At 39.5% G+C, this 255,479-nt stretch overlaps 2 protein-coding genes, 1 long non-coding RNA gene and 3 other non-coding genes across 25 annotated transcripts; 2 read left to right on the top strand and 4 right to left on the bottom strand.

Annotated features, from left to right (window-relative positions):
- Positions 1-4,683: 4,683 nt before the first annotated feature.
- Positions 4,684-12,364, bottom strand: LOC143639161 (uncharacterized). 2 transcript variants are annotated; one of them, XR_013154668.1, is made up of 3 exons: positions 12,162-12,364; positions 9,386-9,486; positions 4,684-5,579 (listed from the first exon to the last, which is right to left on the bottom strand). It is a non-coding gene; the product is annotated as an uncharacterized LOC143639161 (long non-coding RNA). The 2 variants fall into 2 exon arrangements; XR_013154667.1 differs by having other exon boundaries at positions 9,390-9,486.
- Positions 12,365-40,480: 28,116 nt separating this feature from the next.
- Positions 40,481-78,479, bottom strand: LOC143638687 (P2R1A-PPP2R2A-interacting phosphatase regulator 1-like; the record flags this gene model as incomplete). The annotated part of the gene is made up of 6 exons (XM_077106507.1): positions 40,481-40,642; positions 42,444-42,498; positions 42,602-42,645; positions 51,722-51,778; positions 59,974-60,052; positions 78,418-78,479. Coding segments are annotated over 6 exons (459 nt in total), but the record flags the coding sequence as incomplete, so codon positions are not given.
- A 5,518-nt stretch (positions 78,480-83,997) lies between these two features.
- On the top strand, positions 83,998-135,675 carry Pabir2 (PABIR family member 2). Of its 19 annotated transcripts, none has more exons than XM_077107637.1 (15): positions 84,014-84,088; positions 84,776-85,205; positions 87,954-88,044; positions 92,464-92,520; positions 93,038-93,081; positions 93,161-93,215; positions 93,897-93,998; positions 94,275-94,360; positions 96,012-96,076; positions 99,864-99,960; positions 119,444-119,530; positions 119,686-119,804; positions 120,935-121,015; positions 124,728-124,797; positions 135,502-135,675. In XM_077107637.1, exons 2-14 carry the CDS (start codon positions 85,108-85,110, stop codon positions 124,766-124,768), a joined length of 1,023 nt encoding a protein of 340 aa, XP_076963752.1. In that variant the 5' UTR covers positions 84,014-84,088; positions 84,776-85,107; the 3' UTR covers positions 124,769-124,797; positions 135,502-135,675. The 19 variants fall into 19 exon arrangements, with proteins under 19 accessions (XP_076963756.1, XP_076963754.1, XP_076963751.1 ...); XM_077107638.1 differs by having other exon boundaries at positions 84,016-84,088; positions 84,904-85,205; XM_077107643.1 differs by lacking the exons at positions 84,014-84,088; positions 84,776-85,205 and adding exons at positions 90,308-90,366; positions 91,440-91,543 and having other exon boundaries at positions 87,958-88,032.
- Positions 90,147-90,268, bottom strand: LOC143639583 (small nucleolar RNA SNORA26). Its single transcript, XR_013154730.1, has one exon. It is a non-coding gene; the product is annotated as a small nucleolar RNA SNORA26 (small nucleolar RNA).
- LOC143639604 (small nucleolar RNA U109) lies at positions 110,846-110,990 on the top strand. The gene has a single exon (XR_013154747.1). It is a non-coding gene; the product is annotated as a small nucleolar RNA U109 (small nucleolar RNA).
- Positions 135,676-145,787: 10,112 nt separating the features above from the next.
- LOC143639616 (U6 spliceosomal RNA) lies at positions 145,788-145,896 on the bottom strand. Its single transcript, XR_013154759.1, has one exon. It is a non-coding gene; the product is annotated as a U6 spliceosomal RNA (small nuclear RNA).
- Between the last annotated feature and the right edge of the window lie 109,583 nt (positions 145,897-255,479).

Raw genomic sequence — 255,479 nt, 5'->3', positions numbered from 1 at the left:
ATTGTGTCCAACTATAATTAAAAAAATATTTTAAAAATTCATACCAGTTTGACATCTATAGGCAGGAAGGACAGATGACTGACAGAGTTGCATACACCAAGAAAGGAGCCTTAAACGCCTGAGTCCAGCTGGGTAATACAATAGGTCCTTTTGTTTTCTGGGTAGCTTTTTGAAAGGAATATTACTGGAAAAGGTAGAAAAAGTATAATGCCTAGAGCACACCTCCAGGTTAGCAAGAACTCATTAGATCTCAGGAACTTTTCTCCTCTGATCCTGGGAGGAGATTAAGCTATTTCCTTCTCTTTCACTGCCCTAATGACTCTGGAGACCTGCATTAATGGATCAGCATGGCTACTTGGTTTTGCAATGAGATGATGTGATGATTAATTAGCCTCTAGCAGGAACCTGATGAAGTTCTCAGGTCAAAGCCCCAGGGATCTAATTTGGGACAATTTGCCCTCACTCTCACTCACTCACACACTCACACACACACACACACACACACACACACAAAAAAAAAAACAGGTTAAGGGGGCTGGGGATGTGGCTCAAGCAGTATCGCACTCGCCTGGCATGCGTGCGGCCCGGGTTCGATTCTCAGCACCACATGCAAACAAAGATGTTGTGTCCGCAGATACTAGAAAAATAAATATTTAAAAATTTTCTCTCTCTCTCTCTCTCTCTCTCTCTCTCTCTCACTCTCTTTAAAAAAAAGCATCAGTTTAAGAGGCCCACAAACTGACCTGGTGATAGGCAACCATAGGCATTATGATCGACTTTTTGACAACCAAATTACCTGGACACAATGTGCTGTTGTGAAACAGAAATCCTAATCAAAAGGACAAAACCTATGAGCTCCACAAAAGCAGCTGTCTTTAAGCAGGATATCAAATAAGCAATGTAGGGATAGGGCTGGAGCTCAGTGGTAGGGCATTTGTCTAGCACGTGTGAGGTGCACTGGGTTCGATCCTCAGCACCACATAAAAATAAATAAATTAATTAAAGGTATTGTGTCCAACTATAACTAAAAAAAATTTTTTTTGGTACCAGGGATTAAACTCAGAGGCACTCAACTACTGAGTCACATCCCCAGCTGTATTTTGTATTTTATTTAGAGACAGGGTCTCACTGAGTTGCTAAGTGCCTCGCTTTTGCTGAGGCTGGCTTTGAACTCAAAATCCTCCTGCCTCAGCCTCCCAAACTGCTGGGGTTACAGGCATGTGCCATGAGACCAGGCTAAATAATTTTTAAAAAAAATTCTTTATCTCCTCTGCCATTTAAATAACTTTTTGGATCACTTTATCCCACATTCTAATGGATTGAATTAATATTTTGTGGCCAATCTTACCTCACACTAAAAGAATTATAATGAACAATAGTGAGTCAAAATAAGCAAAACCAAAATAATTAGGGTAAAATACTTAAGAATTACTTTAAGGGGCTGGGGATGTGGCTCAAGCGGTAACACTCTCACCTGGCATGCGTGGGGCCGTGGGTTCGATCCTCAGCACCACATAAAAATAAAATAAAGATGTTGTGTCCACCGAAAACTGAAAAATAAGTATTAAAAAATTCTCTCTTCTCTCTCTCTTATAAAAAAGAATTACTTTAATATTTTTCAAAATGTTAAAGAACATTTTGAAGACAATATTTTAACACCATATTTTAGTAATGTATTAATCAGTGTATTTTTCCTCCAAAACCTTCCAAAGACTTTTCTAAAAATCCTTTTTTATTTCATTGATCACCTTTGTAAAGTTAGAAGGGCAGTTATTATTTCTCTGTCTTTAGTAGATGAGGAAACTGAGGCCCACAGGTAATATTTACTCGCTGTCCACAAGAAGTTGGCTATAGAGTAAGCTGTGCCCTACTGATTTACTCCATGATGTATAGAAAAGTAGTTTTCAGGCTGTGCCTAAACCTGAGTTACTCCATTTTATAATGCAGTAGAGTGCCATGGATTACTCCATTTTGAATATAAATACTGAGGTGGAATGACTATGCCTTGTTTGTACAAGTAAACAACCACCATCTGCCTAGCACAACCATAAGTCATAAAGTGATAAATAAATTAACCGTGCTAATAAAAATGAGCACCTGTGAACTTATCAAATTAATCAAAAGGACATGAATGCATAGGCATATCAAATTCATTTAAAAAAGAGGCCTATAAGCTTATCAAACATGCCAGACCACTGAATGAAGCAACACCCTTACCCAAGGCCCATAAAACAAGACACAGCTGCACAATGACCTGGTCACCTGGTCACTCATCACAAGCCTTCCCCAGGAAAATCCAAAGCGACGAACCTCTGAATCTATTCTCAGGCTTTAGCACATCATGATTTCTCCTGCCCCTGACGACCTTGCATGGCCCACTCCAAGTTGCTGACACTTCCAGCTGACACTCTGAAACTGCCATCCATCTGGGCTTTGGTCTAGAATAAGTTCCTGTGCTTTGACAGCTCTGTCCCCTGGCGTAAGTTCTTTGGCTGGTTCATAATCTTATCTGACCACCACAGTGACTCTGTCTTCAGGTATCTGCTCTCTGCCTTTGCTCTCAGTTCAGTCTCCTGAATTCCTGTGGCCACCTTAACCCTTTCATTCATATATATATATATATATATATATATATATATATATATATATATATAATATATATTGTGTAAAGGGTGATGTATGACTTCAGCATTATTGATATTAGTAGTTAAGATGGGAATAAAAGAACTTGTGATAGCCCCACTTATGAGAAGCAGGTGACCCAAGAGTATTTGATGAACTGCCACCATTGAGAGTAGTGTAGCCTGTGAATTTATTGTTTTTCAATAAATTCTGAACATTGTAGAAATACACAATCATGTGTGGTCTATGTTAATGGCATAGCTTGCCCAGCCACTAAGAGGCAGAGCCAAGACTGGCATCCAGACTAGACACTGGCCCTGTGTTCTTTCCAACTTCTCAAAAACTGAAGAAAAAGATAGCACAGGAACGGCCACAAAAATCACCCACTAAGAAAATCAAGGCAGCCAGGTGTGGTGGTGCACACCAGTAATCCCAGATACTTGAGAGGCTGAGGCAAGAGGATGGCAAGTTGGAGGTCAGCCTCAGCATCCTATCAAGACCCTGTCTCAAAATTAAAAAGGAAAAGGGTTGGGATGCAGATCAGTGGTAGAGTGCCTCTGGGTTCAGACCCCCATAATACAATTAAAAACAACAACAACAAACAAAAAGGCAACAAAGAACATGGTAGGATTATTAAATGAGTTCAAAAAACGATATTGTAATAAGGGCTCCCTTTGAAATGATCCTTCATGGGCTGGGGATATAGCTCAGTTGGTAGAGTGCTTGCCTTGCATGCACAGGCCCTGGGTTCAATGCCTAGCACCATTAAAAAAAAAAAAAAACTGTCCTTGGCTTCCCCCCTTCCCTTTTGCCCTTCTAGTCTTCTCTATCCTTTGGCCTAAGAAAAGCCCCTGCCTAGATGTTAACTGCCCTCGCTGAGGAAGAGCCTGTCCAGCCTACAGACTCATCACTTCCTTCCCTTCCCATAAAAACCACTTGCCTCCCTGAGCCAAGAAGATAGATCTTTGAGGAACTAGCCCCATTACCTTTCTCAGGGCTGGCCTGATTCATTCCTCCCAACACTCACCTCCTGAATATTGGTACTTAAGTGGTGGGAAGCCTGGACTTTTGATTCCAATAACATTTTCACTTTGGAAATCACAAATTACACAGATGTGTTATTTGGTGGGTGTTGGTGGGGAACTTGAATCATAAGTACCTGCATTCATCATGCATATGGAGGGCCTTTGGTTGTGGCTATGATGCAACCCACAGCAAGAACATTTGGAGTAGGGCACAGAACTAGGTGCATTCTGTCTTTCTTTTGCTCACTGCTTCACCAAAGGGGAAGGATGGAATGTTCTGGAAGGTGGGGGGTTCCTACTCAGAATGTAGGGACCTGGAGCCAGTTACCAGGACTATAGTGTTCCATGGTTCAAAGGCAGATATCAGCTCCCTCCTCTATCTCTGGGGCCAGCTGTGGATGGAGCCACTAGCTTAAAGTCGTTTCTTCTAAAGGGCACAACATCCTAATAGGTCTGAGCCTAGCTTGTGTGTGTGCCACTGTTAAGGTGAGGGGAACATGGTACTCTTCATGAAAAGCAAGGTAATAGTCCATTGGGGGAGGGGTCTAAATTAATCCTTGCCATGGAATTCCCTAGGGCTTCCCCTGTGCTAACCCCTTCTCATCTCAGCACTACTTTGAGTTGTTATTTTGTTTCTTTTCTTTTTGCAGTACTGGGGATTGAACCCAGGACCTCACACATGCTAGACAAGCACTCTACCACTGAGGTACATGTCTAGCCTTTTTAATTTTCTGTTTTGAGACAGTACTTCACTAAGTTGCTGAGGCTGGCCTTGAACTTGCAATCCTCCTGTTTCGTCCTCCTGAGTTGCGGGGATTATAAGGCATGAACCATGACAACTGGCTAGGAAAGTACTTTAAAATTGCAAATTTTTTTTTATTGGTTATTCAAAACATTACAAAGATTGCAGAATCACATCGGTTACACATCCACATTTTTACATAATACCATAATAGTAACTGTTGTATTCTGCTACCTTTCCTATCCTCTACTATCCCCCCTCCCCTCCCCTCCCATCTTCTCTCTCTACCCCATCTACTGTAATTCATTTCTCTCCTTATTTTTTTCCCATTCCCCTCACAACCTCTTATATGTAATTTTGTATAACAATGAGGGTCTCCTTCCATTTCCATGCAAAAATTGCGAAATTATAGAGATGGAGAACAAAGTAATGGTTACCAGAGGCAGGGATGGGGAGAGGTGTGGGTATGAGTATAAAGGGGTATAGGAAGGAGATCTTTACATTTAATAGAAAGGCATAGCACTAGACACACATTGTACCTGTATCAAATTTTCTAGGCTTTCTATTATACTATCATTATGTAAGATGTAACCATTGGGTGAAGGGCAACTTCCTGTGAATCTATAATTTATTTCAAATTTTTTTAAAAAAATCAACTCTCAAGCACAATCCTGTATTTCTTTTAAGTGCCTTATAAAATCTTTCATTTTCCAATTTTTCTTTTGAAAGAAGTCCATTCCACCACCATTCTATACCACCCCTCCTTGATTCTTGAGAACTAAAAGTATAGACTTAGAAACAAAACTTGCTCACTTGGATGAGTGATATAAGTCTGTAATCCCAGCAACTCAGGAGGCTGAGGCAGGAGCATCACAAGTTCAAGGTAGCCAGTCTGGGCAACTTAGGGACACCCTGTCCCCACAAAAAATAAAAGAAGGGGCTGGAAATGTAGCTCAGTGGTAAAGTGCCCCTGGGTTCAACCACCCAAAAAAATTAAAATGAGAGAGAAAAAGAAATAAAGTTTCCCCTTTCCCCATCTTAATTATCCCCACTGGAAAGAAAAGTCAGAGAATGTGTGTGGCCTTCTTTTATTTTAATCTATGGACCTGATGTTTCAGGTGGAGCTATCCATTGGTAATGGCTTGAACAGACTGGAAAGGTTCTGTATTTGCCTAAGCCAGCTCTTCTCCCTGCCATGGAAAAAAAAAGCAGAAACATGTTAAATTCCTTTTATCCCTTCAATGTGAACAGAAGTATCAAGTGGGAAGGAGGGAGAAGGCAGGCCAGGAAGCTCTTGGTATTGAGCTACCCCCTTGAAGTCAGGTACTTGGGGAAGAGTAGTAGCTCAGCTAACCTCAGAGAGGGGGCATTTGGAGTTGAATGTAGAAACCTGAACCAGCTTCTCTTTCCCACCTCCCCAGAAGAAATGGACAAAGCCTGGGCCCTTCAATGGGATCAGGTGGTTATTTTAGGCAGGGACTTGCAAAGGGAACATCTGCCACAGGCCATTAGATTCCAGACACACCCTACCCCCCAAAAGGCCCCAACTTGGCCTTCATACATTCCATGTATCTCCCTGAAAGTCCTTCAGTATTCCTTGGTTGGCTCATGCAACCCAGTAGTTGATATAAATCATCTCTTTCATATTATGCTCTAATTTTAAGTCTGAGGGACCTGTGTTCAAATCCTAGTTCTACCATTTACTAGCTACAGGATCTTAGGCATGTTGTCTACACCCTAACACTCCTCAGTTTGTTCATCCATTAAACAGGGGTAACTCTAGCCTTAAAATGTTTGTAAAGTGTTGGGTACCTAACAGGTACTTAGCAAATGCTAGACTTCTGTTTGCTCTGCTCATTCTTTTCCATGTGGATGCCACATTGCTCACTGGAAAGGAAGCTCCTCTTCTTTTTCCTTTAGTACCTAGCCTAGGGTTGGGCACACAGTAGCTTGTTAATGAATCCTTGTTGGCACTGATTTTTTTATATTTATTTTTTAATTATAGTTAGACACAATACCTTTATTTTATTTATTCATTTTTATATGGTGCTGAGGATTAAACCCAGGACCTCTCATATGCTAGGTGAGTGCTCTACTGCTGAGCTACAACCTCAGGCCTGCACTGATTGTTTTGATGATGCTGACGGAGACCTGAAATGGACATAAGGGAATGTCAGCATTCCATTTCAGAGGATGAAGGGAACATGCTTATTTTTTTTTACAGTACTGGAGATGTAACCCAGGGTGTAATGCATGCTAGGCAAGCACTCTACCACTCACCTACACCCCCTCACCCCTGCCTACATGCTGAACTCTTTACTTCCTTGATATATTGTTAGAGCAGAATTCTTCAAGTGGTAAAGCATGTCTTTCCTCCAAACATTATTTTAGACAAATATTATGCAACCCCAGTAAGATTAGAAAGCAATGGTTTTATGTACCTTGACAAAATGGCTTCTTAAACAGTTTATCAGGTGTAAAGCAGAAAGAAGAAGGGATTGTAGACTAACATGCTTATTGCCACAGAATTGAGAAGATTATCAAAGATAGCAGTAATATCTGAAATTGACCCAGTTATATACATTCCAATCACTGTCTTGGAACTATATTTCAGTGTGTAGTTACTTGAGAGCTACACTGGAAAGAAGAATGCATCAGGAAATAAACACCAGAGCTATAGCCCCAGATTTGGTCATACCTTCTCTCACTTAGCCATGGCAGATGCGCAATAAATATCTGATGGCTAATTAAGAGAATGGCTATGCTCTATTGGATAAACTTCAGACAGGACCCTACCTTATTTGAATTTATTAAGTTAGTAGTTGTGTGACCTACAGGAAGTCTCACTTTGCCTCTCTGGGTCTCATGCTTCCCATCTGTCCGATGGTGACAACTATGTTAATATTTTTTTGTACCAGGGATTGAACCTGGTGTTGCTTAACCACTAATCCACATCCCGAGACCTATTTTATATTTTATTTAGAGACAGGGTCTCCCTGAATTGCTTAGGGTCTAGCTAAGTTGCTGAGCCTGGCTTTGAACTTAGGATCCTCCTGTCTCAGCCTCCCAAGCTGCTGGGATTACAGGCATGCGCCACCAACACCCAGCTATATTTATATCCTTAAGCAACTATTAGAATTATAGGAGGGAATGCAGAGCAAGAGCTGTGCAGACTGCGATTGTTTTCTATTATTGTCCGCTATGTAATAGTTACATGAATAGCTTGTGATCATTTGAAAATAATGTCCTAAATCTATTTCAAGGGGGCTGAGCATGCTCTGCCTATGTCATTTTCTTTCCTTACATGTTGGCAAGCCAACCAAAACTAGAGTGAGCAGGAGAGACAGTTGTGTTCTCCTGAGCTAAATATCATAGACAACAGCACTCCATTTCAGGTTCTCAGATGGGTTGGATTTCAGATATGGTTCCTCTTACAGATGGAATCATATTCCTCAAAAAGGTATGTTGAAGTCCTGTGAATGTGCCCCTATTTGGAAAAAGGCTCTTTGCAGATGTAAGGTTTGCCACTATAAAGATCCCTTAATCTGGCATTCTAGAATCTATGACATATTTGGTTTATTAATGCCATATACTGTCTCCTTTCTAGAATAAAATCTACGGCTTTAAGAAAACTGAGCATATATAAACTCTAAAATGATTACCCTTTATCATGTGAATTCTTGGAAATGGCTAGGAAGTTTCATCTATTCTTTAATTATCAGTAGATATTTAACACTGAGGAGAAACTTGCAATATTATACTTTTTCCAGGCACATGAACAAAGTATAGAAAAGTCCTCTTTGGCTTTAAATGACTCCCCCATCCCATGATGACAAGCTTCAAGTCATAGCTGATCACTTACTCAATTGGATTTAAGACCAATAAGTGCTATTTAGAGAAACAGTTTCATATTTTAGATATTATCTTTATGTTGTTTTTCATGCATACTCCATAAGCAGGACAAATTCTGTCACAACCAACCCTAAAGGAGTGTTGAGGCTCTTTTGTTAGTAGGGTTTTTGTTGTTTGAATATTGTTAAGGTGAGTCATACAGTCCCTTAGAGATGATATTCATTTATAATAGGATTAACTTCTGACACATTTTTCTTCTTCTTTATTTTAATTTGTTCTTTAGCATGGTTTTAAATACAGCTTTTATCTTCTAGATCTTATGTCCTTTTTTGCTTGCTTCAACAACTAAAATATATTTTGGTATCTGTTCTTTTTTAAAAAGGTCTCCAACTTTGTGGTTTTTAAGGATTCAGGTAACTTCTTTTGTGAGCTCTGTCTCCCATATTATAAAATATTAAAAAAAAAGATTCAGCTACAAGTTAAGAGAAGGCCTTAGGGTGGGCCATAATCCAACTAGTATCCTTTAAAAAGAGGTAAATTTGGACACACACACATACACACACACACACACACACACACACACACACACACACGAGAACATCATGCGAGACACAGAAGAAAGAAGGCCATATGAAGATGGAAACACAGATTGGAGTTGTGTAGCTGGAAATAAAACACTCCCCAAACAGAAACAGCCCCACCACCCTCTGCCCTCTATGTAGTTCATGGTACCCTGTCCTTCTAAGTACATGAATCTACATGAAAAGGACACCTTGGTCCAAGCACATTAACATGTGGGTCTTCAGAATGACATGAGAGCCTGTGTGGAACACTGAATTGCATTCCATATTTTCCAAATACACTAAAAGGTAACTCTCTCAAGTTTGATGGAGAAGAGCAAAAGCAGGCGGGCATGGGATGCACAACAGCTGCTGCCTGCTACCTTCTGCATGGAGACTATCTTGGGAAAGCTGTAGAGTCCATTCTGGGCCCTAATAAAGACCAGGGAGGTTTCAGGAGAACTAGCCTCATCTAAGGTTTACAAGTGCTATAAAGTATTATGGGCTTTCAAACCAGGCTGCATCTTGTCTATGCCTAGACTCTGTGGTGTTTACCAAATAGTCATTTTCAAAATAATATGTACCCACTGATTAAATGAGTCCTGCAGAAAGGATGCCTTCTTTTGCTTAGAACAGAAGTTTCTGGTTGGCCGAGGTTGACAATAGCCATCAATAGATTATAAATCTAGGGAATCAGAATTTGTGAGAAACATGATTATTTACATAGTCTCAAAATACTTAACATACATTAGTTATGAAGTACACAACAGAAAAAATGAAATCTTTACAGTGAAAATAACCTGGAAGACAACATTCTGACCAAGGAATCAAAGTTAAAAAATCAATAATAATCTAGCCTATCTGTTTTACTTCTGCCAAAAAAAAAAAAAAAACAACATAACCTGACTCATCATGCCACACAAAGGACATACCAATTAAACTCAAGCTGAAGGATATTCTAATTGACTTATACTCCTCCAAAATGCCAATATCATAAAAGATTAAAAAAAAAAGAAAGAAAAAGGCTGAAGATTCAAGGAGATTTATGAGAACTAAGACACATGACAACTATTTACAAATGTGATCCTAGACTGGATCATGGATGATTAAAAAAATAGCTATGCAGGCCATTATTGGGACAATTAAAATTTGAAAATGAACTATAGATTCTATGATAGTGTTCTGTATCAATGTTACATTTCCTGAGCTTGATAACGCTATTGTGCTTATATAACAGAATGTCCTTGTTCTTAGGAAACAAAAACACTGAAGTACTAAGGGGCAAAGGGACCCAATGTCTGCAACCTTCTCTCAAGTGTCTCAGGAAAAAAATTGTGTGCTGGCACTTGTCTGTTTGTGTCAAGAGAAACAGAGATAGAGCAAATGTAACAAGATCTTTAGAACAGATGAATCTTTTTTTTTTTTTTTAAAGAGAGAGAGAGAATTTTAATTTTTTTTTTTTTTTTTTTTTTTTAGTTTTCAGTGGACACAACATCTTTGTTTGTATGTGGCGCTGAGGATCGAACCCGGGCCGCACGCATGCCAGGCGAGCGCGCTACCGCTTGAGTCACATCCCCAGCCCCGAGAACAGATGAATCTTGATCAAGGGTATATGAAAGTTCTTTTCACTATTTTTGCATAAAATTTGCATAAGTTGCAAATTAATATTTTTAAAACATAATATTTAGGGGGGATCAGTGGTAGAGTGCTTGTCTGGTATATACAAGGCTCCAAGTTTGATCCCAGCATTGCAAAATATATGTGGGTTTTTTTTACTTTAAAATATGTGTGTGTGTGTGTGTGTGTGTGTGTGTGTGTGTGTGTATGTTATTTTGAGTATTTAATCATGTGCCTGAGGCTGTGCTTGGAGTGAGATATTCAAGGGAGCACAAGTCGTGGTGTCTATCCTTAGCTCACAGTGTGGGGGCAGGAGGGACAAATAAAGAGGGGATAATTTTTGCAGGTGATGAAGGCTTCTGTGAGAGCTTGGAGGGGGGTCTGCTAAGCCCAGATTTCTGGGGAAGAGGGTCAGAGGAGTTCTTTACAGAGGACATAAAGTGGGGGGTGCTTAGAGTTGGGAGGCCCAGTGAAGATTTGCGGTGCCAATGAGACATGTGAGCAGAGGAGCTGATGGACTGGGATATGGGGAAGATGTCTGAGCCTGTAGGCAACAAGAAGCCACCTGCTTCCTGAGGACAGACAACAAGGCATGGCATGGATTAGCAGGCGTCAGGGGCCAGGCTGAGGCCGCCATAGCCTCTGAGGTAACATAAGAAGCACAAGCTTACGTAAGCAAAACCACTTGAGGTTGAAAGGTTGAACACAAGTGTGCTTACGGACGACCTTTGCAGTGATGTATACTGAATGTCCGAGGGACATCAGTCCCTAGATTAATAATATAAGTAAGCTGGATAAGCACATGGCCCAAAATGACTAGAGCTGCTAATAATAAACAGCGAGGCAGGAAGAGAATGTCAAGTGATCATAGGAAACTAAAGAAGTGATTTTTTTTTTGAGAACAGGATGAGCTTTACCAGCAATAAGGATAAGGGAGTAGCCAATTAACACACAACAGGATGGAGAGAGATTGTTGTTAATGGGAAAAATTCTCAGAACAGTATCAGGTCCCATAATAAGGGAACCAACAAGGCAGTAATGCTGTTGGGGGAATGGGAATTTCCATTCAGTTATGAGATACAAGAGCATACATCAGAAAGTGTGCAAGTGTTCCTAGCAAGGGCATAGTGGGACTTCTTTTTTAAACTTTAATATTATGAAAAATTTGGAAAACATCATTCATTTAAACCACATGAAATTGCCAAAATTGAAATATTTTTGACCCACAAAAATGACAATTTCATGTTCCAAATGAAAACAAATTCTCATATACCCATTCCCAACCTTAACAGTTATTAAAACATAATCAGTTTCATTTCATCAAAATCCCCCCAGAGTATCCTATCAAATGGATTGGTTTGAAACAAATCTCTAGGGAAAGTTTCGTTATGCTTTTAAGTATTAAAATCTGTAAAAGAGAATCCAATTGTATATACACCTAAAATTGATTGAAATATTCAATTTGTATATGCATATATAGTATTTTAGTGAATTATTTTACTTTCCCATTAAGTTCTATATTCACATGGTTCAAAATTCAAAAGGTGCCCAAAACAAACAACAAAAAAAAGACAAGTGAAAAGTCCTTTTCCACCCTTGTCCCCTAGTCAACATCTTTGAACCCCTGTGTGCCTGCCAACAGCTGGAGTCCTCAGAGGCAACCAATCAATATTAATAATTTTTTATGTAACCTTATGGAGCCGTTTTATGCACAGGTTAGTAAATAGATTGCAAACTACTCACACTCTTCTGCACACCTTGCTTCTTCCACTTATTAAATCATGGACGTCATCCCATACCGACACATAAAGAGCAGCTTCTTCCTGTTTTTCCAAATACCTAGCATTTCAGTTTATGAACTGTAATTTATTTAACTAATCAAATTACTATTGATCAACTTTCAGGCTGCTGCCAATCTGCTGTGGATACAGTTTACGCTGCAGCAACTCGCCTTACCCAATCCTCTTGCACAAGAGCAAGTAATTAGGTAGGAGAAATTCCTTAAAGTAGAGGTGCAGGATGGAGGGAATGTGACTTTGCAATTCTGGCAGATACTGCCAAATTGTCTTCTTTCAGCTAAGCATTATTTGCATGCTGCCTTTACCCTTTCATGAAGCACAGTATCCTGGGTGCTCCTTCCCTGTTACTTCCTGGGCCCCATTTGAGACCACTTCAACAACCCAAACTCAGAAATATCCCTCTGACTTCAGCTTATTAGTCTCCCTGGACTGCTCTTTGGCCACCCCAGTCACTAACCCACCCTTCCTCCCCTCTTCTTTCCCAGAGACCATCATTAGCCTCCTAGCTTCCTTTCCTCCTTCCAAGTCTGCCCCATGACCAGCCATTTTAGCTTTGCCAGTGTTGATCTCTGGACTCATTCTCCCTGTGACCTTTGGCAGCACTTGCTCTGCCAATTCCCAGCTCTGTGAAAACCCCACTATGCATTCTCTCCATCACTTGCTCCCGGGCTGCTAGCTATTGCTAGAGAAGGTCATGAAGTTGGCTCCACTACAAAGCCTGGCCAGCCAGCCTTAGCTGGGCCCCAAGGGCTACGAAGCAGTCCTTTTATATACCTGTATCAAATTTCTCTCAGCGATTGTTCCAAATCCTCTTCTCCTCACATCCTCTGCCTGACCATTGCCCCAGAACCCTCAGTTGATGGCCTAGCTCTGGATTTCAATGAAAGAATAAGGTTATTAAACAGGAACTCCCTTAGTTTCCCTTTTTTCACCTGCTTTCCCCAGTTCCCTGCATACTTGACCGTGAGTTTTGCTGCCCAGTCCCCCAAGCCTCATGGGAAAGAGGTACTTCCTCCTCAAGGTTATTCCTTCTGCTTGTGGCCTTGGCACTAGATTCTCCTGACTTCACCTCACTTAGCCCCATCCTCCTTCCCTTTGGGGAAGCTCTTCCTCCTCACTTGTCTTTCCTCTTAGCCTACAAACACTTCCCTCATGCCTGCGCCATTGTTCCACATTACCACCAGAGTTTTCAAATTTAGTGATCTTTAAAATGATACAAGTAATTCATGTGCCCCTGGCTTCACTTTCTCCACCCCAGTTGGCCCCAAAATGTAATAAAATAATCAGAAAATACTAAGAAAATAAAAATCACTCACAATGTCACAACCTAATCATTAACATTTTGATGTTTCTTTCCAATATTTTTATATGCACATATATACATTTATCTATATTTTTAATAAAATTAGATCATAGTATCCATACTATTTTGTTAGAATGTTTTGGACATTGTGTTTTGCTATTTATTAATTTTCTGACCCTAGTGCAATACATTAACTTCTCTGACCACACATTTCCTCCTGTTTAAAATGTGAACTATTATATTAACTGCCTCACAGGGTTGTTAATGGGGATTAAATTAGATAAAAATATTTTTAAAAATACCACCACAGTGCCTAATGCATGGCAAGTTGAATTAATTTTAGTTATTATGCTTTTTTTTTTTTGGTATCAGGGATTGAACTCAGAGGCACTTGACCACTGAGCCACATCCTCAGCCCTATTTTTTATAGTTTATTTAGAGACAGGATCTTACTGAGTTGTTTAGCACCTTGCTAAATTGCTGGGGCTGGCTTTGAACTCATGATCCTCCTGCCTCTGCCTCCCGAGCTGCTGGGATTACAGGCATGCAACACTGTGCCTGGCCGCTATTATGATTCTTTAATTATTTTTTTTTTGTTTGTTTGTTTGTTTGGTACCTGGGATTCAACCCAGGGGCAGTTAGCCACTAAGCCATATCCCAAGCCCTTTTTTTCTATTATATTTAGAGACAGAGTCTCACTAACTTGCTTAGGGCCTCACTAAGTTGCTGAGGCTGGCTTTAAATTCATCCTCCTCCTGCCTCAGCCTCCCAAGCTGTTGGGATTACAGGCATCTACCACCATGTCTTTCCCCTATTATGATCTTCTTGGCATCAGCAAAGATAGCTGTATAATAAATAATTCAGTGAGTTCTGTCACTGCTGTGTCTAAAATTCATTTGGTACATAAGCAAGTATCAATATGTGATAAACTCCTAAAAGCAGAATTTCTGAGTCAAAGCAATGTGTATTTTATGTTTTTAAAAATATTTTTTAGTTGTAGATACATGCAATACCTTTATCTATCATATATATATATATATATATATATATATATATATATATATATATATATATATATAGTTCTAAGGATTAAACCCAGTGCCTCAAATGTGATAGGCAGGTGCTCCACTACTAAGCCACAACCCCAGGCTCCTGTATTTGTAATTTTGATACACATTGCCAAGTTACCCTCCATTAAGTGCAAGTTACCATGATTTCTTTAAATGAGAAAGTATTGATGGATGTTGAGGATATTTCAGTTTGTTTTCTTCAGATTACTTGTCCAGGCTGTGAAGAATATCCTTATAACTAAATCTTTGCATAGATCCATAACCATTTATCCAAGGCAAAGGAAAGGAATATATAGGGATGGGGTGCAAATGGTGTGCATGGTAAACTGCTAGAATCAGTAATTGAGTGAAGAATGGCAAGAGATGAAGTTGGAAAAGAGCAAGATCAGATTATGAAGGATTGTAAATGGCAAAGTCATCCAATCAGTCAGTTACTAAATATGTATTGACCACCTACTACATGCCAAACACAGTTTTAGATAACTTTGTTCATTTACTGAATCAATGTAGGAAAAAATTCCTGCCCTGGGAGAGCTTACATTCTAGCAAGGGAAGGCAAACAATAGAAATAAAATATATATATATATATATTACTATTAGTTACTACTATTACTATTCATGTGTTAGAGAGTGGAAGTCCCATGGAACAAAGAAAATGTAGAGTAGGCCAAAGGGCATCAGGAGTGCTAGAGGTTGGAACAGGCAACATGCAGTGGTTTCCCCATTATGAACTTTGTACTTACTCTACAAGGAGGAATCACTTACATAAGCATTCACTTATATTCATCATCATCTTTGACATAACCCCATATGACTTCATACCTGATACTTAATGAATTTCTTTAAACCAACTTACTTTCCTGGCTATGGATCCTACCTAGTTGCCCTTCAACAGATCAATGGACAAAGAAATTGTGAGATAGATATATATATATATATATATATATATATATATATATATATATATATATATACTGGAATATTACTCAGCCATAAGGAAGAATGACTTTATAACATTTGCAGGTAAATGGATGGATCTGGAGACTATCATGCTAAGTGAAATAAGCTAATCCCAAAAAACCAAAGGCTGAATGTTTTCACCGATATATGAAATATAAACCACAATAAAAGGGAGAGAGGGGAGCAGTTTTGTAGGTTAGACAGAAGATAATGAAATGAAGGCAGGGGATTGGAATAGAAGACAGTAGGACAAGTCTAACATAATTTTTTATGTACATATATGAAAAAATCTAAGTGAACAACACCATCATGCCCACCCACAAGAATGGGATCCCAATGATAATAAGATATATTCCATGCTTGTATAATTTTATCCAAATGGATTCTATTGTCATGTATAAATAAGAACCAATAAAATGTTGTTTTAAAGGGAACTTCATAACATTACCATAAATAGAAATGCAGTATCAAGTGCTGTAAAGGTCTAGAGATAAATATCCCTTGACACTTAGTACGGGTCTCTCCCTTCCATTCAGAGACCAGTTTGTAAATAAGAATAAGAAGCACTTTCTAAACTGTGTACTTATTGTTTTCCAGACAGGTTATTGTTTTTTATTATTCATTTATTTAATTATGGGGTTTGAACCCAGGGCTACTTTACCCACTGAGCTACATCCTTAGTCATTTTTATTTTGAGACAGGTTCTTGCTAAGTTGCTGAGGCTAGCCTTGAACTTGTAATCCTCCTGCCTCAGCCTCCCCAGTGGCTGGGATTCCAGGTGTCATGCTTTGGGGAGACTTAGAAAGGGCAGGAAGGGGACAGAGACTCTATCTACATCATTCCCTGGTCCACCAGATGCCAGTAACTGAGATTAGAACTAAATCACTGCTTTAAATTACAAACACCTCCCCCAGAGTTAAATTTGTTGGTCACTTTAATTTTCCTAAGAAGAATTTTTAATCATAATTTCCAAACTGATTTCAGCCTTGCTGGGATGGAGGTTTTGATTAGAAGAATGGAAGATAATGCGCTGCTGGAACACCGGCCTCTTTTGGAAGGAGACAGATATTGTATGTGTGTGTGTGTGGGGGGGGCACCTGGAGGGAAAGAAACAGCAGAAAACAAGATAAGAAGAATCTAAAGACAAACGCATCAACTTCAGGGGTCTCTAATTCAAGTGCTTTGGTGAAAGAAGCAGAATATAACAATAAATAATACAACAGTGGAGAGAGAGGGCCTAGGTCCTGTTAAGCTGCTCAGTCTCAGAAGGTACACTACTGTCGTTCAACTCTCTGAGAAGACAGCCTTGGATTTTTTTTTTAAAGATATTTTCACTCATAGGAAATAATATTGGACTTTGCCCTACTCAAAGAATCAGAATCAGACATGTCTTTTTCTGCTTTCATTATCATTGAATAATGAGAATTCCAGATAATTACACAGATGAACCCAGGGTCAATACAATGTAGTCATCCTGGAATATGAGCATCAGTAGAGTACTTCAATGCTCCATTTACAAGAGGCCGATGATCCTCCACATAGAATCATTTATTTTTATTTGTTCTGTTTAGATATACATAACAGTAGAGTATATTTTGACACATTATAAATACATAACTTAGGATCCCATTCTTTTTTTGGGGGGGGGGTACCAGGGATTGAACCCAGGGGTACTTAAACACTGAGCGACATCCCCAGCCCCCTTTATTTCTATATAGTATATATAGTAAAGTCAGGGTCTCGCTGAGTTGCTTAGGGACTTGCTAAGATGCTGAGGCTGGCTTTGAACTTGTGATCCTCCTGCCTCAGTCTCCTGACCTGTTGGGATAACAGGGATGCACCACTATGCCAGGCTCTTTTTTCTTTTCTTTTCTTTTTTTTTTTTTTTTTTTTTTTTTTTTTTGTGGTGCTGGGGATTGAACCCAGGGCCTTGTGCATGCAATGCAAGCACTCTACCATCTGAGCTATATCCCAGCCCCCTCAGACTGTTTTTTTTAAAAAAAATTGCCTAATATATCGTTTGTCTGGTAAAATCCAGCTCCTTTCACCCCTATTAGAACTTTGGTCCTAAACAAAGTCAATGGCACCACCTACCTGGACAATTGCAAAAACTTTCAACACGGTGTCTCTACTTCTTTCTCCTACAGTCCATTTGCTAAGGCTCCTACACAAATCCTTGTACACATGGTTATAGTGACTCTTGGTAAGGGCATCTCTTTGCAATTATGATACCATATAAATCTTTATCTAAAGGGGCCCACTGGATGTTACCCCTGTCTACTTAACTTTTTTCACTACACATCAGTCAAATTATCCTATTAACTATGACTCAAATATGCCAAAACCTAAGCTAACTCAAATTTGCTCATTCCTTTGCTGAGATCCTGTTCACATCAATACTGATGTGCCTGGAGGATCCCATTCTTGTGGTTGTTCATGATGTGGAGTTTCACTGGTTGTATATTCAGACATGAACATAGGAAAGTTCTGTCCAATTCATTCCACTGTCTTTCCTATTCCCATCCCCCTCCCTTCCCTTCATTTCCCTTGTCTAATCCAATGAACTTCTATTCTTTCCTCCCCACCATAATTCATTCATTCATTCATTTTTGCAGTGCTGGGTATCAAACTCAAGCACTGGCACATGCTAGGCAAATGCTCTACCACTGAGCTACATTTACAGCCCTTTTTATTTTTATATTTTGAGACAGGGTCTCCTGTGTTACCCAGGCTGGCCTTTAACTTTTGCTGCTCCTGCTTCAGCCTCAGCGTCACTGGGATTAAAGGCCTTAACCACCACACCTGGCCTAGTGTAAATATTTGTAAATGGCTTGGAGGAAATTGGAGACCAAAAAAAAAAAGTTTATCATGGAAAAAAAAAGGACTAAGAGCAAAAAAGCTTCATCTTTGCTGCAAAGGAGACTTTCCCTAATGACAGCAAATAGCCTCCAGATGTGATATGTTACACAGACCCTATGTCATAGAAGAAAAGATTATCTATCATAGAAATTCCAAAGGCTGCCCTAGTTTAACCATGTAGACAGACATCAGATTCCCTTGATAGCCTGGGACTGCATTATCTAGTATGCCAATGGCTTGTTTCTCCTGCCCAACATTTGGGGAATCCCAGACAAGACTCAGATAACCCTGGCATTTATGCTAGACTTTCTATTTGTAAAGAGGGATTAGAAAAAGTTCGTTGCTTGGTAACATGTGCTTTATAAACCCTTAGATCTTTGGAATGCTAAAATAGAGCAAGTATTTCTACTGTTTTGTTTAGCTTTGTGTTTTTATTCCTTTCTTGTCAGCAAGATCCAAAGGGTGACACCATGCTTGGTAGCTTTCAAGGCACTCACAGTTCCTAACCAACAGGACCCTGCTAAGTGTCTATGAAGTCAGATTCTTTTCCTGCCAGTAAGTGAGGGAGTTCAAGAGGCCACATACACATCTAATATGTCACTAGGACAGCTTCGAGTCATAGTTTCTATTTAACTGAACGTTATCAATCTTGAATTTCTATGTTAAATAAAAGAAGTGTGAAATCATATGAAGCTATTCCTAAGAATTTTAAAAGCCTCTAGAAAGAGTCCAGTTTTTTTTTTTTTTTATTTTCAAAAACAAATTAGATTATCTTTTAAAGGAAGTATAAAGTTTAGCTGATCTTTTTTGTTTGTTTGGTACCAGGGATTGAACTCAGGAACACTGGACCACTGAGCCATATCCCCAGCGCTGTTTTTGTATTTTATTTAGAGACAGGGTCTCACTGAATTGCTTAGCACCTTGCTTTTACTGAGGCTGGCTTTGAACTTGCAATACTCCTGCCTCAGCCTCCTGAGCCACTGGGATTACAGGCATGTGCCACCACACCAGGCTAGCTGATCATTTTTTAAAAATATTTATTTTTCAGTTGTAGTTGGACACAACATCTTTATTTTATTTACTTATTTTTATGTGGTGCTGAAGATCTATCCCAGGGCCTCACACGTGCTAGGCGAGTGTTCTACCACTGAGCCACAATCCCAGCCCCTAGCTGATCATTTTTTAACAGTGATAACATTGTTTGGCAAATACCAAAACCCAAGACATATAAATTAAATTATTTGACAGCACATATAATCTAATCAACATTTTTGGACAAAATAAACATATTTAAATATACTCTCTTCACTCTCATTGATTGTTTTATTATCTCAAGTGACATTTTACACAATAAACCCTTTTGAAAAGTAGTATCTCAAGTCAAAATGTTGCTTCAATGAGCTATATATAGGAACTACATAAACGAACGTGCTGTTAGTGGGAATATAAAATGGTGAAATCACTTTGGAAAAGAGCCTGACAATTTCTTACAAATTTAAACATATATTCACCATATAATATAGCAGTTCTACTAGACATTTTCTCAACAGAAATTAAAAGATATACCCACACAAAGGCTTAAACACACATATTCAGGAGTAAGGATATAGCTCAGGGGTAGAGTGCTTGCCTAGTATGTATGTTAGCCCAGGGTTCTAATCTCCAGAATCACACATTCAAAAAAAGCACAACTGTTCATAGCAGTTTTATTAGTAAAAGTCATCATGTCCAACAAAAGGTGAATGGAGCCAGGCGTGGTGGCCCATGCCTGTAATCCCAGAGGCTTGGAAGGCTGAAGTAGGAGGATCACGGGTTCAAAGTCAGTCTCAGCAATTTAGCAAGGCCGTAAGCAACTCAGAAAGACCTTGTCTCTAAATAAAAAATAAAGAAGGGTTGGGCTGGGGATGTGGCTCAGTGGTTAATCATCTCTGGGTTCAATCCCTGGTACCCTGCCCAAAAAAAAAAAAAAAAAAAAAGTAAATGGATAAACAAACTGTACCATATAAATACAATAAAATATAATTTAGCAATAAAAAGTAATGGGGGCAGAAAAGATGGTGGAATGAGATGGACATCCTTACCCTAGGTACATGTCTGACTGCACATTGGTGCGATACTACATTGTGTACAACCAGAGAAATGTAAAGTTGTAAAGTTGTGCTGCAATTGTGTACAATGAATCAAAATGCATTCTGCTGACATATATACCTAATTAAAATAAATTAATAAATTTTTTAAAAAGTAATGAACTACTGATAAAGGAAGCAAAACAGATGAATCCCCCCAAAGACATTATTGCAAGCAAAATAACCAAACACCATAAGTATATACCGTATAATTACATTTTTATTAAATTGTATAAAAGATAAATCTTATCTATGGTAATGAAAAGATCAGTGGAAGCATGGAGCCAGAAGTAGGAGGTGAGGAGGATTAACTACAAAGAATAGTGGATATTTTCTATAGCAATGGAAATGGTCTATATCTTAACTATAAGTATAAAATGAGTATAATCTATAATATGCATATTGTACTTTGCTACATCTTAACTATAAGTATAAAATGGGTATAATCTATAATATGCATATTGTACTTTGATAAAACTATTTTTTAAACTGTGTGAAAAGTTCTGGGGCTGGGGGTATAGCTTAGTGGTAGAGCACTTGCCCAGCATGTGCAAAGCCCTAAGTTTGATCCCCAGTACCAGCACAACAACAACAACAACAACAACAAAAACAAACCCAAAACAAAAACAAAACAAAGAAAAAACACTGTACCAACCTTATAGGGTTGTTATAAAAATTAAAATAGTTAGGAGCTGAGGATGTGGCTCAAGCAGTAGCGCGCTTGCCTGGCATGCGCGTGGCATTGGGTTCGATCCTCAGCACCACATACAAATAAAGATGTTGTGTCTGCCGAAAACTAAAAAATAAATATTAAAAAATTCTCTCTCAGGGCTGGGGCTGTGACTCAAGCGGTAGCACGCTCGCCTGGCATGCGTGCGGCCCGGGTTCGATCCTCAGCACCACATACCAACAAAGATGTTGTGTCTGCCGAGAACTAAAAATAAATAAATAAATAAATATTAAAAAAAATTCTCTCTCTCTCTCTCTCTCTCTCTAAAAAAAAAAAAAAAAAAATTAAAATAGTTGGCCAAGTGCAGTGGCGCACACCTGTGATTCCAGGAACTCGGGAAGGTGAGACAGGAGGATTGTAAATTCAAGACCAGCCTCATAGCAAGCCCCTCAGCAATTTAGTGAGACCCTAAGTCAAAATTAAAAATAAAAAGAACTATAGATGTAGCTCAGTGGTAAACCATCCCTGGGTTCAATCAACAGTACCCCCAAAAGTAAGATGAAAAATAAAAATGCCAGACACGTGGCACATACTATGATTCTAGCTGGGGAGGCTGAGGCAGGAGGATCACAAGTTGGAGCCAGCCTCAGCAATTAAGCAAGACACTGTCTTAAAATAAAAAGGACTGGGGATGTAGCTTAGTGGTAGGGCACTGCTGGGTTCAATCCCCAGTATAAATAAACAATTTTTAAAAACTGTATAAAAGAAAAAACTCTTCCAAAGTTGAAACTCTAATTTATTTCTGCTTAGCAAGTATCAAGTATCCTGTATAAACTTTGTACCTAGATGTAGCACTTAGAAACTACCCTTTTGAGAAAGCTAAGTGTATAGGCACACATGCATAGTGGAACTCATTAAGCTCTGTACTATTTGAGCTGGTACATATAGTTTTATTAGGCTCTTTAAAAAAGTTCCCACTGTGCAGGAAAATAGCAACAGGTATGAACAAGCAAAGTTTTTGTTAGGCTGCAAAGGAGACCAGTGTGTATATTGGGTTAGGCAGGAATACTGGGAGCAGGTCAAGGACAAGAAATGATATTCTATATGAACTCTGGCCTACTGCTGTTGTTTTGTGGAGGGCATTTCAGTTGAGAGGCCAACCAATCTACATGCAGCTAACTCAGATCTAATGGTGATCAAAAGTCAAAAAAACTGGTGCCAATGATGAGGACAGAGTAGAAAATGTTATAAGCCAGGCATGGTGGTGCACGCCTGTAATCCCAGTGGCTTGGGAGGCACTGAGGCAGGAGGATTGTGAGTTCAAAGCCAGCCTCAGCAATAGTGAGGCACTAAACAACTCAGACCCTGTCTCTAAATGAAATTCAAAATAGGGCTGGGGATGTGGCTCAGTGGTCGAGTGCCCCTGGGTTCAATCCCTGGTACCCACACCAAAAAAAAAGATTGCAAAGGGAATAGATAACTGAGTGTCTCCTATAATCTTAAAAAATGACTCAGAATACAGCTACAGTAAGCCAGGAAGTATTCAGAAATTATTTTAATCAAAAAACTTTAATAATAACACAATTTTATAGGAACTAATAATGATATGTGAAAAAAATTATTAAGTGTTATGGTCAATTCTGCTTGCCACACTTTAAGGATATTGATAAACTGGAAAATGATCATCCCAAAGAAAAATTACTGTGATAGAAAACCTAGCAGGGATGAGAATAGGAAAGACAGTAGAATGAACTGGATGGAACTTTCCTATGTATATATATGAATACACGACCAGTGAAATGCCACATCATGTTAAACCACAAGAATGGGAAGTTCAACTATGAGAATGGGAAGTTATACTCCAGGTATGTATAATATGTCAAAATACATTCTATTATCATGTGTAACTAAAAAGAACAAATAAAAAATTAGCTGGGTACAGTGGTATACATCTGTAATCCCAGCAGCTTAGGACTGAGGCAGGAGGATCACGAGTTCAAAACCAGCCCCAGCAACTTAGTAAGGTCCTAAGCAACTCAGTGAGACCCTATCTCTAAATAAATATAAAAAAGGGGCTGGGATGTTGCTCAGTGGATAAGCGCCCTGGGTTCAATCCTTAGTACCAAAAACTAAAAAATAAAAACAAACAAACAAAAACTAGAGAAGAACAGATGTGTGGAAACATGGTAGCTGCTGTCATATATCTGAAAGCTTACATTATGGAAGAAGATATGAAATTTGCTCATTTTGTGGCATTTCCCAACACAAATCAGGATTAAAGGCTAGAAAGTAGAATTTTGTTCTACATTAGGAAGAATTTTTGAAGGAGTAGAACTTGCCAACATTTGAAAAGCTCCTTGCATCTCTTTCAATGAAAGTTCTGATAGAGGTAAGGGAGTCCTGATCCCCTTACCTCCCCACCTCATATAATGAAAACCTGCATGTAAGGGCTGGGGATGTGGCACAGTGGTAGAGCAGTTGCCTAGAACACGAGCCCCAGGGCTCAATTCCCAGCACCATGAAAACAAAACAAACAACCCAGCATATGAATTTCTAAAATGCATTTATTTTAACTTCTATTATTTCCTAATTACACAATTAACAGATACTCCATGTGGAAAAATCTGAAAATACAAAGAGAGGAGCAAATAAAATAAAAGCCATCTATCTTCTGCCTCCCCGACACTTACACATTTTTGCAATTTTGCAGACTTTTTAGTTCTCTATCTATGTAAAATATGTATGTATGCTTTTTAAAAACAAAAATGAGATTCCATTAATCACACTGCTCTTTAACTTTGCAATATACTGTAAACCTCTTTCCATGTCAAGTGATATAAGACCATATCATTATTCTTAGAGGGTGGGGAGATTTTCATGGAGTGAATATACCGTAATTTGTTTTACCCAGTGGTTCCCAAAGGATATTCTATAGAACATCAATCCCACAAGATGTCCCTCAAAAACAACAACATGGGCTAGGTTAAATAGTTTGAAAATACTTCATACCATGTCCCCTTTTCTAGGACTTTCACAGTATTAAAAAAGCAAATTTAAACCCCAGCATGGTGGAACACACCTGTAATTCCAGGTTGAGGCAAGAGGATCACAAATTTGAGGTCAGCCTTAATAATTTAACAAGGCCCTAAGCAAGTGAGACCCTGTCTCAAAATAAAAAATAAAAAGGTTTGAAAATGTGGCTCAGTGGTTAAGTATCACTATGTTCAATCCTCAGTACCAAAAAAAAAGTAGATTTAACTCAATTTACCAAGCTTACTTGAACATGGATTCTTCCTGACTCCTTCTTCTTTAATTCACTTACTTATTCATATTTTGTATAACACTGAGAAATGCTGGCTTAATTGTTCCCTAGTGTTTGATATTAGGCTTGTAATTCTCCTGCCTCAACCTCCTGAATTGCTGGGATTACAGGAAATACCACTGTCTGGCCTTTTCTATTTTTTGAGACAATGTCTTGTTAAGTTGCTGTGGCTGACCTTCCTCTTCCTTTGCTTCAGTCTCCTAAATCACTGGGATTATAAGGCATGTACCTCCATGCCTGGCAAGACTGTTTTGCATAATTAATTTTTTCAGATTTACAAATAACATTATAATAAACATTCTTTTTAACCTGTCCCATATTTTCCCTAAATAAAATTCCTAGAATTGCTGTATCAGGGGCTGTGGGTGTAGCTCAGTAGTAGAGCACTTGCCTAGAATGTATGAGACTCTGGTTCAATCCCCAGCACTGTCAAAAAAATCAGTCAGGCTTAGAGCACACACCTGTAATTCAGCAATTTAGGAGACTGAGGCAGAAAGATCACAAAGTTCAAAGCCAGCCTCAGCAACTTAATGAGTCCTTAAGCAACTTAATGAAATCCTGTTTCAAAATAAAACACAAAAAGGACTGGGGATGTGGCTCAGTGGTTAAGTGCCTCTGGTTCAATCCCCAGTACCAGAAAAAAAAAATCAAATTCCTATATCAAAAAAATGTACATCTTTTGAAGGCTTTTGATATACATTGCAAAACTTTCTCCAGAGAAGACATTATCTATCTTCAAGAGTGAATTCAAATAGTACTTTCCCCATATTTTCAATAGCCTTGTAGTCTAAACAGTTAAAAAAAAAAAAAACAAACCTCTGCTTATTAACATGGCATAGGATTGTATTCTAAATCAAGTTGAAGGGAGTTTTAGCTGAACTTTTCTGACTGCCCCAACATGTGACTGCCCCAACATGCTGGCCTCAATACCCTCCTTTCCAAAGATCCCCATCTGATGAAAAGATCATCCAAGAATAGGACTTGATGTAAACTCCCGTAGAGTTTAACATATGTCTAGGTCTAGTTAAGGAAGCAAACTAAACCCTTCCTTTCAGAAGAGCCAGACTAGAAATGGAAAGTATAATTAGGCTCCTCTGCTGAATAATGACATTTTTAAGTATTTCCTTCTTCAGCACAAAGTCATAAGCCAGCTGTTTGCAAGTTTCAAGCGCATCCTCTTTCGTTTGTGTTCAATGGAGAGCTACCAAGCATAAGAGCAGAGCCAGGAAATAAACAGAACTGACGTTACAGGGCTTTTCTTCCAGCCATACAATAATTATTGAGGAAAACAAAAATGCTCTTTTGCTGTTGGTTTGCTTTTTAGTGCTATTTGAACACTTCCAAATGCATACTGGCGCTGTGTTCTCATAGTTGACGCAGCTCTTGGCTATGTCTCTCTTGCTTCTTTGAAATGAACACACCAAGCATATCTTTCTTTTGTTTTGGCTTGAGCTGTACTTACAGTACAAAGAAAATTTTCTGGTGAGTGCTTTGTCACTGGGAACTTGTTATTAATATGGAAATTCTGAGAGGATCATTTATTCCCACAAAACAAAACACCAGGAGGAAATTAGCTTCTGCATTTCATCATAAATCATTCATAATTCAGAGGACAGAGGAAACTATTGATGAGGCTGAACAAAATGAGTTTCTTGTTGCCAGAAAGAATAAAAATATTAGGTACGAAGCTGTCTAATTTCCTAAATATTTTCTTTCCCTTTTTTTTTTTTTTTTTTTTTTTTTGGTACGGAGGATTGAATCCAGGGGTGCTTAACCACTGAGCCACATCCCCAGCCACCTTTTTATATTTATGTAAAGACATGGTCTCCCAGAATTGCTTAGGGTCTTGCTAAATTGATGAGGCTGTTCCAAATTCATGCCATCATGACTTTCACTGTCATGCTAGCAAAGATGAAGGCAGATGTTTTCAGAGACTCAATAGAATTTTAAGAGGCAATACGGATTTTATAAAAGTCTACGTCAACTTTATTTTATAGATCAGCCATCAGAAGTTCAGAGAGGTAAAGAGATCTGCCAAAGTCACACAGAACTAGTGGCAGAGCTGGACCTTCAAGTCAGATCTCCTAACTGCTCTGCTCAGAAAGAATACAGTCTGGTCGCTCCCCCAAAAGGCTGACATGAGCAATTATGTTACCAATTTCCTTTAATATCAGTAAAGCCACAGAGAACTCCAATTGCATACAAGTGGCAATCAGTCAATTTATTACTAATTTATTTAACAAATGCATCCATGTAACACATTTCTTTCTGAGAGATCATGGTCATTAAGTGTCTCACTCTTAGGTGGGTTAAGCTATTTTCTGAGATTCCTATATGATATATAATGCTTTCCATTTATACATTATAGCCTTGTGACAATTAATTGTGTGTGTGTGTGTGTGTGTGTGTGTGTGTGTGTGTGCACATGTGCTAAGACTGCACACAGGGCCTGGTGCATGCTAAGCAAGTGTTGTATCACTGAGCTTTGACCCCATTCCCTGTTTACTATTGAGTTAAGAACCACATTGTAAAAATTCTGTGACACATCACTGCATTTCAGGGAAACAAAGCTAACTCTTTCCTGGCTCCCTGGCCTTTTCTAAATTCTATAAATTTCAACTTTCTGACAGTGACGTCTACCTATATGATAGATTATTCAAGCTCAACTTTTAAGATACTAAAATATTTTAAAATACTCCAGGCAAATTGAAAATTAGATATCCTCATAGATACCTAAAGTACCATAGATGCATTTTCATCATGGATATTTATACAGTTGCTTCTAGGTGAATTTAAAAAATTCATTTAGAAGATGAAATTAAATATATTCTGTAGTGGAAGTACTAATAATTAAGGAGCAGATTTATGCAGAATTAGAATCATAACTCAAGTGCTTTTTAAAAAAAATTTCATTTTTTTAGTTGTTGATGGACTTTTATTTTTTTTTTTTTATTTCTATGTGGTGCTGAGAATCAAACCCAGTGCCTCACATATGCTAGGTAAGTGTGCTTCTGCTGAGCTACAGCCCCCGCCACTCGTGTGCTTTCAATAGCTCACTTGATTTGCCTCAATTCTAAAGAGTCAATAAAAAAGCCCACCTACATACAAACTTTCAACCCATCCCCCTTTTTAATGTAGGAGATTTCTAACTGTGAGAGTTGTCCAACAATAGAATGAATGTCTGTGAGGGTGTCAGTTCATTACCATAGGATTTCAAATTAAAAGTTCATCTATCTGGAATTCTTTATAGGATTCTTCCATTCAGAGATACATTAAAAGACTTCTAAAATCCTTTAATTCTAAGATTCTGTGATTCCAATATTATCTTTATATTCTACTTTTACAGCACAGGGGTCCTTTCATATGTGTATCTACAGTTGTTATAATAGATTGCCTCGTATTGATATTTTTGTACTTTTTTTTTTTGATACTGAGGATTGAACCCAGGAGCATTTAACCACCAAGCCACAGCCCCAGTCCTTTTTTTAAAACATTTTTTAGTTGTAGATGGACACAATATCTTTATTTTATTTCTGTGTGGTGCTGAGGATTGAACCCGGTGCTTCACACATGATAGGTGAGCACTCTACCACTGTAATCCCAAACCACTGGGATTACAGGTATGTGCCACCACACCTGACTTGAAGGACCAGCTCTGCCTCCCCAGTCCTTTTTATATTTTATTTAGAGACAGGTCTTTCTGAGTTGCTTAACGTCTCGCTAAATTGCTGAGGGTGGCTTTGAACTTGAGATACACATGCCTCAGCCTCCGGAGCCACTGGGATTACAGGCGTGTGCCACCACATCTGGATCAATATTTTTGTACTTTCTGCTTGAAGATAGGAATGGTATCACACTCATCCTTGTTCATAGTGTAATTTTTAGTACTTATCCTGTACACAGAATATGCTATACATTGAATATACTTGAAATTAGCATTTGATTGGTTGATTTGGCTTTCATAAATTTTTTATATACATTTATTTTATTTTATTTTTATGTGGTGCTGGGGACTGAACCTAGTGCCTTATGCATGCTAGGCAAGGGCTTTACCCCTGAGCCACAATCCTGGCCCCCTGGCTTTCATAAATTTTAAGAATCGTATTTTTTTTCTTGAGCTCAGAATCCAACTCATTACTATGGTGAGTTTTCTTATTGAATCTGTGTGAATCTTTAAGGTAAATTTGAATTTGCTCTTTTATGAGTAAAATAGGAATACTTAATTAAACACATTTAAAGTTTAAAAATGGTTCTTTAAAAATATTTGAAGGACTTAAAAATAGCACACTACAGGGACACAGCCACATCAATGTTTATAGCAGCTCAATTCACAACAGCTAAACTGTGGAGCCAACCTAGATGCCCTTCAGTGGATGAATGGATAAAAAAATGTGGTATATATACAAAATGGAAATTTACTCAGCAATAAAAGAGAATAAAATCACGGAATTTGCAGGTAAATGGATGGAGTTAGAGAAGATAATGAATGCTAAGTGAAGTTAGCCAATTCCAAAAAAACAAATGCCAAATGTTTTCTCTGATATAAGGTGACTGACTCATAGTGGGGTAGGGAGGGGAAGCATGGGAGGAATAAACGAACTCTAGATAGGGCAGAGGGGTAGGGGGGAAAGGAAGGGGGCAGGGGATTAGCAAGGATGGTGGAATGTGTTGGACATCATTATCCAAAGTACATATATGAAGACACGAACAGGTGTCAACATACTTTATATACAACCAGAGATATGAAAAATTGTTCTGTATACATGTAATAAGAATGGTTATGCATTCCACTGTCATATATAAATTTAAAAAATAATTTTAAAAATGAATAAAAATATTTGAAAAACATATTTTCTCTTTCATTTATCCTTTTACTGACAATGAAAATTAGCATCAGAAGACATGCCAACATTATATACAATATAGTGATCTTTTATTCTTACACCTTAAAGATGAGTTAATGGACAGACAATTTTTAAAATAACTTAAGAAAAATGAAATGAGCAAAATCAAAATTGCAAAAATTATACTTCTGTGGGTTGAACTGTACCCCTAAAGAGATATGTTGAAGTCTTAATACTCAATATCTGTGAATTTGACCTTATCTGGAAATAGGGACTTTATAGATGTAATTAAATTAAGAGGAAGTCATACTGGATTAGAGCAGCTCTAAATCTAATGACTGTTGTCTTTATAAGAAGGCCATGTGAAGACACAGGGACACAGATAGAACCATACACGTTGACAATGGCAGACATTGGATATCTGTCTGCAAATCAAGGTTTGCTAGCAAGCACCAGAAAATACTTACAGGGGCATGGAACAGATTCTTCCTTAGAGCCTCCAGAAGAAACCAACCCTGCCAATACTTTATATTGGATTTCTAGCCTCCAGAATTATAGGTTTAAAACATGTTTAAAAGTTATCATAGTTTTGGTCTGAAAATCAATAAATGGAAAATCATTTAAGAAATAAATCTTCCCAAATGGGCATGGTGGCACATGCCTACAAATCCTAGCAACTCGGGAGGCTGAGGCAGGAGAATTGCAAGTTTGAGGTCAGCCTCAGCAACTTAGAGAGACCCTGTCTCAAAATAGAAATTTTAAAAAGGGCTGGGATGTAGCTAATTGGTAAAATATCCCTGGGTTCACTCCCCAGTATCCACTCCCCCAAAAAAGAAATGAATCCTCCCAACATACAAAGTCAAAGTCAACAGAATGGAGCATCAACTACAAAATCTTTGGTTTTGAGCATGTTATAGAAAGAGATGTGATTTCCTGATAAACAATTAAAATAATACTAATTGAACAAAGTAAGAAATTGTCTAAGTTGAGCAAAGTGTATTGAGATAGTCAAGAGTACCAAGAGTTAGGCTGGGAGTATGGCTCAGTTGTAGTGTGCTTGCCTAGCATGTGTGAGGCACTGGGTTCAATTCTTAGCATCACATAAAAATAAATAAATTAAATACAGGTGCAGTATCCATCGACAACTAAAAAATATTTTTAAAAAGGACCAAGATTTACTGATGAAAGTTCCTTACACAACTGAGTAGTAGTCTCACCCCCATTGTTTACTTTCCCCATCCTTAGTCTTTGTTCTCAAACTCTGCAATCTTAATACTGCAAAACTCTTTTTGGTTCAAATGTCAATAATGTGTGTGTACCTTCCTGACTGTCAATCATCTACAATTTCAGCAACAAATATCACTGCAATTACACCTCATTCCATGAGGGGACCCTCATGTGTTTACTTGCCAGACCTTTAGTGCACCAAAAAATGGAGCACTAAAGGTCTGGCAAGTAACAATGACAATATTTATAGGCTTATCATTAGTCAATTCATAGAATCCAATGTCAGTTTCAGGAGACCATCATGATCCCCCACATCTTTAAATATTTGATTGCTTCTACTCTGAATAATTCCTGTGGGGCAACTGTCCAAAACTTCTTAGTGCTCCAACCATTTTTTTATGTTTGGGCATAACTGTATCAGAATTCAACATTGTGATTATTTCCAATGATGAGGAAAAGACTTCTGTTAATATTTTAGATAACTGCTCTTGTTTTGTTAGCTGAAGTAATTTAAATCAATTCTCAACTTCATTTCTTCAGGATTGGATACGTTGTTTTTTTTCCTTTTTTGGGGAGGCGGGGGATTACTGAACCCAGAGGCACTTAGCCACTGAACCACATCCCCAGCCCTATTTTGTATTTTATTTAGAGACAGGTTCTCACTGAGTTGCTTAGCACCTTGCTTTTGCTGAGGCTGGCTTTGAACTCGAGATCCTCCTGCCCCAGCCTCCTGAGCCACTGGGACTATAGGCATGAGCCACTGCACCTGACACATTTCTATTTTTTAAAATGCACAATTACTTAAAGTGCTTACTTTAGATTTAATTTGTGTGTGTGTGTGTGTGTGTGAGAGAGAGAGAGAGAGAGAGAGAGAGAGAGAGAGAGAGAGAGATACGGGAATTTAACTCAGGGATGCTCTACCACTGACCTTCAGCCCAGCCCCTTTTTATTTTATTTTGAGACAGGGTCTTGCTAAGTTGTTGAGGCTGGTCTATATCCTGCAATCCTCCTGCCTCAGTCTCTCAAGTTGTTGGGATTACAGGCCGCTGCAGGCACTACTGTGCTTGGCATAGATTTAAATTTTTAACAAATGATTTCTTTCCTACTTAAAAAACTCATAAGACTTCCAACTAGAAAATTGAGGCTTAAACAGATATTTATAGCCTGTAGGGAACAACTGGAAGCACATGATTCTTTCAGAAAAGCCCTAATATATTAAGCTTGTATTTAATCAAATCAGTAGTCATGCTGATGAATGAAAGGTAATTCATAAAAATGTAAAAGACTACAATTTATCAACATTGTCTTTTTTCTGGATTTAATTAGAATGCAAAATTGATCAAGGCTAATCAGGTTGAGTACAAATTGAGTGAAGCCCCAATTATATATTATTTTCTTTCCATTCAATTAGCTTTTATTCATCTTGCTCTTCCCTACTAATTCCAACAAATTAAACACCCAAGGATTCATGTGCAAAATAGTCAATCCTTACATCAGTATGGTACAACTGGCTTAGTTTCAAAAATTGCTTGTGATAGGTAACTTTTCCTTAGTAGATGTAAACTAACAAGTACTGAAAATATTTTAAAAACTAGTAATTTTTAAAAATAATTTTATCTTGTTGGTTAATTGAACAATTACATTTCATTAGACCTTATAGTTTTAGATGTTTATGTCATTTCCTTTTTAATTCCTAAAAATAAACAGAGCTCTCAATTTTTTTTTTTTTTTTTGCATTCCAGGGATTGAACTCAAGGGCATTCCACCACTGAGCCATGTCCCCAGCCCAATTTTGTATTTTATTAGATACAGGGTCTCACTGAGTTGCTTAGCATCCCACTTTTGCTGAGGCTGGCTTTGAACTCACAATCCTGCTGCCTCAGCCTCCCAAGCTGCTGGGATTACAGGTGTGTGCCACTGCACACGGCAGAGCTCTCAATTTTTAACAAAAGTCATGGTACAGCATTTTCTAGAAATTGCAGCTTATAGATGTATGACTGTGTCTTCAACATAGTTTTAGTTGGAAAATATCTTTGAAAATATCACTACATTGAACTGTGAAGGCCATGAACAGAATTATATATACAAATTCTATAGATACACAGAATTTTAGGATTTTATTTTAGGGAAAAAAGATAAATAGGACATAGTCTAAATTATACCATTCTGTTATTGCTCTGACTTAGTTTGGTGCATGCGTGTATGTGTGTGTGTGTGTGTGTGTGTGTGTGTGTGTGTAATGATAAGAAGGTCTTGATTCTTAGTTGAAATCTACATGAATAAAAGGAAAACCAGGGCTGGGTTTGTGGCTTAGTGGTAGAGCACTTGCCTAGCACATGTGAGGCACTGGGTTTGATCCTCAGTACCACATAAAATAAAATAAAGGTGTTGTGTCCACCTATAACTAAAAAAATAAATATTTTTTTAAAAAAAGGAGAACCACTATCAGAAGGTGACAGAGGGGAGTTTATGCTGATTTTAGGTGATTAATTACAGGAAGAAGATCCAGCACTGCTGTTGCTTTCATCAGGAATATCCAGAGACAGACTAAGAGAAGAAAATGCCACTCATTCATAACCAAATTCAAGATGTCACTCTGTGCACTCTGCTTTGTCTACACAGGAATGCTAAATATGTGACATAAACAACTGGGACTAGACCAAGGGCTGTTTCACAAGAATAGTATCACAAAGCCAACAGTATCCCCCCTAAAAAAAAAAAAAAACAAAAAACTCCTACATCAATAGTTCCAATAAGTAAAAATTCATTCCTTTATTTCCCATTGTAATTATTAAAACATGCTTTCTTAAGCATACTTTTCAAAAATACTTTTAATCAACAAAGCAGACAAAAATTCAAGGTTGACAAGATAGGCAGAAAATGACTTTTTTCTAAACATACTTTACTTTATTTTAAAATAATTATTATTGCTGTTTCAGTGCTGGGGATTGAACCGAGGACCTCAGGCATGCTAAGCATATGCTATGCAACTGAAATATACTGCCAGCTCTAAGCATGCATTTTTATGTATTTCTCTAATACCTTATCATCTAATGCTAAAACCTCCATTCTAAAAATGAATCCACTACATATGAATATCACACAAGTTAGAAAAAAGAACTGAGGTTGATAGCATACATTTGGGATACTAGTTTTATAATTTCTAGAATGAGCCATACTTCTAAGTATACCTAATGGCCAAAGTAGACTTAAAAGCTAAGTGAAAAATGGCCAGTGAATGTTAAAAAACCCATGTTGATATTCACCACACAGTCTTTGCTGACAGCTGGGAAGTGTCACAGGATGTATGTTGGCAGTGTCTTGGCTGATCATCAAGTGGTATTTTACCTAAGACAAAATGGCAGATCAAGATAGATATTTCTTATTTAACTGGCTTATTATGCTTTTAATTGCAAAGGTAATACTTGTTTATTGCAACTAATTTGTAAAAAGATATGTAATTGGTAAATATATATAATTTATATAAAAATATAAAGAAAAAAAATTCTTAAGTCATTCTTATCCAGAGATAATCAATCTTCAACAAACCCTGAATATGTGTGTGTACATGACTTTTTTTTTTTTTTTTTAGAGAGAGAGAGAGAGAGAGAGAATTTTAAGATTTATTTTTAGTTTTCAGCAGACACAACATCTTTGTATGTGGTGCTGAGGATCAAACCCGGGCCGCACGCATGCCAGGCGAGCGCGCTACTGCTTGAGCCACATCCCCAGCCCTCATGACTTTTTTTTTTTTAAACAAATTGGATTTGTACTATATATAATGGTTTTTACTCTACTTTTTGTTTTTATTTATTATCATTTTGTTTTATTACTAAATAAATTCTATAACATGATTTTATATAACTAGTATGGCTGTTGAATGAGTTTAATTCCATTCCTTATTTTAAACTTGTAGGTTATTGTTATCTTTATTTGCTAAACATATGTGATGAACTAAATAGTAAAGAGATAATTTTTTTGGTAAATTCGTTTATAGCACACAATGAACTACACACACACACACATTTATATATATTCAAAGATTAAGGAGAACCATATGATATCAAAAAAGAACACTGCTATAATCTTTTCCTTGAAGTAAATGTTAAAATCTGCATAGTATTTCATATTCATACGATAACAATGTCTGGCCAAGAGAAAAACTGACATTCAAGCCTATGTTTTCTAGGGCGGACTATTTTTTTTTAACACTATGACCAGGTATGGTGGACACACCCAGTGACTCAGGAGGCTGAAGCAGGAAGTTCACAAGTTGGAGGCCAGGCTCAGCAAATCAAAGAGACCTTGCCTCAAAATAAAAAATAAAATGGGATAGGGATGTGGCTCAGGGCTTAAAGCACCCCTGGGTTCAATCCCTGGTACCAAAAACAAACAAACAAAACAAAACAAAACACTAGGAGAAGGATCAAAATTTGGAGGCCAGTCTTTGCTACTTAGTGAGAGCCTATCTCAAATTAAAAAAATAAAAAGGGCTGGGGATGTAGCTAAGTGGTAAAGGGCCTCTGGGTTCAATCCCCAGTACTGAAATCATCATCATTATCATCATAATCATCATCATCCTAGAGATAGAGATTCCATAGAAGTTCCTTGGGAGTATAATAATGGTTCATAAAGCTCAGAAGAAGTCTGGCATCCTATCCCATGGCCAGATTACACTTACAAGGGAATTAAAAAAAAAAAAAAAACTAACAACAGAAAAACTCATCTGTCCTTTTTTTTAAAATTAAAAACATGACAAAAAAATTCCTCATAAAAGAAAATTAAGCAGGGCACAGTGGCACAAGCCTGTAATCACAGTGGCTAGGGAGGCTGAGGCAGGAGGATCCCAAGTTCAAAGTCAGCCTTAGCAATTTAGTGAGGCCCTGTCTCAAAATTTAAAAAAAGGGCAGGGATGTGGCTTAGTGGTTAAGTGCCCCTGGGTTCAATCCCTGGAAAGAAAGAAAGAAAAGAAGAAAAACTCTTTGCTAAAACCATCATTACTTTAAAAATTATTTACTCTGCATAATTTTTACAAAGTTCTTACACTTCCTACTTGAACACTTATTTGTTCTTGCTTACTCCTAATGGAAGTAACTGTTACTTATCACATACAATATGCCTTCATTTGCTTAGAGACTCTGATCTTTATTTCACATTCCTTCACTTTATAGAGTCCTCATTCTTTTGAGGGAGGGTACTGAGGAACTGAGGATTGAACCCAGAAGTGCTTTACCGCTGAGTCACTTCCCTGTCCTTTTTGTTTTTTGAGACAGGGTCTCTCTAAGCTGCTTGAGGATCTTGCTAAATTGTTAGCCTTGCCTTGAACTTAAGTTGTTAGGGGGCCTGCCTCAGCCTCCTAAATTGCTGGGATTATAGGCCTGTGCCACCATGCCCGCCTGGCAGAGTCCTCATTCTTTTTAGCATCACCACACACACATCCCTACTTGACCCCTACGCCTGCCACCAGGACCTCATTTCTATTTTTATACCATCTTTCCCCTTGTTTCATTTGGGCTAATGGACTCTAAATAGGACATAGGTCGTTGTTTCCTAGTGAATATTCATATTTCAAAATATACAAATAAGATTAGATTTATCTGTTATTGTATTTGGCCAAGAAAGTCCAGATGAATTTTTACTAGAGCTGTGTAGGGTATGCTTGGGAGGGTTTGAGATAAAATATAGACTAGGTGGTACACACAGAATTTGCTTTGGAGTTCCCTTAGGTACACCAAAAAGAAAAAAGCGGATGTCCCCCAGAGCAACCGATGTCATAGTAGATAGTAGATGTTACACATCTACTAAGATACTGAGTAGAGACCAAATCCATTATGTTAAAGTTGAACAATAAAAACAACTTTTTTGGGTGGTGCTAGGGATCAAACCCAGGGCCTTGCACACGCTAGGCAAGCACTCTTCTACTGTGCTATACTGCCTTCCCCAAACCATATTTTTTTTTGCAGTACTGGTTGTAGAACCTAGGGCCTCATGCATGCTAGGCATGGGGTGTACCACTGAGCCATATCCCCACATTTCCCAAAACAATTTTTAAATGATAAATTCTAAGAAAACTCCAAGCACTTTCAATGTGATAAAAATGTTTTACATATAAATATCTTATAAAAGGAAAAACTGTTTTAAGTTGATAAAGCACTATTTTCTTTTTTTAATATTTTTTAGTTGTAAATGGATATAATATCTTTATTTATTTATTTATTTATTTTGCTGAGAATCGAACCCAGTGCCTCACACATGCTAGGCAAATGCTCTGCCACTGAGCTATATAGCCCCAGACCAAGCACTATTTTCAATTTAAGCATACTTAATTTTTCTGCAATGCTAGGGATGGAATCAAGGGCCTCACTCATGGTAGGCAAGTGCCCTATCACTGAGCCATATCCCCATCCCTAAGCACACTTCATTTTAAATATTCAAAGAAGCCAACTTCCTATCAGGTCTTAACTGCTGATATATTTGAATGATTTTCAACACCAGCCCAAGTTTCACAGCACAAGCAAATGATCCCTTAGTTATTGATGCATCTTCACAAAACAATGTACTTAGTTTGGAAATGAGAATTTTCCAGAATTAACCTAGTCTTAGTCTTAAAATATAAAAAGTACATTCTGAGTTAAGTACATTGGTAGTGATATTTCCATTAATTAATCCTAAACACACAAATCATATATTTTGCTGGGCATAGTGGCACATACCTATTATCCTAGTGGCTCAGGAGGCTGAAGCAGGAGGATTGTGAGTTCAAAGCCAGCCTCAGCAACTTAGAGACACCCTAAGCAACTCAGTGAGACCCTGTCTCAAACTATAAAAAGGGCTGGGGATGTGACTCAGTGGTTAAGCACCCCTGGGTTCAATCCTTGATAATCCCTCCCTCCAAAAAAGTCACATATATTTCAACTTCTTTCCCTATCATTTCTTCATCCTCTTTCTCATCATGATGGGTTTTTCATAATTACACACTTTTAAGCTTTATCTCCTTTCCATTTACCGATATTCCCCCCCCACACTGTAGTTAGACTTTGTTCCAATAATGGTATACCATTCAATAATGGTATTTAGAAAGGAACAAAAGCATAATTTATTGAGGTAGCACCGAGAAGCAGGATCTAGTTGTGTGGAGTTTAAGAAAAGATACTTCTTTTCTTAAACTCCACTGTAGCTCAGTGGCAGAGTGTTTGCCTAGCATGTGCGAACCACTGGGTTCGATCCTCAGAACCACATAAAAAATAAAAATAAAAAATAAAGATATTGTGCCCAACTACAACTAAAAACATATTTTACAAAAAAAAGAAAAGATACTTCTGTTCATTCAACTGTTCTTTTACTATTGAGTAGGTAGGTGGCTTTCCATATATTTAATCAAAAAGAACCTATTCCTTCACATATATTGTTATTGTTTAAGTAGACATAAGTTGTGTTAACTTATTCATATGATATCAATGTGTATATGTGCAGTAGTGGGACATGAGTTGAGATTCAGAAAAATACTTGATGACTGCCTCACTCTGTTCATTTGTTCATTCATTCCTTCCTTCCTTCCTTCATTCATTCATTCCCTACCTAATTTTAGAAAATATTTAAGGCAGCCAGCTTCATAAATCATACTTATTTAATGAAAATCTTAACAGCCAGGCCAGATGTGATAGCGCATGCCTGTAATCCTAGTGGCTTGGGAGACTATGGCAGGAGTATCGCAAGTTCAAAGCCAGCCTCAGCAATTTAGCCAGATTCTAAGTGGGGCTAGGGTTGTGGCCCAGTGGTAAAGTGTTCACCTAGCACATGCAAGTCCCTGGGTTTGATCCTCAGCACCACATAAAAATAAATGAAATAAAGGTATTGTGACAATCTACAACTAAAATATTTTTTTACAAAAGATTCTAAGCAACTTATCAAGACCCTGTCTCTAAATAAAATATAAAAAGGAGCTGGGGATGTGGCTCAGTGGTTAGGCGCCCCAGGTTCATAAAAAATCATAACAGTCAACTAAACTAGAATTAAATTCCTCAATTCACATTTATATAGTACTTTATAGTTTTAAATGTCTTTATAAGTATTTCCAACTGTGTAAAATAGAAGAGCTATAGTAACTTTTCAAATACATTTTCAATAAATAAATTCTTTAAAAATAATTTTTATTGTTTTAGTTATTTTATAAAAATGAGCACAAGTTATATTTATTTCTGAGAAAATATAAAAGTACCTTTTCTTTTTTTGGTCCAAGGATAGTTATTTTAACAGTATTGGTGGGCCTGTGACTTCTAAAATAAAACCATCATGATCATTAGAAAAAAATCTGGAAAATAATCAATGATTACTTCATTATAACAGATCTAAGTATAATACACTAAAAAGAACTCTGAATACTATGTGATAACACATCATTTTATTGCTTTTCTGTAAATGTGAATAAATCTAGAAACACATCAGAAGCAAATTGTCTTCTAATTCACCAAGATTTAGGATTTTGGAACCTACAGTGTAGAAGAACCAGCAAGTCCAGGTTGGGACATGCCTTGAATCAAGTTGAGAATTGTGGATGAAGAAGTTCTTTAAAGTACTAGAGATAGGGCTGGGCTGTGTAGCTCAGTGGCAGAGTGCATGCCTAGTACATGTGAGGCACTGGGTTCGATCCTCAGAACCATGTAAAAATAAAAATAAAGATGTTGTGTCCACCGAAAACTAAAAAATAAATATTAAAAAATTCTCTCTCTCTCTCTCTCTCTCTCTCTCTCTCTCTAAAAAATTTTTAAATAAATAAAATAAAGGTATTGTGTCCCTCTACAACAAAAATTTAAAAAATAAATAAAGGCATGCTGTCCATGTACAACTATAAAAAACTTTTTTAAAAGTACTAGAGCTAACCAACACTTATGAACAAGATCAGTCAGAGGAAGATTATGGTCAAATAGGATTAATGAATTGTTGAATATTTTCTTTATTTTCACATGTTCTTTGTCACTTGGTGTTTTTTTTCAGTGTATAAATCCAAACAAATGACATTTCCATTTCACTAAAAAGAAACCACTTCTTTGGTTGTCATAGAACCTGGAGCTAAAATTTCTTTTAAGTTTCTCAAATTCTTATTTTATAAGTAATGTGGTTATTTTCAGACAACTAAACTTACATCAAAACTCATCCTGAGGGACTGGGAATAGGATTTAGAAGCAAACTGGTGTAATTCACACAAGTTTATAATGATGGAGAAAAACATTGCTAAAACCAAATTGGAACAGAGGTTTTAAAACCATCACTTTTGTCAGAAAGGTCAGTGGTTTCCTAGGGCAGGAAGAGTGATGGGGAGGAAGACAGTGCAAAAGATCATGAGGACATTATTTTGAGTGTGGGAACTCTTCTATACCTTGATTGTGGTTGTGGTTATGAAGCTATACATAATCACCAAAATTAACCATATACTTAAAAGTTGGTGAATTGTATTGTATATAAATAATATTTTAAGAAATGAAAAAGAGGGCTGGGGTTGTGGCTCAGTGGTAGAGCTCTTGTCTAGCATATGTGAGGCACTGGGTTCGATTCTCAATACCACATAAAAATAAACAAATAAAGGTATATTGAAACTAAAAAAAATATTAAAAAACAAGAAAGAGAAAAGTGTCACTGAGCATCATTTATACCATAGCAAAATATGCTCCCTCAGAGATTTTTTTTTTGTACTAGGGATTAAACCCAGGGGTGCTTAACTACTGAGCCACATCCATAGCCCTTTTTATTTTTTATTTAGAAACAGGGTCTCCCTAAGTTGCTTAGGGCCTCACTAAGTTGCTGAGGCTGGCTTTGAAATGTAATCCTTCTGCCTCAGCCTCCTGAGTCACTGGTATTACAGGCATGTGCCACAATGCCCAGCCCTCAGAGGTTTTTGATTGGGTAACTACTAGTATTTCCAAGAGCATAGACTTCAAGGCACTCCTTTCTTACCTTCCCAATCCATTTAGTGAGAGAAGCTGCTTGGGATACTGGGATTAGATCAATGCTCTTTACAGCGGATGGTGTGTCCAGATCATTGTCATTCTGTGAAAGCAGAAAGCAGTGGATAATTGTAGCACCAATTACTTACCAATCAAATACTTCTGGAGATAGCTGTTGCATGGGAAAGAGAACCCTTACTACTGAGCCTTACTTCATGTAGAGAGCGCTCATCATGATAAAGCAAGCAGGGAATCTATGGTTTACTTCAATAAGCAAAGCTTCCCTTTGCCTCTTAGAGGAGAGAGCTCTGTAGTGGTTAAGGGGCTTCCTTAGCACCCCAGAAAACTTAGAACATGAGTACTCAATATTAAGAGTTGTGTACTATATACACAAAATCTAAATTCAGCTTTCCTTCTTGGATTTGACCTATCCTTTGCTACCAAAAACTGTAATGCTATGTCCGGAAAAGGAACAAATCGGATTTAACTAGAACTAAGACACAAATGGGACATCAGGATCTATTTTTAAAAAGTTTACAAATTTTAGGTGTACAAAATCAGTACTACATAATTGAGGGTTTTAAAATAGGCACTTTTCTAAAACACAATGTGAGTTAAACTTATATATTACACATTCCCTTTCTCCTCCTATAATACTTGGAGAATCTCTTATTCACTTACTCATGCCAAAACCTAAAGTAATTAGAATTTGGCCAGCTAAAGGACTCCAATAACATCTATAAATTGTTATTAGAAACAAAATGTGAACAGGGACAAGCCTCCAAAAGGTATCTATCTATTCATTCTTCAGAATCTATTCCAAAATCAGGGTCAGATGCCCATCTAAGGTACTCAGAGCTCAAAGGAAAAGATGTCTTCTGTTGATGACCCATTTCCTGATCTAACAACTCTAAAATCTGGAAATTGGAATTAACCAGAATCTCTCCCGCTCAAATTTCAGTTCAATTCTTATTATCTCATTATCTGAAATGTCCACATAAAAAAACACTAAATATCAACCAACTACCATAACTAAGCAATCATGATGTACAGAGACATTAAAAATGTGAACAAGGGATATAACTATATTCTGAATATGTTTAAAGGTTGTATGTTAAAATGTTACCAGAACTATATATCTGTTTTACAGACAAAAAAATGCAATATTTTTTTCATAAATCCATTACCTATAGCTTAAAACTGACATGTAGTTAGTAAATGATGTAGAAGGACGTAAAATCATTTATCGTTTTGTAATCTAAGCATTTTAGTAAAACTGAACTTTTTTTTAAAATTGAGGATTGAACTCTCGGGCCCTCAATCACTGAGCCACATTGCCAGCCCTATTTTGTATTTTATTTAGAGACAGGGTCTCACTGAGTTGCTTAGTGTCTTGCTTTTTGCTGAGGCTTGCTTTGAACTCGCGATCCTCCTGTCTCAGCCTCCTGAGCTGGTAGGATTACAGGCATAACTGAACATTTTAAAGATTCTCTAGGACAGAGATGAAGCTGGTTTACAACAGCTATGGTTTATATCAGACAACTATGTACTTTGAACCCCACTTTCAAATAATGATAGTTATTTTTTAAATATTCCTTTTAGTTGTAGATGGACACAATATCTTTATTTATTTATTGTTATGTGGTGCTAAGGATCGAATCCAGTGCCTCACACATGTAAGGCAAATACTCTACCACCGAGCTCCAGCCCTAATGACAGTTACTTTATGGATAGATCATAAGCTGTTTCTTAAGATAATTCAAGTTATTTATGGAAAAGATACTGCTTAAATATCAAACAAGAGCTGATATTTTCAGAAATTACAGTGAAACTAGATAGCACAACACTACAATAGAGAAAATTTGAAAGTTTGGGCAAAATTAAAGTGTTACTATAAAACATACCAGGTTCAGACTTTCTTCCCAAGACTGACTTATCTGTATTGCAGTGTGTACCTCCCTACAAAAGAAAAGAAATCAGTACTGTAGTTTGCCTATCTGAAGGAAAAGATATAACTGAATATACAAATTATTAAAGTGGTAATTGAAAGTACAGTACTCACCGTTCATGCATTGCTTCTCTGTTTACTACATCCATGCCTTCTTCCTGGAAGGTGGGAAGATGAGGGTCAAGTGAATGTCTAGTTCCTGTGATTTCAAACAGTTTCATTTGGATTGAAAATTTCAAAATTTCATTTGGATACATCTATATTATTACTCATGGGGCTATAGAAGAGCTACAGTATAAACAAATCTCCATATAAGTAAATTGTTCTGCATTCTTCATTGTTACACAAACTACCACACAAAGATATATTACTTGTGCATTACAGTACATCAGATATGCAGGGAAGGATTAGATGAAAAACTTTCATTCTGTGCTGGGTGTAGTGGCGCATGACTGTAATCCCAGCAGCTCAGGAGGCTGAGGCAGGAGGATCCCAAGTTCAAAGTCAGTCTCAGCTCAGGAGGCTGAGGCAGGGAGATCCCAAGTTCAAAGCCAGTCTCAGCAATTTAGTGAGGCCCTGTCTGAGAGAGAGAGAGAGAGAGAGAGAGAGAGAGAGAGAGAGAGAGAGAAGAAGAAGAAGAAGAAGAAGAAGAAGAAGAAGAAGAAGAAGAAGAAGAAGAAGAAGGAGGGGGAGGGGGAGGGGGAGGGGGAGGGAAGAGAAAGAGAAAGAAAAAACAGAGTTTCAAGATTGTTGTTTACCCCAGTACAATGGCTCACACCTGGAATTCCAGCAACTTGGGAAGCTATTGCAAGGTTCAGTCCAGCCTCGGAAGGGCTAGCCTCAGTGAGGCCCTAAGTAACTTAGTGAGACTCTATGTCAAAACAAACAAACAACAACAATGGAAAAAAAAAAAAACAGGCTGGGGATATGGCTCAGTTGTAGACTGTCCCTGGGTTAAACCCCAGAGTCAAAAAAAAAAAAGATTGTTGTTTACAGTATAAACAATAAGTTTTGGGGAGTCCATAATAGAAGAGTGGTAATATGAGTTGTGTGAAAAGAACAAAATTTGACCTAGGCCTTTAAAGATGCTCAAATATGGACAAGCAGAGAGTGGAGGGAAGAATATTCCAAACTGAAGGTACCATATGAACAAAAGATTAGAGGAAGAAAAGAATATGGCAATTTATAGATAGTTGACTCTAGCTTGATGAACAGAGTTTGTATGTTAGAATAATGAAAAGATAAAACTGGAGAGGTAAGACAGAATCAGATTTATAAGATCTTAAACAACTGAAGAGTTTGAACATAAAAAGAGTTTGGGTAAAAAAGAATAGTTGTTAGGCCCAAAGACTTTGGAACCAAAAAGAACTGATTAGAATCCCAGATTCCTAGAATCTGTAACTCACTACCTGTGTAACCATAAATATAACCTAAGCCTTGGTTTCTTCATCTATATAAAGATGATAATAATTAGAATACTAATGTTCTTGATAAGTTCTCAACATAGTGCCTATCACGTAGTTAGTGCTCAATACAAATCAGTTATTCTTAATCTATTTTTTGTGTGTGTGTGGTGCACGAGGATTGAACCCAGAGCCTTGTGCATGTGAGGCAAGCACTCTACCAACTGAGCTATATCCCCAGCCCTAATTATATTATTAACAGTTAATGGGAAACCATTGTTACTGTTGTGTAGTAGAGAAAATATGTAAAAAAATAATGTTTTAGAAAAGTTATCTTGAAGGGCTGGGCTCAGTTGGTAGAGTGCTTGCCTTGCATACACAAGGCCCTGGGTTCAAACCCCAGCACCAAAAAAAAAAAAAAAGAAAAGTTATCTTGATCCCTGTAATCTTAGCAACTCAGGAGGCTTAGGCAGGAAGACCATGAGTTCAAAGCCAGCCTCAGCAAATTAGAGAGGTTCTAAGCAACTCAGTGAGACACTGTCTCTAATATACAAAAAAGGGCTGGGGATGTGGCTCAGTGGTTAAGCACCCCGGGTTCAATCCTGGATTATATATATATATATATATATATTGGTGTTGATTGTGGAAGTCAGATAAAACTGGAAGAGATAGGAAATCTGTTAGGATATTACCTTTGTAATTTGGACCCAAAGGACAAAAGAAGGAAGTGGCACTGAAAACAGAGAAGATGTTGTCAAGGAAAAATTAATAGGATTAGAGGTCTAATTGGATGGAAAAATAAGACAACATGAAAATTAACTCTTAAAACTATGTGATGGTGACTATTTTGATACCATCATGGAAAATGATGGAAATTCGGAAAGCTAGTTTAAGAAGAAAACCAGTATCTTAGAATAATGGAATGATAATCAATCTTTTAAGCAAAATTGTTAATATAATTCTTCCATTTAATATTTATGTAGATGTTTTCCTCTAGTGAGAAAAGCTCAAGGTATTTTGTAATTCAATCAATGAACAAGCAAAAAGCAAGTTTTCCTGGAACTGGGACTAAATTTTACTTAACATTCCTCCCATTCAAAATAGGAGCATGAGCTGGGTGGCACACAGAAGGATAGCAAGTTCAAGCCAGCCACAGCAACTTAGCAAGGCACTAAGCAACTCAGTTAGATCCTGATACTAAATAAAAAATAAAACAGGGCTGGGGATGTGGCTCAGTGGTTAAGCGCCCCTGGGTTCAATCCATAGTACAAAAAGAAAAACAAACAAACAAAAAAGAACCCCACAGGAGCATGAGGTAATATCAGCTATTGAATATTGTTAGTAAAAGGGAGTTGATGTCTTTACATTTTATGTCTTGTCTTTTTCCAAAATGGATTGGAGAATTTTAGATGACTTTATATTAAGACTGTAAAAATAAGGATAAAATTCTAGTATACAGTACTCTTTGCCTCTGATGTAACTGTCACACTTGAGAATTTAAGGTTGTTTTCTTTTTCTGGTATGGTACCAGAGATTGAACCCAGGGTGCTTAACCATTAGGCTACATCCCCAGCCCTTTTTTATATTTTATTTTGAGATAGGGTCTGGCTAAGTTGCCGAAGTTGACTTTGAATTTGCCATTCACCTGTCTCAGCCTCTGAGTCACTGGGATTTCAGGTGTGTGCCACTGCACCCCGCAGAGTAGTTTTCAATTTTTTGTGTGTGTTTGCTGGGGATTGAACTCAGGGCCTTGTGCATGTGAGGCAAGCACTCTACCAACTGAGCTATATCTCCAGCTCATAGTTTTCAATTTTTGAGTACACAAGGTAAAAAAAAGAAAACAATTTTCCTCCCTGAGGGAGACTATGCCTGAAAGATTTAGTTGTCAAATGCCTGCACAGTGTTCAATAAATGCTTGCTGAAACAATTTGTAAACAAAGATCAAATTAAATTTCTTTTAAAACAAGTTAGGCTCTTCCCTTAAAGAACTTCTATTCATGAAAGAGACTAGGTACTTATTAGATTCTAAAAAGAAAAAAGGAAGATAAAAGAAAGTCCTCAAAAACATATCACAGAAATTGAATTTCAATGTTTTATTAGACAAGAAAATACTCACAAAAAGATACTATTTAAACTGTGCCCATCATAATCACAACCAGTTGGCATAATCCATCTTAAATGGCTTAATCTTTGTTTTTCTGGGTACTGGGGATTGAATTTGGGGCAATCAATCACTGAGCCACATCCCCAGCCCTATTTTGTATTTTATTTAGAGACAGGGCCTCACTGAGTTGCTTAGCACCATGCTTTTGCTGAGGCTGGCTCTGAACTCACAATCCTCCTTCCTCAGCCTCCCAAGCCACTGAGATTACAGGCAATGTGCCACCACGTCGGCTTAAATGGCTTCATCTTATAAAGTTCCCTTATATTTATGTCTAACTTCAATTTAATTAGTAAAATCCGGGTAAGATAAAAAGAAAAATGTAATATGTTATTAAAGTTCAAATTTGTGAATATATAAAAACAAGGATTACTAGAAATTCAAGTTAGAACATTTAAAAAAATATTTATTTTTATTTTTGCATTATAAAATATATATAATTGTGGGATTTGTTATTACATATTTGTACATGCAAACAATAGAACAACATAAGGAAGGACAATAGAACAATATAAGGAAGATACTTTTCAATTGATTTTACTTAAGACACCATAGAGAAAATCAAGTGCTTACTGGATGCCACTGTTTCGTTTTGATTTGCTTTCAGTAGTGGGTATTGAACTCAGAGCCAAGTGCAAGGAAGTACTCTACAACTAAGCTACAAACATATCCCCAGCCCTTTTTAAAAAATTTTATGTTGAGACAGGGTCTTACTAAGTTGCCCAGGCTAGCCTTGAACTTGTGATCCTCCTCTCTCAGCTTTCAAAGTAGCTGAAATTGGCAGGAAGATCACAAGTTCGAAGCCATCTTCAGCATCTTGGAGAGACTCTAAGTAACTTAGCAAAACCCTGTCTCAAAATAAAAAGTAAATGTTGCTGGGAGTACAGCTCAGTGGTTAAGCATCCCTGGTTCAATACCATTATAGATAGATAGATAGATAGATAGATAAAAGAGGGTTAGGGATGTAATTCAGTGGTAAAATACCTCTGGGTTCAATCCCCAGAACCAAAAAACAAAAAGTAGCTGAGATAACAGTCCTGTGCCACCTGGATACCAAGGATTTTACATCCTCCTTAACAAGTCAGGAAATAAAGTTATACAATGAAATACTGTGAGCAAACTCAGTTGTGTCCCTCAAAATTCAGACATTGAAGTCCTAACCCCTAGTGCCTCAGAATGTGACCTTATTTGAAGATTGGGCCTTTAGAGAGGTAACTAAGTTAGGAGGAGGTCATCAGGTTGGACCCTAGTCCTAAATGACTGATGTTTATATAAAAAGAAGAAATTAGGGGGCATAGCTCAGTAGTAGAGACTGGCCTAACATGCACAAGGCCTTGGATTTGATCCCCAACACCCTCCCCCCAAAATAATCCCAGAAATTTAGAGACTGGCACATAATACAGAGAGAACTCCAAAAAGCTTTCAATTTTTTGCTATGCTAGGTAAAACCAGAAACCAACTTTTGTTCTCTGAGGGAGACTATGCCTGAAAGATTTTAGTTGCCAAGTGGTTGTACAGTATGTCTTCATATGAATGTGAAGACAGACATTCCACAAGCCAAGGAGGGAGGCCTGGAACAGATCTCTCCTTCACCTCCTTTGTAAGGAATCAATTCTGGAACACCTTGATTTCAAACTTCTGGCCCCCAGAACAGTGAGGTAAAACACATTCCTATTGTTTAAGACACACAGTTTGTAGTACTTTGTTACAGCAGCCTGAGGAAACTCATACACAAATTATTTCTGCAGAGCATTTACTCATGTTTAATATTTTGGGAGATAGAGAACTACAGAGGATGCTTTCAAATCTCTTGAAACAAAATATCACTTGTTATTAGGAAAGGAAAATCACAAAAACATTAAGGAAGAACTTCTATGTGCTTAGAAAATTAACTTCAAGCTCTCTAATATGAGAAAAACAGCAAACAATCACAATCAAGAAATTGTCCAGCTGGGCATGGTGGCACATGCCTGTAACCCCAACTGCTCAAGAGGCTGCGTAGAATGGGAGATACTGAGTTCAAGGCCAGCCTTAGCAATGTCAAGGTGCTAAGCAACTCAGTGACACCCTGTCTCTAAATAAAATACAAAATAGGGCTGGGGATGTGGCTCAGTGGCGGGTGCCCCTGAGTTCAAACCTCAGTACCAAAAAATAAATAAATACATACATGCATACATACATAAATAAATAAATAACAAATTGTCCTTTAACTATCCAGTAGGAAAGGTTGCAATTTATTTTATTTTATTTTTTTTTAATATTTATTTTTAGTTTTTTCGGTGGACACAACATCTTTATTTTATTCGTATGTGGTGCTGAGGATCGAACCCAGCACCTCGTGCATGCCAGGCAAGGGCACTACTGCTTGAGCCACATCCCCAGCCCTGAAAGGTTACAATTTAAACTATACAATTATTTAAATGTTAACCCATAACCTAACATTCACTTGGGACTATGTACTTATTTAAAAATAAAAGCAAATTTCATCAGTTTACAGGGAATGAAAGCACATGTAAACACCACATGGAAGCAAAAAAAGAATGTGGGACATTCTACAGGACAAATGAGCTGGTTTCTACAGTAAAAACACAGCAGTGAACAAAAACAGGAAGAAAAGGATGTTTTAAATAAAGAAGATCTGAGAGATATATCAACCAAATGTCATGTCTGGATTGTTTGTGAATCAATAAAAATGACATTTTTTATGAATCTGAAAAAATCTAACATGGACTTAGACGACACTAAGTGTAATTTCTTACACATAATGATCAATGTGATTATGCCAAAGTGCCTTTTTCTTTTCTTCTTCTTATTTTTGTTTTTGGTACTAGGTATTGAACACAGAGGTACTAGGTATTGAACCTTGAGACACATCCTCACGCCTTTTCATGTTTTATTTAGAGACAGGGTCTTGCTAAGTTGCTTAGGGCCTCACTAAGTTGCTGAGAATGGCTTTGAACTTGTGATCCTCCTGCCTTAGCCTCCAGAACCATTGAGATTAGAGGTGTGCACCACTGCATCTAGTACCAAAGTGTCTTTTTCATGCCCATAAATTTAGGCAAAAAGATATGTCCGGGATTTACTTTAAAGTACTATCCCTTCACTCCCCTCAAAATAGAAATAAATGAAAAATTATGTTACAAATGTGAATAATTGTTAAAAGTTAGGTATTGAGTACATAGAGGTTCTGGTTTATATATTTTTAAACTTCCATTAAAAATTTTAATGCAAGCTGGGTGCTGTGCAACATGCCTGTAATCTCAGTGCCTTAGGAGGCTAAAGCAGGAGGATCACAAATTCAAAGGCAGCCTCAGCAAAAGTGAGGCACTGAGCAACTCAGTGAGACCCTGTCTCTAAATAAAAGACAAAATAGGGCTGGGGATGTGGCTCAGTGGACAAGTACCCCTGACTTCAATCCTCAGTACTCCCTCCAAAAATTTCCATGCAAAGCAGGGCATAGTGGTGCACACCTGTAATCCCAGTGACTTGGCAGGCTGAGGCAGAAGGATTGTGAGTTCAAAGCCAGCCTCAGCAACTTAATGAAGCCCTACTCTACTTAGTAATGTGGCTCAGTGGTTAGGCACCCCACTACTCTACTACCAAAAATAAAAATTAATGCAGTATGCCATATATATATATATATATATATATAATTACTTTCATCCTCATAACAATCCTGACAAGGCTACTATTATTTCCTCCATTTTATTGAAAAATGAAATAAATATCCTTATTAATGTTGTTAAAGTGAAAGTTTAGTATACAATGGGGAGAGGACCACTCATTTCTGTTTTAAGCTTAAAACTTTAAGTTCAACAACAACAAAGTAGTAGTAGTCATGGTTAAATAATGTATATAAAGAAATAAGCAACTTAAGATACTTATCAGTCCATTAAACTGAGAATAAGTCTTAATTTTCCATTCAATCAGTACCCAGGTTCAAAGTTAGTGTAATATCTATTTTCCCATCACTAATTTTCTACTTGTTTTTCACTTTAAATGTTTATAATACATATTCTGGCACTATGGAAATAAACTACTTTACAACCTACGTTATTAACCAGTTCAAATAGCACTGATTTTTCTTAAAATAACCCATTTTCAAATTTTTGGCTTAATTTAGGAGAAGCAAAAAACAAATTGCACAGATAAGTCAAAGGTCACTTTTACTGTTGGTGTGAAGTTTATATTATTCTTTAAAAAATTCTAAAATAGCATCACACAAAGGTAAGTAGTGGAAGGTAAATATTAAAGGAATGGACTGGGTGCAGTGGCGCATATCCTATAATCCCTGCAGCTCAGGAGGGTGAAGCAAGAGGATCACAAATTCAAAGGCAGCCTCAGAAACTTAGCAAGGCCCTCAGCAACTTAGTGAGACACTGTCTATTAATAAAATCTAAAGAAAAAGGGGGTCTGGGATGTGGCTCATTGGTTAAGTGCTTCTGCATTCAGTTCCTGGTATCAAAAAATATATAAAATGGGTCTAGCACAGTGGTGTACACATGTAATCCCTGCAGCTCTGAAGGGGAATACAGGAGGATTACAAGTTCAAAGCCAGCCTTAATAACTGAGTGAGACCCTGTCTCTAAATAAAATACAAAACAGGGCTGTGGATGTGGCTTAATGGCTGAGTGCCCCTGAGTTCAATCTCTGGTATCAAAAAATAAAATAAAATAAAAATAAAAATAAAATGGTTTCATCATACTTTTCTGCTAATGTAAGGTAACCTGACCTTAGGAAAGCCATGGTACTGGCGAGGGAAAGAGGAAAAGGATACAAGAATTAGAGGACTAACAACTAGGTTTATGAAATATCTTTATGGATTTTGTGCCACTCTAACAGAGAAAGGGGAGCTGAAAAAGAATCCAGTATTTGAGGGCTAAATCTTGCCTCTGACATTCATGAAGTATGGACATTGGGTACATAAGTTCTGCTATCTTTCATTTCTGACCTTGTAAGGCAGTTGTGAGATGAAATCAGATCACAGATGTAAAGTACTGGTCACAGTGCTAAGCGAATAAGTGCTTCATAACAGTTAAGCACCCCCTTGCAAAAAAGCTGCTTGTACCTGGGTCAGAAAAAAATCCTACCACCTGTGATGGAGTGGTGATTTGATCTTTTTGAGTTTGGTGGATAATCCTTGGATAATTAAAAGGTTTAATTCTGTACTTGGTTTGTGCTGTTAAATACACACATACATATAAATACACACAAAACACGCACAAAACATAAACTAGTAAGGTACAATGTGTCCCTAAACTCAGCTCACTAAGAACTGAATGTGAAACAATAACAATAAAGGCCACTTTAGCTGGTCTTTGAAAAAATTCATCAGAGAGCTTTAAGAAAACATAACTGGTAATTATGAAGCTACAAGCTTAATTTTTATATATAACCTTCTTCTTTGAGATCATTGGAATAAACTAGATTCAAAATATAATGGTATGTGGTATTTCTAGAAACTAACAATTTATTAAAATAACTAATAGCCCAAATAAATAGAGAACTTAGTAGTTTGTTTTGTTTACAAAACCATTCCTAAAATTAGAAACTTAATTGCACATGACCTGGCTTAGAATTACTGAAACATAGATCTTTTTAAAAAAAAATAAAATAAAATAAAATTTACTTTTGTTAATGAACATCTGTCAATTTTGAAAGCCTTCTTACCTGTTTTATTTGATGCAAGCGGCTGGCAGAAGTACGAATAGGAGAAGGTAGGAACAACTGAAATTTAAAATAGAAAAGTCAAGCTTGTGTTAACATTTCTGATTAGTTATTTCTAAACACAAAGTCAATGTTGTATCATCTAATATATTTATTGAGTGTCTAATGTGTAAAGCATAGAGGTCACTGGTATAGCTTCATACCAATGGTACTGGTTAAGGTCAAATTTTAAAATATTCAATTGGATCTTGACCAAAATAATTACACTAACCAAAGTCTAATATATTTCAAAACCCAACAAAATAACTATTAACATAAGAAATATAGGACAGAGCCTGGCTTGGTGGTGCATACGTGTAATCCCAGCAGCTCCAAAGGCTCAGACAGGAGGATCCCAAGTTCAAGGCCAGCCTCAGGAATGTAGTAAGGTGTTAAGCAACTTAGTGAGATCCTGCCTCAAAATAAAAACCAAAGCCAGGCCCAGTGGTGAAGCCTGTAATCCCAGTGGCTTGGGAAGTTGAAACAGGAAAATTGTGACTTCAAAGTCAGCCTCAGCCATGAGGAGGCATTAAGCAACTCAGTGAGACCCTGTCTCTAAATAAAATACAAAATAGGGCTGGGGTATGGCTCACTGGGCGAGTATCCCTTAGTTCAATCCCTGGTTCCCCCCCAAAAAAAACTTAAAAAGGGCTGGGGATGTGACTCAGTGGTAAAACACCCGGGGTTTAATATCACAGTACCAAAAAAAAAAAAAAAAGTCAAAAAGAAAAGATTTTATCTTTACCTTTCCTTTCCTAAGTCACTAGAGCTTTAAATCACCTCATTCTTCTTGCCAGTTTAAGGCCATCCTTAAAGCTTAGTGAAAGGCTTTTCTTGGAACAAATAGTAGAAACAGTCCTTATATCAGCAGATAACTTTCCAAACTTATAAAATGAACATAAAAGAAGCAACTCCACCAAACACCTTGAAATCTAGGCAGGGAAACCAAATTTTCATTAATATCAATTGACTTTAGGCAATCATTTTCAAGTAGTTAGCACATTTACTCTTGATTGCTATGATACTTGTTATCTATGTCCTTTCTCTTTTGGGAGGCTACTTTCTCTTTTTAGGTCTTATGTCAAAGCTTATGACATCATTAGTGCTGTAGTGTAAATTTTCTGGGGTGTGTTGGATTTGAACTTGGGCTACAGAATCATAGAAAGTTTTTTTAAATATATTTTTTAAATTTTTTAGTTCTTAATGTAGCTTTATTTATTTTTAGTTCTTAATCTACCTTTATTTATTTATTTTTTATTTATATGTGGTGCTGAGAATCGAACCCAGTGCCTCACACATGCCAGGCAAATGCTCTACCACTGAACAACAACCCCGGCCCCTAAAATTTTTTTTTATAGTAGATGGACACAATACCTTTATTTTATTTTCATGTGGTGCTGAGGATCAAACCCAGTGCCTCACACATGATAGGGAAGCACTCTACCAACTGAGCTACAACCCTAGCCCCAGAAATTTTTTTAACTGGACAAAAAGTGAATCAAATACTGGACTGGCTGAATTTTTTCTAGTAATAATGTGGAAAATTAATGGAGAAAACAATTAATTGGAAGAGTTAAGTACCACAGTTGATGTCATAATTTCAGCCAGGCAATCTTCTAGTGATTTCCTGGACAAAGTTTTCCAATAGGAAATTCTAAAACTTTTCCTGAAACCAAACTGAGTCCTCCCCATCCCTTAGGTATCAGTGAAAAACAATCTCTTCCAGGAAGTCTTCTAATTAGTTTAGAATAGTTTAGCATACTCTGCAAAATGCCTCAGATAATTTTTCTACATAAAACAAAATATTAAAATAAAGTATCCTGAGATGTTGTTAAAACTCACCAGTATCTTCTGTGTTAATTTCTCACGTGTCTCTTTTACTCCAGGGGAAAAAAGGCGTTGGAAGGAAGCAAGAGTATGCACCTAGGAATGGCATCACCAAGGGATGATGTCATAGTTTGGGGCAGGGGAGAGTAGGGTTGTAAGGAGGGATTGGGATGAGTGCTATGAGAAACTGAAACTGATTCCTAGGATTTATCTCAAGTGAAGTAATTAAGATAGGAAGAAAGACTAATATTAGTTCCATTTAAAAGAGAAACCACAGAAAATTAATATTCTACAGATACTAAATTTTTAAAAGTAAATTTTAACTTTTCTAGGTGTGCTTTTACCCATTTCCTAGTCCTTACTAGAGATAAAAGGCTTAATTCTGAATGAAAAGTTGTATGCTGTGTTTAGAAATGTCTACCTGGTTCTAGAAATTACTTAAGTTGGTTTCCAATGGTACTTAACAAGAATTGAGTCCAGGCTGAACAGACAACAGCACAGACAGAGCGAGGTCTGGAATGGATTATACACTTGCTGCTGGGTGAGCCATTAACTAGATTTAGGGTTTGTAGCTGTCAATGTGAAAAGTAAAACCCAATCAGGTAAATATCAATAGCTATAAAATTAAAGTGGATGAATTGCTCAAGAAAAATACCATTTAAAGCACTCCAGTAATCCCAGCAACTCAGGAGGCAGAGTCAGGAGGATCGGAAGTTCAAAGCCAACTTCAGCTAAGAAACTCAGTGAGACCCTGTCTCTAAATAATATACAAAATAGTGCTGGGGATATGGCTCAGTAGTTGAGTGCCCCTGAGTTCAATCTCTGATAACACCCTCCCCCAAAAAGAAAAACACAATCTTGTCTAATAGGAAGATGAAACATTTCTCCTGCTTCCTTTGGAATAGCAGGGGGCAGATAAGGATGGAGAAATGCCACAGTTGCACACAAATTCAACAGAGGTGCTAAGAAGATTCTTGGCAGAGAAGTGGGGAATGGACATGCCAAACTCAGAGTTAAGAGATAAAGAAAAGGGGGGGGGGCAAGGCAGGGTGGCACAGGCCTATAATCGCAACGGCTCAGGAGGCTGAAATAGGAGGATATCGAGTTCTAAGCCAACCTCAGCAAAAAGGAGGCACTAAGCAACTCAGTGAGACCCTGTTTCTAAATAAAATACAAAATAGGGCTGGGGATGTGGCTCAGTGGTTCAGTGCTCCTGAGCTGAATCCCCAGAACCAAAAAAAAAAGTGGGGGGTGTTGGTGGTTTGAAGGGAAGGTAGAGTCCCAATATTCAGAAGAGACCCTCATGTTTCTACTAACTAGAAGTGGGATTCAGTAATTTCTTAAAAGTAGTGAAAAAAATATTTGTGCTTGTTTAAGCAGAATAATTATGAGATAACTCACAATTATACAATGCATAAGAAATATGCATCCGTATTTATATTTGTTTACTAAATAAAACCCACGGTTCTTCAATGCCATTTGTTTCAGTGATTTTTTTCCTAAAACATTGTTTTATCTATATTGAAATGCATGAAAAGCAGGACCAATTTTTTATCTTCAATTGTACATAACAAAATTTATCATTGTAACCATTTTTAAGTACACAGTTCAGTAGTGTTGTACACACTGTTGTACAACCAATCTCCAGAACTCTTCATCTTTCAATACCAAAACTCTATACCCATTAAACAATACCTGCTGTTCCTCCCTCCTCCCAGCCCTGGCAATCACCAATTTACTGTCTCTATGAATTGACCACTCTAGGTACCTGAAGTACCAATTTTTTTTTTTTCAGGGGGCAGGGTACGGGGATTGCACTCAGGGGTCCTCAACCACTAAGTTACATCCCCAGCCCTATTTTGTAATTTGAAAAACACAAGGTCTCACTGAGTTGCTAAGTGCCTCGTTTTTGCTGAGGCTGGCTTTGAACCTGTGATCCTTCTGCCTCAGCCTCCTAAACCACTGGGATTATAGGTGTGCACCACCAACCCAGAGTCTATAGTACCAATTTTAAGGAGAGTCCAGGATGGGAAAGACACTTAAATATATAGAGTTTATGAGCCAAGCACAGTGGCATAGACCTGTAATCCCAGCAGTTTGGGAAGCCAAGGTATAAGAATCATGGTTTCAAAGTCCCAGCAAGGGCTTGAAATCCTGAGTGAGATCCTGTCACTAAATGAAATACAAAATAGGGCTAGAGATGTGGCTCAGTGGTCAAGTTCCCCTGAGTTCAATCCCTGCTAACCCCCAACAAAAATACACACACACACACACACACACACACACACACACACACACTTACACATATATAGTTTATGATACCACTCAACAATGCCTATATTTTTTTCAGGAATGATAGTTCTACTTTGTAACGTGATATGTTAGTAGAAATGAAAAATACATTTATTGTTCATGCTTTCTGAAAAATATTTAAATACCATAGAGATACATAAATTAGAAATAAAATTCCTGGGGCTGAGATTGTGGTTCAGTGGTAGAACGCTTGCCTAACACATGGGAGGCTGGGGGTTTAATCCTCAGATCTATTTTGTATTTTATTTACAGACATGGTCTGAGTTGCGTAGGGCCTTGCTTTTGCTGAGGGTTTCTTTGAACTCATGATCCTCCTGTCTCAGCCTCAGGAGCCACTAGGATTACAGACCTGGGCCACAACAGGGATGATGGTATATTTTGACAAAATAAAGGTATACGCATAGCACTGTTACAGCAAGTTAAACCTATAAGCCATGAATGTTCCCATCACCAAATATGTAAAAATGAATTTAATTCTGCGAAACAATGTGTTTTATAAGATGGCTTATTTTAAGTATGCATTATATTAAACTGAATTATAAGCAAATTAAGAAACTAAAATTCCTAAGAAATATTATGCATTTAAAAATTTTAGGTACAAGGCTGGGCATGGTGGTGTATGCCTGTAACCCCAGTGGCTTAGAAGGCTGAGGTAGGAGGATCTGGAGTTCAAAGCCAAGCTCAGCAAATTAGTGAGGCCCTCAGCAACTCAGTGAGAACCTGTCTCTAAATAAAACACAAAAAAGGGCTAGAGATGTGGCTCAGTGTTTAAGCCCCTTTGGGTTCAATTCCCATTACCAAAAAAAAAAGTTGTGGAAATAATATTCAATATCATTCTATGAAGATGAAAACATCTAATTTTAAGCTTAAGATGTAATTTTTTGGAGGGATACTAGGAATTGAACCCAGAGGCACTTTACCACTGAGCCACACCACAAATCCTTTGAATTTCTTATTTTGAGGCAGGATCTCAGTAAGTTGCTAAGGGCCTTGCTAAATTGCTGAGGCTGCCCCCAAACTTGCAATTCTCCTGCCTCAGACCCCAAATCACTGGGATTACTGGCTTGCACCATTGTACCCAGCAGGAAGTATACGCTAAAATTGATTTCAAGGTATAACATTTCAGTAGAATGCACTCTACAGATTCATATAGAAATTCATATGATAGGGGGCTGGGGTTGTAGCTCAGTGGTAGAGCACTTGCCTAGCATGTGTGAAGCCCTGGGTTTGATTCTCAGCACCACATATAAATAAAATAAGTAAATAAATAAAGGTCCATCAACAACTAAAAAAATTTAAAGAAGAAGAAATTAATGTGATAGAGAAATCTATAAACAATTAACTGTATGACAACAAGTTAATCTATATAAAATGGACAAATGCCTAGAAACACACAAATTACCAAAATGATTCAAGAAGAAATAGAAAATCTCAACAGACTTATAATATGACATAGAATCTGTGGTCAAAAACCTTCCAATAGGGCTGAGGATGTGGCTCAGTGGTAGAGCGCTTGCCTAGCATGTGTGAGGCACTGGGTTTGATTCTCCACACCACATAAAAATAAATAAATAAAATAAAGGTATTGTGTCCATCTACAACTAAATAAAATAAAATAAACAAACAAACCTTTCAATAAAGAAATTTCCGGGACTAGGGGCTGGGGATAGAGCTCAGTTGGTAGAGTGCTTGCCTTGCATGAGCAAGGCCCTGGGTTCAATCCCCAGCACCACAAAAAAAATAAATAAATAAATAAAGGAATTTCCAGGACTAGATGGTTTCATGAATAAACTCTATAAAACATTTAAATGAAGAACTAACACCAATCTTTTTCAAATTCTTCCAAAATTAGAGAGGCTGGGGCTGGGGTGTATCTCAGTGTTAGTACATAGCTTACTTAGCATGTGCAAGGTCCTGGGTTCCAGTCTTAAAACTGCAGGGGAAGAAAAAGCTAGCACTTCCTAATGCATTCTGAAACCAGCAATTACCCAGATACCAAAACCAGCAAAGATACCTCCAGAAAAGAAACCTACAGACCAATATTCCTTATAAATTAAGATGCAAAAAGATTCATTCCAGGAACTCAAGGGAGGTTTAACATAAGAAAATCATAGTGCTACATTATATTAATAGGACAAAGAGGGAAAACATGGTCATCTCAAAAGGCTTAGAGAAAACACTCATCAATTCAATGCCTTTTCTGTTTTTGGTACCAAGGATTGAATCTAAGAGTGTAGTAGCACTGAGCTACACCCCAGCCCTTTTTATTCTTTGATTTTGTGATAGAGTCTCCTTAATTTGCTGGCGCTGGCCTTGAATTTGTGATCTTTCTGCTTCAACCTTCCAGAATTACTGGGATTATAGGGTTGCACCACCCATTCCCCCAAGGCTCAAAAGCCCTTACAATGTGGAAACCCTCAGGGACTAAGAGTGAAAGGAAACTTCCTTAACACGATAAAGGGAATTTACCAAAATGCACAGTTAACATTACAATGAATATTAACTCTAAAAGCTTTCCCACCAGGACTAGGAACAAAACAAGGATGGGCATTTCCTGAGACTAAAGAGAGCTGAGGGTTGAACAACATGGTGAATGCGCTGAATTGTATTTTTAATTTATTTTTTAACAGTACTGGGGATTGAACCCAATGGAACTCTAGCACTGAGCTACATCCCCAGCTCTTATTATTTTTTTTTTTAATTTTCAGACAGGGTCTTGTTAAATTACTGAGGCTGGCCTCAAACTTGCTATCCTCCTGCATCACCCTCCAGAGTAGCTGGAATTACAGGCCTAGGTCACCTCACCTGGCAAATTGTACACTTTAAAACAATTAATTAAATGTTATGTGAGGGCTGGGGCTGGGGCTGGAGCTCAGTGGTAGAGCACTCGCCTTGCATGTGGAAAGCACTGGGTTTGATCCTCAGCACGACATGTAAGTAAAATCAAAGTATTGTGTCCATCTACAACTAAAAAAAAATATTTTTAAAAAAGTTGTGTGAATTGGGCTGGGGATGTGGCTCAAGCGGTAGCGCGCTCACCTGGCATGCGTGCGGCCCGGGTTCGGTCCTCAGCACCACATACAAACAAAGATGTTGTGTCCGCCGAAAACTAAAAAATAAATATTAAAAAGTTCTCTCTCTCTCTCTCTCTCTCTCTCTCTCTCTTTAAAAAAAAGTTATATGAATTTTACCTCAATACAATTTTCATAAAATGAATCATTCAGTCACCTTGGTTTACTGATCATAAGTATGTTTCATATGTTTAACTAGCAGAAAACAGTTACAATTTAAAGATTGCATTATAACACTATGAATAGCAAATTTCATTTACAATTCAAGATGTGATAAAAAGTCAAATTTTTTAAAAAATCAAATTAAAAGCTGAAAACTACTTTTAAGAGAGCCTGCAAATTTTCCTCTCAAAGTTAGTATGCCCTTCAAAAACTGGAAGCTAGATGATCTTATTGCATAAAAACAAACTTTAATGCTGAATCCATATGAAATTCAAAAGTTAATTCTGCTTCACCTGCAGCAAAAACTGTTTTCGATGTACTTATTTTTCCTTCATTACTGTTTAGAACTCTATTTCTTTTTTTGGGGGGGAGAGTACAGGGGATTGAACTCAGGGGCACTCCACCACTGAGCCACATCCCCAGCCCTATTTTGTATTTTATTTAGAAACAGGGTCTCACTGAGTTTCTTAGGGCCTCACAAAGTTGCTGAGGCTGGCTTTGAACTCCGGATCCTCCTGTCTCAGCCTTCTGAGCAGCCCCAGCCCTGCTTAGAGCTCTGTTTCTCAAGGAAGAACTTGTTAGAAATGTAAATTCTCAGGCTTTGCCCCAGACTCACACGGAATCAGAAACTCTGGGGGAAGACCTAGCCAGCCATGTTTCAACAAGCCCCCCATGTGCTCACTCAAGTCTAAGAACCACTGGTTAAGACAAGTAAGCTTGTACTGCATGCCCAATCCCCAGCAACAGAGAGAGAGAGAGAGAGAGAGAAAGAGAGAGAGAGAGAGAGAACGCAAGCAAATAGCTTAAGTCTTGGACAAGAGGCTGGTATCAGCATTTTCTTACCAGGGCATGCTGGCTCATAAATGTCGTGCTGTTTCTTTTCACTCTTAATGTGTCAGTTTGGAATACCTGTGAATTATCACTAAGGAGAAAAAGAAAACACTTGTTATATAAAGTTAATTACAATTTTTTTAAAACAGTGCTGGAAATGGAATTTAGGCCTTATGCATGCTAGGCAAGCACTCAACCACTAAGCTGCATCCTCAAGTCTGCAAATTTTTTCAAGAAATAAGATTTCTAATACTTAAATAGCAACACTGTTAATTGTAAATGGCATCCTGGTAGAGACAACTGTGCAGATGTAGAAATTAACACACACACACACACACACACACACACACACACATATACACACAAACACACAAAAGTACACATCTTAGTCCATTAAGCTTAAACAAGTTACCATATAAGAAAAGGAATTCTCATGCATGCCACTTTACCTCTAAAGCTAGAGAAAAAGTATAATTTATTATGACCCTGGAAATACATCATTTTCAGTGTAAACCTGTAATTCGTTTAAATTTATGGTTGGAGCTGGGCACAGTGGTGTACCCCTGTAATCCCAGCAGCTCAGAAGGCTGAGACAGAAGGATTGCAGGTTTGAAGCCAGCCTCAGCAACTTAGCAACACTTTAAGAAACCTAAGGCGACCCAGTCTCAAAATAAAATATAAAAGAGCTGGTGATGTGGCTCAGTGGTTAAGTGCACTTGAGTTCAATCTCCAGTACCAAAATAAAATTTATGATTGGAGCTACCCAAATTTTACATGAACAAGAGGGATAACTGATAGCAGGTGTAGATAGAACTGAGATCTTCCACAGATATGTTTTGTTTGGCCTACATGGTGTTAAAACATTTCTGAATTCATTGTGCAAACTGAGAAATTTTATATTAAAAAAAATCCAGATTCCAGATTTTTGGCTTCTATTGAAAACTTGCAAGATTTTGCAACACTGGGCTCCATTCCCACATGGCAACAACACACTGAAAGTGAGCAGCTGCTGCCCACTGAAAATGGAGTAGGTGTCCTCACCTTGGACTATTGCCCACCCAGGTGGCCTCTATTCTATTTGAGCTTATAACCTGAAGAAGTCATCTTTTCCTTTACATGTTTTCTTTTTAATATAATTTTTCTTTTGTACTGGGGATTGAACCCAGGGGCACTCTACCATTGAGCCACATCCCTGGCCCTATTTTATATTTTATTTAGAGACAGGGTGTCACTGAATTGTTTAGCCTCACCATGGCTGAGGTTAGCTCCCGATCCTCCTGAATCAGCCTCCCCAGCAGCTGGGATTACAGGCGTGAGCCACTGTGCCTGGCGACTTTTTACTTTGAAATAGTTTAAGACTCACAAGAAGTTGCAAAAAGTATGCCAATGGTTCCCATGTACCTTTCATCCAGGTTTCTCCAATGATAATAAGAAATCATTTTTAATACTTTTCTTTGGCTGCTTTTGTTACTGAAAGCTGGGTCCTTGTCCCCGATGCCAATTCATGCCAATTTAATAATGAGGACACAGTTTTGAGAAAAAGGAAAAAGAAGCCTTATTGCTTTGCTAGCAAAGCAGCACTGGAGACTCTTATCTGGACACTGTGGTTCCACCCATCAGCGAGAACAAAGAACTATTAAAGAAGCTCTTTGTGGCTCAGCAGCGGAGCACTTGCCCAGAACAGGTGAAGTCCTGGGTTCGATCCTCAGCACCACATAAAAATAAGTAAATAAAATAAAGGTATTGTGTCCAACTACAACTAAAACATAAATATTTTTTTAAAAAAGCTCTTAAAGGCTGCATTCCAGGTGTGCCCCAAGGGGAGTCCCAGGTGTACCCTGAGGGCATGGTTGCCGCAGTCTGGCTGGGCACAATTCAGGAGCCACTTGTCAAAAGAAACTAACTTTATTTTTAGAACCACACAAGCCAAAGAAAACAGCTCCTCAGGAAAAAACCCTCAGAGCCCAACTGCCACCACCGGCTTCCCACAAGCCACACTCCCCAAACACCAGCCTCCACACCTCCCACAATCCTCTTCCTCTTGAGGCCGATTGGCTGGGTCGCATGGGTGGAGCCAAAAAGTCCCCCAATGAGCAGCTCCGTGACCTGAAAGGGCAGGGAAACAGCCTAATGAGCTTCACCGCAGAGGAGCCAATCAGCTAGATGTTGCTGGGGCCACTGTGAGCCAATCATCAGCTGGTAGTCTGAAAGTTTGCTGGGGCCCCTTCGGCTGTGGCTCTCAACATCTCCCCCTCTCTGTTTAAACAACAAGCATGTGGCTTAGGGACCGTGCCTGCCTTAGGTTGTCCAATAGTAAATATGGTCCTTACCCGTTATCGGATGAGCTGACCTCAAGGCGTCAGCCTCCTGACTTAGGTTGGTACCATAGTAATTGGATCTTACCCGTCACTGACTACCAGTCCAGTATACAGCCACACCTGTGTAGAGGTCTTCGTACCAGCCGGGGGGGGGGTGAGGTTCTTTGCCTCACCTCTGTTGGCCCCCAAATTTTAGCTGAACGATCATGACAAGCAGAAGGGAGGAAGATACATCAAGCCAGCTGATGGCTCCTTTTGCAAAAATTGTACCACCGATGACACCATCAGCATAAATACCCCAACACTACCAGAAATCGCTGAACCAACAGATAGTTCACAATGCATACAAGTGAGTTCACAATGCATATAAGTGATACATAGTCCAGGTAAGTTCTGCAAGCAGTTCAGTGATGGCTATTGCAGAAGCTGTAGATTGATTTTATCTTTGTCTTCATGCACTGGGATGAAGATAGGAATTCTGGCAATAATGGCTAAAGAAAAATTATATAACATTATATAACATTCCAGAAGGCACTAAAAGAAAACAATTTTCTTAATAATTTACATTGTCTTCACTGAAGATAGGAATTCTGGCAATAATGGCTAAAGAAAAAATTATATAGCATTATATAACATTCCAGAAGGCACTAAAAGAAAACAATTTTCTTAACAATTTACATTGTCTTCACTGAAGATAGGAATTCTGGCAATAATGGCTAAAGAAAAAATTATATAGCATTATATAACATTCCAGAAGGCACTAAAAGAAAACAATTTTAACAATTTACATTGTCTTCACTGAAGATAGGAATTCTGGCAATAATGGCTAAAGAAAAAATTATATAACATTCCAGAAGGCATTAAAAGAAAACAATTTTCTTAATAATTTACATTATCTTTAAGAGAATTATTAAATATAATGAAAAGGAAAGGTGAAAGTAAACAAACAGATCTGTTAACCTCCTATTTTGTTCACATTTTAAAACAGCTGTTTACCCAATTTAAATTAAACCATTTAAATCACGTGAATAAAAAAAAATATTTGGATCCATATTTTCGTGAGCGCTCATCATATATGACATATGGACATACGTACATTCAAACACAAAACACAAGTGTGCACACATAACACATATGACACATAACATAATAGTAAAGGCCTTATAACTTTTTACAGGTGAAATCTCCATTGCAATGTTTAAAAACTCTATAGTCAAAAAATAGAACTGATCAGCAAAACATTAACCTAGGTCTGTATGAGCTCAAAAAAACAAAATATGTGAAAGGGCAATAATAAAATAGATATTGAAAAAAGCATTCTGGTTCTGTCGCAGATGTAAGAATAACCAAACTGGAGTTTTGGATATCACATCTTCTTTTTGGTCTGTAGAAATCGCTTTAGTTAATCTGTCTGGAATCCAAATCAGCTGCTGTTCTCCCTGTGGAAACACATAAACAGACCCCCGACTCCAGGCAATCACTGGGTCAGGACCTTAGTTAATCTCTCTGGAATCCAAAGGCTGCTGTTCTCCCTGTGGAAACACACAAACGACCCCCGACTCCAGACAATTACTGGGTCAGGACCTTTCCATTGTCCTGTTAGAATATCCTTCCAAAGTACCTTGGGCTTATGTACATTTTTTGGACACATATGCCTTTCCGCAGCACTAAGCCCTGATGAATCCAAATTTAAAAAGTTTAGAGTAAAAAGGGTTATTTTAAGTTTATCTTTGGGGAATATATACCCTTTCCCAATTCCTTCTTTTTGCTTTAATAAGTACATTTTAGTAGTTTGATGAGCTCTTTCAACTCTGCCTTGTCCCTGTGGATTGTATGGGATTCCTGTTATATGAGTAATGCCAAATGATGAGCAAAATTGTTTAAAAGAGGTTGAAGTATAACCAGGGGCATTATCTGTTTTTAACTGTTTTGGAACGCCCACAGTGGCAAAATTTTGTAAGCAATGAGCTATAACATCTTTAGTTTTTTCTCCGGCATGAAGGGAGCCCATCAAAAATCCAGAAGAAGTATCAACTGTAACATGCAAATATTTCAATTTTCCAAATTCTGGCAAGTGTGTGACGTCCATCTGCCAAATATGGTTAGGTATCAGTCCTCTAGGATTGACTCCAAGATTAACTTGTGGTAAAAAGGTCACACAATTTTGATATTGTTTAATTATTTGTCTAGCTTGTTCCTTAGTTATTTTAAAACGCTTTTGTACAGTATTAGCATTGACATGGAACTTTTTATGAAAATTTGTAGCTTCTTCTAGTGTAGAGAAAATATGTATGTCATGTGTAGTTTTATCTGCTAAATCATTGCCCAAACTAAGGGCTCCAGGCAATCCTGTATGTGCCCTGATATGTCCTATAAAGAATGGAGCTTTTCTGTCCCAGATTAGACTTTGTATAGTGGAAAGCAAAGAGAAAACAGTAGAGGAAGGGGAAATCCTACTAGCATCTTCAAGGGATACTATAGCATTAACTATATACTGACTATCGGAAAATAAATTAAATACAGAATCTTTAAACATCACAAAAGCTTGTAATACTGCATTAAGCTCTACCTTTTGAGCTGATTGTTTGGGTACTAAAAATGTAAAAGTTTGATCAGGTGTAACTATTGCTGCTGTACCATTATTAGATCCATCAGTGAATATATTTGGAGCATTCCCGATAGGTGTTTTTCTTGTCATTTTTGGAAAAATTACAGGATGTGATGACTAAAAAGACAATAAAGGATTAGATGGTAAGTGGTTATCAAATGAAACATTAGATTTGCACATGATTATTGCCCAAGTATTTAACTCATTAGCTAACTCATCAATTTGATTCATAGTATATGGAGTAATAATTTTATTGGGAGAAATTCCAAACACTCCCTTTGCTGCTTTTATTCCTTTGAGTATTAATTGTCCTACAGCTTCAGGATACCTAGTAAGAATAGTGTTAGGAGAATAAGATAAATGTATCCATAATAATGGGCCTTCTTGCCAAAATACTCCTGTAGGAATATTTTTTGTTGGTAGTACAATAAATAATAAAGGCAAACTTATATCACTTCTATCCAAATGCATATTTTCCATATATGTTTCAATGATTTTTAATGCCTTTCTTGCTTCAGGCGTTAACATTCGGGGTGAATTTGGATCTGATGGACCTTTTAGGATATCAAATAAAGGTCCCAACTCTCCTGTTGGTATACCTAGATAAGGCCTTATCCAATTTATGTCTCCTAATAACTTTTGAAAGTCATTAAGTGATTTGAGTTGATCTACTCGTATTTGAATTTTTGGTGGACGGACCATGGTTGAGGATAATAGAACTCCTAAATAATTAATTAGAAAATTTAATTGTACTTTATCTATTGCTATCTCTAGATTATAATTTTTTAATAAGTTTGTAAGTGTGGCATAACATTCTAGCAATGTGTTTTTAGCTTTGTGTGCTAATAGTACATCATCCATATAGTGAAATATTTGTAGTTCAGGATTTTGATTTCTAAGTGGCTGGATTGCTTTGTTAACATAAATTTGACACATAGTTGGGCTGTTAGCCATCCCTTGAGGGAGTACTTTCCATTCATATCTCTGATCAGGACCTTCATGATTCAGTGCAGGGATAGTAAATGCAAAACGTGGACTATCCTCAGGATGAATTGGAATTGAAAAAAAAACAATCTTTAATATCTATAACTAAAACATACCAAGTTTTTGGCAAAGCAGACAATTGAGGAATCCCCGATTGAGCAGGTCCCATAATAACCATCTCATTATTAATGGCTCTTAAATCTTGCAATAATCTCCATTTACCAGATTTCTTTTTGATGACAAAAATGGGAGTATTATGGGGAGATACAGAAGGTTGTATATGTCCTTTCGCTAATTGTTGTTTGACCAGATCATGGGCTGCTTGTATCTTTTCTTTAGTCAGGGGCCACTGAGGAACCCATACTGGTCTTTCTGATTTCCAAGTAATTTTTATTGTCTCAGTGGCCCTTTCTGAAAATCCAACCCATGTCTGTTTGTTCCTTGATCTATTTGTATTGGTGCTGCTATACCTTGTTCTTGTTTTCCTAATCTTTTTCCTTTCCTAAAACCTTGTCTAGTCATAATAGTGGGTGCATTTTGGTTGATGTTATTTGTTAATGTCAAACCTAATTGATCTAGGACATCTCGTCCCCATAAATTTATAGGAAGATGATCCAATACATATGGCTGTATAGTTCCTTCACATCCTTCAGGATCCTTCCAATCTAATACCATTGCACTTCTATGGGGATTAGTCGCCACTCCTAGGCCTCGAAGCATTTGAGTGGCTTGTTGTAATGGCCAATGTTTTGGCCATTCTTGACGAGAGATGATGCTAAGGTCTGCACCTGTATCCAGTAGCCCATTAAATTCATGTCCTTGAATATTTAGTTTTAGCATGGGGCGAGAATCTAAATTTAAAGACAGCATAGCCCAATCTACACCTGTGGAGCCTAATCCCTTGGAACCTCTTTCTACAGCACGACTGGAAAATTTATCATGTAGGCTTGGTATTATTAGTAACTGTGCTATTCTATCTCCTGGTGAAATTACAGATATACCGTTTGGAGAACTGGCTATAATTTTTATTTCACCTTCATAATCGGGATCAATTACCCCAGGACTTATCATAAGTCCTTTTAGAGTAGAAGAGCTGCGTCCCAATAATAAGCCTACTGTTCCTTTGGGAAGAGGTCCTTTTACCCCTGTGGGAATGATTTGAACTCCCATCTCTGGAGTTAGTACTGCTCTGGCGGAGGCACAGATGTCCAACCCTGCGCTCCCTCTGGTTTGTCTGATGAGGGATCTGATGGACAATGTGTCCTGGGCACTACCCTGATGGGGTTGCTGGGTTCCTCCAGTGCTCCGTATATTTGTGGTTTTGGGCCCCGGAGCATTGGGCCCCCTTGTCCATTTTTTGGCAGTGGAGCCCGATGCCTTTCTCCACAATATCATGGATAAACACTTGGTCCTTGTTAGTTTTTTGATAATGGAATACCCTCTATGGTGGTTTGAGAATGGCATTCATTAGCTCAATGTCTCCCTCTACGGCACCGTGGGCAAATACCCGGTATTCTATTCCTTTGATACCTAGTTTTGTTAAACCCTCCTCCTATGGGGCAATTCCTTTTAAAATGTCCTGTTTGTTCACAATTGTAGCATGTTCTTGGCTTGGCATCTAAAGCCTGTTTTACTGCAGCTGCCACAATTTGCCCTAGTTCATTAATGTCTCTGGCATCTAAAGCCTGTTTTACTGCAGTTGCCATGACTTGCTCTTGTTCATTAATGTCTCTACATAATTTAATATATGTGTTTAAATCTTCATGTATCCATGGTCTAATGATATCTCTGCACCAACGATTCGCTTGGTCATAAGCCAGTTGTTTTATTAATGGCATTGCTTGTTCTATATTCCCAAAAACTCTGGTAGCTGTTTGAATAAGCCTATCTACAAATTCAGCGTAAGATTCATTAGCTCCTTGTATTATCTTAGATAATTGACCTTGTAAACCTCCATGTCCTTGTAAAGTCTTCCATGACTTAACTGCATCTACAGCAATTTGTGAATATGTACCAGGATCATATGCAATTTGTTGCTGCTGATCCTCATAAGGTCCCTTTCCTAACAACATATCTAGATTTCTCTGAGGATAACCAGCTGCTGCATTTCGCCTAGCCATCTCCTTGCAAAATTCCTCATTGGCAACCTTCCATAACAGGTATTGTCCTCCATTTAGCACAGCTTTACACATATTAGCCCAATCTGCTGGCGTCACGTTCAAGTTGGTAATGGATTCGACCAAGCTTACAGTGAAGGGTGCTTGAGGACCATAGGTTGTTACGGCCTCTTTTAGCTGCTTCACTGTTTTGAAATTTAAAGTATGGTAAATTCGCTGCCCTCCTGCCTCAAATACAGGGCCTGTTAATACTTGAGATCCTGTCTCAGGATCTGAACTATCAACTGCGGGGGTTGGGGGCCTCCCAGCATATGGAGGTGGCCTTGTCAGTTGGACACTTACGTCCTCTGGTGATAGCTCCTGTAGAGGTGGTGCTGTTGGTTGGACACTTAAGCCCTCTGGTGATTGAAAGGTGTTAGTAGCAGTTTCCTTTTGTAACTTTCCCCCTGATGGCTTTTTCTGCTTTACACTTTCTTTCTCTGTCTGACTACCTTGAGAGGCCTTCTCTTTTACTTGAATCTTGTCCTCTGTCTGACTAGCTCGAGAGACCTTCTTTTTTACTTGAATTTTTTTCTCTGTCTGACTAGCTCGAGAGACCTTCTCTTTTACTTGAATATTGCTACTATAACTATAATACAACCCAAGAAGATAACGCCAAACAAAACTGAAACAGAGTGAAACAAAATTGGAACAACAGAAAATCATTATAGCCTTTCTATCCTCCTGAAATGTCCATCCGTCCTTTCTCCCTATCTGTTCCTCAGATGCGAGCGGTTTTTCTTCCATCTTACACATCTCCAGGGACAGGCAACTTAAAACAAAAGTGAAGCAAAACAAAAGAGGAAAATGGTTACCCATCCTCTCACCCTGTCCTCAGGGGCGAGAGGTTTACTTACCCTCAGTCACTCCCCGTGCGAGCCACCAAATGCCGCAGTCTGGCTGGGCACAATTCAGGAGCCACTTGTCAAAAGAAACTAACTTTATTTTTAGAACCACACAAGCCAAAGAAAACAGCTCCTCAGGAAAAAACCCTCAGAGCCCAACTGCCACCACCGGCTTCCCACAAGCCACTCCCCCAACCACCAGCCTCCACACCTCCCACCATCCTCTTCCTCTTGAGGCCGATTGGCTGGGTCACATGGGTGGAGCCAAAATGTCCCCCAATGAGCAGCTCCGTGACCTGAAAGGGCAGGGAAACAGCCCAATGAGCTTCACCGCAGAGGAGCCAATCAGCTAGATGTTGCTGGGGCCGCTGTGAGCCAATCATCAGCTGGCAGTCTGAAAGTTTGCTGGGGCCCCTTCGGCTGTGGCTCTCAACACATGGTGAAGTGAAATTCACTTATTCAGTTGTTAATATGGAAGATAAAGCACTTCTCAGGTTGACTTCTTCTAGTGGTGAGCTCAAAACAGATAACTAGGCCTAAGAGGGGAAATGGTAATCTTGTTACCTACCCCCAGGTCAGGGATGGAGAAGGAGAGGAAAAGAAAAACAAGTCCCTTTTAAAATAAGCAGCTTGGGGCTTGGGATGTAGCTCAATGGTTGAGCACTTGCCTCGCAGGTGTGAGCCACTGGGTTGATCCTGAGCACCACATAAAAATAAATAAATAAAATAAAGATATTGTGTTGAGAGCCACAGCCAAAGCGGCCCCAGCAAACTTCCAGCTGATTGGCTCACCGTGGCCCCAGCAAACTTCTAGCTGATTGGCTCCTCTGCAGTGATGCTCATTGGGCTGTTTCCCGGCCCTTTCAGACCACGGTGCTGCTCATTGGGGGATTCTTTTGGCTCCGTCCACGCAACCCAGCCAATCAGGCTCAAGAGTGGTAGAGAGGCTGGCAAAAAAGCTGGTGGTGGCAGTTGGGCTCTGAGGGAATTCCTGAAGAGCTCCTGTGGTGTAGCCTGTGTGTTCTAAAAATAAAGTTCGTTTCTGCTTGACAAGTGGCTCTGAATTGTGCCCAGCCAGACTGTGGCAATATTGTGTCCATCTATAGCTAAAATATTTTAAAAAATAAAATAAGCAGCAGCGAAGGATATATTCAAAAGGTAAAGTGGACTACTGTTACATTCACATCCAGTCTTTTGGGGTTTACCTCCATACTCTCTCTTACTTGTATTTTATTCTTTTCAGGCTCCTTGCTAAGAACCAATTCAAAACCTTTCCAGCCTGGTGTGGTGGTACATGAAAGAACAGCTTGCTGTCTTACAATTTCAGTGATTTTATAGTCTGCTTAACTAAGTTTTGTTTTTGGGGGGTTGGCAGTACTGGAGAATTGAACTAATGGCACTTTACCACTGAGTTATATCCCTAGCCCTTTTTATTTTCTTTTTTTGGGACAGGGCCTAGCTAAGTTGCTGTGACTGGCCTTGAACTTGTGATCCTTCTGCCTCAACCTCCCCAGTCAATGGGATTACAAGCCACTGCGCCAATCCTGAACTTAGTTATTTACCATGATATTCAAAGCCCTCCATGATTTGGCACCATATTTGCGGATTTCAGGAAGTAGTAAAATTTCAATACAAAATCTAGGCACAGGCCTGTAATTCCAGCAGTTGGGGAGGCTGAGACAGGAGGATAGCGAGTTCAAAGCCAGCCTTAGCAACGGCGAGGTGCTAAGTAACTCAGTGAGACCCTGTCTCTAATAAAATACAAAAATAGGACTGAGGATGTGGCTCAGTGGTGGAGTGGCCCTGAGTTCAATCCCTGGTCCTTCCCCTCAAAAAAAAAATCTAGGCACAAATATCCAGTGACTACCTTTCTCTTTTGCCAAATATGGCACAGTGCAATGACAGCAGTTCACAATAACCTATTATACATTTTTTGAATAACTAAAAGAGAAGAGAGGGACTGGGGTTGTGGTGCTGGGTTCGATCCTCAGTACCACATAAAAATAAATAAATAAAATAAAAGTATTGGTCCAAATACAACTAAAAAATAAATATTTAGGGCTGGGGTTGTGGCTCAGTGGTTGAGTGCTTGCCTTGCATGTATGAGGCACTGGGTTCGATCCTCAGAACCACATCAAGAAATAAAAAAAAATAGATAAATACTTTTTTAAAAAAAAGGAGAAGAGAGAAAAGATCTGGAAGGTTGCAAACTTCATGTAATGATAAGAACATGAAAATATTAATGAGCCTGATTTGATCAGTATATAGTATATACATGTATTGAAATGTCATGCTGGGCATCATAAATATGTATACTATGTGTTAATCTAAAATTTTAAAAAATGGGGACTGGGGATGTGGCTCAGTGGTAGATGCTTGCCTAGCATTAGTGAAGACCTGAGTTCGATCCCCAACAACTCTCTCACACACACACACCAAAAAAGTAAAAAAAAAAAAATTACAAAATATTTCAGATTGAAATATTAATCATCCTGATTTTATTATTATGCATTGTATGCATATATTGAATTATCAAACTGTTCCCCATAAATATGTACAATTAAATAATAGTAATTAATTTTTAAAAATCTCATCATGGACCAACACTAATGTTTCACTTATAAAAGTTCATTTTGGTATTTATAAAAATGTAGGGAATTAATGATCTCAGAATGCAGTGTAGGGCTTTAATAGGGAAGAAAAATACTCAAAGGACCCAAATGTATGGTAGAGTAAAATAAGTGCTTAGAGAGGCAAAGAACAGGACAATTAGCAGCTACATAACATATTTAATTACATGGCACTTAACTTTAAAAAAAATAGTTTGGTAAAAAACAAACAAAAAACCAGTCCCTTCACTGGGGATCAACACTGGTCAGCAGAAGAGCATTTGGAATCCAGGCCTATAGGGCAAAGTTCACCACTCAGCTGTCTGGATATCCCAGACCTATGCTTTTCTGCCTCCAAAGCCTGTTCTGTATACTCGAAATGCTGTCCCAGCCATCTGAAGACCTCTTTTCCAGAGTGTGCTCTATGGATCCATTAAGGCCCATTTCAAATGTACCTTCTCCCTGAACCTTTTCCTTATCCTTCATCAATTCTTGCTTTAATTTTTCACTCCCTTCCTTGAATTTCTTTAGCACTTTCTCTACCTTCCTAAGCTTATTGAGACTTGATCCCATTTTGTAGCATGACAATTTGCATATTACAGGGAAGAACTCAATATTTTATAAATTTTCCCTACAACAACATGAATAGGCAGTCAATTATAAGAATATTTAAGGAACACTAATGGGTCACCTAGTTTTACTATCTTTTGTGTAGGGAGCCTGACTCTTAGGGCTGGCAATAGTATTCTCCCCCAAACTTGTATCTGCCAATTTTATTTAATAAGACTATAAAACTGAAAGAAATAATTGAGGTAGCATAAACTACAATTAGTATGAGTCATTTCAAATGAATTTATATAAAACCCTACATGGTACCCAGAACTGAGTTAAATATATTTCTTTGTCTCTCTCTCTCATTTTTTTTTTTTTTGTACTGGGTGAGCTCAGGGGTACTCAACCACTGAGCCACATCCCCAGTCCTATTTTTTTTATTTTATTTAGTGTCAGGGTCTCACTAAATTGCTTAGTACCTCACTATTGCTGAGGCTGGCTTTGAAATCACAATTCTCCTGTTTTAGCCTCCCAAGCTGCTGGGATTACAGGTGTACACCACCTTGCCTGGCTTAAAATCTATTTCTTTTCTTTTTTTTTCCCTAAAGGTCATTTATTGTAAAACCATAAGTACAACTGACATGAATTCATTTAAGCAACTGATCCTCTCTAACCATGAAAAGGATGTTTTGCCTTGGAATCAACCCCAGGAAGAACGTGGTGAGAATTCAGGGTTGGGGGAGGTACTGAATCCTGGGCTGGGGCTTTTGGTGACTTAAGGAACCCGATGGTACCTTCCTCTTCTCCCTGGGAATGTTCCACTTTCAGATGAGAATAGACAGGTAAAAACAGCAACATTTAAACAGCTCAGTTTTAAATATTATTACTTAGTAAAAATCTTTTCTTTCTTTTTTTTCCTAGGTTGGAAAAAGCAAAGCTAATATAACTGGGTGGTATTCAATGCCCCAGATCAAATGATAAGTAATAGCTGTCTACACAATTATGTAAGTTATATTCTCATAGCAATCAGATTTCTTTTCTTTTTTTCTTAGCACTAGGGATTGAACCCAGGGGTGCTCCATCACTGAGCACCCAGCCCTTTTCATTTTTTACTTTGAGACAGTCTTGCTAAGTTACCCAGGCTGGTGTTGAACTTGTAGTCCTCCTGCCTCAACCTACCGAGTCATTGGGATTACATAAGCATGCACCATCACACTGGGCAAGCAGCAATCATTTTTCATGGCTACTACCTTTATTCCAGGCAAGAGGTCAATAAACCAGATAATGGGAAAACTTTTTCTTCAAAAGGACAGACAAAATAAATATTTTAGGCTTTTTGGGCCATATCAATCTCTGTTGTAGCTATTCAATTTTGCCACTGTAGTGGGAAAGTAGCTGTGGACAATAAACAAATGAACATGGTTAAGTTCCAATAAAACTTTTCAAAAAGCTAACAGCGAGCTAGATTTGTCCCTTGGACAATAGTATGCCTTTCAATTGAGGCAGCAATAATTTAAAAGCAGGATCAAACTAAAGGTTTTTAAAGAAGGAAAGTGCTGGCAAGGATCCAAGAAACCTTTTTTTTGTGTGTGTGTACCAGGGATTGAACTCAGTGACACTCAACCACTGAGCCACATCTCCATTCCTACTTTGTATTTTATTTAGAAACAGGGCCTCACTGAGTTGCTTAGAGCCTTGCTTTTCACTGAGGCTGCCTTTGAACTCCTGATCCTCTTGCCTTGTCCTCCCCTACCACTGGGATTGCAGGTGTGTGCCACCACGCTGGGCTCTGGCTCGAAACTTTTTTTCTGCAGTGCTGAGGATAAACCCAGGGCCTTATACAAGCTAGGCAAGCACTCTACCACTAAACTACACCCCAGCCTGACCTGTAATTCTTTTTTTTTTTTTTTTGTACTAGGGATTGAACCCAGGGGCAATCAACCACTGAGCCACATCCCTAGCCCCCCTTTTTAAAACTTTTTATTCAGAGACAGGGTCTCACTGAGATGCTTAGAGCCTGGCTAAGTTGCTGAGGCTAAACTTGTGATCCTCTTGCCTCAGCCTCCTGAGCTGCTGGGATTACATGAGTGTGCCACTATACCTAGCCTGACCTCTAATTCTTTTAATAAGGGTCAGAGAAAAAAAGGAAAAAAACACAATATCTTTAAATATAGTTATTGATACCAGTAATAAATCAGCCAACTATACAGAACCAAGAGGTTCAAAACTTTTGACACTGGAATTTTTTTTCAATATCTTTATTTTATTTATTTATTTATGTGGTGCTGAGGATTGAACCCAGTGACTCACACATGCAAGGCAAGTGCTCAACCACTGAGCTACAACCCCAACCCCTTGACACTGGTATTTTTATTAATACAAGATGTTCATCACAAAACAGTGTGGGAACTGCACTGTGTTAAATAACTGACATTTAAGAAATTTAATTCTGCAAATTCTGGTGCAAGAGAGAGAGTCTTTACATACAGGAAACATCAAGCACAGTTAGAAAATTACTTGAAAGAGGTATAACAGGGCTGGGATTGTGGCTCAGCGGTAGAGTGCTCCCCTACCATGGGTGGGACCTGGGTTCTATCCTCAGCACAACATAAAAATAAAGGCATTGTGTTGTGTCCATCTACACCTAAAATAAATAAATAAATAAACATTTAAAAAAAGCTGTGCCCTCAAAGTGCGTTGATAAGTCCACTGTCTAAAAAAAAAAAAAAAGAGGTATAACAATATTTAGCAAAATATGGACCACATGCTTTACTGCCAAGTATAGTTTAGAAAGGGTAGGACAACCAAGTATTAGAGGCCTAAGTAATGGAATGAGAAAAATAAGCAGTGTACATATTACAATTACAAAGAAGTGAAAATGATTTCAACCCAGACTCAGTGTAATCTTACTCTAAATTGTTGTTCAGAATAATTTCTCTGACTATACCCTAATCTTGCAACAATAGCACATAATATGCCTTCAGATCATTTGGGCAAGTTCCTGACATCAAGCATGCCATTCATCATTCCTATAACTTCTGAGTCGCTGGAGCTAATCCACTTTACAGTTTCCATATCTTTAACTCCCACTAGATAAATACACAATTTACACTCACTTTTCTGTACAAATTTTACTTCATGCATCAGGATCTTAAGCTGGAGAATTCAACTCTGTAACTGTGCTCTAATGATTTTTAAAATTGTCAATCCTTTGAACAACAAAGTAGGAAGGGATAACTGAGATCTTTCTTAGATTCCAGGACTCTGTGGATTAGGCAACAGGGTCTAATGCATTCTCTCCCTGGAATGTTTAATACATTAAACTGGATCCACATGTTCCTTCAAGCATATATCCTTCATTATCATTTGCAACCTGTTTCTTTTCATAAAGTTTTCCAATAAAACCAACATTTTTAGGCTAGGGATGTAGCTCGGTAGTAGAGCACTTGCCTATCATGTATATGTAAGGCCGTGGGTTCATCCTCAGCATCACAAAAAACGGTAGGGGGGAACAATACTCTCCTTACTGCTCTATTCTACTAGCAGGGTGGGTCCCCTAACAATTCCTTTGATAATACAATAGGAAGTGTCCACCTACAACTAAAAAAAAAAACAAACAATTTTTTTAAAAAAAGTTACTGTTCTCGCTGGGTGTGGTGGTGCACACAAAATCCTAGCGGCTGCGGAGGCTGACACAGGAGGATGATGAGTTCAAAGCCAGTCTCAGCAACAGCGAGGTACTAAGCAACTCAGTGAGACCTGTCTCTAAATAAAATACAAAATAGGGCTGGGGTTGTAGCTCAGTGGTTGAGTGCCCCCAAGTTCAATCCCTGGTACCAAAAAAAAAAAAAAAAAAAAAAAGTCCCTGTTCTCCATACAACATGCAGAGCCACTGACTTTACTTAAAAAAAAAAGTAATTGGTGGTGGGGGGTAACTAAGGATTAAATCCAGAGGCACTTAACCACCGAGACACATCACCCACCCTTTTAATATTTTATTTGGAGACAGGGTCTCACTGAGTTGTTTAGGGCCTTGCTAAGTTGCTGAGGCTGGCTTTGAACTTACATTCTCCTGCCTCAGCCTCCTGAGCCACTGGGATTACAGGCATGCACCACCACACCAGGCTGGTAATGTATTATTTTTTGGTCAATTTTAGCTTTATTTTGTGACAATATGTTCTCCCCTGCCTCAAATCACTAGAGAGCTGCATTTCATTAGAGCTAATCAGCTTAGATATTGATTAGTAGTACAGAATTCACTAGTTTAGGAGCCAGGAGATACAGGTTCATAGTACTGGCTCTGTCACTATGGCATTTTCAAGATATATGAGTCTCATGTGTTCAACAAGGAGGATTGATCCTGTCTTTCAGTTTATGTTGTGTATATTACAACTATCAAGTAGTATGACACTATAAAAGGTGAGGAGCAGCCGAGTGTGGTGGTATATGGCTATAATTTCAGCAACTTGGGAGGCTGAGGCAGGAGGATTGCAAGTTCCTTGCCAGCTTCAATAACTCAGTGAGACCCTTTCTTTTTTTTAAAGATAATTTTTGTAATATTAATTTTTTAAGTTGTAATCGGACACAATACCTTTATTTCATTCATTTTTATGTGATGCTGAGGATCGAACCCGGGGCCCTGCGTATGCTCGGCGAGCACTTTACCGCTGAGCCACAATCCCAGCCCGAGACCCTTTCTTAAAATAAAAAATAAAAAGGGTTGAGAAGCCAGGCATGGCACCACATGCCTGTAATCCCAGTGGCTCGGCTTGAGTCTGAGGTAGGAGGATTGCAAGTTCAAAGCCAGCCTCAGCAATTTAGCAAGGGTGTAAGCAACCTAGAGAGACCCTATCTCAAAATAAAATACAGAGGCTGGGGGTGTGGCTCAGTCGTAGAGTGCTCACCACCTAGCATGTGTGAGGTACTGGGTTCAATCCTCAGCACCACATAAAAATAAATAAAGGTGCTGGGAGAGGTGGTGCATGCCTGTAATCCTAGTGGCTCAGGAGGCTGAGGTAGGAGGACTGTGAGTTCAAAGCCAGCCTCAGCAACAGTGAGGTGCTAAGCAACTCAGTGAGACTCTGTCTTTAAATAATATACAAAACATAGGGCTGGGGATGTGGCTCAGTGGTTAAGTTCCCCTGGGTTCAATTCCTAGTACTAAAAAAAGTGGGGAGGGCTGGGGATGTAACTCAGAGTTAGAGTGCCCTTGGGTTTAATCCCTAGTACCAGGGCTTGTGGGTGAGGAGCAAAGCTAATAACATATCGTGAATGTACTTTTCAGACTTACAGAATCTAGAAAATCTAATGATACTGGGGTATGTGATCCAAGATCTCTTTCTCTCTCTCTCTTTTTTTTTTCCAGTGCTAAGTATAGAAGTCAGGGCCTCACACATGCTAGGCAAATGCTGTACCAGTAAGTTATGTCCCCACTCAAAAAATCTCATTTAAAAACCTATTTGAGGGCTGGGGCTGAAGTTCCGTGGCAGAGCACTTGCCTAGCATGCATGAGAACCTTTAGTAATGCCAGACCTTCAGATATGTGCAAGAAATAGTTAACCATCATTGAACGCAGTGTTTCTAATTCCTTTTTTCATTGGCTGGTCTCCAACGAGCCTTTTTAGATCTTTTTTCCCCTAATAACTCCTCTTCCACCAAATTTTCACACCACAGATATATATGTGTGCTTTGTACATAAAAATAATAAAACTTTTCCACACACACACACCCCTCCCTAGAATCAGTTTTCCTTCTCCTTTGGGGGAATATTATCCACTAAAAATGTGTAATTTAGGAGACTGAACTTCTATAGTACTTAAACTCTATGTTCAAATAAAAACTAGGTGTAGAAAGGTCCAGGTTTATTTGCCTGACAACCCTTTTCATCTAGAGTGTGTAAGAGGTGAAGGTCAGAGGTGACAGAGCAGTTGAGAATAAGAAAAAATAGTCCTGACAGGAAATGTGAAATCAGGGAGGGGTTGGGGAGGGTATTGTTTCTTCAAAGGAGTGGGTAAGAGATGGGCTGAAATTGGAAAAAAGTGGTGCTCCATCCTGATTGATTGCTGCTTTCTAGTCCAGGTGGATTGTCAGCAGAGGATGTTTAGGTTTAGATGTGTGTCAACCTCAGGGTGGGGCGTGTACTCTCCCTCTGGTCAGCGTATTCCACACCTGCCCCTACTCCACCAGGCTGAGGGTGGGATCTCCAGGCACCAGAGACAGGGGAGATACCTGCAGAACTTCCATAAATACAAGGAAGGGAATGCTATAGGAAGTCACTTTTGTCCAACATCTCCCCAATGCCCGCTTGCCTCTTCCAGTATCTCAACCCTGCTCACCCAAATCCATTGATCAAAGGGACGCTGTTGGCTATTCTTAGGGCATTACCATTTGAGGTGGTGGAATTCCGCGGCAGCTCCAAATCTACTTCCATTTTCTCCTGTGCCATGCCCATGTCAAGGATGAAACCACTGCTTACTTCAAAGTTCTCAATGCTTTCTGGTTTCCGTTCATATAAGGACAAGCCACCTATGATATGTAAGGAGAGAGACAAAAGGGGGAAAAAAAAATAAAGGAGGAAGCTCTTAGACGATTAGGAGTGTTCACCTTTGTAGCCCAAACATCACTAACACCAGTGGGCACAAAGTTTGACAGAACTGGCTCCAAACTTCCTTACCCCTATCATCGGCCCCTAACGCAGAAAAGGTCTCCCACCTCCAAGTCTATAATACAAAATGAGGCATTTATCTCAGTCACCGCTGAGTTCCCTTCTCCTTTATCTTTGTAAGGCGCCACAAGCTCAGCTAAGCCTTTCCAGCCAAAACAAAACTACAATTTGCCGCCTTCCGGAGTCGATTTAGTCCCGCCCCTTCCCGCATGCGCCCTGTATCTGACCAGATGACGCTTGCTTATACGCAGGCAATTAACGTCACTCCAGGTGTCTTTGTCACCCTTAACAGGAGCTCATTTGCAATCGAGGAACCGCCTTTTTCCCAGTGCCAGTTCCCACTGCCGGTTCCCACTGCTCTTGCTGCTGAGGATTTGCAATGGATGTTCCTCTGTTACTATGCAAATCCCGCCACAGTTTCTTTAATCTTTACTTAAGATAATTGGGAGGAGTGTTTTGCATGGGAGCGCCTTCCAGTCTGCCCTGTCTAATGCTCAATTTTCTGTTTTGGCTAGCCTAACTCCTTATGTTTTCCATCCTGTAACAGCAGACATACTACACCTTTGGAATCTTAAAAAAGCTAAAGTTTGAAATGAAAATCAACGAAGTGTGTAGGGTCTCAATAAAACGATTACCTCATTGAACCTATTGTGCAGATTGGTTCTGCAATTGTGTAGAATCAAGTTTTCAATGTGGTTTCATTTTTATCATAATCGTAATGTGTGTATTTTTCTATGGGATAAATTTTGACTTCTCATAATTAGTCATCTAAGAAATAAAGACTTCAGCTAACTTACAAAGATTTAAGTTAAAGCGGTGAGGCTTATTTTCTTAAAACATATCTCAGAATCCATTCAAATCAGTCTTTCCATTTTAAAGAATTGCTGCTTTTGAATTTTAACACCAGTTAATTAGCCATATTGAGTACTGAAATCTTAATTTCACACGAATATTATAAAACCACACATTTTAGGAACCACATAGAGAAGTGGCAGAGAAGGTAAAATGAACTTAATGATATCAGACTTATTAATTAGTCATAATATTGGTATAGCACTTTTCATCTTATCAAATGTTTTCACATACTTATATCAATTAGTTCAATCATCAACCCTGCACAGGTAATCAGTAGTGAACTTAAAATAATGCAATTGCCTTGAAACCATTCATGACAAGTTATGACATGTAAGATGATAATCATTTATTCTTCATTCATTCTGGGATTGGAATTTTAAAAGTTTGATCATATTATGCACAATTAGATTACGTAAATCCCAGACATGAAGATGATTCGGATTCTCCATCCCTGATGTAAGACAGGTTAATAACAGCTACCATTCATTGGGCACTTATGTGCCTGATGCTGTCCTAATCATGTTAAATATATGATCATACTTAATGCTTACAATAATTCTGTGAGGTAGGCACCATCACAATGCCCATTTTTCCTTTCTTTCTTTCTTTTTTTTTGGGGGGGGGGTACAGGGGTTGAACTCAGGGGCACTCAACCATTGACCAGAGTTGCTTAGCGCCTCGCTTTTGCTGAAGCTCACTTTGAACTCACAATCCTCCTGCCTCAGTCTCCCAGGCAAGTGCCACAGCGCCCAGCACAATGCCCATTTTTCAAAGTAGGAATCCAAAGCCCAGAAGGGCTACTTGAAATAGCTAATAAATGACAAAGTCAAGATTCCTCTGACTTTCTGTTTAAATTAAAAGATAGATGAGGTGTTCCTGAATATTTTCCTGGACACTATTTCTGTACTCATAAGCACTTCATAAATATTTATTAAATTACTTTATGAATAAATGCAGGTTTAAATAAACTGCCATTCATAGCCATCATATAAATTAGATAAACTATTTCTATTTTACAGCTCATAAAATTCCAAAGAGATGAACGGCACATCATTAGGTAGCAGCAGAGTCCAGACTACTACCAAGGTAAGAAAGCCACTGTTAAAATTCCCAGGAGAGTTTACAAAAGATGGTGGCTAAATCTGAGTAAATTCAGAGTGAAGGGAAAAAAGCAATGGTTAAAGAGAAAACAGAGGGGCTGGGGATATAGCTTAGTTGGTAGAGTACCTGCCTCCTAGGCATAAGACCGATGGGTTCAATCCCCAGTTCCACACAAAAATAAAAAAGTCCAAACCAAACTGAATAACAGAAAAAAATGGAGCAACTTGTGAATAAGTGGCTCTTACCTCTGTTCTTCTGTTTATTTTACTATTCAGTTTGTTAATAATATGATTTAATGAAAATATTTTGAAAGAAGACAAAATTTAATTTTTAAAAATTTAAGTCTACCTTTCAGACACAAATAAATTTGCTGTAATTTGTAAATGTAAAAATGGATGGCTCTTTCCATTATTATCTCTAAATATAAGAGGTTGATATAATCTAAGCTTTTTTATCCACATGCAATATTACTTATATTCTTTTTTTTTTTTTAAAGAGAGAGTGAGAGTACGATTACACAAAGAGGATAGGTATAATAAAATGACAAAAAGCAACTAACAGACTAAAGTTTCTAGAAAAGATATGAAATGACTAAACATTTGAGATGGCAATATGTTTCCAGCTATTATCAAAAAGGAGAAAATCTCTTATTATAGAAAAGCTACACCCCATGAACCCAAAATCTGTGAATATATAGACAGGACCCATATAGTATATTCACAGGTTGTAATATCAAAAGGAACAAGTACTATAGAACCAGAAAGAATTCTGTATGTTATAATGACAAACACAACATTTAAAGGAGTTATTTGGTGCTGGGCGTGGTGGCACATGCCTGTGATCCTAGCAGCTCTGGAGACTGAGACAGGAGGATTGCAAGTTCAAAGCCAGCCTCAGCAATGACGAGGCACTAAGCAATTCAGTGAGACCCTGTCTCTAAATAAAATACAAAATAGGGCTAGGGATATGGCTTAGTTGTTGAGTGCCCCTGAGTTTAATCCCCAGTACCCCGCCAAAAAAGAAAGGAGTTATTTGTACTCCTCCCCATTTCCACCTATACACATTATTATAACCAACCTGGCTGTATTTCTTGATCAGCTCTTCTTGTTCCATAGCAATAGTCCATGCCCACAGACCACTGGTTTGCTTAGATCTATATCTTAAAACTTAGGCTACTCCTTTTTTTGTATGTCCCAGTCTGCTGCCACCTGTCCAAGGTCTCTTACCTATAAAGATGTCACAAATATGTCATAATCAACTCTTTATTTTACCAGTGTCATGGCAACTTTAAAGTTTCCTTTCAACCTGTAGTTGCCACAAGAGAAAGTCAAATACAGGTTGAACATCAAGCCAAAAGAACATCTCAAACCTCCCAAAAGATTTATTTGAAATGCAAAATAAATTTGTCAGGCAATCATGATGTGAATCAAACCCGGAAATGATGGCCAAATTAGCACTCTTCATCTCATATGTTCTTCTTCTTTTTTTTTTTTTTTTTAGTTGTGGATTAGTTTTTAATTAATTAATTTTTTAAATTAATTAATTTTTCAGTTTATTTATTTATTTATGGTGCTGAGGGTCTAACCCAGTGCCTCACACATGCTAGACAAGCACTCTACCACTAAGCCATCACATATGTTTTTGAGCTTCCCATAGGGGAAGTGTAGACTAGGAAGCTCCTGAAAGTTAGGGATTCGACTAAATTATCTGACTTTAAGGAGTTAGGGACCGTATATGGTCAACAAATGATTCTTTGTTAGCTGTCCAAGGTGGTACAGTCCTTTAATCCCAGGGGCTCCTGAGGCTGAGGCTAGCCTCAGCAGTGGGTGAGGTGCTAAGGAATTCAGTGAGACACCCCCCGCCTAAATAAAATACAAAAAAACAAAATAGGGCTGGGGCTATAGCTCAGTGGCAAAGTACTTGCCTGGCATGCATGAAGCACTGGGTTCAATCCTCAGCACTGCATAAAAATTAACAAATAAAGGCATTCTGTCTATCTACAACTACAAAAAACATTTAAAAAAACTATTACAGGGCTGAGGTTGTGGCTCAGTGGTAGAGCATTTGCTTTGCAAGTGTGAAGCACTAGGTTCGATCCTAGCACCACAAACAAACAAACAAAAACAAAGGCATTTTGTCTGTATACAACTTTAAAAAACAACAACAAGAAACAACCCTATTACAAGCCAGGTGTGCTGGTGTACACCTGTAATCTCAGTAGCTCAGGAGGCTGAGGCAGGAGGATCAGGAGTTCAAAGCTAGCCTCAGCAATAGCGAGGCACTAAGCAACTCAGTGAGACCCTGTCTCTAAAAATAAAATACAAAATAGGGGTCTGGGGTTTACCTCAGTGATAGAGTGCGCTTGCCTCACACATGTGAAGCTCAGTTTGATCCTAAGTACCACATAAAAATAAATAAAGCTATTGTGTCCATATTTTTTAAAAAAATTAAAAATAATAAAATACAAAATAGGGCCGGTGATGTGGCTCAGTGGTCAAGTGCCCCTAAATTCAATCCCTGGTACACCCCCCCACCCTGCCCCCCAAAAACCCCTATTTATAGCCCAGCATGGTAGCACAGTCCAGTATTCCCAGGAGCTGCTCAGGCCAAGGCCTGAGGATCACAAACTGAAAGCTCAGCAATTTAGCAAGGCCCTAAGCAACTCAGGGAGACTGGCAAGGTTAATATGGGACAACTGAAATGAAGAGTCAGGGAAAATTATTTTTGCTAAATTTTGAAACTAATTTCATAACTATTTTATGTCCTGTATTTTCTAGGTATGTATGATTAACACAATGCAATGGCCTTCTCACTCCCAGAGCCATTCTAGTGGTGAGGATTAAGTGAGAAAATATTTCTACAGCTGTTACAGTACAGAACTGTCTAGCACAGAGTAAGTGCTAAAGAAAAATTCCAGCACTCACACACTCTAGTTATGATTGTTAGGATTTTCGTAAGCTTTACGAAGAAAAAAAAATTTTTTTTCTATGTACATACAAATGGATGATCTAAAATATAAATCATCCCCTTCAGACAAGACCAAAAAAATCGAGGAATTTAAGAAATGAGCGGGAATCCCAGGGGTCGGAGTGTATAAATTGGGGACTAAATCTCGTGTCTCCTAGTTTCCCTTGAATATTGGTTCAAACTCCTGAAAGCTGCCGCTCTAGCATCTTCTAACTATTGGCTCTTTTCGAAATAGGGCGCCAGGGTCCCCCGGCCAATGCCATTGAGCAAGGCGCCGGGCCCCCTGGAAACGCTCCTCCCTTTTAAAGGAGGGTCGAGGGGCGGGACTGTCACGCATGCTCCGTGCCCGCGGGCCCATTGGAGAGGCCGCCGGGCGCGTGCGCAGGACCCGATGGGTTCCCGGACGCGGAAGAACTGGCCCCGCTGAGGCTCCCGCTTCCGAAGCGTGGGAGGCGGAAGAGACTGCAGGTTGTAGATTTTGGTCTTGGCCCCATCGGGTTCCCCCCGGGCCATTAGAACCCAAGAGAGGAAGAGGAGGCCCCGCGGCGGCGGCAGAGGGATCGAACCCCCAACCAGTCCTCGAGGCGGGAGGGGGGCAGGGACGGGCGAAGCTTCGATCTCAGGGCTGAGGAGCCTCCAGGGCTGTGTCCGGAGCATGGGGGGCTGGACCAAGTCCCCGAGTATGGGGAGCTGGAGCTACCGAAGTCTCCCTGCCAGGCCCTACCCAACTGACAGGTCCTCGGTGTTACCGCTGCCCGGGCAACCGCGGCACCTGTAGCCAAGCCCCGCTGGTGGTCCTCAGCGGGAAAGATAGCAGCATGAGTTCCGCCGCTGCCTAGTTTCCTCCCCCTCCTTCTCGTCTTCCTCTGTGTCCCTTCCTCTCTCCTGTTTCCCACACCTCATCCTTATTTCCCGTCCCTGTGCTCTTCCCCCTGCCCTCTGTCTTCCTTACCCTTCCCCTTATCATCCTCTCCCTTCCCTCCCCATCCCCCTTCCTCCCTTCCCCATCCTCCCTTCCCTCATCCTTCCCTCGCTCCCCATTCTTCCCCCTCCCCCTCCTTCCCCCATCTTCCCATTCCCCCATTTTCCCCTCCCCCATCCTCTTCTTTCCCCTTCTTCCCTGCTCCTCTTATCCTGTCCTGCATTTCCATCTAGCTTCTTTCATCCCTTTTCTTCCTCCCTCCATCCTTGTACTTCCTCATCTCTCTTTTTTCCTCATCCTCTTTCTTGATTCTGTTACCCTCCAACAATCTCTCCATCCTTCTCCCCTCCCTCTCCACCAGCCTCCCTTCCTCATCAGCATCCTCCTTCCCTCCTCCTCTCCTACTTTTCTCCGCCCTTAGCCCCCGCCCCCAAGACTCCGCCCCTTAGCCCCCGCCCCCAGCTGCCAGTCCCCAGCAGCTCAGTCCTGCAGTGAGTCTTGGGAGCCCATAGCTAAGCACCAGGAGCTGAGCACTGCCCGCTGTGCCTACCTGCAAGTCTCCGACATGGCTCAGGAGAAAATGGAGCTGGACTTTGAGCCTGGTACATCTCATGGGGGCACCCTGAGGAGATCCAACAGTGCTCCCCTGATCCATGGGCTCAGGTGAGCAGAACTGGGGAGGATGGTATATGGGGTTAAGAAGCTTCTTGACCCCATGCAAGCAATCTTCCTTCCCTAAAATGCAAGTTTGAGCTCATTTGGGCTGTCCAAACAGAGGGGTTGGGGACTTGTTTGCTTTACAATGACTGGAGTCCCAAGGTGGAGTGAAAGTTTGACCTCAAACTCGGCCTTTTGAGGAAAAACAGCCACCCCCGACCTGGGGGTTGCCCCACTCTAAAAGAAATCACAGAAAGCTTCTGAAAGGTTGCTTGTCCTGGCTAATTTACACCAGGGAAAGTCAGACTGAACCCCTGGAACTAGGCTTGCAACTTGACACCTGTCTCTTAAGAGCTGCTATTTCTAAGCTTGGTTTAGGAACCCTGGCATTAACAGAGGTTTGCTTTAATAAATCACAATTTATCTAATAACTTCTAATTAAATGGTGTATTCATGTCATATTAAGTGATTTGGATTTGTTGAAATCTTTTTCAATTCTAAAACTGCCTGAAATGCATTTCAGTGAATTTAAAAAAAAAAGGTTTCTAGTAACTTACATTAGTGAGAATAGAGGTTTGAGAAAATTATGGAAAGAGTCGATCCTTTAATTTTAGCGGTAGGATCTTGTGTGATTTTTTTTTTTTAATAAGACACTAGAGGGTCTATTTTTAAAGTAGAATCTTGTGATAGTGAAGGTTGGGTTGGCTCACCTCCTGAGCCTATTGCATTTCACTTTTATAAGTAGACAATTCATCTTAGGTAGAGAGCCAATTTATGAGATCCTTTCAAAAAATGGCATTGGTCCAAAAAATGGAATGGGAATACAATTAGCCAAAAACATTAATCAAGCACAGTGAGGGCAAAGAAAGGGGTAATCCTTGTCTATTGAATTGATTATAACATCTGTATTTTGAGGGGGGGAAAGAGGTTTACTTTTTTCTTTTATTAAATATAATTTTGAAACTGAAGGAATGATGTAGTGACTTTTTGTCTTATTATATACTTTTAAGAATAAACTGTTTTTCGGGCTGAGGTTGTGGCTCAGTGGTAAAGCACTTGCCTAGCATGTGTGAAGCACTGGGTTCGATTCTCAGCACCACATATAAATTAATGAAATAAAGGTCCATCAACAACTAAAAAAATTTTAAAAAAGAAGAAGCTGTTTTCTCTTTTGGTTGTCTTTTAAATTCTGGTGATCAAGCAATTGCTAGATACTAGGGGGATCCTACTGACCTGCCTTTAGACATGTAGGAAAAAACACACTGTTTTTTGAATAATGATTTAAGTACTTGGAAGGTAGCATGTGATGTGATAAAAGAAAAGGTAAGGAGACCAGGCCTGGTCCCAGTTTTTACTAACTATCCACACTCACAAATGAGTCATTTAACCTTTTTGAGTGTCTTTTTCACTTAAAAATTAGGAGAGTAGAAATAGGCAATCTCAGTGGTCTTTTGAAGCTCATTCCAGTTCTGAAAATCCTTCTTGAACTCATTGTGGGCACAGCACTCTGCTAGGAACTGCAGAGATATTATATTAAAATAAATAAAGCACCTCTACACCAAGAAGTTTAAGACACAAGACACTTTTCTTTTGCAGCACTGGGGAACACATTTTTTTGGTGGTGCTAGGGATTGAGCCTGGGGCCTCACACATTAGGCAAGCACTCTACTACTGACTACATTCCCAGCCCTTTTTAATTTATTTTAGACAGATCTCACTATGTTGCCCCGGCTGGCCTTGAGCTGGCCTTGGGATCCTCCTGCCTCAGCCTGGTCACAGGGATTACAGGTGTGCACTACCCTGACTGGCTAACACTTTAATGAAATGTAAAGTAGGGGCTGGGAGGCATAGCTCAGTGATAGAGCATCTGCTTAGTGTGTATGCAGGGCTGGGGATGTAGCCCAGTGGTAGTGTGCTTGTCTAACATGCCCAAGGCCCAGGGTTGATCCCCGGCATTGCAAAAAGGAAAAAAAAAGTTTCATTGGGCATGGTGGTGTATGAGCCCAGCAGTTCAAGACCAGCCTGGAGAAATGACCCTCTTTCAAAAAGAGAAGACCGAAAGAGATAAAGTAACGTGGGTGTCAAGAAGTATGTCATCTCCTAGTGGGTTCTTTGGGTTCACAGGAGGTAATGATTGCATTAGGTTTGTGGAATGATGTGAGGTTTGTGCCCTGCCTGTAGGGGCATGGTGTTTGAGGTGGGCATGGAAGGAGAGGAAGGATTCTGACAGATAGTGGTAGGAAGGAGAGCATGTGAGGCAGAAGAGGCCTCCTGAACAAAATAGTGCAGGTACATTTATTTGAACATTGATTCTGAGGTAGAACACTTGCTTTGGGTGATCGTGGGATATGTGCTGATATGGCTTCTCTTGTAGAACAGGGCTCAATGGCACATGCAGAAAATGGTGGTATTTGTGGTTCTCTGGGATACACAGATGAGCTGCTTCCATCTGAGGGGGGACTGAGGGGGGACCTGTTTGGGGGTGTAGCTCTGACCAGAAGCAGCTGGAATGAACCAGTCTGTAGCTCCGCCCCACATTGCTCAGAGCTGCCCCCCAACCACTGAGGAGATCAGTATCTTGGCAAACCTGTAATCCCCAGCACACCAGTCAGGCAACTCTGCCAGGAGGACGGAGGATCCTCTGGAAGAAAGGAGGAACCATTGAATATTTCACTGTGAACTACGGAATTGATGCTAACATATTTGGAAGATCTTTCTCTAGAAGACATTAATTGTTTTATTTTTACTTTTCAGTGACCTTTCACAGGTTTTTCAGCCTTACACATTTAGAACTCGGAGGAATAGCACAACAATTATGAGCCGTCACAGTTTGGTAAGTATCAAAGTAAGTATCTGAAGTGATTTGGATTGGAGACAATACTTCCAAATATAGTTCTTCCTGGAAATTATGTGCTGTGCACAATTGGTTTTAGAGATTTATTTTAACTGTCTTATTTACTACTTTTGCTCTGGCCATTCAGCTTTGGTACAATTGCTGTGAACTTTTGTATTTTAAAAATTTATTTATTGTTATTTATCACTACTTGCATCACAGTTGTGAGATAAGTCCGGATTAACTTCTAATTATAGCTGAGAATAGTGGTCTTTATTTATCCTAGGATGTAAAAATCACTTACACAAAGTGTTTGTTTCTGACACTTATCTGTCAGATGATGCTGATTGTGATTGTTCACTATGGCCAGAGCTGCTGTGTTGGAGATCACCTTATTAGATGGTTGGTCCAGTAGAAATTATAAGGTTTTTATATGGTAGCACTTCACATATAGAACTCACTCTTCCATTAGCTTCAATGCTCTGGAAGACATCTGAGATGTAAGCACACAGACATCTAAATGGCTGAACTAGATTTCCAGTCTGTGCACAAAGGTTCATCGGTTTATTTATAGGAGAGCCTCTCTGACCTCTGAATCATTTAAAATTTATGCACAATTATAATAAGCTTCCAACCCAGTAGCATATGAGAAGCAGCAAATCAGAAGAGTTACATTTGTGTTAAAGGTATACTAATAGCTGCTAGTGAGGGAGGAAAAGGAAAAACTGAAAAACAGAAATTTTAAAAAAAAGTTTGTGACTTGGCAGAAGGACTAAGAGCCTGTTGATACTCCCTGAGGGTTTCACTTGTATAAAGCAGTATAGTGACGTTCTTAAGGATCCCTGAGTCATTAGCCTTTTCTTAAATTCCAGTAATACCCATGTTTGTATGGTATTTTACACTTCGCAAGGTACTTTCAGGCATTTAATTCTTACAGCAACCCCTCTGAAATAGGCAGAGCAAAAGATGCTTTTGCCAATGAAAAGCAGCAACAGTTAAGACTCAAATCACACAATAGTAAGTGGCAGAGCTGGGATTAGAGTAGAAATCTTTCAGTGTCATTCCATTTGGTGTACTCTGAGAAAGGGGGAAATATAACACATTTTTGAGAGATTTTCAGCTGGAATGGCTCAAAATACTTAAAGGGGAAGATGTTTGCTATCTAGAGATTTGATTCGCTTCACCTCCTTCCCTGAGGATATTAGGAAATTTAAGTATTTTTACTGGGCTACTTGAGAAATATTTTTATATGTTATACAGCTGTGCACCTGATAAAAGTAGCACAGAAGGGCTGGGGATGTGGCTCAAGCGGTAGCGCGCTCGCCTGGCATGCATGCGGCCCGGGTTCGATCCTCAGCACCACATACAAACAAAGATGTTGTGTCCGCCGAAAACTAAAAAATAAATATTAAAATTCGATCTCTCTCTCTCTCTCTCTCTCTCTCTCTATATATATATATATATATATATATATATATATATATTAGCACAGAAAAGAAGGGGAAAATTAATTTGCCTCTGTACACTTCATTTGCCTCTTTTGTTTTGTTTTTGTGGTGCTGGGGATTGAACCCAAGGCCTTGTGCATGGGAAGCAAGCACTCTACCCACTGAGCTGTATCCCCAGCCCCACTTGCCTCTTTTGTAAGATGTGCAGATTCTTAACAATTCCGGTCTAGGCTTATCTCTCACACTGACAAATAACCTTTGCTTTGGCTGTCCCCAAATACCTTATTTTCTGAAGGAATTCTGGTGATTCACTGCTTTTGCTTGATCATTTTGCTACTGTACCCTACCCCTCCTTTCTAGCTTTCTGGTCCTTCAGAATCCACTTTAATTCTTATATCTCCTGTGCCCAGGCATCCTCAACTATCATGATATCAATTACACTGTATGCATTATATCACAGTATACTCTGTACATTTTTTTAAGAGAGAGAGAGAGAGAGAGAGAGAGAGAGAATTTTTTAATATTTATTTTTCAGTTTTTGGTGGACACAACATCTTTATTTTATTTTTATGTGGTGCTGAGGATCGAACCCAGTGCTCTGCGCATGCCAGGTGTGCGTGTTACTGCTTGAGCCACATCCCCAGCCCTCTGTACATTTTTTTTTCCAGCTGTAACTCCAGGTAGGATCCAAAGAGGAGTTTTGCAATCTCCTGTCTGCCTCATATGGAGGTTTCCTTTACCCTTCTGTGTTAGCCTCTAAAAGCACTGCATCAACCTTGAAAGGGCGATGCTGTGTAAATCTTAATGAACTTCTGTGTGTCCCATAGTAACCTGCAAAGAGTGAAATGTTGGCGAATGACATGGAAAGAAACGGACGGTGAAAGAGGTGGGGAAAAGCAGAGTCTTAATGATTTTAACTGACTGGGTATAAGGGCAGGAAGGAGGACTCCCAAGTGACTGAAATTGTTTCTTCGTGACCCTGGGAATGGTAATGAGGAGTAGAAAAATTGAAAGAATTGGAAGTTTGCGGGGGAAGCAGATGAATTTCCTTGGGGATATGTGGGGTTTGAGGTGCCACTGGCTCCATGCTGTTCTCCAAAGCCATATTCGAAATCTGTTTGATTTTAGACTGCTGGTGTACTGTCTCACCACTTTCTCTTCTAACTGATGACCCTTCTTACTTTACAGAGAAGACAGTCACGTATCTTGTATAAATGTCAACTTTCTTCTCCTTAAAATGCCTTTATCATCACGTAGGATGCTTTTCCCTGATGGTTCTTACATTTTCTGACTCTCCTGTCACTTCACTATTATCTCCTCTGTCTTGTGCCATCAGTCTTTTCCTCCCACTTTCTTCTCCCAACTCACATCTAATATGGGGAAAACAAAGTGTTTTCTTTTTGTAGGTCTCTCCTTTCTTTCCCAGGGCTCCTTTTCAAAGCATAATTGACATTCAGCTGCCTGCAGTTTCTTGTCTCCTGATTTATTCTCAATTTGTAATCTTAATACTCCTACCACAACTCTGTTAAAAAACTGTCCTTGAAAATGTCACCAATGCCCACTTAAGTTACCAGTGCCCAGCAGTTCCTTTTCCCACCTTAGCTCTTTGCTTTCCTTTGCATCATTAGCCAGCACCTCCTTAAATCTCCTGGCTTTTCATTTTCCAGCTGATACATTACTCTTGTTTCTGATTCTGGACACAGCTTTGCTGTTCTCTTTCTGGTCCACTGTTCTAGTTCTGTCTAAAATTAACAAGTTATAATGTAGATGTAGCATCTGCATTTCTGACTGGCCACAGTCGGGTTGTCAGCTTTCTTTGGTTCTCTGACTGACATGTGTGTGCACTTCCACGTTTGCCTGTTAGAGTCTCCCTGCCTTATCTGCTTGCCTAGTAGCTTCACATTGTTCAGATGACCTTATTAAGTGCTCATCAGTAAATACTTATTACTTTCATAACAGGAAAAAAAGAACTTTTAAAAAGGATTTCACTGGTGAAGTTTTTCTCTTTTCAAAACCTAGGAGAGAAAAAAGAAAGGTATGGTAATGAAGGGATATCATTTGAGGTAAATATCATATTTCAGTGGATAATACTTGAAAATTTTACTTGAATTAGCTTTTTCCTAAAATAAACATTTTATACCAATCACTACATTCCTATTCAAAAAAAGTTTTAATGGCATAGGACCTCTTAAACAGGATATTGTTTTATTTGGTTTTGTAGTGTTAAAGATTCACTTGCATTTCTTAGGGAATGAATTACAGTTGTTTACCTTATGGCTATTAAAACTAAGATCTGTTGATATGAATTGTATCTGATATTTTGTGGCCAGATTGCGATTATTTTGAAGGAACATAATTTGGCCCCCAAATCATTTTAGCTTTGTGTTATTAAAAGGGGGACAATCTAAGGGAAATCAACAGTTATTTTAAAGGTATACCTTGCATTTCCACAATGCTTTTTCTTTGGTAAGATTTGTGGTGGTAGCATTATTGATTAAATCCCAGCGTTGATTTAGGTCATAGAAGCAAAATCTTACTGTAGTCTTTTTGAGAACATTAATCATAGACAAACTATTACACTGTGCTTGTTAGCCTGTTTTTCTCTGTGTGTACATTGGTAATAAAAAATAACATTGTTTTTTTCCATTTTCATATGTTCCTTATTTTAGATAAGGGGGGTAATGGATATTTCCATGGTCAAGAGTGTTTTTCCCCTGCATTTATACAGCTCTACACTCATTTGGGAAAAGTGCTAAAGTCAGTGCCTGTCTAGCAACAGATGGTGCTTTGAGGTTGGACACCTGGTGTACTTTCTAAAGACTGAATGTACTGCCTCTAGTGCATTAATGTTCAGGATTTATTAGAGCTGAATTTCTAAGAAGAATATGAAAAATTATCTAGAAAGAGGTTGGTACACCAATAATGACAGCAGACTGCTGCTTTGTGATTCAGAAAATAGTAAATGTTTACTTTTTCTTTCCAGTTGCTGTCATCTTCACCTAATCGTATTCCTAGTAGCAGACTGCTTCAAATCAAAAGGGTAAATTTTACTTACTAGCTCAGATCTGAAGTTTTTTGGATTTTACAGTTTGATTTTGATTTTTAAGACTTAAATATTAGCCGGGCGCGGTGGCACACGTCTGTAATCCCAGCGGCTCGGGAGGCTGAGGCAGGAGGATCGCAAGTTCAAAGCCAGCCTCAGCAACTTGGCGAGGCCCTAAGCAACTTAGCGAGACCTTGTCTCAAAAAGGGCTGGGGATGTGGCTCAGTGGTTAAGCACCTCTGGGTTTAATCCCCGGCACCCCCAAAAAATAAAAATAAAAAAGAGACTTAAATCTTAAAAATGGGCCAGGATGCAATTCTGGGTAGTTGGAGACAGATTAAAAATTTTCCAAGTTTGCAGATAAAATAGACATGTGGCATGGTTGACAGGCTTAGAACGTTAGTTCTGCTCCCTTGTGATTCTGTCAAATGAGGTAGAGAAGTCTTTTGATTTTATTTGAAATAGAGAACGGTGTGGATGAAAATTGTATTTTTTTTTACATTTGTCCTTGTAGGAAGAAGGTCTGGATATGATGAATAGAGAAACTGCACATGAGAGGTTAGTGCTTTGAAAGAGCAGGGCTTACTCGGATATATTTTGTTTGTAAACACTGATGGCTTTGCTTTGTTTGTTTTAGGGAAGTGCAAACTGCAATGCAGATAAGCCAATCATGGGATGAGAGCTTGAGTCTGGTAAAGTTTTCCCATGTTTGCTTGTTTTTTATTTTTTAAAAATCTTGCTGGGTGTGGTGGTGCATGCTCTGGAGGCTAAGACAGAAAGATAGCGGGTTCAAAGCTAGCCTCAACAATTTAGCAAGGCTGGAAGCAACCTAGCAAGACCCTGTCTCAAAATAAAAAATAAAAAGGGATGGGGCTGGGGATGTGGCTCAAACGGTAGCGCGCTTGCCAGGCATGCGTGCGGCCCGGGTTCGATCCTCAGCACCACATACAAAGATGTTGTGTTGGCCGATAACTAAAAAAAAATAAATATTAAAAATTCTCTCTCTCTCCCTCTCTCTCTCTTAAATGCTCTCAGACTCCCAAGGACCTTCATTTTAGGAAAAAAAAAAAAAAAAGGGATGGCGATGTGGCTCGGTGGTTAAATGCCCTTGGATTCAATCCCTGATACCCTCTCCCCCCACAAAAACAAAAAACTTTATGTGTTGTTCACTGGCTTTGTTAATTTTTTCATGTGCCTCTGTCCTTTCTACTTCTAAATTGATAAATTGATTCTTGTTTTTAATCTCTGTTTTCCCAGTAGAGTAATATTGGAGGCCCTACATTTCTACTCTTAAAATGTAAATGTGTTATAGTAGTAAATGAGAGCTGTGGTGTCCTGAATTGTTATGAGGAGATAATACTTTATGTTTACAGAGTGATAGTGATTTTGACAAGTCGGAGAAATTATATTCTCCTAAGAGGATTGACTTTACTCCAGTTTCTCCAGCACCTTCACCCACCCGAGGATTTGGAAAGGTAGGATCATTGACAAGATATGAGCTATCTTTTACACAGTGTTTACTCTCTAAAACATATGTATACAAATCACCTCACTTTTAAAGTATCTAATAACTTCAGGGGAAAATCAATGAAAACCTATGATAGCAATTTCAAAAAAATGTATATATATATATGTATATTTCACACATAGAGAGCTAAGCAATTTTGAGGACATTATTTCTGTCATTTTCAAAGGAACTTTCTGAAGATTGGAACACTAGAAATATTTTAATATTAAATATATTTTTCTAGCAATGCTTTTCACCATCCCTACAAATGTTTGTGAGTAGCAGTGGGTTGCCACCAAGTCCTGTTCCTAATCCAAGACGGTTTTCCAGGTAAGTGAACTTTCTCCCCAGTATTTTATTGTGGAACTTTTCTAGCATGTAGCAAAACTGAAAGAATTTCACAGAGAATACCCATAAGTGCATCACTATTATTCTGCCACTAACAGTTTACCAGATTCCAATTTTTGATACTCAGTGCTGATTTATATTTAGAGGGGACACACACACACACACACACACACACACACACACACACACACAGTTCACCCTTCTTATTTTTTTCCTTTATAAACTTTTCTGTATTTTTTAATTGATGCATTATAGTTATACCTAATGATGGGATTTATTGTTATACATTCACACATGTACACAATATAACACTGTAATTTGGCCAGTGTCACTCCCTAGCTTTTATATTTTTTTTTGTGGGGAGCGGGTACTGAGGATTGAACCCAGGGCTACTTAACCACTGAGCCAATCCCCAGCCCTGTTTTGTTTTTTATTTAGAGATAGGGTTTCACTGAGTTGCTTAGTGCCTTGCCATTCCTGAGGCTGGCTTTTAACTCATAATCCTCCTGCCTCAACCTCCCAACCCACTGGGATTACAGGCATGCACCACTGTGCCTAGCTTAATTTATCCTTTTTTTTAGGGAAAAAAATTAAGATTATAGATCAGTAATGGCACTTGCCTATAATCCCAGTTACTCAGGAAGCTAATGAGGCAGGAATGTAATAATGGTCCACCTGTGCTTTTATTTTAAATTTTTTTTAGTTGTCAATGAACCTTTATTATTTTATTTATTTTTATGTGGTGCTGAGAATTGAACCCAGTGCCTCACACATGCTAGGCAAGGGCTCTACCTACCACTGAGCCACAACCCCAGCCCCCACCTTATGCTTTGAATATGGTCCTTGCTGCTCTGCCACTGAAGCTTATTTTAAAATGGACATGTTTTTCTTTCTTTTTTTTTTTTTTTCTGGTACCAGGATTGAACTCAGGGGCACTCAACCAGTGAGCAACATCCCCAGCCCTTTTTTATATTTTATTTAGAGACAGGGTCTCACTGAGTTTCCTAAGTTGCTGAGGCTGGTGGTTAAGGGGCACTTAACCACCGATTACAGGTGTTCCCCAGGCCATGTTTTTCTCTTCTTCTTTTCCCTTTCCCTCTCCCTGACGTAGCATGTGTGAGGTCTTGAATTCAGTCCTTAGTATCTCTCTCTCTCTCACACACACACATACACACACACACACAAGTTTGTCAGAATCTAAATAATTTTTTTAATAATGTTTCTTTTTTGTTAAGCTGCTATGGGTGTTTTGTCCTATGGAATTAATTTTAAAAAATGGCTTAAGGGCTGGGGATGTGGCTCAAGCAGTAACGCGCTCACCTGACATACGCGGGGTGCTGGGTTCGATCCTCAGCACCACATAAAAATAAAATAAAGATGTTGTGTCCACCGAAAACTGAAAAATAAATATAAAAAAATTTAAAAAAAAGCTTAAAATGCTGTCATTCCAGATTGCATGTTCTGGATCAAATCATGTATTGACATTTCAGTTATTCAGTCTAGTGACAAAAACGCTTTCCATTTCTACCTATATGACTGCCAATTTTGCTTGCTTATTTGATGAGCTATAATACTGTTTATCTTGCATCTGTTAGAAGAACTTCACCTTATTCTGTTTGCTTATTCATCAAAGCAGGAGGAGTCAGAGTCCAGTCAAGTGCATTAGGCCCAGTGTTCTTGGTCCTCTTAAAAGAAAAGGTATGTAGCAATATAGTGACAGTGGTTGATAATACTGTATATGTATTTATAACTGCTAAGAGAGTGGCTCTTAAATGTTCTTAAAAAATTACAAAAGGTAAGTAAGTGAAGTGATAGAGGTAATTGACTTGATTGAATTATTAACTGCCTTATTTCACAATAAGTACATGTCAAATAATCAGATTTCATAATTTTAATATATGCAATTTTATTTGGCAATTATACCTCAATAAACCTGGGGGGGAAAGAAGGGATGTATCACATTTCTAGTATTAAAGTCATCCACGCCTAAATTAAAAACTGGAATTCTTATCTGAAGTGAGCTCACAGCATTGCTCTCCTTTTTTTCTAAAGAAATGTCAAGTATTCTCACTGTACACTTGCTCTACTGAGTGTAAATTTTGTAAATTAGCTATTTGATACTGTTTATATTCTTACACTTCCAATCTGAATTTTATTCATATGTTTATGATATATATTCCAAAAATATTGCCTCTCAGTGATCTGAATGTAAAAGAGATGCATAATTGTTATATTGTGGAAGTATGATAATGTCATAGCAAATATATCTGTAAACATGCTGTATGCTCAAATGTAAGGTGAGATCCACCCCCATCACCATATTATATATACCTCAGCAAAGCAAGAATTGCCATATATTTAGGTCTATATAGAGTTTTCCATGTAATTGGGTACTCTCTTTAATTACCTTATTTTCAATCATGAAGCACTAAAGTGGTGTCAATCAATACTAATTTTAGATGCATGTAGAAGGCACCTGAAGGCAGGCATATTTTTTGTTTTTTAAATTTTTTGTTACCTGGGATGGAACCCAGGGGCACTTAACCATTGAGCCATATCCCCAGCACTTTTTAATATTTTATTTAGAGACAAGGTCTCACTAAGTTGCTGAGGCTGACCTTGAACTCATGATCCTCCTGCCTCAGCCACCAGTCCCAGCCCATCTTTTTTTAAACAAAGGCAAATTTAACAGGCATCAGCTATTAATCCCAGGGATATGAGCATGTGATTGTAAATATCAGATGGCATTTTAAAGAAGAGTTTTCACAAGGGCTTTTGAAAAGCAATTGATTAAGGGCTGGGGTTGTGGCTCAGTGGTAGAGTGCTTGCCTAGCATACATGAGGCACTGGGTTCCATCTTCAGCACCATATAAAAATAAATAAATAAAATAAAGGTATTATGTCCATCTACAACAACAAAAAAATTTTAAAAAGCAATTGATTAAGTAGTTCTTTGTGGAAATTATTCTTCATGGCCAATGAACAAATCAACTCTACTTATATTGGGGAACTGATACTTGGGGTTTGGTGAAATCTTTCCAGCCATAGGGTCACACACAGATGCAAAAAGTACTATATTTGAGACAACTTAAAACTAAAGATGATGTGATATAGAAAATAGATCCTTATATGGTGATAATATTTATATTTAACATATACGTTTTATAAACAGTCTTTAATCTTACAAGAGTTATGTACAATTCTAGGAACATTCTCAGGCAATTAAGTAGAAATGATACTTGAAAATAAAACTATGATTATTAACTTAAATTTTGTTGCAGGAAGTTAATGGATTACTATGGTTGTCAGTTTTGTAGCTATTCCAAGATAAACCAGCAGATGGAGGGATTCTTTGCAAAATAGGGTTGAAGTTTTGTGCTAGTAAAGTGAAGTTGAAAGCCCCAGCATTTTTTTTAAAGCTACATGTTAAAACAAGGGGGAGGGGTGGAGAAATAAAAATAGTAACTTTCTGAATTTTAATAATTTTCAGAATAGTTTTAGAGGAAGGATAACATGAATTGATGGAAAATATGGAAAAAGTGAATGTTCAATTGGTTTTTCTTTAATGTTTTTCTTCATAAAAATCTTGTATAGTTTTAAGTTCAAAACTTAAGTTCATTATTATATTTACTTATTTCCTACTGGGTATATAGATAGCACCATGAATTAAAATGTCTATAACATTTCATTTTCAAACCGGGGCTGGGAATGTAGCTCAGTCATAGAGTGCTTACCTAATATGTGCCAAGCCCTGGGTTCCATCCCCCACACCATGGAAAGAAAAGGTGGGGACAGGTACAATGCAGTTAGCCATCTGTAATCCCATCTATTCTGGAAGCTTGCAAATTCAAGGCCAGCCTTGGCAATTTAGTGAGACTCTGCCTCAAAATAATAAAAAAAATAAAATAAAAGGGACTCAGTGGTAAAGTGCCCCTGGGTTCAGTCCCTAGTACCAAAAAAATAAAATGTCATTTTCAAAGAAGTGCATGTTTTAAATGAAAGCACACCTTTTTTTTTTAAATTATATTTATTTTTTAATTATCGGCGGATACAACATCTTTGTTTGTATGTGGTGCTGAGGATCAAACCCGGGCCGCACGAATGCCAGGCAAGCGCGCTACTGCTTGAGCCACATCCCCAGCCCAGCACACCTTTTTTGAAAAGGGGAATTTTCTGCCTGATTCAGAGTTGTAAGACAACCCTACTACTTGGTGGCAAAATGTTTAGCATTATTTCTTTTGGTGTCAAGTTTTACTGTTATCATTTCTGAAAACATCTATAGGATTAAGTTAGCGTTACGATACCAAATTTGAGAACTGAGAAATAATTGCTTTTAATTGCACATGTACTTTAAAACTTGTATTTTAAAAATATTTTTAGTTATAGGTGGACATGATACCTTTATTTTATTTATTTAATTTTTTCAATGTGGTGCTAGGGATTGAACCCAGTGCCTCATGTGTGCTAGGCAAGTGCTCTACTACTGAGCCCAGCCCTCAAACTTGTATTTTTAAATCTTAATTTTCATTAAATAGTGTAAAGCAAACTTTTACTTCCACGCTACTTACCGACAATACATTTTTAACCCATTTAATGTCATCTCAGGAAATGTTCAGATATTAAAAAGTAAATAATCTTTGCTGGAATGGGTTTGTGTCTCAGTGGTAGAGTTCTTGCCTAGCAAGTGTGAGGCCCTGGGTTTGATCCTCAGCACCACATAAAAATAAGTAAAATAAAGGTAAAAAAATTGTTTAAAAAATAATCTTTGATAACCATCTAGCATAAATTATTCATTGTGAGCTTTTTTTCTGTTTGGTAAGGCTTTAGTTCAGCTATTATTTAGCTTTGGTTCATTTTGCCTGATGTAATCTGTGTTCTATTCTTCTATTAAAGAACATGAATATATTCATAACATGCTACATGTTATGAATAAGAAATTCTTTTAAAGCTGTTCTTTTTTTTTTTTTTGAGTACTGTGGATTGAACTCAGGGGCACTCAACCATTGAGCCACATCCCCAGCCCTATTTTGTATTTTATTTAGAGACAGGTCTCACTGAGTTGCTTAGCACCTCACCTTTGCTGAGGCTGGCTTTGAACTCCGTGATCCTCCAGGCTCAGCCTCCTGAGCCCCTGGGATTATAGGCATGCGCCACCGTGCCTGGCTAAGGCTGTTCACTTTTTGCTTGAGGTTATGTGGAAGCATATTTCTTCTGTATTAAAGCACATGGAAATAATTTAAGTAATAATTCAAAGAAGCATTCTGAGCTTTGGTTAAATAAAGATCAACTGATTTTCACACCAATTTTTTTTTTTTGGTAGATGGACATAATACCTTTTTTTTTTTTTTTTTAATGTGGTGCTAAGGATCAAACCTAGTGCCTCACACATGCTAGGCAAGCGCTCTGCCACTGAGCTACAACCCCAGCCCACTAATCTTATATTTATAAAATTGCATTAAAGTCACATCATCTCTTTCCATTTTAGGTGAGATGGAAACAGAAAGCCAGCCCAAGAGATTCTTCCAGGGCACAACCAACATGCTGTCTCCGGATGCTGCACAGCTGTCTGATCTCAGTTCATGGTAAAAAAAAAGAAAGAAAGAAAATCAAAAGGATATTAGGGTTTGATCCCTTTTAAAAAATATTTATATTTTAGTTGTAGTTGGACACAATACCATTATTTAATGTATTTATTTTTATGTGGTGCTGAGGATCGAACCCAGTGCCTTGCATGTGCTAGGTGAGCATTCTACCACTGAGCCCCAGCCCCCAGGGTTTGATTCATTTTTAAAAGAGCCACATTGAAAATATATTGGGATAATTTAAAATATATTCAGCTTCTACTCTATGCTTCCTTAGAGGAGTCTCTGCACAGGTTTAGATAATTTTGACTATCCCAGATCATTTGAAAGGTATGAATACTTCCTTTGGATACAGCTTCAGTTTCATTCCTAGCTCCTGTTAGGTCAGCCCCTCAATAGGTGGAATGGTTTAGTAGAGTGTGAACAACTGTCTGGTGTGAGAAAGTCACAGGCTTGCCGTGGGTATTGTACATTGATTGGAGCTTCTATGTTGGCATTTCATATTATATCCTTTCAACTTAGCAGAGAATACCCGCATTCTCTTAGGCATTGCATTCTCTTAAATACCATGATGTGTGGTATTTAGATTGATGTTTTTGGAAAATTCAGGGTATCTCATTGTAATGTGAACTAAGGTTTCATTTTTTATGGTAATACTTCCTGATTCTTATGGTCCAGTCATACAACTGGTATCTTATTTTAGTTGTGTAACTTTAGGGCCTTTCTGTTTTTGTGGGAAAGTTAACTTCTTTACCTATATCTGAAGTTGAACTGAGAATTTACGTGCAGAAATACATATGGGGGAAAAGGAAGGGAAGAGACAGCAGTAATCAGGTAATATCTATCTGGAAATCTTTGAGTATTCCCCAGTCAACTTGCTGAGTACTCGTATCCAAGACTACAGTTGCTTAATGACTTTCAGAACTTTGTTTCCTGAGTTTTATGGCTGAGTGTTTGTTTTTTTTAACTCACTCACTTTAAAAATAGGAGGGGTATTCTCTCAATGGAGGAAGTATTGATAATTTCTTCCCAAATCAACTTACTCATTGTTTTGTGTAAGATACCCTGTACTTCTAGTGGTCTAAGAAGTCATAGATGATTATTATTGCTTATTAGACTCATAGATCAATACTGCCTTTAGATTTTTCTAGCTATTCAGCCCCTTAGTCTCTCCCACCCCCCACATCTCTGTGTCCTTGATTGCTCAGTGTGCTAATTTTGGTACAGAGTGCCTTTCTATGGACGTAGATGATTGCAAAGAGCAATGCCTGAAGCTTGTCAAGAGGACTAGCAGATGAAACTCTATACTTAGTGCAAACTGCATACTACTTTTATGGTAAAGTCAGTTTGAATATAGGCACATGACTAGAAATAGGTTTGCTTATCCAGTTAGTAACTAAGTGACTAGGATGACAGCATTTTACCAAACTAAAAACATGCAGGGTAGGGGATTGGGGCTTTAGCTCAGTGGCAGAGCATGGGGTCAGCATGTGCAAGCCTCTGGGTTCAACCCCCAGCGCGCGCGCGCACACACACACACACACACACACACACACAAATAGAAGATGAGGATATTTATTTTGATATCATCTTAGGTTGACTGCCAAATGTTAGAAAACTGGTTCATGCCATTAAGAAAGGAAAGAGAAAGCACATTATTTATACCAAGGGTCCTTGCTTCTCATCCAGGCATTTATTCCTTTGAGCAGCACACCCTTAGTCATGTATGGCAGTGGCTATTGTGAGACTTCAATTTCTAGTTTTGGTACTTCCATACCCACGAGTAGAACTATGAGTGTCTATGAGAGCCTTGGGAACATTGTCATTGATGATAAAGGGAAAGATTTGGCTTTTGAGCACAAAAGGCAATTGCCTTACACAGGAGAGATTTGCCATATTCATGACCACTTCTAGAGTGCTAACAGATGGCTCAAGTAATCTGTGATAATGAAATTTATTCCTTATCTGGCATGGTGACACACACCTATAATCCCAGCTACTCTGAGGCTGTGACAGGAAGATGGTCAGTTTGAAGCCAGCCTTCGCCATTTAGCGAGGCCCTAAGCAACTTAGCAGGACCCTATTTCCAAATAAAGTAAAAAGGGTTAGGGATGTGACACAGTGGTAACGTCTCCTGGGTTCAATTTCTGGTACCCCTCCTCCCCAAAATAAAAAGGCTGAGGCAGGAGGATGGCTTGAGCCCATGAGTAAGAGACCAGCCAGGACAACATAGCCAGACTCCATCTTTTTTTTTTTTTTTTTTTTTTTTTTTTTTTTTTTTTTAGGTTAAAATGTGAGTTTTGATTTTATTTTTTTTTTATTTTTTTTTTTTTTATTTTTTTTTTTTTTTATTTTTTTTTTTATTGGTTGTTCAAAACCCTACAAAGCTCTTGACATATCATATTTCATACATTAGCATACATTAGCTTCAAGTGAGTTATGAACTCCCTTTTTTACCCCAAGTACAGATTACAGAATCACATGGGTTACACATCCACATTTTTACATAATACCATAATAGTAACTGTTGTATTCTGCTACCTTTCCTATCCTCTACTATCCCCCCTCCCCTCCCCTCCCATCTTCTCTCTCTACCCCCTCTACTGTAATTCATTTCTCACCTTGTTTATTTTCCCATTCCACTTACAACCTCTTATATGTAATTTAGTATAACAATGAGGGTCTCCCTCCGTTTCCATGCAATTCCCCTTTTCTCTCCCTCTCCCTCCCACCTCATGTCTCTGTTTAAAGTTAATCTTTTCTTCCTGCTCTTCCTCCCTGCTTTATTCTTAGTTGCTCTCATTATATCAAAGATGACATTTGGTATTTGTTTTTTAGAGATTGGCTAGCTTCACTAAGCATAATCTGCTCTAGTGCCATCCATTTCCCTGCAAATTCCAAGATTTTGTCATTTTTTAGTGCTGCGTAATACTCCATGGTGTATAGATGCCACATTTTTTTAATCCATTCATCCATTGAAGGGCATCTGGGTTGGTTCCACAATCTAGCTATTGTAAATTGTGCTGCTATGAACATCGATGTGGCAGTATCCCTGTAATACGCTCTTTTAAGGTCTTCAGAGAATAGTCCGAGAAGGGCAATAGCTGGGTCAAATGGTGGTTCCATTCCCAGCTTTCCCAGGAATCTCCATACTGCTTTCCAAATTGGCCGCACCAATTTGCAGCCCCACCAGCAATGTACAAGAGAACCCTTTTCCCCACATCCTCGCCAGCACTTGTTGTTGTTTGATTTCATAATGGCTGCCAATCTTACTGGAGTGAGATGGTATCTTAGGGTGGTTTTGATTTGCATTTCTCTGACTGCTAGTGATGATGAGCACTTTTTCATGTACTTGTTGATTGATTGTATGTCCTCCTCTGAGAAGTTTCTGTTCAGGTCCTTGGCCCATTTGTTGACTGGGTTATTTGTTATCTTATTGTCTAATTTTTTGAGTTCTTTGTATATTCTGGATATTAGGGCTCTATCTGATGTGTGAGGAGTAAATATTTGTTCCCATGATGTAGGCTCCCTATTTACTTCTCTTATTGTTTCTCTTGCTGTGAAAAAACTTTTTAGTTTAAGTAAGTCCCATTTGTTGATTCTTGCTATTAACTCTTGTGCTATGGGTGTCCTATTAAGGAATTTGGAGCCCGACCCCACTATATGTAGATCGTAGCCAACTCTTTCTTCTATCAGACGCAGAGTCTCTGATTTGATATCAAGGTCTTTGATCCATTTTGAGTTAACTTTTGTGCATGGTGAGAGGAGGGGGTTCAGTTTCATTTTGTTGCATATGGATTTCCAGTTTTCCCAACACCATTTGTTGAAGATGCTATCCTTCCTCCATTGCATGTTTTTAGCCCCTTTATCAAATATAAGATAGTTGTAACTTTGTGGATTGGTCTCTGTGTCCTCTATTCTGTACCATTGGTCCACCCGCCTGTTTTGGTACCAGTACCATGCTGTCTTTGTTACTATTGCTCTGTAATATAGTTTGAAATCTGGTATCGCTATACCGCCTGATTCGCACTTCCTGCTTAGAATTGCTTTTGCTATTCTGGGTCTTTTATTTTTCCATATGAATTTCATGACTGCTTTATCTATTTCTACAAGCAATGCCTTTGGGATTTTGATTGGCATTGCATTAAACCTATATAGAACTTTTGGTAATATCGCCATTTTGATGATGTTAGTTCTGCCTATCCATGAACAGGGTATATTTTTCCATCTTCTAAGATCTTCTTCTACTTCTCTCTTTAGGGTTCTGTAGTTTTCATTGTATAAATCTTTCACCTCTTTTGTTAGGTTGATTCCCAAGTATTTTATTTTTTTTGAGGATATTGTGAATGGAGTGGTTTTCCTCATTTCCATTTCAGAAGTTTTGTTGCTGATATACAGGAATACCTTTGATTTATGTGTGTTGATTTTATAACCTGCTACTTTGCTGAATTCATTTATTAGTTCTAGTAGTTTTTTTGTAGACTCTTTTGGGTCTTCTAGGTATAAAATCATGTCATCCGCAAATAATGATAATTTAAGTTCTTCTTTTCCAATTTTTATGCCTTTAATTTCTTTTGTCTGTCTAATTGCTCTGGCCAGTGTTTCGAGAACTATATTGAATAGAAGTGGTGATAGAGGGCATCCCTGTCTTGTTCCAGATTTTAGAGGGAATGCCTTCAATTTTTCTCCATTCAGAATGATGCTAGCCTGAGGCTTAGCATAGATAGCTTTTACAATGTCAAGGTAATTTCCTGTTATCCCTAGTTTTTCTAATGTTTTGAACATAAAGGGATGCTGTATTTTGTCGAATGCTTTTTCTGCGTCTATCGAGATGATCATATGGTTCTTATCTTTAAGTCTATTGATGTGGTGAATAACATTTATTGATTTCCGTATATTGAACCATCCTTGCATCCCAGGGATGAATCCTACTTGATCATGGTGCACAATTTTTTTGATGTGCCTTTGTATCCGATTCGCCAGAATTTTATTGAGGATTTTTGCGTCTAGGTTCATCAGGGATATTGGTCTGTAATTTTCTTTCTTTGAGGTGTCTTTGTCTGGTTTCGGAATCAACGTGATGTTGGCCTCATAGAATGAATTTGGAAGAGCTCCCTCTTTTTCTATTTCCTGAAATAACTTGAAAAGTATTGGTATTAATTCTTCTTTAAAAGTTTTGTAAAACTCCGCTGTATACCCATCCGGTCCTGGGCTTTTCTTGGTGGGTAGTCTCTTGATTGCTTCTTCAATTTCCTCCATTGATATTGGTCTGTTCAAATTGTGTGTATCCTCCTGACTCAGTCTGGGCAAATCATATGTCTTAAGAAATTTATCAATGTCTTCACTATCTTCTATTTTATTGGAATATAGGTTTTCAAAATAATTTCTAATTGTCTTCTGTATTTCTGTAGCATCTGTTGTGATATTGCCTTTTTCATCCCGTATGTTAGTAATTTGAGTTCTCTCTCTTCTTCTCTTCGTTAGCATGGCTAAGGGTCTGTCAATCTTGTTTATTTTTTCGAAGAACCAACTTTTAGTTTTGTTGATTTTTTCAATAGTTTCTTTTGTTTCAATTTCGTTGATTTCCGCTCTGATTTTAATTATTTCTTGCCTTCTGCTGCATTTGCTGTTGTTTTGTTCTTCCTTTTCCAGGGCTTTGAGATGAAGTGTGAGCTCATTTATTTGTTGGTTTTTCTTTTTTTTGAGGAATGACCTCCAGGCGATGAATTTCCCTCTTAAAACTGCTTTCATTGTGTCCCATAGATTCCGATAAGTTGTGTCTGTATTTTCATTTATCTCTAAGAATTTTTTGATTTCCTCCTTTATGTCTTCTGTAACCCATTGATCATTCAGTAACATATTGTTCATTTTCCATGTGATATAGGATTTTCCCATCCTTCTTTTATCATTGATTTCCAGTTTCATTCCATTATGATCAGATAAAATGCATGGTATTATCTCCACCCCTTTATATTTACTGAGGTTTGCCCTATGGCATAATATATGGTCTATTTTTGAGAAGGATCCATGTGCTGCTGAGAAAAAAGTATATCCACTTGATGATGGTTGATATATTCTATATACGTCAGTTAAGTCTAGGTTATTGATTGTGTTATTTAGATCTATAGTTTCTTTATTCAACTTTTGTTTGGAGGATCTGTCCAATGGTGAGAGAGGTGTGTTGAAGTCACCCATAATTATTGTATTGTGGTCTATTTGATTCTTGAACTTGAGGAGAATTTGTTTTATGAACGTCGCAGCAGCATTATTTGGTGCATAAATATTGATAATTGTTATGTCTTGTTGGTGAATGGTTCCTTTTAACAGTATATAATGGCCTTCCTTATCCCTTTGGATTAACTTAGTCTTGAAGTCGATTTTGTTCGATATGAGGATGGCCACACCTGCTTGTTTGCGAGGACCGTGTGCATGGTATATTTTTTCCCAACCTTTCACCTTCAGCCTGTGTATGTCTTTTCCTGTCAGATGTGTCTCCTGGAGGCAGCATATTGTTGGATTTGTTTTTTTAATCCATGTTACCAGTCTATGTCGCTTTATTGGAGAGTTTAAACCATTAATGTTTAGAGTTACTATTGCTATATGGTTTGTACTTCCATCCATGTTTGATTATTTGTCTCTCTCTTTTTTTTTTTTTTTTTAATTTAGTTTATTTCTCCATGATTAGCTTTCCCCCCTCCGTCAGTCTTTACTGGGGCACTTCCCACTGTTGGCTTTGGTTATTGTTTCTCATTTCTTCCTCGTGTAGTGTTTTGCCCAAGATATTCTGCAATGCTGGTTTTCTGGCTGCAAATTCTTTTAGCTTTTGTTTATCATGAAAGATTTTTATTTCGTTGTCGTACCTGAAGCTTAATTTTGCTGGATACAGAATTCTTGGTTGGCATCCATTGTCTTTCAGTGTTTGAAATACGTTGTTCCAGGATCTTCTCGCTTTCAGTGTCTGAGATGAAAAATCCGCTGTTAACCTTATTGGTTTACCTCTGAATGTAATCTGCCTCCTTTCTCTTGTAGCTTTTAATATTTTCTCTTTGTTCTGTATATTGGATATCTTCATAACAATGTGTCTTGGCGTTGGTCTACTTTGATTTTGTATGCTCGGTGTTCTGTATGCATCTACAATTTGTATATCTGTTTCCTTTTTTATTTCTGGAAAGTTTTCTGTAATTATTTCATGTAGTAGATTACACATTCCCTTGGTTTGAATCTCTGTGCCTTCCTCTATCCCGATCACTCTTAAATTTGGTTTTTTAATGTTATCACATATCTCTTGGATGCTTCTCTCGTGATTTTTGACCAGCCTATCAGAGTTGGCTAGACTCTTTTCAAGATGATATATTTTGTCTTCATTATCTGACGTTCTGGCTTCTACTTGCTCCACTCTGTTAGTGATACTCTCATTTGAGTTTTTAATTTGGTTTATAAGTTCCTTCATTTCTAAGATTATTGTCTGATTCTTTTTTATAATCTCTATCTCCTGATAAAGATGCTTAACTTCTTCTTTTATCTGTTTTTGTAATTCATTCTCAATGTGTTCTTTTGCTGCTTGAATTTGCTGTCTCGTATCCTCTTTAAGGTTCCATTCCATCTGTCTAAGGTATTCCTTGAGGTCTTTATATGACCATTTTTCTGATGAATCTATATTCTCCTGGGTATTTAGGCCTTCCTGCATTGTTTGTACTCCTTTCCTTCCTTGCTTTTTCATATTGCTTCTTGTTCTGTTTGACTACTGAGTTGTTGATTACTCCTATAAATTTATTTGCTGCTTGGGAGGAAAGGTATTATAGGGGGAGGGAATAAGTCACCAAGGAGAATGAGAGTAAGCAGGCAGAATTCAAGGAAGGGGGAATATGAGAATTGAAAATAAATGCAAAGACAGAAGAAAAGAAGAGAGAGAGAAAGGAAACAGAAAATTAAAAAGAATTAAAAAGAAATCATAATTGCAATAATAAAAATGAAAATTAGTATTAAAAAATAAGATAAAATGAATTAATAAAAATTTGGGGAAAACAACAACAAAAACAAAACAAAACCAAAAAAAAAATTTTAATACATGCAGTCTTTTAGACTCATCAATTCAGATTGTTAACTACAATTCTGGTATGAGAGAGATCATCCATAGTGTGAATAAAACAGGAGTCCAGAGAAAAGAAAAAAAAAAAAAAAAAATGCAGTCTTAGAGTTCGATTCACTATTCTTCCAGTAGGTGGAGCTGTGCCCACCGGGCCACGCTTCTCCTCTCAGTAGGCGGGAGCCAATTGCTGTGCATCAGCTCTTCCTCCTGGACTGGGCGGGTCTCTAATCCTGAGTGCACCGGTGAAGCTCACCACAATATTGGCTACACACCAAGTCTGCTGTTCCTGTGAGCCCTGTTTTCAAGAACGCCTGGGCACATTCTCCCTGTTTGCCATTCCCTTGGACCCTAAGTTTGTAGAGCTTGGGGTTGAGAACCCCCAGCGAATTTGCTTGCCCTCTGGTAGCCACGCCCCTGGAAGCTGGTGCAAGAGACCTCAGTTGTCAGCACTGGTGATAGCGGTAGCCGGAATTCCACGCCGCGGGTCACGCGCCACTCCTGATTCCCCCGTGCAAGAGCCGGGTGGGCGGGGCCTTTAGCAGCGCCCGGCAGGCGGGGACTGTCCACATGAGCACGGGGTTGGGGGTTGGGGTGGTTGTTTCCAGTGCCGAACCGCCAAAGGCGGCTCACAGAGCTGGGAAGGCAGGACCCAGCCTTCTGTATGCTCGCTGCAATGTGTGAGCAGCGGTTTTTCGGCTGAGCCGGCGGGACCGCGCCCCAGTGGGAGCTGTTTACACGAGCGCGGCGGGGCAGGGGTGGGGGGTGGGGGTCGTTGTTCACAGCGCCGAGCCGGCGGGGGGGGGGGGGGGGGGGGTGATCGGAGGGGGTGGTCGTTTGCAGCGCCGAACCGCCTCTGCGCTAGGCCGGCTGGGGCCCAAGCAGGCTGTGGCCGTTTGTAAGTACGCTGCAAAGTGTGGGCGTCAGCAGGAGTTCGGCGTTGGCCGTGAGTTTCTGCTGAGTTTCACTCGCTGAGATTCACTCGTCTGGGACAAAGTGACCCCTCTAATAGACTTACTAATTCCCGGCAGGTCTCCTTTCAGCGGAATTTTGCTAGAAGTCCCTCAGCAGGCTGTATGCAGGTGAATTAATGGTCCTCTCTGCTCCCGTTCCTGCAGAGGCATTGAAAGTGCTGCCTCCTTGCCGGCAGCCATGTTGGGTCCCCCCAGACTCCATCTTAAAAAAAAAAAACAAAAAAGAATAGTTAAGTCATGAACTAAACTTTCAAATTATGCTTTTAATCATTAATAAGTCCAAATTAGCTGGTGGCACATGCCTGTTATTTCCACGGCTTGGTAGGCTGAGGCAGGAGGATCACTGCCGCAGTCTGGCTGGGCACAATTCAGGAGCCACTTGTCAAAAGAAACTAACTTTATTTTTAGAACCACACAAGATAAACAAAACAGCTCCTCAGGAAAAAACCCTCAGAGCCCAACTGCCACCACGGGCTTCCCACAAGCCACACACCCCAACAACCTCTTCCTCCCACAATCCTCCTGCTCTTGAGGCCGATTGGCTGGGTCGCATGGGCGGAGCCAAAAAAGTCCCCCAATGAGCAGCTCCGTGGTCTGAAAGGGCAGGGAAACAGCCCAATGAGCATCACCGCAGAGGAGCCAATCAGCTAGATGTTGCTAGATGTTGCTGGGGCTGCTGTGAGCCAATCATCAGCTGGTAGTCTGAAAGGGCAGGGAAACAGCTCAATGAGCATCTCCACAGAGGAGCCAATCAGCTAGGTGTTGCTGGGGCCGCTGTGAGCCAATCATCAGCTGGCAGTCTGAAAGTTTGCTGGAGCCCCTTCGGCTGTGGCTCTCAACAGATCACGAGTTCAAAGACAGCCTCAGCAACTCAGCAAGACCCTATCTCTTAATAAAATACAAAAAAGGGCTGGGGATGTGGTTCAGTACTTTGGTGTCCCTGGGTTCAATCTTCAGTACCAAACAACAACAACAAAAAAATAGTCAAAATTAGTGTTTAGCATCTGTACTCTGAGGTTACTAAAACTTAAAATTGTACCAAGACTTTTGGGACACCTTATATTCTGATGATGACATTGGTGTGCATGATGAAGAAAGTTTAAATATGAGTTACTCTCTTTATGGACAATATGGATCCCACTTTTGCAGAAACATTTCTTCTGAAGATGGTTTCATTGATTAAAATCACACATCTGTAATTTTAGGAATAAAGTCAGAGATAGGAACCAGTTGCATCTTGGCTCATATTGCCAAGGGTGACAGTCTTATATTTTTTAGTTGTTGATGGACCTTTATTTTATTCATTTAATATAATCAATGGTGCTGAGAATCAAACTTAGTGCCTCACATATGTGAGGCAAGTGCTGTACCACTGAGCTACAACCCCAGCCCAGGCATCAATTCTTATACTGCCTTTTAAAGAGCAGATAGTAGATGAAATAACTACTAATGATGATAAGTACATAATTAGTAGTTATCTCATCATTTTATTCTTTATAGTTTGTTGCTGCCCCACCCAACAAAGAAAGGGAAAAGATTGGTTTTTACAATCTTTAAAGTTTATGTACTAGATGGTAGTCTTTAAAATCTGACATCTTTGAAGTATAAATTAAATTTGAGTAGGGATTTCTGTCCAGTTAAGCATTTTTATTTAATTTTTATTTTTTATAAACTAAATAAAAATTCTGAAGTCATTGCCAACTGAATCTGGGGAACATCATTAACCACAAGGCAGGAATTATGTCATTTCTCATTTAGTCCTTGTGAGCATCAAGTGTTTGAGTATAACTCAGAAGTATATCTTTGTATGGTTCTTTGATTCTTTTTGCATGTTGGGAATTCTTTCTGTGGTTATTGCTTCATTATGAGCAGGACTTCAGTATCTGCAATATGCTATATTGAATAAAGGCATTTTCAGGGCTTCTGGCCTTTCTATGAAGATTAAGTGATAGTCTATTTCTCCTACATAAAAGGAAACATTCTCCCATGAATTTTCTTGCCTAGTGCATTAGTATTAATGAGTTTATTTTAACATTTTGCCTGAAATTTGTCTCAGTGGTTCTAACATAATTTTTAGTGTTATATATGTCATGGTAAAAAAAATAAATATTTTTTTGACAAAAAGAAATATGACAAAAATAAATATTAATCATATTTTATAAAATTAATTTATATGATTAATATTTAGAATGTATACATAGACTTTAGAGATGTTTACATGAAATAATCAGACATGTGTATAGATACTTTTAAATTCCTGTCCCCAAGGTAAAGGAAAATGGTCATATTTAAATATGTAATCCTATTTGGGAAGATAATACTGGGTCCCGCTAAGGCAAGATTATAGAGCCTGAGATCTGTATGTATCAGTTCAGTAGTTCAGTTCATACCATGGGGTTGGGGATGCTCTGTATGTAGTCTTACCTTATACCAAAGTCTCACTAGGCTAGATAGGACTGTGACTGATTGCGATTGCATTTACCTGCCTGTCATTAATCTTGATAGAACCTAGCTTTTTTTTTTTTTTTTTTGGTGCTAGGGATTGAATTTAGGGGGACTCTACCACTGAGCCACATGCCCAGATTTATTTTGTATTGTATTTAGAGATAGGGTCTCACTGAGTACTGAGTTGCTTATTAGTGCCTCACTTTTGCTGAGGCTGGCTTTTTGAACTAGTGATCCTCTTGCCTCAGCCTCCTGAGCTGCTGGGATTACGGGTGAGGGCCACCACTCCTGGCTCAGAAGCTAATTTATTGACTGGATGAGTCTCTGTGCCTCACCCAGTTGGGGAGATAACATGAGTCACATTGGATATCATAGTTTTGTTGTTGTTTTCTCCCTTGACTATTTTAATGATTCACTTATACTTTCACCCATAGTTTTTAGACAGGGTACTTCTTTCACAGTCATGGTACTCTCAGTTGTGTGGTTCCAATATTGCCTCGATAATGTATATTCAGTGGCTGCAGTGAATTAGTTCACTTTTGATTCAGGTATTCCTCTGTACAAAATAAATTGTATAGGTCCTTTGCTTTTCTATCATTGTATGGTCTTTGGCCATTAGTGGAAGTAAAGCTCATTAGTACCTTCCTCAGAGCTTAAGTGAAAAAAGAAGAGAAACTCAAATTAGACCAGACTATGCTGTTTTTAGAAACTCTGATATAAGCTTTAATAATGATCACTGTGAAAATTACTTTTGTACGGTGATCTCTCTGTGAATACAAAAGTTGTATAAGTCTTGCTTTACACGGATATAACAGTTGGTGATTTGTGACCTGTATCATTTCTGCTTCCATGACTATGTATAGTCATGCCAGATTTATTAGGACAGAAATTAGATTGTATGTTTAGCAAAAGTACCTAGCTAAAACTTCACCAACTTCTGAATCTAAATTGCAGTGGAAACTAAAATGTAAGTGTGCTGTTTTTCTCTTAATGAACCAGATTACATACATTTTTATGTAATAATAGAGAAGAAATCCTGAAATAAAAAGTTGAGCTTTTTAAAAAATTTTCCTGGTAACTTCTCCATGTGTTTATTTCTCTTAAGGTAATCAACAGTGTTAGAAAAATTCCACTGCCTGTGTCATATTATACATTTCTGAATTAATAGTGGATTCACCAAAGCAAGCAAGTTCTAGTACAAATGGAATCTTTTAACCCAGGGCTCACCATAAGTCTAGTGGTTGGAATAAGGAATTCTTTATTTATATTCAGATTATGTGCATGGTGGCCAAATTTTAATCTAAGCCTGTTTTCTTCCTGCCAACTAGCATAGAGCGTGTCCTTCAGCTGCCCAGCCAATATGTGCTTTAAGAAAGTAAATTCATTTTAATATTAGTCTAGGCAAAAAGCTGCAGGAGGAAAAATTACATATGTTCCAAAGGAAAATAGAAAGGTCTTTTTGATTTTCCAATGTCCTGAATTATCTGTGCCACTTTCTTTCAGTAGTTTGAATAATTCATATTTTAGACCTATTTTGCCATTTGGTTGAACAAATATCAAGGCCAGCTAAATTTTCCGAACTTCTTACTTAAAAGTGGAATTATTAATGAGGCATTTGACAGCAGTGAGCATAGTGTAGGAGTAGTGTGGAATATACTGTTTCCATTTTTATTTTTACTTCTCCAAAGCCTATTTGTAGTCTGTCTCCACCTAAAATCACTCCATAGGCAAGAAAAGGAAATGATATTTGGGGGCTGGAGGTGTAGCTCACTAGTAGAGCACTTGCTTAGCATGCTTCAGGACCAGGGTTCCACCCTGAGCACTGACAAGGAAAAAAAAGGGGAGGGGGATTGAACATAGGAGTGCTTTACCATTGAGCCACATCCAAGTCTGTTTTTTTTTTTTCTAAAACTAGAGTGTCACTAATTGCTGAGGCTCATCTCAAACTTGGAATCCTCCTGTCTCGGCCTCTAGAGTTGGTGGAATTATAGGAATGTACCATAGTGCACAGTAAGAAATGACATTTTAAAAACAGAAGAGTGAGAAGTGGAGGACAGGGGTAGATTACATTTCATTGAGTGTAATATATGGCCCAGAGACATCCAAATGCAGCATAGCTTTAACTTGGAAATTCATAAAAATAATATTAAAAGACTCATAACATTTAGACTCAGTGCCTCTTAGGTCAGAATAGGTTCTCACAAATGAGCTAGCGGCCAAACTTCAAATTAGAACCCATATTTCCTGATTCATAACTCATTCTACAATAATATACTATTTTCCCTTTCAAAAAATAAAAAATACGACTGTGTAAAATCTGTTTTTTGGAACTGAGGATATTGAATCCAGGGCGCTTAATTTATGAGCCGTATCCCCAGGTCCCCCTGCCCCCCAACTTATTGGTGGTTCTGGGGATCGAACCCAGGGACTTGTGCATGCAAGACAAGCTCTACAAAATGAGGTACATCCCCAATTCTCCCTCCACCAGCCCTTTTTAATTTTTACTTTGAGACGGGGTCTCTCTAAGTTGCTTAGAGCCTTGCTAAGTTTCTGAGACTGGCTTTGAACTTGCGATCATCCTGCCTTAGCCTCCCGAGCTTGTGCTACTGTGACCAGCTGTGTAAATTCTTAAGCTGCCTAACCTCTCCAGCTTTGTCTCTCAATGTGTTCTCTTTATTCCCCATACTACAACCACACTAGCCTGCTTTTGATTCCTAGAACTACCCTTGCTTCTTCACAAACCTTGCTTAGTTCATTCCTGTTCGTCTTTCAGATTATATTGCAAATATCACCTCTGGGCAGCCTTTCCCAGTTCCTCTGGGTTAGATTAGGTTATCCATATGTTGAGCACTCATAGGCCCTTGTATCTTGCTTTGAGTAGCTGTATGACAAATGATAATTATATATTTATTAGCATGATTACTTAAATGTTTGTCTCCTAAATTCAGTGAGGATAGGGAACATGTCTCTTTCATGCCTTTGCCCTAGTATCTAGCATACTTCCTACTCTTGGCAGGCACTCAGTAAATGTTATACTAAGCAAATGAGTGAATTCAGGCAAATATAGAACATGGAGCTTATATATTGGATTGATGGGAGTCAAAGTCAGAAAGGCAGCTTGATGCCAAATTGCAAGAATTTTCAAATCCCTTCTAAAGTATGAAGCCAGATCCATAAGGCAGTCTGGCTTGATTGTTGGGAACAGGGGATGCCTGGCTAGATGGGGGCAGGTATTCCTGGCCTGAGTTAGAGATGCTTAATGTCTAGATCAGTTTAAGTGGAAACACAGGCACAGAGGCCAGTTGTTCACATTAAAGTGGCAGTGGTCATGATAATATTGGGACCGTGGATAGGGAGCATTCATTTTAAAAGCTTAACTGGAAAGTACCTGAGAGATCAAAGAAAAGAACCTTTTGGAGAGGATAGGGAGACCTTTGAGGTTTGGAAGCAAGAAAAAAGGAAATGGCATAAGGAATTCATAAAATCAGAAGAATATCAAAGGCATATAACTGGAGGGAAAAATCACTATTTTCTTTCTTTCTTTTTTCTTTTTTCTGGTACCAGGGATGGAACCCAGGGGTGCTTAACCACTAAGCCACATCCCTAGCCCTTTTTTGTATTTTATTAAGAGACAGGGTCTTGCTGAGTTGCTGAGGCTGGCTTTGAATTGGTGATACTCCTGCCTCAGCCACTGTATCCAGCTAAGAAAACATACACTCTAGTAGTAGGCAAGTGGTCAGCTCTAACGTGGTTGAAAGAGTTTGTTTTAGAGAAGAGGATCTGGAAAGCAATGTGCCTGATGGCACACTTTAGGCAGCCCAAGAAGTGGCACCTCTCTGAGTCTGGGCTGATGGGAAGGTAAAAAGATAAATATAAGGACACACACACACACACACACACACACACACACATTTTTTTAACCTGTGGTGCTGGGGGTTGAACCCAGGACTTCATGCATGTGAGGTAAGCACTCTTCCAACTGAGCTATATCCCCAGCCCAACTATTAGGATGTTTAACCTCTTGAGCAGAAGGTCAGGGAACCCTCTCGCAAAAACCATGGCATGCAAGAGAAATGCTTATGAATGCTTATCCTGTGTTGGGACAGTCTGCTGCCTGTTGTGGGTGGGGGAATTCACAAATGATACAAAACCTTGAAAGTTTGTCTTTCAGGGTTTATGTGAATATCATTTCACAGGTTAGTTCATTGCTGTTGCTTTTATGCTTTTTATTATTTACAAATGCTCCACTGATGCGTGAGTCTTTGAAACCGTGTCGTTGCATGTATGTTTACCCTGATAGCTGCATTTGCTTATAATTCTTTTTGCTTTGTCCTCAGTTCAGATATTTTGGATGGCAGTAGTAGAAGCAGTGGCTTATCCTCAGACTCACTGGCTACAGGCAGCGTTCCTGCACAGTCTCCAGTAGCATGCTCCAATTCATGCTCCTCGTTCATCTTGATGGATGATCTCTCAGCCAAGTGACTTAACCATTTCTGACTCAGTGCTTTTTAACTGCCGTTTCCCACATGAAATATTCAGTGAGGAACGCAGAGAACTTTGATCCATAATGAGGATTGAAGTTTGACAGATGTCAGTCATTCTGATGCTGTTATTTGGGGGGTATCTCTCCCCTCTAAAGTTTAATTACTTACTATCATGTCTCTTTTTGTCGATCTCATTTTGCATTTAATGACTAAATCTTAAAATACCGATTTTTGATCACTTAGAAGCTTTGCTTTTCTTAAGTGCCTCAAAGAGCACCTTCTTTCAAGTCTATATGCTTAAGGGAGGCACTGATGTGGACTTGCTATCATGGTTCTTTTCCCTAGCAGTGATGTGATCAAGTTGATCAGAAATTCTCTTGCTTGAGAGATTTTTCTGTTGTTGTTCTTTGTCAACTACATGGTTTCCAGTCCCTTTATTTCCCAGCAATATGCCAATTGCTTTTGAACAGATTAAATTTTTAGTTTTCTGCATTAGCTTAAAGTGCCTTATTTTGTTTTCTTTTCCTGTTTAGCTGCTTCTTACTTGCCATTTCTCACAGAGGGGAAGAAATGCCTAGTCGCTTCCATCACTATCCTTGTTGCTTCTTTGCTAGTGGAGTGTATGATGAGAGGGTCAGTTTTAGTGCTGAGAATGTAAATGAACTTCAGGATGCCTATGTTAGTCACCCCAGGTTCTTATGACTTTGCTGTGACAGTTGATAATTCTCCTCCCAAACCTGTTGTCCTAAGGAATATATAAAATATTGTTGATATTTCTAGGTGGTGTTATCAAGGAGAAGAAATTCCTGCCTTGACCAGATGTGTGGAGCATCTACAAATGAACGAATAATGTATTTGCATACAAAGCAAGTGGTCCTTGGAGCTGTCAGTGTCTCCGGTGGTATTATGAGGCCTTAGGTGCCTTGGGGTACATTGTCGTGCTGTAAGGGATGTATATCCTAAGGTAGTGTGGAAAAAGGAGGCTTTATGTGTGTGATAGCCACATACTATTTCAGTTGCTGCTTTTTTCTGATTTCTTTGTGTCATTGGATTTGTTTGTTTTGTCATGTGGTGACTGGTGTTTTGGCTATTGTGTTGCTGCCAGAGTCGGAATCCAGTTTGTGTACATACTGCCTTATAGTAAAGGCAGTTAAATCTCTATGAGAAAGCTTTTAGGAGCTGAAAAAGTCAATGTTATCGTGCATTCTGCTTTTAAGAAGCTGTTTGAGCTATAAAAACTGTACCTACTAGTAAGTGCGAGGTACCGTGTTATTTAATTTTTACAAAAGGAAATGTGTGGCTGAGCTATTTAGGAAATCTGAGTGTACTCTCTTGTTATGTTATTTATGAATTATACCATGTAAAATGTCGTGTTCTTTTCATCTTCAGACATTGTGGTTGGATTGTCTCTGTCTAATATGCACATTGCCTGCTAGGATCATGCTATTCCATTTTTTTAAATGAATGTAAGAAACAAAAACTACTGCACTTGTGTCTTTTGAAGGCAAAGATCCTTGGATTTTAAAGGAAGATGGTGTGCTTTGAAGGCACCCCCAGACTAGCAATAGCAGATTGCTATTGAAGGGAAACCTGTTTTCTTCCAATTATTAGAGAACTTCACTTAGCTTGCAGTAGTTCTATTAAAGAATTAGATGTGTCCTTTATTTTAAATTGTAATCACTGCCATCACAGCCACTAAGAGCTTTTGTTCCTGTGTTGCTTTCGCCTATGCAAAGGCCAAAAACCCTTCAAAACTAATGCCACTGTCCCTTTGTGTGCCATCTTAAAGACAAATCTCTTTGATGGTACCCGGTATATCTATTCTGTTTGTAAAAGAACCATGTTAAGATGTTTTTGCTCCTATAATGATAATGGTTTTGTCTTTCAGGAGATTTGTCCACCTTCACTCTACTGTCTTCTTTGCCTTAAAGGGACACTCTTGGGTTCAAATGTAGGAATGTTAGGAGAGAACCTTTGAAATGTGATGATATTTAAATATATTTTTTGAAATCCAGTGGTGGGCTAGAGCAGGAAATTGAAATTATTCCAGTGGTATGAGAACTGAGAGGCAAGATGATTCACTTTATTGTATAAACTAAGGTTCATTTTCAGTTTTTATTCTTTAAATGGACTGAAACGTTAGGTTTGTGCAGGGATTGTTTTGAAATTAATAAAAGACAGACATATGCTAGCCCACAGATGAGCTTTCTTGACAGTACCCCTTTATTTTTATATAAAGTCTAATATTTGAAAAGTGGTTATTGTTATAAAGTAAAATTCCCTCTTCCTATTCTAATACTATATCATATATTTCAAGCTTCTATTTGAAAACAAGTACAAGAAGTCATAAGATAATCCTACAGATACTGTTTGACTTATAATCACTGTTTCATGACAACTGCTTTTGGAATAATAGAATAATAATAGAAAGTTTTGTGAAATGCTGGCCTTGCATATATCTTAGAATGCAAATTTAATAAAGTGTGTACATGCATAAAATATAGTGTTTTAAAAGTCTATCTCTTTTATTCTTCTTGATAATTGTTTTCTGCTCCATATTCCAAAAGTCCATTCTCTGTATCTAATGTCAAGTCAAGTTTTGTGTTAAAAGGTATCAAGAACACAAAGAAATGATAGCTATATTGAAGTTGGGGCTGTTTTCCCAAACAAAGAAAAACCTCCACACATAATCTGTCAAAAATTCAAGAGTGTTTTGTGAAATTTGACAATTTAGAAGGTTCTTGCCAGGGTCACACATATTTTTTACTTGTTTTCAATTTCTCTTTTTATGTTTTTTACATATTTATAAGTCTCTAAATTATTTTTTGAACAATCAGGGAGATATGTAAATAGGTAAAAATAAAGCCTTTTATCCCTGATATGGGTCATAAACCCTTGATTTTATTTTCAGTTTTTAAAAAGTCAGTGGATTACTTTATTTTAAAAGACTTTACATTTTGAAATAATTTCATATTTGTAAAAATCTTACGATAGCCCAAAGAAATTCCATATATCCTTCTCCCAGCTGCCCCCGTTGTTAACATTCAACCACATTTGCTTTATCATTGTGTGTGTGTGTGTGTGTGTGTGTGTATACCATCGAAGAATGAATTGCAAACATGAGACTTCATTACTCATAAATGCTTCCGTGTAAATTTCCTAAAGACAACGACATTCTGCATAAACCATATTAGAACTAATGTTAATGCAAAATTGCCATCAAAACTGCAGACCCATTCCAATTTTGCCTGTTCCCAATAATCCTTTTTTTAGCAGAAGGAAAAGAATAAACAATTTTTTTCTTGGCCAGGATTTAATCTAGATTTCTGTTACACTTGGTCATTATGTGTCTTTAGTGTCCCTCAATTTGGACACTAAATTGAGTCTTTCCCTGTCTTTTATCAACTTCAAATTTTTGAAAAGTGCTGGTCAGTTATTTTGTAAAATATTCCTTGGTTTGGGTTTGACTGTTGTTTCCTCATGATTAAATTTAGGTTTTGCATTTTGGAAAGAAATACCATGGAAGTGATGCCGTGTTCTCAATGTATCATTTTAGGATGTACATGGTGTTACTTTGTCCGGTTAGTAGCTGTTCACCTTGATCCTTTGGTTAAGGAAGTGTCTACCATGTTTCTGCACTGTACAATTATGTATTTTGTAATTCCATTTATGATAGTGAGAAACCTGGTTCCTTTTATCCTCAATGTAATTCCTCCTCTATTCTATATGTCACCAGTTTCCTACCTGGCCAGCCACCACTCAGACTGCCTCCTTGGCCCAACCATCTCCTTGGATCTGACCCTGTTGCCCTACTGCCCTGGCTGCCTCTAAGGAAGGAAGGGAAAAAGGGAGAAGGTCTAAATTACTCATTTTAAATATTCTTACTTCACACCCATTTCAACCTCTACCTCTAAGCTCCTTTTCCTCTGTTTGATTACAGCTCAAGAATTTCTTATATGCATTAATTTAATGAATATTTATTGAGCTCTGTGCTGGGAAGTGTAAATGCAGAGTAAGTTCATGCCTTCAGGGAGACCAGAATGGTGGAATAAATGGAATTACACTGACCATTCGAGGTTCTGATGAGACCATATTGGGAGCACAGAGTGAGAACATGGGCTGGGATACTGGAATGTTTCCCAGAAGAGGGACCACTGAAGCTGAATTGTGAAGAACATACTTGAGTGGATGTAGGAATCGGGTAGAGGGAAATACGATACAGGCAAGAAGAGACCAAGGCACTATTAAAGAAATTCCAGTAATTTGGTAATAGGAGAAATGAGGCTGGAAAGGGAAACAGAGGCCCTGTGGTCTTTGAGGATTGGAAGTCTAACTTAAGTGGGTGGAAGCCCTGGGTGTAGACTTAAGCAGGGAGTAAGTGAGGGGGTGGAAATTCTAATAAGCATCAACATTTAGGAGTCAGGTTGAAGAACAGATGGCAGCAAGAGAGGTGGGAGGAAAATCTACAGAATATCACTAGATGAAGTGAAGCTAAGGAGGGAGTGGTCTACCAGTTCAGTTAGATGTAAATTGAAAATTTCTCAATGGATCTGATGATTAGGTCCCTGAGAGAGTGTATTTCTAGTGGGTGAATTGAATTGCAGTGGCTTGAATAAACAGGGGTTTAGGATATTTATGTCATTAACATATGTAGTCTATGTCCAACATCTTCTAACCTCCTTCACCTTTTTTCCCAATACTTGTTCCATTACAGTACAAATTCCTGTTTTTTTCTTGCACCTTCAGTGGCTAGTGCTGTATCTGAAATGGAATAGTTACTCAATAAAATTTTGTTAAAGAATAACCCACACTCTAACCCATAGGGGGAGCTGAAAGAAAATCCCTCCAACCTATAATGGGAGTTTAAAGAGTGTCACTTGAACCTATAGAAGGAGCTGAAAGAAAATCACAAGGGAATTTTAACCTATAGGAGAAGCTGAAAGAAAATCTCCCGGGAAGTATTAACCACACACTCTAACCTCTAGGAGGAGCATCAAGCCGCGTCTTCCAGACATTCCTGAGGAAAACTTGCATGAGGAGTCTTCGTCAAGGAGTTCCACCCCTAGGTAATATTTATTATTATATTCCTAATACTTACCTTCTATATGGGGCACGTGATATTAGCTTTCCATTTATGATAGTGATATGAAGTTATCTATTAAAATAAATTTAGCAGATAACTCTTTTAAATACATATATTTAAAAAAACAGACATAGCAAAGAAAAAGTTGAAGCATCTTAAATGAACAGTGAGTATCAGATATGGCCAAAATCTTAGAAGTAAAATACATGTACAAACTTGGATTGAGGGAAGTACTGGAGCCACACTGGTATATGGAACTGTTGTGAAGAAATTAAAAGCTGTTGAGTCTATGTGGAATGCTCTTTTGGGGCTCCTCTTTGGAGTCTCTCTTTTTAAGATTCTGCTCTTTCCATCTATGAAGTGTGATAAGAGAGGTATCTTTAGCTTCTCAAAAGACACCCGCTCTTGTTTTCACAGACAAGAGGGAACTTGGGTGGGGCTCAAGGAAAAGGGGCCTAAGGAGTCTGTCAGGCCTGGTTTGCTTACTTATATCTCTGATGAAAGGAGAGCTAAGGTCAGAACATATCCCTTAGAGAAAGAAGCTTCTAGTCGGGACTCTGAGGCTTCAGCGCAAAAGGAATTTGTATCCAGCTCCCTTAGTTACTACACTGAAATTTGGAGTGAAAGCTCAGTGAGGTGTTTATTTGTGGGAATCTGTACTGTAGGCACTTATCTCCCTCCAGAACCTGTGGGGTCAGGGTTGGAGGAGGAACTGTGGTTATGGGTGGAGGGTCAAGAATTCTAGGATTTGTAATCCTGACCATGTGTGTTTCCTCCTCAGAGACAAAATTAACATTCCATAGTGTTTTCAACTTATTTTCCTTTTTCTCAAGAGTTTTTTCTTTATTCATTTTTAAATTATGAAAATGAATTAGATTATGAATATGGAAAAAAGCTCATGATAAAAAGTTCAAACCTCATAGATATATTCAAGGTAAAAAGGGAATAGGTCTGCTAACCACCTTCTCGTGTTATATTATAGTTTGATTTGTGTAATTTATTATCTTTTTCTGTACATATTGAAACATAATTATAATAGATGCACATGCACATTTTAAAACTTTTTTGTACCAGGGATTAAACCCAGGGGAGCTTCACCACTGAGCCTCATCTCCAGTGCTTTTTAAAAAATATTTTATTTAGAGACAGGATCTTGCTAAGTTACTTAGGGCCTCACTGAGTTGCTGAGGCTGGCTTTCAACTCACAATCTTCCTGCCTCAGCCTTCCGAACCACTGGGCTTACAGGTATGTGCCACTTCACTTGACATAAACATTTTTGGAGTGTAACATACATACAAAAAAATACAGCTTGAACTAATCACAAATTGGATGTTATATGAAATGTTCTGTGTGACGTAGGTAATGGTTACATGGGTTTATTCAATTTGTGATCATTCTTAGAGAGTGAATGACTTGGAAATGGGATTGGGGGGTGCTTAAAGAGTTCTAGAATGGGCTGGGGATGTGGCTCAAGTGGTAGCACTTGCCTAGCATGCGCGAGGCACTGGGTTCGATTCTCAGCACCACATAAAAATAAAATAAAGATATTGGATCCACCTAAAAGTAAAAAATAAATATTAAAAAATATATTTAAAAAAGAAAGAGTTCTAGAATGTACTATGTAGACCTGGGACATGTTCAAATAGGTTTATCCAACTTGCAATCTTTCTTGGCAAATGACTGGAAGTGAACATTAGGGGGCGCTTAAAGAGTTCTGGAATGTTCTGTGTAGACCTAGATGATGGTTAAATAGGTTTATTCAGTTTGTTGAGAGTGACTGGAAGTGTGACTTCAGGGATGGAGCTGGGTTTGATGCTGTATGCCTGTAATCTCAGTGACTCAGGAGGCTGTGATAGGAGGATCACAAGTTTGAGGCCAGCCCCATCAACTTAGCAAGGATCTATCTCAAAATAAAAAGATCTGGGGATATAGCTCAGTGGTAAAGGGCCTTTGAGTTCAATCCCCAGTAACCCTTCCCCCTCAAATGTTCAGGAATGTTCTGAGTATTAAATATGTTTATTTAGTTTATAAGTGTCAGTAGAGAATGAATAACTGCAAGAGGGCAGTTCTTCAAGAGTTCTAGAATGTTGTAGGTTAAGCTTGTTGATGATTTATGAGTTTATTTTTAGCAACTGGATAATACTTCTTTGTGAATATTCCATAATTTAATCTTCAATTGATTGTCATTTATGTTCTTTATTATTTATTAGTATACACAAATAAACATTCCTATATGTTTGTTTGCCCTGTAAGTATTTCTGCGGGAGAGATTCTTAGAAGTGATAAATTTCAAGGTCAAAGGGTATGCATTTTACTCATTATTTTCCTTTTGGAAAGTTAAGACAGTGTAAAAAAATTCTAACAGCAAAACGGTATACAGGGAAAAGTTAGTTTTCCTCCTTTTTTTTTTTTTTTTTTTGGTACTGGGCATTGAACTCAGGGGCACTCAACCACTGAACCACATCCCCAGCCCTATTTTGTGTTTTATTTAGAGACAGGGTCTTACTGAGTTGCTTAGTGCCTTTCTTTTGCTGAGGGTGGCTTGGAACTCCCGATCCTCCTGTCTCAGCCTCCCAAGCCACTGAGATTACAGGCGCGCACCACTGTGCCTGGCTAGTTTTCCTCCTATTCTTGACCCCCTCCCAGACCCATCAGATCCTTCCTTAGAAGCAAACAGTGTTATAAGAGTCTGGCAAGTTCTTACAGAGATAGTCTATGCATTGCATATGCAGTTATATATTTTTATAGGCACTGCTGAAAGCCATCTTTCTACCCTACCAAGATTGTACTAATATATAATCTCGCCAGTAGGATATAAATTTCCTATCCTTTCAAGAGATGATTCAAGGGTTTTGGAAAGACTTGAGAAAAGAACAGATTTTATTCATTCATTCTTTGGAAATACATGCTTCAAAATTCAAAAGATACAGAAGGTCTCCCTCTCCACCTTTATTCCCCAGCAACAATGGCTCCTCTCCCCAAAAGCAATTGTTTTCAGTTCTTGTGCACCCTTACAGAAAAGTTTACATGTGTGAAAAGTCTATATATTCTCTTTCCTAAAATTTTACACGAATGGTAGCATATTTGTGTGAACCATTACAGCATAACCTCTTCCTAACCTTTTCCCCTCAAAATCAAAAGTTACTTAAAATAGCAATTGTGCATTTTTTCTCATGAGTCTGTGGGTAAGCTGGATGGTTCTACTGTTGAGGGCCACGGTCAGCTGATCTTAGCCGATTAGTTGATAAATCATTTGGGGGCTGGTTTGTCTAGAATGACTTCAGCCAGGATTAGCCAGCTCTACTCCATAGGGTCTCAGCCTCCACCAGTCTAGGCTGAGCTTGTTCTCATTGTGATGTCAGGGTTCCACAAGAACAGAAGAAGCACACACAAGGCCTCTGGAGGCCTATTCTGTTGTTCAAAAGCAAGTCACAAGCTAGCCCAGATTCAAGGGATGCCAGGACTGCAAAGTTTTGGAGGGTTAAGAGGGAAAGAACCAGCGTCATTTACTCCTTCAAATACAATGGGTTTTTCCCTTTTTCCTGTACCTTAATTTTTTTTTACCTAATACTAGGTCTTGGAAATTATTTTATAGTTCACAAAGGATTTCTTCGATTTTTTTTTATTTTTTTAAAGAGAGAGAGACAGAGAGAGAGAAGAGAGAGAGAGAATTTTTTTAATATTTATTTTTTAGTTTTCGGCGGACACAACATCTTTGTTTGTATGTGGTGCTGAGGATCGAACCCGGGCCGCACGCATGCCAGGTGAGCGCACTACCACTTGAGCCACATCCCCAGGCCGGATTTCTTCGATTTTTTTAAAAAACTTTTTTTTGTTGTAGTTGGACACAATACCTTTATTTTTATTTATTTATTTTTATGTGGTGCTGAGGATCGGACTCAGCACCTCGCACATGCTAGGTGAGCACTCTACCACTGAGCCACAACCCCAGACCCAGCTTTTTCATATATATATTTTAAATTTAATTGTAGATGGACACAATACCTTTATTTTATTTGTTTATTTTTATTTGGTGTGGGGGATCAAACCCAGAGCACCCCATACATGCTAGGCCAGTGCTCTACCACTGAGCCACAACCCTGTCCTCTCCGTTTCAGTTTTTAAATATATTTTAGTTGTTGATGGACTTTTATTTGTTTATATGCAGTGATGAGATTCAAACCCAGTGCCTCACACATGGTAGGTAAGTGCTCTACCCTGAGCCATAGCCCTAGCCCTCCATTTTATTTTGATAGTCTCCTAATGAAGGAAATTTATATTGCTCTCAAGCTTTTGCTTTTGTCTAACAATGTTGTAATTATAGCTTTGAACATATGTCAGATAAATTCTAAAAGCAAAAGAACCAGGTCAATGGGTGTGTGTTTATAATGTTGATAGATATTTTCAAATTTAATTTTAATTTTTTATCCTTTTAGTTAGAAACATGTCAAATCTAAGCTGGGTGTGGTGGCACATGCCTATAATCCCAGCGGTCGGGGAGGCTGAGACAGGAGAATTGCGAGTTCAAATCCAGCCTCAGCAAAAGTGAGGAGCTAAGCAACTCAGTGAGACCCTGTCTCTAAATAAAATACAAAATAGGGCTGGGGGATGTGGCTCAGTGGTCAAATACCCCTGAGTTCAATCCCCCGTACTCTCTCCCCCAAAACATGTCAAACCTATATAAACGTTGAAAGAATAATATAATAAGCACCCATATATGCTTCATCAAGCTTAAATACTTGTTAATATTTTGCCACATTTATTTTCTTCCCCATATATATCACAATATACATCACATGCTATGTAGGTATACATAGTTTATGTACCATTTGAAATTAAATTGCAGATCAAGACAGTTTTTCAGCTTGTATTGCCTAAAAGCAAGTGTTTGCCTACATAATCACAATATCATTAGCATACCTAATAAATTTAAGATTGACATTCACAGCCTATATTCATATTGTTCAAATTATCCCAATAATTACTATTCTTTTTTAAAATTTTTTTTGGGGGTGTAGTGAGTATTGAGCCCAGAGGTGCTCTATCACTGAGCTACATTTCCAGTTCTTTTTATTTTTAGACAGGGTCTCTCTGAATTGTCCAGGCTGATCTGGAATTTGCAATCCTGCAGTTTTAGCCTCCCAGGTTACTGGGATTACAGGTGTGAGCCACCATACCTGGCTGCCCCAATAATTTTTTTTTGTACTGGCAGTTGAACCCAGGCCATTGAGATACATCACTGTCCTTTTTATTTTTTATTTTGAGGCAGGGTCTCGTTAAGCTGCTGAGGGTTTCACTAATTGCTGAGGCTGGCTTCACACTTGTGATCCTCCTGTCTCAGCTTTCCAAATTGCTGGGATTACAGATATGCACCATTACACCTGACTGTCCCAGTAATTTTCTTTATACCTTTTTTTTTTAATTGAGGAGCCAAAATTCGGGATCAAAGTCATACAAGTACATTTATTTACCATGTGTCCAGTTTTATTTTATACAGAACAGATTCCTACTTTTTTCTCCCATCTTTCATGAAGTATTCATTTTCAAGAGTCTGGGCCAGTTGTCTTGTGTAATATCCTGTAATTTGGATTTGTCACATTGTTTTCATCATGATTAGAGTCAAGTTAAACACTTTTGGCAAGAATACCACATTGGTGATTCCCATTGCATCACATCAGGAGGTTAATTTGTCCCAATTGTGATGCCAAGTTTGATCACTTAGTTAAGGTGGTATCCTCCAGATTTTTATTGTAAGGGTATCCTTTCTTTCTTTGTAATTAGTATCATAGTAATGTTAGGAAGTTATTGTTACTGTATAAGTGTCCTGTTGCCCAATAAGTTTCACCCATTTTACATTTTGACCCCCTACCTGAATCTTTTTTAAGATGGTGGTATTTTCTTAGTTCTGTCACTCCTTCCACATTTACTAGGTAACACTTTTCCATTAAGAAAGATGACCCCCTTCTTTTTCCATATCACTTCAAATTTGTAAAAATTATTCAACCAGGTTATAACATTGATTTATTGTGCTATAACACATTGAATGATGTACTGGTGCATGAATAGACAGACCAATGGAATAAATCTGAAAGTTCAGAAATAGTCTCAAGTATATATGAAAAGTTAATATATAATAAACGTATACCCAAATCATTTGACAAAGATGAACTTTTTGGTAGGGTGGTAACTGGAATTGAACTCAGGAACAGTCAAACACTGAACCATTCCAAGCCCTATTTTCTATTTATTTAGAGACAGAGTCTCACTGAGTTACTCAGTGCCTCGCCATTGCTGAGACTGGCTTTGAACTTGCCATCCTCCTGTCTTAGCCTCCTGAGTGGCTAGGATTTCAGGCATGTGCTACTGTGCCCGGCAAAGGTGAACTTTTTTTTTTTAATATTTACTTTTTTTAGTTTTAGGTGGGCACAAGACTTTTGTTTTAAGTGGTGCTGAGGATCCAACCCAGTGTCTCACACATGCTAGGCAAGAGCTCTATCTCTGAGCCACAACCCCAGCCCAATGATGAACTTTTTTTAATATTTATTTTTTAGAAGTAGTTATTTTGTTTATTTATTTTTATGTGGTGCTGAGGATCGAACCCAGGGCCTCGAATGTGCTAGACTAGCACTCTATTGCTGAGCCACAATCCCAGCCTTCCAATGATGTGCTTTTTTTTTTAACATAGTAGAAGCTCTTTTTTAATATTTATTTTTTAGTTTTAGGGGGACACAATATCTTTATTTTTTTTTATGTGGTGTTGAGGATCAAACCCAGTACCTCGTACATGCTAGGCGGGTGCGCTGCCACTTGAGCCACATCCCCAGCCTTGATGATGAGCTTTTTAATGGATGCTATTAGGATAATTGGATAGTCATTTGTATTATTTGGTGTCCCATACTTCACATCATACCCTGAAATGGATCCTAAAATGGTTATGCATGTAAAAATGAGAATTATATAAATCCTAGGAGAAAATTTAAATTAATTTCTTTATTACTTAAAAAAAATTTTAGTTATTGATGGACTTTATTACATGTGGTGCTGAGAATTGAACCCAGTGCCTCACACATACTAGAGAAGTGCTCTACCACCGAGCCACAACCCCAGCCCAATTAATTTCTTATAAAAGTATACAAATCACTTAAATTAAGTACATAGGGACTGGGGTTGTGGCTCAGTGGTAGAGCGCTTGCCTAGCATGCATGAGGCACTAGGTTCAATCCCTGCCACCCTATAAATAATAAATAAAATAAAAGTATTGTGTCCATCTACAACTAAAAAAAGTATTTTTAAAAACCCACTCCACATAATAAGAAATGTGAATATGTTTTAAGCACAGTAACTTTGACCCATGTGGATCACTCAGGAGGATGGGCAGTGTCAATTTAGGTTGTCCCATTAGGCACTTCTAAATCTCCCTAGGTGTCCCTTTTATGGCCCTTATGCTACTTATAATTATAGTATTTGTTAAATGTCTGTCTTCAATATTACATTATCATATGTATGAGGAGTAACCAAGACTACCGTGTTCATGCTAGTATCCCCTGCCTTGTGCACAAAATGACTGCTCAATTAACATTTGCGGGATGAATGATTAAATTACTGTCTCTTTACATTCACCAATGCAACTTGCCACTGAATACAACAGACTCCAGAATGGCAATATGTAAATCAATGGTTGTGCAACTGAAGTGATTCTGCAATCTGTATATGGGGTAAAAATGGGAGTTCATATCCCACTTGAATCAAAGTGTGAAATATGATATATCAAGAACTATGTAATGTTTTGAACAACCTACAATAAAAATTAATTAAAAAAAAAAAAGAGTTGAATAAATGAATGAATAACATGGAGGCAAGGAGTAGTCTAGATTCAGATTTCTTTACTTCTACCTCCTTCGCTACTCTTAATTCTTGTTCAGTTTCCATACCACAATCTCTCTCCTAGTTTTCTTTCCTAATTTTATTTTGTTTCTGTTTGTTAACTAAAGTAAAACTTTCAGCAAAGCCCGTATGCATAAAATTTATACCTAGATCAAAACTTGAGGTGCAAGTTTCAAAATGAAATTAGATGTTTGCATATAAATTGCTTGAAAATGTCTTGCTTTCTTATCTTATTCTATATGTGTCTTACGCACCGAAACAAGAACATGGAGAAGTAATTTATCATTAAAATCATTCCAACATTTGTTTTCTATTATTGCTAAAACTACTTCCTAGGATTTCACTGCAAACCTACAGTATTTTAGCTTCACTTTTGTGAATTAACTTGGAACTCTTTTATAACTTTGTTTCTTTAAGAAAATGCATCGTAGACACCAGTAAATGTTTGAAAGGGGACACACTTTGTGAATTGGGAGACTGTGTGTTTATGAGTGCCTATTGATTGGAATTGTTATTGAGCCTGTAAGCAATTGTTTTTTTTTTTTTTTTTTTACCACTAGAAATTCCTGATGTTTTTCTATTACAACTAATTTTCCACATATAGAGTAAGCCGATTTTATATCTTGATTTTTGACATCAGAAGTTACATGAGTTACTTGATTTCATAAGCCGAGTAAAAACATGCCTTTCCCTAGACCATCATTATAAAAGGAGCCTCTGGGTAGTATATCCTGTTTTCCCAAATACTGTAATTATAAATTGATCCAATAAACATTACTTTGAAATTTTGCTCAGTTGAAAGGCACCATGGAAAATCACATGTATTAGATCATGTTGAATCTGCAACATATTTTGGAGTTTCAATAGCCTATATAACATTTTATAGAGTCCCCCACCACCATGGCTTTGATAAATATTGAGTACAAATTTGAATTTGGACATCTAAGTTTGGGTCAAAATTTAGGTAGCAATCTTTGAATAACTTATTGTAAAAGCACTATATATGCCTATTGAAGAATATATGAAAAGTAATGGAAGATAGAAAAAAGGAACAGTTTTAAAGTGAAAATAAAAATCAACATAATTACACCAGGCAGAGACAGCAAACACACCAGCTGTCTCCTGCCTGGTGTAATTATGTTGATTTTTATTTTCACTTTAACAATAGTTCCTTTTTTCTATCTTCCATAACTATTCAAATATTATTTTTAAGAAGTACATTGCCATTCAAGGCATTTAAGTTTTGTGGTTTAGCCCAGTACTAATAAGTTATTCAAGATTGCTAGTCTCAATCAAGTCATATGAAGCCTGCCAACCTGCAGATGTCAGTGTGGATCTGAGTGAGTCAACCGTTTGTTCCAGGATGTGGTGGGACAGTTGAAGTCTAGTCGTGAAACAGTGGTTGATTTTTCATTTTTATTTTTATGAACCAGTCGTTTATTAAACAAACACCAGTTCCTAATTAGACGAGAAATATGAGCTGTAAGAGCCTTAAGTTCTGAGATTTCTTTTCACAAAACTTAAGTAATCATGGACAAATTCTCTAATTACATGGTTCACACAAGATTATGTGCCCTTGTTCCCAGCCCTGATTATTTGACCAGCCTTCCTTCGATGAGTTATAGTGCTAGAGAAGTGGTGTTAAAATTGTTGCACTCACTAAATTTCACCTCAACCTAGATAGCAAGTCTGAGAGTTCCATTATGAGCTGGGTTGGTGTACTTTCTGCTGTTATCACATTTAAACACAAAGTTGGAAAATGATAATCCAACTCAAAAAGAGCATCATTTATGCCATTTCTTGCTTCTCCTCCTTTCTTTTCTACAGGATTCTCTTTTCCTCCAATTTTGCAACAAAAAAGTCAAAATGTTCGTCATGCTAGGAAACTGTCAGAGACTTGCAGTGCCTCATTATGTCAAAACACCGATGTTTCCTGGGCCACCACACGAATCTACCATCTGTTTCATGAGCTCACAAGCTTCCTCTCAACTATAATTTGCTATATATATTGGTACATAAATTGTTGGTAGCTTATGTTTACCCAGTAACAGAATCTGTTTGGCAGAAGGGTATGGGAAAGGCATCTTTGCGGAGAATAATTTTCTTTCTTTCTTTCTTTCTTTCTTTGCGGAGAATAATTTTCTTTCTTTCTTTCTTCCTTCCTTACTTACTTCCTTCTTTCCTTCCTTTCTTTCCTTTCTTTCTTTCTACAGCAGTTTCACTCCAGTCTCTTTCTCTTTTTAAAAAATATTTTTATTTTATTTATTTATTTATATGTAGGGCTGAGGATTGAACCCAGTGCCTCATGTGTGAGGGGCAAGTGCTCTACCACTGAGCTATAGCCCCAGCCCCTTCTTTTTCTTTCTTAAAGAAAACTCTTTTCTTTCCTTTTTTTTTAATCTACAATTGTTTTTCTTCAAATGTAGAAAAAAGTGATGTGCTAGCCCCAATAATCTGCCTTTTATATTATTTTAATTCAAATTGCCTAGTAAGTAGTTCTCGCTTTAGGAGTTATTTTTGCTATGCTGGTTATCTCCGTACATAACCAAATGCCCTCTTAAATTTGTTTTTCTTTTATAAGCAAACTTCGTACAAATCACTGTGAAAAACTGCCTTGACCTTGTAGCTGTAAAAGATCACAGCGTTTTGGGACTTCCCACATCTGTCTAATGTAAATTTCTGCTGTTTTCCCAGTGCTCTTAGTGTCACTTACGGGTTTTGAATGTTGAATTTACATTTCAAGAACATTGGTCAGGGCCTGGCGTTCTTGAACTGTAACAGAATCAAACCTCCTGCACATTGCCTTGTCAGCATGACTTTAATTTTTGTGTAGCTGAATGAGCTATATATTTCTACCTAACCACTTTCTTGTCTTTCTAATCAGCCGACCAATGTGTATGCTGAAAGTCACCCCCCCCAAAAAAAAAGGTAGAAAAAATTCTGACTTCCCTTCCCATTAGTTCTAGACATCATATACCATTAGAGGCTGTTGTGTACTTCATGTGTAGGCTTTGAGAAGGGAAGGAGACTGTCGTTCAGTCATCTTCCTTCATGTAACACCAAAGTGTAATTTATGCAGGCTTATTGCATGATTTTTTTTAAGGTACCAGGGATTGTACTCGGGGGCACTCGACCACTGAGCCACATCCCCAGCCCTATTTTATATTTTATTGAGAGACGGGGTCTCACTCCCTTGCTTAGTTCATTGCCTTTGCTGAGGCTGGCTTTAGACTCGCCATTCTCCTGTGTCAGCCTCCTGAGCTGCTGGGATTACAGACGTGTGCCACCATGCTCATCAATTGCATGATATTTTGCCTTTGTGAAAGTGACTGGTTTTCCATTATGGTCTACATCTATTGCATAGGTTTCTATAAAGAAGCAGTGCAGGGATTATTAACCCACTCCCCACTCTGAAACAAAAAGAGAAGAGATGAAAAGGAAAAGAACTTCTATGTTGTGCTGGAGTTGTAGCTCAGTGGTAGAGCACTTCCCTAGCACATGTGAGGCAGTGAGTTCAATCCTGAGCACCACATAAAAATAAATAAAGGTATTGTGTCTTAGCTACAACTAATAAATAAATAGATAGATTGATGATAGTTAAAAAGAACTTCTACGTCATCCTGAGATTTTTTGTTTGTTTGTTTTTGGTACTAGGGATTAAACCCAGGGGTGCTTAACTACTGAGCCACATTCCCAGTCCTTTTTATTTTTTTTTATTTCAAGACAGGGTATCACTAATCGCTGAGGCCTGCTTGAAGTTGCGATCCTCCTGCCTTAGCTTCCTGATCTGTGGGCTTTCCAGGCATGTGCTACCATGCCTGGCTTTCATCCTGAGAATTTAAAACTTGTTTTAAGATTAAGGCAGCCGCTGGGCCTGGTGGTGCACCCCGTAATCCCAGCATATCGGGAGGCTGAGGCGGGAGGATTGTGAGTTCAAAGGGAGCCTCAGCAACTCAGAGAGGCACTTAGCAATGCAGCAAGACTCTGTCTTTAAGTAAAATATTTAAAAAGTGCTGGGGATGTGGCTCAGTGGTTAAATGACCCTGTATTTAATCTCTGGAACCCCTCCCTGCAAAAAGAAAAAATTACGGCAGGATTATTATATATGCAGAGTTCCTTTGGCCACACCATCCCATCTTTCATTTTGTAGTCTTTGTTACCACCTCCCCAAGTCCCCAACTCTTCATGTGCAGATCTCTCTCTCCCTCACAATACAGACTCTTAGGGGTGGACAGATTGCTTCTTCTGGAATTAAATGGCCTCCACTGTGTTGCAAAACATAAGCATTAGCTGGGATGGGGAAACAGATTTCTATGTGTCCCTAGGGGCATTGATAATAGAATCATCTTTTTCTTGGTTGGTACTCTTGCAGCGGTGCCAGTCATGTAGGTGAGAAATTAGCAGCTTTAGCTATGAGATTGAGACCAATTTTCTTTCTTTTATTTTCATTACTTCTCAATTGTCTTCTTTTGAGACCCATTTTCATAGAGCAGGTAGATAAAGCAAAAGAGAGAAGGTCAAACCATCAGAGGAGGGCTGGCAGAGGACTGAGATTTGGGCATAGAAGGGAAAATTAGGATCAAAGATCCTGGAATAGTGAATGATCAAGGAGGAAAACGTTATCATACTAAACCAGCACTTCTTCAGCAATGGTGATATGCCAGGGACAAGAAGTGGGTGGAACAGGTCAAAGGAGGAATTTTAGGAGTTTGATGACTAAAAAAAAAAAATGGTATAGGATGCCCCAGAAGTCTTTGGTGACTATTTCTGTATAGAAGTTAAGGAAGTGCAATGGCATATACCTGTAACTCCAGCAGTTCAGGAGGCTGAGGGAGGAGGATTACAAGTTCAAAGCCAGCTCAGCAGAACTCAGTAAGACCCTGTCTCAAAATAAAACATTGAAGAGGACCAAGAAAGGAATGTAGTACTCATTCTGAAAGTTTTGTGGCATTCAAAAAACTGGCAGCTAGAGAAGTAGGAGGGTCCCTTGTAAAATAGTCGTCAGTGTTGCTACTGTCATTGTGGATAATGCATTTTTCTGCCTGATATTGAGTAGATACTGACATGGGAAAAAAATCAGAGGACTCTCCTGAGCAGTGTTCAAACAGAACTTTCTGTGATGATAGTAATGTTGTCCATTTGTGATGTTCCATGAAGTAGCCACTAGCCACACATGACTGTTGAAAACTTGAAATGTGGCTAGTGTGATTAAGAAACTGAATTTTTAGTTTAATTTAAATTCTTTCCCATGTAAGCTGCCACACATGGCTAATGGCTATTATAGTAGGATATCACAGGTCTACAGGGAGAGGTAAATGTGGGAGTGAGAAAGTGAGAAGGGAAGAAATATAGAGCAGAGTGGGAGATGATAATTTAGGGAGTAGTCAGGGGGAAAAAAAAACTTCATCTGGTAAGAAATGCTTTCACATCTCCAGTAGCTAAATACTATCAGTTTTTCAACAACCAAATTGTCGAGTTTGGAGGAAGATTTGGGTACCTGAGGAGAGAGATTGGAATACTTAAAAGTGTAAGGGACGACTGGGCAGTGGTGGGAGCCCAGCCACAGTTGTCAATATCAGTGTGTACTGTGCCAAGTCTAAGGGGCCTGACATGGGTCTAATTAGTACTAGGCCAAATGGGTGTGATTCCATAGAATGTCCTTTCTGGAGTCAGGTTCAATGGCATATACCAGTAATTCCAGCAGCTCAAGAGGCTGAGGGAGAGAGATTACAAGTTCAAAGCCAGTTCAGCAAAACTTAGTAAGACCCTGTCTCAAAATAAAACATAAAAGGGTTGGGGATGTGGCTCAGTGGATGAGTGCCCTGGATTCAATCCCTGGTACCAAAAAATTAAAAAATTAGTTTCTGAAATAAAATAATAATAATAAAACTAAAATTAGTTTATTATGCTGTCTAAGCTTAGAAAGTTATGTTTAAGTTTATCCCAAGAGCTTTGTTACTCTACCTTAAATATTTCTTGGTAAATTCCATTTTTTTTCTAGTAAATTAAGCCTTGATACTGTACAGTATATTTGAAGGAATCTCACCAGACAGGTTGGGCCCCTTCTGCCTGGGTGATGTTTGGTTAGGGTGATCTGCCAGATTCCATTGCTTGGTCTCCTTTTGATGTCAAAGCTGTGGGGCAACTCACCCACCCATCTCTGGTGGTGGCAGTAGAAGTGGAGGGGGGGCTTCCTTCTAGCTATAAAAAATCATAGCACTGTATAAAACCATTGCTATTTCACTAGCACCGTTTCCAGATGTTCTGTGGGTGGGAGGTAGGGTCAGGAGATGCTTATTGCAATATAGACCCTATCTGTAGAGAAGAAGAAAATAAAAGAGATGAGCGTATAGGAATGGAAATTGATCAACTAGGATTTTTCCGTATGTTTCAAAGAATTAGGAACTAAAGAAGTTTTTTTTTTTTAACTCCAGGGGTTAGACAATTTAAAATCTTGATTGTTTTAAATGGAAATATCTCATTAAACTTAAATTTTAACTTCCAAAAAAAGTACATCCTTTGGCTGACTAGATAATCCTGTGGACATTTCCCTGTAAGGCTTTGATTTCTTGTTTTCATTTCAGTCTAACACCCCTGGAAGAGGCTGATTTGTGTCCAAAGCTCATGATGAACAACCCTGATTAGAACTCTTCCTCTGACGTTAAGATTTAAACTGAAGCTGAGTGCAGTGGAGTATCCTTGTAGTCCCAGCTCCTTGAGAGGCTGAGAAAGGAAGATCGATCGCTTGAGCCCAGAAGTTCAAGACCAGCCTTGTCAACATAGTGAGATTCTGACTCAAAAAAAAATATATTAAATTTAACCCAATGTTGTCTCATTTTATATATTCCAGTGGCCAACAAAAGGGTAACACAACCATTCTTGATAGTTCCAGTTAGGACTTTAAAGATGTTGGATCCTCAACTTGCAATATCAGACCTAGGGAACTGACTAGTCAATTGTTTCATCTGTCAAAAAACGTGATCTGGGCCGGGTGTGGTGGCACACACCTGTAATCTCAGTGGCTTGGGAGGCTGAGGCAGGAGGCAGGAGGATCCAGAGTTCAGAGCCAGCCTTAGCAACTTAGCAAGGCCCTAAGCAACTCATTGAGATCCTGTCTCTAAATAAAACACAAAATAGGACTGAGGATATGGCTCACTGGTTAAGGACCCCTGGGTTCAATCCCCAATACCCCGCCCCCCCAAAAAAAATTGATCTGTACTAGGCATGGTGGTGCAAACCTGTAATCCCAGTGGCTCGGGAGGCCAAGGCAGGAGGATGGCAGGTTCAAAGTCAGCCTCAGCAACTTATTGAGCCCCTAAGCAATTCAGTGAGACCCTGTCTTCAAATTTAAAAAATAAATAAAGGGCTGAGGATATGGCTCAGTGGTTAAGTGCCCCCCCTGGGTTTAATCCCCAGTGTACACAGGCAGGCAGGCAGACAGACAGACAGACACACACACACACACACACACACACACATACACACACACACATACACACACACAAATAAAGGTGATCTGCTATAAGATACCAAGGTGTTTCCCCATTTAAGCCCTGATACTGGGATAATTCAGCCTGTTTGAGTAACCAAACAGGTTACTACAACCAAAGAAAGCCTAACATTGGTGATGAGTTGGAGCAAGAACAGGAGATTCAAAAGTAGTGTGAGATATTTGTCTAGAAGAGTGACTAGAACCTGTTCCCCAAAACACAAAAGATACATGTGATTGCACAGAAAGAATCTGGACCAATGGCTTCAGCCAATTTTGTTAGTCATTGACTGGATCATCTTGGCCTTAAACTCTCTTAAAACCCTTAGTTTTTCTAGAAAATGGTGATGGTGTTACCTGCTGAACTGACTTCCTCAGAGGGATTCTTGCCTGATGGGAAACCATACTGAATAGAGTCCTTTTAAGTCCTCTTAAGATTCTATGACTTTTTGGTAGTAAATGTGAAAGTGCTTTGAAAAGTGCTAAGTGGTATAAAATGTAACATCTGTGTCATTATCATTGTTATAAATGCCTCTTGTGGATTTCCAGAGGCTGATATTCTCCCTACATCTGCTAAGCGGGCCCACCCCATAGCAAGTTTCCTGACTTCCAGGCCGGGGTTCTCTTCCTGACCTTATAATGTCGCTTTTAAAAATTAATAAGCTGAGTGACCAGCAGAGAACTTCCCAAGGAAGGCCCTGCTATTTCCCCTCCCACAGACATTTATTTTCTCTTCCTTGGCAGAGTATAAACTTCACTACAAGCCACTGAAGAAAATAATGTTTTCTGTTAAAATCACTAAGCTCAGCTCAAAATATAGCGGAGTGTTTCCCAGGGAGGTCAGGTCCCCACCATCCCCACCCCCATCCAAATTTATCTTCCCTTCCCCAGCAGAATGCAAGCTGCCATATAAACCACTGGGCCCATGCTATTTTGATCTTCTGGATAGGCCAACTTTATCCACAGGAAGCCAGTAGCTGAACAGGACACTCTTGGTGCAGATTGGCCATAGGTTAATGACAGGTTTCATTTCTCTCTAGATGGTCAGTGTTGTTCCACCCCACCTCTCGCAGAATATGTCATTGCCCTGAGTGAAAGGGCCCAAGGGCAGTGCTTAGAAATGAGTTTAAGCTGTTATACATCAACCAAGGATAAAGTCCTCTGCTTCTGTCACACACCATTCCTCTGACTTAGCATATACTGCCTTGGGTTGTTTGTATTTTTTCCAGAACACAAGCATATGGCATGGATCCCTTCGTACAACCCTTGTAGCCCCTTGAACATTGAGCAAAATGTTCTGTACACAATATTCACATGATTTGAAAAACAAATTCCAAGTAATGTAGAAAATACGATCTTTTGAAGTATTTACAGTCCAAAAGAAATTATACTGATACAAATCCAAGAAACTTGGATGTCTGCTTGCTTCCACCCTTTCACCTCGAATGATGCAGATTGGTTTAACAGCCCACCATGTCTCAGTAACGTTAATGTATAGTTACCTTTGGTAGTGTTGATACTGGGACCTACGACGAGTGCAATTTGGGCATTAGTTAGCTTTGCCAATGATTGTGATATATCATCTATAATATATGATATGTGATATGGCCAATGGAGCCAAACAAGTCACTTGGAGAGTGAGTTATTGGCTTTCTGGACAGAAAAGGTGTTGGGTCAAGTCCAAAAACAGCATTGAATTTTCCTACTCTGTAAGCAGCAAGAAAAATGAGGGCCAAGGTGACCACAATCCTATCTAGCTTCTACATCTGCATTTACCAAGATGTTTTTAAAGTCCTTGATGTTAACTCCAAAAAAGCAGTAAAAATGGACCAAAAGCAGAAAGATGTAAAGGGTGCCTTCCTGTCTCTAGGGACAATTAGGCAACCAGCCAACCTGGCCAGCTGAGAGAGAACAAGGCAACCTGCCCGGGAGACAAAGCTGAGGTCAGGCAAAGAACTGAAACTATTCTGCAAGAGGGATGGGGGTTTGAAAAATTAAAAACAGGTCAAGAAGTAAGCCAAGGGTGGGAACCAAACCCTGAGCTGCAGGCCTTTGGATGTACATGTTCCAGATCAGGGTGTCACACTGAGCTCTGCAAGCAGTGTGTCAGCCTGCATCAAGGTATGTTGTCCTCAGCCTTAGCTTGGATGCATTTTCCATTCTCAGGCTGATTCACTTTGAATTCAACAAAACAGTAGAGGTCTGGGGGGAGGACAGATTTTAGGGCGTCTTAACCTCCCTATGAAAACTGATGCTAGTGTTTTTTAACCCAGCACCTTCAAACAAAGGGAGAGCATGTTAGCTTCCTTCTGGGAAAGGAAGGAACCGAGCTCAGGGTGGTTTGGGTCATGCTTGCTACTGAGGCATTAATCAGGGTCCTGACATAACTGGAAAGGGCTGGTTTCCTATTCATGTATAGAATCATAAAGGGGGCACAACATTCAAACAAAAGGCCAAGGAAACCTCTCCCAAAGATCGTATCAACTGAAGTTGTGGACCAAGGAGTCTAGCCAGACGGAAAGCCCATTTTAGAAAAGGACCCTGTTTTTCCAGGCATTCCTGTTACTCCGGATATGACTATAGTTTCAAAGAGGTCACTGGAGTAGACCTTAACTTCAAATGGTCCTTGGGGAGTGGCCAGTTATTCATGGTAAGGCTATTTTTCATTATCTCTAGCAGTAAGGAGCCACAGATATCCTATGCTTAAGATGGTGGCCATTGTGGTTTGATAGCTCCCCATCCATTTTTCCCTCTCAGGTTGTTTAGCCAAAGTATGGTTTGAAGAATTACTTCCAGATCCAGTGAGTGGAGCCTAATGAGTGTGAGCCAGTCTTAAATAATCTTGTGCCCCTGGATGTTACAGAGATATCAGGCTATGAGGATTAGCTTGGGAATGGGCATATGACCCAGTTCATATCAATGAGAGATGAGGGAAAGTTTCCTGATCATTAAGAAAAAAGGTCCCTCCATATCATGTCATATATGGATGAGGTCTGAAACTGCTACAGACCTCATTCAGACTTTAGGGTAAAGTCAACTCAGGGAGCAGGTCAGGATGAGGAAGAGAGTGGAGACAAGGAGCTGACGCTACAATCCTGTGTCCACCTGCCTTTGAACTTCCAGTTTTGTGAATCAAACACTTTCTTATTTGGGGAGGTGGATGCTGATAATAAAGACTGGTTATTCACTGAGACAGGAACTCTGAGATCATCCAGTGGGGACTCAGGGACTGAAAAAACACAAACTTGACTCAGAAGAGACTAATGCAGAGCACTGATGGTTCACTAACAAGGAGCGTATACCTTTCCAGTGCCTGAAATGTTTGTGTCCTCTTAACTTCCATTCCTAGTACTCAAGTGCCTGTAAAGCCGAACTGGAAGTATTAATACAAGTAACAGCAAAAATAGTAATAATAGTCTGATGTGCCCAAAGTCATATAGCTAGTAAATTGAATCCTCACCACAGTCCAGTGGTAAGTATTTTTTTTTTTTGGTAAGTATTATTATACCCATTTTACAGCAGTAGCAACTGAGGCTTGGAGAAGTGAAACAAAGCTACTTGGATAATAAGTGATGGGGTTACTGGGTATGATTCTGGGATAACTACTATCTTTTAAGGAATCATAATCAAGGGAGAGGAAAAAAGGGTAGCACCTGGCTTGTTTCCCCTGTCTGCATCTTAAATATTTAAATATGCCTTTGTGATGACCCAGAGAACTCAGGGCCACTTCCTTAAACAATGCTCTACACTTACCTACAACTTTCTACAAGCCACATCTTATTCAGTATTCACTCAGTCAGGATGAGGGAAAACTTTATTCCCTGCCATACAACATCCAGATAACTGATTTTACATTGCTTAATCTTTTAAATTGATCCCTTATACTTGAGATTTTTGAAACCATTCTCAGTCTCTTGCTGATTTTGAGGGAGAACCTTGGACTTTTTTTTGTGCACTCTACCAACTGAGAACCCTATATTAATAGCACCTAGGGTTGGAGTTTTGTCTTGTTTTAACATCAGTTTCAGAAAATGACATTGGCTGGCCTTGTCGTAACATCCCAGAAGTCTACTTTATGTGTATTCAGTAGACCTCTCCTCACTGTTTTCACAATGACATGGGATCAAATTGCCTGTTTTTGCCCTAATCATACATCATTGCAATGAATGTTGTTTTCTTTTCTTTGTTTCTTCTTTGTTTTTTTTTGTTGTTGTTGTGTTTTTTTTGTACTGGAGAATGAACTCAGGGGTACTTACCACTGAGCCACATCCCCAGCCCTTTTTTTGTTCTTATTTATTTATTTTTTATGTGGTGCTGAGGATTGAACCCTCACACGTGCTAGGCAAGCGCTCTACCACTGAGCCACAACCCCAGCACCCCCATCCCTTTTTATATTTTATTTAGAGACTAAGTTGCTTAGGGCCTCACTAAGTTTCATGATCCTCCTACCTCAGTCTCCTGAGCCGCTGGGATTACAGCCATGCACCACCACACCCAATCTCTTTTTATTTTTTATTATGTCTTGATTTTCTAACTAGATGGTTTTCCTTGTTTTATGTTAGAGTCTTTGCTCCCTCAACAAAATGGCAAGCTTCTTGCAGACTTCGACTGTGTTTTCTGCTTCCTACATTTTCCTTACAGCTCCAAACGGAGTGTTGAGCGCATAGTAAACTTTCAGTAAATGCTGATGGAATTGAATTATGAACTATTGTCTCATGTTCAGCCTTTCCTCCAGGGCTTTCAGTTAGAACATTTGGCTGAAATGCCATACAGAGAAAACTGAATTAGGGAAAAAACATGCAATGTATGTTAGAGTCAAGGTTTCAGGCTGAGCTTTGCACATTACCTAATGTTTTGACTTCTTGTCAAGTCAGTTATTATCTGGTCTTACAAACATTGCCTAACTTTTTGTATCTTTTAAGTGGAAATTTTCTTCTCTTTGCTCCCAAATTTCACCTTTTTCCCCCTCTCAAATCTTAGAGTTGTGCTTTTTCGTCTTCTGAAGAAGGTACTGTGTAGCCATCCCTGAGTGACCTAATTTGGAACATGTGCCATATCACTTCTGTCTTCACGTTTCTTTGCTTTTTCTTTCTTTCTTTCTTTTTTACATTAACAGTTGCATGTAGATGACAAGAGCTCAAGGGTGACAACAGAAATAGGAGGCCCAGCACTGGCTGTCTTTGTTGCACACACTCTTAAGGGGAAAGACAGGGCATTCATACAGAATGAAGCACGCACATGAGAGGATTCTGGTACAAGAGGGGACTAGGAGAGTCATCAATTTTAACCTAATTTACCCCTTAAGGAAATCAGCACTAAAGCCATTGCCAAAACTTTGCTTCTTCCTAATTTGGACTTCAAAACCTCTCACAGTTGAAAGAGAAGGCCACTGTTGTCTTCTTTACTTTGTACACTGTGTCCCAGACATTGTGTGGCACAGTTCTGTGTTCCTAGGGCCTGAGCAGGGCCAGTGGGGAAGATCTGACCCCATCATGGAGGAAACAGTAGTCCTGACTGCCTGTCTTCAGTCATGAGGTCTCCTTGCACTTAAATTTCAATAACTAGATTCGGGTAGCAATGGCCCCCTTCAAATAGACATCCATGAGAACTGACTGCATGAGGGTAGAAAAAGGCCCTTCCCCACTGCCCTGGCTCCCACCCTGGGCCTCTCTGCACCTGTGACTGTTTGAAATCTGCACCCTGCCAGCTTTGTTCCTCAGTAATCCCTGCTAAGGGAATTTGGGCCTGTTCTCCACAGCCACTTCCATCTGCACTTGGCTTTCGTCTTGAGTCCACAGTTCTGGCAAGTACTAACTTCTTCGAAGCCAGTGAGAGGAGAGTGCACGTTCAAAATCATCTGCCTGGAGTTGGAGGGAGTGGAAAATGGAAAACATGCTCAGTTTGGAGGCATCTCATTCTTTTGGAAAATTATGAAACCTCCACTGGTTTATTATTTGTCATCTGCCAAGTGTCCTTTTTTTTTTCCAAGACAGAGGAAACCATCTTTGAGTCTCTTTCTTTCTTTGTGTGTGTGGGGGTGCTGGTGATTGAACCCAGGGGCACTCAACCACTGAGCCACCTTCCCAGCCCTATTTTGTATTTTATTTAGAGACCAGGTCTCACTGAGTTGTTTAGCACCTTTCCATTGCTGAGGCTGGCTTTGAACTCGTGATCCTCCTGCCTCAGCCTCCCAAGCAGCTGAGATTATACGCATGTACCACTGTACCTGGCTGATTCTCATGCTTAATAACACAAATTATATGCAATTATTTGCAAAATTGCCAGATAAGGTAGGGTTAGGATTTAGCATATTTTTAAAAATATTTTTAGATGTATGAACCTTTATTTCATTCGTTTATTTATATGTGATGCTGAGAATCGAACCCAGTGCCTCACACATGCTAGGTAAGCACTCTATCACTGAGCCACAGCCTCAGCCCCAGGTTTAGCTTATTATTTTGGTTGTTTATCACAGTGAGGTCACAAATGATATACTGTGAGTAAAAATAAGGTTTGACCACCCCGGGAGTCTTCTGTGACTGAGTATGTCAATTACCTAAAACTTCCAGGCATATCTTGTCCTTGAAGCTTTGTGCTCCTTAACTATCCTGCTACCTACTTCAACCAAAGGGAGAATATGAAAATTGAATGTTTCCTTATATCTCTGACATTTTGTCCTCCAAATTTCCCCTCATCATACTAGAGTGGAGTACATTTATTAGGGGACTATTTGGCTATAGATATGTTTCTGTTTGACCGTATTGGGGACTAAACCAAGGGCCTCATACATGTTAGGCAAGCATTCTATCACTGAACCACATCCCCAGCATAGGGCTATGTATTTAAAAAAAACTACTTCCATTTGTGTATGTGTGTGTGTGTGTGTGTGTACAAGGGATTGAATCCAGAGGCATTAATCACTGAGCCACATCCCCAGTCCTAAATCACTAAGTTGCTCAGGGACTTGCTAATTTGCTGAGGCTGGCTTTGAATTTGCAATTCTTCTGCCTCAGCCTCAGAAGGCACTGGGATTACAGGCATGCACCACCATGCCTGGCTAAAGCCTTCCATTTGTAAAGCATGGTTTAAACACAATAAAACCTCAAATAAGCCACTTTATTTACTCAAAGTGATGGGGTTATAAATTATAGAATCATAGATTTTTAAAAAAACTTTTATTGAAATATAAATATTATATATATAACACAAAACAGCTGTGTGCGGTGGTACATGCCTGTTATCCCAGTGGCTTGGAAGACTGAGTCAGGAAAATTGTGAGTTCAAAGCCAGCCTCAGCAATTTAGTGAGGCCCTAAGCAACTCAGTGAGAGCCTGTCTCTAAAAAGAATATAAGAAGGGCTGGGGATGTGGCTCAGTGGTAGAACACTTGCTTCACATGTGTGAGGCACTGTGTTCAATTCTCAGCACCACATATAAATGAATGAATAAAATAAAGGTCCATCAACAACTACAAAAATATTTTTTAAAAAGGGCTGGGGATGTGGCTCAGTGGTTAAGTGCTCCTTAATTCAATCTCTAGTACCAAAAAAAAAAAAAAAAGTACACAAATCATCAGTGTACAGCTTCATTAATTTTTACAAAATGGATGTGACCATGTGTCCCTATCCAGAACAAGAAACAGAATATCTTCTCTGTATTAGTATTCTGTGACTGCTGTAAAAAATTACCACAGATTTAGTGGTTTAAAACAACAGGAATTTATTCCCTCACAGTCGTGGGTGCCAGAAGTCTGAAAGCAAAGTTACAGCAAGTCTGTGCTTCCTCCAGGGGCTCTCGGGGGGAATCTTTTTCTCACATTTTCCAGCTCTGGTGGTTATAGGCATTCCTTGGCTTGTAGCTGCATCGCTCCAAAAATCTCTTCCTCTGTCTTCACATGGTCCTCCCCGTCTCCTTTTTCTGAGCCTATTATTCTTCTGTCTCTTATAAAAACACTTCTCTGGGCTGGGGTTGTGGCTGAGCGGTAGAGCACTCGCCTCTCACGTGTGAGGCCCTGGTTTCGATCCTCAGCACCACATAAAAATAAATAAATAAACAAAACAAAAATATTGTGCCCATGTATAACTAAAAAAAAATTTTTTAAATCTTGAAAAAAAAAAACAAACACTTTTCCCTGGGTGCAGTAGTGCACACCTTTAATCCCAGTGGCTCAGGATGACACAGGAAGATTGCCAGTTCCAAGTCAGCCTTAGCAACTTAGAGAGGCCCTAATTAATTCAGCAAGATTCTATCTCTAAATAAAATACAAAAAAGGGTTGGAGATGTGTTGCTCAGTGGTTAAGCATACCTGGGTTCAATCCCCAGTACCTAAAAAACAAAACACTTCTCATTGAATTTAAGATTCCCCTCAGATTATCCAGGGTGGTCTCATATTCAGATCCATAACTTAATTACATCTGCAAAGATTCTTTTCTCAAACAAGGCCACAAACACATGTTCTGAGATGTGCACATATCGTTTTGAGGGGCCACCATTCAATCTACACCCCTAGTCTCTCCTCTGAGCCACTGCCCTGTCAAAGGTAACCACTATCCTGGTCTCTAACACATATATTAGCTGTGTCTGCATTGAACGTTGTATAAATGGAATAATACAAAATGTGATCCTATGTGTCTGGCTTCTTTGACTCAGCATCATGCTTGGGAGATTTATCTACATGGTTGCTTATTGGTATCGACCATTCTCACTTCTGTCTTGAATGGATATTATCATAACTGTTCATTCCACTCTTTTTGAGTGTGCGTGTGGTAATGCGGATTGAACCCAGGGGTACTCTAGTACTGAACTATCTCCCTAACCTTTTTTATTTTTATATTTATTTTCCTCCTTCTTCCCTCTATTCCCTTTCCTCTATTCTACCAGTTTTTCTTCTATTTTTATAGTTTTTTTAAAAAAATTAGTATAGTATATATATACAAAAAAGATGAAATTCACTGTGATATAATCGCATGTGGACATAGCAAAATTTGATCAATTTCATTTCATTGTTCCTCCCTTTTCCTGTCCTTCTTCCTTCCCCCATAATCTTCTTCCTCTTCACCACTGATCCCTCTCTTGTTTTCATGGGATTCCCCTTGCCTTATTATTTTCCCTTATTATAGTCTAGCTTCCATATATGACAGACAACATCCAACCCCTGAGTTTCTGGGTCTGTCTTATTTCACTTAGCATGATGTTTTCCAGTTCCATCCATTTAGCAGTATATACCATAATTTCATTCTTCTTTATAACTGAGTAAAATTACATTGTATGTAAGTATGTGTGTGTGTGTGTGTGTGTGTGTGTGTGTGTGTGTATTATATATCCCATTTTCTTTATCCATTCATCTGTTGATGGGCATCTGGGCTGGGTCCATAACTTGGCTAAAAATGTGGAATGCTTCACAAATTTGTGTGTCATCCTTGTGCAGGGGCCATGCTTATCTTTTCTGTATAATTCCAATTTTAGTATATATGTTGCCAAAGCTAGCACATCTTTTTATTTTTTTATTTTGAGACAGGGGTGTCACTACGTTGCCTAGGACTTCACTATGTTGCTGAAGCTGGCCTTAAATTTGTCATACTCCTGCCTCAGCCTCCCAAGTCACTGGGATTACAGGCATGCACCACCATACCCAGCTCACTCTACTCTTGTGGGTGTGTGTGTGTGTGTGTGTGTGTGTGGTGCTGGGGATTGAACCCAGGGCCTTGTGCATGGGAAGCAGGCACTCTACCAACTGAGCTATATCCCCAGCTCCCCATTCTACTCTTGATAGACCTTTGGGTTGTTTTAAGCATTATGACTAATGCTGTTACAAATAGTTCTGTATTCATGTCTTGGAGCATACATGCATGCATTTCTGTTGAGTATACCTAGGAGTGGAATTTCTGGATCCTAGGATATATGCATATTCAGCTTCGGTAGATAATGGCAAAAAATTATAATTTTTTGCACTTAGAATAAATCTTCAAGATCAAGACCAGATGACTCATTTAAATACAGCTCAATCCCAAATCTACAAATTTAAAGATCACCATTTCTCCTGATCCTAGACCTCTTGAATCAGAGTTTATTGTACATTGTCATTGTGGCCTGAGTACCCCATCAAGGTACTGGGCCAAAATTATGCTGCAATTCCTTTGTTGGATCACACAAATGAAAGAGAGCTTAGTGACATTGGCCATGGTGTGAGGCAAGAAGCAAATTGTTTGGCTAAAGGTATTAGCTGAGTTAATCAGCTTCCTCCCTGCAATTAAACCTCTTGTTTGCTCCAAGAGTCAATTGGCTCAGGATTCAGTATCTCAGGCAGATTCTCTCATCCACACTTGTGCGTTAGGAAAGAGCATATGTGGGATGCATGTATGTATGTATGTGGTGCTGGGGATGAAGCTCATGGCCTCACAAATGCTAGGCTCTATCACTGAGCTAACCCCAGCCCTTTTCATTTTATTTCTTGCTAAATTGCCCAAGCTGCCCTTGAACTTGCAATCCCCCTGCCTTAATATTTTATTTATTCGTTTATTTGTACTGGGGATTGAACCCAGGGGTGTTTAACCACTAAGCCACATACCTTTTTTATTATTATTATTTTTTTTTATTTTAAGACAGGGTCTCACTAAGTTGCTTAGAGCCTTGGTAAATTGCCCAGGTTGGCCTCAAACTTGTGATCCTCCTGCCTCATCTTCCCAAGCCACTGGGATTACAGACATGTGCCACTGTGCCCAGTGTCTTTCACTTTAAAATAGCTCAGTGGTATCTATACCTTCAGCCCCTGAAATTTTCATTTAAAGAAGTGTTTTTCAACAAAGAGTCCTGTGTTTTGGACCCTGAGCTATGAAAAGCTAAAAGCAGCTCAAAATCTAACAAAAAACTATTTAACAAGATAGCTCCCCCTGCCCACCTCGCTGTGTATGTGTGTTTTAAACCATTGAGTGTACCTAAGCAATTGCTTTATATAGGTATTTCACCAGGAACTTCAGTTTCTCTGGGAAGAGATAAAAATACAGTATTTCATGTCACTGTTCCCACAATTCTTAAAAAATCGTGTTTGTCTTTACTAGCACAATATAAAACATCTCCTGTTGACAGTTATTTTACTTCAAGAAAACAAGGCAGGAATCTCTAATGGCAAATTTTGCACACATTTTTAAACCTGAATTCTTCATAGAGATTACCAGGCATGTTTGACTCCAACCATATTTTCCCACATAATTATTTCTTTTAAATCTCTTAATTATTCCATTCTGTTGAATACCATCTGTCCTGCTGAGGAACAACTGCGTCTAAACAAATCAACAGGTTTTGCGTCATTGTCTAAATATGAGGAAGAAGCAGCCCCCTAACTATACTCTGGCACTTGGGTGGAAATGAAGAGTTCTAAATCCCACATTGGGAAGGCCTCATCTTAAGCTCCCCTGGAATCTAACTTTCATAACTTGTAGAGCCCAAAACCAAGCCAAATGAATTTTGGAAGGGTCAGTGGGAAAGGGATTGGGGTGGGACTTTCCCAGACAATGTTCGAGCCTTTGCTCCATGAGCTGTCTGGTCACCCGGACAATTTGTCCTCCCAGGGAGGGTGGGGAAAGGAGCAGAAGCCATTCTTCTCTCTTGGTACCTGGGCCCAGGGGGGCTGGAAATCTGGGATTTGCCCAGTTGGCTTGGGAGCAACCATCTCGCCCTGGGAATGAGCCCATTGGAGCCCCATGAACAGTGAAGTTATGTCAGGAACCTTGGAGAAGGAACACAACATCTGTGGGAATAAAATAGCCAAGGATTGTCTGCCTTGTGTCTTGTTTTCTAGAGAACTGCTGATGTGTTTCAAATAATCAAATACTGTGCACTGGAAAAGTGCTTTTCCCTGAAGTCAGTTCCAGGCACCCCAGAGCTCCAGTGCTTCTGGTAAAGGCTTGCAGACATTGCTGTTAGCACACCACTTTCCAACAATAATTGACCTTTCTCCTTTTTTATTTTCTTTTTTTCTCACCCTCTGTCTTGTTCTCACTGCTCCCCCACCCCTCTTAGTGTTCTCTTTATATGTTTATTTCTTCCCTCAAAGATGTAGCCAAGAAGTCCTGATGGCTCTCACAGTTACAAAAGAGGTCAAGTCCAGGGGTCTGACAATAACCAGCAGTTCTGAGAAATCAATAAGTCCCTGAAGGTGCATGTCCACCCTCTTCAATTCTGTCAGCCCCACCCTCCTCTACTTATGTGTGTTGTCATTGTCCTTTCATACATAATCACTTCTAAATCAGTTCATGCAAAGTGACGAGTATGAAGAAGTAGCTAGTAGCTCTCCTTTCAGCCTTTCTGCTTGATTTCCCACACACTCAACTGGCCTTAGTGTGGGTAGAGATGCCGTATCTCCTCCCCCACAGTCCTGTGCAATGTCAAGGGGAAGAGGAAAGGAGCACGTCATTGTAGTGTTGGGAATCAACAGTACTCCCAATCAGGTAGCAGGCCTATTAGTGCACACACACTTCCTGGCCTCTGCCCTGGCCCCTGCCCAGAGCTCCAGCATGCTCATCACAAGGAAAACGAGTGCACATGGACGTCAGCAGTGAACCAGCAAATGGCTCACTTCAGAATTAGCCCACAGCATCTCTTTTTCTAGCTGCCATCCAGTATTGGCAGTGGTAATCACACCAGTTAACACCCCAAATCGGCTTGGGATTATGAATGAAAGGAAGGGAGATCCCCGTACAAGCAAGCAGCTGTCCCTTTGGTTAATTATTGGGATCCACAAGCCCATCCCCATTGCCAAGGCTCCAGTGTCGAGATGATGAAATAGGTGATTAAGGGACTTGGAGGCCAGTCCACACTGCAGCTTTGTCTGGAGTATTCCAACGACAAGTGTTATTAGTCCACTAATCATAACATTGCCTGCAGTGGAATTTCCTTGGGAAGGAATGGGGCAGCGCCTCCATGCCAGAGGGCCGAGCAGCATGAAAATACTAACACATCACAATTGGCTGTTCTGTGGGAAGGCCATTCCAACATCCAATTCAGGAAATAGGTCACCAGGCTGGGAGATGCACTGCTATTTTGATTTACTTCCTTTGACTCTCAAAGTTTACATACACTTTCCTTGGGGTAGAATCAAACTCCTCCAAGTTACTGGCTTCCGGAGTGACATGCAGGGGAAAATCCAAGCAGGTTGGGAAAACAGGGGCATGGATTCTCTGTAGTCAGTCTTGCAAAGTCCACTGGCTTCTAGGAATCAGACCTGTTGCCCTTTCCACTACTCCTCCATTTGGCCCCCTTCAGCGCATCCTCGCATAGGTCTGGGGCCATGGCTTTTAGTAGCCTGCAGCTGTGCCTGCCAGATAACAAATGTTTGGTTAAATGGTGAAGAGATACAAACGGATTGTAGGGTGCCAGAGCCTTCTCAGTAATGAGCATAGCAAATCTTCCATTTCCAAGCATCTTGGAAGGACGAGATGTACTCATTTGGAGTCTCCACTGCCAGGGGTGTTAGTACCAGCTGTTGGATTCAGAGACCACCCCCGTTGATGGGGTTAGGGGCCCAGCCAGCCCCCACCTTTTTTTTTTTTTAATTCTATACCTCCGGTCACTTGCGCTTTAACAAGCAGGAGTCAGGAGCCAGTGGTGGGTAATGATCTGTGGGCTCTGTCACCAAGCAGCTGCCTCTTCTTTCCTGGATCAGTTTGATTTTTCTTAAATCCAAGCAGTTGTCTACTGCCCTGGAGAATCAGCAAAGGGTACTTGTGAGTCCATTGGTATTTGCAGATTTTGCATTGGGTGAAGCTTATTACCACCCCTCATGGTCTGTCACTGGGGGTTCTGAGCCTACCCCCTGCTCCCTTTTTGTTTTTAACCATTTAACTGCTGGGTAATTCTGGATTCACAACATTATTTTTTTATTCTGGTAGTAGAGATCCAACCAAGGAATGCTCTACTACTGAGCCACATCCCCAACCCTTTAGTATTTACTTTGAGACAGGATCTAAGTTGCTAAGGCTGGCCTTGAACTTGCTATCCTTTTGCCTCAGCCTTCCAAGTTGCTAGGATTATTGACCTGTGCCACCATGCCCAACCATAGCATCTTTCTTTTCTTTTTTCTCTCTTTTTTTTTTGAGAGAGAGAGAGAGAATTTTTTAATATTTACTTTTTTAAAATTTTTGGTGGACACAACATCTTTGTTTGTATGTGGTGCTGAGGATCGAACCCGGGCCGCACGCATGCCAGGTGAGCACGCTACTGCTTGAGCCACATTCCCAGCCCCCATAGCATCTTTCTTGACTAGATATATTCTAATCTATTTTATTTATTTTTAATTTTTTTTTGTAGTTGTTGATGGACAGAATGCCTTTATTTTATTTATTTTTATGTGGTTCTGAGAATTGAACCCAGTGCCTCATGTGTGCTAGGCAAGCACTCTGCCACTGAGCTACAACCCAGCCCCAGATGTATTCTATTTTATTGGAATATAATCACCTGCCATCCCAACAGTTAGGAGAGGAACACTTGTGTCAGTGTTGCATTGGGGTATTTAATTGCTGTGGGAAGTTTGAAAAGAGGCCTCTTGGTGAATAAGACCAGAGAACTTGCTTGGTCTCTGTTTCTCTCAGTTTTTTTTTCTCTCTCTCTCTTTCTTTTTTCTCCTATTAGTCATGACCTATATAGGCAAACAGGAAAGGGAAATCTTTGTGACAAACTCTCCTGGCAAGTCTACTTATTTGGGCTCTGGACTTGAGAAGTGTTTCACTGCCTTTTAAAATTCTAGATAGTGTTTTAACATTATTTCCATTAGTTGTATGAATTTTTTTAAAAAAAAATCTTTAGAGCACAGGTTGTCTCAAATAACTAAGGTCAAATTTACAGTGCTGGGCTGGGGCTGTAGCTCAGTGGCAGAGTGCTTGCCCAACATGTGTGAGGTATTGGGTTCGATCCTTAGCACCACATAAAAAACTAAACAAATAAAGCCATGCTGTCCATCTACAACTATAAAAAATATTTTAAAAATTACAGCACTGCAGAACTATCACATGGTTATTGCTTATACTTCAGGGACAAGTAAGAGGTACAATTGAAAAATCGTGAGAGCATCTGGGCACAGTGGCACATACATGTAATCCCAGCAGCTCTGGAGGCTGAGGCAGGGGGACTATGAGATCTAAGCCAGCCTTAGGAACTTAGTGAGGCCCTGTCTCTGAATTTTTAAAAAACTTAAAAGAGCTGGGGCTATAGCTCAGTGGTAAAATACCCCTGGGTTCAAGCTCTGGTACCAAAAAAAATGAATAAAAAATAAAATAAACAGAGTATTAGCCAGGCATGGTGGCGCATGCCTGAAAACCCAGTAACTTGGGAGGCAGAGACAGGAGGATTACAAGTTCAAGGATATTCTCAGGAATTTAGCAAAGCCCTAAGCAATTTAGACCCTATTTAAAAAAAAAAACCAAAAAACCCTGGGTGTGATGGTGCATTCCTGTATTCCCAGCAGCTCAGGAGGCTGAGGCATAAGGATTGTGAGTTCAAAGCCAGCCTCAGCAAAAGCAAGGCCCTGTCTCTAAATAAAATATTTAAAAGGGCTGGGGATGTGGCTCAGTGGTTAAGGGCCCCTCCATTCAATCCCCAGCATCCCCCTCCAAAATGAGAGCAAGTCCCCCCAAAGGTATCTGGCAAAGCCTGTGGCACAATGCTTACAGATGCTCTCCTGTGAGCTGTGTCTGAATTTGATTCCCAGCTGTGCGGCTTGCTAGCTGTGGGGTTAGGCAAGTTCCTCTGCTCCTGTTTCCTACCCTCCAGGTCCTAGTGCAAGAGGGTTGGAAAAGTTTAAGAAGATAATGTTGGGGATATGCTTTCTTAGCCCAGTCCTGGAAATCAGCAAAGTGGTCACTAAATATTGACTTTTCTCATTATGAAAATCGCCTCCTTGGCTTTGTTGTCCATTTCCTGTTCAATAGCAACTGAAGGAGCCACAGGAGCCCCCCTTCTCCACAGTCTGGCTATTTTTGAGGCTCCATTTGGAATGGGATGGCCCCAGCAGTCCAGGGGGTGGGAGGCAGTGGGGAGGGAGGCATTATTCTCTGGGTTGCAGCTGTGGCAGCCAGTACAGTATCCCCCACATGCCAGATGAATCAAGCTGAGGGCCAGATCTGGGCTGTGGGCCAGAGGTTCCCCACCCTGATTTATAGTGTGGACAGAGATGTGGGTGTTTTGTGAATATATTTTGATGATGATAAAAAAAGAGAGGGAAAAAAAACACCATTCCTTAAAAATGTGCTGAGGGAGGGAGGCTGAGGCCTATCCGTGAGATTAGAGCAGCCCGACTGTTAGCAGTAGCAACTTGCAAGAAAGAGGCCCCTGGAAAAGCAGCCTGTGAGAAGCAGTGCCCCTTGGAAGGCAGTGAATTGTGAATGAGGCCCCTGTATGCCAGCCATTGGGGGGAGATCAGGCTTGCTGTCCCCTCTGCAGGTGTGGAGTAGGGGGACTTGGCTTGCATTTTAACTCCTACAGGCCCCAAGAGCAGAGAAAGGGACCACTGGGCCTTCGGGGCTCTGGGAAGACTCTGAGTCCCATGGTTTCTCTGCACTCATATTTATCTAGAAACCAGCTACGCTTTGCTTTTGGGGTCAGGCCGAGGTCATTACTAACGGATAGAGGACAATAGTCTCAAGACTGCCTTGGATGGAGTTTGGGGGGAGAAAAAAACACCTCAAGGATTTGTTCTCAGCCTTCAACCCAACACATTGATTTTTTTTTTTTTTTGTACTGGTGATTGAACCCAGGGGCATTTAACCACTGAGATACATCCCCAGCCCGTATTATGTTTTATTTAGAGACAGGATCTTGTTAAGTTGCTTAAGGCCTCTCTAAGTTGCTGAAGCTGACTTTGAACTCGTGATCCTCCTGCCTTAGCCTCCCCGTCCCTGGGATTACATGCATGGGCTACCATGCCCAGCTCAATCCAATGCATTTGATAGTGCTCCCAGTTCTGGGGTTAAGGGAGCTGAGTGATTGGAACTGGAGCCTCCCTCTAGAATGTTCCCTTCTGGGACAAAGCAGAGCCAGGCATAGGCCCCTGCCCCTGGTTTCCTCATGAAGTGTCAGGCACAGATGGCGTGGCTTACTGTATTTCATTAAGGAAAGAACCTCAACTAGGTTTCACAGGACCCATACAGATCTCTGAAGACAAATGTTTTATTCTCCAAAGGTGAGACCACTAGATGGACATTGTGCTGTACCACACAGCATGTACAATCACATTAGTCTGCAAACATTTTTCCTGCAAGGGAAGGGCAGTGAGCACTCTCATGCCAAGGACCAGTAATACCTGACAAGTACAATCTGTCTTTTTCCCTTCACCTCACACTGCTCCCTGCTTCAGGCCCTCTGTTCAAACTGGGCCTCATCCTTGTCCCCAGCACCCCTGCTACCCAACCAAGCTCAGGTTCACTTTCAAGCTTTCAATCCTGGCGTTTTCTTGTCCTTTCATGAGTCAAAGCTTCTCCGTCTTTTCACATGGATGATTCTGTCAGGAAACAGCCCCAGATATCCCTAACCCCCCACCCCCCGCATTATTGCCTATCCTGGAGCATTTGGGTACATACTGCCCACAAGCACATCCTCATGAACTCCAAATCTGCTGGTTAGTCTAGAGGACCAAGAAAACTTAAGTGACAAGCAAGTCTGAAGGAGAAAGGTGAGAGGTGAGTGCTTCTCTTTTGGGGGCTGCCTGTCCAGATCTAGCACAAGTGGGTTGTTGGAGATTTTCTATTTTTCTTTTTTCCTTTCCTTTTCTTTCTTTCCTCCCTTCCTTCTTTCTTTCCACATACTGCCCTCTTTTCTGTGCTTATCCACTGAGGCATGGCTCTTCCACACCCCCAAAGCCAACCCTGGGTTACTTTGTGAGTCTCCTCTGATTTTCCCCAACAGGCAGAGCTCCCCGTGCCTTGAGCCCTGAATGTTCTCTGCTTTATATCTAGGATGAGAACTGAGAGTCCATGAGAGGGGCTCTGGTCTGTGTCACTTGGGGCTGGCTCCTTCAAGGAATGGTCAGAAGCCCCCTGAAATGAAATAAAATAGCTCCTCAGGCTTTTCTTTTTTAATTTCCCACTTCCTGCCTCAGAGCTCAACAAAGGACTTGTGTGTGGCATGTGTGCATGTGTGTCCCATGGCAAGAGAATGCATACAGGAGGCTTGTTGTTCATTCACTTTTCTTGGGAGGAAACAGAAGTGGGTGTCTATTCCCTCGCCATCTCTCCTTCCAGCTTGCTCAGAAGGTCCTTTCTGAACAGTTTGATTTGACCTAACTACAAAGCCGCATTGCAGCCTTCCGACTACCTCCCACTCCCCATTTGGTGCCCCAAAATAGTGCGTTCAGTTGATGTTTGGGGACATTGTACACATTCTTGGCAGAAAGGAAAGATTGGGGCCATTCCTGACTCCGGGTGCTGGTGTTTCATGCTAACAAAGGTCAAGGTTTCCCCTCCCCAGCAGTCCTGCTTTTTGATGATCTGGCAACAGCCAAACCTGTCACTGCTTTGGAGGGCCCTAGTTCCACATTTGAGAGCATCTGCCACGGGCTGGGCTCCATAAAGCTTGGATTTTCTTTGAGATCCAGTTGAAAAATGGAGCACACACTGTGGGTGCATGCTCCCCACAATTCTAGAAGAAAATTCTTGGCTACAAGTGTAGCAGAGCCCATTTACAGACTAAATGTGCTAATTATAAATGGTTCTTATCTTGTCATTAATGCAGATCTGGCAGGCCTGGGACTTGGCAGCCCTCGGTTAGCTATTAGTTCCATGCTACTGTACTGGCTGGGCAGTCATAAAACCGTATCTCTTTGAAAAATGGTCCATCATGTACACCAGCCTCCTCTGCACCCATTAGCCCAAATTGGTAAGACTTGATGGTCCTGTCTTGGGCTGCTCAAATGCTGCATCCCATTTGTGGAGCTTTAGGCAGACTGGAGGGAGGGCACAAGGCTGCATACACTGAGGCTGGGTCTGAGGATGTGCCTGCCCCCAGCACCCCACCTCTCTCTCCCCTTCCTGCTGGAAGTCAGCCATCTGCTTAGCCTCCCAGGCTGTGCCCTATTCTGTCTGTCAAGCTTTGCTAAGGAATTCACTGCAAATTGGGAGTTCTTGATAAGATCCTGGGGCATGACTCACAAGCATTCTTGCACATTAACAGGAGTATGAAGGAGGCCAAAAGACCCCCAGATGGAAGCCACAGTGCTGGGATGAGTGTGCACAGGGTAGATATTTTTGGACTGAGTCTTCTCAGAAGACACTGAGAATTTTAGGCATCAGAAGGTAGTGGTTGGAGAAACAGGAGCAGGGCTTCCCAATTCCCGGGAAATCCCACCAGACAGACAACACTGAGTCTTGAGTCACTTGGTATCAGTCTCTCCACTCTACCCTGGCAGTGTGTCAGGCTGGTTGTCTTGCTAGAGAGCATTTATGAAGGTGGCACATACCTTTGCAGCATCCTTAGGATAGCTCATAGTCTAGGCCAGAAGGCTGAAGGCTTTACCAAGCATTTGTAAAGCTTGAATTGGCTTTTGTTTAAAAGTGTCTTTGTTTTGTTTTGTTTTGTTTTAGGATCCAATCTTCTCTTGACCCAAAAACATAAATTTGGGAATCAAATCGAACCACTACTCGTTTATTCACTTCCAAAAGTTAAGGTTTTTGGTGGCACATGCCTATAATCCCAGTGACTTTGGAGGCTGAGGCAGGAGTATTGCAAGTTCAAAGCCAGCCTCAGCAACTTAGCAAGGCCCTAAGCAGCTTAGTGAGACCCTGACTCTAATAAAATATTAAAAAGGGCTGAGGATGTGACTCAGTGTTCAAGTGCCCCTGGGCTCAATTCCTGTACCCAAAACAAAACAAACAAACAAACAAACAAAACTTGAGCCAAAGGAACAAATCTCTTAACAGTGAAATTTCAGATATCAGCCAGCAAATGGTTGGGTTCATAAAGAGATATTGAGAGAGGGTACCTTTCTGGCATGCCTGAAATCATACTCCTGACTCTGAATGTCAACCCTCCATTTGAGAACTAGTATCTATAGCTGGGAAAATCCCAACATGGTCAAGTGAAAAAGTGTGGGCTCTGGAACATACTGTCTGGGGTCACATTTCAGCTCTGCCACTTTCCCTGTGGGATCTTGTGTAAATTACTAATTGCTTAGTGCCTCGGTTTCCTCATTCCATCAAACAGAATAGTTATCATACCTAACTCAGAGGTTCTTATGTTGATAAATTTAGATAACTTGAATATATAAAGTGCCTGGTAAAACAGGGGCACATAAATGGTATCTAGTCTTGCCATTTTAATATTTAAGATGCCTTGCCTTGAACTATGTAGGTCACTTTGGGGAAACTCAATCCAACTGGAATTATTGACTCTCTTCTGTGCTGGGGACACTGTAAGGAAAATAACAGAAATCTGTGAAGGAGGAACTGTTCTCCAGGAGTTTTTTTGGCAGGATGTTTTGATCTTCCTCTCAAGGGCCCCATCTGGCAGCCACATGGAGAGGCCTGGGGTTCTTTCTTCCACAATGTGTAAGGGTTCTAATGTCAGACAAGCATATGTTCAATCCTTGTCTCTGCCTCTTGACTGTGCTGTGACCCTTGGGCAAGACACTCTACCTCCTCATACCTTGATTTCCTCATCTGTAAAATGTGCATCAGAATTACCTCTTTTTATGTTATGTGTGAATGACATAGATTTATAATTGTTGCTTTATACAGTTGTGTTTTTTTTAATCCACATAGGAAAAAGGCCTTCTTTTTTTTTTTAGAGAGAGAGAGAATTTTTTTAATATTTATTTTTTAGTTTTCAGCGGACACACCATCCTTATTTGTATGTGGTGCTGAGGATCGAACCCAGTGCCCCGTGCATGCCAGGCGAGTGCGCTACTGCTTGAGCCACATCCCCAGCCCTTGGAAAAAGGCCTTCTAAAAAATACATTTAAATTTTTAACATTTACCTTAGTGTTTCATTTGTCAGTGTTCTTTATTTCATCATGAGTATTCAAATTATTGTCTAATGTCCTTTCATTTCTACCTCAGGGATTCCTTTGACCATTTCTTGGGGTCTCTTGATAACAAACTCTCCCACTTTTGTTTTATCTGGGAAAGTCTTCACTTCTTCATTTTAAAGGATAGTTTTGCTGGACATAGAATTCTCTTTTTTTTCACATAAAATTCTTTTTTTTTTTAGTCTTGTTTTTGTTCATTTTTTTTTTTTTTAGTTCTTGTTTTTGGGTATACATGACAGTAGAGTGTATTTTGACATATCATACATACATGGAGTATAACTTCCCATTCTTGTGGTTGTACATGATGTGGAGTTTCACTGGTTGTGTATTCATATATGAACACAGGAAAGTTATGTCTGATTCATTCCACTGTCTTTCCTATTCCCATCGCCCTCTCTTCCCTTCATTCCCCTTTGTCTGATCCAATGAACTTCTATTCTCCCACTATACCCTTATTGTGTTTTAGGGTCTGCATATAAAAGAGAACATTCAGCCTTTGTTTTTTGGGGATTGACTTATTTCACTTAGCATTTACATAGAATTGTATTTGTCACCACACTGTCCTCTGACTTCCATGGGTCACTTTTTCCTTCTTTCTTTCTTTTTTTTTTTTTTTTTTTGGTGGTGCTGGGGATGGAACATCTATGCAAGAGCTCTCCCACTGGTTTATGCTGAGAAATTAACTGCTAATCTTATTCAGGACCTCTTATATGTGATGAATTGCTTCTGTTTCTGCTTGCAAAGAGTCTCTTTGTCTTTGACTTTCAACAGTTTGATTATGATGTGTCTAGGTGTAGATCTTGTTGAGTGTATCCCACTTGAGTGTATTGGTTAAGCTTTTTGGATGTGTAAGCTAATGCTTCTTATCAAACTTAGAGGAAGTTTGGCTATTATTTCTTCAAATATTCTTTCTACTTGTTTCTCTCTTGCTCCTCTCTAAGATACCCATTAAGTGTCTATTGGAATGCTGGATGGTGTCCTACAGATCTCTGAGGCTCTGATCATTTCTTTTTTCTTTCCATTTGTCACACTGGATAATATCCATATCTTCAAGTTTACCAGTTCTTTCTTTTTTAAAAAATTGGTTCTTCTTAGTTATACATGACAGTCAGTTCTCTGTCTTTTTTTTTCTGATCAAATCTGCCATTGACCATTCTAGTAAATTTTTAATTTCAGTTATTTTAGTTTCAATTCCAGAATTTTTATTTTTAATAATTTCTTTTTTCTTTTCTTCTTCTTTTTGGTACCAGGAATTGAACCCAGGGGTGCTTAAACACTGAGCTACTTTTTATATTTTATTTTGAGACAGGGTCTCACTAAGATGCCTAAGACCTCACTAAGTTACTGAGGCTGGCTTTGAACTTGTGATCCTCCTGACTCAGCATTCTGAGCTGCTGGGATTACAGGTGTGCACCACCACACCTGGCTATTTTTAATAATTTCTATCTATTTATATTCTCTTTGTTGAGACTTGATTTTTGTACTTCTTTTTTTTGGTACTGGGAATTGAACTCAGGGGCACTCAACCACTGAGCCACATCCCCAGCCCCATTTTGTTTTGTTTTGTTTTTTTTAGAGAGAGAGAGAGATTTTTTTTTAATATTTTTTTTTTTTTTTTTTTTTTAGTTTTCGGCGGACACAACACCTTTGTTTGTATGTGGTGCTGAGGATCGAACCCGGACCGCATGCCAGGCAAGCACGCTACCGCTTGAGCCACATCCCCGGCCCCCTTGTATTTTATTTAGAGAGTTGCTTAGCGCCTTGCTGTTGCTGAGGCTGGCTTTGAACTCATGATCCTCTTTCATCAGTCTCCCGAACTGCTAGGATTACAGGCATGCTCCACCCCTCCTTACCATACTTCACTTCTTAGCTGTGGTTTCCTTCAGTTCTTTAAACACATTTAAAATAGCTGATGTAGAGCTGTGGGTACAGCTCAGTGGTAGAACTGTTGCCTAGCATGCATGAGGCCCTGGATTCAATCCCCAGTACTGAAAAAAAGAAGCTGATTTAAATCTAAAAAGTCCCATATGTGGGTTTCTTCAGGAACAGTTTCTATTAATTTCTTTGTTCCTTGTGTAATAGACTATTTATTTGCAGGTCTCATCATTTTTGTTCAAAACTGGGCTTTTGGAATATTACATATAGTAATCCTGGAAATCAGATTCTTCTTTCTCTCCAGAGTTTGCTGTTGTTGCCGCTTGTTGTATTAGTAATTATTTGTTTAGTGACATCCTATTAGAGGTGGTCAGTCCTATCTCATAGCTACAGTTTAAAAAGTATAACTCCCCCTACTGTTTGCTTCGGCTGCCCCACAACTATTCTGATGAAACTTGCAGCCAGTCATTTTGAGAAACAAGTTATAAATATCAAGCTTGTCTTGATACTTCTTAGATCTTAGCTGAGCAACTTCTATTCAAATAACTCATAAATCATGAAGCCAATCAGCATCCATTATCTGCCTTCATGTCAGAAAGAGAAAAAAATGAGATTTATATGGCATGAGAGAAGATCTCATTCCACTCTTCTAAGAGTCCTGAAAAGCTCCCCTAATGAGAACAAGCCACAATCCAAAAGGAGAATTGAAATCCAAATCACCCAGAAAAGATGCCTCTTGCCCTTTCCTTCCACTCCCAAGCTTCCCTGCCTTTGAGGGGTGTGGAGCATACCCTGCAAAAGAACTCTCTGGGTCCTCTGGTGTTTCTAGATATGAGAGTGCTTGTGTGGCTGTCTCCACAGCAAAGGGGGCAGCACTAATGGCAATCTGGAGGTGAGCAGAGCCTGGGGCACGTGGACTGCAAAGGTAGGTAACCTGAGAAGTGTGGACAGAGTGTCTCTGGCACTGGATGGAGTGAGAGGAGGGAGAGAAAGTGGGAGAGGGAGCCAGGGAACCAGGCAATGAGTCAAAGAATGGTCATAAACTCAGTGCTACTGAGGCAGGCTGAGAGTAAGAGGCACTTTGCTTTTTCTGAGTCCATATTTTCACTAAGCAGCTTTGAATATTGTTATTTGGGTTCTTGAAATGTTCTTCCACAATCAACCTTATGCGATCATTCAACAAATATTTATCATGTGTCAGGTACTAGGAATATTGAGATGTTTAGGTCTTTTGTGGTTACAGGAGAAGCTAATGTACAGAAAATGAGATTGTAGTGAGAGCAGGGCTGTGACTGAGAGAAGGCTGGGGAACTGGAATGCCAAAGAGGCCCCTCACTCTAGCTTGGAGCGGGTATGGGAAGGAGGATCCTGTATGACCTCTGGCAGGTGGTAATGCTTGAGCTGAATTTCACACACGTTTGTCAGGTCTTGTTGGCAGGAAGAGTGTGTGAATGTGCAAGCATCCCAGGGAAAAGGCACAGCAAATGCAGGCCAAAGCCAGAGAGAGTTTCTGGTATATTCTGGTACATTCTGAAGTGGAAAAATAGCTTTGGAAAGTGAACATAGATGTATGGAGGGTTCCAGAAGGAAATGAGATTAGAAAGCTAAGTAAGTTCAGATCACAAAATGCCCTGCATGTTTTAAGGAGGCATCTGTGTTTTATCTTGAAGCTTATGGGGGAGTCAATGAAGGATTTCACAGGGGAATGACCTGCATAGTGTAAGAAGGTGGTTAAGAGTGCAGCATGAAATCCTGTCACTTGTGACAACACGGATGGACCTGGAGGACATTATGTTAAGTGAAATAAGCCAGGTGTGGAAAGAAAAACACTGCATGATTTCACTCTTGTGGAATATGACAAAAGTTGTTCTCATACAAGTTGAGAGTAGAATGGTGGTCACTAGAGACTGTGCAGAGTTAGGGGGGAGGGATGGTTGGGGAGAGGTTGATCAACGGGTAAGTTACAGTTAGATAGAAGCAAGAGGTTCTGGTGTGCTGTTGCATAATAGATAGTGCTAATGTACTGCACGTTTCAAGAAGTTGCCAGAAAGGATTTTTTGAATGTTGTCACTGTGAAGAAATGGAAAAACTTTAAAGTGATGGATATGCTAAATCACCTAATTAACCACTATATATATGAATCAAAACATCATACTGTACCTCATAAATAGGCATAGATATTATGTGCCATTCAACAAAATAAAATAAAAATTTTAAAAGACTACAAAATCCATGTGCTAGTGATGTCCATAGTGTGGTCCCTGTACCAGTAGCAACAGTGCCACTGAAAACTTGTAAAAATGCAAATTTTGTGCTGGGATAGTGGCTCAGTGGTAGAGCGGTCGTCTAGCATGAGTGAAACACTGGGTTTGATCCTCAGCACCACATAAAAATAAAAAAGAAAATAAATATATTATGTCTACATACAACTAAAGAATATATATTAAAAAATGCAAATTCTTTGGCCCCATCCCAAACCTACTGAGCCAGAAACTGGAGGTAGGACCAAATTATCTGTGTGTTAATAAGCTCTCCCTTGAAAGACTATCTAGGTTGGAATCCCAGCTCTCAGGAAAAACTAAGACAAGTTCTGAACCTTTCTGAGCCCCAGTTTCCTCCAGTGCAAACTGAGAATTATAAATTCGTTGTGAGAATTAGTGTGTTAATAAATATAAAGTGCTTAGAATAATACCTGGTCCATAGTAAGCCCTTAATAAATGTGGTATATTATGAATGTTACTATCACTCAAATTTTTTCTGGATGGCCATTTTTTTAGAGGCACAGAGAGATTTACTTAGGAAAGCAGAGATACCTTCAAAGGAGAATGTGGGCTATCTTGGGAGTGAGAAGCTTTAGGGTAAAAACAAGAAATATATATTCAAGGGAGAATGCTAGCCATCTTGAAAGTCAGAAGCAGCCCCCCATTTTTTTGTACCAGGTATTTAACCCAGGGGTACTTAACCACTAAACCATATCCCCAGCCCTTTTGTGAATTTTCTTTAAAGACACGGTCTTTCTGAGTTGCTTAGGGCCTCGATAAGTTGCTGAGGCTGGCTTTGAACTTGCAATCCTCATGCCTCAGCCTCCACAGACAGGTGTGTGCCACCTCAAACATTTTTATACCACTCATTTTCCCTTTCCTTTCTTCTCCCTCTCTTTTCCCATTTAAAAATACCTATTAAACATTTATTACAAGCTAGAAGATTTCTTCTGGGGAAATTGCCTGGAGATAGTAGTAGCATCCTAATGAGACTCCAGAAACTGGAATTCAGGGTGTGACCTTGGACAAGCTCCCTTCTCATGTCTTGTCATCTGTGAGCTCATTGGGGGAGTGAGGAGGTTGGAACAGATGATTTCTGAGGACTTGGATATTACACTCATTTAGAAGTAATTCTGCTTACTTCTAAATGAGTCACATATAACAACCACTTATTGAGTACTATTGTAAGTTTCATAGACTCTCACCATAAGTGCATGAGATAGGTACTTTTATGCCCCAATTGAAAATAAGAATGTGAGCCAGGTGTGCTGGCACATGCCTGTAATCGCAGTGGCTTGGGAGGCTGAGGCAGGGGGATTGCTGGTTCAAAGCCAGCCTCAGCAACTTAGTGAGGCCCTAAGGAAATTTAATGATACCCTGTCTCTAAATAAAATATAAAAAGGGCTGGGGATATGGCTCATTTGTTAAGCACCCCCAGGTTCAATCTCTGGTACCAAAGAGAGAGAGAGAGAGAGAGAGAGAGAGAGAGAGAGAGAGAGAAGAATGTGAAAACTGAGAGAAGATAAGCTTGCCCCAAATGGTATAGCACCCAAGTGGCAGAGCTGAGATTTAAGTCAGATCTGGCTCATTTGTGTGCCAGTGCCTCCTATAGCACACGTGGATTCCTTCAGAGAGATAAATTAGCTTGTTCAAGGTCACACAATTAAGCAAGGGGCAGGGGAAGGACTAAAGTCCAGATTTTTTGACTCCAGGGCCAGTGTTTGGTCTACAAATCACAGTGGCCTTGAACAATGAAGGCTAACAGCGTGCTAAGTGCTGGACAGATGAATGGCCCACCTCTTGCCTACAGGCTCCAATAATCTCAAGTTAATAGACAACACACAAGCCTTGTAATGAACAGCCACATGGCACAGAGGTCAGTGGGCCCCTGCAGGGTCCCTTTGAAATGCCTGAAGGGTTCCAAGAGGGTTCAGAATGGACTTCCTGCCATAGGATTCTGTCAGGAGCAATTTGAAGGTGTTATGAAAAGTAACATGCTGGCTCTTTCCAAGCAAATCTATGGATGGCATTGAATATTTCCCCATTCAGTGATCTTCAAAGTGAGGTCTGCACATTAGGATGCAGAAACAAAGCATTAGAACTTCTTTTACTATTGCTTATAAGTTTTATCTATCTATCTATCTATCTATCTATCTATCTATCTATCTATCTATCTATTATTTCAGTACAGGGATCGAACCCAGGGGTGCATAACTACTGAGCCATATCCCCAGTCCTTTTTATTTTGAGACCGGGTCTCGCTAAGTTGCTGAGGCTGGCCTCAAACTTGTGATCCTCCTGCCTCAGCCTCTTGAGTCAGTCTCTGGGATTACTGCATGTGCCACGACACCTGGCTTGCCTCTCACTTTAAAATTTCTATTTTCTGGATATACCTTATGACATAAAACATACATACTAATAAGACTCAGGAATACCTGTTTATATTTTACAAATCAAAATGCATACATATTTAGAAATGATTTTCAGATGTTATATACTGTTCATAATGATTGTACTAGTATATAGTAAATTATTATGTTATAAAATGAGAAATATATATATAATATATATATATATATATATATATATATATATAGACTTAAACTTTTTTTTTTGGTACTGGGCATTGAACCCAGGGGTGCTTTACCACTGAGCTACACTATGTCCCCAGTCCTTTTCATTTTTTTAGTATTGAGACAAGGTCACACTAAGTTGCTTAGAGCCTCACTAAGTTGCTGAGGCTGGCCTTAAACTTGCAATCCTCCTGCTTCAGCCTTCAGAGTCACTGGGATTACAGGTATGCACGACCAGACCCAGCTATACTCAAAAACTTTTTTGAAAATAGGGGCATGAGATAGACATCACAATCCTCCACTACTGGAAATGGCAGCATTTTACATCTTGTCTGTGTGTTGGTAGGGCAGAAGTGTCATCTTCTTTGGAATTTAATAGGCACAAATGTCTGTGTGTCATCTAGTCTGGTCTGAGTGCCTACTCTCCATGTGGAGACTCTGGTAGAAACCAAGTCCCTGCAACCTTTGTAAAGTAAACAAAACTCTAAATACTTCTTTACTAGGGTTTACTAGTAAAAAAATGTTGGGGCTGGGGATGTGACTCAGCGTAGAGCACTTGCCTGGCATGCATGTAGCTCTGGGTTCAAACACCAGTACTGACCACCACTTTTGTATTTGGCACATGATCCAGTAATTAGGGCTTGGTAACAACCACTTTGGTCCACCCACACAAAGGAATATATTATCTCTCGATGTAAAATTATGTTGGAGAAAAATAGAGAAAGTTATGGAGAGATGATCTTATAAAGAAAAATAGTTTCTAATTAAAAAGGGATGATTAGTAATTTCTATAAAAGAAAACTCCAAGCTCCTGTATATAGGCATAGAGTAGGAGGAAAGAGCATGGTGTACATGTGGTGGTGCAAATGTAGGCATTTTTCTTGTCTTTTTAATAATTATTTGTTTCCTAAAATTGAGATAAGAAGTTTATATTGGTTTATAATCAGAAAAAATACTTTGTGTGCGTGCGCATGCGTGTTGCTGGGGATGCAACCCAGGATTTCATGGATGCTACACCCTCAGCTCCGGAAAAAAAAAAAAAAAAAAAACTTTTTAAAAAAGACAATAAATTGGGGCTGGGGATGTGGCTCAAGCTGTAAAGCACTCGCCTGGCATGCACGGGGCGCTGGGTTCAATCCTCAGCACCACATAAAATAAAACAAAGATGTTGTGTCCACCGAAAACTAAAAAATAAATATTAAAAAGTTCTCTCTCTCTCTCTCTCTCTCTCTCTCTCTCTCTGTCTGTCTCTCTCTCTCTCTTAAAAAAAAAAGACAATAAATTGAGCACATGCCCTTGAGAAAGATGTAAGCATTCTCTCAGGCAAAATGCAGACAGAAAGAAAAATGTGCCCTTGTGGCTGTTCCCTGCAAGAAGTTGCTGAGGGCTTTATCACATTAGCCTTTGGTGGCGAGGGCACTGGTGGAGGGCTTTCTTTCAGGTCTCAGAACCGGAAAGAGTTGTGCTGGTTTGCCTCTTATCTTATGGACACTGTGACTCATGCAATTCAGTGATCTTCAAAGGGTTGTTTTTTTTTTTTTTTAGTGTGATAATCCCCTGAGATTCTTTTTAACTTTTTATTTTGAAGTAATTTTTGATTTATATGGAAGTTAGAAAAGAGAAAAAAAGTGCAAAGTTGCCCCAATACATTCATCCAGCTCTCCTTAATATTTACTGACTTAACCTCAGCACAGTTCCCTTTTCATAACCAGGGAATTAACTTTGGTACGACAATATTAACTAAGCCATTCAGTTTATTCAGATTTTCCCAGTCTTTTCACTGTCCTTTTTTCTATTCCTGGATCCCACGTGGCATTGAGTTGTCATGTTTCCTTTGTCTCCTCCAATCTGTAAGCAGTCTTCAGTCTGTCTTTGTCTTTCATGACTTTGACATTTTTTAAAACATACTGGTCAGCAGTTAAATTGTAGAATGTCCCTCAATTTAGGATTAGATTGAGTTTATTGCATTTTGCACAAGAATACCAAAGAAGTGATATCATGCTATTCTCAGAGCTCCCTGACCTTTTAATAACTGTGTCTCTTTACATATTTTTGTCACATAATTTTAAAGGCACAAGTGTAAATGACTTCAAAGATGTTATTGGTAATCTATGATAAATACCAGTACTTAAGATAATACATTTTTACATCTAAGTGGCTTATATTGCTCTCCCTATGACATTTCTCTGGCAATAAATTATGCTTACAAATTGAAATTAATTTTACTTCCTATACCATTAAACAGTAAATATTAAAATTATTGCAATATTATACACAATGATCAAAACAAAGAAAATATATTCCAAGTTTTAAAAATAGGTATTAATCACAAAAAAGTAAATTTTTATTTAAATTTATCTCAATGAAATGATGGAACATCTTTTTTTTTTTTAATCCATGAGTAAAAATTACTTACTGCTAGCCTGTTGTGGTGGCTGGGGCATGTCTGTAATTTCAGTGACTCTGGAGCCTGGGACAGGAAGATCACGAGTTTGAGACAAGTCTCAACAATTTCATAAGGCTCTAAACAACTTATTGAGACCCTACGTCAAAGTAAAAAATAAAAACAGTACGGAGGATGTAAGTCAATTGTAAAGCATTCCTGATTTCAGTCCCCAATACAAAAAAAGTACTTATTGCTAGAAGTTATTTAGTATCAATTATATTTTTAATTTTTATCTACATAAGGCTAAGAAAACTTTCATATGAATAAAAACAGCAGAATTGAAAATTTTTATGATAGCACTGTCATATAAATCTTATCAGCACCTTCTGGGTTATATACCAAAAATCAGAGTGATTGCCCAACAAAAATAACATTCTTTTTCCTTTTTTTATTGAGATATAGTTCACATACCATAAAGTACACCATTTTTAACTAGACAATTCAGTGGTTTCATTATGCTAAAACAACTGTGCAACTAAGACTACTGCCTAAATCCAGGGTATTTTCATCATTCTAACACACATACACACACACACAACTCCCTGCCAAGCACAATGGCACAAGCCTGAAATCCCAGCAACTCAGGAGACTGAGGCAGGAAGATTCCAAATTCAAGGTCAGTCTCTGCAATTTAGCAAGATCTAGTCTCAAAATAAGAAATAAAAAGAGCTACCAGATATGGTGGCACAAGCCTGTAATCCCAGCTGCTGGGGAGGCTGAGGCAGAAGGATGGTGAGTTCAAAGCCAGCCTCAGCAACTGCCAAGGTGCTAAGCAACTCAGTGAGACCCTGTCTCTAAATAAAATACAAAATAGGGCTGGGGATGTGGCTCACTGATTGAGTGCCCCTGAGTTCAATCCCTGGTACCCCCCTACACACAAAAAAGAAAAGGGCTAGGATACAGCTCTGTGGGAGAGTATCCTTGGGTTCAATTTCTGCTATCAGAGAGAGAGAGAGAGAAAAAGAAACTCCTTACATATTATTAGTCATTCCTCATTCTCCCACCCCGTCTCTGGGATTATCTATTCTGATCATTTTATAGAAATAGAATCATATAATGTGTGCCTGTCTTAGTTCATTTCCTGATGCTATAACAATATCACCAGAATATTCCAGAATACCAGACTGGGTAAATTATGAAGAAAAAAGATGTATTTTATGGTTCTGAAAGCTGGGAAGTCCAGGATCAAGCAACACCTGGTGAGGGCCTTTGTGCTATGTCATAACATGACAGAAGGCATCACATGTCAAGAAAGCACAAGGGAGAGAGAGAGTGCAAGCATGTGCCACAGTTATAACAAATAATTCTCATAACTGGCCCACTGTGGAGACAATGATGTTAGTCCTGTCAAGAGCACTAAGCCCTTGTGACTTAATCACCTCTTAAAGATCCTACTTCTTGGCTGGGCATGGTGGTATAGGTCTGTAATCCTAGTGACCCGGGAGGCTGAGGCAGGAGGATCGCAAGTTCGAGGCCAGCTTCAGCAACTCAGAAAGACCCTGTCTCAAAATGAAATATAAAAAAGGCTGGGCATATGATACATGTGGTAGAGTACCCCTGGGTTCAATCCTCAGTACCAAAACCAAAAAAATCCACTCCTCATCTCTCAATACTGTTACAATGGCAATTAAAATTCAGCAGTAGTTTCAGAGGAGACATTCAAACCATAATAGTGGCTTTTTATGTCTGATCTGTTTCACTTGGCATAATGTTTTCAAGGTTTATCCACATTGTGGCATGAATTAGCACCTTATTCTTCGTTTTTAAAAATTTTTTTAGACATTGATGAAATTTTATTTTATCTATCTATCTATTCATTTATGTGTGGTGCTGAGAATCAAGCCCAGTCCTCACACATCCTAGGCAAGGGCTCTACCACTAAGGTGCGACTTCAGGCCTCACTTTATCCTTTTTTAGAGCTGAATAATATTACATTATAATGATAAACTAACTATCTATTCAGCAGTTAGACAGCTGAGTTTTTTCAATCTTTTGGCTATAATGAATTGTGCTGCTTTTAACATTCATTTACAAGTCTTTGGGTAGACTTATGTTTTAATTTCTCTTGGAGTGGAATTATTGGGTCATATGGTAACTTTGTGTTTAACCTTATGAGAAGTGGCAAAATATTTTCCAAAGTGACTGCAGCATGTTGCATTCTCACTAGCAGTGTTTTACATAATTTCTCCACATAGTTGTCAATTCTTCTTCTTCTCCTTCTTCTTCTTCTTCTTCTTCTTCTTCTTCTTCTTCTTATTATTATTATTATTATTATTATTATTATTTGGTACTGGGGATTGAACCCAAGGGTGCTTAACCACTGAGCCACATCCCCAGCTCTTTGGTATATTTTATTTTGAAACAGGGTCTCTCTAAGTTGTTGAGGCTACCTTTGATCCTCCTGTCTCAATCTCCCAAACCACTGGGATTACAGGTGTACACCACCACGCCTAGCAACAGTTATTATTATCTATCTTTTTTTTTTTGTGGAACTGGGGATTGAACCTGTACAATCCTAGTACACAGCTACATTCCCAACCCTTTTTATTTTCTTCTTGAGACAGGGTCTTGCTAAATTCTCCTAGCTAACTTGCAATCCTCCTGCCTCACCCTCCAGATTAGCTGGAATTGCAGGCATGTGACACTGCACCCAGTTCTGAATAAACAACATTTTTGAGACAAATTTTTCTGTGTTGCCCAGACTGGTCTCAAATTCCTGAACTCAAACAATCCTTCTGCCTCCATCTTTGGAGTAGTTGGAACTACAGATGCATGCCACCATGCCTGGGTTGTATTCTGAATTTTGTTGGGGGTTTTTACATCTATATCCATAAAGAATATTTGTCTGTAGTTTTTACTCAGGTGTGAGGTAAAAAAGACTTGGGTAAAATCTCCTCTATTTAGAAAATGACTATTACAGATTGTTTGTCAGTAAGTGGTCTGTAAAAATGCAGCCTAGCTTTTCTGTCAAACACATTTATTCACAAGCCTCTTGTGTGTGTGTGTGTGTGTGTGTGTGTGTGTGTGTCTCTGTGTGTGTGTGTCTGTGTGTGGTGTCTGAATTTATTTTTTTTCTTTCCCTTTTTATTAGTGCATTATAATTGCACACAATAGTGGAACTCTTTGCTACATATTTGTACATGTACACAACATAACAAAATGTTTTGGTCAATTTTGTTCTTTAGTACCTTTCCTTTCCCTTCTTTCCTCCCTCCCCCGATCCCTTTCCTCTACTCCGCTGGTTTCCCTTCTATTTTCATGAGACTTCCTCACCATTTTCCTCACTTTTCTCTCTAACTTCCACATATAAGAGAAAATGTATGACTCTTGCCTTTTTGAGTTTGGCTTACTTCACTTACTCTAATGCTCTCAAGTTCCATTCATTTTCCTGCAAGTGGCATAATTTCATTCTTTATGACTGAATAAAACTCCATGGAATACATATACCACATTTTCTTTATCCATTCATTCCTTGATGGAAATCAAGTTCCATAACTTAGCACTTGTGAATTTTGCTGTTGTAAATATGGGTATGTATGTGTTGCTATAGTCTAACCTTAGTTGTTTAGAATAAATATTGAGGAGTGGGATAGCTGAGTCATATGGTGGTTTCACTTCTGGTCTTTTGAGGAATCCCCATACTGATTTCCATAGTGCTTATACTAATTTATAATTCCACCAAAAGTATAAAGGTGTTCCTTTTTCCCCTGCATCCTCTGCAGCATTTATTTTATTGTTTGGTACCAAGGATTGAACCCAGGGGCTCTTAAACCCTGAACCATATCCCCAGCCCATTTTTTTATGTTTTATTTAGAGACAGTTCTTGGTAATTTTCTCAGGACCTCACTGAGTTGCTGAGGCTGGCTCTGAACTCTTGATCTTCCTGCCTCAACCTCTCGAGCCACTGGGATTATAGGTGTCCGCCACCCTGCCTGGCTTTATTTGTATTCTTGGTGGTTGCCATTCCAACTTGAATGCAATGAAATTTCAGGATAGTGTTGATTTGCATTTCTCTAATTGATAAATGTGTTGAACATCTTTTCACATATTTTTGGTCTTTTGTATTTCTTCTTTGGAGAAGTTTCTGTTTAGTTCATTTGCCCATTTATTGATTGGGTTATTTGTTGTTTTTTTTTTAAAATTCTTTATATACTCTGGTTGTTAATCCTCTGTCACAAGAGTAGCTGTCCAAGATGTCCCTCTTTTTAGGTTCTCTCTTCATTGTCTTAATTGTGTTTTTTTGCTGTGCAGAAAATTTTGGATTTGATGCCATCCAATTTATTGTTTTTTGGTATTATTTCCTGAGCTTTAGGCATTCACCCTGTATTTGCAAAGAGAGGGAGTTGGGCCAGGTGACGTGGTGCACATCAGTAATCCTAGTGGTACAGGAGGCTGAGGCAGGATGATAGAAAGTTCAAAGCCAGTCTCACCAACTTAGTGAAGCCCTGTTTCAAAATAAAATGCAACAAAGTGCTGGGACCCATGGCTGAGTGGTTAAGCACCCCTGGGTTCAATCCCTGGTACAAAAAAAAAAAAGAATGGAGGTGGACAGAGAAAAGAAGGAGGACAGTCCTTTCATTTTATCTTCCCTCTGTCTTCTGAAGAAAGGGGACTATTGAGAGGAGGGCTGCCCATCAAGGATCCAGGTAAAATGTAAACATTTGTCTGCCTTTTCCTCTCATCTCTCTTTCTGCTGCTGTGCTCAGCTCCCAGTGGCCTCAATTAAGCAAGTCCTAGGGCATCTCTGAGGTCTCTGCCCTCCCTCTCAGATGGGGCCTCAGGTCCTAAGATCACTCTCAAAAATGGTTCCCTACTGAGTGTCCCTTGTCTACAAATCTTACTAACTGACCAGATGGCATCCACTTGCTTGGGCCATGTGTTCTTGTTTGCTAAGGCCTCCTGAGTTCCCCGTCCAGATTCTCTGACTGTGAGGAATGTCAAGCTGTAAACTGTGGAAAAAAAGAAAGAAAGAAAGAGATAAGATTTTTTTTTTTTTAAGAAACTAACTCATTGGAAATCAAGATGGAGGTATTTCATATATATATGGTTTTTAGTTGTAGAAAGACATAATACCTTTATTTTATTTATTTATTTTTATGTGGTACTGAGGATCAAACCCAGTGCTTCACACATACTAGGTAAGCACTCTGCCACTGAGCCCCAGCCCCAAGATGAAGGTATTTCTGCAGAGTAGGATGCTTTAATGTACTTTTCAAGTAATGAACATGGGCAAGTTCATTATTTGGTGACATAGGCTCAGTGAGTCAGTAATGAAAGTTGATACTCCCACCCTTACAATGCCCCTCTCAACCCTGTCTGCCCTATAGGTTTGTTGGGAGTTAAGTCTCTGGAGAGTTGGTGATGGGGATTATTTTTTTCTCCAGGGGGGCTTACTGGCTTATAACTTCTCCAGATCCCAAGGATACTTCCAGACTGAGTATTTTCAGATAGAAAATTTAAGCCTGTGCTGACCTCATGCGCTTCGTGTTCCCAAGCAGAACTCAAACTTTTCAACACTCGAGTTCATGTACCTTTAGTAAAAAATCCCCTTTCTTGGCTCCATTTCTAGTAACACATGGGCCTCTAAGTCTTTTTGGCCATCAGGTACCAGTTGGTCAAAAGTGCAACACATTTAGGTGGAGCCAATGTGGCTGACATGTCCTTTGAAGTTCAAATAGGGTTGGAAATGACTATAATATTGCTCACATGACGTCAAATTCCACGTTTGACATATAGTGAGTGACATTTGACAAACTCAAGCACATTCTGCTCACAGAGTCAAAGACCACTCAAGAATAGGGGGGTCTGCTTCTCTGTTGACAGCAGAGTCAGACTGGGGAGGTCTTTGGTAAAGAATCAGAAAGTGATTTGCAACCCTTAGGCAAGCAATGGGCTGTTTGGATGGTTCCAGAATTTTGGCAGGCAGGCCTCCCCTGTACCCTTGCCTTCATTCTGAGAGGCAGTCCCCATTAAAGGCTGAGAGAAGCTAGTTGTACAGAAGCAAGATACTTCTGCTCCTTGAAGACTGCTACAAAAGATTAGGGTCTAGCCATCTTTGGCCAAGCCAGAGGCAGGTAAATACTCAGCAAATACATTCCCATTTCTACCATCTTTGCCTATAGCAGTCCTTAGAGTACTCTTTTCCATTGACTCAGGATGAGACCCCAGAATCCTCATGTCAGCACTCCTGGTAGCCTGGGCCAAATGCCTGAAGTTGGTATACAAGATGATAATAATAGCTAACATTTTGCTGAGAATTTATTATGGGTCAGGCATTGGCTAAATGTATTATGTGCACTATCTCTTTTTAATTCTCATAATAGTCTTGTTATGACACCATTATTCTTATTTTAAAGACAAGGAAACCTAGAGTGAGGGAAGATAAGTAAACTTTGTTAAGGTCAAATTGGCTGGAAATCTGGCCCGACTCAAGAGACTAACTCCTTAACCATCACACTATGCCAACTCATTCATTCACACAAATATTTAATCAGTATGAGTTTTCCATTAGCACCATTCTAGGCCCTCGGGATACAACAGTCAGAAGATCATCACACTCTGGAACATGACATCATATGGGCCCCTCGAAGGAAACCCTCTGGGGGTCGATGGCATAATAGTGGATGATACATCCATTTGTTATCAGGCTGGGGGATCTCAAAAATGTGAGAGCCCTACATTTAAGCACAGGGAGTATTTGCAAAACTCCAAGTATGAGGTAAAGGGGCAGGGATAGAGTTTGAGCTCAACTTTGACAGGGTTCTGAGTGCTTAGTATAGGCTGTGACCCATGCTCCCTGCTTGAGGTAGATAACATGCCTCGTTGATCTCTAGAACTCTGTGAAGGTCAACCACCCAGGGCCCTCCTGACCATAGGTCAGCCTTAAGTGTTTCAAGCACCCCATGCCTGCCTGACTTTTTTTGCCATTAGCAGCAAGATGTGTGTTTAAGCCTCCTTGCAAAACCCTGGGGACACGTTGCAGGTGGGACTGAGCTCACCCTTCTTATAGATCAAAGGGCACCTGGGCCCACTCGCTAGGGAGACCCAGGGGAGCTGGCAAGGAAGAGGGAGGAGGGGACTAGGGCAAGCTGGAGCTGAACTGTGATCGATTGGCTTGTTTTGCTCTTACACTTATGTTTACCCAGCTGGGCCTGCTGCCGCCCAAGGTACCGGTACTGGCCAGCCTTTGGGGCAGTGTCAGAGACTTGGTCAGCTTTCGGAAAAACTGAGGCAGGGGAGTTTTTCATGTCTGCAACTTTCCTGCCCCACTGGGCCTTATTCCTCCTCCAATGACACCCCACCACCACCACCACAGTCTCAGCCAGAAAGTCTTTCAGGCTTTCTTCCCCTTAGTGGAACTTAGAGTCATGCAGGCATCTAAGACATGAACAGGTAAACATCTGCCAGCAGCCTCTAGCCTAATTCTTCTGGCATTTAAAAAAAGCCGGGACATCTCGGGCAATTATTCCTTTCAAGGTATATAAGAGCAGAGAGCCTCAGGAAAAAGCCTCAGGAAATGTGACAAATGGCTAATGGAAAAGTTGCAGATCCAAGAAAACAAGTAAGTCCCTTGCTGCTAACTGAGGAACAAAGTAAAACAAATCCCGGCATCTCAGGAAAATGTTTCGCCTGGTTTAAACAGCAATAGGGGCTTGGAAGACCCCAAAGCAGAATGATTGAGAAATTGTGTGTGTGTGTGTGTGTGTGTGTGTGTGTGTGTGTGTGTGTGCATGTGGCGGGGAGGAGCAGGAGGGATGTGTGTGTCAGGATTTGGGAATTCAAAGAGCCCTTCTGGGGGCATGTGGCCAATGGTTTATCAGTGCTTAGAGTCAGTACTACTTTTCTTAAAAAACAATCCAATCCCAAACCAAACAGCAAGTAGCAGCTGGTGGCAAAGGACCCCTGGGCTTAGAGTAAGTACTAAAGTGGTGGTTTAGAGTGGGGACTTTGGAATCAGACAAAACTTAAGGGAATGTTAATCCTAGCTCAGCTACTTATTAACTGTTTGATCTAGGGACTGTTGCTTTGCTTTTCTGAGCCTCAATGTAACCCTCTGTAAAATGGGGATAACATCTACTCACTGCATTGTTGTGCGGTTTGAATAGAATAAAGTATGCTAAGTGCTTAGCAACTGATCTAGGGACTGATCTGTGTGACCCAATGTACATGAAGGCTGTGATGATCAAAGATGAGGATTGTGGAAAACAGAGAAAAGAGCACCTAAGAGGTTCAGTACGTTGAGTGTTTGTGATCTTATCACAGTTCAAAAGAAAGTTTGAAAGGTGGAAACAAGCAAAATGTCCATCAAGGGCCAACTGGAGGCAAATGTGATATACAAGTACAATAAAATACTATTCAGCCTTAAAAAGGAAGGAAATTCTGACACATGCTACAAATATGGATGAATCTTGAGGGCGTTGTGCTAAGTGAAATAAGCTAGTCACAAAAGGACAAATACTGTACAATGTGATTCTACTTACATGACAAACCAAGAGTAGTCATACTCAGAAAAATAGCAAGATAGTGGTTGCCAGGGAAAAGTTGCAGATCCAAGAAAACAAGTAAGGGGGAAGGGAGAAGTGAGGAGTCATTGTTTAGTGTGCATTTCAGTTTCTGGAGATGGATGTGGCAAAGCTTATACAGCATTGTGAGTGTACTGAATGCCACTGTCCTGTACATTTTAAAATGGTTGAAATGGTAAATGGTAAATTTTATGTGTATTTATGATATTAGAAAATGAAAGTAAGCTTGGCAATTGATGGGATTGGGGTCCACATGAGTGAAATTTTGGCTTCAATTGTCTTTGCTACCCTCCTGTAGTGAAGGAGCGAGGTGGAGGGCTGGCCTGGTGTTCTCAATATAAAACAAAATACAAAAGAATGGAAGTTCTGAGCTCTAAAGAAGGCAGCAAGCAACAAGAGTAGGGTCAATTTCTAGGCTATGATCACCTGGGATGAGCCCTGAAGACCGCTTGGGACCCCACTGAGGCCAGGCTGGGAGACCACAGAAGTAAGGAGGAGGTAATTTGGGCTGGTCTGAGGTAAAACTTGCAGAACTTTGCAAATGCAATCAGCTGCTCAACTCCCCACCACTTCCTAGGCAGAGTGGGTGGGACCAACCTCTCCTCTTCCTCCAATCCCACTCCTTACAGGCTCCGCAGGGCCCCTCAAAGCTGCCCTTCTAACTCAACCGGCTGCCTGATCTCCTTGGAGAGAAGGTTGCGGAGGTGGGCCTGTCAGTGTCCACATCTCTAGCCGACCAACTTCTTCACTAGACCATTCCGGTCCCTGCACACGTGGAGCCTGTGCATAGACCCACCCGAGCCCAGGAGCGACAGAAGCTGCTGGGATCCTAGCATAGGTACGGAGGTAATTAGGCACGTCTTCTCTGCTCCTGAAGTAATGTTTATTTATCTTTCAAATTCTGCCAACTAAAATGGCATGGGCTGTGATTTACCATCACACCATTATGTCATACTTCCTTATGGCTTTTATGACCAAGAAAGACTCCAGGCACAGTAGCCATATTATGTCCCAGTGAACCGTTGGCCAAATTGAGTCACTGTTTCTGTTCCCTGTCGCTGGTCAAAAATGACATCCCAGGCTAATTGCTATTTTGGGGGCACATTTTTAAAGCAAATGCAAAAATAAAATAATGAATGTCCCTATTTTCTGACTGAAATTTGCATCTGTCTTTTTACTCTCTCCTGGCAAATATGCTTTGTTTATTTAAACAACCTTTAATGAAAACGTACAGCTGCAAACATCTTACTACTCTATGCTTTCTGGTCAAGAAAATTGCCTGTAATCATACTTGAATTTCCTATTTGTAACAGAATATTGTTTTTTTGTTGGTGCATGGTACGGTTCAATGCATGAATGTTGTAAATGTGATGTGTGCTTATCTGGGGTTTTAAGTACCTTATTCATTTATTCAATCAACAAACTTTTTTTTGGGGGGAGGGCATATACTATATAGTGCTTTTTTAAAGAACTTTTTTCTTTTCTTTTTTTTTTCTGCTGTTGGGGATTGAACCCAGGGCTTTGTGCATGCAAGGCAAGCACTCTACCATCTGAGGTATGTCTGCAGCCCATTTAAGAACTTTTTTGAAACGGGAAATCATATGTAGAGGCATTAAATCGCATGATAGGTCACTGATATGAAAGGGTAGCTGTTATCAACCATAGGTGTGTCATAATTGGTTATAAGGTGTGACAAAACTAATTTGTAAATGATAATAGTTAATGTACTGATGATGCTGAATGATTTACTTGGTTATGAGTTGCGGGAGATTCAAGGTTATCGTGACAATAATTGTGTTACTCTCAGTTGCTTACATTTCAGTATGTTTTATTAAGAGTTAGAGAAAAGGGTCTGATTAATACCTAGCATGTTAAGAATAATCTATTCCCCAAGTATACTTGTAGGAGTATGGTATGCAGGTGAATGTCATCAATAATACCACAATTTGGAATTGTTGGAGTGTCTCACAAGGTCTGTTACATGGAGAGTGGAAAGAGGAACCTAGGAAGGTAAGATGGGTAGATGTGGCTTTTTAGAACTTAAGTAAACACATTTTGGGCTGGATTGACCCCCAAATTTTGCTGAGCTAATGGTCATTGACATCACAGAGCTACTGCTTGTTTATCAGGTTTCAGTATTTCCCCAAGTATAGAGATATGATCTCCTGATCAACTTCTCCTAGGACTAGCTGTGTGGCATGTTGAGCTCCTTAGAAATGAGTATGTGATCCAAAGGGCAGTTTCCAGCTTAGGTTTCAGGCAATGAGTCAAACTAGAAAAGGGACTTACTAATATTGAACTTGATACACTATCTCTGTGAAGAAGCCAGATGGGATGCGGTGGGGGTGTTGGAGGACAGAGAAGGGGGAGCTTCTGTTGTCTTACTTTTTAAATATAAAGTAGATTTCTAGAGTTGACCGGAAAGTAATAGGTAGGACACCTTATATACAAACAGGTTGACTTGGCATCCTGATTGGAAGAGTACTAGAAATGTTTCCGCGTCCTTGAAATCATCTCCCCGCTTGATTTTCGGATACTGTATTAGTGTGGTGGAATCAATCTTTCTTTCTTTCTTTCTTTCTTTCTTTCTTTCTTTCTTTCTTTCTCTCTCTCTCTCTCTCTCTCTCTCTCTCTCTCTCTCTCTCTCTCTCTCTCTCTCTCTCTTTCTAATTAAGCTTTGTTCTGTTGAACTGTTTTTCTTTTCTCCAGTGTGTGCCTGGGGAAAAAAAGAGGATAATTCTTTTAAAAATAAGCAGCACTTTCAGGAATGAGCTGGGAGCCTGCTAGAATTATTGTTAAGGAGACCAATTATATGAAGATTCAACCTCCATAATTAATCAGTGAACATCTAAGCAGCCACATATCTGATGGGAGGGAGGAGGCCCTCTCCTTTGAGAGAGGGAAAATGACTACTCCCTTCTGATTGAAAAAGCACCATCCCAGACCTCCTGGTTGCTGACATGCAGATGTACATCTGGCTGTAATCTCTCACTCCCTGCTAGCCTTTGCCAAACTGTGCGGAACAGAAATTTAGTTTCTCCCCCATGTAAAGAGACAGAGAGAAATTGAAGAGTTAGATAGTTAAAATTCTGAGCACTGGCTAGGAGACGGAACATGCCCAAAGCAATAAAAAGACTCTCACTTGAAAACCGTGGCTGAAGAAAGATTTGAGCAGTTTAAACAACTGGTGGAGTTGATTGGGGTGAGGGAGTAGGAGCCTCAAAGCCACAGACAAACTTTGATACTCTGCAGACAAGCTATGAAATATTTAAATTGTATTAAATATACTTGGGCCCAATGAGCAAGATAGAATAAAACTTGATATCATTTGAAGAGATTTATTTGCACTTTGGTGTCCATGTTTCTATAAGTGTTACTCTAAATTTTATGTGGTGGTGTTTTAAATACAGTTTTATTTATGAAGAATGAAAGTATAACTGAATGGGGAAATATGCTTTGTTCCCTCCCTCTGAGCTATCCAATCTAAGAGAAGCCATTGTCCTGTCAGAATGGTGGCAACCTACCCAAATTGCAGAACCAGTACTGGGAGGAAAATGATGCCCTTTGAAATTCTGCCTTAGAAACCCATACTTCATAAATGATAAACATCACTGTGCCTCAACTTTTGGATTCAATATTGTAGCCGTCTTTATGAACATGACTCAAGGAAGGACAACATATCAAGTTACTAGTTCCTTACTATGATGATTTCCCAAGCTGAGTATTTAATATACCTCTTATTTCTTTTTTAAAATTTTTTTTTAGTCATAGATGGACACAATATCTTTATTTAATTATTTATTTTTATGTGGTGCTGAGGATCGAACTCAGGGCCTCATGCATGCAAGGCAAGCGCTGTATCACTGAGGTACAACCCCAGCGCCCACCTCTCATTTCTATTCAGAACTTTACAAAAATTACAGGGAAAAATATAGCAAACATTTGCCATGCAGAGTGGAAATACAATACTGCATTTACTTTATCATCTTTTTTTTTTTTTTTGGTACTAGGGATTGAACTCAGGTGCACTCAACCACTGAACCACATCCCCAGCCCTATTTTGAATTTTATTTAGAGACAGCTGAGTTGCTTAGTGCCTGGCTTTTGCTGAGGCTGCTTTGAATTTGCAATCCTCCAGTTTCAGCCTTCTGAGCCACTGGGATTACAGGTATGCACCATTATACCTGACTTTTTTTTTTTTAAACACTGAGGATTGAACCCAGCTGTGGTTAACCATTGAACCATATCTCCAGCCCTTTTATATTTTGTTTATTGTGAGTTGAAAGCTCTCACTTTTGAAGATACTTTTTTCTAAACTTTTAATTTCAATAAAATTATAGATACACAGGGAGGTGAAAATACAGTACAGAGAGGTTCCTTGTACTCTTCACTTTCTTCCACTTTAATATCTTACATAACTAGAGTAACTAGAGTATAGTATCAAAACCAGGAACTCAACGTAGGTACAATGTGTGTGTGTGTATATGTAGTTTTATGCCATTTTATCCCATGTAGATTTGTATAGCCACCATCACAGTCAAGACAGAGAATTATTCTGTCACCATGGAATGTCCCTCTTGCTACCTGTATAAGTTATACCCAGTTCACCCCATCTCTAACCCTCAGAAATCACTAATCTGTATACTTTGTGATTTCAAGAATATGACAGGAATTATATATTATATAAGTTTTTGACATCTTCTTTTTTCATTCAGCAGAATTCCTCTTTTGTGTGTGTGTGTGTGTGTGTGTGTGTGTGTGTGTATCTGTGTGTGTGTGTCAATAGTTTGCTTCACCTGGGGGAGGACGGTACACGTCTCTAATCCTGGTGGCTCAAGAGGCTAAGGCAGGAGGATCATGAATTCAAGGCCAGTCTCAGCAACTCAGTGAGACCCTGTCTCTAAAATTTATATGAATGAAAAGGGCTGGGGATATGGCTCAGTGGTTAAGTACCCCTGAATTCAATCCCTGGTGCCAAAAAAAAAAAAAAAAAAGGAGAGAGAGAGAATAGTTTGCTTCTTTTTATTGCCAAGTGGTAAGTAGTCCATGGTATAGTATGGATGTGCCACAATTTGTTCAAGCTTTTATATTTGTGGGATATTTAGGTTGTTTCCCTTTTTGGTGTTTTCTATTTGTCCCCTTTGCTTTTTTTCCTCTATTCTCAGCTTTCCTTTCTGTGAGTTACTTGAACATTTATTTTAGAATATTCCACTTTGATTTATCAATGGAATTTTTAAACAGTAAAACTTATTTTTATTTGTTCTTTTAGTTATAATGACAGTGTAATCAATTTTGACATATTTATACAGAATTTTGAGCACATCTCTTTGTGTAGTTTTTGTGGTTGCTCTTGGGCTCACATTATACATTCATAACTTATGACACTTCATTGCTGTCATTTTACCAGTTACAATGAAGTGTGAAAACTTTTCCTTCCCTCCCTTGTTTCTAATATAATTGTCTTAAATATTGAGAAACATATAAGATGACATTATACTTTTTGATTTGACTGTCAAACATAATTTAGAAAACTGCAGAGAAGAGAAAAGCCTATTGTACTTACTCATATTTTGGTACTTTCTTTGATCTTCCTCCTCCTCCTTTTTTTTTTTTTTTTTTTTTTTTTTTGTGTGTGTGTGTGTTGCTGGGGATCAAACCCAGGGCCTTGTGCATGTGAGGCAAGCACACTCCCAACTGAGCTATAGCCCCAGCCCTGTTCTTCCTTCTTTCTTAATGCTCCAAGATTCATTAATTTCTGTTTGGATAACTTCCTTTAGCTATTTTTTATAGGTGGGTCTGCTGGCGATACAGTCTTTTAATTTTAATTTTCCTTCATTGGAGGATGTCTTGACTTCTCTTTCGTTCTTGAAGGATATTTTTGCTGGATGTGGAATTCTGTGCTGGCATTGTTTTTCTTTCAGCACTTGAAAAATGTTCTGCTGCTTCCTTGTAACCTCCAAGAGAAATCCACAATCATTTGAATGATTCTTCCTTTAGAGATACAATATAGTTTCTCTCTGACTGCTTGTCAAGGTTTTTTTTTTCCCTTTGTTCTTGTTTTCAGATGTTTGACTATGACATGTCTTGACCTGAGTTTATTTGGATTTATCTTATCTAGGGTTTACTCAGTTTCTTGAATCTATAGGTTTATGCCCTTAGCCAAATTTGAGAAAATTTCAGCCCTTTCCTTCCTTCCTTCCTTTTCTTTCCTTCCTCTTTTTTCTTTCTTTTCTTCCCTCCCTCTCTCTTTCGTTCCATCTTTCTTTCTTTCTTCCTTCCTTCCTTCCTTCCTTCCTTCCTTCCTTCCTTCCTTCCTTCTTTTCTCCTCCTCCTCCTCCTCCTCCTTCTCTTCTTCTTCTTCTTCTTCTTCTTCTTCTTCTTCTTATTATTATTATTATTATTATTATTATTATCCTTCTGTCTGTCTTTCTGTCTCTCTCTCTCTCTCTCTCTCTCTCTCTCAGGGTATTTAACGCAGGGGTGTTCAACACTGTGTCTGGTTTGAGATGACAACAGTTATTAAGAGTGCTGTGTCCTACTCGCTTTCTCCTCTTCTGGTACTTTGGCTAGAGAGAGCAGGCTTTTGTTAGAACTTGTTTTTTTTTTTTTTTTTTTTTCTGTGCTTGTTGGTGTTCCTGAGTTGCTGGCTTCTCTAGCAACTATCCTAGGACATATGACGCAAAAGAGAAAACAGAAGTAACTCACCAATATTTCTTCAGTTCTCAAGGTCTCAAGGTCCCTAGTAGTTTGTCCTCTTTTCTCTGTCAGAGGCTCCTTATGTTTGTTTTATACATAGCATTCAGGGATTTTGGCCATACTTGGCAGAAAGAATAGGGAAAAGTACTTCTGCTTCATCTTGTCCTGGAACTGGGAGTACAAGATCATCTTTTATGACTTCTAAAATTTTTCATAATTTTCTCCATAAAGGTCATATACAACTGTTCTGTATGTGACTATATCATTAACTGTGTAATCGGGTAAATGAATGTGAACACAACTCTGTAATGCATGTAAGAAAGTACCTAAAACTACTTGTTCAAGGGATGTTTCTTGGAATGCTACGCACAAGCTATCCTAGCTCCTTGCTACTAAATGTGTGTGTGTGTGTTAATAATTTGATTTATTTATTTATTTTTGATACCAGAGATTAAACCCAGGGGCCCTCAACCACTGAGCCACATCCCAGCTCTTTTTATTTTTCAATTTGAGACAGGCTCTTGCTAAGTTGCTAAGGGTCTCCATAAATTGCTAAGCCTGGCTTTGAACTCATGATCCTCCTGCCTCAGCCTCCCAAACTGCTGGGATTATAGGTATGCACTACCACCCTCAGCATATATTTTGAATAGCATTTGTTATGGTTTGAATATGTGGTATCCTTCAAAAAGGTCATGTGTGAGAAAATGCAAGAAGGTTCAGAGGGAAAATAATTGGGTTGTGAGAGCTTTAACCTAATTGGAGATTAATCCATATGGATTAACCTGGTAGTAATCTATATTAATCCATATAGATTAATCCATATGGATTAACCTGGTAGTAACCTACACAGATAAGGTGTGGCTGGAGGGGATAAGTCACTGGGGACTTGCCTTTAGGGCATAGATTTTGTCCCTGGTGAGCAGAGCTATCTCTGCTTCCTGGTTGCCGTGTGGTATTCTGAGTTGCTTTCCTCCACCATGCCCTTCTGACATGTTCTGTCTCACCTGGAGTACAAAGCTATGGAGTTGGCCATCTGTGGTACTGAGACCTCTGAAAATGTAATACAAAATAAACTTTTCCTCCTCTACCTTTTTCTTGTCAGGACTTTTGGTCACAGCAAAGAAGAGCTGACCAAAACAATATTCCTTTAACAAATTACATCTTCTAATTTTAAATGACCAAACTACATATTGGTTATTTCTAGTATACATATACAATTTTTTTCATATTAATTTACCCAGCATTCTGTTGAATGCTCTTATTACTTCTAATAGTATCTATTGCATTTTCTTTTTTCTTTTGCTCTTTTCTTTCTTTGTCTTTCTTTCTTCCTCCCTCCCCAACCCTCTCTCTCTTACTTTCTTTCCTGGGATGGAACCCAGGACTTCATACATTGCTACCACTGAGCTACATCCCCAGTCCTTTTTTACTTCTTATTTTGAGACAGGATATCTAAATTGCTGAGACTGGCCTCAAACTTGCAATCCTCATGCCTCAGCTTCCCAAACTGCTGGAATTACACACATGTGCCACAAAGCCTAACTGTCTTGCATTTTTCTCTGTAAGCAATTATATAATCTTCAAGTATGAATTTTTCTTGCTATCATCTTTCTATCTATCTATATTTATATTCTGATACTATTATGTTTGCTGAGTCTTAATTACAATATCAAACAGAAGTGGTAATGACAGGTATCCTTATCTCTCTTTTTTGAGTTTTAAAGTAAATGCTTGTACACTTTTATCATTATCATTTGTTGTCGGTTTCTCGTAGATAGATATCTTTTATCAGAGTGAAGATGTTTCCTTTCATTGCTAGTTTTCTAGTATTTTTTAAAATCATAAATGGGTGTTTTATCAATTTTGTTGCATATTTGTGGTGATCATTTGGTTTCTCTAACTTGTTTATGTAGTGAATTATATTAATATATTTTCTTTTTATTTTTTCTTTCTTTTTTGTGGGAGGAGGAAATGGGGATTGAACCTAGGGGCATTTTATCACTGAGCCATGTCCCCAGCCCTTTTTATGTACAGAGTTGTCACTAAGTTGCTTAGGGCTTTGCTAAACTGCTGAGGCTGGCTTTGAACTTGTGATCCTCTTGCCTCAGCCTCCTGCCTTGCTAGAATTACAGGTGGGTTCCACCATGCTTGACTTTTTAAAAATTGATTGATTGATTGATATTTTTAAAAAATATAAATGACAGCAGAATGCCTTACAATTCTTATTATATGTATACAGCACAATTTTTCATATCTCTGATTATATATAAAGTATGTTGACACCAATTTGTGTCTTCATACATGTATTTTGGATGATGTCTATCACATTCCACCATCCATGCTAATCCCCTGCCCCCTCCCTGCCCCTCCCACCCCTCTGCCTTATCTAGAGTTCATCTATTCCTCCCATGCTCCCCCTCCCTACCCCACTATGAGTCAGCCTCCTTATATCAGAGAAAACATTTGGCATTTGTTTTTATGGCTCAGTAATATTCCATTGTGTCTATATGCTACCTTTTTAATCCATTCATCTACTGAAGGGCATCTAGGTTGGTTCCACAGTTTAGCTATTGTAAATTGTGCTGCTATAAACATTGATGTGGCTGTGTCCCTGTAGTATGCTCTTTTAAGTCTTTTGGGTATAAACTGAGGAGAGGGATAGCTGGATCAAATGGTGGTAACTTTTTTTATTAATATATTTTCTAATGTAAAATCACCCCTGCATTCCTGGAACATACCTTGCATGGTCACATACATGTGTGGATTTGTGTATATCATATTTTATTTCAGAAATTTGCATGTACATTAAAAGGATGATTTAATCAGTGTTTTCTATTCTTGTACTGTTCTTGTCTGATTCTGAGATCAAATTATGGTAGTTCTATAAAAGGGGTATGAGAATTTTTCTTCTATTATTCTCTGGATTAAACAGAGGTTATTTCATCTATTTCAAATTTATTAGCATGAAATTATTTACTTATTTTAAATTTGTTAATTTGTTTTAATTAGTTATGCATGATAGTAGAATGCATTTATGCACTTTTACATATCACACATAGATGGGATACAATTTCTCACTTTTCTGAGTGTACATGTTGCAGAATCATATTGGTCATGCAGTCACACATATACATACAGGAATAATGTCTGTTTTATTCTATCTTTCCTGTCTCCACATCCTCTCCCCTCCCCTCCCTTCACTTCCCTCTACCTAATCTAAGGTAACACTATTCTTCTCTAGTGCCCCCTGCCTTATTGTGACTTAGCATCTGCATATTAGAGAAAACATTCAGCCTTTGGTTTTTTGGGATTGGCTTATTTCGCTTAGCATGATATTCTCCAACTCCATGCATTTACTGGTGAATGCCATAATTTCACTCTTTTTAAAAGCTGAGTAATATTCCATTGAGTATATATACCACATTTTCTTTATCCATTCATCTACTGAGGGACACCTAGATTGGTTCCATAGTTTAGCTATTGTGAATTGAGCTGCTATAAACATTGACATGGCTGCATTACTGTAGTATGCTGATTTTTAAGTCCTTTGGGTGTAAACTAATGAGTGGGATAACTGGGTCAAATAGTGGTTCCATTCCCAGTTTTATGAGGAATCTCCATAATGCTTTCCATAGTGGTTGTACCAATTTGCAACCCCAACAGCAATGTATGAGTGTACTTTTTACCCTACATTTTTGCCAACATTTATTGTTTCCTGTATTCTTGATAATTTGCCATTCTGACAAGAATGAGATGAAATCTTGGAGTACTTTTGCTTTGCATTTCTTTAATTGCTAGAGATGTTGAACACTTTTTCATATATTTGTTGATTGATTGTAGTTCTTGTTTTGTGAAATGTCCATTCAGTTCCTTAGCCCATTTATTGACTGTGTTATTTGTTTTTTTGGTGTTAATTTTTTTGAGTTCTTTATATATCCTAGAGATTAATGCTTTATCAGAGGTGCAAGTGGTAAAGATTTTCTCCCAATCTGTAGGCTCTCTCTTCATGGTATTGATTATTTCCTTTGCTGAGAAGAAGCTTTTTAATTTGAATCCATCCCATTTATTTTTATTTTATTTTTGTAGTTGTAGATGGAAATAATGCCTTTATTTAATTTATTTATTTTTATGTGGTGCTGAGGACCGAATCCAGTGTCTCATGCATGCTAGGCAAACTCAACCACTGAGCTACAGCCCCAGCCCCTCCATCCCATTTATTGATTCTTGATTTTACTTCTTGTGCTTTAGGAATCTTGTTGAGGAAGTCAGATCCTAGGCTGACATGGTGGAGATTTGGGCCTATTTTTTCTTCTATTAGGTGCAGGGTCTCTGTTCTAGTGCCTAGGTCTTTGATCCACTTTGAGTTGATTTTTGTGCAGGGTGAGAGAGAGGTTTAATTTCATTTTGCTACATATGGATTTCCAGTTTTGCCAGCACTATTTGTTAAAGAGGCTATCTTTTCTCCAGTGAATGTTTTTGGCACCTTTGTCTAGTATGAGATAACCATATTTATGTGGGTTTGTCTCTGTGTCCTGTATTCTGTACCATTGGTCTACAAGTCTATTTTGGTGCCAATACCATGTCATTTTTGTTACTATTGCTCTGTAGTATAGTGTAGAGTCTGGAATTGTGATTCCTCCTGCTTCACTTTTCTTGCTAAGGATTGCTTTAGCTATTCCAGTTGTAGATGGGCACAATACCTTTATTTTATTCACTTATTTTTATGTGGTGCTGAGGATTAAACCCAGTGCCTCACCTGTGCTAGGCAAGTGCTCTACCACTGAGCCACAACCCAAGCCCCTTGTTTTGAATTTTAAAAACAGTTTTATTGAGATAAAAATTGTTATGACTTGAGAATATTATCATCACATCCCAAAAGAAAACACATTTTTACAATTGAGGGTTAATTGAATTTGCTTCTGTGTTTAACTAATTTTTCACTCCATTGTTTTTTGAATTTCAGCCTTTTATTCTGCATTCAATTTTCTTCAACTGGAAGTACAGCTTTTATGTAGTTGTTTTAGTGAAAATGGTTTCATTGCCCTTAGTTTGTGAATGATAACTCTAGGTTAATATTATTCCATTGTCTTCTGAATTCTGTTATTCCTTTTTTTTAAAGAGAGAGAGGTAGAGAGAGAGAGAGAGAGAGAGAGAATTTTAATATTTATTTTTTAGTTATTGGCGGACACAACATCTTTGTTTGTATGTGGTGCTGAGGATCGAACCCGGGCCACATGCATGCCAGGCGAGCGTGCTACCGCTTGAGCCACATCCCCAGCCCATGAATTCTGTTATTCCTAATGAGAAATCTATTGATCATTATCTTTTGTCAGGATAGATCTTTTACATCAGTCAGTTGTTAAATGTAATCTTCCTTTTTTTCTGGTTATTTAAAAAAATGTTCTATTTCTTTCACTCGGATCTTTCCAGGTTTATTATATTTTTATTTGTCTTGGATTTGGTCTTCTTCAGTCTGAGTTCTTGTTGTCTTACTGAAACTATACTCATAATACATTGTTTTCAGTTTAATGTTTCAGGGTTTTTTTTTTTGTTGTTGTTGTTTTGTTTTGTTTTGGTACTGGGGATTGAATCTAGGGGCACTTAACCACTGAGCCACATTCCCAGCTACTTTCATATTTTATTTAGAGACAGGGTCTCACTGAGTTGCTTAAGGGCCTCACTAACTTGCTGAGACTGGCTTTGAACTCGTGATCCTCCTTTCTCAACCTCCTGAGCTGCTGGATTTTAGGTGTGCGTCACTATGTCTTGCATAATGTTTCCATTGTTTAAAAAGTGCATCAGGATCTAAAGATACTAACTCAACCAACTACCTAATCATTATTATTTTCCCTCATCTTTTATGGATGTCTTATCTGTACATAATTCAATACCTCTTTTGATTTGGTTGGTTGCATTCTTCTCTATAAAGTTTTTCTAGAGCCCTCAACTTTCATAAAAATGACTCTTCATTTTCACAGCCTTATTATCATCTGTTTAGAGGATATTCTTTTCAATCATATACCTCAACTGGCATAAACCAGCTCCAAGCATTCATGGTGTTATGCAATATATTTTGTAGGAGGAATGGGAAGATTCAGTTAATCAGGAGAGTAAATAAAGAAGAGATTAGATAAGATATATACTGCTGGACTCTGCACCTACTGTGGACCAAGTGTCAATTTAGGGAGAACAAGATGGACAAAGATTTTGCTCTCATAGAGTAAGGGGAGAATAAATAAGTAAAAATATAAATAAACAAGATATAATTTTCAGATATTTACAAGTATTATTAAGGGGAAAAGACAGAAGAATGAAGTAGAGGATTACTAAGGGGTGGAGGCTACTTTGGATGAGATAAAGACTTTTCTGGTCCATGGTATATGAGCTACTATCTGAAAACTAAGGAGACTTTAAATCCAAAATAGAGTGTATTAGGTAGGGGAATCATTTCTGACCTGATGCAGGAATGAGCTTAAGTGTGTTCAGTAAAGAAGGTCTCCATGGCTGATATGTGGTTAGCAAAAGGGAGTATATATGAGATGAGGCCTTAGGTGAAACTTTTATTTTATTTTTTTTATTTTTTAGTACTGGGGATTGAATCCAGGGTGCTTAACCACTGAGCCACATCCCCAGCCCTTTTTATTTTGTATTTTGAGTCAGGATCTTGCCAAGTTGCTGAAGCTGGTCTCAAACTTGCAATCCTCCTGTCATACACCATTGTGCCCAGCAAAACAGGGTTTTATATATTTGTAATAGATTTTTATCTGATCTCAAGTGTGATTTGAAATGAAGAGATCTAAACATGGGATAACAAGATCAGATTCATCTCTTTAAAAGATAGTTTGGCTACTGTGTAGAGAAAGGACTGTAGAGGGGCAATGGGAGAAACCAAGTGACCACTCAAGGGGCTTAGTCTGTTTGTATTATAACAAAATATCACAGACTGAGTCATTTATAAAGTACAGAAGTTAATTTTCCCAGGCTGGAGGCTGGGTATATCCAAAATCAAGGCTCTGGCAGGCTTGGTGTCTTGTGAGGTGCAGTGTCCTTCTAAGATGACATTTTGTTATGGCACCCTCCAGAGAGAAAGAAGGTTATGTTCTTATTTGGCAGAAGGGCAGAAGAGCCAGTTGCAGTGGTGCATGCCTATAATCCCAGTGACTCAGGAAGCTGAGACAAGAGGATCATGAGTTCAAAGCCAGCCTCAGCAACTTAGTGAGGCACTAAGCAACTCAGTGAGACCCTGTCTCTAAATAAAATACAAAATAGGGCTGGGGAGGTGGCTCAGTGGTTGAGTGCCCCTGAGTTCAATCCCCAGTACCCGCCCCCCCAAAAAAAAAAGGCAGAAGAGGTGAAAAGTGATGCACTCTCTCCATCAAGCTCTTCTTTGAGGGCTTTCAGTCCCATTCGTGAGACTCCAACCTCAGGATTCAATCACTTAAAGGTCCCACCTCTTAATAGTTGTGCACTGGGGGTTAAGTTTCCAAATGAATTTTGGAGGGTACATATGCATTTGAGTCATAGCAGAGGCTAATATGGTAGCCTGGGTGAGAGACCATAGTAGCTTAGATGAAGTGCATGTAGCAGTTGATATAGGGAGAAAAGTAGAAATTTGAAGTATATTTTGGAGAAAAACTTGAAAAGACTTGATAAATTTCAATTCATGGGAGCTGAGGGTAAGAAAAACAGGTGGAACCAGGTTGGTGCCTTGTCCTGGGCCTGCTAAGTGTGAGGATGGTGATATGATTTTTTTTTAAATATGAAAGAGTAGGGTGGGAGAATATTTTGGGAGCAGAAGTAAGTGTTCCCTTTTGGTTACATCACATTTGAGTTTACATGAAGTTTTTTTTGTTGTTGTTGTTTGTTTTTTGGTGCTGGGAATTGAACCCAGGGCCTTATGCATGCAAGGCAAGGACTCTACCAACTGAGCTATATTCCCAGTCCTCCAGGAATATATTTTAAGAAAACAGTAGGATATATGAGTGAAGAGCTCAAGGGGAAATAGATTGTGAATATAAATTTGGTAGTCATCAGCATATAGATAATGTTTAAAGACACAGGATTGTATGAGATCATCTGGGCTGTAGTGAAGCTAGAAAAGAGAACCAAGGACTTGACTTTGGATCCTAAACATTTGCAAGAAAGGGAAAACATCAAAAGAGAATTAAAATAATCAGTGAGCAAGGAAGACTAAAACCAGGAATTTAGGTTCTGGGGTTGTGGCTCAGTGGCAGAGCACTTGCCTAGCATGTGTGAGGCACTGGGTTCAATTCTCAGCACCACATAAAAATAAATACATAAAGGTCCATTGACAAAAATATATTTTAAAAACCCTAGGAATTTATTAAAATAAGTGATTGGCCAAGCATGTAATAATATAAATGTACAAGTATACTTAGCACAATATAGTCATCCCTCACTGTCCCCAGAGAATTGATTGGATCCCTCTACAGATACCAAAATCCACAGATGCTTAAGTTCTTAATATAAAATGGTGTAATATTTACCTAGAATCTGTACACATGCTCCCTATGCTTTAAATCATCTCTGGATTAGTGATCATACTTAATACAATGTAAATGCTATGTAAGTAGTTATTATACTTCATTGTTAGGGAATAATGACAAGAAAAAATCCTGACCTGTTCAACCATCATAGGCTAACTACATAGTATACAGTATCAACTACAGAACTTTTTTCCAGATATTTTGAATCCATAATTTGTTGAATATGCAAATTGGTTAAATCTGCAGATACAGAAGCTGTGGATATGAAGTACTGACTGTATTTTTTTAATTTTTATTTTCGTGGTACTTGGGATTGAACCCAAGGCCTTGCACATTCTACATAAGTGCTCTACCTCTAAACTACATCCTCAGACTTTTAAAATTTCAGTATTGGAGATTGAACCCAGAGGCATTTTACCTCAGAGCCACACCCACAGCCCCCCACTTTTTATTTTGAGATAGGGTCCAAGTTTCTGACGCTGGCCTCAAACTTGTGATTCTCCTGCTTCAGCCTCCTGAGGTGCTGGGATTATAGGCATGTACCACTGTGCCCAGCCCAGGCCTTTTTTTTCAATTTTGAGGCAGGGTTTTACTAAGTTGTTAAGGTTGGCCTCAAACTTGAAATCCTCCTTCCTCCACCTCCAGTGTAGCTGTGATTAGAGGTATGTGCCACTACACTGGGCTGTTTTTGTTTCCTAAATGTGACAAAAATTTATCTTTCATTCAGCCCAAACCATAGGTAGCTTTCCTCAAAGAGGTTAATAATAAACATTTATATAGATGGAAACACTAATCACCCTGATTTGATCCTGACACATTGTATATGTGAATCAAGTTATCACACTGCTTCTCATAAATATGTGTCAATTTAAAATATTACAGAATATTAGAAAAAAAGAAGTTATCAGAGACCTATGGTCCTACCATATTTTATGTATTTGTTCTTTTTAGATACACATGACAGTAGAGTATATTTTGATATACATACATGGAGTCTAACTTCCCATTCCTGTGGTTGTACATGATGTGGAGTTAGACTGGTGGTGTATTCATGTATGAACACAGAAAAGTTATGTCCAATTTACTGTCCTTCCCATTCCCACCCACGCCCCTTCCCTTCATTCTCCTGCCCACCGTCCAATGTAGTGCAACTCTACTCCCCCCTCCACCTGCCTATTGTGTTAGCATCCCCATTATCAGAGAGAAAATTTGACTTTTGGTTTTTTGGGATTGGCTTATTTCACTTAGCATGATAGTCTCTAGATTCATCTATTTACCAGCAAATGCCATAATTCCATTCTTCCTTATTGCTGAGTAATATTCCATTGTATATATGTACTACTGCATTTTTTATAATAGTGAAAATTAGAAATAACTGTCTACAGGGAGGTGATTAGAGAAATCATGGTACATATAAACTGCAGAACATATTATGCAGATATTACAATTATAACTTAAGTCAAATATTTTTAAATATATAAAGAAGTTCACAATACATTATTACATGAAAGAGGAGCTTCCAAAATAGCATATGTAATAATGAACCTGCTGTCAAATTATATGTGCATATGTGTTTGTGTATGTGTGTAAATAGTCATGAGGGGAAGAGTTTTGTTTACCTACTTAGTTTACTGATGTAACCTTTGAATCTAAAACAGTGTTTAGTATATTGTAGGTATTAATAAATATTTGTTGAAGGAATAGATGCATGAATAGATGATTTTAACCAAAATGTTCAGAATAATTATCTCACTGGGCATGGTGGTGCATGCCTGTAATCCCAGTAGCTCAGGAGGCTGAGGCAGGAGGATCATGACTTCAAAGCCAGCCTCAGCAACTTAGAGAGGCTGTAAGCAACTCAGTGAGTCCCTGTCTCTAAACAAAATATAAAAAAGGGCTGGGATTGAGGCTCAGTGGTTAAGTGCTTCTAGGTTCAGTCCCTGGTACCAAAAAAAAAAAAAAAAAAAAAGAGTAATTATCTCTGGGTTTTGTGATTTGGAGTATTTCATTTTCCTTTCTTTTATATTTTGTTTAATTTTTTACTTCCTTTTTATAAAGAAGAAATTTAATTTTTGAAACACTCTCACCTTTGTTAATTTACCTATATCCTTCCTCCAAGTACCCCTATTTGGCCAAATCCAGAGCAAACCAATTGCTTTGCCATTTAAAATCCATATTTGGGCAAGAAGATCAAAATGATAGCAGAGAGAGATGTTGGTTCTTGGAGGCAGGAAAAGTGAAGTGGGAGGTAAAGACCTACAGGAACTATGAGAAAGAATGAATTGAGCCTTGGAAGAATGGAATTGAACTGGGTTTTTCAAAGCATAGCAGGATAGCACAAGAAGTTAAGAACTCCTTGCAAATCCTAACCTGGGGGGAGAGGAGCCTGTGGAACCCAGAGAATGTGGTAAGTTCTGCCATCTAAATTCTTGACTCACAATTGTGAAATAGATACAGGGGTTAATAAAGGAGCCATATTATAACTCCAAGACTGTGCACTCTGGCATAGAAATTCCTTTTTTTCCCCCCATTTGGTAGTGTCAGTGGAAAATAAAGGCAGCCTTCTGTTTGAAGAAGTCTTTGGTTCTCTATTTTTTTCCCTGAAGCTGTAAGGATAACAAGTTGGACTATGTTCTTTGAGCAACTGATAGCACATTCTTTGGGATTCCATATTTGTGTTTGTCCAATCATTGTCTAGTTTCCTTTTTGTTCCCTCACATTACTCTGCCATTCCTCATTATCAGAAATTACCTAGATTTCTCCAGCATGGAGGGCTAATTTCTTGCTAGCATTTCTCCTTTACTGTATTTTGCTAAGAGAGTGCTCATTTCTTTCTTAGCCTTAAGTTACAAAACTTTCTTTTGTTGCCCAAATCTTAGAAAGTGCAGGTTCTAGGAAAAGGGTGGTGGTAGAGAGAGGATTGCCAGACAAAATATGGAACAGCCAGTTAAATCTAAATTTCAAATAACTAAAAAAAGTTTAGTATATCTCAAATATTGTATGGGTCTCACTTAGGCCAAAAAATTAGTAGCTGTTTATCTGAAATCCAAATTCAACTGGACATCTTCTTTTTCTCTCTCTCGAAATTTGGCAACTTTAGGTAGAAAAAACAAATCTTGTGATACACACGTTTTTCTTGGGACTTTTCATCCAATATTTACCAGATGTTTCTTAGATGGACTTTCAGTTTACAAAAGGGGGAAAAATAACTAACTTATTAAGTCAGGATTAGACTGCAAATCAGTGCTAGGACTACAAATTTAAGCTTTCAAGTTCTCCAACACATTATCTCTTTATTAATAATTTATTGGCTGGAAGAAAATAGGATTAGAATGATCATAAAAGCATATATTTGCATGAAAAGTAAATTTTAAAAAGAATGTAAAGACAGTGACTATTAAGGTTTTACTTTTCTTTAGACTGTGGACATGACCATCTCCACAGCCTTTAGTTTGATTAACAGATTTAATTTGGAAGGTCTCAATAACAGAGGGTCTGTTGGTAATTTTTTAGGTTTTTCATTTCAAATTACAAAATTCATTCAAAGGCAAAATTTAAGAGGGATTTGACACCTCCTCCTAACACACACCCATGTAAAGGAATCCAGAAGAACTGTTAAATGTAAATGAAAAGATGATCGATCTGGCCTCTATTAAATCATCACATTTAACTTGATCTTGAAAGCTAAAGAAGTCTCTATCACCTTCATCTCACATTGGTGCCTTGCCATTCCATAAAATTTACTCTCTTCTTTTCCTGGGCCTGACTCCAAGAGTACAAAACATATTTTTATAATTTGGTTCATAGCCACAGTGTAACTGCTCCAGGTCAGTGCTGTACCCTATCAGATTGGAGAACAGAAGTTCTTATCAAAATTTTAAAAGAACGAGTCATAGAGGTACAACTTGACTTTCAAAGCATCACTAGGACATATGTATAACTGGGAAAATTTTTTAAATTGAGAAATTGTGATCATTCTCTAATAGAGCAAAACAAATATGTCCAGTCAGTCTGTCATTTGACATTTATAATTAACAATCTCACATTTGGTCAATTCCTTAACCATGTGCTAATAAAAAACGATATAAATAGTTTAGTAACTCACCCATACTACTAAAATGCAAGTAACCCAAGATGTCTTGATCATTATTCTCATCTCATTTTATCACCAGGGACTTGATTCTATTTAGTTACTGGATGTGTTGCCAGTTGATACTTGCTTAAATATTTCCTTCATACTCTGAACACTGTAGTTACTTTTTCAGGCTTCAAATATTTCCAACTAATTCTAGAAATACGTGAGGTACGCCAGAAATGCTGACAGCTGTAGCTTAGACTCAAAATAGCCAGGCCTGCTTAAGCAGACACATTGGGCAAACAGAACCAGAAGTTTGAAGGTGACAGCTGAACAGGCATCAATAAGAAATTGCCAGGTGCTCAGTTGATCCAGCTTGGGGTAGGAACAGATAGATTCCATTTCTAGAAATAGCATAGAGGATGCCAACAAGTCATGGGACATACGCTATCATGTAAATCTTTCCATTTTCTGGAGAGATTGGGAGTATCTTGGGAAACTTAAACTTGCTTCAGAAATGAACATATCTAATAAATAACATTCAACATGAACTTGTTGTTCTTAAGTCACTTTATAGGTGCTGTGGGTGGATACAAATAAGTTTAAGAAACAGGCACTACTCCAAATTTTCACACCAGTTGGGGAAACAAGACAAGTATGATAATGTCTTGTCTTACATGGTTAGGTTCCTCATGAAAAAAAATCATTTATAGACAAAATGCCCCTCAAAATTCCTTTAAGCTAGGCACAGTGGTGCATGCCTGTGATCCCAGCGGCTCAGGAGGTTGAGGCAGGAGGATCATAAATTCAAAGCCAGTCTCAGCAATGGCGAGGCACTAAAGAACTCAGTGAGATCCTGTCTCTAAATAAAATACAAAATAGGGCTGGGGATGTAGCTTAGTGGTTGAGTGCCCCTGAATTCAATCCCCAGTACCCCCAAAAATTCCTTTGAAAGGTGGTACATTGGAGACAGACATACCATTTTTAAAATTTGTTCTAATTAGTTAGTTATACATGACAGTAGAATGCATTTTGACACATTGTGTACAAATGGAACATAACTTCTCATCTGTCTGGCTGAACACGGTACAGAGTCACTCCACTAGTGTAATTGTACATGTGTATAGGATAATAATGTCTGTCTCATTCTACCATCCTTGCCATCCCCACAGCCCCACCCCTCCACTCACTCCCCTCTGCAGAAACCAAAGTTCCTTCATTCTTCTCTATCCCCCTGCCCCACTATGGATCAGCATCCACTTATCAGAGAAAACATTTGGGCTTTGGTTCATATCATTTTTTTTGATAAGTTAAACATAGGGTTTTTTTTTTCCTCCAACATTATGCCAGATCATTTTTTCTTTGGCTGAGAACCAAGCCTTTTGGCTTGCATTTAGGAGCTTTGTTGAATTTTTTAAAGGACATATATTTTAGCATGAGAATCACCTGATGAGAGGCCCATGGGAACTGACCCCATCTGAATGAACAGCAGTTTCACACTCTCCAGCTCAAAAGTTCAGGGCAAAGCTTAGTGAGTGGAGCAGAAGATAGAATTGCCTACATGATTTTTCAATTGCCTTGCCTCCCCTCCCCTCTCCTTCCCTCCTCTTCCTTCCCCTTTTACCATTCTTCCTCTTCCTCCTCTTCTCCTCCATCTTCATTTTCTTCTTCTCTCCCACCCCTCTCTTTCCCTCTTTCCATATATAGATCTAGATATCTCTATATAGGCCCATTCATATATCCGTATGGTATGATTCTCCATATAGGAGAAGCTATGCAAAGGGGAGCTTCACCACCTACTGATTGTATGATCTTGGCCAAGTGAACTTCTCCAAACCTCCATTCCATCATCTGTAAAACGAGGATAATAGTTCCTTACAGGATTGTCCTGTGGATCAAATATAAAGATGCTTGCAAAACACTTAGCCTAGTGCCTGGTAACATATAAAAACCTCAATAATTGTTAACTATTAAACTTTTTGCATATATGGTACTGGGGATCAAACCCAGGGCATCATGCATGCTTAGGCAAGCACTCTACACTGTGCTACAGCCCCAGCACAGTGATCAACTATTATAGCAAATGGTTTATATGTGGTGCACCTTAAGTGAGAGGACACCTTATGTGTTGTAGAAATTCAAGGGAAGGAAATGCACATAACTGGATGTGGGTTGGCAGGGAAGTTGAAGTGGCTTTTGAACTTGGAGAGAAATGTGTAACCCTGGAGAGCTAGGGGGAGGAAAGAAGTGAAGGGGGAAGTACAGAGAGATCCAAGGCATGGACAGATGGGTAGGGATGCTCAAAAGACCAGAAGTACATTGGGTGAGCAGAGAATCCTGTGTAGGAGAACATTAATGAGAGCTTGTATGTTCAAAATGATGTCACTGCTGACAGTTGGGAACCCTGCTACCTGCCACCATCTCTGGGCCTCCAGGATACTATCTGAATTCCAAATGAAAGTCTCATATATTTCTGGAACTATAAAATGACCCATTCTTGGGCCTCTTTCAGAGTTCTATCCCTCAGCCCACCCATCCCACCTAGCTGTTAGGGAGAAAGTATTCTCGTTTAATGCACACTAAGGTGTAAGCAAGGTCAAACACAAAGTAGCCCAGGTGTGTTCCCAAAAGAGCCATCCTAAGGAACAGAATTCTAAACAGTCGAATTTCCAGAGTTCTTTCAGTGCATTGTGTGATGAGACAAGTCTCATTGGGCCAACTCAAATATACCCATAGGTAACTGCCTCAGCCATGACTGATGCCATTCCTTTCTCTGGGAATGTTCTAGTATTTCCTGTTTCTTTCTCCAAATCCTATTTTTCCTTCAGGGCCCAGCTCAGGTCTTACCCATGAAGCTTGTCCAAAGAGCACCTGGCTTAAATATCTATCCTACTCAGAAGTCATTGCACCTCACTTGTTCCATCTGGATGAATTTGGTTTCAGACTGGTCTTGAGCACTATGAGAGCAGTAATCACGTTTTTTTTTGTTGTTTGTTTTTTTTTTTTTTTTATAAAGAAGAAAGTTTTATTTTGCTTCCCACTTTCAGATGTTTTACTCCATGATAATATGGCTTGGTTGCTTTAGGCCTGTGCAAGGCACCATATCATGCTGGGAGTATGTGGTGGAGCAAAGATGCTCATCTCACAATGACCAGAAAATTAACAGAGAGAGGAAGAGATTGGCATCCTGTAATCCTTTCAAGAGCATGCACTCAACAACTTAATTCCTCCCACTAGTTCTCACACCTTAAAGGTTTTCCAATACCTGCAACCTGAGGACCAACCATTTAGAACAAGATCTTTTAGGAATATTCCTGGACCACTATAACAATTATCAGCATCCTTCTAAGGCAGGAGTTCTAAGCCCTCTCTCTACAAGGATGAAGCTTCAAAATTTCTTCTGAACCATGACATTGACCTCCTCCTGTGTTTGTCTATGATGTTTTCTTCCTACTAAGAGCCCTGTCTGATGATGGCTCAGCAACTAAGCTATCATATTATATAGGGGACAATGAGGAGAATGAGACCCTGAATCTGTCCCAGGTAGTAGAGACAAGTCTTTCCTTGGATGGTGGGGGTGAGGAGGAGGTTATCATCTGAAAACAGTAATCATGTTTTAAACTTCTTGTCAATCTCCCACAGCTCCTGGCATGGGTTCATAGGAGGGTTACAAGAAATTTTCATAGGATCAGCTATTGCTTTCCCACATGTATCTGATCTGAGTACCCCTATTTTACAGAGTAACGTCTGAAGAAAAAACAACACCTGTAAGGAAAAATGATTTTGAGTCTTGTCTCCCCTCTATTTATAGAATTTTTCAATTTATCAAGTCAGTATGATATTTTTGAGTTTGATATCTATGTCATCACTGTACTGTTGGAGGTATAAAAAGACAAAGACCTGAAGTCCTGCCTTCAAGTCAGCCATGGAACAGTGACCCCCAAATCTGGTTGATCCTCAGAAATATCTCAGGAGCCTGCTGACAGACTTCCAGGCCATCCCCAGAGATTCTGTCTCATTAGGTCTGAGATAGTGTCCAGGTGTTTTCCCAAAGCTCCTGAGGAATTCTGATAATAATCCATGTTTGAAAGCCACTGCTCCAGGAATCTGTAGCTTTTCATATAAAGGATGTAGTCAGATGTTTCCAGAAAAGTGGGAGGCATAGCACTAGTGGAGCGGGGGCATTTGTATATTGTTATATATCTATCCTGTGCATATTAGAAGGCCTATAAATATTCTATAAAACTCTGATTCTATAGATGTGATACTTTCCTTTATTAAAATGTACTTAATTCTGCTACATGCTGGAACTGGATAAACCTTGAGGACATTGTGCTAAATGAAGTAAGTCAGACACAAGACGACAAATACTGAATGATTCCACTCATATGAGGTACCTAGAGTAGTCAAATTCACAGAGACAGACAGTACAGTGGTGGTTGACAGGGGCCACATAGAGCGAGAAAAGGGAAGTTATGTTTCATGGGGACAGAGTTTCAGTTTGGGAAGATGAGAAGGGTTCTGGTGATGCATGGTGGTGACAATTGCACAATATGAATAGATTTAATACAGCTGGGCTTAAAATGTTAACATATATATATATATATATATGTTATGTTACATATATACATATATATTATATGTTATATATATGTATATATATAAAACTTTGTTGAAATATATAATTTTTTTAGAGAGAGAGAGACAGAGAGAGAGAGAGAATTTTAATATTTCTTTTTCAGTTTTCGGCGGACACAACATCTTTGTTTGTATGTGGTGCTGAGGATCGAACCCGGGCCGCACACATGCCAGGCGAGCACGCTACCACTTGAGCCACATCCCCAGCCCCGAAATATACAAATTTAAATATATGTATTTAAACAAGAAAGCATAGAAAATGTTTTTTTGGTTTTTTTTTTTTGTTTGTTTTTTTGTTTTGTTACCAGGGATTGAACCCAAGGGCACTTAACCACTGAGCCACATCCCTAGATCTTTTTATATTTCATTTTGAGAAGGGTCTTGATAAATTATGTAGTGCCTCACTGAGTTGCTGAGGCTGTCTTTGAACTTGCAAACTTCCTGCTTCAGCCTCCAGAGCCTCTGGGATTACAGGCATGTGCCATCATCCCTGGCTAACAAGCAGCTGTTGTAGAATTTTGAGCAGAGGAGTGAGATGCTGAAAGCAGATGTGTAGGAAGATTAATTTGGTAGTGACCGAAAGGATGGATAGAATGGAAGCAGACTAGTGAGCAGACTTCCTAGGAATACAACCATGGTGTGATAAGGAGCAGAACTGGGATGGTGGTGATGAGAATAATGAGACGGAGGCAACTCAAAGACTAATTCAAAGTCAAGTGAAGGGCAGTACAACCAAATCTCAGACATCTATGAAATGGCAGATGATTAGGGCTTCTAGACCTGGGTGATGGGTCATGGTAGTGCCCTCAACTGAAATGAAAATCATGGGGAAAGAAGATGGTCTGTGGCAAATGTGAAACATTTGGTTTAGTACATAAGGAATTGGAGTTTATAGTGGAACATTCAAATAGAGATCATTTCCAAGCAGCTGGAAATATGAGAATGGAGCTTGGGGTAGAGGTCAGAGGTCATTAAAGTCTCATTTTAAATCTGCATACTTTACACAGAATGGTCTTCCAGTGACATTCTCATTTTTTTAGTGTTAATTTAAAAGACATATTGTTTTCATAAAGAAATTGTGGTGTAAGACTTTGAACGCAAGAGAGTAAGCATTTAAGTAAGTGCCTTCAAAGCCAGAAAACATCAAGGAAAGGGTGGCAATGGCCCAAGTGAGTAATTATAAATTTTCTCTTCTGGAAATAAAAGAGAGTAAAACCATGGTGTAATTTCCAGTTGTTTTTTTTTTTCTTGGAACTCTAATGCATAGAAGGATTTAGTGTCCTTGTCACCCAATGCAACCTTTCAAAGAACTGTTGGATGAGTATTTAGCAATGGACCTTTGGCAACACCTTGTATGGAATCCAGCTTCTCTGCAATTAATGCAGTATGACAGCTGCCTGAATGACTCATATCAGGATATCACATAACACCACATAATTTCACAAAGTCAGAAAGGGAGGGTTGATGCTGTTCAGTGCCTCATCTGTTATATACTCGCTCAGTGAACGAAAGGCTATATCCCCTTAAGCATGACCGGCAAAACTTTTGGATTTGCTCAAGCCAACAATTTCATCTTGGATTTCTGTGAGTCAAGTGGTTAGTGACTGTCCGAGTTGGAGAGAACAGCAGGTTTTGCAGAGGTTCCCATGCGCTCTTATAGCAGGAGGGAGAACGAGGGAGAACGGTTTGCTCTGGACACATTCTCAGAGGAAGGGATTGTGGGGAATCTGCTTCTAAACCTGCTTCATTGAGTCAGGGCTGGGAAATGGTGAAGTTTCTCTTAGCCTTTCCACTTCTCGTTCTGTCTTCTTTCTCCTCACAACAATAGTCTATATCCTTACCTCCAAGTTCCAAAAACTGTCACACAGTGCTAGGACCCCACTGTGAGGCCTCACTAAAACTAATAACAACCACTCTGAACTGAAATTGACAATGTATCCCATGTTGTGTTAGGTGTTTTATGACTAAATGAGATAGCACATATATAAAACAAATTTATGTGGTAAATACTATTTTTCCCTTTGTTGTACAGGTTAGAAAACTGAGGCTTCAGTAGGTAAAGTTAATTCTACTAAGGCAAAACCCAAATCCAGTGCCCTTTCTACCACATCACCCTTTGCCACAGAGTGACAGGAAAGGGCTAATATGTGGCCACTCAGCAGCCAGATCAACCTAAGCAACCAACACTCTCACATCAAGTCTTTGAGTAGTGAGCTTCTTAAAAACTCTTAAATCTATCCCCTCAGGCAGACTCCACTGATGACCTAAAAGGAAATTGGAAAGACATTTTCTCCCCTTGACTTGGGTAAAGGGAGAGTTTTTACAAGAAGTTCATATTCACTTTTTTTAAAAATATTTTTTACTTGTCAATAGAGCTTTATTTTTTATTTATTTAATATGTGGTGCTGAGAATTAAACCCAGGGCCTTACACATGCTAGGCAAGCAAGCACTCTACCACTGAGCCACAACCCCAGTCCCTCACTTTTTTTCAATTAAAAAAATTTTAGATGTAGATGGACATGATACCTTTAATTAATTAAATAATTAAACTATTTGTTTTTATGTGGTGCTGAGGATTGAACCCAGCACCTCACACATTCCAGTCAAGTGCTTTACTGCTGAGCTATAGCTCCAGTCCCCACAGTCACTTTTTAAAAAAATATTTATTTTTTTAGTTGTAGATAGACACAATACCTTTATTTTATTTATTTACTTATTTTTATGTGGTGCTGAGGATCAAACCCAGGGCCACCCACGTGGTAGGCAAGTGCTCTACTTCTGAGTGACAACCCAAGCCCCCCACCTACCAGTCACTTTTTAGATGCTTTCAGATCAGAGAAAAATTTTTTAGTATTTGGACTTTGATGCTATCTAGCCCCTGCCATGACTGGTTTGTGACAGAGCCCGGATGCCAACATCCCTTTCATGATTCCTTTCTACTAATACATCATCAGATATAAGAATGGTACAAGATTTAAGGGACAATGATTTGTGCTTACCTCCTGTCAAATTTCAAGTCTCCTGAAAGGGTATGCTATCATTTTTCTTGAATTATCACCTCATGCCTTATTGCCATCAGTTCATCCCAGTGATTTCTTCTTTGGGGGGGCACACTGGGGATTGAATTCAGGGTTACTTAACTGCTGAGCCACATCCTCAGCCATTTTTTATAATTTATTTAGAGACAGGGTCTCGCTGAGTTGCTTAGGACCTCACTGAATTGCTGAAGCTCCTGACCCCTAGGATTACAGGTGTGGGCCACCATGCCCAAGTCCCAGTGATTTCAAAATGAAGGCTGAAAACCATGATTCTTGGTTACACTGGAAGAAGAAAAAGGATAAGAGCCAAGCTACAACTTGGGCTCTGGAAGGATGAACCCAAGAGAAACCCAGCTTCATTTTCAAATTCCTCAAGGGTCATTTCTGGCCCTCAGCACATGGCTGTCTATATGGCTGACTAATGTAATGCCTAAAGTAAGACTTACGATCTTCTGCCTGTTATTCACAAGTGGTTGAAGGAGAATCTTTTAAAAATGATAATTATACAAGTACTGTCCTACCTGGAGGAAGTTTACCATGGCCAACCCTCCCTAAGTGAGGCTGAGTTTCAAGGTGCTTATCCAGCAATAGACAGAGATTAGACTGAGCACTTCATATTCTTTCACGTAGTCCTCACAGTGCCAAACAAGATGGCTGGCTGGCATGAGAAGGGTGTCTAGCCAGGAAAAAGAATATTTTCATTTTTTTATTTACTTTTTGATAAAACTAATCAGCCCATATAAGAGTAAAACGAGTAATTCTGCTCTGCATGCTGTACCCTGGTTTTGTTATTTTACCCTGTGAAAGTAAAAAAACTGTAGAACACCAGAGCTGGGAGGGTACTCTGAATTCATTTAGTCCCACCCTTATTTTCATAGATGGGATACAGAAAGGCCCTGAGAAGGAATGGATTTACTCAAGGTCACACAGTGACTTAGTTGTGGGCTAGAACCCGGATGTCCTGATTCCCGGATGAGCCCTCTTCCAAGCCACCACATTGTAACCTCATCAACAGCAGACCTCTAATTAAGGGCTTCTTGGCTTATATATATTTCAGGTTCCAAAGTATTGTTCTCACTGGCTTTAAGGACTCATTTGGTAATCCAAGGCTCTTTGGATAGTGCCTAACTGTCATCCTGGATCATTCTCCCCAGATCAGCTACAATCCAGGCCAGGATGGGACATTGCCACAAAATCAGTCTTCCCTGGCCTCTGCAGTATGAGTAAAGGAAAATGAATGTCTCTGTCTTCTGTCTGGGACTCTCAGATTGCTAAACAGATGTCTGTCTCAAATGTGTCCTTAGACACTGGGCAGGGAAACATATCAGTTACAAGCCACATTAAGTGCACAGAAGCATTTAGAATACAAAAGAGAGCTAGTTGTTGCCTAACTAACTTTCTCTCTCTCTCTCTCTCTCTCTCTCTCTCTCTCTCTCTCTCATAGAACTAAATGTACAAAACACTGAATTTTCTTTTTTCAAAGTAGATGCATATAGAGTCCCTGACTTGAAACAGTCGTGTGTGTGTGTGTGTGTGTGTGTGTGTGTGTGTGTATGTTTTGTACCAAGGATTGAACCCAGGAGTGCTTAACCACTGAGTAACATCCCCAACTGTATTTTGTATTCTATTTAGAGACAGGGTCTCCCTGAGTCACTTAGCACCTCGCTTTTGCTGACACTGGCTTTGAACTTACGATCCTTCTGCCCCAGCCTCTCAAGTTGCTGGGATTACAGGTGTGTGCCAGTGTGTCTGGCTTTGTGTTTTTTTAAGGGGCTTTATAACCCAAGTCACAATCTTCACAGGCATTAGACTCCAGACACAGATTTTTCCAATCACATGAAATAACCAATATTTCCACAGCCTTTACCAAGGATGGAACACCATTTTGTCCAATCTGTTGTATTCCATATATTTCCATGCTTCACCTCCTCTTGCCCATCAACCTGTGGCCCAGGGTGGGTGCTATTTTAGGAGCTAACCTAAGCAGAAAGACAGTAGCATTGAGCTGAGGAATTTGAGAAGGGGTTCCTATATATCTGGCACTAGGCTCAGCTCCCATTTCACTTTAAGCTTCTGCCCAGTAAAAGTAACAGTCTGGTGTTGCCACCTAATGCTGCAGATGTCTCATTCCTTCTGGAGCCACTTTCAACAACTCAAATATAGCAGGGGACACAAGTCAGAACATGTTCTTCAGGAAGTGCACATGACAAACACAGCCATTCACTCAGCAGGGACAAAGGTACTCCTCTGTAGAAGCTGACAGCTGCTCTGTTGAGGCCCTGTAGAGGGGCAGGGCAGCCTTCCAAGATAGGGAAAAGCCATCTATTCTCCACCATCACCTTTTTCTACCAATAGAGAAACTTGGGGCAAGTCTATCCTGGTGTGTAGTCCAAATCGCACAAGGCCCTATATGCACTCTGTAGGATTTGAGAGCTATGCTACTAGTGCCAAATTTGAGCAAAGCTGATCTTGGTGACCATCTTCACATTCTTTTATTTTTTAAAAAAATATTTTTAAGACATTGATGGGCGTTAATTTTGTTCATTTATTTTTATGTGGTGCTGAGAATCGAACCCAGTGCCTCACACATGCCAGGCAAATGTGCTACTGCTAGGCCGCAGCCCCAGTCCCTCATCTACACATTCTTATGTATGCATTATCCAATAGGGCTCTAAGGATCTCTCCTCCCCAGCCATTATGCTGTCCAAAATTCCAGACCAGACATGTCACTCACAGACACTGCCATTTCCATCATTTCCTTCTGAGGGCAACAGCATGGCCAACAGTCCCAAGATGAAGAAAATGGTCACAGATGAGCACCTGATCCAAGCACAGTCAATCCATCAGCTGAGCAATAACCTTTGTATGAAGTGGCATAAGTAAGAAAGACTGTACTCTATAAGCCATTGCAAAATAGCTAGGACTTAGCACCTGTCTTCTTAGGATTCAAGTGGAAAATACAGAGAGTTTTCAGTTTGTTGGCAACAGAAGTATAAATGAATAGACACTAAATCAAAGCAGAGAGAGACCAATGAGAGTGTTTTATTTATTTATTTGTTCTTTTTAGATATACATGACAGTAGAGTGTATTCTGACATATCATACATACATGGAGTATAACTTATTCTGATTAGGATCCCATTCTTGTGGTTGTACATGATGTGGAGTTTCACTGGTTGTGTATTCACACATGAATGCAGGAAAGTTATGTCCAGTTCATTCATTCCAGTCTTTCCTATCCCAATTCCCCTCCCTTCCCTCATTACCCTTTGTCTATTCCTATGAATGTCTAGTCTTCCAAGGGTTTCTTTAAATGGCAGAGCATTTGATAATATTCTGGCTGTTGAGATATTGACATTCAACCCCTGGAGCTCCCTTAGTTTCTGTTCTGAGGTTCTCCTAGAAGTTTTAAAGGGATGTTCATTTTCCTTTATGTAGTTGGTGTCAGGCTGTACTGGTCTAAAGGGGATCCTTCTGTTGAGACTGATAGGGAGAATTTTTAGTACCAAATGGGCTCATTTTACTTGGAACTTGATTTCAACTATTGGTAAGTCTACCAGTCTCTTACACATGTTAGGAAAGTCCCATCCTCATTCCTCTCTCCTGTCACTCCTGTACTCAAGTATAATCCAAGATTGATCATTGCTTGATCATCACTTGTGACATTAGGCCCACAAGGAGATTATCCTTTCTTTTTCTGACCGGGCATTCCAACCCAGGTCACTCCAGCCAGGCAGTGTGTTCTTGCCTGTAGTGGGCATGCCAACTTAGCATTTCCTTCATATGTAGGTCAACATGATTGCAGATGCCCGGCTCAGTTTTCTGGCTTTGTACACAGTACCCACACAGATTGACATGGGCATCAAGTAAGGTAGGGCACAAAGCCAGTGTTGACTTTATGGAAGCTCCAGAAGCAAAAAGCATTTCATAGAAGAGTGTGCTCCTTCCAAGCCTTTAGCCACAATAGCTAGCGTGCATGGCTTTACAGTGTTTTTCAAGCCACATACGCACTCCATTTGGGCTCACTGTTATGGATAGGACTCTGGAAGAATCTTATCCCCAACTTAAGCAAAGGCCAGCTTCTTCATCTGTTTTCAATCTGAGCTGAATTAGCTAGAGAGAGACAACTGATACAAGGCCACTGTTTGCAAACCTCCGGCAATCTGTGGCAGAAAAGATTTGTGATCTTTGTGTCATCACGTGGTAAGAGCTGACCAGAATCTTTTCCCAGCTTCTAGGCTCCTTAGTGAGCCCTTCTAAAACAGTTTGTGAAATTCTTCTATTTCTGCTGTTCACAGTGGAGGGTGGGGGTAGGCCCACAAAGATGGAGATAGGTGCTATAGCTAACATCTCTAGAACTCTGCAGATGAAGGCCATGGAAGGTCTGAGATAATTCTAGAGCACATGGGTCTAAGCCAAATTCCACTTTACTCTTCAACTCTCACCCCGCAAATCAACTGTCAGCTTTAATCATACTAAAAAACTGAAAAGTTTGAGGCTCTGTACCCCTATAGTTTTTTCTTTATATACTGAGGCTTCATAGAAAATTCAGGAGATGGAGTGGGTGGTGAAGAAATCATTGAAATTTAGCAAATAAATCACACAAAGTAATAATGCACATAGTTCCTGGGCTTATCTCTACTACTTGTGACTGGACAAGGATGAAATGGCATCTTGGTTTAATAATTAAAGAGTTCATCTGCTCTTTTTTAACTGCACCTACTGCTGAGATTGGCTTTAATGGGACATTTCACCCAGGCCATCTGATTAACGTACATTCTCTAGTCTAAAGCAGGAAAGGAGGCACTCGAATCACCTATGGCAAGACCAGGATCCAGTAACCCTAAACAAGGGAGGAGATGCCTTTAGGTCAAAGGGCTCCTCTGCCCTATACCTTTGTGCCTCTCAGAACTCATTCAAGCTTGCTTGTCTCCCTGACATGACCTACAGCCTGGGCTCCATACCACTTCTAGCTCCCCTACAAAGAGTATCATTTGCCAAAGGCCCTCCTTTCCAAAGTGCCTATTACCAGATAAATTAAATCAGATTGACTAATTAGGATCCCATTCTTGTGGTTGTACATGATGTGGAGTTTCACTGTTTGTGTATTCATATATGAACACAGGAAAGTTATGTCTTATTCATTCCACTGTCTTTCCTGTTCCCATCTCCCTCCCCTCCCTTAATTCCTCTTTGTCTAATCCAATGAACTTCTAACCCCACCCCCAACTTATTGTGTGTCAGCATCTGCATATCAGAGATAAAATTCAGCCTTTGGTTGTTTGGGATTGGCTTATTTCACTTACCATGATAGTCTCCAGTTCTATCCATTTACCGGCAAATGCCATCATTTCATTCTTCTTAATGGCTGAGTAATACTCCTTTGTGTATATATACCACATTTTCTTAATCCATTCATCAGTTGAAGGGCACCTAGGTTGGTTCCATAGCTTAGCTATTGTGAATTGAACTGCTATAAACTGTGATGTGGCTTTATCACTGTAGTCTGCTGATTTTAAGTCCTTTGGGTAAATGCCAAAGGAATGGGATAGCTGGGCCAAATGGTGGTTCCATTCCAAGTTTTCTGAGGAATCTCCATACTGCTTTACATAGTGTTTACACTAATTTGCAGTCCCACCAGCAATGTATGAGTGAACCCTTTTCTCCATATCCTTTCCAACATTTATTGTTGCTTGAATTCTTAATAATTGCCATTCTGACTGGAGTGAGATGAAATCTCAGTGTAGTTTTAATTTTCATTTTTTCTAATTGCTAGAGATGCAACTGCATTTAAATACTGGGATTTGCATCTTTTCCCCATGGCTTCTTGTTTCACAATATTGTTGATGATGATGGTAAATTCATTTTATTCAACCAGTATTTTCTGAGTTCCTACTATGGGCTAGGAATGGTGCTAGGCTCTCAGTAGTCATCAGTGAATAAAACAAAAGACCTCTGCTTTCATGGTGCTTATATTCTTCATTTATCTTTATATCTCTGCCTTTTTCATCCCTATCTTCATCCTTGAATTTCTCTTAAATTTTCAGGAAGATTCCTAAATAGGTATATTTAGGACCTAACACAGCTGAGGTACTTAGTAAATAGTTGCTGAATTAATGAATGTGTGTGTGTATGAGTGGGGGGGCAGAGAGGCAGAGAGAGAGACAGAGAGAGAGACAGAGGGGGGCAGACAGAAAGAGATGACTGTGTACAACACCAGTCCACATCTACACTTTACCTCAATCTATTCCCTGCTTGGAAGAGTATCTTACTTCTCTGTGATTATCCTTTAAGGTAGCCTCATTTTCTCAATAACAGTTTCCCAAGAGGATCTCCTCTCAACAACCAAAGCACTTACCACTCATTTGATTTTCATCACACACAATATTGTGAAAGCTTGGAAACTGTAGTTTGATTATTTAACTCTGTTAATGGCCACTGAAGAATTTGGGTAGGTTCTTTCAAGGTAAAATAATTTCCAGTTTCCCAGGGACCTATGGAAATAATGGCACCCTAACACAAAAGCAACCAAAGCAATTTTAGGCCTGAGAAAAGAAAATGTTTCTCCATCCCTTCTGTGATAGGGACCATGACATATGAGATTCTTCCAGGCCTGGTGGCACAAGTGTGATCAGAACCTGCCTGTATGATTCCAGGAAAGTCTTAGGCCCTCGACTTGCAGCGTGTTCACCTGTATAACAAAGGGATTGACCTCTGGACACTGAGATCCTTTGCAGTTTTCTATCTGTTAGGCTTGACTCCTCCTGGCTTCAGGCAGGGAGGAAACAGCTAGGACATTTGAGAAAGTACAGCGCCTTCTCAAATGGCGGTTAGCACCGCCATGTCTGCCCTGCCCTAATTAAAAGTGCAGTACACAGACACTTGGATTTTGGTTTTAATTAAGGCAGCCAAAGGAAAAGTCTAGGATTACAGCAAATGCCCCACATATAGAACTGATTTTCCAAACTCTGAATTGAGTACTTTTCTCAAGAGGCCATTGCCGCAGGGATGGGAAAAGGAAGGTGTTTTCTTTCTTCACAATACTTGTTTGTACAGAAATCCTTCCAGAGACAAAGAAATGGCCAGCATTTCAGACAGGACCCTCTACTCCTCCTGCACCCACCCCTCCTTTTTGCAATAGGCATAGGGCTCATTGACATAGGATATGAAAGCCAGTGAGATGGAGCAGCTAAAATGGTGTGCTCTGGTATTGGGCACACCCGGGGCTTAATCCCAGCTCTGTCATTCACTCATTGGTTGCGTGACCTTAGGCAATTTACTTTAACCTGTGATCCTTAGTTCCTTATCTGAAAGAGGGAATACAGTTACATGTATGACAGTGATCTCATATGATAGTAATTGAGCTGAAAAATTCCTATTGCCTAGTAACATCAAAGCCATCATTAGCTGTTAGCACAACACATCACCATGACCCATGCGTTCATGGTGATGCATATAAACAAACCTACTGTGCTTCCCGCTACATAACAATTTAACACACATAATTATGTGCAGTACATAATATCTGAGAATGATAATAAATGACCTTGTTACTGGTTTGTGCACTTACAGTAATATACTTTTTGAAATTTTGGTTGTTCTTGTTAACTAACATATAATTGTATATATTTATGGGTGCAATATTTCAGTACAAGTATATAATGTATTGACCAAGTCAGGGTAATTTACATTTTAATCTCTTTAAACATGTGTTTGTTTGGAGTCTTCAAGCTGTTATCTTCTAATTTGCTTAAAATATATGATAGCTTATTGTGAACTGTAGTCACTGTCTGTGCTGTAAAACACTAGAACTTATTCTTCCTAGCTGTATTTTGGTGCCCACTATCCAATCTCCCTCTACTCCAACTCCCCCAACCCTTCTTGGCCTCTAGTAATTTCTCTTCTCTTCTTTTCTACTTTGATATCAACTGTTTTAGCTTTCACATATGAGAGAAAACATGCAATACTCATCTTTCTGTGCCTCTCCTCCAGTTGCTTGGGCCTAAAACCTGGGAGTCCTTCTGGATTTCTCTTTCCTTTATTCCCCACATCAAATCTATTGGAAAATTCTGTTGGCTTCCTTTTCAAAATATACCCAGAATCTGATCACTTCTCACCACCTCCACCACTGCCATCCTCATCCAAGCCACCATCATATCTGAATTAGACCACCATCACATCCTCCTAAATGATTTCCCTACCTCAACCCTTGCCTCCTCAGTCTATTCCCAATGCAGTAGCCAAGTCTGTCTTTTTTTAACACTTTAAAAATATTTTTATTAGTTATTGATGGACATTTATTTATTTATTTATTTATTTATATGTGGTGCTGAGAATAGAACCCAGTGCCTCACACATGCTAGGCAAGTGCTCTAACACTGAGCTGCAGTCTCAGCCCCAACTCAGTCTTTTTTTTTTTTCCCAACTCAGTCTTTTTAAAGCCTAAAATGGAGCATAATATCCCCTGACAGCAAACCCTTGATGTTTTTCCAGGGTACTTAAAATAAAATTCAAGTACCCTACCATGGTCCCCATCCTCTGACTCCCACCTACCCTTTGAGTCCCATTTCCTCCTATTCTCACCTGTACATACTACATTCTAGCTGTTGTGGCCTTTGTTCTGTCCCTTGAACCCCTTCAGTTTGTTTCTAACTCAGGACCTTTGCTCTTCTAGCTCTTCCCATAGGTATTAATATGGAGTATGGGTGTTTTTTTTTTCTTTTTCTTTTTTGGTACCAGGCATTGAACTCAGGGCACTCGGCCACTGAGCCACATTCCCAGCCCTATTTTGTCTTTTATTTAGAGACAGGGTCTCACTGAGTTGCTAAGGGCCTCAACTTTTGCTGAGGCTGGCTTTGAACTTGCAATCCTCCTGCCTTAGCCTCCCGAGTCACTGGGATTACATGGTGTGTGCCACCGCACCCAGTGTGTTCTTTTTTTTTTAAGTTGTATTGTCTTCTAGCCTTAAGAGGCCTCCCTGATCACCCTGATGAAAGTAGACCCTGACAGTCACCCTATTTTATTTTCTTCAGAACATTTATTACTCTCTGGAATTATATCACATACTTGTTTAATTAATTTTTGTGTTTATAAGCTGCTTGTTTAATATCTGTCTTTTCTAAAAGTCAAGATTTTTGAGGCAGGGCTCATGTCTGACTTGTTCACTGCTGTATTATCAGCATCTAGAACAGTACTTGGCACATAGTACTTCCTTAGTTAATATTTGTGGAGTGAATGAAATTCTGTCCCAGTACAAGACTGGATAAGACCTTAAGGACCATCTGATCACTGAACATTTGAATCACTTGGAGTGCTTTGTAAAAATCTGTATTACCTAGATTACCTACCATCTTTCTGCCTACCCATTCTTTGGCCATCTTTCTATAAATGTGTATATATGCTTTTATGTAATAGAAAAATCTCTAGATTTTTGAACAAACATAAGAGTTATTATATCTCATTACTTGCATAGGGATGAAGGAAGGAGAAGAGGAAATTTTAAAATGCTTAGTGGTAGTACACTTGCCTAGCATGTGTGAGACCCTGGGTTTGATCCCCAACACTGTAAATAATAATAATAATAATACACATGGCCAAGACCTCTTCCAGATCTATGAAATAAAAAACCTCTTAGGTCAGGGTTCAGAAATCTGCTTTTTGAACAAGTTCAGCTAATAACATACATTTATATAGCACTAACTGCTACTTTTCTAATTTTTGGTAAATATTAAGCCATTTACTCCTCATTTTAATCATTTTAATATTCCCATTTTACTGATGAGTAAACTGAAGCACAGGGAGGTTTTCTTCATTTGGCCCAAGGTCCACCCAGTAGGAAGTAGTGAAGTTGAAATTTGTACCCAGGCAGTCTATTCTCTTAACCACTATTGGGTGCTGCTTCAGCCCAGTTGATTCTTTGATCAGTTGTGTTTAGGACCTACAGCTACATTGTCTCCAGTGAGGACACCAAAGCCCAGACAAAACAATGGACCTCTTTGAAAGGTTAAGACAGGTTTCGTGTCTTTCATCTCATGAGCATTTCATTTGGAACAGTCACTTTGGGCTCTGTGAGGACAGGTCCAGGAAACATGTTGCCCACAAAGAAACCTAGGCCCAAGATGTTGTCTAGAAAAGTTTTTGCTTTGGCAGTTGGCATCAGGGGATGCAGGGATACATTCTGGCATTGGATTGTCTAATCATCTTTGGGGGCATCCGAGCTTAGAGTCAGAGATCGCCCTTCCCTCAGAGCTCAGTTAGCAAAGCCACTGGTGAGAAATCCAGAGTAGTTGAGGATGGCATAAGAGCAGCCTCTCTGACTTCAGCCAAGGGAGTAGTGCTTGTGCCAGGGCCTCAGTAGCACTCCCACCCCCACCCCCACCAGCCGCCACTGAGAGAGCCACGGGATGGCCCAGTCAGATGACATGCCTCAGTTACTCTCCATGGGCTAAATAGGATTTTCAATTTCCAGATGCTTTTTAATTAATATAAAGGCCACTCTGTAACCTGACTTTCAATGAACAAAGTTTCCTTAGTAGAATGACTGTGCAAGTTCACCCTTTTTCCATTACTTTTCATTGAGCAACTTAATGTTTCTAACCAATAAAATATGACTTCAGTCCCATGGCAGCAAGGGGCATTGGAAGGGTTAAGTGACTTATGGAAGGTCACTCTGCCAAAGAAAGACTCCTTTGTTCTCTCCTCCCCTTTACTCCTGCCTCTGCGAGCCTATGTTCTGTCTTTGGGAGAGACATGCAAGAGGACCAGGCATGGCTGGCTCAGAACCAGAGGGGCAAGCAATATTTTATTGACCTTGTCCATCCGGGTATTCACACTCTCCATGTCTTCTCCAAAAAGAATCTTGTGAGCTCAGATTGTGTGTCTTGGTGGCCCACCCTGTGCATTCCAACTGTGCTCCCATCTTCTGGGAACATAGACAGTTGTAGGGGGAGGAGGGAGACCATTTTTATTTCTATCCAGACCACAGTTAGAGGAGATATTTGGGGAAGCCTATAGAGATACAAGCAAACCTCACTGATTTCTGACTTGGACTTCCCTTTTTCTAGAATCCTAGCATAGGAAAGGAGCAAGAGGCTGGATGGCAGCGTAGCATTCTGCCCAGATATGATTTCCTTATTTCTTCTTCTTGATTATAAGCCAACGAAGCCATGAATATAGTTCAGAGACAATCGGACTGTCTATGGGCTCAGAACAAAGCCTGCTGGTCCTAGATCTCAGAGTTGGATTATGTTCCAGGCCATGGATGATTCATCTCCCTTGCCTCAGATAGATTAATATCACTGCTCTCCACATACCACATAGTCAGAAGAGGTTGTCTAGAAATGTTTTTGCTGTCAGTACTGGATGTTGGGGGAATTGAGGTCTTGATGGCTACATGATTTGTCTAAAGACCCTCAGCTAGGAATTGACAGTAAACAGTGTTTCCTTAATTGTTTTTTTTTATCTTCCCAAGTGCTCCCAAACTCCTGTCCTGTGTATCTTTTCATGGGAGCAGAGCCATTGCCAAGTTCTTTTCCCCCATTCTGTGGAAGACTGAGTCTGATCTGTATTGCCAGCTAGAAAGACAGGGAGAGGATGGAATGAGAAACCAATGAGGAAACTCATTTTCTGGTTTTCCTTGAATGCTCCAAAATAGTTTTTTCCACAACCTGGAAGGACTGAAGCATTCACTGTGGTCTATCTTGAGCCACATCTACATGAAACCAATACAGCCAGTAGGAAAGCGGAGAACCCAGTCAACCACTCTTGGAGAGGCTGTTGGTGTTTATTTTTTACAATTCAAAATTACCATTTCTGTGCACCACAGAAGCTTGTGGGTCACCGTGCATGCAATGGAGGTTATGGGATGAATAGTGTAGCAATCAAGTTTATTTTGTCTTGGGTTCTTTCTCACTTTGACCATCTTTTATTGGCTAGGTAGGGCGGGTTTTCTTGTTTGGATCTCCTGAAGACATAGAAACACCTCCAACCCTTTTATTTATTTATTTGTTTGTTTATTCATTCATTTGCAGTGCTGAGGATTGAACTTGGGACCTCACAGATGAGCTACACACCTAGCCCCTTCCATTTCATTCTTGGATAGCCTCATTGATAGGGTCCCTGTTGGCATTGCAAGGATTGAAAACATCTCCTCCATTGATGGCCACATGATTTGTCTGAAGACCTTCAGCTTCCCAAGAGACTCATAGGAATGAGGCTAAGAAAATGAGTTTTAGGATTTGGAATAGTTTCCTACAACATGTTATCCTGAAGCTAGAATTCCTGGGGAAGAGCCATGATATCAGGTCCCTTTGGGCATCCTTGGAGTCTTCCTTAAACTTGTGAAACATCACAAAGGGGCCATATCTTAAATGACTCCTCATTAGGCTGTGGGGCCAAGATTTTGGCAACCATGGCAAGTGTCTTGCGTTTCACCCCTGTAGGGATTGTAATCATAACCAACAGATGTGGAGCTTCAGAGAGGCAAGGGTGGTAGCCTTTGGAAATAGTATTCTGTTGAACATTTTTTCTTTCATCTCCAGGAGAGAGAGAGACTATGTGAAAGATGCCGCCTAGCTCTGCACTGGAATACAGTTTCTCCTCATTAATGGGAAAGTAAAGACAAATGAGGAACATTTGAGGACTGGCCCATAGTACCTAGGTCAGGTTGTTTGAAACTCTTTGGGCTCCCATTCTTGGATTAAGTTATGTCAGAGAACACAGCAATCCCATTTCTCCCTCTACAGATGGGGACCACAAGGCAGTGTCAGCCCAACCATCCAGATGTGCCTAGCATTGGACACTCACTATCAATAAATGTCATCTCTCTGCTATGGGGGGCATAAGCTGAAATAGCCTTCTTGAGTCAGAGGATTTAGGGGCTAGTGTGGGCTCTGCATCCTATGTTACTTCTCATTTGGGACCATTTGGTCCACTAAACCTCTCCATCTGTAAATTTTAAATTTTAGGGCTATGAGGAGGCTTTCACATGATAGAGGTATTTTTTGTTTGTGTTTTTGTTTTTGGGGGGAAGTACCAGGGATTGAACTCAGAGTCACTCAACCACTGATCCACATCCCCAGGCCTATTTTGTATTTTATTTAAAGACAGGGTCTCACTGAGTTGCTTAGTATCTCACTTTTGCTGAGATTGGCTTTGAACTCGCCATCCTCCTGCCTCAGCCTCCCAAGCCTCTGGGATTACAGGCATGTGCTACCATGCCCAGTGTGATAGAAGTTGTTTTTTTTATATATATTTTTTTAGTTGTTGATGGACTTTTATTTTATTTATATGCCGTGCTGAGAACCAAACCCAGTACTTCACACATTGCAGACAATGAGCCACAGCCCCAGTCCCAAAGTGTTTTTTTTTTGAGTACTTTAAGTTGTAGATAGATACAATAACGTTATTTTATTTATTTTTATGTGGTGCTGAGGATTAAACCTAGTGCCTCACACATGCTAGGCAAGTGCTTTACCTCTGAGCCCCAGCCCCAGCCCCAGCCCACGATAGTTTTAGGCTGGAAAGAAATAGCTTCAGAACAATGGGCCATTTCCTTTCTCAATTCTGTCTCACAAGTTCACTCAACATTTGGTCTTTTCCCCCTTCCTTCCTTCCTTCCTCTCTCCCTCCCTGCTCTTCCTCTCTCTCTTTCTTCTTTCCTTTCTTATTCTTTTCCCTTTTTCTTTTGTAGAAAAAATAAAATAAAAAGGACCCCTACAGAGGCTCACCCAGTATTATTCCAGCAAGTTCACAAGCCTGGGTTGTTTCTCTCTCCCTCTTACCCTTTTCCTTCTCAGCACCGACTAGATTCTCTAAAAGTGTCATTTCAGCATAAACAGAGTGAGCACAGGGTGGGGGGTGGGGGGAATCCTCCTTCTCATGACTTATACAAGGAACTTTAAGCCTCACCGGAGCCCCCAGGAAGTCTCAAGTTAGCCTAATACTATAGCTGAAGGAGCCTCTGAAATGACAAGATTTCTGGTATATTCAATAAAGAGCAGCAACTCACCAGCTCCAAGTCTCTGCAGTCTGGAGCCTAGTCTCTCTCCAAGCCACCAGGCAAGATGCCTGTTACAGGGCATTGTAAAACAAGTAGCACTCGTGGCTCATGAAAGCATTCCTTTCTCTGTTCTAGCAGAATAATAAGTTTTTATTGAGGTTCAGATTTAGTAAGGATATGTGGATCAGAAAGCAGAGATGTGCCTCTCAGCAGCTGGTTAGACAAGCAGCACCAACCCTCCATCACTGAGTAAGACAACTGAATTCTGTTTTTAGTACACCTGCCACAGATGCCATTTTACAGGAAAATAGAAGGGAAATGAGAGCAAGAGGGTGAAGAGGAAGCACGCGAGAGATTGTACGTCTCAGGTGCCTCTGAGGACACAGCTCCTTTCAGTACTGGACCATTTAGAGACACCTTGTCAACCCCTGCACTTCCCACAGTGGGCGTTACTATTATCCCTTGCAACTTGCAGGTAAGGGGGAGCTATTGAGATCATCTAATGATGCCTGAACCCCCTCTAGAGTCCCCATACCAAATGACTATCTATCCTCTCCTTATACTTCTCCAGTAGAAGGGATGACACTATTAGAGAAGATTTTTTAACTCTTAGGTGGCTCTAATGGAAAAAGATTTCCTTTTCATCTCTTCAGTCTCTCAATTCTGTTTACTGAGCACATACTATCTTAAAGGTGCTGCACAACATCCTGAGGATGCAGCAGTAGATGAAACAAATGGAATTCCTGCCCTCATACAGTTGACAGTCCAGTAAGGAGGTAGATCATAAAGAAGCAGAACCCCCACCTAGTTCTATCACTCTCTATCCTCAAAGCCCCAGTTTTTGGTGCCCCAAATGTAACCTAATAACTTGGGAGAGTTTTGCTTAATGTATGGGGTCAGGGCAGAGCTTCTTCATTCTGAAAACTAGAGTTTTATGAATGTAACCTGAGACCACTTTTGCCTTTTGGTTCACGGGCCAAATGACACATTGACTTAAAGTGGGCTGACTCTCAACAGAAAACCCTAAGCCCCCCCCCCACACACACACACCACCCCTTTTTTTGTATGTTTTGCCATTAAACCAGTTTTCTATATTTTTTCTATATTGCTACAATTGAGTCTTTGGACTGAATTCTAAGACCTCACATTATTTCTATTAAATTTTATTTTGCTAAAATACCCTGTCATTCTAGTCTATTGAGCTAGTTTGCAGTTCAGTGGGACAGAAACCCCTTTGCAAAATTCACTCTGGGTGTGTGTGTGTGTGTGTGTGTGTGTATATATATATATATATATATATATATATATATATATATATAATCTGACAATGCTAGGTTATCATAGCCAGAAACTGGAGGCCTGACAAAACCAATGTGTCACAGGAGTTTCACTCCATGGGGTTCAATCAAAAAAACAGCAACAACAAAAAAGGAAGCAGGGCAATCATATAATGCTTTGGTTCAGTAAAATAGTGCAGAGAACTCCAAAGCATAACATAGATCACAGCCTTCCCAGAGAGATCCCCAACTGCTCACCATGTGCTTGAGTAGAGTCTTGTGAACTTGAAATGCAGCTGTGTCTTTGTTAGGTGAGAATGGGGGAGGGGAATTTTCAGCTGCCAAATCCTCAAGGCACTTGGACATGATTGGAAAAGGTGCGGGGGACCGCTAGCTCCTGGGCTGAACTCTGTGAGTTTGCATGGCAGGGCTGGGGGCTATCCTGTGGCTTGGCGTTCTGTGGGAAAACAGACTAGTCAATGACTCTCTGTTCTGTGGAGGCCAGTCGGAGCAGGTTCCTTGGTGATGTGCTTGGAACCTGGGATTCAGTGGCACTGAACTCAGCCAGCTAAGCAGGCTAGCAAGCTTCCCTTAGGCTACCATCCCTAAACTCCTCAACCCCCCTTTCCCCCCAGTCAGCCCCCCTTTTTGAGGTTTGCCTTCAACAGACCTGAGTGAAAGATGGGCTGCCTGACTGCTAATTATTCCTGGAAATGGCATGCTATGAAGTCTGCAAACATTTTCTGCAAACATTGGCCTACAAGAGGCGAGCTGTTGAGTTCTGGAAGCCAGGAGGCTGGAGGTAGGAGGGGGCTCCGGAGGCATTCCTTAAGCATGAGGCAGTTAGGTCCCTTTGCCTTCCGGATCTTGGCTGGAAGGTCAGTGGGGGTGGGTGGGGGGGACAGAGGCATCAAGCATTCCCAGGGTAGAATGGGACCACCCAGGGGACTTGGGCTTTTCAGATATGTTTTTCAGGTGGGCTGGGGCTGTAGCTTAGTGGTAGAGTGCTTGCCTAGCACATGTGAGGCACTGGGTTTGATCCTCAGGATCACATAAAAATAAATCAAAGTTATTGTATCCACCTAGAATAGAACTAAAAAATAAATACTAAGAAAAAGTGTTTTTCAGGTGAACACATGAGACTAGACTGGGGGCTCCCTGGTAGCAAGAGCTGGACTGTTGGTGCCTTTCTGTTGACCAAAAAAAGTTTCATCTGCCAGCCAGCCAAACTTTGCCTGCACACATGTTTTCCAGAGACAGAGACAAAAATGTGTTTCTCAGGATGGGGGTGGGGTGGGGATACTGGAGTGACATTTACATTAGCCGTATGCAGGGCCATCCTCATCACCTCGGCATTTCCTGGAGATGGTTGCAGCCTCCTGTGAACCCTGGCCAAGGTTCTAGCGAGTTCCAGGGCAAGCCCCATAGCCAAGAGCAGGCTGGCCTGACTCAGAGGGAGGAGAGGAGATTTCAGGGAGAGTAGCCAGGCTGTGAAGGCCCGTTTAGAGTCAGTGCCCACCGACCTCCTCAGCCTTATGTTCCACAGCTCTTCTCCAGTCCCACCAGGCTGTTCCAGCACCCGGCTCACACTGAGCCCTTTCCAGCCTCTGTGCTATTGCTCCTGTTTCCAGAAAGCTCCTTCTCCAGTATTTCTCCATCCTAACTCTTACTTCAAGTCTCCCCTCTGGTGTCATCTCCCTCAGAAAGCCTTCCTTACTTTCTCTGCCTTCTGTGTGAGCCCACAAGCATTACATTTTCTCTGGTCATACCATGTCTCACACTAGAGAACAATAGCTTCTACTTACCTCTAGCCTATAAGGCACTAGTCACTGTCTCATGTCCTTTACAAGTGTCAAACTTTAGTCCTCACAACTTCACAATGCTATTGGTAGCCTGATTTTATTGATAAGAGAACTGAGAAACTGAGAGGTTAAGTAACTTGTCCAATATCACACAGCTAGGGAGTGGCAAGGACTGGATTTGAACCTAAGCTGTCTGGCTCTGGAATCTGTCTTCTTGAAAAATGAACTCATTGAGAGCAGATGAGTCACATCATCTCTGAATTCTCAGAGCAGGCCCTCCAAAGAAGTTGACTGGAATTCGTGGAACCACACAAGACCCCTAAGCTCATGGGGAAGATCTTGAAAAGATGGGAGGGGCCAGAAAACAAGAAGTCCCTACTGACATACTTTTCCCACCTGTCCCTGTGGACAGGTTTAGGCCTAGCAGACCCCTCTGTGGGTGAGCTTCCTCCCACCCTGGGAGCATGAAAGCCAGAATGATACCTTAGGCCTCACCTTGGGAGGCAGTTTCTGGAAGGCCAATTCCCAAGGTCAGACTGCCTCTTGCCACCCAGTGTAGCCACAGCTGCTCATTTGGTTTTGGTTAAAAACAATGTTCTTGCACACTGGGGGAATTGGGTGGGGTGGGAGAGGGCTTGGCTTCTTTGTTTGGAGGGTTTACACTAAGCCCATCCTGCCCTGATCCCAGGGAAATTTGGAAGAGCCAGGAGGAAATCTTTCCTGATCTTAGAACTTGATGTCTTGACACCTTCACATGAAGGCTTTCCCTTGTGGAATTCCCATAGAAAAGTGTGAGCTGGCTATTATGACTGGATTTTCCACCACTCCTCCCCAGGGTCCTCAGAGGCCCTTTTGTGGATAAAAACAAATATCCCTGAAAAAAAAATCAAAATGGTACATGATGCCCAGGATCCAGAGCATGGAACTGAGTCTGAACATCTGACTCCAGACAGATTGGACATGGGTTTGGGCATTGACTGGTGTGAGACTTTTTTTGGCGGGGCAGAGGGTGAGTACCAGGGATTGAACTCAGGGGCACTCTACCACTGAGCCACATCCCCAGCCCTATCTTGTATTTTATTAGAGACAGAGTTTCACTGCATTGCTTAGCTAAGTTGCTGAGGCTGGCTTTGAACTCATGGTCCTTCTGTGTCAGCCTCCCAAGGCGCTGGGATTCCAAGCATGTGCATGGCTGGAGTAGGAATTTCTAACCTAGCATGTGGGCCCCATCCCTTGATAATTGTTGGCCTCACATTTCTCAACTCTGAAATAGGGATGAAAATAACACTTACATCATAGGGTTAATGTGAATATTAAATCATACTGAAAACAGCTCCTGGCACGTAATAAATATTAAAAGATGGCAAACCGTTATCATTAGTCTTGGTTCTTACACCAATTGGCTCGTGGCCTTGTACAGTCTTTTGTCTTTTCATTTTTCTCATCTGTGAAAGAAGGGGTTGGACCTGGTCCCCAGGATCCCTTCCAGTTCTCACTTTCTAAAGCAACATTTTTTCTACCTTAGATTATATTTTATTTTCCTTTGAGATATGATTTACATTCATGCAGTGTTCAAATGTCATGATGCAGCTCTGTGAATCGTTACATATGTGTGTACCTGTGCTTGCATATATCTGCATACACCACCTAGATCAAGATCTAGAATAATTCCAGCAAATCATAGGCTTCCTGAGGCAACTTTTCAGGCAATGCTCCTACCCTTCACTCAAAGAGAACCACTATTCTGACATCCATCACCATAGATTAGTTCTGCCTCTCTTGCTTTTTATAAATAGAGCTATAAAATCATGTTGTATTCCAAGTTTTCTGAATACAACATGAACAATAAGTGTGGGGGGGATAGTTCACTGGATTGGACAGTGGGGATGAAAGGAAGGGAGAGGGAGAGGAACAGGAAAAACAGTGGAATGAATCAGACATAACTTTCCTGTGTTCATATATGAATACACGACCACTGAAACTCCACATTGTGTACAACTACAAGAATGGGAAGTTAGACTCCATGTAGGTATGAGATGTCAAAATATACTCTACTGTCATGTATATCTAAAAAGAACAAATGTTTAAAAATGTGTCCTTGCCCCCCCCCCAAAAAAAAAGGAAATCATGGTGTATGCTTTGTCTGACTTTTGCTTAACATCATTTCTCCAAGATGTATCTGCATTGTTCTGTGTACCAGTAGCTTTCTTCTAAATTGCCAAGTAGTAATTCATTGTAGCTATAATTTATTCTTCATCCAGGTGATGGGCATTTGAGTTGTTCCTAGTTTGAGGCTATTATGAACAGTGATATTGTGTACATTCCATACTCATCTTTTTTGGTGAAAATACTGTGCATTTCTCTTGAGTATATACCCAGGAATTAAATTGCTGGGTCATTGGGATGCAACTGTTTAGCATTAGTAGATATTACCAAATCATTACATAAGTGGTTTTATTCCATCAGCAAACTATGAAAGCCCCACTTGCTAAATGTCCTTTCTAGCACTAAGTATTGCCAGTCTGTCTTATTTTACACCTTTTTTTGTGTGTTCTTGACTATGGGTTTATCTGTGTTGCCATAGGCATGGTAGCACATGAGTGTCATTGCACTTTATCTTTTTTTTTTTTTTTTGGTACCAGGGATTGCACCTAAGGACACCCAAACACTGAGCACATCCCCAGCCCTTTTTATTTTATTTTTTATTTTGGGACAGGGTCTCAGTAAGTTACTTACAGTTTCGCTAAGTTGCGAGGCTGGCTTTGAACTTGTGATCCTCCTGCCTCAGCCTCCCAAGCCACTGGGATTATAGGAGTGTGTCACCATGCCCAGCTGCAGTTTATCTTTGACTAACCAAATGTAGTTCTTTGGGAAGGAAGCCCTCCCTAGGACAGCCTGTACAGTAGGCACTACCATTTAGGATAAAAAAAAAATCCAAGGGACACATTTCTGAGTTGGCCTTGTAATAGTGGCTGTTTTAGGAGAAAAGCTGTACTGTGCTAACATCTTTTAGAAAAATGTTACTTGGGAGGAAAAGACTAAAGCAGCTCCAACCTCAATTCCTAACTTCTGACTAATTTTGCAGTCCCAGGAATTTAGAATTGAATAAAACTGACCACCCGTTCAGGGCAGTTCCACTGGAAGCCAAGGGTGTGAGTGCCACGTGGTTAGGGATTCACAATCCTTTTTAATAGTAGTTTTATGGAGATATGAGTCACCTACCATAGTACATTCAAACTTGTACAACCATCATCACTAATTCCAGAATGTTCTCATCACTCCAGAAAGAAACTCTATACTCATTCAACAGCCGCTCTAAATCTCCTCTCCCTTCAGCCCCCAGCAACCACTAATTTTCTTTCTATCTATATGGCTATGACTAATGTGGACATTTCTTATAATCACTGACCTTTGTGACTGACTGCTTTCACGTAGCAGCATGTTTTCAAGGTTCATCCCTCTTGTAGTATGTATTAGTATTTCATTTCTGTTTGTGGTTGAATAATATTCCATCGTGTGGATATACCACTGTTATTTGTCTATTAATGGTTAATTGCATTGTTTCCAGTTCTGTGCTGTTGTGAAAAATGCTGCTATAAATGTCCATGTCCAAGCTTTTGTGTGGTCATGTTTTCGAATCTCCTGGGAGTTTCTTGGTTATAGGGTAACTTATTCTGTAACTTTTTGAGGAAGAATTAAACTGTTTTTTAAAATGCTTGTATGATGGGTTGGGGATATAGCTCAGTTGGTAGAATACTTACCTTATGTGCACAGGGCCCTGGGTTCAATGCCCCCAGCACCACCAAAAAAAAAAAAAAAAAGTACTTGCATGATGTCACAATACCACTGGCAATATATGAGAGTCCATTTTCTGATTCTCACCAATGCTTGTTATTTACTTTTTTATACCTTTATTTTGTTTATTTTTATGTGTTGCTGAGGATTGAACCCAGGGCCTCACACATGTTAGGCGAGGGCTCTACTGCTGAGCCATAACCCCAGCCCCTGGAATGGACTACTGATACAACAATTTCAGCAAATCTTTTTTAATATTTATTTTTTAGTTATAGGTGGACACAATATCTTTTATTTTTATATGGTGCTAAGGATCAAACCCAGTGCCTCATGCATGGTAGGCAAACACTTACCTCTGAGCCACAACCCCAGCCCATCAGCAAATCTTATAAGCATGAGATCAGGCTAAAGTAATCAGACTCACAAAAAACATATGATTCCATTTCTCTGAAGTTCAAGAATTGGTGAACTAATGGGTTAAGGTAGAGATAAGTGACTTAAGGGTTATCATTAGAGGGTGTGTTAGCTCTCTGCCACTGTAATGAGCATCTGAGAGAATCAACTTAGAAAGGTTTATTTTTTCTCCCAGTTTCAGAGTTTCATTCTGTGGTCTGTTGGCCCTGTGGCTTTGGCCTATGGTGCATCAGCACATCATTGCAGAGAGTGTGTGGTGGAGTAAAGTGGCTCACCTCAAGGCCCAGATACAAAAGAGAGCAAGGGGCTGCGATATCATTATCCCCGTCAAGAACATGCACTAATGACAGGAAGACCTCCTAACTGGGTCCACCTCTTAGAGGCTCTGTTACCTTCTAGCAGTGCTAAGCTGAACACCAAACCTTAAAATGTGAGACTTAGGGAAACACTGCAGATCCAAACTATAGCAGGAGGCACTGATTGGGAGCATGAAGGAGTCTCATGAGGAGCTAGAAATATTCTCTATCTTGTTCTTGATTGTGGTTACATGGGAACACACAGACACAAAAAATTGTGAAGCTTACACTTAAGGTTAATGGTCTTTATGTTCTTAGCTATGTTTGTTAGGCCCTCGTATTTTATGCTTCCTTTTTTTAATTTGCACACAAGTTTAATAATCTATTAATAATAATGTATATGACATGAGGTATATAACAATTCTCCGCTATTGGAAACTTAGAGATATTTTCTCAACTTGTCATTATCATAAACTAAGGTAGCATATTTATTATTTATTATAGGAAATGTCTTTTTGAACATCTATGATTACTTCCTATAATAAATATCAAAACTACAATTCCTAAGTCATAAAGTATAGAAAGTTATCATTTTGATTCATTTTGTAATTGTCACCAGTCATGTATAAAATTGAATTTCCAGATTTCAATGAAATTTTGTTATATTTGCATTATGAGTATATCCTTTTATTTTTTATTTATGCAATTATCAGTGAGATAATAATTTAAATATAATTATTGGATATTTGCATTTCTCTATAATGAATGAATTCTTTTTTTTTTTTTTTTTGGTGCTGGGGATTGAAACCAGGGCCTTGTGCTTGTGATGCAAGCACTGTACCAAATGAGCTAGATCCCCAGCCCCTCTAATGGATGCATTCTTATATCCTCTGCCCCGTCATCGTCTTCATTACTTCTTCAGAGTATTTTTTATATTGTTCTTTTTAGATATACATGACAGTAGAATTTATTCTCACATATCATACATACATGGAGTATAATTTATTCTAAGTATGATCCCATTCTTATGGTTGTACATGATGTGGAGTTTCACTGTGGTGTTTTCATATATGAACACAGGAAATTTCTGTCCAATTCAGTCTACTCTTTCCTTTTCCCATTCCCCTCCCTTCCCTTCATTCCCCTTTGTTTAATCCAATGAACTTCTATTCTTCCCCTGCCCCTTATTGTGTGTTAGTGTCCTCATATCAGAGAGAACATTCAGCCTTTGCTTTTTAGGATCAGCTTATTTCACTTAGCATTATACTCTCCAGCTCCATCCATTTACTGGTATATGCCATAATTTCATTCTCCTTTATGTATGCCTCTATTTTTTAAAAAGAGGAAATAGTGGGGAGTTTGTTACTACTCATTAGCATATTTACACATGGAGGTGTTTTTATTCAAGTTTAGAACATGGAGTAAAATAGAAAAAAGAGAAATTCCTGGGGTCTCACCCTCCAGAGAGAACCAACAGACATTTTAGATATTGCAGTACAGTCTCCACTCCTCTTTCTGCTCTACCACTCTATGGTCCCACTTTGGCTCAAGGAGAAAGGCATTTCCATCATCATTTCTACCTTCTTGGAACTAGTGCTTCTAGCCCCTCTTTTATTTCTTGCTTCAGATACAACCTCAAGCTAAATGTCAACATCCTCATCTGTACATCACCTCACACTGTACCTAGCACTTCTGGGCCTCTGGTTCCCTCTCTGAACAGGGTCACTGGATCTTCTGCCTTTATAGGAGCTGAAATGCTATCTCAATCTCCAAAGAACTTTCTGATGGGCATGTACCTAAGTTTCCCCTGATATAGACCAGGTTCAGTGCAGCCAAGATTTTTGCCTGATTTTGTGTGAATTATGGGAGAAAACTATTTTCCAATTTGCTTAGATGACCACAAACTATTGAAGTGACCCTGTAGGTATATCATCTTTGATTATAATGAAAACCAGCAGCTGAAACATTGGGGCTTTCATCCTAGACATCTGGTTCTTAAAGTGAAGCCCCCAGACCAGAAGCATCAGCATCATTATCTCCCAGGAACTGGTTAGAAATGCAAATTCTCAGGCCCCATCTTATACCTAGTACCTCAGAAACTCTGGGCTTGGACCCAGTCATCTGTACTTTAATAGACCCTCTAGGTAATTCTGATGTACCATCATGTTTAAGAATCTCTATTCTAGAGGTTTCTAAATTCCATGGCCAGAAAGCATATAACTGGTACTCTGTGTCCTTAGTACAACTTAGGAGCATGTGCCAGGTCCATATAACTTCAAAGTTTCTTGTTCTTTCTATCCTCAACCCAAGGAAATACATTCCATTATTTTTCTTGCTAGCTGAAAAAAGATAAAATATAGCCCAATGTTCCCCCAACAAAAAGATTTATTAATTTGTACTAATGAATGTTCAGAGAAAAACATAAAAAACAATGTCCTTGTTGAATGCTCCTTCTTGAAGGCAAGATGTGGATGTTATCTGTAAAATCAACAAATTTGTCACCAAAGTGAAATGTTATCTTTTCTTGAGGACTTTCCCAGGCAACTTGAGGCCTCAAGGACTAGACGTCCTCCCACTCCCCATGATCAGATGAAGAGGGTTAGAGCTTATAGCCATAACTCACATGATTTAAGACAGCTCAAATGTTGCCTGTGTTTTCAGGTTAAGAGATTTGCTCAAACCCAGCTGAAGAAAGGAGACTATGAACCTGTTCAAAACTGCAAAGAATCCCCACAGATCTTCATCTTTCCTTAAAATATGACCAGTGCATGCTGGGAAATACTTAATAACCTGCTCTCTGAAAAAATATATATACATATATTTATTATAAATATGTAGTGTGTGATTTACAAATAATAATATGTACAATATTATAAATTTCAGATGGTCAGTTAACTCTCATAAAATGTATTATTTGATTTTTTTTTTCTACCAGGGATTGAACTCAGGGACATTTAACCACTGAACCATATCCCCAGCCCTTTTAATTTTCATTTAGAGACAGGGTCTCGCTGAGCTGCTTAGGGCCTCACTAAGTTGCCAAGCTGGTTTTGAACTTTAAATCCTCCTGCCTCAGCCTCCCAAGCTGTTGAGATTACAGGTATACACCACCAAACCCAGCATGTTACTTGATTTTTGCCTAACTCTTGTATCCATACACAACCTAAAGTGACGATTAATAAAGATACGTGGGTCTGACATCAGCATTGGTTGACAATGGTGATATAAATTTAGACTTCTTTGCTGAATCAGATAATAATTTTTAAATACTGAAAAAATGTTTCCTTGATTACTTTGCTGCTGTTTACAACATAACAGTTATAGAGACAACACAATTTTAAGTTCTGTCTGTGTTATTAACATCTTCATTGGATTCTTAAGCCTAGAGCAGGGTTTGATAAACATTTTCTGTTAAGAGCTAGATAGTAAATATTTTAGGCTTTGTGGCTATGTACTCTCTCATTTTTTTATAACCCCTAAAGATTATAAAAACTGTTCTTAGCTTATGGGCCCTCAAAAATGGGCTGTGGGTGGAAGTTTCACAACCCCTGGTCAAAACAATCAACAAAACAATAGATTTAAGGTCTGATTTGTACAGTTTGCCAATTTCCATCATGTAAATATTCCTCCCATGGCTGGTTTCAAACTACCAACTTCACATTACTGAAGGAGTAACTAACCCCAAGAGCATGGATGATAGGAAAGGGACTAAAATAATTAGGATAAAATGAGTTTTGAGTATTTATTTGCTTTGTTATTAGTATGATTTTTTTAAAAAATATTTTTAGTTGTGGATGGACACAATATGTTTATTTTATTTGTTAATTTATATGTGGTGCTGAGGTTCAAACCCAGTGCCTCACACATGCTATGCAAGCACTATACCACTGAGATATAGCCCCAGCCCCTTTTACTTTTTGAAAAAGGGTCTCACTAAGTTGCTAAGGCTGGCCTTGAACTTGTGATCCTCCTGCCTCAGCCTCCCGAGTCACTAGGATTACAGGCATTCACCACCACAGCTGCATGCCTTTTAAAAAGATTTTTTTACTTATAGATGGACACAACTACAACTATTTTATTTACTTATTTATTTACTTATTTATTTTTATGTGGTACTGAGATCAAACCCAGTGCCTCAAACTTGATAGGTAAGCGCTCCCCCATGGAGCCACTACTCCAGCCCCTAATATGTTTATTTAATTGTAAGTTTATATAATTTGATTTTTAACAATGGCCTTATTTAACAACCAGTTCTCAAAGTTAACAAATGGCTCTCATGCATTGCTGTAAACACACCACTGTGTCCTCACCAAATTTCAATCTGGTTTTTTTTTTGGGGGGGGGTATGGGGTGGAGGGATGAAAAGAGAATCTTCCCTCAATTTGCTGCATTCTTCCCTGTAACAAAAGGATTTACAACAGGGCTGCTTTGAAGCTGGGAGTTTCCCTGGCTCTTCTAAAATAGGAAATGATTTTAGATGTTATTTTTACATATTTTCAAAAAGAGGTCTGTCTCTATTCTCAACAGCTTCCTGACCACCTTTTGCTTCCAAATAATGAGAACTATTTAAAGGAAAAAGGAACTACTGTAGTATGGTTTGAAGAAAAGCACATAGTTTGCTCTTTCAGAAGTAGTTACACAATAGTTCTGCTCATAAACTGGGGAAGAGTTAAAATAGCTTCCCAAGGTCCCTCCCAAGGCTGTGATTTTCCTCTCATCTGCTCAGGTAATGCCACTAACTCATTGTCCTCATTCATTTATTCAGCTATTTGAGCATCTACCATCTGCTGGCCAGTGTGCTGAGCCCTGGGGACACATCAGAATGCAAGAGAGACCTGGTCCCTGCTGAATAAACAATTACACAGATCATTATTTCCTTACACATTTCATAAGTTCCTTAAAGGAGACATAGGGGGCTGACCTGCTCTGGGGATTCAGGATGTGGAATTCAACCTGAAACCTAAAGAAGGAGTAGAAAGCCAAGTAACAAAGGAGACAGAAGGAAGTCAAACAGCCTTCCTCCCAGGCTATAGGAACAACCTGTATGATGTTTATATAAAGCAGAGGTATACATAGAGTATATAACTAGAAAAACAATGTATCTTTGGTATTAAAATTTCATGGGAAATGGGCATAGTGGTCCACGCCTATAATCCCAGCAGCTCGGGAGGCTGAAGCAGGAAGATTGTGAGTTCAAAGCCAGCCTCAGCAATTTAGTGAGGCCCCCAGTAACTACGTGAGACCCTGACTCTAAATAAATTACAAAATTGGCTGAGAACGTGGCTCAGTGGTTAAGCACCCTTGGGTTCAATCCCCATTACCAAAATAATAATAATAATAATTAATTATAATAATTATAATAATAATTATTATTATTATTACGGGAGAAGAAGTTAGGAGAAAATGTCCCAAAAGGCTCTTGGGAGGATGGCAGATGATGTTAATAGTGAAAAAAAGTTGAAGAACATTGGTCTATGTAAAGAAATTGGTGCTTGTATAGTAGCAATGGCACAGCTAAGATGCTGACCTCCTTCCTCTCAGGAGGACAGATTATAGACGTGCAAAGTCAAAGCCTGCTATTAAGACAAAAAGTGAGAGGATTCCTGGTTTTCAACAACTCTGTAAATTTTCTTCCATTATCTTTCAAATGCTGCCTCTTTCTTACTCTCTCTATTCTTTCCTTTTGGAACTCCTACTGGCACTTGGAACCTCTTCTTATACCTTCTACTTAACTACTCTTTTGTATTTTCCATCTCTAGTCTTCTGTTGTGCATTCTGGCTAATTTCCTCTCATCTATCCTGATTCATTTATTTTTTAAAAATTCCTTGATCTTGTCATCAATGTGACTGGTTTATTTTTTGATCCCTCTACTGAGAATACTTTCTGCCATTTCAATGCCCATATTTTGGGCCTTTTCCAAGTCCACATATATTTTTCAAACCATTTTTGCATTATACTTCCTATTCCTTTTATCAAATGTCTTTGAACATTTGAAGCATACTTATTTTATTTTATCTTAGGTGTTAGAGATGGAACCCAGGGCCTCACACATGGTAAGCACACATTATACCACCAAGAATATTTGTTTTAAAGTTACTTTCAGGTTTCTCTGTTAGCTATAGTTTCTTTATTTTTTTCTTTATTTCTGCGTTTTTTTTGGTTTTTTTTTTTTGTTTGTTTGTTTTTTATGGTACCAGGGATTGAACCCAGGGGTGTTTAACCATTGAGCCACATCCTCAGCCCCCTTTTTTAAAAAAATTTGAGACAGCTAAGTTGCTGAGGCTAGTCTTGAACTTGTGATCCTTCTGTCTCACTCTCCCAAATCACTGCTATTATAGCTATATGTTACTGTACCTGGCAGGCCATAGTTTCTAAGTTATGGATCCTCTCATTTATTGCACTAGATTCATGGTGATTTATTCCTTGTGGACACAGCAAATTTTATCTATGTTAGTCTTCAGAGTTATAGTTACAAACATAGACCCTTATACTGTACTGCTTAGTACCTATGTGACCTTAAATAAATTACTTAATCTCTCTGATCTTTAGTTTCATTATTTATAAAATAGGGCTAGTCTAAGAATGACCTAATAGAAGCAAAGCCCTTAGTGTAGCACATAATTAAGCACTTGCTTAGTGATGTTGTTGCAGTACTTGTATTAACAAGCAGGAATTGTTTTACCTTGTATTAGGTGACTGCCCACTCTCAGTTCAAAGTGGCTAATACACTTCTGAACTATGTTTTCCCCGTCACCACCTATGAGCCACCTCTTCCCACTGCTGCCTTTCTGTAAGAGCTCAGATCTCATTCCCATCCCCAGTCTGCCACTAGAGCCCTGCATACAGGATGCAACCCCAGTTTAGATTCCTTTGGGGACTGTGTATCTGCAACTCTTCTCACCATTGTGCCTTTGAGCTCCCTCTTCATTTCTGCCACTACAATGTGTTTCTTCTCACTTTTAATCTCTACTATATATTTAAATTTTTAAAAATGTAACATGACCTGGTGTGGTGGCCCATGACTGTAATCGCAGTGGCTCAGGAGGCTGAGGCAGGAGGATCGCAAGTTCAAGGACAGCTTCAACAACTTAGTGAGGCCCTAAGCAACTCAGCCAGACCCTGTCTCAAAATTAAAAATTAAAAAGGCCTGGGGATAAGGCTCAGTGGTTAAGCATCCCTGGATTTAATCCCCAGTACCAAACAAAAAAAAAGTGGGTGGAATTCAATCGGTGACTATCTCAGGACTGAGCACCACATGTGGACTTATTTCACCCTCTAAGCGAACTCCGAAACTGGGAAATACTACAGATGCCACACATTATTCTGACTTTCAGACTGGTGTTTTTCAGAGCAAAATGGTCAGCAGGTAGCTGATGCAATCTGGCAAAGAAAGTGTATAACTCTATTTATATAAAGACACACACATCTATCAAGCCATCAGCAGTGTTTGTATAAACAGTGCCTCTCCTGTGAAGGTAAAGGCCACCCTCCCCCTTCAGTTCCAGTGACTGAGATACATTTTTCCAATCCTGGGGGCAAATACAGATGCAGCAAGTTCCTTCTTCCCTTTGGAAATTTGGCAGGCACAGCAGCTCTGTCTCTGTTGCCACATTTTCTTGGGGTTTTATGACTCTGTGCACATGGCCTGTGTGAAGGCTTTGCTTAGGTCACCTTACGCCTTGGCAGCCAGCATGGTGTATGACGATTTAGGAAGACCCTGGTGTTTCCCAGATGGGGCCAGATTGGGCCCTGCAATGATCGCCCTCCAGCTGGGAAATGTGATGCAGGGTGTGATAAAGTGGCTGCTGAGAAGGAGGCAGTTTGACTCCTCATAGGGTCTGTTTTTTATTTAAATCCAGAGATTGAAAACACACACACACACACACACACACACACACACACACACAATTAGTATCATGCACAAACACACCGCTCCCCAATTGCATGGGGTGCTCTTTAGGAATTCATATGGGATTTCCAAATATCTATTTTCTATTTTTTTTAAAGAGAGAGAGAGAGAGAGAGAGAGAGAGAGAGAGAGAGAGAGAGAGAGATTTTTTTTTTTTTTTTTTTTTTAATATCGCTGTGTTACTTTATTGTCAGATAGCCCTTTGCGGAGGAGAAAGGTTGGGCCATTTTACATAGTCACAGGAAAAGTACAGATAGTGAATTTCTTTCATCCTTGACAATGCAGGAGTTTGATCAACTTTTTAAAATCTTTGCCAGTCTGGAAGGTGAAAATTATTTCATTATTGCTTTAATTTGTCTTTCTGAGCATTAGTGAATTGAAGCTTTTCCATGTTTAAATCCCATTTACATTTTTAATTTACTTGTTCGTGACTTTTACCCATTTTTTTCTAATAGACTTAAAAAAAACTTACATAAACTTCTTTATTATTGTATTAACACAATGTTGCACGGTGTTATTAATATTTTCCTTAGTGTGTCAGCCTTGATTTTTTAAAATTTTCTTTCTTTTCTTCTTCTTCTTCTTCTTTTTTTTTTTTTTAGTGCTGAGGATCAAATCCAGGGCCTTGCTCATGCCAGGAAAGTACTATACCCTAATTGAAAATTTCAAGGAGAGAGAATTTTTAATATATATTTTTTTTTAGTTTTCGGCGGACACAACATCTTTGTTTGTATGTGGTGCTGAGGATCAAACCTGGGCTGCACTCATGCCAGGCGAGCGCGCTACCGCTTGAGCCACATCCCCAGCCCCCAAATATCTATTTTCTAATGTAATCTCCTATCCATTTCCCTGTTTATTTGCCATCTCATCATTCTCACTTCTTTTGTTCTCCTGTTCATTTCCTTATCACTGCTTTGAACCCTCTGGAAGTTCCAATTCACCCCATGGTTCATTTAGGGCCTTTGAGAAAGAGACAGGGACCCTAAGTATATTTCCAGTACAAGCTGCTTTCCTTCATTCTCTCACGGCCACAGAGAAGGCTGTCCCTGGGCCTTGATTCTGAGAGGAATAATTCTTATGATTGTTTGGACAATGGTCTCAGCACAGAAATGATTAAAAAATCTTTTATTTAAGAGGGGATTCTAATTACTCAGCCATAAACAAGAAATCATGGCATTTGTCAATAAATGATGGAACTGGAGACTATCATGCTAAGTGAAATAAGCCAATCCCAAAAAACAAAGGCCCAGTGTTTTCTCTGATGTGTGGATACTAACACACAATGGCGAGTGGGAATAGAAGTTCATTGGATTAGACAAATGGGAATGAAGGGAAGGGAAGGGAATGGGAATAGGAAAGACAGTGGAATGAATCAGACATAACTTTCCTGTGTTCATATATGAGTACACAAACAGTGAAACTCCGCATCATGTACAACCACAAGAATGCGATCCTACTTAGAATAAGTTGTAATCCATATATGTATAATATGTCAAAATATACTCTGTCATGTATATCTAGAAACAACAAATAAAATAAAAGGGGGATTCTAAGGATTCAGCAAAGCTATTACATTCAGTCAAGTGACAGTTCTGAGCCCTGAGTGCTTTGCCTCATACTAGCTTGGGAAGTGAGGGGTGCTCAGGGAAAACATCTGGTAGATGACTCCTGCTCTCAAAGGGCCCCAGCCATCCTAAAGTACAGATATGATGAATGTGAATGTGACTGGCCAATACAACTAGTCTCAAAATTAGCCCCTGTAGAGAACGGATGCTATGGAATTTCAGAGAAAGAAGGCTGCTGTGCCTGGGAAGTCTTCCTGGAGGAGGTAGGACTGGAGCTGATACTTAATAAAAGGGTGAGATTTGAAGGAGTCCTTAGAAGTAATGGGAGTCCATGTAGGCAAATGCTGGTCAATCTTGAAAAGGAGGCATGACTGTTATTTCCAGTTTACAGATAAAAATATGGAAATCTCTTGGCAGGTAATTTATGTAGAGATTCGTCTCAGCCTGGTTTTAAGAGGGCTGAGTTCAAAGAGGGGCCCCACTGAAGAAATGCAGACTTGTGCCTAAAACAAAGGAATATACATGGGCAGCTTTTCAGAAGGAGTGACATGGCGGAGCTTGTGTTTCTTTTGTACCCACAGTACAAAAGAAATGAGCTCATTTTAGGGTTGCTGGTTATATAAAATAGGACCTGATTTCCTTTATTACCACTGCTAGTATATCTTTTTCAAAAATATTTATTATTAAGTTTTAGTTGGACACAATATCTTTATTTTACATTTATGTGGTGCTGAGCATCGAACCCAGTGCCTCATGCATGCTAGGTGAGTGCTCTACTGCTGAGCCACAACCCCAGTCCTGCTAGTATATCTTTTTATTAAACAAAAATACTGTATTCCATGAGGAAACAAATTCAAAATATGAGATATCCTTTAAGACAACTAGCCTGAACTCTTCAGAAAAGTAATGTTGTACACACAAAAGAAATTGGGAGAGGGCACACTGTTCTAGACTAAACAATACTAAAGAAACACAAATAAATGCTATACACAAAACTTGGTTTTGGATTCTGGATTTTGAAAAACAAGAAACATTTGAGGGATAATTTAAGGAACAATTTGAATATGGATTGGAAAATAGAATAGATTATTATTATTTATTTTCTTAGGTGTGATAATGGTTCAGGGTGAAGAGGGAGAACTGCCTTATTCTTAAGGGAGTCATTATGAAAAATTTAGGGATAGTGAGTTATGCCTGTGACTTTCAAGAAAATTGCAAAGAAATACATATACAAAGCCATTTATATTTGCTAATAGAAGTGGAACTATAGAGCAAATATGTTGACATGTTTATTATAGAATATTGGGATCTGCATTATTGTTGTGCTACTTTTTGATCTCTTTGTTTGGAATTTTGAAAATAAAAATCTGGGGAAAATAATGCAGAAAACGCTGCAAAAAAATTAAAATAATTCTCAAAGTGTACAGAGGGAACCTTCCTGCCCCAGACACCCAGTACTCTTTCCCAGAAGCAGCTACTATTCACATTTCTTGAAGATTTATCTACATTTATAAGCCTATATATGTAGTTGTAGATCTTATTTTGTAAATAGATGGGTTCATGCAATATTTTTTTTCCATTACCGGGGATTAGACCCAGGACCTCATGCATACTAGGCAAGCATTCTAATACTAGACTACACCCCAGCCCTGTAAATGGTTTTGTTAGCTACAATAGACTGACTGACTGACTCTCTCTCTCGCTTTCTCTCTTGCTTCTGGAGATTGAACCCAGGGGCACTTAACCACTGAGCCACATCCCAAGCCCTTTTAGAGACAGGGTCTCACTGAATTGCTTAGGGTCTTGCTAAGTTGATGAGGCTGGTTTTGAACTTGCCATCCTCCTGCCTCAGCCTCTGGAGCCTCTGGGATTACATGGCACCCAGCTGGACTCTCTTACCCATACCATTGGGGGAATAGTTGGCCAGTTAACTAACGGCACTTAATGTAGAAGCTCCTGGGCCCATTCTGCGTTCTGTGGGCATCAGTCAGTGTACTTCCCAAGAGGAAATGGAGAGCATCTCCTTATCCTGAGGGTTGGTTCCACAGTAAATGAGCTTCTACTGTAATGTTGGCAGCTTGCTGTTTTTTTTCACTTCCTGAGCCTTCTTGGAGATTGTTCCCTCTGACCACATGTAGATCTGCCTCATTCTTTCAGCACAGTTTTTAGGATGAGCGGCTTTGAGGATGAGTATGGTTTTAATCATATCATGCTCTGGGTGGTGGGGAGACATCTGGACAGAAATAATTGCCTGGGCTTCCTGAACTTGCCTGATCATAAGAATCATTCAGTTATTTTTCTAACCAGTTCCTAAACTTGGGTGATGTTGCCATAAGCATCTGGAGAAAAAAAAAGTGTTGTGGCTCTAGTGACAAGACTGCTTGGAGGGAAGGGGTAGAAGTTGCAGCAATGGTGCTAGTTAAGGCCCGAGAATAGATAGAGAAGGCAAGATGCCAGGGAAATACTGAAGTTCAAGGACGGAGCCCACAAACTCCCAGAAGAGCTTCCAACAAGCCCCCCCCACACTAAAGATGATTGCCTCCTGTTGCAATCATGAGGGTCACATTTCCAAAGCATGTGCTACTCTGAATATGAAGCCCTTTCCCAAATGCTAGCACCAGGGCAAATTCAAATCCTACACTTGGACTTCAGACTCCTCCCTGCAAATGGGAGGAATTGATTGGGGAAAATGTAATTCCAGAAACCAGATCTGGAATGGAACTGAAATTTCCTGAAGAAAAAAAAGGAAAGCCTTGGCACCATTAACAAAAGGGGATTGGGGTTCATAATATATTATATAAGTATTCATATATATATTTGTATTTGGCAGCTAAATACCACATAACTTGCAAACCTTAGGAGGCAGCCATCCCGTTATCATTCTTGACATGGATTTGAATTTCTAAGAAATCCCTCCCTCTTTCTCTCTCTTTCTCATTATCATCCTAGTTATGATATGTATTTTTTGTACAGGGATTGAACTCAGGGGCACTCAACCACTGAGCCACATCCCCAGCCCTATTTTATATTTTATTCAGAGACAGGGCCTCACTGAGTTGCTTAGTGCCTCACTGTTGCTGAGGCTGGCTTTGAACTCAGGATCCTCCTGCCTCAGCCTCCTGAACTGCTGGGATTACAGGTATGTGCCACCATGCCTGGCTCCTAGTTATAATATTTTAAGAACAATTCTCAGGTATGAGCCTGAGCTCTGTGGGGCCTTGAGAGCCACACAGCCATGAAGCTATGTACTGACCCCAAGTATGTCATTTTGGGAGTCCTAGAAACCCTACTCTATGTGAATCACCCTTGGAATTGGGACTGGGTGGAGTAAGTCTTGATGCCATTTGAGAAACATCAAAGTACCAGAAGCCTTGCCTTGTCATTCAGTGAAGCACTGAAGTCCCCTGTCTTCTCTAAACAAAAGTGTCTTAGAGAGGCCCGGTGCAGGGGTTCATGCCTGTAATCCCAGCAGCTCAGGAGGCTGAGACAGGAGAATTGTGAGTTCAAAGCCAGCCTCAGCAAAAGTGAGGTTCTAAGCAACTCAGTGAGACCCTATCTCTAATAAAATACAAAATAGGGCTGGGGATGTGGCTCAGTGATCAAGTACCCCTGAGTTCAACCCCTGGTACCCCCCAAAATAAATAAAAAATTAAAAAATAAAAGCATAAAAAGTGTCTCAGGTGTAGAGATAGGATCACCAGTCTTTTAAGGACATCAGCTTTGCACTTAAAGTAAAAAACTGGAGACGTAGCAGGCAGCGCTATGAGTTTTAGTGTGATCTGGAGAGTGAGCAAGATGGAGGGAGAGGAATGGGTGCCAAGAAGGCCAGGGCCTGACAACCTGGCCTGTAAGTCACTGGTAGAACATTCAGGAATGAAGGAGGTGAGCCTTGGGGCCTGAAAAAAGGTGAAGAATTTAGCAAGTGCATGAAGGGCCTGGCCTGGGTCTCTGCAGGCACACTGACATAATCTTTGTGGACTTGGGAGGCCATCACCATTGTTTACAATTCCCTAACACTGTTATTACCCCAACCATGCTGAGTGTGTGTACTTTGAATTTCCAGCGAGCCTACTAGTCTGAGTAACTTCTGTGTGCCCCATTATTTGGTGTCACAAACTGATGGCCTATGATGGCAGAGGGTAGCTGCAGGTCTCACATCTCAGGAATCAGGCCTGAAGGTCTTGCATTATAGTTTCTTCCAAATCTGCCATGCCATTTTTTGGTGGGAGGGTTACTAAGGTTTGAACCCAGGAGTGCTTAACCACTGAACCACATTCCCAGCCTTTTAATTTTATTTAGAGAAAGGGTCTTGCTAAGTTGCTCAGGGCCTCACTAAGTTGCTGAGGCTGGCTTTGGACTTGCGATCCTCCTGCCTCCACCTCCTGAACCTCTAGGAGTACAGGCATGTGCCACCCCACTCAGCTCACAATTTTGTTTTAGTTTTTACTTTTTACTTTTAAGTGCCCCCACCTACTTTTAAAAGCATGTACAGTGTGCCAGGTGCTGAAATGTACTAGATATAACATTTAATTAATCCTTACAATGCCCCTGGAAGGGAAGTGTTTTCATTAACTTCATTTTCCATATGTGGAAACTGAGGCACAGAGATGTGTTAAGTAACTTGGCCAGCAGTGGTTACCTATTTTGTATCAGAGCTCCTGGAAGTCAGGTGGCCCAATAGCATCCTTTGGATTACTTTTCCTAACCAAACACAGTTTGCCTTGTCTCTCTCTTGATTCCACTCTCTTGGCAAGAAATTTGTCTGCAGATGAGGTTCCCTGGGATAGCTCTGTTGTGGAGTCAGCCTGACCAGGATCCAGGCTGGTCACTCACTTGGGGGCACTTGTCTATGGAGTCATTGAACAGAAATCACAAATTCACTAGGGCAGGCCACAAACTACAGAATCCTTTAGAAGGACTCCAAAAGGCCCCTGAATAACAATGGTCAGGTCAGTGACCATACCACCAGAGACCTCATGAGTGATACAGCCATCCACCTGTCCAATTTGAGCTACATGACCTGCCAATTTAGTTGTCTGACAAAATCTTTCTGTTAACCCAGAAGTTCCGGCCTAAGCTCTTTTCAGACTCTGCCTGAACTAGCTAGCTGGTTGCATCTGGGTCACTGTAACCCAAAAGGCTTAATTAAAATTGGAAAATATACTTGAGATCCTCTTCTGCAATGCTATAAAGTTCTAGATATGTCAAATTAGGTTGTAAGGACTATAGGCATAAAAGAGGCTTTAGGCATGGATAGTCCTTTGGGATATCCACACACATGCGTGTGCACACACACAGACACATACCAGTAGAAATTGAAAAATGAGAAAAGGGAGGTATTTGGCTCTAGGTGAGTTTCCCTTTTGTAAATATTGGAGACAAAGGGACTTGTATACTAAAGACACTTTGTTTGGGTGTGGAGGGAGTGATCTCTCCAGCCTGAGGGTCCTTAGGCAAGACATGACCTGGTGGGTGTTTGAAGGATAGGGAGGATGACTAGCGGGCTGAAGGCATGAAGAAGACAGAGGAAAAAAGAGGCAGAAGGCAAGGGGAGTGACAGACTAGAAAGTGAAGGGAGCAGGAGCAGGAGGAAGAAGAGGGATGCATGGAGGGAGGAGTCTACCCCTGACAGCTCCGTGTCTGGAAAAGTCATTGACTGTTTATCAGCTATCAGTGGGGCATTAGAGGTCTCACTCCACTGATTTACCCAATACTGGACATATGCCCTCTTTAAGTATCAATAATTTTGGAAGTCAGTTTTGGATAGTTCACTTTTCAAAATGGATTCACTCCATTGGTTTCTGAAACTAAATATCCTGAGTGCTTTCTCTGAAAACAGTGGGAAAACAGGCTAGAAGTTTGTTTATGAAAATTGGTTTCATTGTTTAAGTAGGTATTTGTTTATTAAGGGCCTTAAATATGCCAAGCACTGTGTTAGGTGCTGTTGATACAGCAATGGACGCAACAAACCTGGAGTCTCTTTATTGAGCTTGGTGTTCCTGTAATTTAGCTCATTTTGAATGCATCATAGGATGGACACCTCCACTCCCTGAACTGTGCTAGGTATGATACAGTAAGGCATTTTTTTTCCCTTCTGGTACCAAGGATTGCACCCAGGGGCACTTAACCACTGAGCCACATCCTCAGCCCTTTTTAAAATATTTTATTTAGAGGGCTGGGGTTGTGGCTCAGTGGTAGAGCGCTTTCCTAGCATGTGTGAGGAACTGGGTTTGATTCTCAGCACCGCATATAAATAGATTTAAAAAAAAATAAAGGTCCATTGACAACTAAAAGATATTTTTAAAAAATATTTTATTTAGAGACAGGGTCTCACTGAGTTGCCTAGGGCCTTGTTAAATTGCTGAGGCTGCCTTTGAACTTGCAGTCCTCCCGAGTTGCTGGGATTATAGGCCTGTGCCACTGATCCCGGCTCAGTAAGGCCTTTTATTGGGCTGTTTATCCTTATAATGCAAGGCTCAGGATTGTGATGCTGGGAATTCCCAATGCCAGCTATCATGTCATGCTGCTGTCACCATGTTGGTTTCATTCATCATGTTATTCAACACGTATTTGTCTGGAAAGGGGGCCCTACAGTGGCATTTCTCCCACAGAGTGAAGTGTGTGTGTTCTGTGATAATGGTTGATCATTCCAATGCACTTCCTCTTCCTGTGAGTTCTAAGTAGCGTTCCTTATGGTTGAGATTGCTGAAAGGAAAGCTTCCAGAAAAGTGAGGATTTGCAGTGTAGTTAGTGCCGTGTTGGTGAATGTTTAAGGACTGGTTCTCTCAGTTTGGGCGGGGGGTGGAGAATCCTGATTTATAGCATTTGCAGATTTCTATGGTAAGTACTCCCACCAGGGCCAGTTTCAATCTTCCAATAGGACGTCACTGGACAAGGAGTTGGGAAGAAATGTGCGACAGCACTCCATTGTAGAGTGTTTCCACCACACAGCTACAATAGATGTCAACAACCTCAGGAGCCTTGAGAATAGTGAAGTGTGGTAAAATAATTAGGAGGTGATGAGTTTTGAGAAATCATTAGCTTTGTCTTTAATATAACTTAATTGCAAATTTATATAATTTAATTTTCAATAATGGCTGTGTTTAACAGACTAGCTCACAAAACTCATGTTGAACCACTGGTTCCCACTATCTGGCTGAGTATGTATTATCTCACTTTTCTCTTAGCCTGAGCAGTAAGAAGAGAGGCTGAATAGATAAGGTCCCAGGGCTGTCAATCACCTCTCCTTTAGCCAGAGCAGCTACAATTGTGTTTGTTTTATGTGTTTGAATGAAGAGTTCCAATATTTTTTAAATGTCTTTTTGAAAAGTACTGGTATAGATGGTCTTTGAGGCTCCCTCCCATTTAGGATATCTTTTTAGCCATGTTTTGGTATCCTCCCATTTTCCCTTTCATTCACTAGTCCCCTTTTGTCACTCAAGAATCCCCTTCCCACTATTTCCAGAGATCTTTCTGTCACATCCCAAGGATCTCCATCTTCATTAAAGAGATGGCTCTTATCAATGGGCATAGTCTAAAATGAGTTTCTTGGGAGGCATATATTACTCTTTGAACACATGACTCCATAAGATTCACAAGGTCTTATACATACAAAAGGATGGATTTTTAAAAACAGCATTCCAATAAGTGGGGGAATGACTTACTTCACAAGGTACCCTTAAAATTGGGTGAGCAGTCAGGCTTGATTTCTATTTTGCATTTTCCTTCAAAAATCTCTGGGTTTTGAAGGATTGCTGGGTTACCCCCTAAATGGGTTGCCTAGTAGTATATCTATTTCTATTTTTCCTTATATAATATGGTTTTTCTTGAATAAAAACTAAAACTTTTTCCTAGCAGATATTTAGTTATTCTTCCACAGAATACAAGCTTTTCAGCCATGGAAATGGTAAAGAGGACACAAGGGTTATGAGTATGACACAATCCTTTTCTGAAGGCAAATTCGCCCTCTTTAGCCTGCCAGAAAAATTATTTTTCCAGGAAAACTAAACAGTAAGCACATACTTGGATGTTCCTTTCAAGCAAGAGAGGAGCCCTTTCTATCCCATTAAGACCAGGCAATTGCCCAAATGATTTGCTTCACTGCCTATCATAACGGGGAGTGTGGGACAGAAGCAGCAGGGGTTAGTCTCATCTCTCTGTCTTACAGACTTGTCGAGCAAAGTTCATAGGCACAGCTTCCCCAGAATTCTGCAGCTAGAGAGGCAGAGAGGTTAAGGCTGGGGCCACTCAGGACTCCCACCCCACACACACACAGAAGGAGGGAGAGACAGACCCATAAGGTTCCTTCAGTTCAATGTAGCAGCTCATGAAAGTCAGTCTTCTGGAACCCAAAGTGGAACAGTGAAATATAGAACAGTGGAACATGGAAACTGGTGGTCTAGGAGGCCATGGGATGGAGCTCAATAGGGAGATTCCTGGCCAGCTGTCAAGTTTGCTGGACACATACTGTTCAAATGCAGAAAGGATAGTCAGTGGTCTAGGACAGACAAGGGGGCTATTCCCTGCCTACATGGCAACCTCCAGATGCCTGGGAGTTCTCTCCATAGCTTTACTTCCTGGTTTGTTTGTTTTTTTTTTTTTGCATACTCCTGACACCAAAGGTAACCTCTCCTTGTCCCCATTTTGCTGAGACTGATGGCCCACCTTCTAAAGGCTCTAACTGTAAGGAGGTACGTTATCCATGCCCAACACATAAAACAGACCCAAAGCCAAGCTCTGTGCAGTCTAGGCCAACTTAGGCAATAAATCTTGCTCAATTCCCTAGTCTAAATACCTTTGGCTACCTCTGCAAGCCCAGTCTATTCTTGATCCAAGGCCCCTTGGCCAAGATCCCTGCACAGTCGGCACTCTTTCCTCTTTTCTGTCCAAGCTGAGCTCACTCTCCCCTGGCTTCTCCAAAGTACTTTACTCTCAAAATCGGAATCTTTTGAACCAAAACTTTCTCTGATGAAAATCTCTTCTCTAACTCTAATGTCTTAACTTTCTTCCAACCTTGACTCCTAAATTCTCTTGAATTTTCAAGCATTTGAATTCTGGGGAACTTTGGTCTCTCCAGGAAAAGCAGAAAGGCACTCCTTGTTTGTTTAGTAACACTCAATGGCTGCTATCATTTATAGATCATCCACATAGGCCATGAAGCAAAGAACTATACTTTTCCTACATCACCTGACCCTGGAGAGAAGTTTGAAATCTAAATGTAAGCCACCAGCAAAATACCATCTTTTCAATGAACCCAAAGGAGGGAAAGTTAGCTTATCTTTTAGAAGCCTCCAGAGTATTTTGAACTAGCTGAGTAAGTGTAATTAAAAAGAGGAAAAGGGAAGTCAAGGATAAATTCAGATGTAGCTGCAGAAGTCTCATGATAAAATGTGTTTTCTCAATAACTGCTAGAAAGCAACTCTTGCGACCTGTCGGTGAATTTCAGAAGAATCCCTACCCATCACTTGGCCAAGGCCTTGATATCACTGAACAGCTCCTATGTTCCAACCTGGGCTCAGGAACCAAGCTGTTTTTTATTGCTACTTTCCAAAGTAGGCTATCTCACTTGATCCTTTCTCACCATGATCCTGTGAGATAGGTAGGATACCTATTAGTTTTCCCTTGACTCACTTCCAGAAGATTCACAGGGGTCAGGATTTTGCATAATTGTGAATTGATTGGGTTGGCTTCATTTTAACATGCTAAGAAAACATGGCCTGAACCAATCTTCATGTAAAGGGAAGATCTGTCATGCAACATTGATCTAAGCTAGGCAGAGAAGAGCCTGATCAGCAGGGGTGATAGGGGACATGGTAGGAAATTTACTAATTCTACTTCTCCTTTCCCTTCCTGAAGCAAAAACCCGGGCTTTTAAATGTGGAGGGCTTATGTTATCTTCAAGCTACTCAAACCTTTCTCTCTCTCTCTCTCTCTCTCTCTCTCTCTCTGTGTGTGTGTGTGTGTGTGTGTGTGTGTGTGTACCAGGGATTGAATTCAGGGGCACTCAAACACTGAGCCACATCCCCATCCCTATTTTGTACTATTTAGAGACAGGGTCTCACTGAGTTGCTTAGTGTCTCGCTTTTGCTGACGCTGGCTTTGAACTCGTGATCCTCCTGCCTCAGCCTCCTGAGCCACTGGGATTATAGGTCTGTGCCACTGTGCCTGGCAAACATTTCTTGAAGACTGAATACAAAGGCCAATTTCCTATATGTAGTTGTATTTGATCCATCTTACGAGTTAATCAAGTGCCCATAATGGCTCTGGGGGAGGATGGTGCAGAGAAGTAGGAGATATGGCCCCAACCTCCAAGAGCTTACAGTTCTACTGTAAAAACATTTACACACTACATGACAAGGAGTAGCAGCTAATACAGAATGTAGAAGCCTGGGAGAGGGCCAGTGAAAGCAGCCCAGAGAGTCAGCACAGAGGGATGGTTAAAAGCATGGGCTCTGGAGTTGAGCAGCAAATGAGACTTCAGATTCTAGATTCACCATTACTAGCAATGTGAACCTTGAGCAAATCCCTGAACTTCATCTATAACATGGGGTGAAAATTAATAAGTACTTAACACATAATATTCTTGAGCAGATTAAAGAAGCACAGTACCTGGCATACAATTAAGTATTCCATACATGGTTTTGTTAACATGCTATTGAAGCTGACCATTGAAGAATAGGAAAGATTGGAAGACACTCCAGAAGAGAAATAGGATAATACAAGTTGTTGAAGTAAGCAAAGGCACTGAATTTAAGAGGAAAGGAGATGTGTGAAGATATTGAGGATACTAGTCTTTACTAAAGCAGAGGTTACATGTTAAGGGGGCAGAAGAAAATAAACTGTTAGGCTGAGTGCCTAATAGTTAGGCTTGTAAGCTGTTAGACTTGTAAGCCGGACAGTGAGTTAATGGTAGTGATCTTAGAATAATATTGGCCTGAAAATGAACCCCAGTATTATATTTAACTTTAATGCACTAATAGAAAAAACTCTTGGTCTGTGGTATTCTTGGAAGCTTGGAAGGGGATAAGGGATATCTAGTTGTTTCAGGCATGAGTTGATGTGGGCTTGGACTAGAAATACAAGAGTAAGAATAAAATTTGAAAAATATTTTGGAGGAAAATCTAACTGGACAGAATTGGTAATTGGATATGGAAGATGAAAGAGAAGGAAGGGTCCGAGAGGGTTCCAAAGTTTTGAGTCTAGGTACTTGGAAATTGCCAGTGCCATTGACAGAAAAATGAGGGTCAAGAGGAGCAGTAGACACAGAGGGATGATGATGGATTCAGTATTCAGTTTGTAGAAGGAAATACTTATACCCAAGTATCCTAAACAGTAAGATTTCCTGCTTTTACTTCCTCTCTGATAGGGGCAGACCTCATTGATGATTATGTTATCTACAAATATTGACAGTTTTTTCCCTTCCTCTCTCGTGCTATTAATATTTTCTATTTTTAAATTTGGTATTTTTAGATATACATGATGGTAGAGTGTATTTTAGCATATTATACCTACATGGAGTGTAGCTTAGTCTAATTAGGATCCCATTCTTGTGGTTGTACGTGATGTGGAGTTTCACTGGTCACGTATTCACATATGAATATAGGACAGTTATGTCCAATTTCACTCCACTGTCTTTTCTATTCCTACCTCTTCCTTTCCTTTCATTCCTCTTTGTCTAATCCAATGAACTTCTATTCTTCCCTCTCCTCCTTGTTGTGTGTTAGCATCCACATATCAGAGAGAATATCCAACCTTTGGTTTTGGGGGATTGGCTTATTTCGGTTAGCATGAGAGCCTCCAGATCCATCCATTTACTAGAAATTTCATAAAGTCATTCTTCTTAATGGCTGTGTGTGTGTATATATATATATATATATACACACACACACACACACCATAGTTTCTTTATCCATTCATCTGTTGAAGGAAACCTAGGTTGGTTTCATAGTTTAGCTGTTATGAATTGAGGTGGTATAAACATTGATGTGGCTGCATCATTGTAGTGTGCCGATTTTAAGTCCTTTGGGTATAGACCGAGGAGTGGGATGACAGGGGCAAATAGTGGTTCCATTTCAAGTTTTCTGAGGAATTCCATACTGCTTTCCAGAGGGATTGCATCAATTTTCAGTCCTATCAGCAATGTATGAGTGTACAAGTTTTCCCCACATTCTTGCCAACATTTATTGTTACTTGTATTCTTGATAATTATCATTCTGACTGGAGTGAGATGAAATCCCAGTGTGGTTTTAATTTGCATTTCTCTAATTGCTAGAGATGTTGAACTTTTTTCATATATCTATTGACCATTTATATTTCTTCTTCTGTGAAGGGTCTGTTTAGTTCCTTTGCCCATTTATTGATTTTTTTGGGTGTTAAGTTTTTTGTATATCCTGGAGATTAATGCTGTGTCTGAAGCGCATGTGGTAAAGATTTTCTCCCATTCTGTAGGCTCTCTTGCATGCTCTTGATTGTTTCCTTTGCTGTAAAGAAGTTTTTTTTTAGTTTGATGCCATACCATCCCATTTATTGATTCTTGATTTGACTTCTTGTGCTTTAGGAGTGTTGTTAAGGAAGTCAGTTCCTGAATCGACATGATCAAGCATCGACATGATCACTTAAATTTTTCACAGTAGGCTTTAGGGTTTCTGGTGTAATGCCTAAGTCCTTGATCCACTTTGAGTTTTGTGCAGGATGAGAGACAGGAGGTAAATTTCATTTTGCTACATATGGATTTCCAGTTTTCCCAGCACCATTGTTGAAGAGGCTATCTTTTCCTCCAATATATGTTTATGGCACCTTTGTCTAGTATGAGATAACTGTATTTATGTGGGTTTGTCTATGTGTCCTCTGTTCTGTTCCATTGGTCTACATGTCTATTTACATTGATATGCTTTCTAATGGTGAACCAGCCTTGTGTTTCTGGGATAAAACCTACTTGGCCATGTTTTATTCTTCTTTTTTGAAAGTGCATGATTTGATTTGTTACTAATTTATTTAGGGTTTGATATAGTTATTTTCCTGTCCTCATACAATTTTCTATTATTATGATGATAGCTTTGGAAAATAAGGTGAAAGCTTCCCATCTTTATAATGTTCTGAGACAGTTTGATAAGGAGATTATCTGTTCCTTAATGGTTTTACAGAATTTACCCTTTAAAACTTTGATTATGTGTTAAGGGAATTTGGGTGTATACATAGTCAATTCTATTTCAATTTCTTCTCTAGTTTTTTTGGTGCAGATTTTGGACCTTGTTTTCAAATCAATTTTGGTAACTTATGATCCCCTAGAAAACTTTGTTTCAGCCAAGTTCCAAATTTATTGTCATACATATTAATATAAAATACCAATTACTTATTTTATACTTATACCAGGACTTACATAATTACTAAGAATATTGAATATTCTCCTGTACTTTTTAATATATTCTAAGTGTAGTTCTCTCTCTCTCCCTCTTTCTCTCTCTCATTTGGTACTGGGGTTTGAACTCAGGAGCACTTAACCATTGAGACACATCTACAGCCCTTTTTATCTTTGATTTTGAGATATGTTCCTGCTGAGTTGCTGAGGCTAACTTTGAACTTGCATTCCTCCTGCCTCAGCCTCCAAAATTGCTGGGATTACAGCCATGCACCACTACACCTAGCTGTAGTTCTCTGTTTTTCTTCTGTTCCTCTCTCTATCCATCTCCTTTTCTCTCTCTCTGTCTCTCTCTCTCTCTCTGTCTCTCTCTCTTTCTATCTATCTCTCTCTCCTTAGTGGGTTTCTTTTTCTTTATTTTTTAAAATAAACTTGCTAACTTTTGCCTATGTTAATTGTCTTTCCAAAGAGCTAGCTATTGCTTGTATTGACCAACTTTCTATTTTTTTAATATTTATTTTTTAGTTGTAGTTGGACACAATACCTTTATTTCATTTATTTATTTTTATGTGGTGCTGACGATGGAACCCAGAGCCCTACACATGCTGGGCAAGCGCTCTACCACTGAGCCACAACTCCAGCCCCCTCAACTTTCTATTTTTGATTGTGTATTTTATGAACCTTTGCTTTAATCCCTATCAGCAAACCTTACTCCTCCAAAGCCCATATGTGTGGAATATCTTTCCTCCTCTTGTAGGCCAGCTCCTACTCATTTTTCAGTTTATGCATCATGTCTTTCAGGAAGCCTTCCCTAACCCTCCAGAATCATTTTTTTTCTTTTTTTTAAAAAAAATCTCTTTAGTTGTAGACAGACACAATACCTTTATTTATTTGTTTGTTTGTTTATACGTGGTGCTGAGGATCCAACCCAGGGCCTCACACATGCGAGGCAAGTGCTCTCCCACTGAGCCACAACCCCAATCCCAGAATGATTTCAATGCTCACAATGCTCATCCTCTGTCCTCCTCCAGTAACTTCTAGCCCTTATAATTCCATGTTATAATTAGTGATCTGTTTGTTTCTCTTCTCTATTGGACTATAAATTCCTTGAGGGCAGGGACCGTGTCTGCTTCATAATGGTATCTGCAAGCACCTAACATATTACCTGGCATCCCCAGTAAGAATTCAGATAGAAATATTATAGGAGGTAGCAGGCCAACTCTGAGCTAGAAGGCAGATCCAAGGAAGCACCCACCACAGTCTGTTGCCATAGGTTTGGGGTCTTTAAAAGAAAGGAAAATAATAATTACCGTGGGTAGACTTCCTTTTCCTAAGTTTTACAATAATCAAAGTACTTCAAATATGCCATTCCATTGGTTATCCCTTTCATCCTTGCACTTCAACATGAACCAGAGATTTGAGATCCAAAGTGCACATGGCCAAGAGTTAGCCCTAGGTGATCTGACACTAAGTGGAGTTAAAGAATCTACAGACTCCCCCAGAGTTTCTCCATGTTAAAGCAGTGTTCCTGCACTTGGGGGCCCTTTCCTTCTCTGCAGGGAGGGTGAGGGGATCACATTCCCTCCTTCCACTCCTCTTGTTTTCCACCACATCTGAAACACCTTTCTTGTATATTCATCTCTCCCCTCAATTCCCCCCTCTTATTCACTATTGACCCTGTAGGTTTTTATAACTTGTGTCCAGGAGGTGTTTTGAGAATGTGAACTGAAATGGTAGTTTATGAAATTGGCAACACCCATGAATTACTGCCCTAGGTTTTCTTCTGGAAACTTCTGTGGTTAGTAATCAGGTCCAAGGAAAGCAGAAAGCAAGCTGAACTGAAAAAGAGGCATACCAAAATCATGGAATACCATCCGCATTAAGGCAGGCTCCTGCCCACTTCTCAGCCTCCACCTCCACCCTAAGCTATGGTCTGATAGAAGACTATTTCTAGAGACAAACATCAAACTGGTGACTGAGGGTTTTCCGATTCGCCATAAAATTTACATCCTAGGAAAGATGGTTTCACTTCCTCACATAATCTGGGTTCCTCTTTGAGAAAGGGGTCATGAAACTAAAAATATATTTAAAAAAACATTTTTGAGAGAGAATTCATTCTGAAATTAAAGGGAGATTGGAGGATGTAGGACCAAAAACATTCTGTGTTCTTTACCTAAGATGGAACTAAGAGAAGAGAGATGATCCGTGCAGAACCCTTTTGGGTCCTAGGGATGCTGGGAAGGGGTATTGAGCTGATGCTTCCAGGCAGTCTACCAGACCTTCCTGAGGTTGCTTTTCTGACAACAGATATATTCCGGGTTAAACTGTAGGGATACAGGAAAGAACAGGGTAGTTACTACGCTTTAGGAGCTTGTACTCTGATATATATGTGGGACGCAGTGGCCACATTTGGAATTCTCCTGGCTACTATGCTTTCTGGTACCTTGACTTAAATATGCACTATTTCAACAATTGCAGTGGCCCCAAAGACAGGAATTACATCTCATTTATCTCTGAATCCCCCACTATCTATTACACTACTTAAAATATGGCAGTTATTATATGAATGAAGGAGAAAAAGAGGAGAGGGAAGGAGGAAAGAAAAGAGAATTAGATGAGGTGTCCCAGAAATGCTTCATATTGACTAGAGATAATGTCTGATAACATTCATAGGAGCACGTCTCAGGGGAATGCATGAGTCCCTGATGATCGTGAGCTGGATACCTCAAAAACTATAATACCAATTGACAATCTCTGAAGTTAGTAGAATTCTAGCTGAGGTAGCCCCCATGACCAAGAATACCCAGGTCAGCTGTACATGGTGACTTTGAATTGATCACATTTATTGTTGTATTTACTCATCCTTGAAGGTATTAAAATAATAGGTAGGAGCCAGGTGCAGTGGTGCACACATGTAATCTCAGAAACTTAGGAGGCTGAGGCAGGAGGATAGCAAGTGTGAGGCCAGCCTGGGCAACTTAGTGAGACCCTGTTTCAGAATAAAAAATAAAAAACACTGTGGGTATAGCTCAGTGGAGGTGTCCCTGACTTCCATCCACAATCCACAGTACTGAAAAAAAAAGTAGAGTAGGAAAAAGACTTGATATTTTCTCAAAAAGTTAAATGTAGAATTACCAAATGACCCCACAATTCCACTCATAGGTATATCTCTCCCCAAAAATTGAAAACAGGAACTCAAACTAGTACATGTCCACACATATCTATAGCACCACCACTCACAATAGCCAAAAGGTAAAAATAGCCCAAATGTTCATCAGCTGATGAATGTATAAACAAAATGTGGTATATCTATGCAGTGGAATGTTATTCGACCATAAAAAGGAATGAAATACTGATACACATTGAATGAGGATGAACCTTGAAAGCATTGTGCTAAGTGAAGAAGTCCGACTCAAAGCCTAGATATTATTACTCGATTTATATGAAATATCCAGACTATGTGAATCTATAGAAATAGAGCACAGAACAGATCAGTAATTTCCAGGATCTGGGGGACACGGGGGGCAATCTGCTTAATGGTAAAGGATTTTAATTTGGAGTGATGGAAATGTTTCGGGACTAGATAGAGGTGTTGATTACACAGTATGTGAATATACTAAGTGCCATTGGACTTTTTAGTTTAAAATTATTAATTTCACATGACTTCCACCTCAACAGATTATTTTAGAAATAATAATATTAAGGTAACCTTAGGAACAGTCAGGGTAGAGAAATCTATTGTGGGAAGTGGTACAATAGGTGAATATAGAGCAGCAACTATTTTCTTCTGCACCCATCCCCCACTCCAGTGTGCCCCAGTGATTATCCCTTTCCTCAGCTAGGTTAAGTGTTTATTTCTATCTCCACTCCTGCCATATCCAAGAATCATCTGGAATTATAGTTAAGAATACTCCATTTCTCTAAGGATTGTTTATCAAAAAAAAGTCATGTGTGTGCTGGGGATATAGCTCAGTTGGTAGAGTACTTGCCTTACATGCACAAGGCCTTGGGTTCAATCCCCAGCACCACACAGACACACACACACATGCACGCACATGCGCGCACGCCAGGTGTGGTGGCCCACACTTGTAATTCCAGCAGCTCAGGAGGCTGAGGCCGGAGGATCTCAAGTTTAGAGCAGCCTCAGCAACTTAGTGAGACCCTGTCTCAAAATAAAAAGGACCAGGGATATGGCTCAGTGGTTAGGTGCCCCTGGGTTTAATCCCTGGTACAAAAAAGAGAGAGAGAGAAATAGAAAGAAAGAGCAAGAGAGAGAGAGAGAGAGAGAAGGAAAAAGAAAAAGCCAGGAGTTATTTGTTGGGACCCCTTCCAAGAAATCCCAAAGATTTTAAGAATATAGGTATCCAGGGCTGGGGTTGTGACTCAGTGGGAGAGTGCTTGTCTAGCATGTGTGAGGCACTGGGTTTAATCCTCAGCACCACATTAAAAGCAAATAAATAAAATAAAGGTATTTTTCCATCTGCAACTAAAAATAGTTTTTAAAAATACAAGTAGCCAGCATAAAGACATAGGTCATATTGAGAAGATGGCCTTTTGATAGTCTTGAGAAAATAGGAGGCTGGTGATGGAGGATGCAAGGTGTTTGGTACCTGAGGAATGCTAGGAAATGCTTGCTGATCAACTGATTCCTTAATAGAATAAGTAACATTTGGGGCTAGGGCTGTAGCTCAGTGGTAGAGTGCTTACCTCACATGTGTGAGGCACTGGGTTCCATCCTCAGCACCACATATAAATAAATAAATAAAAAGGTATTGTGTCCATCTACAACTAAAATGTTTTACAAAAAGAATAAATAACAACATTTAAACAAAGATGTCACCCCTTTCTTTTTTATGGTCTTCAGGCCATGTTGTATAAGACGTTTTATTTGTCCCTTTATTTATGATCTAGGAAATAAAATGCTCAGCATTCATTATCATAGGCATAGAAACTCAAATCTAACCCCCAAACTTCTTTTAGACATAATTTCAACCTCTTAACATTTCTAACTTTGAGTTCCAGTAAACCAATGGGCAAGAACAGGACAAGTTATGGTGATCCGATATGTGGACCAGTAAGTTAAGGGGCAACAGAGTAGGATTCTTGAAAATAGGACCATCGAAGGAAATGGCACTGTGACAGGGAGGTGAGACAGCTGGGGTCAAAGGCTGATCAATGTCTTTTTTCATCATTCCTGTGCTCTCTGTCCCTTCCCCATTCCTGAACCAGCTGGAGACGGTGGATTTGAGCAGTGTTCCCCTGCACTGCTGTCGCTACGCACACCCTAGATGCAGCAAAAGCTTTTCCCCCACCCCCCAGCACAGCTTGCCAGGGGCTCCATGTGAGCACTAGGTTGCCTGAAATTGAGGGGAGGCAATCTGGTCAGAACTAAGGAGGGTCTGCTTCTTGCTGTCTATGCTACAGTTAATCCATTGCCATCTGTCTTTATTTTGCTGACTCACTACTTTCATTTGGGTTGGCAGTTCTTTTGCTGTTGGCTGCAGTCTTTAACTGTTTACAGAGGGCTGAGATGGATGGAGAATTAGGGGCTTTGCATTCATTCCCTGAATGAAATCCTACCCAGGTACTGTGGGCCTCTCGTTCAGGGGCTGAGGCCAAGGCCCCTGGATTTTGATGGATGGTGGAGATTAAGTGTAGGGTAACACATCATTTAGTCTGATTGCAAGGCCAGATTTCTCCCAAGTGCTGCCAAATGAGCTGGGAGGTCATGTGAATTGTCTGCCCAAGCACAAGGGAGCACGATGCCTTTTAATTAGAACAAGGATGAAGGCCATTCGGGACCTTGGTCTGTCAAAGAACTTGGAGCACCTAAATCCCGTACTTCATTCAAGGTTGTCTTTAAGCTTCACCTCATCCGCAGTAAGCCTTCCCTGCAGAAAATTCTATCCCCACCCTCCACCTCACCTCTTCTCTAAAATGCACTTTCCCATACAGAATCTCATCAGCATTTGATTTTCATTGTGTACAGTCCTGGCTCACACTGCCATTTTGGAGCCGTCGGTCCTTCAGCAAGTTTGAGAGGTCTGTTTTTTATCCCAGTGAGATATAAGCTCAACAAGATGCAAAACTCTGTAGCCTGTATAGATTTAATTGCAATGCTCAGCATTATAAGTTTGCTGCCTGAAGCTAAGGTGACCATACAATTTATCGTCCATATTAAGACACTTTTGAGAGTAAAGGGCAATGTTATTAATTATGACACTAGTTTAGCAGGTATAAATTGCTACCACCCTAGGCAAGCCAACATGTATGTTTATCCTACCTAAAGTTCTGGGTTCCTTCTCTATTTCTTTTGTTTCTATCCCGATTCTCAGGCAGGACTGATCAATACCAAGGACTGAAAAGACAGATATACCAAAAGTCCCTCAACTCCCTGTACACTAGAAATGATCTAATGCTAGATGAAAGTAGACTTGAAAGAGTTAAAACTTATAAGAGTCCACTAGCAAATTGGCATAAGTCTTAAAATCAGACATCCTAGGGATGTTTCTACTGAACTCCTATAGGTCTCAAAGGCCAGTGTTGGCTTCCCCCAGTTTACCTTTCCTCAGGATCCAACCACTATATTCCAAAATTTGAGATGATCTGCTCATAAAAATTATTTCCTTGAAAACTTAGCTTTAAATGGTCAAGCTACCCCAGGGAATGTCCATGACAGTATTATTCATAATAGACAAAAAGTAGAAACAACTCAAATGCCTATCACCTGATGTGTGGATAAACAATGTGGTGTATTCATATAACAGAATATTATTCAGTCACAAAAAGGAATGAAGTACCAACACCTGCTACAAGATGGATGAACCTTGAAGACATGGTACTAAATGAAAGAAGCCATCACAAGAAACACCTTATGGTTCCATTCCTATGAAAGGTCCAGTATAGGCAAAGTCATAGAAATAAAATTTAGGTTAGTGGCCACCTTAGGACTGGGTGGATGGAGTTTAGGTTTGGGAGAAGTGACAGCTAAAGAGGACAGGTGTTATAAGTATTCTAAAATTTATTGTGGTGATGGTTGAACAACTCTGTGAATACACTAAAAACACTGAATTGCATACTTTAAGGGGTGAATTTTATGGTATGTAATTAAATCTCAATAAAACCAGGGAAAATGTGACTTCCAGGCCTAAGTTGGAGCTACCTGGGCTAGGTCCTTACTTCTTTAGATAGAATGCCTCAGGTTTCAAAAAGACCAAGCACAAACTTGACCCCATGAGGACAGCCCAATGGGAAGAAGGCTTATTAATATCCATAAGCCTTTAGGGTTTTCTTTTTTCTTTCTTTCTTTTATGAGGGGGTACTGGGAATTGGACTCAGGGCCACTTGACCACTGAGCCACATCCCTAGCCCTATTTTGTATTTTATTTAGAGACAGGGTCTCACTGAGTTGCTTAGTGCCTCACTTTTGCTGAGGCTGGCTTTGAACTTGCGATCCTCCTGCCTCAGCCTCCTGAGCTGCTGGGAGGGGTTTTCTCGACTAGCCTTTATAGAAACCTTCAACCTAAAGTCACAGGATCCAATAATATTTGATTAGAAGGGGCTTTAGTGCTTATCCTACTGCAATCCCTGTCCCCATAGATGCTCAGGAAGAGGAAGTGACTCACTTGCATCACACAAGCTAGTTAGTAGCAGAACATGGACCAAAACCTGATGCTCCAAACTCCCACTCCAGTGCAGTTTCTGCCACACTGACTTCTCCATTGCCTCCCTTTCTCCTGTCCAACTCAAATCAGCCCCTCTGGCCCTTCCTGCCGAAATCCAGGAAGAGTCAAGTCTAAGAATCCAAGCTCAAAATCAGGGTGAATTTACCAACTATGATACAACTTTCCTAAATATCAGGTCAGGAAATCTGCGTTATAGGTCTCTCAACATCAGGATGTGGACAGAGTACAGGATTTGACCCCTGGTACAACTGAATTTGTGGAATAATCACATGCTTCTCTTTATACTGTATTTGGCAGTATTAGAAGAGAAAAATAATATTCATCTTAGGAAAAACCTTGGTAACTGCAAATTTGCTGGCAACCTTATTTCCTCTTGCTTTCTTGGAAGAAACCAAACGAAAAAGCAGCTGTACAAATTAGTCCTGACCAACAGGCCTGGGACCAAAACAAAACAAAACAAAAAATAATAAAGCCAAAAACAAATCAGGCTAAATATTTAAATCAGAATGGAAAATATATCCAACTGTACGCCTACTGAAGTTCTTGAAACTGCTAATCTCCACTTGATTATCGACAACATCCTCTTTCCAGGAGGTCAGGACAAAGCTAGGGACAGTTTGACCGAGACAGCAATTTTCCCAACTCCTTCATCTGCATTCACAGATTTTTCTGATAGTCCTATCTAACAGTAGTGAAACCAATTTTCATGCTTGGTGGAGCCAGATTAGTCCCACAGTGAAAAGAAAATGTGCTTAGTAGGTCATCATTCAGCAGACACTATATGCCAGGCACCATGGTGGTGTGGAAGAAGACAGGAGAGAGGGCAGACATGATGCCTATCCAGGAGCCATATACCTCCAGAATAAGGCAGACCACTATGAAGTTCAAGGGTAAAAGGCAAAAGCAAAGTTGAAGAGGCAGGAGAGTTTGTATATGTTGAATAACAGTAAAGGGACTCGTCTTTCTTGAACAGAGATTTCTTTTAAGGCAGTCAGTGGGATATTTGGTTGAAAAAGACAATAGGAGGGCTAGGGCTATAGCTCAGTGGCAGAGTGCTTGCCTGGCATGCATGAGACCTTGGGTTCCATCCCCAGCGCCACATTAAAAATGAATTAAAAGTTGTTTAAATATGTTAAAAGTGTGTGATTTAAAAAAAAAGTCAGAGACAAATTGTGGAGGCATTGTAGCATTTTCAGGAGGTGAGTGGCCAGATGAAAACCACACTGGGGGAGTTTTCTCTTTACCCTTCCTTCAGCATTGGGTTAGATGTTGTCCTCTGGGATCCCACAACCTCCTGGGCCTTATCATAGCACTTTTCACATTTTCCTATAACTT

This window comes from Callospermophilus lateralis, chromosome X, assembly GCF_048772815.1.
Source record: "Callospermophilus lateralis isolate mCalLat2 chromosome X, mCalLat2.hap1, whole genome shotgun sequence".
In the NCBI taxonomy this organism is placed as follows: Eukaryota; Metazoa; Chordata; class Mammalia; order Rodentia; family Sciuridae; genus Callospermophilus; species Callospermophilus lateralis.
The sequence above is the reverse complement of the archived record's forward strand: the minus strand, read 5'-3'. Positions and strand labels throughout refer to the sequence as shown.

Coding starts and splice junctions, on each gene's coding strand:
- Pabir2 (XM_077107636.1), top strand. CDS start 85,108: ATGGCTCAGGAGAAAATGGAGCTGGACTTTGAGCCTGGTACATCTCAT. Junction 85,206..87,953: donor CCCCTGATCCATGGGCTCAG/GTGAGCAGAACT, acceptor TTTACTTTTCAG/TGACCTTTCACAGGTTTTTC. Junction 121,016..124,727: donor TCAAGGAGTTCCACCCCTAG/GTAATATTTATT, acceptor TTTATTTTTTAG/TTTTCGGCGGACACAACATC.